Source organism: Prionailurus viverrinus, chromosome A2, assembly GCF_022837055.1.
Source record: "Prionailurus viverrinus isolate Anna chromosome A2, UM_Priviv_1.0, whole genome shotgun sequence".
NCBI lineage: Eukaryota > Metazoa > Chordata > Mammalia > Carnivora > Felidae > Prionailurus > Prionailurus viverrinus.
The window spans coordinates 89,337,160-89,625,517 of record NC_062562.1 but is presented as its reverse complement, the minus strand read 5'-3'; the positions used below and the strand labels follow the sequence as shown (position 1 = coordinate 89,625,517).

Genomic DNA, 288,358 nt, shown 5'->3' with positions numbered 1-288,358 from the left:
GTTCAGAGAATACAAAGGTCAGTTAACTGTGTTGGTGCCAGCAGTTGACCATGCCAAGAATGTTGTTAATCTGTCAGAAAATAGAGATAATGACGCTAATCCTATCTCAATAGTCTTGAACAAATGCAACAAGTGGTAAGGGTATATAATTTAGAATCCTGAGAGAAATTACAATAAAATAATAGCTAAAGCATGGAAGCAGGCTCTCTAAATTGACTGATCTTTGAGAAAAATACAATATTCATGGTTTTACACACGCATGAGTAAGTATAGCAATGGAAGAAAGACCTAAACCAATAGGTCAAGGATCCCCAATGATGGCCCAGTGAAAAGACTGGCAAATGCTTTCCTCTCTCCCCCAACGTCAACCATAAAACTGCACAAAAAATCAAACACTCATGCTCTGGATATCAAACAAAGGTCATCAACCATCAGAGAAGCATTTTTGCTTCAAAGACTGCTAAAATTCAAGTAAGAACAATAGGACTCCATGACTTTGTTTTGTTTTGTTTTTGTTTTTGCTCGGGACTGCGCCCATCACCATCCCCAGCCTAGCAAGCACCGAGGCTTTGGTACGATAAGGTAGGCCATGATGCCTGGCTGCTTTGCCTGTGTAGCCAAAGGGAACACACTCAAATTTCAACAGTAGACAATAACCATATTCAATATTATTGGTGGAAGTGATTATATCGTGCTTATGACTGAAGCAACCCTTCTTGCCTGAGTGTGCATACATGCGTACTTTGCATACATGCAAAGACCTACAAGGACTCAACTAGCCACACATTCTTAGTCAAAATTAAGACGGGCCACATATGTGGAGGAAACAGCCAAGAATCCAGGGGAGTAAAAGCCAGGGCGATCACAACCTGAATACACTCCCCTACTCACACAGACTATTTAGCAAGAAGGAAGACACACTGTCTCTGCGTGCATGAGCACCACCTCTTTTTAACATTGGCTTATGACTAAGTCATGTCGACACAGGGACAAATGCTAGAAGAGCAAATGCTAAAATTAAGTAAATAAAAATTAAATTAAATAAATGCATCAGTGGCCACACATCATAGGGTGACAGACTTTGCCACAACAAATTGCTAAATAAAGAAGTCAACCAACTAACAAATAACCTTGGATGGGGAGGGGGTGTGGATCTGAATCTAGAGTTGCTACAATATGCGGTTTTAAATAGTTTTTAACCCAAGACTGTGACATTTGTCAAGAAACAGCAATTTGCCACACATATTCTAGGGAAAAAGCCAAGTAAAGAAATGGTCTCGCAGTGTCCCCAGAAGTTGGATTTAAAAGACAAAAATTTCAAACAGCTATTGTCAAAGTTCCATGAAATGAAAGAAACCTTATGTGAAGAACTAAACAATAAATTGACCACATCAAATACATAGAAACAAAGTAGATTCATGGTTGCTTGCAGCTGGGTGTATGAGCACAGATCATCTACATCCAGTCACAATAGTCAACTTTTTGGGGGTGATGGAAAGATTCCAGAACTGGATCATTGTGATGCTAACACAACTCAATAAATTTACTAAAAATCATTGAGTTTTATGTTTTTAATAGGTGAATTTTATATTGTATGGATTATACCTCTGTAAAACTAGTGGGTATTTCTTGATTTCTTAATTTTCTTTCTGTAACTTTTTTCTGTGCCTTTTTAATTTTTTTAGATAATCTGTGTTTCACCCATTAAAATTGATTCTAAGTATTGAATCCAGCTTTTGATTAAGATTCCTGATTGAAATTCCTTTTCACAAGTTCTTTATCACTATTTTCATGTAGTCTCATTTCTTCAACAGTTTAACAAGGAAGAACTTTTTAAAATGTTCATCTTAATAGTAAACTAGCCAGAATGCTACGATTTTAATGCTCTTGATTTCTCATCTGGTATTTGGGAACCGGTCTATTCAAATAGGGAACTTGACTCATCCTTCTCAATTCCACTCATAGGCCAGAGTACTTCTTATGAACACAAAACCAGTTACATTACAAACATCATCACTGTTTGCTACTAATTCCCTACTGGCCAGTTCAAGTTTCTTCCCCTTCGCTATTTATACAGGTTCTTCTTCTGATTTCCTGGACCCTACTCTACCTGGTTTACTTTTTACTCACCTAAGACCATTTTTCAATCGCCTAAGAAATTTGCAACATCCTGTCAGATAAAGTCCTTCGTGTTCCTTCATTGTGTTGCCAATCAACAGTGAATGACTAAGTTATAAAACTTCACATTTACTGCAATTATTATTTGTACATGGTTTCCTAATCAAGAATGGGAATTCCTCAAAAGGAAGAATTCAGGCTTCCTTAGTGTGTAGCCATGTAATAGGCATTCTGAATCGCTTTTCAGTTAATCAATACATGAATTGATATACAGGGGAACTCAGAGGCTCTCTGTTCAAAACATTTTTTTCTGTTATCCATTTATGAAGAATTTTTTTTTCCCAGAGCAAAGAAGAATTTCATTGAGTTATAAGAAGAAGAAGAAGAAGAATGGCTCCCCAAAGATTATGTGTCTTAAATCTTGGAAGCTGTGAATATATTCTACTAAATGGCAATGTCTTCTAAATGCAGACAAGGATGACAGGAGAGGCAGAACCAGAGAAATGGCATTATGGGGAAAGATCTGCTAGACAGTGAGACCTTGAAGATAAAAGAAGGGGTCACAAGCTAAGGAAAGCAGCCTGCTGCAGATGCTGGAAAGGTCAAGGAAATACATTTTCTTCCACTGCCTCTATAAAAAGACACAGCCCTACTAACACTTATTTTTAGCCCAATGAGATTTATTTTAGACTTCGGACTTCCAGATTGTTTTAAGCTACTAAATTTGTGGTAATTGGTATAGCAGCAAAAGAAAACTAATTCATGAGTTTTCTGTTTCCTCTAACTAAAACAACTCTGTTATATATTAGTGTCCTCTACAAGAACATGTTGAAGTCCTACATCCCATTACCACCAGAATGGGAACCTACTTGAACATACTGTTGTTGAAATGTAATTAGTTAAGATCAAGTTACACTGGATGAGGGTGGGCCCTTACCTCAGTAAGACTACAGTCCTTTTTAGAAGAACAAAGATCAAACTGGAAGAAACGAAGAATCAAGAGTCAAAAACCAAAAAGACCACCCTTTAACAATAGAAGCAGAGATTGAAATGATCTATCTACAAGTCAAGACACTGTAAGAATTATTGGTCAACAACAGAAGCTGGAAGAGGAAAGGAAGAATTTTCTTGTACAGGCTCCAGAGGGAGCACAGTTCAGATGACATCTCAATTTCAGACATGTCGCCTCCAGAACTGGAAGACAATAAATTATTTTTTTACAAGCACCCAGTTTGTGGTTCCTTATACCAGCACAAAGGGGATCTAATACAAGCCCCCTCAGGCCTGATTCTAACTGCAAAGTATTCCTGCATATTAAAACTTCTCTTTGTAGGTCTCTCATCACTGGGGTGCCTGGTTGGCTCAGTCATGGAGTATGCAACTCTTGATCTCTGTGTTTTGAGTTCCAGCACCACACTGGGTGTAGAGATTACTTAGGGGGGAAAAAAAAATAAAGTCACATCTTCACTTTTGAAAAACTAATTTTATGTCTTCTTCAGGTTGTTGTCATTGTTTTATTTAGCACAGCACTGATTTGACTCCCCAAATGTTGAATTTGCAGCAAATCAGAGACTGAACAATTGGGCTCAAATAGCTGAGTCTACCCATGTGTTAGTGGGTTGTCTGTTTCAAGCCCCACCATGCAGCTAAGAGCCATTGATAGATTTCATTGAAGCCTGAACAACGTCTGACAGGTTAACCTCAAAATAACCTTCCTTTAAAAAGTTCTGAATTCCTCCAAACCAGTGTTGTAACTAGTTCTGAGTATTAATTTGTTTAAATTGATTAACAGTATCAGTAACAAGATGGTCTCTCTAAACCACTGGGGATTTGCTTAGTAAAAAAATCATTAACTGCTTTCTTAATTCTCCTATATCAAATTTTTATTTTTATTTTCATTTTATTTTTTTCATATTGTAAAAATCCACATTTCTGTGTAAGAAGAATATGAAAGCAGAAGGGATTCCTCCAATCTTGGTTAATCCTAAATTACCTACTCAGTGCACATACACAGGTAGTCCTAAACCAATAATAGCACTTCTGTATGAAGTCCTTCACTTTTCACGGGGGCATCAATTTTGAAAATAAGTTCTAAAAAAATACATCTACAGTAAAACCTTGGTTTGAGAGGGTAATTCGTTCCAAAAACATGATTATAAACCTAAGCACTTGTATCAAAGCAAATTTCCCCATATGAAAGGAAACTCAGATGACTCCTTCTACAACCCAAAAATATTCTTATAAAAATCATTACAATACTGTGATATAATACAAAATAGTAGGATACAAATATAAAGGAAACTAAATTAACCTGCACTTACCTTTGAAAACCTTCGTGGCTGGTGTGAAGAAAACAAGAGAAAGGAGGGTTATTGTGTAGGACGACTTTCACTATCCCTAACGGATGTCGACTACAGTACAGTATTAATCAACTCTTTTCATGTACTGTATTTAATGTAACTGGCAATAAGGCAGCAGAGGAAAGGGTCTATAACTGCAGGGAGTCAAACCTAGAATAAGACAAAGCATTCCTAAGCTTACTCCTGTATAGAAAAGCAAAGAACCAACCATAGATGAAGTGACAAAACAAAACACTAGTGCCCGTTTTGGGCACCTTGCAATGTTCTGAAAAACTACTGATTTCTGCCAAATACTGTGGCCTAAGACTGAGCATCGGAGATGATCATCCACAGTGTCGCAGAGGGAAAGAGACATTGGCTCAGTTGTGATCATGGGACCTTCAGCATCAGGTACGACTCTTATTCCAGGACATCACTTGTTTATCAAGATTTATTAGAAATGTTTGCTCATCTTGCCCAACACTCGCAGAACAAGTTACTCACATTCCAAGCTTTTACTGTATTTGTAAAATGCTAGAAACAAATCCCTATCTGTTCTACCTTAGTATGTAAAAATCAAAATTAGAGAAAAAAATCACGTATCATATACACACAAAAACATCAAAATTAGAGAAGCAATTTTGCTTTTTTTTAGTTTTTTTAAGTAGTACAAACTCTTGTTGGAAATAAGCCTTTTAAGTAACTTCTGCCAAAAATTTTTCATAAAAATTTGAATATCTATAGTTAATAGTAAGATGGATCTTATTAGGTAAAAGCCCTTGCCAATCGAATGAAATAGTACTCAGTGCCTTGGTAAACCAGGCTTAAATACATGGATTAATCAAGCTCTGTTTCTTTTATTGACCTACTTTTTTTTTTTGAAACATTATACATGTTTAATGTACATTTGCCAAGATCTATACTCCGTTAACATTAACTGGAGGAAGTGGCACTTGAAAATAAGGTGATCAACCTCTCTTTCAAACATACCCATACCCTGCAACTCCACAAACCAATTCAATGAAAACCTTCAGCGAATTTTTCCATTAATTATCTAATTTAAATTCACCTGCATAGGATTTTTTCTGTCCGTAAAAACTTGGTTATTTCCTAACTACAGTAGTCTGCTAGGGACATCCTAACTAAATACCATAGACTGGGTGGATTCAACATGGGGATTTGTTTTCTCACAGTCGTGGAGACTGGAAATCTGAGATCAGAATGTCAGTAAGTCCATTTCTTCTCAGGGCCTTAAGGGAAGGCCTGTCTGCTTGGTTATATATTAGCCATCTTCCCCCCCCTGTCTTCACACCATCTTCCCAAAGTATACATCTGTGCCAAATTTCTTATAAGAATAGCAGTGAAATTGGATTAGGGCCCAACCTAATGACCTCATTTTAACTTAGTCACCTCTGCAAAAACCTACCTCCAAATATGGTTACATTCTGAGGTACCCAGAGTTAGGACTTCAATATAACTTGGGGGGCGGGGGGCATAATCCAACCCGTAACACATACATCATTCACGATGCAGTATTTACAAGACCTCAAGTAGCAATAAATCCTTTGATCTTCAAAAAAGCAATCATCTCTTTATGCTTGATATATAGTGGCAGGTTTATGAATTTTGAACATAGGATATTTTTTTCCACTCAAACTAAGCTCCTTGTTATATAATAATCCAAACTACATACTCTGTTTTTAAAATCTTATGTATTTTAGGAAAATAGTTATATTCATGAAATTACACAAGCCTTTTCTATAAAGTGTTCAATTTTTCATAGTAATGGCAGTTGAGGTTTATCAACCTTTGAGAGGAGCAAATGAAATTCAAAGAGCCCTGAAGTTTCATCTGAAGAGCAAAAAATGAATTGCAGGGACACAGCCAACATTAGGAAAGTCAACTATAGATCCAAAACTTTAACTGTCAGTTTAGAGTTGATTTTGGAACATGACCAATCTCCACCTTCATTCCTTTACACTAAGCTGTCACTCATACCCAAGTGGAAGATGGCAGGACCTTGTGATTCAGGGCATGCTCCCTCCACTGTGCTCTCCTTTATAGGCACAGGGCCGTTCTTCATCTCTTAGAAGATACTTTAAAAAAAAAAAACATTCTTTTTAATGTTTTTGAGAGACAGAGCATGAACAGGGCAGGGGCAGACAGAGAGGAAGACACAGGCTGAAGGAGACTGTCTGAAGCAGATTCCAGACTCTGAGCTGTCAGCACAGTGCCTGACACAGGGCACAAACTCATGAGCCACAAGATCATGACCTGACCTGAAGTCAGATGCTTAACCGACTGAGCCACCCAGGTGCCTCAGAAGGAACTTTTAACCTTAGCTTTTTAACGCTTAGAATTCTATTACTAATTATACGTGATAACAAAATACAAATACATTTCTGCGAAATAGACAGTATTAATTTTTAAATTTTGCCTGAGAAGACTGGGTTTACAGTAGGTCTTTGCCTGATAGAAAATGTCAATTGCATGAGAATAAGGAACATGTACATTCTGATCATCTCTAAGAGACCAGGTACAAATAACACTGAGGGGGAAAGGCAAAAAAGGGGCTAAAATCAGAAAAAATACATATATACAAATCTTAAGGATATCTTTGTTTATTATTTCAAAATCTAGTACATCTATGAAATACCTATTTTAATGTGCACATTCTGTAGATTTATGCATTTTTAGTAATAAAAAGTGAGGCAAAGCAAAGTTAATTCACCTTAATCAGGTAACAAGGAATCATATGCCAAGGGTAAAAATCAGAGAAACTGTTGTTTTGTGTTATGCCCTGATTTCAGAGAACAGGGACATTAATGAGAGGAGGGAAAAAGTTTAGTTTCTTTTAATAGACAGTCCGTATTCAAACACTGAAATCCAATTTAGCCTCATTGAGCAATGTTTTGCATTTTAATTCCATCCATGTTCGTTACTGTCTGACTTCCCTCAAAGTGCTTTTAAACAAGATATCCTCAGCAGTTAACCCGATGCCTGTTTTTAGGTTTTGGTTAATTTTATCAAAGACAACATCCAGCAGAGCACATCTCTATTACTCAAAATCCTTACACTCAAGCAATACCAAGTTCATTTAATATCCTTGTGCTTTTATTTGCAAGTTCCACAGAGAAAGGGAGATGGGAAGACAGACAGCTGAGGAAGAGTAAATGTAAAGGAACAGCAAGCTAAAAGCAATAACCCTAATCTTGAACACAAATGTACACAGCTGTGTGGTCCTCCGACACCAGAGAAGCCGTCTATGTGTAATGCAATCTTAAGGGAAAACATCCTTGTTCTCTGGAACAAACTTCTCCATTTCTTTTGTTGCTTTCTTATTTAAAAATGTTAAATCACAAGACATGGCATGCATTCAGAAGCACTTCTTTCTTTCAATGATCTGTCTTCAAAACCCAGGTGAAAAAAGGAAAAATAATAGCATTTCCATTCCTCACTCTGACTGTTATGCTTAGTTATTTCTGGGTCATACAATAAGGAAAGATACTAATTGGACAATGAGAGTATTGATGAGCTTCTAGGAACTTCAAACAACTTCTGGGATACCTCTATTAGCTGCATATCTGTTCAGAAATAACCTAAGAAGGTCTATCATCACTTCTCATTGGACGATGCTTCCCATGTAATTAAAATACCAAATAAACTGAAGTAGTTGAACATCTTTTATCAGGTGAGACACAAATGGTTTGAAATTTTCCGCCAACAGTCTAGGAAATCTCACTTACCTTGAGATCAGAAAGACTCCATCTAGAACTGGACTTGGGGAAGTCACCCCAACATCAAAAGGTTTGAAGGTTTGACTCAATAGTATCACGGATCATTATGAGATAGTACTTAACCAAAGTGACAACAGAAGATTTTCAAGGCAAATACGTAAGGTTATATGGATGTGAATATAAGGTAGCTCTTTTAATACTGAGAAGATTGGATTTTCTTAACTAATCAAAGACCTGATAAACACGACATGAAGCACAGTCAACTAATTGTTAAGGTAAAATCTTTGCAGATTCCTTAAAAGATACAGAAAAATCTTTGTTCGCCATTTATTAAGAGCAGACCAATAATCGAAGAAAATGTTGTTTCTTAGGAAACCAAACTCTAAATTTGTACCAGTGTGCTTGTGATATTACAACTTTTTTTTTTTTTTTTTTTTTAATTTAAATCTATTCCAATCTTAGCCTGCTTGACCACACATAAAATTCCTTTCAGGATTCCTTTTTTATAAACATTCTCCAGCTTTTTTTTTTTTTTATCCCTCTTAAGTTTTGTCCTTTTTTTCCCCTCATTCTCATTCTGGAACAACCATTTAACTTTAGGAACTGCTGGATCCTCTGGTAGTTTTATTTTCAATTTTTTGAGAAACTTCCATACTATTTTCCATAGTGACTGTACCAATTTACATTCCCACCACTACCCAACCAGGGTTTCCTTTTCTCCACAGTCTCACCAACACTTATTATTTCTGTCTTTTTGATAATAGACACTTGAACAAATATGATTTCTCATTGTGATTTTGATTCCCTGATCATTAGTGATGTTGAGCACCTATTCATGTTCTTTTTGGCCAGCTGTGGGTCATCTAAGGGATTTTAATAGTCTGATTTGTGCCTACTTAGATTTTTATGTGCCAGGGATCAAAACAGTCTGAATTTCCTGACTTAATTTATTTTCACAAGTCTGCCAGTGGTTTATGGTGTGGACTGATTATCTTGAGGTTTTTGTGACTCCCTTAATGACGGCCATCTTACTTTCAGATTGAAGGATATCTATTGTTTTCCCTTATTGAAATAATCCTAATTCAACCTGATTCACTGCTTCTGGCAGCCTCCACACAGTACCCGAAACCCATCAGGACCTCCCAAAGGCACCCTTTTAAGTGAGGTTGGCCACAAATCTAAATGTTGTGGCCCACTAAGTCTCGCTGTGAAAATGTGTGGTCTCTCACGCCCCAATTTTCCACCCAGAAGGATTAGGACAAACTCAAAGAACCCAGAACACAAAATCAGCTGAGCTCAACCCGAGAGAGGCTTACCGGAGATCCTGGAAAGCAGCCGAAGAGACAACAAACAAAACAGGCTCTGTGGTATCTTCACCTGGGTCTACGAGCAGTCCCCAAGATTTCAACAGTTACTTTTGGGCCCCACCTTGTTGCCAAAACTCTCAGATAACCAAAAGAAAAAAATAATAATAATGGGTTCGATATCCTCGATTGAAGAAGGAACAATCGTTGCAGCAGGAGAACACAAGACCTCAGGACCAGTGAAAAGCTCTTCACAGGGGATGGTGGGTAACAGAGACTTTTATAGTTAGAAGAGGCACCATGGAAACAGGGCATGATTGTGTACAAGGTCAGGATTTCCTAATAAAGCTAACAAATCCTATTGTCTAGAGAAAGGTAAATTAGTTAAAGCTGTTGCCTGACAGGTGTTTCCCATGAGCTCAGGTTAACAGTTGTGACATGAGCCGGCCTTCATTTTGTACATCCCTATGTAGAATTCACTTTATCAGAAGCTTTGATGTGAAAAAATTAGGAAAGTCTGGAGGATGGATAGTGAGGCCAGGACAGACTCAGGGCTGAAGGAAGTTACACTCGCTTCTGGTACAACAGCATGCACCTGAGGGTGCCATTTTCCTACTTTCCCCACAACTTTGCCTACAAGATTCCTCCTCCACTAAGCTTGGAACAAACTAATAAATAGAGAAGTAGGTCCCATGGCAGTGATATTAGAGGGGCTATGGGTTAAAAGAACTGAGAAGCAAAGAACAATAATAAAAAAAAAAAATGTCTGTCAGTCTCTCCTTAGCCTTTTCAAGTGCTAATTTACCTGCATACGTTTTAGATCAACTAGATTGTTGCTACATTTATCGCAGCATGACAGTTCAAACAGGAATCCTTCTTCATGGATCTCACTATGTCACTGTTTTTTTCTGCGGTGGTTGTTAGTGCACGGATAGTGTGTAGATTATTAAAGAAAGATTCTATATTTAAAATGGTCCCCTAAATTCACAAGCAAATACGCTAAAATTAGTGAGTTAAATTATTAATCCTGTTAACAGAGTACTGATCTCGAAACTGAGGTAAATAAGAATAAAGTGACTTTTTTCAAGGAGAGATGAGATGAGGATCCTTAATGCCTGCGCCTTCAAAATTCTACCCTCTTTATTTCTAAGCTGAAAATAGACTATGGAATCACCAAAACCATGCTCAAATATAGTGATGATAGAATAATTTAATGATATTTCCTCAAATATAGCCAATTATTCAGAAATTCTTATAAACTATATTGTTTTGTTTCCACTAGTATTAAATAAGTTTTAAATACGTTTACAAAGTCATATGTACTTCACTGGAAAATATGGCAGTTTGTCTTTATGATGAATTATTTTACCCCAAACAGCTAATTTTTTTAATAATAAATGGCTTTACATGACGTTTAAATTAAAAACAAAGAACAAAAAACAGAGACAATTACAGAAATCATCCAGAACCGAACTACAATGACCTAAACTATTTAAGCTAACTCATTATCCTGATAATGGACTTACATACTGCAATTTGGTACTGAGGGCTAGGCTGTCAGTTTTGTTTACAAAGAAATGTACATGAATGAAAATATCCACACGGTGGCATTTGCCATTAGGCATTACAAAATATAATTTACAAAACCATATGTTCTGCAATTAATTTATTTCACAAAAGGCTGGAATTTTTAATGTGTTCTACCGTCCTATTGACTTCAAATTTTCTGCTAATCTTGGGAGATCCTCTTTAAAAGACTAGGAAAGATCAGGAGGTGCTTCTTTGGTTGTATTTAAAGGGAAATTAATTCCCTGGAATCTGCATTTGTCTTTTTAAATGACAACAGACTTGCCTCAAGTGTGAAATCATAAATTTAAAGTTAAAAGGCCCCTGGGGTGGGAGGCTAGCAGTTGTCTCTGGATGAGGAGACCATTGACAATGGCAGCAGATGACAACCCTCAATACAAACACTGTTGAGCGTGTCCACATGAAATTTATGGAGAGGTATTTTAATTCTCTTCTTCTATGCTTGGTGTGGTTTGTCTTCTAGAACAGAAGCAATTGTTATCAGTATGTAACTCAAGCCCCTAGGATGTGATTACATACTCAAGGCATGAAGAATTAGCAATGCTTTCAACAGTCCCCATGGACTAGCTTCAGCCTTTGTGATTGATCAACAAGAGTAACTGTCTTGGTTATAATCCCCACATTACATTCCAGAGGAAAATCATCACTGCGCCCTTTGTTTTGTAAATTGTATTATTTGTGTCAACAGGGAGGATTTCTACAAATAATAACTGGACAACTGGATACAGATGTATCCTCTAAAACGGTTAACCCAAGGGGTAAAAATATGTCTTGGTCTTACTATTCATCTGGCAACAGCTGACAATTTGGCAACAATCTATGTTATGCTAAGATTTCCTAATATCCCTCCTTGTATTGTTTCATAGATAGCTGCCTGAGGAATCATAGGAGATGAAAAAGCATGCTATGCAGAATAAGTTATTAAAACAATCATAGGGTAAATGTCTATCATTAAAAAGAATCTTTATGCTGTTATTTCTGTGTATATATAAGAGGGATAAGAAGCGGGGGAGAGGTCAATGCCTGGGTGAACTTTCATACATAACTTGAAAGCTTTGTTTCCATATATTTGAGATACATGTTTTTTCTCATAGTGGAAGGGTATCACAGGTTACCTTTGCACATTTCAAACAAGTGACATTGTTTTTTGGAGATGTCACTTACAGCTTCTCCTAACAAGGAAAGAAAACTCTGGAGAAAGAGTCTAAGGAAGCAAAGAGAATTATATACCTGAATGTCATATGCAGGAATTTGCAGTCTGTCTTTGCATTGTTTCACTCTTCTCTGTTTACTGGGTCTGCCTGTGGAAATACCTGTGAATCTGATCATCAGCATGAGGTGTTTGTTCTGAGTCACTGCTTGCTGTGTGCCCCTGAGAGCATTTTGTTGCTGTGTTTTTCTGCTAATCACGTCAGTGTTTCAATGTTTCATTGCTTCCAAGCACTGCTTTCTTCATCCTGGGGGTATAAAATCTGCCTACTGTTGATACAATTGTCCTTTTTTCAATACACCAAAACATCACATTAGAATATGTTAAGAACTCAATTCATTTCTCAGGAATATTAACTAGTCTGAGAAAAAGGAATATGGCACTGATAATCGTCAATAAGTTTTATCTCAAGCCTCACATACTGGTCCCCCACGCTTGCTCATTTGGGCTCTTTTTGACTACCAATAGCATGAGCTTACTGTTCTGTCTAGGTCATGAGCTTACATCATTATCATAGCTGAGTTCCATCTTAATCAGCTCCTTGACAAAGTTGTTACTGTATCATTACTATTAGAACCAGAGTATGCAAAGCAGCTAGAAACTCCCCAAATATTAAAGAGACACAACAATATGCAGATATCCTAAGGCAAGTAAGAACTTCATATTAACCATATTGAATTAATTCAGATCCCCTCATTGCTCTACTCACATGGTGTGCTATGTGATCGAGCGAAAGGAAGAAGAGGAAGGAAGGGTGGAAGGAAGGGTGGAAGGAAGGGTGGAAGGAAGGAAGGAAGGGAGGAAGGAAGGAAGGAAGGAAGGAAAGGAGGGAAGGAGGAAGGGAGGAAGGGAGGAAGGAAGGAAAGGAGGGAGGGAGGAAGGGAGGAAGGAAGGAAAGGAGGGAAGGAGGAAGGGAGGAAGGAAGGAAGGGAGGAAGGAAAGGAGGGAAGGAGGAAGGGAGGGAGGAAGGGAGGAAGGAAGGGAGGAAGGAAGGGAGGAAGGGAGGGAGGGAGGAAAGGAGGAAGGGAGGGAGGGAGGAAGGGAGGAAGGTGGGAGGCGGGAAGAGAAAGGAAAAAGGAAGGACTTCCCAAAAGCTAAAGAAGAAAATGGCTAACATTTATGTAGTGCTTAATATACGCCAGAAATATTCTAAATGCTTTATGAGAACTGAGGCATTTAATTCTCGCAACCGCCCAAGAAGTAGGTTGTAATGATTTCCCTCATTTTACTAATGAAGAAATCAAGACCTAACAGTTAACTCATGATGATAAAACTAATGGGTAGAAGAGGTGGGTTTTGAACCCAGGCAGTCTGATTCCAACAGCTGAAGTTTGGACCACTCAGTTATGTTTCCTCTCCAACATGACCTGAAAATATAGTAATAGATATCACACTCACATAGTTACAGGTTTACATGTTTTTAACTGAGGATTTTGGAAACGTTCTAAATTGGAAGAGTCTCCTTTTCATCCTTAGGATATTTTACGTTGTCATTTTGCGTTTATCAGGTACTTGGCCTTGTATTTCATTTTCTTCCACAATTCTCTGCTTCTTTGATATATTTTTTTTCTAGATTTTTCCTTTTACAGTTTAATCACATTGGTTTGATAAATTAGAAAGCATATCCAAAGTTACATGTAATTGCCAATATAAAGTCATGGATAAAAGACAGAATTCTGAATTTCAAAATACCAGTTTCAAATCTCTAGTCCAACTCTCAGTGCTGGTTTAACCTCAGGCAACGATGCTACTGTTTCTTATTATCCAATCCTTACTTTTTCACCTGCCAAACAGGGAGGGATAGCATATTGCTGTTGTTCATGTGTGTATATTTACTTCATGATGTTGTAAGATTTAAATGAGATAATGCATATAAAACATTTAGCACAGTACCTGTATATAAAAAGTAAATGGTAATTATTTCCATTTAAAAAAAAGTTTTTAATGTTTATTTATTTTTGAGAGAGAGAGAAAGAGCACAAGCAGGGAAGAGCAGAGAGAGAGGGAGACACAGAATCCAAAGCAGGCTCCAGGCTCTGAGCTGTCAGCACTGAGCTCGATGAAGGGCATGAGCCCACAAACTGTGAGCCGAAGTCGGTTGCCTAATCGACTGAGCCACCCAGGCACCCCGCTATTTCCATTTTTGAAGCAGTGATGGATCTAAAGTTTGGTGTTTAAGGCAACCTTTGTTTGCCTTTGTTTTTTGTTGTGAGCATACAGTTCTACCAAGCAAGTAACCGTGAATGTGAAGGCCGTCAACTATTCTCAGTGCAGTGTTAAAAAATAACTCCAATAACAAAATATATGCTTATAATAAGAATTACAAAGATCTAAAGGAGAAGAATATCATGGATTTTAAAGTTAGTAGTAGAGCTGGGAAAAAAAAAATCCAGTCACTTTATTTTAACTACATTTTTATTTAGGAAAGGTATCCATGCCAGATTATTGTAAAAAGGTGGTAGGATACAGGTTAAGGAGCTTCTGTGTTTGGGAATTTTAGATACAAAAGGCTGCAAAAAGCTATGAGAATAATTAAAGAAACTGTTCAATGAACCATGTCATGAGAAAAGAAAAACAGATTTTCCTTTGTCATAACTCGTATATGACTTTTTGCTCCCTTTCTTAGGCATAGATACTACCGTCCTATCACTTCCCTTGCTCTAACATAGTTAGGGAAAGTAATAGATCCCCAGCAAACATTGGAGATACACTTAATAAACACTGCTTACTTAAACTACCGTTTCTTTGTTTTTTTGTTTTTTTTAATTTCTCCTGTCCCTGATGTCTTAGTGTTCCTGGTGATTTACTTCCCAAGATGTCCACTTCATATTGTGTTTGCTGGATGATTGGAATAGAGAGCCCTTTCACCGCTGTTTGCTTCACTTGAGTTGAGGTGGAATGGTTCCAGTTGTGTAAACAGCTCTCGGGGATCTTCCAGCCTTCCTTCCAGTGCCCCATGGAGATGCAGTTGACCAAGCAGGGCACCGCGTGGGCAGGTGCTACGCACATTCCCTCCAGCTCTACCGTCCCCCCGTGGGCCCGAAGCCTGATTCTAGCCCTTGCTCTTTTCATGGGTTCGGACAACTAATCATAATTTACTCTGAGGTGATTTGGGTCATGGACAAAATTCCATTAGAATTAACTTAATGGAGTCCTTTTATTGTGTGTGTTGCCAAGGCAAGTTCTCCTGAGAGGAAAGACTAATGGCCTAGTCACCTCTTGCTTTCTGTGCTGAGACGGAGAGACCTGAAGACAAGAGCATTAAAGAAACTAACAGAATCCAATTAATACAGAGGTTCAGGCTCTCCTTCCGCCTGACATTTACCCACTGCCACGGTTTTCACAACTGACAGAATTTGTGTGTGTTTGTTTGTTTTATGGAACGACCCTGGAGATGGGCAGGAAAAGGATTTCCATGACAAAAGACGTATTTCCCTTATCACTTACACATTAAGATTTTCGTCCCGGAATAACTACTTACCACATCTTCTAAAGATATTTTCACACATACTTTTAACAGGATATTTTTAGAAAGAATTTTTTCAGATTTGTGACCTATATTTAATAGACTATTTTGATGTCATTAATTCTTTATCTTTTTTAAATCTGTCCACATATTGGAGGGAAAAAATGTTGATATGCATGTTATGAATAGTTTCGTGAACATGATTGTAACAACAAAAGAGCAGTCAAAATTATTTGGGGCACTTTTATATTTACTAAATAATTTAACATAGTCCTTGCTTTGGCAGCACAAATACTAAAATTGGAACTATAAGAGATTTAACATATTAAGTATATAGACAAACTTATTTTTAATCGCTGTATTTCTAACTTTCATCCCATTTCTTTTCTTTGCTAGGACTTTTGTATTTTCCTAGTTTCTTTTGTTTACTTTCCTGCCATACTCTAGTTATATATATATTTTTGGAAATTATAAGATAGGGAAAAATGAATATTATGCAAGTAGCTGTTTAATTAAGTATATATAGTCTAGGAGATATTTTAGTGCACTCATGTTAAAAGTCGATTTCTAACACCTGCTAGAATAGTGACTTGTAATCCCTTGTTACACTTTAAGTCATTTGTAGGGGTGACCAAACTCCTTCTTCAGATCATTTAGAGAGAGTAAAGAATGAGTCTCAAGTAACAGTATTTTTTAAAAGCTCCTCTTTTCATTCTAATGTGCAGCCAGATTTGACCTGTGATACTCTTAACAGGGGCTAAAAAGAATACTGTTAAATAATTTTTTTAAAGGGAGACATGGTCAATTTCCCTAGGATGTTTTCTTAGAAAATCAGACTTAGAATTTCGGTCCTATATAAATATCCTATACTTAAACTCCAGCTCCAGCCTTTCACCAGAATTTTCCACATGAAACGTGTTGCAAGTCTCTTTTATGAAGTTCTTCTAACAGAAACCTTTTGAAATTTGTAAGACAAAAGTAAGACCTTGCGGTGGTGTCTGGGAGAGGTGGAACGGTAGATTTTGCCAGGGGTCATTTCCCATCACTTGTATTAGATAATGTATTTTGGGGGGGGGGGTCAAATCAGCCTCTAATCCTAAATAAATCAGCACAGCACAATGACAGATAGAAATAAGGCACTAGAATTTAAAAAACTGGCTCTATCGTAAGTTCCTCTGGAGTTCATATCTATCATTTAGGCTAAAGAAGTGTATTGCCGTTAATTACTTCATTTTCGACAATCAGAAATGGTGACAAACGAATGAATTGTGCGAACAAAACCAAGGTTTTCTTTTGGATGCACTTTCTCTTCATTATTTATGTTTTGTCTCAGCAATAGCAACAGCAATGAGCTTGTAGATAGGAACTTTGATTTCAGTGGATTTGACTACCAAAATAAAGTATCAAGGGCATCTTTCTGGTAATCCAGTAAAACACTCCAATAATCACTTTTTCATTCCTCTACTCTAAAAATATCTGACTCTCAATGAATACTTTTTACACTCATTATAGACCAAATTTCTATTTTCAAAAAGCTTTCAGTGCTTTACCAGTGAGTTCTTTAGAGTTGTGAAGTGACAGGAGATGGGGTGGAGAATTGACCTTTGAAAGGGATCAGTTTTCTTTATAACTACACAGGAATCTTCAACATTTAAAAAAAAAAAACACAAAACCAAAAACCATGTTATTCAGTGTGTTTCATGACCTGGCACGTGCTTGAATGACCCTTGACCATAACAAAGCATTAGAATTGACAGAACAAGGAAAAAATATTTTTGAAAAGAAGTTGTTATCAATCAACAAAGAATTTTGATTCAAAGAAAATATACTGAGTAGTAAGAGTTTCAGTAAAACACACCATAGATCTGTCTTCCTGCAAGAAAGGCTTTGACTTACTGTTTTGTTTGGTTCAGACTTCTGTTTTGTTTATTTTTTTAATTTTTTAGATGAATTTGACTTTTATTTTAAATTTTCTTTTTTGTTGTTGTTATTTTTTTTCAATATATGAAATTTATTGTCAAATTGGTTTCCATACGACACCCAGTGCTCATCCCAAAAGATGCCCTCTTCAATACCCATCACCCACCCTCCTTTCCCTCCCACCCCCCATCAACCCTCAGTTTGTTCTCAGTTGTTAAGAGTCTCTTAGGCTTTGGCTTTCTCCCACTCTAACCTCTTTTTTTTTTTTCCTTCCCCTCCTTCATGGGTTTATCACACAAAGGGCTAGTACCCAAATCTATAAAAAGTTCTGTTTTGTTTATACATCCATAGAAATCTAGACAGAAGTACATCAGACAGGATTATGTCAATAAACCATCAGTTTGCAGTCTTTATGTGGAAAAGAAATCATAGTGTAATTTTTTTCAGCATTTTGAAAATAGAATCAATATGAATTTCAGGAACTGAACATATATATGTATGTGCAATGATTATACATACAATAGATTTATAATTAATTTGGAACCAAGGACAGTAAAACCTTGGTTTGCGAGCATAATTCGTTCCGGAGACATGCTTGTAATCCAAAACACTTGTATATCAAAGCAAATTCTCCCAAAAGAAATAATGGAAACTCAGATGATTCATTCCACAAACCAAAGATATTCATATAAAAATTATTAAATATGTTAATATAACACAAAATAATAAGGAAAATACAAAATATAAAGACAAATAAATTAACCCACACTTACCTTTGAAAACCTTCATGGTTGATGTGAGGAAGACAAGAGAGTGGAAGCTTATCGTGTAGAATGGCTTTCACTATCATTAACAGATGTTGACTAAGGTACAGTATTAATAAGCTCTTGTCATACACTGTATTTGATGTAACTGGCAATAAGGAAGCAGAGGAAAGGGTCTATATTTGCAGGCAGCCTTGCCTAGAATAAGGCAAAGCATTCTTAAACTTATTCTTGTATGGAGAAGCAAAGGACTGTCCATAGGTGCTTTGAAATGACAAAAAATACACTAGTGTCAGTTGTGGGCACCTTCCAACGTTCTGAAAAATCACTGATTTCTGCCAAACACCATGGTCTGAGATGGAGCATCTGAGCATGGGAGATGATCACCCACAATCCCGCAGAGAGAAAGATGGGTTGGGAGGCGTGGTGGTGGGGAGAGAGAGAGAGGAACCACTGGCTGGTTGTGATCACGTGACCTTCGGTGTCACATACCATTCATGTTTCAAGACATCCCTCATTTATCAAGTTAAAATTGATTAGAAATGTTTGCTCATCTTGAGGAATGCTCACAGAACACATTGCAATCTAAGATTTTACTGTGTTTCATTCTTGTGGTAGAGCAGAAATGAGTTTCCTCATACTGTACTGTTTTCTTCCCCTGGCTACCATTTTTCTTTCTCCTCATTCTGATTTTCATTTCAGAAACAGAAATGTAAATTAAGGCTGACAGTGGTCATACCTTGCTGGGACTGACAGTCTAGTGTCTTGCCTGGAGCATTCATTTACCCAGAGCCTTATCTATACTACTTTCCAAGTTGCTGTAAGACTGGAACTTGAAATTGGGGAATGTCTGTGCTCACAGATAGGTATGAGGGACCATTCAGGACTGTTATTATTTGGGGAAGATGATTTGTTTCTTTACAGGATAGGCTGTTGTCTTCTAACTGTGTTCCACTTTATGATTAGTGTCTTTATGTCAGACCAGTCCTACTCATACAGAAAGATTGAGATCTTCTTACAAAGGCCAGTGTTTTTTTGAAAGAACCGGTTATCATCATAAATCATAAATTCCAAAAGGACAAACAGAGGACATTCTCTCTTGTTCATCATCAGTGCCATTGGGAGTCATTGTAAATTAATCAGGTGGTCATACTGCTACTTTTAAGTTCTTGCTCTACAATTTGAACAATTTCCCCTGTACAATTTCACCATAGCTATGTGGATGCTATTCTAGCATTAATTTACTCTCAAAAAATTAAACCATAACTTGAACTGTAACTGCCATATAACTGAATTCCATCTTACAAAATAGTTCCACGATGGTAAAAAGTTTACAACATTAGTTAATATATGTTATTTTTATTCGGGTGATGCACTAAAGAAACTTTCTGTAGTAAGCCTAAATACAATCTCTATAATTCACTTGATAAAGTTTTCTCCCAAAGTAACCTATCTTGCAATGTCTAAATTGTAATGCATCATCTAAGAAATATTTTATTGTAGTTTGATTCCTATGTTTGAATACACTGCTGGGTACCTTTTCGATAAGGCTTGTGACTAGAGAGAAAAAGACCTGACTATATAACCAGTCCCATTGGACCTTAATTTCCAAATTAACCTTCTGGAACTTTAACTTCTTCTTAGAGATTTTAAGATCTTCCTGTGGTAATTTGGGCTGACATTCTATATGAGTTCTACAAAAGAAATGCATGGCTCCAAAACCCTTCTTTGGAGACCGCTGAGCTAAAGTTTGCTTATAACTTAGTCCCAATAGAAGTAAATAACTCTGTGTTAAGATTTGTACTTTCTTTTGGATCTCACAGATCGCATGCATTTCTGGTTTATGTAACCACCCGTGTCATTAGAAATAGAGAAATACAAGGTTAAAATACCCAGAAGTAATGAGAATTATAGTCATAATAGAATCATGATATTTTAGGAACATGTCAAAATTCAAATGGCAAATGCAGAACTTTTATAAGGTAAACCTCACTGAGTGGTATCATGACTATCACAGCAAATCAGACTCTTGAAAATGTTTACATTAACTTTTCATTGCTATCAAATTTTGCATTGCTCTCTAAAATTCTGCATTAAACTTGGAAATGTATTCTGTTCTACATTTCACAATTTATGTAGATTTGTCTACATAAATGGAAACACTAGGTGGATAGAGTGAGCAGTGAATTCATTCTTTGATACAGTAGTCCTGCCTTATCCACGGGGGATACATTCCAAGACCCCAGTGGAAGCTTGAAATCACAGATAGTACCAAACCCAATATATACTACATTTTTTTGTATAGATACATACCTATGATAAAGTTGAATTTAGAAATGAGGCACATTAAGAGATTAGTAAAAAAGAACAATTATAACAATATGCTTTAATAAAGGCTATGTGAGTATTATCTCTCTCCCTCTCTCAAAATCTCTTATTGTACTGTATTCACCCTTTCTCTCCTTGTGATGCTATGAGATGATAAAATGCCTATCTGATGAGAAGAAGTCAGTTAAATGATGTAGGCGTTGTGACATAGCATTAGGCTAGTTCTGACCTTCTGACCATACATGAGAAGGGGGTCTCCTGCTTCCATACCACATTGACCACAGGAACTGAAACCAAGGAAAACGAAACTGTGGATGGGGGTGGGGAACTACTATACTTTTCTTTTTTATGCCTGTGCTTTAGTTTAGGGAGAAATCTATCAAATATTACACATACAATTAGGTCTGACAAACATCTGTCCTTTTTCTTTTTCTCTACTGGAAGACTATTTCTGTCTTTGCTAATGTGTCATTTTCATCATCACCAGGACAAGAGAACTTCAAATAATTTCCTTGATTTTTGTCTGTGGTTTCAGTGCTATTAGTAAAGATCCTTATCTGTGAAATGTTTAGGAAGAACTACTGGAATTGTTTTGTTTTGTTTTGTTTTTCCTTCAAGTTGATATTTCAGAAAAGATTTCCATTTCATAACTGTAAAACTGATTAGTTTCATTTTTTCCTACTTTATATTCTTTAAGAATTTGCAACTTGAACAGGTAACCAAAATCCATCTCAGATCTTACATATGGATAAAAGTCAACTATCTAACGTAATCTTTAAAAAAAATCTTTAAGGGGTGCCTGGGTGGCTTAGTCAGTGGATTTTGGCTCACGTCATGATCTTGTGGGTTCGTGAGTTTGAGCCTTTCCTCAAGCTCTGAGCTGGTAGCACGGAACCTGCTTGGGATTCTCTCTCTCTCTCTCTCTCTCTCTCACTTTCTCTCTACCTCTCCCCTGCTCTCTCTCTCTCTCTCTCTCAAAATAAATAAATAAACTTAAAAAAAATCTTTGGTTCTTTGAATAGGAAGTGATATGAGATTCTTTAATACAAACCTCTAAATTCTCAAGTGAAGAAACTCATTCTTGGAAAGGTGAGATGGATTTAAGTGGTCTGCCCAAGGTGACATAGTGAGGTATGGCAGAAAGAAATCTAGAATCCATGTCTCAGGACTCCACGGCAATGTTCCACTTCACCATGTTACTTTGCATTACGTTCTAACTATAGGTACTGCTTGACAGATTGCAAAGAATAAAAGGATATTCAGTGAATCCTTTCCTCTTTCAATTCCATTGTACAATTCAAGATGTAAAGTGTGAGAATAGAGACATAAGTCCCCTGAATGAGGCTTGATACTATCTTAGCCCTGACTTTGTACCATTTCATTGTGTAGAGTCCTGGAGTTAAAGAACATCATTCTCTCTCATCCTGGGAGTGATAGCACCTCACGTGATTATCCCATAGCTTTCTTTTGATAGAAATTATTAATCAGACGTCTCTATGACTTGGGATGTGAAAGATGTAAGGTAGAATTCTCTCTCTTGCTTTTTAGATACAGGTGGCTATTTTGACAAGCTTGTAATTGCCCCGTTGTTATAAATGCACCTCCATTTCCACTATGCCTCACCTGTTTTAAGCAACTCCCGAAGTAAATACCTACTTAGAGTATGGAAGATCCAGCAGATAAAGTTTTTACCAAGGATCCCAGAAACATTTTTTAAAGCTACTTATCTAAGATCTCTGCATGCATCTCATGGCAAATTGCTATTTTCCAGCAAAGGTTAATGGGTACCTGTTTGGACAGGAGCAGAGCATAATTATTTTTTCCCCCTGAGGATAAATGTAAAAGGAGCCTGAAGAGTCCTATGAAAGCTGTCTCGAGACCTTGTGCAACACATTTGATTAATGGGAGGTAAGGTTACTGGCCTTTGGGAGAACAATGAGAAAACAAAGGAATGTACATTGAGCCTCAGTTGATGTTACCAACAGGGATTCTTATTTTAATCTCACCCCTGTATCTCCAGTACAATGGTACTGACATTCTCTCCTACCCTATCCTTTTCACAGCTACAACTTTCAGATCTTTATGACTAACTCTACCCAACAAAGAACTCAAGCAGACACAGAATTCTTTCTGTTACACAAAATCTGAAGGGGAAAATGGTGTTTAAATGGAAAATAACCAGGAAATGAATTTGACATTTATATAATTAAAGGATAGTTTTTAATCCAGAGTATTCTTATATTTCTAGATGGAATTATAGTTGGCACAGAACTAGAAAAAAAATAGAGCCGCTTTTTGGGTTTTCCATTTTCACTGATTTAGACTTTTGATACATGCTCACTGAAAATTAGGAGACAGACAGGAGCAAGTCATATAAACTTAACCCTTTGTGTTTAATGGTAAACAACATATATCATATTTCATACCCTTAGGGTTTATGGGAGGAGAAATTGTTCTCACCTTGAAGAAGTTGCCTACTTACTTTGATTTATTCTTTGTCCACTCGTTCAAATAGCTTTTATACACGACTCACAAAAGCCAGGCACTGGGTCAAAAAAAAAAAAAAAAAATTCTATATTCTAGTGTTGATTTTTGTCCTGAGCTCCAATTCAAAATTGTCAAGACATTCCTTTTTAATACCCAATTATCCTCCTTTTTAGTTCCTGATTTTTGTAATAATACCCTTACCTTCCTTCTAGACACCCAGACTTAAGTCTTCTGTAATTTCTGGCTCCATTCTTCCCCCATAGTAGTAGAAAAGTGCTGTATCACTTTCTCCCCTCAAAATGGCTCTGTTCTGGGATGCCTGGGTGGCTCAGTCGGTTAGGTGTCCGACTTCAGCTCAGGTCATGATCTCATGGTTTGTGAGTTCAAACCCCACTTTTGGCTCTGTGCTGCCAGCTTGGAGCCTGGAGCCTGCTTCAGATTCTGTGACTCCCTGTCCCTCCCCCACTCACACTGTCTCCTTCTGTCTCTCAAAAAATAAGCATTAATTTTTTTTTAATGGCCCTGTTCCCATTACTATGACCATCTTTCAGATTTCATTCCCAGACTTCTTCACTGACCTCTTCCTCTTATACCCTAGAACCAAGCAAGTCTTCCTCAAGCACTCTTGAAACGTTCCTTACGCAGGCAATAATAGATCCAATAATTTCATAATACCTGCAATTTTTCTGTACTAAACAACCAACTTCAGAGCTTCACGTTAACTCCTGAGTACAATTTTTAGAGTAATATCCCACGCCCTCCTAACTTTGGCTCCAATCCTATCTCACCAAGCATAACTTAGGTTCCTCCCCTAAACAAATCTTTACTTCCAACTTTATCATCAGGCTCCTGAACTCTAATCTTGCCAGCCACATTCCTGAGTTTGGTCTAGTGATGTACTCTCCCTTTGTTTTGGAAAATTTTCAACACCGTTTCTTCTACTTCAATTTGACTTATGTTGTAATGTGCATTTCAAGGCCTATAAGAATTAGACAGCGATCCACAGGGTAATTTCTGAATTCCGACTGTTTGGGTACAAATCCATACCCGTCGGGAGAGTCTAAGTTAAGCCAAAGTGACAGACAATTCACAAATCTAGTGGTTTTAAAGGTTCATTCTCTCTCTTACTATGTCTGTACCAGATTGCCTAGGGGTTCAAATCTGTTTCTTTTGTTGTCAAAGACAGATTGATGGACTCTTTATCCTTTGCAGTGTGGTGGTGGGAAGAATATATAAATAAAAGAAACCGGCTTTTAAAGTCTTCCTTCCTTCCTTCATATAACCACGCCCAGCTTCAGAAGGTATAGGGAAATAAATCCTACCAAGAACGTAGAACTGGGAAAAATGGACATTTCGGAAACAGCACCAGGGACTACAATCCTCCCTAAACTGTAGTGCCCCATCTTTAACATGGGAATGATTATAACTGTTTGGAATTTTAAATGTGCTTGATGTGTTGAATACTGTATTGAAAGTGAAAAACAGGGACGTGCCTGGTTGGTTCAGTCATTAAGCGTCCAACTTTGGCTCAGGTCATGATCTCATGTTTGGTGGGTTTGAGCCCCCCATCAGGCTCTGGGCTGACAGCTAGAAGCCTGGAGCCTGCTTCGGATTCTATGTCTCCCTCTCTCTCTGTCCCTCCCCATTTCACGCTCTATCTCTCTCTCTCTGTCTCTCAAAAAGGAATAAAAATTTAAAAAAAAAAATTTTTTTAAATAAAAAAAGGTGGAAAACAGAATGGTTGTATGATTATAAATGTATCAATTGTTTACCGTTGTGATCACGGGCCGACTGGGAGCTGCTCAGCATCAGAAGAGAATATCCTACAGGGTCCCGCAAGTCTGGGGAAAGAGCAACATTCAAAATTCGATGTCGTTTCTAGTGAATGCATATTGCTTTTGCAACATCGTAAAGTTTAAATATTGTACATCGTGGAGGATGTGATATGCAGACTACAAAGTGCTTGGGAAGAGTCTGGCACCATGTACGTGCTAAATAAAACTTAGCTGTGTTCAGTGTGGAGCGTCCGGGTTGGGCGGGGGACCGCGGCCCGGGGGGGTGAGAACATTCACCCAGGGTGGAAGGAAAGAGACCAGTTTAATGAATACACCGCAGGGGAGCAGCGCGCAGGATCGCAGGATCGCAGAGGAAAGACTGTCTGCCGCCAGGAGGCAGTGGTGAGGCTCTAGAGGATAGGGCAGAGTGAGGGAGTAGGGGGATGTACGGAATTTTCCCTTTCTTGGTGATCTTAGAAACTGTGCCTGGTCGTACGTAGACCGTTGGTCAGTTAGGGTCTCTGGCTTAATGAGCCCGTTGTGTCCTCAGCTCGGGAGTCGCTGGGGGCCCTTTGCCCTGCTCAAGCTTCCGTTGCTGAAGCCGGGTGCCGGCAAGAGGCCTCTGCGTTTGGTTTCTGTGAATCCTTGTAGAATTTAGCACAGCGGCCGTCTTGGCTTGAGTTTCCTCCGGCCAACACAAGTCGAAACAAGGGCTTTTGTACAGGCAGTTATTTTAGGAAGTGTCCCAGGAACAGGAGCCGGGGTAGTGGGAAAATCGAAACTGGAGAGGAGGAGAAAGCCAGTTAAATCAAAGGTGTGTTAACAAGCTTGTTATTCGGTTGGCAACTGAGGCTGAGTCCTAAGGAATCCTGAGAATTCAGGGACAGAAGAGGGGAATATTTAGCCACAGACTTTTCTGCTCCATTGACCAAGGATTGCCCCATGCACTGTCCTTCACACTTTGTAATACTGATTTATAAGCAAGAGATATTTGGTTGTTCTGATGGCCAAAATTTATCTTATATATATTTGGTCTTCACCTAGGGTTTCTGGCTCACACCTACTAAAACCCTTGGAATTTCTTGTGGTGAGGACAATAAAAATGTCTTTTGTTATGTTTATGAATGACTTATAAAAAGCCCTTAGGTAACCTAAGGGTGAGGGCTGGTTGCTGGGAGAGCCCACTGAACCAGTAGAGGGTTGGAACCTTCAGCACCCCTCACTCCCCCAGCTCCAGGGAGGGGAAAGGGGTTAGAGGCGGAGTCTGGCTGTCAATAGGCCATGATTTAATTTTTGTTGTTAATGTTTATTTATTTTTTAGAGAGACAGAGACAGAGCATGAGCGGGGAAGGGGCAGGGAGAGAGGGAGACACAGAATCTGAAGCAGGCTCCAGGCTCCAAGCTGTCAGCACAGAGCCTGATGCGGGGCTCGAACTCACAAACCATGAGATCATGACCCAAGCCTGACCCGAAGCCGGACACCTAACTGACTGAGCCATCCAGGCGCCCCAACAGTCTGTGATTTAATCACTTATGCCTCAAGGCAGTAAAGTCTCCATTTAAAACAAAGAGGACTGGGTTATGTGTTCTATGAGGGCCCGGATGCTCTGTGTCCTTCCCACACACCTTGCCCTATGCATATCTTCCATCTGGCTGCTCCTGAATTATATCTTTATAATAAGCGGTAATAGATCTGTAATTATATCTTTATAATTAGCTATAATAATTTATCTAGTAAGTAAAATGTTTTTCTGAATTCTGTGAGTTGCTCTAGCAAATTAATTGAATCTCAGGGGTGAGTCCTGGGAATATCTGATTCACATCAGTCTGTCAGGAGGAGTACAGGTAACCACCTGGACTTGTCTTCTGAAGTGGAGGATGGTCTTAGGGGAGTGGGCCCTTTGCCTGTGGAATGTGATTCTATCTCTGCATAGACAGTGTCAGAACTGGGTTGAATTGAGACACTGAGACACCCTGCAGTGCCAAAGAATTGCTGCTTGTTGTGTGTGTAAGCCTGTACCCATAAACTGGAATAGGGTTCAAGAACCTTCACCTTCCAGGTTCTTTACATGAAGTGAATAGTGGGAACCCACTGAGACCTTATCTCAGAGAAGCAAGGCATACAGAATTCATTGAGGGAACAGTGATTCAAGGCGGAGGTGGGAGGGTTGGAGGGCTGAGAAAATGGAGTACAAAGGGTGTTCAGTACTCTACCCAACTTGTATTGGTGGTATCCTAAAATGTATTTTCATTTTTCAGATATAACCATGTTAATCAAGCTCATAGATGATGAAGTTTTGGGATGATGGTGGGTGGTCCAGAGCTGGTGACCACAAAAGAATTCTTGAAGATGTCTTTGGTGCAAAAGGTGATTTTATTAAAAGCAAGGGGACAGGACCCATAGGCGAGAAGAGCTGTGCTGGGGACATGATGGGTAACTCATTATATACCCTCAGGTTAGGAGGGGGTCAGGGATAGACCTAGTCTGTAAGGAATTTTGAAAGCAAGGTTTCCAGGACCTTGAGGGGCTAGCTGTTGCTAGGGAAACACCATTTATCACAGTTTAATGAAACCTCAGTCAGGAGACACTTCAGATGCATATGGGAGGCAATGTGCATAAGCTTAGAGTATGATTGCCAGCATATATCCTGGGGCAGTGAGATAAAGGAAGTAGACTTACAGGATCTTCAGGGTTGGGACAACATTAAACCGAGGTTCTCCTTCTCGTTTGCCCCTAGCAAAGTATCATCCTCAGGGCGGCTGAGCTCCTGGAGGGAGGTCACTCTGCCGGTTTCAAGGACTTGTCAATGGGCAGCAAGGGAATTTAAATTTTTCATTCGCCATAGTTTCCCACATTACCATGGGAGGTACTTAAACCCTTTCCTTTGTTCTTGGGCAGCCAGGAGTGTCCAAGGAATACCACACAGATCCCACCCAGGGTGGAGGGAGGGTGGGTGCTGGCTTGTACCTTGCCCTCAGCCTGCCTCATGCTCCCTCATCAATAGAGACTGCTATTTTAATGAGAATATTGATTTTTCATCATAATTAAAAGTTAAATTGTCATGCAGTAGAGGACATTTGTTGCCTTTGCCTACACTCTGTCACTTTCACCCTGGTTTTGGTAAAAATGAAAGAGGACTACAGCTAACTCTATTTTGACTTCAGACTTTCTAGTTGGGTTCTTCTTTCTAGCGAAACTCTAGACTCAGGCAAAACATCCCATGATGGGAACCAAAACTACCCCCCTCAAGTAAAAAGACTGCCCTAAGCCAGCAAAAGCCAGCACATGATTGACTTCAAGACAATGATGGGGGCACCTGGGTAGCTCAGTTGGTTAAGCGTCCAACTTTGACTCAGGTCATGATCTTGCGGTTCGTGAGTTCAAGCCCCGCATTGGGCTTTGTGCTGACAGCTCAGAGCCTGGAGTCTGCTTCACGTTCTGTGTCTCCCTCTCTCTCTGCCCCTCCCCTGCTCACACTCTGTGTGTGTCTCTCTCTCAAAAATAAATAAATGTCTAAAAAAAATTAAAAAATAAAGATAATGATGGATTTGACCTTCACTGCCTACCTGCACATACCCGCACTCCTTTGCCCCAAATTTTCGTTATATAAAGCTGAAAGTATTTTCAGCACTTTGGAGACAGCCTTTGAGATACTAGTCTGATGTTTTCCTGGTGTTGGCCTCACTGAAATAAATTCCTTTCTTGTTTGACCACCACTCTATTCTCTGCCTTTGGATTTTGTCAGTGGCACGTGGCTGAACATGATCTGTTTGGGACCCCGGGAGCCAGGTGCTCCTGCACCCCTGTGGGCTGGCTGCAAAAACAATGCAATTTTCCTTTGGAGAATTCAGCCTCCTAAAAACTCCTTTGAATGAGGTGAAGCCAAAGCCAAAGCCTTGCTCTGTAATTGGACACATGACCCAAGACAGACAAAGGTGTCATCAACCCTGGGACTTTCCAAAACCATCAGGAAACAGATGCTAACTGGTGGGATATAAAGTACATCTACCAGAGAATGTTTTTGCCACCACAGGAAGAAAGCTGCCTGAGAGAGGCCAGTACAGATCAAAGCAGATCCCGGAGGCAGAGAGATCAGGTCCTAATGACTTCTTATGAGTGATTCCATTCACTCGGATTTATAGCTACTCTACCTGCCTAGAACTTTTTGGTTCCATGAATCCATGAATCTCTTTTTCTCTAAGCCAATTTCAATTCTATTTCCGTCATTTGTAGCAGGAGTTCTGGCTAATAATCGAGAATGCTTACCTCATCTGAATATTCTGGTTTTTTGTCCTGGTACATGCAAAGTCAAATTAAAATAAAAAGTATCTTGATGAGCCTGGAATCAGAATAATTGGAATCTGTTTTGTGATTCATATGTTTAATGGCACCAGATTTGAACAACTTAACACATCCTTCCCCATAGGTTGTATATTTGACTTGGACACACTATAATACTCTGGGCATTGTTTCTTTGGACATTACTGAGTAGTCCCCTCAGGATTTCTTTTTATTATTCATAGCTAACTACCTCTTTTTCTTTCCCATAGTGTCTCTTTCAAAACAAGAATGCTTAAGATTAACTAAATATATTCATGCAAATCTTGACTCCTCGATGATCTTAATCAGAGTTTTCAGAGATTAGTTTATTATTTCAAATGTCTAATCACATAAATGTTTTGTGGTTCTTTTCTAAATTTAACAATTTTGGGGCTCTTGGGGTGGCTCTGTCAGTTAAGTGCCCGACCCTTGGTTTGGACTCAGGTCATGATCTCACAGTTCGTGAGTTTAAGCCCGCATTGGGCTCTGCGCTGACAACATGGAACCTGCTTGGGATTTCTCTCTCCCTCTCTCTGCCCTTCCCCAGCTTGCTCTCTCTCTCTCTCTCAAGATAAATTTATAAAACATAATAAAAATAAATAAATAAATTTAACAATCTGAAGATCGTTCTACTTCCCTTATCTCCAGTTTATCTCTTCTGACTATAGACAAAGCCCATGGACTTTGTAGTTGGGTAGATGTACGTTAAAACTGGAATCACCACTGATCTCTAGAAGGGTCCTTAAACTTTAGTGTCCCCATCCACAATATAGGAATAATGAGGATACCTTAGAATACCTCCTTTTGAGGGCACTAAGACAAAAACATATATATGTGTGAAAAAATACATTTTTTTGAAAGAATGTCTTTGAAAGAGCCTGAAGTAAACAATAAGAAAAAGCTCTTTTTATAATTATTGTTATTGTTAGTAAGTCCCTTATTGTGGGGATGCCTGGTGGCTCAGTCGGTTAAACGTTGGACTCTTGATCTTGGCTCAGGTCATGAGCTCACAGTTAATGAGTTCGAGCCCTGCGTCAAGTTCTGCACTGACAGTGCAGAGCCTGCTTGAGATTCTGTCTCTCTCTCTCTCTTTGCCCCTCTCTTGGCCTTGTGTATTCAATCTCTCTCTCTCTAAAAGTAAATAAATAAACAAAAAACAAAAATAGCGCCATAGGAGAGCAAAATGATAACATTTTACCAAGATAATTACAAAACAGTTCCTTTGTGAAAAGTGGTTTCAAACAATTCATAAACCATTCACCCAACAAAGGGTCCCTGTTTTTTCCAACAGGAGAATATCCACAGCTAAGACCTAAGACGTCAGGAAGAAGATGGTGGCAAACAAGGGGCAACAGAGTCAGTGAACAAAATCTGTATACCTCTTCAGTCACCAAGTATAAGGTGAAGGACCTTAGGAAACGGGGGACTGGGGGAGTCTGTGGAACTTCAGTTATCACACATCACCTAATGCTGTTTTAGTCCATAGGGGCTGCTATCACAAAATATGCACCGAGTTGCCTATAAACAATAAACATTTATTTCTAATTGTTCTGGAGGCTGGGAAGTCCAAGATCAAGGCATCAGCAGATACGATATCTAGTGAGGGCCTAGTTCATAATGACTGCCATCTTTTAGCTGTGTCCTCACATGACAGAAGGGGTGAGGGGCTTTCTGACATCTCTTTTCATAGAGGGACAAATATTCATGGGGGCTCTGCTCTCATGACCTAATCACCTCCAAATACCATTACTTTGGGAGTTAGGGATGAATTTGGTGGGGCGTTGGTGGGCATAAACATTCAGTCTATAGTCCTTACTTTATGGTTGCTATCTATTTTCTCTTATTTATACTTCTATTCGATTATCTCAGGTAAGGGCAAGAGAGTTTTGCCAGCCATACCTGTCCCATATTTCAAAGAGACCTGAGAAGCGTGAATGAAAATGAATTATAAAGAATTTCTTGGTTGCAAGTAACAGAGATTAACTCCAGCTAACTTAAGTAACACAAGAATTTGCTGGACGGTAAACGGCCTAAACAACCGGCTTCTAAAACATCGAAACCAAGAAAGCTCTTGTGATTTAAAAGGCAGTGTCATCAGAATATCATCACCCTCTGAATAAATCTTCTGCAAGTGTTTTCTTTCCTTGAGACACTGCTCAAGAATCAAATTCTAATGTGAATCTAATTGACTTAGCTTTAGATATAGGACAAACCCTTTGCCAGGACAAGAAAGGTGTTTTGGTTTATTGTCCCAAGACTAAATCTAACCAGGGTGCAAAAGTTTGGGCCTGGATAATAAATTAATAAAAAGAAAACTAAAGAAAGCTGACTACAGTGATAGATACATTAAGCCATTTGCCTGGAAAACTCAGAAAATATGATCCTAGGGCTAGATTTTTAACTTTCAGGTGAACTAGTTATGCCTCAATCCAATTTTACTGTTTCCTTAGATACACATATATATTTAGAAAAACAGTATTCAAAGAACAATGTTGATGCATTCATTTGTTTTTGTTTTAAGTAAACTCTACGTGGGAAGTGGGGCTCGAACTCACAACCTTGAGATCAAGAACACCGTGCTCTACCATCTGAGCCAGCCAGGTGCCGCTTGATGCATTCATTTATAAGATGAAAACATTGCTTGTTTTTAAATAACAATTCATAGCTTTTAATAATAATAATAATAATAATAATAATAATAAACAACCAACAAGCTTCACTCCCTCTGAGTTTTAATTTCCTTGTTTATGAAATGAGAGATTGGGAATAGATCATCTCCAACTCCTACAATCTTTAAGTCCCTGAAGATGATGGCCCACTGCAAGCTAGCTTCAAATTTAAAAATATTTTGCAGAAATGTTTAGAAACTAATATTCACCCTTTCATATTTTGGCTTTGATCCCAAGTGGCTGGGCTTAAGGAAATAAGTCCCAGTATGAAATGCGCTCCTTGAAATTATGTCTAAATCCCAGATTTCTATCTCAGGTTTGTATTAATTTAGTAGCCTGCCACAGTTCATAAGAGCAAAATTGTGAACTTTCTGGAGTTAAGTACAGTTATATGCTTTGAAATTAGCGAATATAAACACAACTGAAATTATCTGATTTTAGCTGCTGTTTTTGTTTCCTTTTGCTAGAGATTGCCACTCCTTACTTTAGACTATGAATGAAAGATATCAGTCTGATATCCACAAAATTAAAATATGGACATTAGCAAGAGACAGTCCCTTATATTCCAGCAGATAAAAAACAAGCATTTTTTGATGGGAAGACTTCCTCATGAACGTTTTGCATGATGTCAGATCCTGTCAGTGAAAATATAATAGAGAGTTTAATCCATAATAAGTATGGTGTAGAAAACATGTTTTAGTAGAGGATATCTTTGACGTTTACTAATCCAATCCTTGTAAAGAAGCCAAATTTCCAGCTAAACCGAAAGACAAAGAAACTGACTTTAAAAAAAACAATAGAAGTATAATTTTTAATAAACTTTTAAATAATATTTTATTGTCAATATTAGTGGCATTCTTCCTAGAAGTCTAATACCAGTTTCTCTGGCCTGTGTGGTTGCACATTTACAGAATTTTAACAGGATAGTAAGGACTGTAGAGAAGAAAAGAGTGAAGGAGGAAAAGGAGAACAGTGGCAGTTTGAGATGAATGAGGAAGAAATAAAAATATCACCTACAAGTCAACTGACTGGGCACCTGGCTGGCGGCTCAATGGGAAGAGCAACTCTTCATCTCTGGGTCATGAGTTTGAACCCCACGTTGGGTGTAGAGATTACTTTAATAAAATAAATAAGTAAATAAGATTAAAATAAAGTAAAATAAAATTCACTAAGTTTACTGGGCTCCAGTCTCTCCAAATCTCTCAATCCAAAAGCCAAGGAATGTGTTTTTAAATAAGCTATTTACAGTATTTGATGAAAGAATGTAAAATTGTGGTTAAACCAAATAACTGATGATTAAATCCTTTCAAATCAGCATGGAAACACTGTCATCGTTATGCCTTTATTATTGTGAAAGTTCAGTTTACCACTGTGTTAGTGCTGCATTAGTCAATTCTTTCTTACATTTGGAGTCTACTTACTATCTATTTTCTTCTATTTTAAATTATTTTTTATTATTATAAGATTACCATAACCACCTACTCTTAACTTTAAGAAAATAGAATGGAAAATTAATTGAAATCCATCATTATACTATCCTTTAATAGTATATTAGTTCACTTCCCTCTGGCTTGTACTCAGCATGTATTACGTAGCTTATAATTTAACAGGCAAACTTTCAGGAACACTACTCTATCGATGAAAACTACCAATAAGTATTTTCATGTCATGAGAATAGAAATAATGCCCATAATATTTAGTGGTAAGGTAATATTCTGACCTTAATCAGATCTCCCCAAATTTATTTAGCCACCACCAATCTTGGACTTTAAAACCAATTTCCATTTCTTTGAATAAGAATTAATATTGTAAGGAAAATTACATTAGGATATTTTTTCCACATTTTCCTAGGATACATATGACATCTTTGGATTCATTTGGTAAAGAACATGAATATATCTCTGGTTATACATTAGCAAGTTGACTTCAGAAAAGGCTATCTAATTATACCCTCACCAACAATATGAAACTTCATTTTCCTTTGACAAGCTAGTTAATGAAAATGTTGATACTTCATGTTTGCTTTAATCAACATTGTTTTGGATATTTCTGAGAAATCTTTTGCTTCCCATTTTTTCACTATTTGTCACTCATTGCTGTCTCTATATCTTGTGAATTACTGCTTTATTACCTCTCCTTGTTTGTATAAGGAATCTTTTTGATAATTTGGGGGCAGTTAAAAATCTATGAGGCAAAAAAGCAATGATCTCCAATCATTATTTGGCTATCTCAATGACATTATCAGTCTCCCTAAAAATGTGTATAGATGTATCTTGTCCTAAATATGCTGAGTGGGATGTGAATGATAATTCTCTTTCAATTTTAATCACTGGAAATTAGTGATTATATACACAAATATGAACCACACTTGTAAGTATAGTTCTTTGCATTTGGTCTCACATTTTTTTTAATTTTTTTTTAATGTTTATTTATTTTTGAGACAGAGAGACACAGAGCATGAATGGGGGAGGATCAGAGAGAGAGGGAGACACAGAATCTGAAACAGGCTCTGAGCTCTGAGCTGTCAGCACAGAGCCCGACGCAGAGCTTGAACTCACGAACCGTGAGATCGTGACCTGAGCCGAAGTCGGACGCTTAACCGACTGAGCCACCCAGGTGACCCTGGTCTCATATTTTAATTTGTTTCAAACAAAGCAAGCTTTGCACCATAGGATCATGAGAGGCAGAAAAGTACATTTTTTTAAATCTTGTTTTATGTAACGTGGAAGGGGACGGGTTTGTAAGAAGAAAGGCTGGTCTGTCCGTGGTAAAGGATCTTCGACAGGAAATCACCTGTTGATTTTCTGACAAGGAGGACGAGGGGCTGCCCTTCCCGGTAAGAGATACCTAAGTGCTGTTATAACTATGGGGTGCTGGTTGCATTCTGGCAGACTTCAGAAAAGGGTGTGTTGGGTGGCAAGATATTTGAAAGAAAAATGAAGGATTGAGTCATCACTCACTCTAAGTTGTTATTTTATCAGCAGAACGTGCAACGGCTTGTTTTACTAATACGTTTTTAATGGTGTCATGCGGGTTCTGCTGGTGTACTCACAAGGTACAGAAGGATTTTATATTCTAAGGGCGATGCATGAATAAAGATTTAGTTGTAAAATAATTTCTGGTATGCAGGGTGTGGCCCTGAGCTGATCCCATACCCTGAAAGTCTGTGTTCATCCTTCTCCATTAAGCATATGGGAGAAACCTGTTTATGTACTTTACTTGTGGATTGTCTTGCTTCATTTAATATAATGACTTAAAATTTTCCCTCTGCTCAGGAATTGCACTAGCTACTTTATCCATTCAGAGATCTAGATACAAATATTCTCAATAAAATTTCCTGGCAGAGTTACTAAAGTTCCGTGTTTTTTCATGTTTTTTTTTTTCCACCTGTTTTTTCATGCTTAATGTTCTTCCCTTCTGGTATTATAAAGCTACGTGATTTAAAAAGTCTAAACAAATTCTTACCTAATGTTGAACTTAATGAAAAAACACATCTGGAAACATTCCTAACGAGGCTTTCTGAAGTCTAATCAGATAATGTCTTATACACAAGTTTCCACTGAGATTGAATTAGCCTACACAAATTCATGCCTACTGTTGTAATTAATAATTGCAAAATGTTTCCATGTTTATAGGAAGAAGGTTTAAGTAGTTTTATTCAGTTCGTGGAAAATATAAATCATTTTTAAAGCATGAGAATTATACCTTTTCCTATTTTACCTTCTTAATCCTCTTTTTTCTCCCTATTTTATTTTATGATTCAATGTTTTGACCTGGTTTTTATTCTCTGCTTTTTAAAAACCAAGCAGATTTTAAAAATGGGCTAATTATCCATTATAAACGACTAGCCTTTTATTTAAAGTATTAAAAGGATAGAAAAGTAAATCATCTAAGTGATTTGACTTGAAGAGCCTTACAAATTCCCTGGCAACTAGCATCATTCTTTGAAAGTAAAACTTCCCCTATTTATTGAAATAATTTCAGAGTCAAAAGCCTATTTTTTTTTTATTTTAAACGTTTATTCATTTTTGAGAGACAGAGCGCAAGTGAGGGAGGAGCAGAGAGAAAGGGGACACAGAATTCCAAGCAGGCTCCAGGCTCTGAGCTGTCAGCCCCAACCCCAAGAGGGGCTCAAACCATGAGATCATGACCTAAGAGCCAAAGTGGAGTGCTTAACTGACTGAGGAACCCAGCTGCCCCAAAAGCCCACTTTTAAAGTGCGTATACCCTTAAACTGAATGAAGTTTCAAGGCATTAAGATAATTGTTTATCGGGGCACCTGGGTGGCTCAGTAGGTTAAGCGTCCGACTTCAGCTCAGGTCACGATCTTGCTGTCCGTGAGTTCGAGCCCCGCATCGGGCTCTGGGCTGATGGCTCAGAGCCTGGAGTGTGCTTCCAATTCTGTGTCTCCCTCTCTCTCTGCCCCTCCTCCATTCATGCTCTGTCTCTCTCTGTCTCAAAAATAAATAAAACGTTAAAAAAAATTTAAGAAAAAAGATAATTGTTTATCAAAGACTAACTCTGAGGAAGACATTTTTATGTCAATTTATTGAATATTTTATAGCAAGTAAACATCTTAATCAATATTAAAGTCATCAAAATTTTCCTAGAAGAAAGTTTCTGGTTACCAGATCTCTTCCTCTTCTTCTCATTGATGACTTTTTATGTTATTTCGTTACAATTGGGGAAATATTTAAACACCTATTTGGTATAAATAAATAATGAATAGACTTTGTGCATGCTTTACAGAGTTTATCTAAAATGAAATAATTTCAGTTACATTTTAGTAAGTAGTGAGATGCATAGAATACTATGGAAGCACATAGAAGCCATTCAGGAATACAAGATTCTTAATGAAGAGTAAGGCGGGCCAAGAATAGGAATGATGAGAAAGCTAGTTGCAAACAGTAAGTAGTTTCAGTTCGAGATAGAACAAAAGCTATAATCACATGGACCTGATGCACAATTAGAGGCAATTCAGTAATGCTGAAATGTAAAAATTGGACAGGGATACTTACAGTGTATGAAGTTGAATTCAAGGGCTAAATCACAGAGGGTCTTATATATCATCATGTCAACATGGCAAGTATTAGCAATAGTTACGAAGCAAAGGAACAACGTGGTCTTATTTACATTTAAGATGACTCTCTGGGATAGTGTGAGAAATTAATTTGGGGAGGTGTTTGGAGGGCAAAGAACAGAGACTGAAAAACTAGAAATGTGAAATGACCCACAGGAAAAAGATTAGGTGCCTGAATTAAACAAATGGTGTCAGCGAAAGATAGTAAAGGGACATATTTATGAAATATATGTAAAGTATAAATCATAGAACTCAGTAACCAATTGAGTGGTTACAGATGAGACAGGTGGAAGAATCCAGGGTGACTGCCAAGTTCTTATTTTTACAGACAATTGGACGATGAATACACCGTCCAGAACAGGGCATGCTGAACTAGGGGTGACCTGTGGCGTGGGAGGTGTCACGGGAACTCCAGACACATATAACATTAGGCATCGGGTTTTGTGAATTGGAATCCCAGGGTTCCTCAGTATTAGTATGTGTTTCTTTCTTCTGTTGTGTAGAATTAGAAGTTTTTTTTCTGGGCCAGTTCGTGTTACCATTTTCTTGGCTGCCCTTCTGGTGGTTTTGCAGTTGCCCTATAAAATCTGTGCGGATACAAACAGTGTCTTATTCATGTTTCTTAAAACAATTAGCACAATTTTGTGTTCTTCTGGCACTCCGCAAAAGATTCAATTACTCCTTTCATTTGCTAGCCATTGAGGTTACAAAGATGGAAAGCAGGCACAGTCCCTGCCCTCAACTGGCACACAGCATCACTGTACAAACAAGTAAAAAGATAATTAGTACCCTTGATACCTGTAATATTGGAGGGGCTACGAAAGCAAAGAAGAAGGAGGCATTGAATTGATTTTGCAGAGCATAGGGGTAGGTGAGAACTGTTGAGCTGAGTTTACTATGCAAGGCCCTATAGGGGCCTTACCTCATGTTGCCATTTTCACTGCAAAATATGAAGCCTGAATTAATAAGCTACCTCATTCCTTCACACCACATTATAGCTCAAAGGAGACAGGATTGGTGACCATTTGACATGGAAGGGGTGAGAGCAGAAGAACAAAGATGAATACCAGGTGTCTGATACCGGTGACTGGTAATGTCACTAACGGAAGTAGGGAATACAATAGGAGTAGATTTCATAGCAAAGTTATCAGAGTTAACACAATCTGATTTATTTGATTATCTAGGCCAAGTAAACAAAAATGAAATGTGAACTGATCTTTCTTCAAGCTTCACATTACTATGCTCTGACGCTTGTTTTGTGAGCTGTGTTTAAATTAGGAAGAAAGGATTGCTGTGCAGCTTCTATGACAAAGTGGAGACAGTCTTGGGTAAAAGTTGTAAAACGCCTTCCTTTATCTTGCTTCTCTCACATTACCTTTTTTTTTTTCTCAAAATCTTTTAAAAATTAATCCTTCCAAGCCTTGACAAGACACGGAGGGACCTTAAACGCATGTAAGTAAGTGAACGAAGCCAATCTAAAAAGGTTTATGATTCCCACTTTCTGGAAAAAGCAAAGCTATGGAGACAGTAAAAAGTTGTCAAGTAGTTGCCAAGAATTAGGGAGAAGAGAACAATGAGGAGGCAGAGCATGGAGGATTTTTAGGGAAGTTGACCTATTCTGTATGATAGATACTACAACGGTGGATACATACCATTATGTTATCGGTCAATCCCAAAGAATGGACAACACCAGGAGTGAATCCTAGCATAACCTTTGGGTTTGGGTTGATAATGATGCATCAGTGTAGATTCATCAGCTGTAACGAACATACCATTTTGATGTGAGATTTTGATAGCGATAAAGTTTGCGTGTATTGGGGGGACTAAAGATATATAGGAACTCTGTACTGTCTGTTCAATTTTGCTATGAACATGAAACTTCTCTGAAAAAATAAATATCTTTTTAAAAAATGTTTATTTATTTATTTTATGAGAGGGGGAGAAAGCATGGGGAAGGGGCAGAGAGAGAGAGAGAGAGAGAGAGAATCCCAAACAGGCTTTGTGCTGTCAGCGCCCGAACCATGAGATTATGACCTGAGCCACAACCAAAAGTCAGACATGTAACTGACTGAGCCACCAGGAGTCCAATATATTTCTTAAGTAAAAACCTTCATATTAAGGCCTACTCAAGCTTCATTTGAATTATGTATTCCTTAGAAGTTGTTGATACTCTATTGAAAAGTGAAGGGGTTGGTGAGATACTCAGCAATATACGGAACCTGATTTCCCTAGCTACCTCTTTGGTTTTTCCATCTTCTGTAAAGATGTAACCACAAAGGAGGTGATTTTGAGTCCCATTTCCAGTGTGAAACATCTATAACCTCAGCCACAACCTGCTTGCTCTCTCTCAAAAATAAATACACATTTAAAAAAAGTTATAACTCTGAGAGTTAACCAAGTTAACTAAGTTAACTTTGTTGGCTCTCAAACCAACAGAATTAACCTATTATTTCTTATATAACCCACTGGAGAATTCAATTTCTACTTAACTTACTAAAGCCAGGATTTCTTCTGAGTGTTATTTGAGAGAATAACTTTTCTGGGAAGGAGAAATGAGTCTTGAATCTTAAGAACCCAACAGAGAAAATTATATTTTTGACTTTGGTGTTTTTAAGTCATGAAGCTATTTCTGGGTTCTCCCTAAAACCATGTACTGACACATGTTGGTTCATATGAGTACACAGAATCATTTTATTTTTTTAATTTTTATTCTTTTTAAAGGTTTATTTATTTTTGAGAGCGATAACACAAGTGGGGGAGGGGCAGCAAGAGAAGGGGACAAAGGGTCTGGAGTGGGCTCCGCCATGCTGCCGTCAGCAGCGAGCCCGATGGGGGCCTCACACTCATAAACCTTGAGATCATGATCCGAGCCAAAGTCAGTGCTCAACCAACTGAGCCACAGGTGCCCTCAGAATCATTTTAAATAGAAAATGGGTAATCTGCAATTACTTTTCAAAATCAGCAGTTAAAGAAAGTGATGTTTTCACTTTCAAGGGACAGGGTTGAGAGTGGTTGCAGGAGGGATTTAGAAGATGCCTATCATTAACATCTTACATTAGTACAGCTCGTTTAATGAGCCCATATTGACACATTATTATTAATTTAAGGCTGTTCGGATTTCCATAGTTTTTACACTAAGGTTCTTCTCTATTCCAGGATCTCCCATCCAGAATGCCACCTACATTTACATTTAGTAGTCACATCTTCTTAGATTCCTCTTGACTGAGGCTGTTTCTCAGATTTTCCTTTTTTTTTTTTTAATGACCTTGACAATTGTGAAAATTATTAATCAGATCTTTGTAGGATGTTTGCCTGATGATACTTCTCTGATGTTTCCTCATTATTAGGCTGGTTTGGGAAGGAAGATCACAGAGGTGAAACACCATTCTCACTGCATCATTATAACATACAGAGGCGGCGCTGAATTTTGCATATTACTATGGGAACAAATAATGAAGAGATTTATTAACATCTCCAATTTTGCTGGTTTTTACCCATATGTTCTACATCACAGGTATTTATGTTATGCATATTACATTAATTTATTTTTTAATTTTCAGCAGATATACTGGTTTATCTTTTATTCTTCCAATCTCACCTAGTTGTTTCAAAATATGACATAGCTAAAGGCAAGGCAACAAGTCTAGACAACATATGCATGTTTTGTTAATCTGTGAGAAGTACTTGAATTATACTTTAAGTAAAAAATCTTTTTAAGAGAATATATAATGAGAAACAATCTATAGCTTTTAAAGTAGTATTTATTTTTACCTATTTCTCTCTTGTAAAGCAAAAACGTGCTCTGCAAAAGAAGATAATTGCTGACATATTTAATCAGTCCACCTCTTTTAGTTCTAGTTCATTCAAAGCTTAACTGTGTCCTAGGTAAGACAAATGTTTAAATCTCATGTGTGTACAGAAGATGGAAACCAAAGGTTACAGCAATTTCAATTTGATTTACTGTGAAGTAAACACAAAAAATGAAGGTATTCAACTAGTATGGAGACAACATTTGTTTTGAGAAAGTCAAACATTATAGCTGATTAAATCTGTTAGGATTTTTTCTTTCTTGGTGTTGTATCATAAAACGAGGCATACGGACACCTGAACTGACTACATAATGCCTTTCATGGAAACCTATATTCAAATTTCTACCAGTACTTTTTCAAGCACTATTCTGTAAGGGACTTTTATTTTGTATCTCACAACGTAGGCACTGAACCTCTACCCTCAGCCTCAGAGGATCTGGTCGTTCTATAGTCCTTCCGGTTCTATGTTGCCCTTTGACCCTCTTGTTAACTCCATACCATTCTATATTCTAACTCTGTGGTGTTGAATCACAACGCTTTTGTATCAGGGTTTTCTCTTTCTCCAAAGTTTGAACATTAGGCTTAGTGTCTCCATCTGTCATATATACATTTTCAACAGACTGTGTAAACTGTAAATTGCTGCAACATTCCTTAAAAAGGAAGGTTTGTTTTTCATGCTTCACTTCAATAATGTAATAGATTGTGTATATCGCTCAGGATTTCTCCTGGAAAATTATAAGCGTAGGTTTGAATGTTCTCTGAAGTGTACCACTCCACCCCCATGGTTATTTGTTACTTCCTACCCCAGACAGCCAGATATCTCCCTGGACCGTACCAAAGTAGTTTCACAATTTACTTTATACTCATTGACATGTGACTTGCACCAAAGTAAAGAATGTTTTATAACCATAAAAATATAAACACAAAGTTATTACAAAGAATGGAGAAAGTGTACCCTAAAAGTTCATTAGGTAATTAAGTAAGTTATATTCTAAGCTTATAATGTTGCTGACTTTTCCAATAGGAGATTTTTCCTATCTTGATTGACTTTTCCAATCTTCCCAATAGGAGATTGCTCGGATGTGATTTACAAAATAAGAAATTCTGAAATTGTGGTGCCTGGGTGGCTCAGTCAGTTAAGCGTCCAACTCTTGAGTTCAGCTCAGGTCATGATCTCACGGTTTGTGAGATGGAGCCCCACGTCGGGCTCTGTACTGACAATGAGGCGACTGCTTGGGATTTTCTTTCTCCCTCTCTCTCTGCCCCTCTGCCACTCTCATTCTCTCTCTCTCTTTCTCTCTCTCTCTCAAAATAAATAAACATAAAAAAAAATTCTGAAATGTCAGTCTTCAATAAGGGATGTTAGAATAAATCAAAGATAAAGCAATATTATACCTTTTTGTACACAATGCATTCCTGAAAAGAAATACAAGTCAAATATTTAAAACTTTCCATAGACTTATATATTCCATTGGAAGGATCCCATTTTTATTCAGTTAAAAAAAAAATTACAAAATCCAGTAACTGTGAGTGCATGTAAAACTGGTGAAATCTAAATAATGCCAATGAACTGTGCCAATGTCCATTTCCTGGTTTAATTCTGTAGTAGAATGTGGCAATATTTAGCACTGTGGAAAACTGAGTGAAGAATGCACTGTTTCTCTATTTCTTGCAACTGCATATGAATATAAAATTATCTCAAAATACAAACCCATTAACTCAGCCTCCTTCTTTAGACAATTTCTAATTACATACCTTCAGTATTTTGTGCCTTTTCTTTCTCTTGAGTACCTTACTCAAAGCTGATAAGTTGACTGGCTTCAGTCAAATTGTAATGCAATTGTTGGTCAAAGGTTTGCTCTTTGCAAAACACCTCATTATTTCCACTTTATCTCCTTACATTCATTTAATGAGTCACTGTGTTTAATACTAGAGTTATCACTTTTATTTACCTATATTCCATTCATTTCATAAACCTCAAAGCACTGAAAAATTCAAATATTTAAATCTTTACAAACGAATGAAAAGTGCTCTGATAGAGATGATGACACTGTAAAAAGCTCTTGCTTTGCAGAATATCAGGAAAGTAGCTTGAAATGTTATGAATTTGCTCATAGGAGTTTGAATTTGGTATACGAAAGCCAGTTTGAGGTGCCAATGTGCAACTGCGGACAAGTGAGGTGTCCTATATGAACCCAGGGTAAATATTGCAGAATGACGCGAAACGTACAAAATCTTAGTTGTACAAAAGAAACTCCTAAACCAAGAGTTTTTAGTAAGGACAAATCATTCTAACGTTTAGAGCTTTAAGGAATTACAACATCCCTATAACATCCCGTTCCCCTTATTTATCGCTGTCCTCATGCTGGCGTCCCCATCTACGGCAACACTCCTCGCTACTCTGTCAGAAAACACGTGTCTCCCATAGAACTGTGCCTACAGTCACCGTTATCATCTTTTGGCACACAATTAAAACTATCTTGCTCTATTCCAGCCTGATTCCTTCACTTCAGCTTCAAGATCATGAACTCCATTTCTTTTGAAAAACTTTCTGTCAATCTGAATTATTTTCTCTTTCGTTCATATCACACATCTAACCCACTCTCCTGCCTCCTTATCCTGAGCTGATGGCTGCTCAGGTCTCATCCATTAAAAATTAAAAAAAAAAAAAAAAAAAGCAAAGAAACATCCTTCCCTTGAACATATATCCTCTTCTAAGCATTGCCTTCCTTTGCTTTCTGAAAAATCGCCATAATATTGAAATGCTTTGGGTACAAGGTAAAATTAGCAGATTTATTTGTTTATAATGTTTATTCAGTTATTTAGATTTGTTTTCAGAAAAAAAATAAAATTTTACATGATGATTGGGACACTCTTTGGTTTAGAAATATCCTATTCTAACACATTTAGAACACTCAAATTCTGCTAGAAAAGAATAATTTTCATATACCCAAAAGAACTCATAACAGTAAGTAAATTTGGAAGACATATATATTGAATATGTTTTATTTTCTTTATTAACTATATGTATATGTTTATTCCTATATTATCTCCATATTAAATATGTGTATGTGTGTATACCTATGTATGTGTGTATACATATATGCATGTGTGTGTGTATACATATATGCATATGTGTGTGTGTATATGTGTGTGTATATATATATATATATATATGTATAAATTGTGATGATCTCAGACAGAAAATTTTTCTACAGAAGAAAAATAACACCTCCATCACCACTGTTATTTCCCTCTTCCTTAATATGCCCAGAGGTGCTATTGAGCAGCCCTTGGGCAGTTATGGCCTAAACTGTCTAAAGAACTTGCCCAGGTCAATGACATGCACACCTGTGTCAGCTCCTATCAAGCTCTGCTCACTCCCCAAACAGCTGAGAAATTTCTTAGTAATCAGTGTTTATCTGAGCCCCTGAAGGCTGCTAACCAGGGCTGGGCGAGGGGGGCTCTGCCCAGACAGATCTATGGCAGAGAACCGGACAGTGATGTTAAGGGACCCTCCCCTCTTCCCCTGATTTTTCAAACTTTGTTTTACCAATCTATAAATTCTAAAAATCAAAGTGATTCGTACTATTGATGCCTTTTTTTCCCCCTGAGAGCTGCCAAAATCATTTTAGGTTTTTTTTTTTTTATTGAACAACGATCTTCCCTTTCTACATGATTTCTGTGTAAATACATTTTATGTTCAATATCTGGTTTTGTCTATACATGATTAAGAGGGAAAGGCATTAACTTGTAAGCCTTTCAAGAGTTTTTCTGAGCCTTTCATAAGCTCTTTCAAGGCTTAAGCTACATAGGTGCAGCCCTCCAGCAATTGTCTTTGGAGATGGCTGAAGTGTTTGCCAGTGAGTGATTCCAATGACGTGGTCACCAGCGACAGGACTGCTCATTTCAGCATAATCTCTCCTTTATCTTCCAATGGTTTCTGTTTCACAGTGGCCTCTTTTTGGGCCCAGAAGCCCTGAAGGAAAATATTCTGTTGGACCACATGATATGAATCTACTCTGGTTCATCTCACAGAAGGTTTGGGCTTAAATCTCTTTGCCCTTCTCCAACACTTCACGAAGGCTTTCAGTTTTCTCTTCTTTATCATAATCTGCAGGGCATGCCCAGGGCCATTACAAAGATAACAGATAAGAGTTAGATACCAAGTCCTTCATCTTCCCAGGTGGTGGCCCTCCAGGGGTCTCTCAGCAAACCACCCTCACTCTGCTTCCGCAAGTTTGAAAAGCTTCCAAGGAAGCGTTTATGTTTTTTCTGAAACGCTTAAAAGAAAAGTTGTAGATGGCATTCTGCTTTACCTCTAAAAATTTCAGTTTGCAACATCTAAGAACAACATTTTCTTACGTTTGTCAAGGTAAAATGATCAAATTAAGGAACTTGACATTGATGAAATTACTATCTAATATACTTTCTTCATTCAGTTTTTTGACAGATGCTCCGTGGTTTCATGTATGATCTTTTTCCTGATCTGGATCCACTCCAGGCCTTTGCATTGCCTTTGGTTGCCATGCTATTTTAGTCTCCTTTGATGTAGGAGAGTTCTGCAACCTGTCTTTGTCTTTCATAACCATGGTATTTTTCTTTTCTTTTTTCTTTTTCTTTCTTTCTTTCTTTCTTTCTTTCTTTTTTTTTTTTTTTTTTTGAGTGGCGGAAGCTGAGGTGTTTTTTTTTTACAGTTTAATATTTTTTTTAATTTTATTTTTTTAAATTTACATCCAAATTAGTTAGCAGATAAGGCAACAATGGTTTCAGGAGTAGATTCCTTAATGCCCCTTACCCATTTAGCCCATCCCCCCTCCCACACCCCCTCTGTTTGTTCTCCATATTTATGAGGCTCTTATGCTTTGTACCCCTCCCTGTGTTTATATTATTTTTGTTCCCCTTCCCTTATGTTCATCTGTTTTGTCTCTTAATGTCCTCATATGAGTGAAGTTATATGATTTTTGTCTTTCTCTGACTAATTTCACGTTGCATAATACCCTCAAGTCCTATCCACATAGTTGCAAATGGCAAGATTTCATTCTTTTTGATTGCCGAGTAACACTCCATTGTATATATATATATATATATATATATATATATATATATACCACATCTTCTTTATCCGTTCATCCATCAATGGACATTGGGGCTCTTTCCATACTTTGGCTATTGTTGATAGTGCTGCTATAAACATGGGGGGTGCATGTGTCCCTTCGAAACAGCACACCTCTATCCCTTGGATAAATACCTAATAGTGCAACTGCTGGGTCGTAGGGTAGTTCTATTTTTAGTTTTTTGAGGAACCTCCACACTTTTCCAGAGTGGCTGCACCTGCTTGCATTCCCAAAACAACCATGGTATTTTTCAGGACCAAGCCTACTGCTTTGTAGGAGTAGAAGCTTCTATTATTGTTTTCTTTATTCTTATTGTTGTTATTGATATCTCTTCCTCTTTGGCAGCCATCAGCTCTGGTAGAACCAGTTCCCCACTCCCACGCTGGTGCCTCTGCATGATGATGGCACATATCTTTCCCTTCTTCCCTTTCCACATTAAAATCAATAACTGAACAAGATTAGTAAGAGTGAAGGTTGCAGAGGGAGATGCTCTGTCTAGGTAAACATAATGTGGAGCCCAGATTTAACCTTGCAGAGTATTTATCTAATATTTCTCTGGACTGTGCACTCTCATCAGATTATCCAACCACATTGTATATGTATGCACTTTCTCTTTGCCTGCCAGTAAAAGTTTATGCGTGAGGCAACTTCAGTGGCACAAGGTTCAGGAGTTAAGTTAATTCAGGGGTCTGTATCAAGGGTCATATATAAGAGGATAGTGTCTATACTCAAGCATAGACACCAAGCTTTTCCTTGCCACACTGCCATCACCCCTCTGGGGGTAAAGCGCATTCACCTGTGTTTGGAGGTTGGTACAAATGTCCTGAGTCATTAGAAAAATAGGAAAAGTCAGATGAGGGTTAGCCAAGTGTTTGGGGATGGGTGGTTGGTTGCTCTGCTGGATGGTGTAATGGTGATCCCAAGTCATGAGCTCATACTCCACAACAACTAGTCTTGCAGAGGTTATAAGCAATGACATATGGTCAGCAGATACTGGCCTAGTTACCACATGAGTTGCCAGTACTGACAGCAGGAGGGGCAGTATGTGATGCTACTCTGCTTCTCTTCCCAATGCCCACTGCTCCCTTTTCTTGTCTCTGGCACTCCTTCCTGTAGGCCACTTTCCCATTCCTATTTTCCTTCCCTGATCCAGCCCACATAGTCCTCCTATCATCTCCTAGTCTGGCAAGTGGAGTGGATGAGTCTTCTTCATTTTCTTTCCAACTCGACTGTTTTCTAACCTATTTCCTGCTTTTTTCAACCCTTCTTTTTGATACACAGAGGCTTCATTTTTTTTTTAAAGAAAAAGTGGAAGTATTTTTCCCTCTTTTTGCTCTGCCTATGACAGTGCCACTTTTCCCTCTGCCAACATGAAGCCTCTGAATCAGTTGAAGAAGGGTGTATGTAATAGAATAAGGGAGGGGAAAAGTATAAAAAATAAAATGTCAACATATCATCTCGTTACATAGGAAACTCAGTGAAGATGATACAAGGGGACTTTACTGCTAGTTTTGATATGGGGGTTGAAAGAAGTCAATGACCTGGAGATTACAAGTCTTAGATATTTAGGAAACTTAGAGTATTCTTTAAAAAAAAAAAAGGGGGGGGGGCGCCTGGGTGGCGCAGTCGGTTAAGCGTCCAACTTCAGCCAGGTCACGATCTTGCGGTCCGTGAGTTCGAGCCCCGCGTCGGGCTCTGGGCTGATGGCTCAGAGCCTGGAGCCTGTTTCCGATTCTGTGTCTCCCTCTCTCTCTGCCCCTCCCCCGTTCATGCTCTGTCTCTCTCTGTCCCAAAAATAAATAAACGTAAAAAAAAAAAAAAAATTTAAAAAAAAATGGAGTGTCTGCTTCAGGGAAATTAATTATTAGCTTGGAATGACAGAGTTTGAGTTCTCAGGGCCGACATCACACCAAGATTGATAATTCTAGCAGCCATGTGGAAAAATGTTTCTGGAGTTTAGGACAGAAGTCGGCCTGGAAACATATTTGGAATAAGTCTACACAGAAGTGATGGATATGGACAATGCAGTAAATATTATAACATAGTAAAGGGGTTGGAGAGAAAAGGAGAAAAAGTCATGGATAGAATCCTGGGAATGTGTACATTTAGGGCAGAGAAAGGAAAGAAACCTACGAAGGCACGAATAAAAAAAAAAAAAAGCATAGGGAGCAAATTAGAAAAGATTTATAAGAGAAACAACCAATGTATCAATGAAAGAACACTCCTTAGTGAGGGGAAGGTGTAAAATATCACGGGAACTGAACTCAAAGTGCTCAAAGGCTGCGACCAAACCACACTATTAGGGGGAAGCTAGTATACTTATTGGGATTGTCCAAATAGGCAACAGGAGATGAAAGGAAAGCTGAGTGGGGATGGGAAAATTCAAGAGGCAAGTAAAGATCACTCCTTTGTGCCCTTTGACATTGAGAGGAAGGAGAGGTTTAATGACTACATGAGAAAGTAGAAGGTTTGAAGGAAGGCATTTTGATGGAGGGGTGAATTAATTAAGCATGCATGAAAAATAGCAAGCAAACAGCCAAGAAAGTGAGAATACCTGAATACCATGGAAGAAGTGTGATCATTAATGAATTAAATTCAAATTAAATGAGCAAAGGGGAGCTTGGACATTAACTGGGCCTTTAATCTTTTTTTTTTTTTTTTTTAATTTACATCCAAGTTAGTTAGCATATAATGCAACAATCTTAATAAGAAAAACTAGAAAATAGACATTGAGGAGGAGAATTTCAAAACATCTCACATTGGATTACCTTAATTTCTATGCTATACGAAAGGAGATATGTTGACTGCTTTAGCAAAGGTAGGGCCCAGTTACAGAATATAAAAATGATCTGAAACACTGTTGGTAGGTAATTTGGTAGATCTTCAACATCGAGGATCTTTGTAGGATTAATTCCATGCATGTTTGGTGACCCAAAGAGCAACCCCAAACTAACAACACAGAAAATATAGTATAGCGATACCTAAGGTTTTGATTTGGGTAAAGCAAGTGAAGGAAATAAGAGATTTTTAGAGTTTGCGCAATATCATTGTTGAAATGGCTGATCGAAGTTTTCTGAATGAGACAAAGAGCCTCATAGTGGCAAAAATAGGTTTAAGAGAATGAAGACAGTAAGCAATGTGGAAAGAAGGACACTGACTAAGATGTACAGACACAGATGGACAATCAAAGCTGTTTGGTTGTGCAATGATTTGGAAGTGGTAGGAGGAAGAGGAAAAATATACTGATTAAATGTCAATAAATGAACTACAGAAACCGACAATGTCGGAGTTTTGCATTTCAAGGTAACGAGGCTTCATTTAAAGCAGTTAAAAGGTTCATTTTCTGTTGTTTTGTTTTGTTTTTTGAAAAGGAAATGCACATTTTAAACCAGGCTTACATTTTAAACCAGGATCCAAACGATGAGGTTGAAAACAAGTAGTAGGCTGGCAAAGCAGGTAGCTGGGAAAGAATAATCAAAAGGAATAAGGGACTAAAAGATTTAGAAGTAGGCTTGATGAGACATGTCATAGGGGAAATCCCAAATATGTTAAATACGTAAAATTCTGTTATTGGAAGAGTTTTTATATTAATCATTTCCAGTGTCCCATTTGAAATGTTAGCAGGAGAAAATAGGACTATAAAATTTTACTCATTTATTTTGATTTTTCATCAAAGACACTTAAAGATATACTCATATTAAAGTTAGACATGTTACCAAACAAGTGTATACAGTATTCATGCCACAAATATTTGGAACTCAGCAATAATGCTTTTTATTAAAAACAATGACAATTTTTGTGGACAAGATCCAATGGAGTAAATCCCATTTCCATCAAATGTTCTTGTTGAATATGGGAAATATTTTTACATGATTTTATTGAACCAAAATGTTGTTATTAGAGGACGTTTTTATTTTTATTTATTTATATTTTTAATGTTCATTTGTTTTTGAGAGAGAGAGAAAGAGACAGAGACATAGCAGGAATGGGGGAGGGGCGGAGAGAGAGGGAGACGTAGAATTCAAAGCAGGTTCCAGACTCTGAGCTGTTGGCCCAGAGCCCCATATGGGACTCAAACCCCTGATTCACAAGATCATGACCTGAGGTGAAGTCGGACACTTAACCCATTGAGCCACCCAGGTGCCCGTAGGAGACATTTTTAAAATTAGCAAAGAATCAAGACACTTATTGAATAATGCAGCATTTCAAGCAGATTTTGAAAAGTATTTTGCATACTTTGAGAGTGAAATCTCTAAGACTAAAGGAGTATCTAATAAACTAATGTGTGCTTTTTTTTCCCTTACCTTCTGAAGATATTTACCTTCTGAAGGCTTAAGGTTGTATGTGATTCCAGGATTTCTAAATAAGATGACACATATTTTCTTTCTATCCAACATGGAAAGGCTCTATTTTATAACTGAACATTTCCTCTTTTTTATAGTGAATAATGCTTGGATAAAAAAAGCAATAAATACAATGCAGATAAGAAATGCAGTTTTCAAAGAGAAGCTGAAAATTTGAGGCTTCATTTTATTTAGGAAGTAAACCAATTAAAAAGAAAAAAAAACATTGAAACAAGACCAGGTACTCCTTTTTTTTTTTTTTTTTTTTTTTTACTTCATGGATGTCTTACAGCGTATATCATGGCACTATGCTGTGCTAGACAAGGCTTTGTATAAACTGGACAACTCAGGTGTCCTCAAGGATTACCAACGTTGTAAATAGGTGACAAGACATTGACACTGTTTAGATTGTTGTTTTTGCGTCTTAGCTTGGAACAATGGGTTGCAAAACAGCCATCTGCCTTCCTCTTTCTTCGCCCATCTCTTCATTGTCCCATATTTCATAGAAAATGGAATCACAAAAATGGAATCACAGAAATGGCAGTTTTTAAGATGGCAAAACAATAAAAAAAAAAAGAGGAGGTAAAATGAAAGATAAGAAAATAAAGGTCACTATGTCCTTTTGAAAAATAACTTTCTGAAACACACAGGTGGTCAAAGAAAGAACAGAATCTAGAAATTGTGTGAAGAAAAAACAAAATTTCAACTTTGCAGCCTGAAGGGAATTAACACAGGTTATCTGAGGAGGTTTTCAAATCTTACACTGGAAGTGAATATTAGATCATTGTGTATCCATAGATTTTTGTCAAAATAAGTAGATAGATGATAGAAGGAAGGAAGGAAAAGAAACAAAGAAAGAAAGAAAGAGAAAGAAAGGAAAGGATAGGATAGAATGGAGATATCTCTGGTTTGTTTCATTTCGGAATAAACATATTGGTTAGTAGATGACAAGCACCTGATCAAAAATTGAAAATAAAAATCACCATTCAGGAAATTGATATACAGTGTAGAAAAATATCTAGATGATTATTTTTTTCTCTCTTATTGTCTGGGCATATTGAAATTACTTAGTCACAAATTTACAGTGTGCAGGATACATACTGACATTTCATGGGGCAACATTTGACAAGAAAAACACAAATAGAACCCCCCAGCATACCTATCAGCATGACAAACATCAAAAGCTCAAAGGTACATAGGAAAGTAGTCACAGTTTGAAATGAAAATATATGTTGCTGACCTGTGTAAAACATATAAAAGTACAGCACAGTATCATGGCTACTAAAATTTAATACAATCAATAAAATTTTAGAAACTAATGTTTTCCTATGTCTGTGAGCCAAGTTGATTAGTAGGAATATTAACAAGCAAGACAGAACAATTTCTTAATTTATAAATTATTTGATTCACGTATTTATTGCCAATATTAATCATAGTTTTTAATGGGATTTGCCTTGGAAAAACACATAATTTATCATAAGCAAATAGAAAACTACTGTATTATTGTACAAAGAATCTGAAGGAGATTTTACCTATATGTAACGGTGACTTACTTTAAAATTGCTTCACGACAAAATTATACACAGAACTCTAATTCATGAAATCATCATATATTTGCTTTCTGCTAAAAGAATACAAAGTTTTTATGGGTAGATTTGCATTACATATACTCATACATATATTACATATGTTTCAAATTAAATGTCATATAAATTGACAATACTTCAAAGATAGTGATGTGGATATTTTTATTGTGTTCAAACATTTTCAGTCCTAATCCTTATACTTTATACACAGAACATTTACGATTTTAAAGAAATATTTTCCAGCAGGATACATACTTGTCAGTAAAAGACAAATACAAAGGATAAAGAGTCAATTAACTCAATATCATTTTTCAAAAAAAATTGACTGTAGGAAAGCATCTCAATTATTCTTTTTATGATTCTATTTTATTTTTATTTGACAGAGCACAGAGGTCATTGTGCTTAATGCACATGCCTTATAAGGAACCATACGTTTTTTTCGTTTGCTATTGGTTACACACTGATGTCTAGATACATCTTTACAGTATCATAAATTTCTACAATATAAACTCAATAAAAGGCTACATGGCATGCACTTTGAAAACATCTGCACTTGCCATCTACAATATTTCTATACCAAAAAAGAGGTTGCGTTCAACCTTCTCTTTAAACAATAACTAATTTGATGCAAATCTTTGGCTTATGGCACAAAGATCTCTCTTGGATAGGAAGAGGAAAAAAAAAATCAGTGTCTAGGCCTCCAATGTTGAAACTGGAAAACTGCCTTTCCCGTCGTGTAACCATTTCATCAAAGCAAACTGTGAGTTCAAAATCATTCTTCATACCGACACTATCCCGCAAAACCTGCAAATATGCAAACTGGTGTCCTTCCACAACCACAGAAATTGAAGGAATATTTGCCATCATTTATAGTTTAATTCTATATTTAAGTAATGAAAGAGAGGTCACCGAGTATACAAGTGTGCCATTTAATAAGAATGTGAACTAGTTCCCTAAAAATAAGGGTACTGAATAGCCAGTGGATTGGAGGTGAAAAAATTCCCAGTGCTTAAAATTTTTACCGGCAGCATGAAGTTGCTATTTTAATTTGTGAAGTCTAAAAAAAAAAAAAAAAAAAAAAGAAGAAGAATGGAATGTGTATGTCTTAGGTTTTCTTGAAACTGAACTCTTGATCTCACTTTGAAAAAAAAAAAAGAAAAAGCTTTATATTTAATAGACTGTCATGTAAATTCAAATTCAAGCTGATAAAGAATATTTACACAAGAGAGTGAATAAAACATATGAAAACCATGGAATTTTAAACAGAGTTAATACTGTAGGGAAATGTATTAATAATACATTTATAGAAAAATATGGGGATTTGATGGGAAGGGGCTAAACAAGGATTTTGACAATTTAATGATGAACTGGTAAAAGAGAAATGTAATTTAGGAAAAACTTCTGCTTTTAAGTCAAAATTAGTGCAATGTGGATGTTTTACAAATCTATTTTTATAGTTTTGTATATATATTGCATTTGTATAAATGCTTACTTACTAGGAAGTAAAAATTTTAAGGCAATATAGGTACTATCTTTCTTAAGCAATTATGTTTGCAACATGAAATCATAAATCTATTTTTGCTTGTTAAAGACACATGCTAACATCAAAGGCTTAAAATATGCTAATGCAACATACGTCAATAAAACATACATCATGTATCTAGTGCAACATACAGCTATTGCAACATACTTCAATTCAGTCTATACAGAGAAATAAACTTCGATGTAGCATAAATGCATAGATGGCTGATGTTTCTCTGTGCTTTTAACAGTATTCTTGTTTTTTACAGTTTTTTTTTTTTATTTTGCCAATCTTATAACTTCAGTTACATCTTCTAGACAAAATAAAGTTTTAAAAGTTTTTTTTAATGTTTTATTTATTGTTGAGAGAGAGAGAAAGAGAGAGAGAGAGAGAGAGAAGACAGAGCATGAGCGTGGAAGGGGTAGAGAGAGAGGGAGACACAGAATCTAAAGCAGGCTTCAGGTTCTGAGCTGTCAGCCAGAGCCTGATGCAAGGCTGGAACTCATGAGCCTTGAGATCATGACCTGAGCCAAAGTCAGATGCTTAACTGAGCCACCCAGGTGCCCCAAAGCAAAGTTTTAAAGAAGTAGCTATTAAATATATGTTTAATAATAGATCTGTGTGTAAGACCTAAATAAGCCACTGAATAGAGTAGGTTTTATAGAACGGGCTTCATGGATCCTACTCCCTACTACTTATTCTAGACATTTAGAGAAAATCTTTTAAAAAATTATTTGAAAGATAATGTATACTTATGGTAAACATAATTTTAAAATTACAGAAAAGTATAACCTAAAAAGCAAAATATCTCTCACTTAACTCCTTCTTTCCAGGGTCTCCTTCTAAGATATATATTTACATACATTTTCTTCCTAATATTTAGTATTGTCAATGTATATACACAAATCATTTGTTTTAAACAAATAATTCTCTTCAACTATGTTGTTTTCCAGTAAAAATATAAATTAACCATATTTCCATATCAATATTATTCCACCATATTGATATATTAAAATTTACATAATCATTTAGTTAGAAATAAACCTTTAAATTGCTTCCAGTTTTTCTTATCATTTTGATGCTGAAATGAAAATCCTTGAGCATAAGTGTCATTGTAACTTGTTAGAATATATTAGATAAATTTCTAGAAATAAAATCATTGACAACTATTGCTTGTAAAAATAAATTTGACTAAAGATGTCCACGTATCAGTGACATATAAGATTTATTCAATCTATCACCTGCAAATTTATGCAGTTGGTAGATTTTGTTTTTAATAAGCACGGCTAAAGAGTCAATCAGACGAGATTGGGCACATTCAGGGTGGTATGGCCATAGACTAAAGAGTCAGTCAGAGAAAGACATCATATGTTTTTACTCAAATGTGGAACTTGAGAAACTTAACACAAGACCATGGAGGAAGGGAAGGGGAAACAACAGTTTCAAACAGAGAGGCAGGCAAACCATAAGAGACTCTTAAAACACAGAGAACAAACTGAGGATTGATGAGGTGGGAGGGGGAGAGGGGAAAACGGGTGATGGGCATTGAGGAGGGCACTTTTTGGGATGAACGTGGGGTGTTGTATGTAAGCAATGAATCACAGGAATCTACCCCCAAAACCCAAAGCACACTATATACACTGTATGTTAGCCAACTTGACAATAAATCATATTTTAAAAATAATTAATTAATTAATAAAAAAACGTACGAACAGCTAAAGAAGAAATTAACACCTATTAATACTGATGTTATGGATTGAACGTGTCCCCTCCCTCCAAAATTCACATGCTGAAGACCTAAACACTAAGCTAGCTTTATTTGGAGATGGAGCCTCTGAAGAAGTAACTGGGGTTAGAAGAGGTCATAGTGGTGGGGCTCTGTTCCAAGAGGATTAGTGTCTTACAAGAAGAGACACTAGAGCATTTGTTTGCTTTCTCTCCTCCCACACAACACCCTGAGGAAAGGCCATAAATGGACAGAGTGAGAAGTTGGCCATCTACAAGCAAGGACGAGTGGCTGCATCAGAAACCAACTTTGCTGACACCTTGACCTCAGAATTCTTCAGCCTCTAGCATTGTGAGAAAATAACTTTCTGTTGTTTAAGTGACTCAGTCTTTGGTATTTTGTTATGATAGCCCAAGCGGACTAAAACAACTGATGTTGTTATCGCAATTTTCAGTTAATTAGAGGGAATAATTATCTCAACCAAAATTGCTGATTGTTATCCAGAAAAACTTTTACACTTTCCATTGGCTAAATATGACTTGTTGATAGCCAATTCAATGAATTTTCAAGTAGAAGGTACATATGTATACATAAAGATGACATAGAGGGTGAAAAACGGATCCATGTTTCAGGAAATGTAATTCACAGTACATTTCATTCTCTTTCTTATAAAATATTTATCCTTTTAGATAAATGCTCATACTCCAAAGAGTATTTATAAAACTAAATGGAGAGAATTCTCAAAATACGAGAAGAGTAAATGAAAACAAAGCTACAGCATAAAGAATTATTGAACGTGTATGTGTCTATAGTCAATCAACCACCATTTCACTGAATGTCTAGTCATAAGCAAGTTATTATTTCATGTATGGAATAGAAACCATTACTTACATAACAATTAACCTTTGGGAGTAAATTTCATGTATCTATTCATTATATATTTCCTCCTCTACATTCCCCAAAATAAAAATCACACACTGTAAAATAAGACAAGTATTATTGAAACTTTGCAGATGAAGAAACTCGGGCTCAGAGAAATTAGGAAATGCATCCAAGGTTTTAAAACCAGTGAATTACAGCATAAAAATATCAGCCTAGATTTCAGGAGTATCAAAGCTTGTGCTCTTTCACCTGCAATGTGTTTTTTCTCTCATGCACCTTCAAATTTGTGCTGAACAAACTCCGATGAGTGTCCATTCTACGTTAGCACTGTGTGAGAAAGTAAACAAGGGAGGAACATAGTGGTGTGGGATCAGAGAAGTAAATGGACAGAGTAAGCAGAGTAATAAATGGTCTGATAGAAGCAGGCTCAGGGAGCGTGGAAATGGACAACTGACAGTCTGGAGAATATCAAAGAAGGCTCCCAGGGAGGGTGAAGCTTGCGATGGTTTTAAAGGACCCTTGAGAATTATTCAGATCAACAAGGGAATGAGAAGCCTAAAACATTTGCTGTCAGACTTCAAAATCTCATAATATGGGAGATGGAAGTTAGCTTACTGCTCCAAAGCCTTGTTCACGAGAATATATAGTGTGTATATAAATAAATACTATATATGTATTTTAACTACATTGATATTTACATACTTATAGTCATTCCTATAACTATAATTACATTTATATGTATATATATCATATATATTATATATTTAATTTAAATTTATTTCTTTTTTTTACATCTATTTCTTTTCAGAGAGAAGGTGCACAGGGGAGGGACAGAGAGATATCTAGAGAGAATTCCAAGTAGGCTCCGTGCTGTCAGCACAGAGCCCCATGTAGGGCTCCATCTCACGAACCGTGAGATCATGACCTGAGCCAAAATCAAGAGTCAGACGTTTAAGTCACTGAGTCACCCAGGTGCCCCAATTTAAATTTATTTCTGTATCTGCAGTTACTGGAATCCATGAGTTCACAGCCCACTTCCAATCACATCTCAGGGTTCCTTCTAGTTTCTTCCCTTTCTGTATTTGTAACTGCCTCTCTCACAGTGAGAAACCAAGTCCCATTATTCTTAACTTATTAATATGTCTCATTCACCCTCTACACTGACGGATCTCTCATTACCACAACCGCCCATCCCCTGTGTGGACAACTTGTTCAGCAACTCTTGTACCAGGATACCCATCTTCACTTCATTCAGGGTTGGATATCTTACATTCATCCCTCCCACATAGAGACAACCTCCCACCCTACTTAGCCACTGAAACCCCACAACAGATCCCTCCCCTGGGATGTCCCACACTAGGCTTCCCCACCCCCTCTGTAAGGATGACTTCCTCATTCTGCTTTGATTCTTCACATTGTTCACCAGGCCCCCACCCTCAGGTGAGCTCATACCTGCCGTGCTTAACCATGCTCTGCCCCACCTAAAGGCTACAGGGCTGAATTCCTCAGGAAGACAAGAAGAAAGGGGAAAGGGAAAGGGAAAGGGAAAGGGAAAGGGAAAGGGGAAAAGGGAAGAGCAAGAGTCACATATCACAAGAACACAGCTTGCTCTTTTTCCACTGCAAAATCAAGAGCGGTGATTCTCAAAAAGGAAACGCCACAGATTCTGTGGTTTGAAAACCATAGCCAATATATAATTCTGTATTTGGAGTAGGAAACAAATATATTGTTTTCAAGATACAAACTAGTCATAATGAAGCCAGACAATTTTTTCTTGGATAAGGATAGAATCTTGTGCTGAGGAGGAAAGAAGTGAGAATTTTGTATTTATCCAAATGAAGCATGGATCTTCAAAAATTGCCATAGAGGACACACATCTCAGTTTATAAGGAATACCTGTCTGCTGGCTTTATTCCACTCAATATTTATTAGCATTGTAGGGTGAAAGATAGTTATATGATCCTTAAATAATTCACTACCAGGAAATCCTCAATTCCCTTAAATTTTAACTCTCCCTTTTAATCTCTCTCTCTCTCTATATATATATATACACATTTAACATCACTGTACATAATGTTTAATATCATTATATATGTATGTGTATATGTATAATGTTTAATATCATAAAGCTTCTTTTATAATGAAGGTATCTGGGTACCTTTAGAAAGTAATTTTCTTGTTTTTGTTTTCTTATTTTTTTTGAATGTATGTATCTAAAATATTGAACAAATCAGAAATGAACAGAATGGAAAGCTACAATGCCTCCATTATTAAAGTAGATTATTATTAATAGAGTAACTTGGGAGTTGGGGGGTTTCTTCACACATTAGTTAGGAACCTTGCTCCTGCATTTGGTTGTGGCAATTTCCACATATAAAAACTCCAACAAAAGGCTACATCATAATGCTCTGCTTCAGCTAGGAAATAATTGAGGGGCAGCTGGCTGACTCAGTTGGTAGAATATCACCTCTTGATCTCGGGGTTTTGAGTTTGAGTGCCACTGGACATTACTTTAAAAAAATGAAAAAAGGGGTGCCTGGGTGGCTCAGTTGGTTAGGCGTCCGGCTTCTGCTCAGGTCATGATCTCACCGTCCGTGAGTTTGAGCCCTGCGTCGGGCTCTGCGCTGACAGCTCAGAGCCTGGAGCCTGCTTTGGATTCTGTGGCTCCCACTCTCTTTGCCCCTCCCCTGCTTGTACTCTGTCTCTGTCTCTGTCTCTGTCTCTGTCTCTGTCTCTCTCTCTCAAAAATAAATAAATAAACATTAAAAAAATGAAAAAAAAGCCTTTAAGAGCTACAATATGTCTTCTGAGTCATCAATTTCAAGAATTTATTTTAAATTTCCTAAGAAAATTGGAACATATGCAAGTTTTTAGTTATGGTAAAAAAGATAATTGGGCCGTATAAAATTTAAAAAATGGAAACACCTGATGTCCAACAATACAAGATTGATGAATAATTGTTTCATAGCCACAAAATGGAATATCATATGATATTAAAAACAATTTCAGATTGGGGCGCCTGGGTGGCGCAGTCGGTTAAGTGTCCGACTTCAGCCAGGTCATGATCTCGCGCTCTGTGAGTTCGAGCCCTGCGTCAGGCTCTGGGCTGATGGCTCAGAGCCTGGAGCCTGTTTCCGATTCTGTGTCTCCCTCTCTCTCTGCCCCTCCCCCGTTCATGCTCTGTCTCTCTCTATCCCAAAAATAAATAAACGTTGAAAAAAAAAATTTAGGGGCGCCTGGGTGGCGCGGTCGGTTAGGCGTCCGACTTCAGCCAGGTCACGATCTCGCGGTCCGTGAGTTCGAGCCCTGCGTCGGGCTCTGGGCTGATGCTGGCTCAGAGCCTGGAGCCTGTTTCCGATTCTGTGTCTCCCTCTCTCTCTGCCCCTCCCCCGTTCATGCTCTGTCTCTCTCTGTCCCAAAAATAAATAAACATTGAAAAAAAAAAAAAAAGAAAAAAAAAATTTAAAAAAAAGAAAAAAACAAAACAAAACAAAACAAAACAATTTCAGATATTGATTAGGAAATAACCGGTTTTTATCATTTTGAGTAAAAACCTAGTATATACAAGTAAGCATTGCATTAATATTTCAAATTAATCTACTTGATCATGTAAAAAATTTACAATATACTGTGTTTCAAATTGGTCTGGCGAGGCAGAGTAACATTTTTCCAGTGATGACAATTTTTTATGCTAGAAATCAGGATCTAGCTAAAGAGAGATGTTGATTTGCTAAATGATACACAATGTATCTACAGTTCAAGCTAATACGTGCCACCATTTCTTGGACCGAGAATTGTATATATGCTCAGAGATAAAAGTGCTCCCTCTCTGTTGCCTAGATTTTCTTATTTTTAAAGGTAAAATTCAAAAGACTCCCTCAGTGTTTCATGTATTTTTAATGTTTTTCAAGTCTTAAATCACTCAGCATATAAACTGAGGTGTTGTAGGATGTTTTCTCAGATGCCTTTTTGGACAAACAAGAAAACATGGCATTAATGTACTCAGCTAGAAAGAATATTGAGGTATCGATATGCTACCTTTATTTAAAGAAAAGAAATAAAATTTTCTCTTTCAACCTGGAATAAGATAGAGTTAATAAATATTTGTTGAGGAAATGGAGAAAAAAATGAGCAAAAGTTAATCTGGGGGAAAACGACAAAAAATAAAAATAAAACCAATTCTAACCCCAGAACATGAAGACATTTTCATCTATACCCAGTCAGACCTTTTGCTATCTATGTGTGCACAAATATATACAGACATTCATTTGTTTTTAAATACAGAATCATGTTCATGTATACTGGTATACACTAGCTTTTATTTTAATATTTCTTGTGAGCACAGTTTCAAAATCAATAGCTATATTCCGTTCCATTTAATTTCTGTAAGTTGGTTTAGGTGTTTATGTTATAAACAACAACACATTATCAAGGGGAGTTAAGAATGCTGTTCTAACTTACAGACGAAGGGGTATGACTTAATGAAAAATAGCCACGCCCTCTGTATGTTAGATCCAGAATACTAAGGTGCCTAAACAGCCCCAAACAATATTAGTATTATTTACCTTCTTGTTTTGCTCTAAATTTGGAATACAGTCAGTAAACACGAGGTGAGATTTAAATGATTATTTTCTCTAACATTCATTATATTTCCTCGAACTGTTACTAAAATAAACAGTCTCTTGAATTACTACTTCTAATTATGAGAAGATAATTTTGTACACTTCTATTATGAGCTATAACCATGAAATTTTGTAGTAGGAGGCTGTAAATCTCTCAGACAAAACCCTGAGGTCTCTTTGCGAGGCTTTGTCCTCAACCCAACAGAAATGAATGTTAGAGTGAGATTGTTCTAATATCTGTTTTACTAGGCTTTGACCGCTGCCCCTCCCATCTGCAGAGAATCCAAAAGCCTTTTCCAACTTCTCTTCTCTATTACCTATGGCAGTTTGACTTATTCAGGTTCACATACAAATGTAGGTGCTGCTGCTGCTGCTAATACTACTACTTTCTGTACTAAGGCACAGAAATTTGGAGTTTATTTAAGAAATTATCATTACTTTAGCGATACAGCTCTCTACACTACTCAAATCATGATTTTGAGCAAGGGGGAAAATAGAGCACAGGAAGAGAAGAGGAAAAGGAATGAGTGTAGATGTGACTGGGGTTTTGCTAATGTGTGAACAAAGTGCTACACTAAGCCATGATAGAATCAGACTGGAATAGTAGCAAAAATATGCATATTCTGGTTTCGCATCTATCACTCTTGCTCAAGGCAAACTTACTTGCAAAATAAGAAATTTCACCAGATGAACACTGACAGCTATAAAATTCCCATTCCGTATTTCCACTAACACATGAAGTGATGCATTTTAGGTTACAAGGTGCACTAATTCATCTAAGATGAGTGCATTTGAGTAAAGAATTAGGCACTGAGAGTTCCCCACCAGAGTTCCAGGGTTTGCCCTGACTCTAGATGGTGGAAGGTATTCAGAAAAGTTATTTAAATTCTCTGAATCTCAGCTGCCTCACATTTAAGGTAAAAACAAAGGCAAAATTATCTCTAGATTTCCTTTAAGCCCTAATATTCAGCAATTCTATAAACAGTCCAGCTTGTGTACATTTTATAGACACGAAAAGCGATCATCACCAGTCTTTCAGTCTAAGTAAAGTGCATAGACAATCTCTCTCTATAAAACTTCGTTTATAAAGTGTTATCAAGAAGTTAGGTACAAACCTGTTGACTCATAAATAATTTTTAAGAGACCATGACATTTTCCCCATCCCTTTCCTCACTTATCATTGTAGTATAAGGAACCTCTCTGTGAACAGCATAGCAGGGGCAGCAAAAGTGCAAATTTAAAGTTAGCTCCTAGCCCCAAGGCCAGAGTCACATTCCTCATTGATGATGTACTCTCAGGCAGAAGCTCCAAGAGACACTGAAATGTAGGGCAATGCCTTTCCTTCTGAGAGACGGAAAAAAGGACTGCTAATGCCATGACTAGTCAAGGGCAGGAGGACGAAAATTTCCTCAAATTAGGCTTTGAACGCATCATTTAACTCTGTCTATATCTTTAAAACAGCTCAGATCCTCCATATACAGAACAGTAAATCACTTGAATTCATGTTAAAAAAAAAAAAGGAACTTAACTCTTAGCCATTAGTAGATACACACACACACACACACACACACACACAACCACGTGTCTGTGTATTTGTGTGTGTGTGTGGAGAGAGAGAGAGAGAGAGAGAGAGAGAGAGAAAGAGAGACAGGGAGTCTTTTTAAAAACTAATATGTGCATTACATTGGAATGGTTAGTTTCTACCTATCTCTGAACACCTACCTTAGGTAATTTTTTCCATTAACGTAATTTGACATTTAAATACAAAATTCCCATTTTATCTCTCGCTACTTAGAAATGGGCTATGTTTAAATAAAATGTCAACTCACTGTCAAAAGTATAAACACAAGGAAATGTTTAGCTTCTCAAGGGGTGAAAGTGGTAGCAAAATAAATTTGAGAGATAAAGACTTTCAGATGTTTTTTTTTTTTTCTCCTAGTTTCAAGGGTGTGTATTCTATAAATGAGGATACACATTAGGATAATTGGACTGGTAATGTACACATCTTGAGAACAGATAGTTAAATTTGACTGGGGATTTCTAAACCTCACTGCAACCTTTGGCAGTCTTATTATCTGCAATGATTATTATGTTTGCCTCTGTTCTTGCCTTCAGGAAAGACTTGTTTGATGGCTATTAACCTAGATGTGATGAAACTGAGTGGCATAAAATAATCCAGGTTGAAATTCTATAAATATAGAATGTAGCTTTTATGAAAGGAGAATTTGACATCTAAGTCAATACCTTAATAATAATATCATAAGTCAATTCCTTCGCTTTTTTGGTCCTATTTATAACATTGATTGCAAAGTTTATTTTAATATAAATTTTCCCTCCTGCTTTCTCCTAAGGATACCCATAACCTTGTTTGACATGTTCCATGAAACATCTTATTTGTCTGTATATGTTTGTGTATATGTTTTATGTGAGTGACGACAACACGAGAAATCGAGCTATTGCATACATAGCGATCTGTTTTATATTTACTTATATTTTGAGAGCACTAAATGTAATAAACTATCATTGGTGACCAAATGATACCAAATCAGAACATTTTCATAATCATCTTGGAGAGTATGATGTAGGGGTTCAAGAACACGGGGTTTGACACCAGACAAAACTATATCCAAATCCTGGTCTGTGTGAGCTTTGCCATATGCTCTATCCTCTTAAACCCTGGTTTTCTCAGCTGCATAGTAAGGGTGTGTTGGAGTCTTAGTCTTTAAAACAGTTTCCACTTCAAAGAATAGAGTGTTACCTGAATTTCTCTTTTACCTCTCTGGCATTTTAGCTTGCATTTTAATCATTTCTTTTCTTTTTTTTTTTTTTTTTAAGCTGCTTTTCACTCCGGTTTTCCTCTCTCCCCAACATGGGCATCTGCTGTCCAAAATGACATTGTCTAGTTGAACAATGGACTCATCATGGCTTCTCTAATGTTTCAACGGGATCCATGCTAATTTTGCCTGTTTCTCTGCTAGGGTCACAACGTAGGAGCACAGGTCTGCTTGAAAAGATCTTAAGCTAAGGCCCTCTGGACTTCCCCATCCCTTTTCTACCTGACCTTGATCCTCATATATATTTTTAAAAGGGGCATTTACGGCTTCAACTTCTTTACTGCTCTGATGCAGTTTTCTGTTGAATTCTTGAATTCTTTGTCCTACAGTTTTTGCAACATGATTCTCTATAATCAGGTCCTGGCCCCTCTGACATGAACCAACTGATTGTATCATGGGTTTAAATGATCACTATATTTGGGTCAAAGAAGCAGAGAGTTCCTTTCATTCTCTGTCAACTCAATAGTTGCTTTTCAAACAGCATTGTCTCTTTATTAGGCAAAAATGAAACACTAGTTTTAAGACTGTAGTCATCTTTAGGTGTCACAAAGTCCGTATATATCTATTGTCTTTCTAACTGTTTCTACCAATAAGATAATGAAGATAAGGTGGGTGTTACTGTCACTCTAATTTTATACCCAAGAAAACTAAAACCCAGAGAGGTTAAATGAGTTGCCCAAAGTTGCACAGTAGGCAAGTTGACGAACTGAGATATAATCTCAGGGTTTTTGATTCAGAAAACATTAATTGTTTTTCTCCCAATAATCATATGGCTCAATCTGTACAAATCAATGACTTGAGCCATTTATAAAATGTGAATGAAAATGAGGGAAGACAGAGAAACAATAAACAGTTTTTTGTTTCTCCTTAGGGGTAGAAGTATGGCCAGAAATAGCATAATGATAAATTGAGCATAAATTTACGAATGAAATTTTGCCTGGACGGCAAAAAAAATGGATCCCAAAACTCTGCCACCCATATTTGTTTTTTATCAAAATGTCTCTAGGCTACTTAATTGATATAGTCCAAGAAACCAAAAGGCCCCTAGAAAAGTAAATTGTTCAGGTACATAGTCACAGCACATGGTGCCCAGATCTGACTCAGAACATCTAGGATATATTGCCAGTCGTTGATATAAAGAACATAATACCTGAAAAAATAAGATGACATAAACTAAATTAAAAAAATAATAAAAGTACTGATTTCTTAATATTAAAGTCAGAAACAAACAAATATATTGTTAGAGGGAGTTTAATGATAATTTGCTAATGGCATATTAGATAACATAGTTAGGCCTTGTTGATCTGAAACTTCCTATTGAAAAAATTGGAATGATGCTGATGAAAAAAATTATGAACCAATTAAGACAGATGTTAAGTCTGTTATCCATTTCTGTATAAATCTGTGCTCATTCAACAATTTTTATGTCTGACAGTAATATTTTTATTTATTTACAGTAATTTCTGTTTATGTCTTTGAGATTGTGAAACCATATTTCTAGGAATAATATGGTGATACTTGCATGTATAATTATAGAATTATGCAAATAGTCTCCCAGGATTACTATCTCTCCAATAATTAGTATATATTTTGATTATAGTCACATCATTGAAAGACTTCTACTTTCTGGAATAGTTTTCCCACCAGTGCATGCTGCATGTGGGTGCAAGAATTATGACTCTGTATACTTCTATTAAGAATCTTTTTTAAAAATAAATATTGAAATGTAATTATCTACCTGTTTTTTCTAGATATGTTGCATCTATGAGATAAATTGAACTCACATATCATTACTATATGGTAGAGAATAACTATAGAATTACTAATGTATTGCTGAGCAAACCAAAGTGTTCTCCATCTTACATTACTATTAACAGGTACCATGTATAAATAAAGTACTTGGAGTAAAAACATGAATAAAATGTGATCAGTGCACACTCTGAGCTCTAATATTTTGAGGACATGTCAGAGAAGCCAACATAACCACTTCTGCCATTCATTAGTGAGAATCTCTTCACACCCCAAAGGGCTCCTCGATTTTCTGCCTTTCCTTTTCTTTCTGGGCTCTAGAGAACAATCTACATTATTTTTCTCTGACGGCTGCCACTACAAACTCCTTCCCCTAGGGTTATTCACCACATAAACCTGGGCTTCTAGAGGCTGTACACTACTTACTACCACTGAGAAGATAAACGTGGGCCATGTTCTACTTACCAGCTCTACAAGAACTATGATTAAGAAAGAGGGAGATTTTTTAAGTGCATAGAAAATTCTAGAATCTATATTTTCTACTTCTCAATTTCGAGGGTGTTTTAATCACTTGGGGAGTACTTTATAATTGAGTTAAATCTATGGAACCAAATCTATGGTAATTGGGACTAGGCAATTCCCGTGTTTAAAGAAGCCTCCTAAATGATAAAAACTATGTTAAAATATAATCATATAGTTCCAAATTACATCTGGTAAATAGAATTCTAGGACACTGATCTCCAAAGTAGGTTAACGATCCTGGCTTGGTCATGACAGAAACATAGTATTTCAACATTTATGAATATTAATCTTAATCTAAATTAAATGGACTATTGAATTATCTCATGTTAAGGCTCTGACTGAAGATTATACTACAAATACAAACACAAATGAAATGCAAAAGAAATAGAGGCAGAGCTGGCTTGTCCTCCCCAAGTATAAACTCTTTGAAGTATGCATCATGAGTTAAAAATCAATGATGACGTCATCAGATAGGCCACGATATCATATAAAAATATCAAAAATTTTAAGACTGTTTGAAATATGGAGTCACATCAAAGAGAGTTAATGGCACACTTTTAATGAAAAAGTGAAATTACATGGAAATATTATTTATTAATATGTATTTTATTCCTAAGTCTTATTTCATGAATGTTTTATAATGTGCATAATGTCTTAGTAAATAGTAAATGTACATCATTTATAAACAATATGCATTCATAAATATAAATATAAATAAACATACATTGCATTCGGATAGTTTTTACTCAAAGATGTGTACAATCAGAAAAGAGTAGAGGCCTCTTCTTTTATCCAATTAAAGTATATCGTCCTTCAAAAAGTCTCCATTTGTTTTTTATGTAGGAAGCTCATTCAAAGAAAAATAATTGATTATCCTTTTACCTCAAATGAACAATTTTTGATTCTTTGGGACTCCTACCCACGTGGCACTATTCAGGCACTTACTAGTCATGCCCAGAAATGACTTCCTCTTTTGTGGACAAATCCGTAAATGGCAAAATAATTAGCTAACTAATGATTATTATTAAAGCATTATGGCTCAGCTACAATTACATCATGAAAATGGTGAGAACACAGAGTAGTAGTAGTAACTGATCCCAATAATAATTTAATGACAGCTTTATGGCAAGTGTGCTAAAAGTTCATCAAAGGCAATTATCTCCATATAGAAATGAGAAAACAGCTACATCAAGGGAACTAATTGCTTGGCAGGGTCATAAAAAGGCTTCATAAGAGAGAACATATTTACTGGCCCTTGGCAGGTGTTGGCTTTGGCACCTTCGGGAAAGGACATTCCTGGGCAAATAAACACCACAACAAAAAGGGCCCTCACATATTGATTCCTGGGAGTTAGAACACGCTACTTCATCCATCCTCTGTTTTATTCCCTAAGTCTTGCACTTCTTTGTGATATTGATGTTTTCCACTTATCAGCCTTCCTTGTCTATTGAATTAAGTGCCCCAGAACACATTTCTTCGTTGCTCATTTGTCTGTAATCTCTCATCATTATTTTCACTAGATTAAAAGATGTGTGAGAGCAAGGGCCCTATCTCTCTCACTCATCTTTATCTTTCCAGAGTCTAGGAGTATGTAAACATTTAGTAGATACCAAATAAATATTTGATGAATAAATGACTGAACATATTAGCTTGGCATGATAACAGGCATATGCCACTATCACTTAGTGATATCTGGTCAGAGCAAAAATAAATACTAGTTTAGTCTAAGTTTGGAAGACCTTTAAATAAATAGAAATCACAGCACTAGAGCCAAAGAAATGTAGGTAACTGGAGGAAAATCAAAAGGTAGGTATCCGATTAAACAAATTGGCACTGAATCCAAGACGCTCCAGATTACTTGACCTGTGATACTAGCAGGCAATCTTTTGATGTGTCTAAGCCTTGGCATCCTTATTTCTGGCATGCAAGGAACAATAACCCTATTTCATAGGTCTTCAGAGAGGTAGATGTAACATGAAACTAATAAAGTTTATGCTGAAAGCCCTGTGGTTTGCACAGGCACCTTTCAAGGCCCTAGTTAATGAGTGCAGGGCAATGGAGAGCAGTGACTTCTTCACTGTTAAGAAAAATCTGAAATGTCCTGAAACCTTGTAGTTTTTATATGAAAAACAAAACAAAACTTATCGGAGACTATCCTCCAATTTGATAACAATCCTAAATGTTTATTATGACCTTAGCTATAACAGGTTATGAGACTGAAGGGACCTTTCCTAAAGTATCAATGATGAAATACAAATTGAAAATATCCGTGAGAGAGAAAAACTGATTTTTCCTTATTCTTTCTGTAGAAAAAATAATACAAATTTGTATCATAGGAACAGGCCAAAAAGGCAATCATAGAAAGTATGTATATGTGCACAGTCTGACCAGTCCTTAGAATGCTTGACTTGGGGGTTATACGTAGAAATAACCATTTAAACTGTCATTATAAAAAACAGATGTTAAATGAAAAGAATTTAATAGAGCAACAAACATCTCATTCTCACCAGACCAAAATTAAATAACATCTTTCTCTGTATCTATCACTGTTTCTTCCCTTCCCTAACAAATGATGTTAGAGTTGTCACCCTCGGAACAATTAATAAAACAATGCAAACCTTTTATTATACCATGTATACATCTAAAGCATATTTTCTAATGATGACAAATGTTGGAACGTGGGAAAGGTCCTGTGGCTACCGATCCACAACACTGAATTAGTGATTTTACTCTCAAGGGTGGGTCAAATTCATTAGCGTAAGAAAGTGCCAACTAACCCAAACAATATGTGTATTCTATGACTCTTCCCATTTGATGTTTGACCAAATAAAATGGTACCTACCCAAACCACAATATCAGGTTATGAATCCAACTGGATTTTGTTTATTTGAATCAATATACAGGATTGTGCACGTTTATGGGTTTGTATTACCACAGCCACAGATGGAGCCACTGAATGTATGACATTTTTACATAGATGCACATGTTTTCAATGATGCTAAACTTAATAATTTATGTATTTTTTTATATAGCCCATGAGACTGAAAGGCAGCCAAAGAGAGCCACATCTAGAAATGTTGCTGATGTAAACTAAATGAAGTTGAGCATAATGTTGTGCAAACAAAATAAAAATGGAAAAGAAAACACATGTATCAAATGCAGTTTTATGACTAATCAAATACTAAAGGTCACCAAGGTTAAAAATGTCATCACTTACATTAAGTGATTAAAAGGAGAGTAGCTTTTGTCCAGTGACCCAGAATGCTGTCCTCTCTAATATTCTTAAAGGATTACATGGCACTAAAGAGAAGAATATCATTTATCCATCTGTGAAGAAATGTAGATTGTGGTGGGTACAGGGAACTATAGATACATTAATTAGTGAATAGTTTCCAGAATTTAAAGGGTGACTTTTTAAAAGACAAACACATGTTCTAGAATTACAATAATAACAAAACCTTTACCTGAAACTTACTGGAAGGCAGTCCCCCACCCCTTGCAATTATATGTAAGTCACCTGACAACATACAAATGAAGTGAAAAGTGTCATATTGGAATTTCGGAGACTATACTTTCAAAGAAATTCCAGCTGTTAAACCTTAGTATCTTCTTGGGTGCTTTTGACATTTGTCGAAATTATGCAAAAGTCTGGTAAAGTCTTTTCACATATTACTATTGCAAATAGTTTTTAATTCTTTATATGTGTGTTTATAAACTAAGCACACTATATTTAACAAATTTCTTACTGATAAAATAGGTATAAGGAAAGCAATGACTGTATCTGGTGTGTCCAACATATGACAACTGTAATTAAAAAAAAATAGTACTAGACATTGCTTAATATCTTAGAAAAACTGATCTTGGAATAATATTAGTATTAAAACCCTTAAATGCATTATGATATGTTTTATTGTACATTGATAACTTCTAGAATAAATCTGCAAGAATACAAAATAGTTGTTCTAATATTTGACAAAATAAGCTTTCTTATGGGCAAAATTTTAGCAATTCTATGATTCTGCACTCTACAAAGCATTACTGCATGAGTTTTTATTTAACAGATAGGTTGCCTAAAATGTAATCACGTGGTGAAAAGTTGCTATAAATAGAATGAAAAGGAAAAATATCTAAAAATAAATAATAAATAGTGCATATTTTGAAAATAATTATATAAATATAGATTTTGGAAGAAAACCTTGTTACCAAAGCTGAAGTTTCAACATCAAAAAAGTTATCTTTGGTAATTCATTGAACAATGATTAATATATTCCAACTGTTTAAAATTTCTTTATTACAAGGGGAAATTTTTTCAAACGTGTATTTACATAAACACAACCACGCATACATGCACGCACACCCAATTTGCAGGCAGACAAATTTTATTTTATTTTATTTTATTTTATTTTATTTTATTTTATTTTATTTTTTTAATGTTCATTTATTTTTAACAGAGAGAGAGAGAGAAAGAGAGACAGAGCATGAGCAGGGGAGGGGCAGAGAGAGAGGGAGACCCAGAATCTGAAGCAGGCTCCAGACTCTGAGCGGTCAGCACAGAGCCCGACGCGGGGCTTGAACTCACAGACTGCCAGATCATGACCTGAGCCGGTCGACGCTCAACCAGATGCCACCACCCAGGTGCCCCAATTTTATTTTTTTTAGCCTAAGCCCATATCAAAGTTGAAAATTGGGAGAGACCACACAGGTGCCATATTTCCCAGACTCGAGGACCGCTTAGCCCTATAGTCTGCTTCAGAAATACTAGTTTAACGGGCATGCACTGCTGTTCGGAGGCTGGGGGTTTTCCAGCAAACACAATTCTTGCTCTGTTGAAGTGCTTTGATGTTAAGAATCCAAGTATCATACAAAAGAAAATGCTCAGGCTATCTTTACCTAAGGGTGTGGGCTGCACGAATCCTTTCTAAAATATATCGACAGAGGGAAATGGTGAATTCAACCAGGAAAAGGCCTTCAGCAGAGATTAGCGATCAGTAGAGGAGAATCAGAGAAGAGAAAGAGAGTTGACACATATCGAGAATTGGTCCTACTTGTCTATTTTCACCCACTTTAGGAACTCAGTGGCTTAAATTTTCAGAAACTCCTTAAACTCGCCTGTAAGCCTCTTCATCCTCTGTGGGTGGGCAGTACTGGAGGCTGCCGTGCGGGAGACACAGGGTTAGAATGGTAGAGAACCAGGGAATTCCCTACTTAATCTCCCAAAGCACCAGGCACCTTGTTTCCCAACACAGTTCCAATACGCACTCGTTTGGGAGTTAATTTGATAGTATCTGTCTTTCAGCGAAACCTCTGTTGAGAGACTGTTTTTGTTCACCACTTATCTATAGCATCTGCAGCACCATCTGACTCATAGTAAGCACTGATTGTAATATTACATTTGTGACTAAATAGATAAATGCCAAAGTGACTGTGATAAAATCCAGTCGGATGATATTCCTCCTGAAGACCATAGTGAACAATAAGTCTAATAGCCTTCAAGATCCTGTATCGACTCATTTTATAGTATTTGCAGATCAAATAGATTAGGTGGAGTAATGTTTGACCTAAGTTAGCATAGCAGCTTTTGAGTTTTTGCCTTCTGTTGTTCTAGAACAGATCAAAATAGTTTCCATCTCTAAATATGTTCTCTTTCAACATAATCTTTACTCCTATTGAATATTTTTTATATTTATTGTGAATATGCTCAATAACTCTTTGAAACAGTTACTAATGTAAAAGGAAGTATAGTCCATGATATAATTTTATTCATTTCAGACCTCTGCAATGTATCTAGTCCTGCAGAATCTTTCATTGTACCTTTCCTATGTGATCTGTGAATGATTCTAAATGTTTGTGCACATATGGATGATTTCCAGTTAACTTTAGAGTGTCAAATGATTATAATTTGAGGAATTCACTGAAAACATAAATTAAATGAAAAGGAGTAAGCCCATCTTATACACTTAAAGTAGTTTAAAATAACTTCATTTTAAAAATCATTTGTGTTATGACTACATAAAGATTAATCGATGCTTTGATAAGAGAAAGAATAGCAAGAGTAATCAACAGATTATCTTTCCAGGTGTAGAAATGTATGTTTTGTTATCAAAAGGAAGGTTTACAATATTACTTAATTAGCATCTGCTAAGAGAGGCTGTGTGTATAATAGGATCCTAGTTCACGATCTCCCAATTAGCTAATGGTGTGACCTTGGGCAAATCATTCTGACTCTCATTTTATTCATCTGCAAGTGAGGAGTTTGGATCAATAAATTCCAAACCTAAAGTTTCACAGTTTTCTGTGGCAGTCCCAGGATTATTCCAGTTCTGATATTCCTATCGATTTTTTAATGGAGAATCTGAATACACTAAATAGATGGTCAGGTTTAATAATAACCAAGACAAAGATTGAGAATTGCAGCAAAGAGTAGTTTGGGCTTTGTTTTAAAGAAAACATATTTTGGGGCGCCTGGGTGGCGCAGTTGGTTAAGCATCCGACTTCAGCCAGGTCACGATCTCGCGGTCCGTGAGTTCCAGCCCCGAGTCAGGCTCTGGGCTGATGGCTCAGAGCCTGGAGCCTGTTTCCGATTCTGTGTCTCCCTCTCTCTCTGCCCCTCCCCCGTTCATGCTCTGTCTCTCTCTGTCCCAAAAATAAATAAACATTGAAAAAAAAATAAAAAAAAATATATATAAAGAAAACATATTTTAATTGACCTTGAGAATTAAATATGTAGACACTAACTATAAAATATTTAGAGCCTAAGAGCTCAAAAACTAGTTGATCACTTATTATTGGAGAATCTTAATATATTGAATTGAACTACTTTGAGTTTTAGAGTCTGTACTAGTTGATAGTTTGATATAAAAATTTATTTGGGGTGGGGTGCCTGGAGGGCTCAGTTGGTTAAGCGTCCAACTTCTGCTCAGGTCACGATCTCACAATTTACAAGTTCGAACCCCACTTTGAGCTCTGTGCTGACAGCTCAGAGCCTGGATCCTGCCTCAGATTCTGTGTCTCCCTCTCTTTCTCTCTGCCCCTCCCCCCCATACTCTCTCTCTATCTCTCTCTCTCTCTCTCTCAAAGAATAAAATAAAAAATATTAAGATTGTTTTTATTTATTTAGGGAAAAAAAGAAATGAATCATTAGAAAACATCAAACAAAAAAAGATGGAGAGTAAGGGGATAAGAGGGAGAAAAAGGAGATGAACAATAAAGAATAATAATTCCTTTTGCTCTTAAAAGCTTTTAGATAATTGGTTGGAGAGACGCAGAGCATCCATTCAGCACTGATGCGCTGTGATGTGCTGTATCTCTCCACTCCTTGTCCCTTTCTCTTTCTTTTCAGGCCTCTTCCTGATTCACAAATGTCTGATGAGTAATTACCCAGGGGACCAGATGGTGTATGTATACTGTGGATGACTAACTTTGCACAAAGCTTTAATACTATTGTAGCAGCTGTACTGCTCTGTGTGTGTGTGTGTGTGTGTGTGCGTATTATATCTAAAACCTACACTTTTATACACTATAACAAATAAGTGGTCCTCTCACAGATTGTTTTCTATCAAGCATATCAGCAGATACACTTAGAGTGTGTTCTGTTAAAGAAATTTTATGCTCAGACTGCTCTACACACTAATTTTGATTACTGTATTTTTGTTGTTACCTATTAAATTGAAAAGTTGACCATAGACTGTGTGAATCTGGACTCACATAGGGCAAGTGTGGTGTACGTGAGCCAACGGTTCTTGTCTATATTTGGTTGGGATGTTCCCATACCTCATACAAGTCCTTCCTCACAGGTCCTGAGCTTATTCTTCTGCTGAACATTCCCAGATGATTGGTAATGACACGTAGGTTTTCTTTGCCGTTTAAAGCTATGTAGAAATGTGTGCCAGGGACGGATACAGCTTATGGGTGCCTTGGTTTACTTACTTTCTTTGTCCTCCTCTCTTCTCACATGTCCCGGGGGTTGGGAGGTATGGGGCAAGACCTAATGGAGCAGGTGAGATGTGAGGGAAAGCCTATCACCTTCTCAGTCACCACTGTTGCTTCTCCAGGCTCAGGTTGCCAATGTGTTGATTCTGTGATAAGGATATGCCGAATTATGTTGGGCAATGCTAAATCAGTAAGAGGCAAAATCAAAATTTTAAGGGTTATTTTTTTAAGTTTGGCATTATATTAAACAGTCTTGTAAGTTATTTATTTACCTTTGAGAGAAAGAAAGAGTGAGCAGAAGAGGGACAGAAAGAGAAGGAGAGAGAATCCCGAACAGGCTCCACACTTGTCAGCACAGAGCCCAACGTGGGCGCGAACTCACCACCGTAAGATCATGACCTAAGCCAAAATCAAGAGTCAGATGCGTAACTGACCGAGCCATCGAGGAACCCCTAAAGTTTGGTATTATAATGTGCTAATTTATTAGCACTGTCCTGTTTCTTTGTGCAGTCACCCTATTATAAATTTGCAGTGTCATATGGACGCTCAAATAGGATACTCATTGGTTGCTTTGATGATCATGATACAATGATTAAGTAAGGCAAGGAGTGTCTCAACTTGTTTCGACACATCTGCATGTTAAATTTTTAAAATTAAGCAAGGTTTTACCATTGATGTAATTACTTGATAAATGTATCTATGTAAATCAAATGCTTAAGATACTTTGTAATTAATAGTCCCTGAAGTTTCTTTTAAACACTAGTGTGTGCAAGTTTGAAAACTGAGTAAATTAGGATACACTGAGAATATTCTTTAAATAAACGAAATTGAAATTTTGGGAGATAGATGTTCACTTCATTCTGAGGCCAGTAAAAAAGAAAAACAGGGTATTGTCATCCAGCTCTGTCAGTAGGCAGAGGTAGTGCTGTGACTAATTTAGTAAATTATTTTTCTTGCCCATAGACCAAGATAAAGACCTATCTCCCCGTTAGCTCCAGAATCTGAAGTCTGGTAATAAAGATATTTCATTGAGACGATCCACAGAGTAAATCATTTTTAATGATGAAAAAATAGTTACTGAATATTTTTACAAATATGATTGCCCCAACTTGTATTTTTATCCATATTTTGTGTACCTGCTGCTTCACAAAATCACTTGAAAAAAAATCCTTAATCCTTGGATCTAGATCTGGCAACACATCAACGCAATTGGCATGCAAGATAAAAACAAGTAACATTTCTTACCTTCCACCTGCACCTCCACTTTCACTGAATGTACATTCTAGTCACCATTTTTGTGGAGTAGAATGATTGGGAGGTATTGTCAGAACCCTTTGCGCTCTGAAACAATATCATTTTGATTTCAGCAGACTACTTTCGCTGCAAGCACCCATGGGATGCTCTTTAGTGTATGTTATCTGCAAGTACTGTATTAAAACATTTGTTGAGCATTCTTGTCTGCGTGAGAGTTGCTATTCTACCTTGTTGGAACAGCTTGCACAAATAAATGCCTAGGTAGTTATAAAACCTCTCCTCTTGGGGCGCCTGGGAGGCTCAGTCAGTGAAGCAACCGACTCCGGCTCAGGTCATGATCTCACTGCTCATGAGTTCGAGCCCTGTGTCAGGCTCTGTGCTGACAGCTCAGAGCCCGGAGCCTGTTTCGGATTGTGTGTCTCCCTCTCTCTCTGCCCCTCCCCTGCTCATGCTCTGTCTACTTCTCTCTCTCAAAAATAAATAAACATTAAAACAAAACAACAACAACAGCAACAAAACCCTCTCCTCTTTTATGGAGTTTGGCTGAAGGAAAATGATGAAAACACCCCAATTGCTTTCTGCTTATGACCAGTACTTCTGTCACATGTCACTTTAACCACTTTATAAACACATAACTAAAGAATGTGAAAAAAAATTAAGGTAGTGATTTCTCAGTTAATGGCAACTTTCACTGTATTAGTTGTATTATCTATGACAATTGTACAACAATTACCAAATTTCCACACTATAAATACTGTTACTTTTGTGAGATCAAAAAATCTGTTGGTAAGAAGGTGAAGCAGGAACACAATTTATTTGATATGGTGACAATCTATTAATCATAGAATCATGGCTCATGTAAAAATTCAGATACACAAAAATCATATGGAAGTAGGTATTTAGAAAAACAGCATGTTTGAGTCAAACGCTGAGTCTAAAGCTAAATTTTAATGACCACATATTGTACATAGTTTTCCCTCTCCCACTCCAGGCCAGTGTCAGGGCTTGCCCACATTCTGTTGAGGAAATGCCATTTAGATGATCTTCTGTCTTTCTGCTCTCAAACTGGTGATATTATTTTAAGCATTTGAGGGTCTGACTTGAATCTTTATTTATTTATTTTTTAACATTTATTCATCTTCGAGAGACAGAGAAAGACAGAGTGTGAGCGGGGGTGGGGCAGAGAGAGAGGGAGACACAGAATCTGAAGCAGGCTCCAGGCTCTGAGCTGTCAGCGACACCGGGAGCGAACCCATGAACCGTGAGATCGTGACCTAAGCTGAAGTCGACGCTCAACCATCTGAGCCACCCGGGCGCCTCTGACTTTAATCTTTAACCCCTAAAGATACCTCATTAGCTTTTAGGTATATGTAACAAAAGTAACATTTTCTGAGCCCTTCATGTTTCCTGTTAGGTCTCTGAGCCCTTGGCCTTCTCCTGGTTTGCCCACAGTGTCTGTTTCCTGGAGCCTTATAATTTGTTTCAGAAATCATGCATAGAAAAGAACAACATTCTGCATATGATGTTAAATGATAAGATTTTGCAATGAGCAGTAGTTTTGTGATGCTGGATTTTCCTGAAATAGAGTGGTCTATTTTTTTCTCTCACCTTTTAACATTTCTAGAACTAAGCTTGGCTTGCTGAACCAAGGAGTTTTACATAAAATAAGTTATATATATTTGGAGATAAGGAGAAGAAAGAAAACACTGGTGATTTCCAGGCAATGGGAATTAGAAAGGAGAAGAGAGGACTCCCTGGGTGGTTCAATTGGTTAAGCGCCTGACTTCAGCTCAGGTCATGATCTCACAGCTCGTGAGTTCCAGCCCGGCATCAGGCTTCCTGCTGTCAGCGCAGAGCCTGATTTGGATCCTCTGTCCCATTCTCTCTCTGCCCCTCCCCTGCTGGCTCATGTTCTCTCTCTCTCTCAAAAACAAATAAACATTTAAAAGAAGAAAGGAGAAGAGAAAATGAAAGCAGAGGCTTGAGGCACTCAGGTATATCCCAACGTAGGCCTGGAGAGGGGAAAGTTTATTAGGTAAGTCAGTGTAGAGGGAGGCTATGCCTCCAATCATGTACCAACCTGGGCACATTCACATCAGCCTGGTGGTCTGTCTGAGGGAGGCCCTCAGATGTCATTTTCCCCAGAATCTGTACTCCTCATGGTAACCAGGTAGAAACATAGGCAAGAGCCTGGACAGACTGCCAGGAGAGTCAAGACTTCCTAGAGAGAAACTCCCCACTGACTGCTGCAGAGGAGACTGCCCAAGCTGTGGCCACGGGGCAGAGGAGGCTGACCTCAGAGTGTGCTGCAAAAGCAGAGAGAGTAGAGGAAAGCATGAGACCGTCAGGAGATGCTACTGGGCCTGATGAAATCAAAAGATTTCATCATGTTCTAATCATAGACTTGAACAAAGAAGCCAAGAGGGCGAGCCTCACTCACAATGGTAAGCGATATGCTCTGCAGGACAGAAAATGCCAGAGATGCTGAGCCCCAGGGCTTTGGCACTTCCCTGATGCCTTGAGGCTACCCAAGCGCCAGGCCGTGATTTTAGGGGGAAAAAAGGAAAGGAGGGCCAAATTGTCCCAGAGTTTGATTGCTGTTTTATGGAGAGTCTGAACACAACGTGAAAGGGAAGTTTAAATTATTGGTTTAGCTAAGATACATGAAGACAGAGGAGGGGAAAGAAAGGTGAAAGAGATAGGGAAAGTGAAAAGGTAACTGGAAGGGGCACATGGGTGGCTCAGTCCCTTAAGCCTCAGACTCTTGGTGGTTTGTGAGATCGAGACCTGGGTGGAGCCCCTTCTCAGGCTCTGTGCTGATAGTAACAGCTCCAAGCCTGTTTGGGATTCTCTGTCTCCCTCTCTCTCTCAACCCCTCCCGCACTCGCACATGCATTCTCTCTCTCTCTCTCTCTCTCAAAATAATAAATAAATAAGATGACAGGAACATTTTTTTGGTTTGTTTTAACTTCCCTCTGATTACTGCTGTTAAAATTCATTAGAAAATTTCAAAATACCTTGTTTATTTCAGGGTCAGAGGTTAGAGTCAAAAGATACCAAGTGAGACTGGGAACCCAAGTCTGCTTCCAAGGATCTCCTAACTTCTAAAAGCCAGCCCTAAGGATACCCAGCCTCCTCCACTGGGCAAGAAGCCCCTTCTCCCTGGTGGTTCGTGTCAATAGTCTACTCTGTGGAGGGAGCAAGTACCCATGCCCTTCCGCTGCTGGGAGTCCCCTCATGATCCCACACTGACAGAACTAAATATGCCTTCTCCAGACAAACGTTAGCTATGACTTAGCACGTTTACTAGGTCTGGGGCTGCTTCTAGGAAAAATTCATTTCCAAGCCTAACCAAATCAATCCATGACTTGGGGAGGCTATTTTTAAGTGGCTGACAGTCTGTTTTTACCATATTAGATCAATTGTTGCCATTTCAAAGGTCTATTCATTCAAGTGCTTTGGAGTAAGGCTCAGTCAATTTCAAATGCCTTTAGCAAATTGGAAAACTCGCTGCCCTCAGATGACTAAAGCGGAAAAGGTCAATTAAGTAATAGTCTATTCTAGTCTACCAAGCCTCTTCCCTGACAATGCCGAAGCATGGATTTATCTTTTAAGAGCTCAAAGATGGCAAAAAGTTTTCTTTATTATGAATTATTTATACAGAAAGGAGTATTTATATCTTCTTTCTCTAGATTACATAAGACAGATAATTTTCAACCATTTCTCAAACTTGAACTCTCCCCTGATTCTGTGGTCATTCCTTGAGTTCAGATCCTTACTACCTGACAATATTGTAATAATCTCTTAGGAGGACTTCTTGCTCCGAATTTCTCCCACTTCTGACACATGCTATGGGTAGGCACTTCTTAAAGTGAGCAGCATTGACATCACTACTGTGTTCAACGTTTGTTTTTTTGCTTCGTTTTGGTTTGTTTTCTCAATCGCTCTCTCCTGTTCAATTTGTATAGTTTTCATGTTCTCAGTCAGGCATCCCAAATCTGCTATATATCTTGCACATCTACTTTTTCAGTCTTATTTTCTACTCTACACTTTTATAGATCCTCATACCAAGAACACCAGGCATTTTCATTTTCCACTTAACACACTGTCCACATTCCCATATCAGGACTTTGTTCACATAGTTTTTCTCGTGAAGGAGCCTTACCTTGCAAACTCTCCCACATACACCCCTACACTTCCCAGGTGCTTATATTCGGCTCATCCTGCAGGACCTTACTCAAAAGTCATCTTAATACAGACTACCCACGCGCTTAACTTTATAATCTCTTCTGCGCAACCTTAGGTAAGGTCTTTTTTTTCTCTGAACTCCAATAGAGCTTTTTGTTCAGTCCTTTTTTGAAATATCCCTTTCTATCTTCACAAAGTTAGGCAAAACTACAGTTCTGGTTAAATCTAACACTTCACTTAATCATCTCGTGAAAACATATGCTATGTGAATGTATTCGTATTTCCAAAATTAATTAGCATAAAAACATACAACTATGCTGAATTTCTTTCCAGCACACCCACAGTCTTCTGGATCTCTACCGCATACTTCCATCCTCTCCCTATTACACCCACTCCAATCTTCACTTCAGCTGCTGGTCTTAAGCTTACATTACTAAGAAAAGACCGGCGATAACCAGAGAACTTTGACAAGCTCACGCTAGTATCCTACCCATGGGCCAGCTTCTCGGTGCTCATAACTCTGCCCTCCTTCATTTTACCACAAATCCTCCTCGTTCTTATTAACAGTAACTTTTTTACTTGGATGCTAGACCTTATTCTCTCTTGTCGATGCAAGGATTTCATTCCAGACGTTCTCTTCTTATTCCACAGAATCATATATCTTTCTATCTCTACTCTATAATTTCCATCAGTATAAAACCATAATGTAATTGTTTTCCTATGGTAAAAAGGAAAATCCTCTGAGTTTCTGTAGAATAGTGGCAACCACCTACATTGGAATTGCTCTCCACAGTCTCTAAAAACCCAAATAGAGCAAGAAGGAACGTATGTGAAACCACCCTTAACTCATTCCTAGATCTTAACTAGGACACAGAAAATACCACAATCTTTAATTTAGATATAAGTAAGAAAATGAGTAAGGCTTTATCTGGAGCCCACATTGGAGCTACTAACAGTGAGGAGCAGACTGAACAAAAACAAGGAGAGGGTGGTGGGGCCAGCAATGGCAGAAAACATGAATGGCCCATGAGAGAAAGAGTCCAACGCTTGGACATCAAGAACAGGTCACAGCATGGATGGCTGGGGAATTAGGGAAGGGATTTAAAAGCTCGGGATCAAAACTAGCAGTTTTGGAAAGGCACAGTTTCTGGGAGAGAGGTTGAAGGGTTGGTGCTGGGGGGACACAAGGGAATGAAGGCTGTGACTTCAGCATCTCATGGAAGCAGAGAATTACAAAATCAGAAGACTTACCGATTCTCTCCAGCCTTGACATAAAATAAGCTATCTGTGAATAAAACTGTCTTTGACTGAACCAAAGAAGAATATATTTTAGAGCTAAAAAACTTCAGAATAACCACACCTAAACTCCTCATAGAGAATTACTTGTTTTGCTGGTTTAGGAAAATTTGTTCTTTCAAAAGGATGAGTAAGTTACCAAATATGTATGTATGTACATATATACATGTATATACACATATATATACACATGTATATATACGTGTGTGTGTATATATATATGTATATGTATATATATGTATATGTATATATATGTATATGTATATATATGTATATATATAACATTATATATATATATACACACACACGTATATATACATGTGTATATATATATACACACATACATATTTGGTAACTTTACTCTTTTATATATATATATATATATATATAAAAAACAGTATATGTACTGTTATATATATATATACTATATACACACACATATTTTTTCACTAAGATATGTATATGTATATATATATTTCACTAAGATATATATATTATGAAAAGAAAGCAGAAAATGAAAATCAAAATATTTCAGCTGATGAAGATCACTCCCACTCAAAATAAACAATATTACAAAAAGGAAAGGCAAAACAAAAGGAAATCAGACAACATAAAGAAAAAATATACCATTATATATACAGTACATAGAGTACACAATAATATGATTAATTTTTGTCAAAATAAATTAGTCACATTGAATAAATGGGCTTAACTGACTGATGAAAAGATAAACATTTTCAAATTGGCTCATAAAGTAAAAGTCAATTATATGCTGTTTCATGAAACAAACCTAAAAGGATGTTATTCAGAAAGCTAAAAATAAAAGAATGGGCAAAAATGTATTAGGAAATGTAAACAATAAGGAAGCAACTGGTTGTGATCCTGATAACAAATAAGGTAGAATAGGTGAAAAACTTTCAACGAGGCAGTTTATAATACCAAAGGCCACAATACACAATGGAGATTTGGGGTTTTCTATGGCCCAAATATCAGAACAACTGACTTTATATAGTAGGACCTATAGATGGTGCAAAAGAAATAGGGAACCATTAAAGTAGGAAACTACTACTCAGTGCAATGGAAATCAGGGGATAAAAAAAAGGTTAAAGAATTAAGCAACACAGTCTCAAGGATAGACCTTAAGGAAATACACAGAATAATAGGAAGAGTACCTTCAACTGAAATGTATAAAAAATAGGCATTAAAATGGACCATATACTTCATCCCTGAAATGTCCCATACTTCTTTTTTAAAATTTATTTTAAATGTTTCTATTTATTTATTTTTGATAGAGAGAGAGTGAATGTGTATGTGTAGGGGAGGGGCCAAGAGAGAGAGAGAGAGAGAGAGAGAGAATCACAAGGAGGCTCCCTGCTATCAGCCCAGAGCCCGTGGAGGAGCCAGATTCCATGAACTGTGAGATCATCACCTGAGCCTATATCAAGAGTTGGGCGCTTAACCACTGAGCCACCCAGGAGCTCCTCCCATATTTCTGTTAAGTATAAAGATTACAAACCATATTCTCTTACAAGGGTACAATGGATTTGGAAAATAACACAATTTAACATTAAACAGTAACAATAACAAGATTTCTTTCTCCTGGGATTAAAAAGAACAGATTCTTTCATCTTAACCAGAGAAAGATGAAATAAAAAATAAATATACGGAATTTCTGAAAAATAGGAATTCAACCCTACATATCAGATAGTATTGGCCCTAATTAAAATGATAGTCAAAAGAAAATGTATAGCTTTACATGAGTGTGAGCTCCATTTTGTGTGTGTGTGTGTGTGTGTGTGTGTGTGCTATTTTTTGTACTTGAAATGCTCTATAACAAAAGTAATTTTTAAAAAGGAAGGCATTTATTGTCCACTCAAGTGTGGAAAACAAAATTCCCATCACACATGTGAATTATAATATATACCTAAATCTGTTCTCTAGGCCTCTAATTGTTTTGCTTCATTATCTATTCACTAGCCAATACCTGTTTGGTTTTTTTTTTTTTTTAATATTTATTTGTTTTTGTGTGTGAGAGAGAGAGACAGAGACAGAGCATGAGCTGGAGGGGCAGAGAGAGGGAGACACAGAACCTGAAGCAGGCTCCAGGCTCTGAGCTGTCCGCACAGAGCCTGACACGGGGCTCGAACTCACAAACCGTGAGGTCATGAGCTGAGCAGGAATTGGACACTTAACCAACTGAGCCACCCAGGTACTCCATACCTCAGTGTTTTAATACCATAAATTTATGTTTTATTTTATTTTTTTAATATTATGTTTTAACAGTTAATATTGGTAGATCATCATTTTTAATACTGGGCATGCTATCAATAATACACTTATAACTTTATTATGGACAGCTTGTCTTTTATTCTAATTAGTGAAGTGTTAATTTCTTAATACTTTTAAAATGGTCATGTTTTTGTCTTCTAAAATTGGCTCTAAGAGCACCTGGGTGGCTCAGTAGGCCAAGTGTGGACTGACTCTTGGTTTCAGCTCAGGTCATGATCTCACAGTTCGTGCATTCAAGCCCTGCATCGAGCTCCGTGCTGACAGTGCTATAGGGTCCTGCTTGGAATTCTCTCTCCTTCTCTCTCGGCACGCCCTGCTCTCTTTCTGTTTCAAAATAATGAAATTAAAAAATAAATAAATAAAAATGTCTCTTTTCTTAGTAGTTTTAAACATAATAAAAGTAGAGATAATTTTTTAAATATGTGTATAATCATAGACTTTTAATGTGGACATTATCAGCAGACACATGAGTAAAATTTGGGAAGTAAAACTTTGTTTACATAGGAAAGATAATTTTACTGAGGTGGTAAGAATGCAAATTTTTAGTAGTAGTATAGTATAGTGGTTTATTTTTCTTTACTAAGTTAAAAGTAAATAAAATTTAAAACCTTGAACTGTTTTATGATTGTTTTTTCAAATGATAATTCAAGTGAAAGTATATCTGTGCTTTAAGGGTCAGAATGATTATAAACTTAGAAGAACAGGATTCCATTTTAGATTGTAACTGAGAAAAATAATAGTTCCATGTGTTAAACTGGGCAGTTTGGAAAATGGCATTTTTCATTCTGATAAGTAAGATTCGATTTGGTTTATTTCTGCAGCATGGGACTAAGGATGCAGATTAGGAAATGACCCAGTGGCCCCCTTAGTACACAAGCAGATCCAGGCAAATGAAAAATGTGTGACTTAAGTCACTTAACATTAAGTTTCCTTGCATGTAAAATGATAATAATGTTGTTCTCATAATTATTATTATCACAATTGAGTTAGACTAAGAATTTAACAATCTGGCCTGTTTTAAACCTTTGAGATTTACTTTGTTACTAAATCATTTAAATCACAGTTATGTGAAAGTCTTTCTCTTGATCAACAAAGGTCACTGTCCACTATACCCATCTCCACTTTGCTGTGGGCAAACATGGTGGGCATTTTTTTGTCATAACGTGAAATTAATTGTATCCGCAAACCACTGGACGTAACACATTCGTTATATCTTCATTTCTGAGTAAAGCAAGGGGAAAGAAGAGAAAAAAATATTCAAAGAATGAAAATCGCATTCTCTTAACTGCTTCATATTTTACTTTTTTTTCCAATGGAAAAATAGGCAGCATCCTACAGTTAAAGAAATATTAGAGGCACAAATACAGTAGGGCAGGAAATTATGAATTTTCTCCTATTTGTGGAAACTGATAGCTTAAGTCTGTCCAAAACAAACCTCAGTGTTTAGGAAAGAAATTCTATCGATGCATTTATTTGAAAGGTATTTTTATAAGATCTGTAAGACTCTGTGGGTTATTTTGGAAAACGTTCCCCCATTTTTAGGGATACTGATTTCATTGTGGCTAAGTAGCTATATATGACCTTGAACAAAGCAGAAGCTTGGAATGCCTTCGTGTTGTCTACATGGGCCTGTTCTGTCCAGTTACCGCACAAAGGAATAGTTTAATTCCACTTGGAATACAGGTATGTTTGAGTTTCAGGAAATAATAGAGTACTGTTGATTTGTTGTGAACTAGAACAAATAAGCCACAAGAGGGCATATTTTTCTTGGTTTCATCACCCTTATACAAATAAGGCTTGCCTGGATTGGTTTCATGGGAATCCCTCCCCTCCCCCATTTTCTTAGAAGAATACACGATTTCTGAAGTATGCTCTGAGAGAGGGGTGGTGGTGGCAGCATGAGGTATTCAGAAAAGCAAACTCAAAGGTGATTTTTTTTTCTTATATGATATGTAAGAAAGGTGTTTATTTTTCCTTAAAATCCTTCCTGGGGGATTGTTTGTTGATGTAAGAATACTGTTAAAAAAAGAAAAAAGAAACAACAACAGAGAGTCATTTATTTGACTATCAACTCCTCCATCCTACAGCTATGCGGACTCCTATATCAGGCATAGAAAGCCTTCCCAACCTCTAGTGAATGTTCATAGTCAAGGAGGTTTTCTTTTCTGAGGTCTCAGGACTTGGGCCAAAGGGGTTGGGTTGTGTTTTTATTTTTATTTTGAAGTGCATTCCTGCTGAATTTAATTATTCACCACACCCCAAACCAGCTAAGTAAATATAACCTTAAGATTCTGGCTTGGAAAGGTTTTGAAAAATAGCTGATTTTTTTTTTCCTTCTTCTTCAAGTAAAGTCTCTATAGCAGGGTGCTGTATTATAGAGGGCAGAGAGCAAGAGTTAGAAAGTCCTGGGTGATTACTCCATCTTCTTGGCTTTGGTTCCCTCATCTATCCCATGAGGGCCAAAAGGTCTCTGAGGCCTCTCCCAACTCTGAATGTTTATGATTATTTACGATGTTAAAAGAGTTTAAAACTCAGAGACATTAAGCAAAGTTCTGACAGTTTTACATTCTGATTAACCAACCATAAACTCTCTTCTGTCTTTACTTAATGATGAGAAGCAGAGATACACTTACTTCTGAGAGTTCTGTGTATGTGTAATGAATGCTGAAGTAAAGATGAAAGGTGTGTTCTTTTCCATCACTAAGCATGATCTAATGATCTTAATATGTAACTAGCTAACGATCCTGTGATGAGTGGATTGCCGTGATCAGATGAAACAAATGGGGGGAAAAACATATCTGAAATTTATATGGGGAAAACACCTGATAGAAGAGGAGTAAGTGGGTGAGGTGCTTCAACTCATGCCATCACTTGATCCAATTACACATAAACTAATATAGACTCCACTTTTCTCAATTGAGTATAACAATATTTATCTGTCAGTACAGATACGTTAGTATGTACGTGGGAAAACATTCATAAAGCAGTATTTATTATAAGGCAGAGAGGTTTTATATCTGACCAAGGTATGGCTAGTTTTATTCATATAAATACTAATTGGTTTGAGTTTTATCTTCATTTTCCTTGTCTCTGTACATAGAATGTTGCAGTTTATTTTATCAGTCTTTTTTTTCTTTCAAACTCACCAAATTTTCTTTCTTTCCTTTTCTTTTTATGAATAGAAGAAAGTATAGAGAGAACTAGGATTATAGATTTTTTGTTGGGAAAGAACAACAAGCTACTACCTTCTGCTGAAAGTGCAGCCAAATTCTCTGAGATCCTGCTACATTTAAATTCTGGACCCAGTAATTATCTTTCTTCTGTCTTCTTGGCAGAGTTAGCTATATGTGGACTTGGAGAAGCCCGGAATATACCTATTCCACTCTTACCCATCCTTGCTGCCTTTTCTAGTGGTTCCCAACATAGATTGACAATTCTTGAAGTTGTACAGCTAGAACTTTATTCTTTGGCTTCATTAAGTATTAAAATGTAATCCTTTGAGAAATAGTGTACTTTACATAATCTAACATGTATCTTCTACTACATTATGTATTAAAATGTAGGGTTTTTTTGAAAAATAGTGTATTTCATACAATCTAACACATATATACTACCATACAGTAAAAATGACTTACTTAAATTCTGAGTGTTAATGGAAAAGGGTAAGGGGCGGTATGTCACAGAGGAGCAGCCTGGGCCCTCTAGACAAGTTTACTTACTCAAAATTTTTTCCAGGCACCTAGAAAGTACTTTGTTCTTTTCTTCCTTTCCTTTCTGTTTTTTTTTTTTTTTTTTCCTTTTTTTCTCCCAGGATGAAACAGGGATACAGCAGCAATTAGGTAGTTCTAACTGATGATACACACATCTCTTTCAGTGTAATTAAGGATCACTTGTTGAATCACAGATAGTCACCCTTGGAGATACACTAAACTCTATAATACACCTTACATTTTAACAAAACTTAATGTAAAAAAGATTTTTCCCCCCAGGTGTTATTGCAAGGATTTAGATAGGGTATTAGCCCTTCAGGACAGATTACCAAACTGCTTTTGAGGGCAATGGATCTCAAACTCCTGGAAAGGACTGTAAAACCATGCTGAGGAGATCTTGTAGGGTTAGGAGAAGTTCAGAAATAAATGCAGTGGCTGATTATCATCATTATAGACACTGTTTTCAGTAACTAATTTAACCCCCAGATATTTGTTATACACCTACCATATGCAAGACACTCAGAGAAGTGCCCTGGGGACTACAAAGCCATGGACACAGCTGAGGCCATTTATCACAACTTTGGGCAGCGCGGTTGATTTCGCCTGCTGCGTGCTCAGAGCAATTAAAAGAAGGAAAGCACAGAACCCAATTTCCAGATGTTGTCTTCCCATGGTATGTTCAGGATGCCCTGGTAAATGCAGCCTGAATTTCAAGTCAGTGGAATCTGAACTAAACCAGTTTGATACACATTCATAGGCATTGTTTCAGCGGCTGGAGCAACAAAGCTAAAAAACAGCCGACACTCGTGTATGAGCCACATGCATAACTAATTACGACATAACATGAAACGGGCTTATAAGAGTATTGAAATCAAAGTGCTTTGGGGAAATGGGAGGGGATGATTAATTTTTTAGGAGTTTTGTGGAAAAGGTTGAAATAGTAGCAAAGGGAGATGCTGTCTGGCTTGGGTCTACTAAGATTGGATTTTTGACAGGAGGGAAAAAGGGGAAATCCAGTTAGCTGCAATTCTAGTTAAACAGAATAGTCTGGCCAATAAACCCACAAAATTATTAGACAATAAGTAGAGAGATTTTAAAAGTCAAAAACTACTTATCATGGACCCACTATGTGCAAAACCCTAAGCTATGCTGTGGGAGATAAAAGAGGTGTTCTGTCCCTACAATGAGCTAGCAATTTGGATGGAAGGGCATTGGCATAAACAAATAAAATAAAATGCATAGAAAATGCGATAAGCACACCGAGGGTATGGTTAATTACAAAAACAAGTGCTATAACATCAAATACAAAGCATTCCAAAAAAAAAGTTGCTACAGGTCGGAACAGTCAGTAGGGACTTAAATTTTCCTGTATCTAAAGAGGAAAATTATGGGGTTGGTTGGTTCAAAGTCAAAACCAAGGTTACAGAAATGGGGCAGCATGAGACACAGGAAAGAACGTTGGTCAGAGTTAGGAAACTTGAGTCCCTCCTGAGCCCGCTCTGCCACTAACCATCTGCAACTTCAAATGACTCATTTAGCTTCTGTGGCCCTCAGCTCTCCGCTGTTGAAGGGAAGCTGAATGAAGAGTCCCCTCCCACCTTCCAGTTCTTCCATTGTTGCTATTGATTGCTCAATACCCTCAAACCAAAACACCCCTTGTCACTTGCCAAAGGGGCTCTGGGATCCTACAAGCTGTGCTCTTAAATCAAGCTGACAAATGCAGAATCCTGGGCCTGCTTTTTTTCTATGGCTCTACCCAAGTCAGCTTTATGATTGGGACTAAATAAGTGCAAGGTGTGTGATTCCAGACCTACAGTTACCGTCACAGAAGGACTGACCATGCAGCTAACGAGGCCCAAGCTGCAGGACTCATCACTTGCCCTTTCCGTGACCCTGAGGGCAACCTGACAATAAATTCACATAGTCGTTTTTGGAAAATCTGTACAAATTAAACTATTTCCGCATTGTTTGTCTTAAAGAGGATCCCACCTCCAAATTGTATACGTTCCAGGCTCCACAAATGTGGATCCACCCCTGGTCTCCCCACATACTTCAGTTTCCTATTGCGCGACCAAGGTGTGTGCAAATCTACGAAAAAAACCTCCTGAGACATAAATAGGTTACATATTCCTACATACATATTTCCTATTTTCCATAAATAGGTTACATATTCCAAAAAGGAATGAGGTAAAGAGGAAAGAAGACTTACATCTTGGGGGTTTTGCCCTTTTCCCCTCCTCCCCCGTCTGCCTCCCTTTCTTGGGTGTCAGTCCCTTAATGGAAGATTGATCTCCATCGCTCATCTCAATGCCTGCGGTTTCAAGGCTAGTGGTCCCGAGGTTTTACATACCAGACAGAACCAGCCACTCTTTATGAGGTTTACAATTGTTTGGACATTATTTGTCCTGTTTCTTCCGCCGGAGGTCCCTAGAGACTTTACGGTATAGCGTACATAGGTCCCAAAGTCAGCCAGCCGGACGTGGGCTCAAACGTCAGAGGCTGCTGCACAGACAGTGCACAGGGTGGCCAGTCCGGAAAAAACATGCCTGAGCGTGGCCGGAGCTACATTTAATCCACGCTGCTGACAGCCTGCGCGCCGGCAGGGATGGACTTCGGCACGCTGGGGAGGACTGGCGTGCGCAGAGGAAAGGGGGGCCGAGGGCTAGGGGAGGAGATCGGAAGGGGAGAGGTAATCCCCGGCGTTTTGAGCATCCCCTTTTTAGAAAGACTGAGTCTCTCCCAGGACAGCTGCTGCGGTCACACCACAAACTTAAAAGCCGCCCTCCCGCTCGGAGCGTGCCTTTCCTCGCCACACTCGCCTCCCCAAAGCTCCAGCTGGTGCCTGGCTCCCCGCCTGTCCCGTCTCCGCGCTCGGGGCCAGCAGCGCCCCCTGCCTCCCGGCCGGGCCTCTGCGGCCGCAGCCTCCGCGCTCCGCCAGGGCCGCCGGCGGCTCCGCGGCTCAGCCAGGGCTGCCTCTCAGAGGAGCTTGCGCCGGTGCCCCGGGTCGCCGCCGCGCACTCCCACAGCCTGCACCCCCGTCTTCGGTTCCTGAAAGGACGTCTGGCCCAGAGAGAGGGAGAGAAGAGTTCGCAGCAGGTAAGGCTGGCTTCTGGTCACCTGCTACCCCAGTGGGAGGGCGCGGCGGGGACCGCAGAGTGAAGCCGGGGTGACTGGGTTTGGGGGGTGGCCGTGGGTCCGAAGTGGGATGCGCAACTCCAGGAGCTAAGGAACCGTCGTGGGACCGAGAAGGCGCTCCGGAGCGGACCAGGTGGGCGCGCGGGGGACCAGACAGGGAATCAGTGCGCTTAGGTGCGGACGGCCTGTGCGCGCCGCGCCGGGGACAGCGTGGCGGCGGGGGCGCGTTCCCACCTCCCAGCTGCCGCCGCCAGAGCCTCCTCGGCCAGAGCCTCCCGCCGCCAACACCGCGCAAAGTTTTCCGCCGGAGACGCTCCCGGGAACTTCACTCTGTCCCTCGCTCCCTCCGCGGCCAAGGCGGCAGAGAGCGCGTCGGAACGTGACCTGCGGTTTCCGCCGGCTGCAGGTTCATTGGGAGACGCGATGGTGAGGACCGCCCGGGGAGGATTTGACCAAGGGCTTCCACACTCTCGCTCCCCCCTCCTCCCCGCTTTTCCCCTTGGGCTGGGAGGGGGAGGGGACGGGGAGACCTTGGCGTTTGTTTGTTTTGTGGCTTCGGGAGAGGGATGGGCGATGCCTTTTGCCTTGCGAAGGAATCGTGACGCTCCGTCTGAGGGAAGCGCGCATCCTTCTTACCCTGAGGGTAAAGTTGGGGTCAGACACCAGCCACGAAGCTGGCTGTCTGGGAAATGCTGGTTATTGCAAAACGCACTCAGGCTGGAGCGGGGCATCCCTTGGTAGCCTCGGCTTGGCTCGGAGTTGACTCCTGCTGGGAATTTAACGCAGTGACTCTACCCCTTCCCCGACCCCGGGTGTCCCCTCCTGGCCCCCGGCCGGCCCGCCCCGAGTCGACGCGTTAATGGGCTGCCCTGGCAGAGCCAGGGCTGTTTTCGGCACTGGCAGATTCTCCTTCCCTGGCGGCTTGTGTTCAGCCTCGTGGGCTGAGTCGTGCTTCCGTCCCAGCGCGGAGGGGACTTGACAGGAGGAGGAAACGGTGCGCTCTCGCCGGCGAGCTGGAATCCGAGGGACTGGACGCGCGTCGCGCGCCCTGCAGCTGGGGCCACTGAGGTCCCAAATTCCTTGTTACGGAGATCGAAGTTCAAAAGGCGAACTTTTCGCCGCGTAGCCCGGAGTGAAACGAGGACTTCACCAAAGCCCCTCCCACCCTTCCTTAGCTTGTCAGTGCCGTTTGCGCTAGCGAAAAAAAAGGGGGGGGGACTTGAAGTCTCAAGTTTAGCGGCGAAGGCTTCTCTTCCTGACTGTGTTTGTGGGGGAGGCCCTAACGGGGAGGAAAGGGTCGAGGGGGGAGTGGAGAAGGGATGAGACCCCCTCCTGCGTCTGGTGCTGCTGTTGCGTAACCATGGCAACCGCCTTGGTGCGAGCGGTCAGAGCTTTATGGGTTCCGCACGTGGAAGGAAAAATGTGGAGGGTGGGGAAGGGAGAGAGCCGCATGTCATCACTCCAGTGTTGCCTTCGCTTCTCCTGCTGTACCGAGGCCAGATATCGAGGAGATGAGCAGGAATGGTTGGGGTTGGAAGTGCGCAGCCCCAGCGGGGAGTTGCTTTAATTCTGTCCAGCCTTGAAGTCGTTGAGGCTCCTCCCAGCAGCTAAAGCTGGCCAGAGGAGTCACCGCTGACAAGCTCCAGAGTGACAGTCCAGGTCAGGGAGATGGGAAAAGACCATGGCCCTTGGAAGAGAAAGGCCAGGAAATACAGGAAGGTGATGTGGGAAGAGATAAGAATAGGGTCAAGAGGTAGCTGAGAGACAATAAAGCGGTACTGATTTGGATTGCCAACATTTCAAATGGAATTTGCCCATTTATGAAATGGAAAATTGGTGGAGATGGGAAGGGACATTTATCAAACACTTGTTGCACTGTAGGTGCTTAATACATTATCACGATTAATATTCCCAACAATACCACTCAGTGTCATTCTTCTTTGTTTTTAGTTGACAAGAAAGCAAAGACACGGGATTAGAAATGGGTGGTGTCCCATTTTGGTTTTCGCAATTCTAACAAAGAATCCTCATCCTTAAATACTTAAAAATGGAATCGATGTTTAGGGGAGTAGACAAAGCAGTTATTTTCATCTCAAAAATGAGAATAAGGAGATCTAGAAGTGTTAATTGGTATGTCCAAATATAAACCAGTAAGGGGCAGGCCTGAATCTGGACCTGTTTTCCCGTCATGTGGCTCACCTTTCAGGGACTTCAGGAAGCTTTCAGTCATCACTTAGGTCATCACTTAGAGGCCCTTTCTAAGATCACTTTGATACTGCATCTGTATATGATCATTTACTAGGGAAGAACACCTAAGAATTTAAGTGGAATCCATTATTGAGGATTGCTGTGGACCACATCAAATGTGTAGGCTGAGAATCGTATGCATGTGATATTAATAATCTATATTTACACAGGTCTTATTGTACCTTTTAGGAATTATTGAGTGGCTTTAGTAGTAATTGGAAAGAAAAGATGAAAACAAAGAAACATATTTTGTCAAATAGTAACCCCATGGCTGTATTGAGAAAATTTCCTGAGATTAATGGAGATTTCCTTAGTCTATTTATTGCTTTCATGACCTGAATACCTAAAAACTTACTTCATATTTTGGCACCACTGTTTCACCTTTGTAAAAATCTGCTGTCTGTCCGTTTAGGAGAAGTAATGATGTGACTCCTGTTACCTTCCTGTCTCTCTGAGAGGGGGAGGTCAGTGAAAAGCATCTGACAGTGCAAAATGTTTTGGAATTATCAGGAAACCATAATCAATACCAGCAGAAACTAAGGGTACAAGGTAGAGAAAAAATTATGTGGCTTTTATTTTACCTTCTTGCAGAATTGCCTTTATAGGTGAATCTTAGTTAATAAATTTGCTTTATATTTTTACATGGGAAAATGCACAAAGATAAATTGAATTTTTCATTTCTGCGTGAGTGTGTAGGGCTGGTAAGGGTAGGAGTAGGAATTATTTTCGGTAGCAGGGAAGGTCAGGAATATAAACAATTACAAAGACAGAGGAAGCACATGTACTGTTTCCAATGACAGGCTAACAGATCGACTGTAGGTCTGAACTTGAGTCATGGAGCTGAATTGCTCTCACATTATTTCTTTTCCAAAAGTAGGAAATACATTGTTTGGGGTTGGGGTTAAAGTAAGTCAGGAAGTTTCAGAGTACCTCATTTTTATTCTTCATACTGTGATCTCATTCCATTACATGAGCATGTGTTAACCATAAAAAGCCTTATCACAGACCTGAAGAAGTTTCCGAAGATGTCTTCTGGAATTGGTAGGTATCTCTGTGGACCAGTATTTGTATACTGCTTGTACAGAGCCACTGGATTAAGTCATCACCATTTTTATTAAGTATTTGCAATATCAACTTTTCAGTCTCAAAGAAAGAAATATTCCAATTGGTGTTGGCTTCATAAACACTAGTATGTCTTCAGATTGTTTTTTTATGGCTTCATTATTTTGAGAAAAACAAATGTGACTCTGAACTTTATTGTTCCGTCTGGGAAATCTAGTGGTGTGCTGACATATGTTCTTTGGGAAGCATTCTTGTCAATTAATACATGATTTATTTCAAAATAAATAACCAAAATATTTCAAAATAAATAACCATAGCTCCATTTTGAAAAATTATTATTCTTTCCATAAATACCTGGAGCTAAACAAATTACTTCAATAAAACAGCATTTCAGCACTCAATAACAAATTCCTTGAAAGAAAAAAAAGAAATGTCCATATTTGTAAAATAAATAGGAATAATAGTAATAATGATTGACCATAGACAAAATTGTTAATCAGTTTCTTCCTACCTCAAAATTTGGTTAAAAAATACTCCACTAATAGAGGAAACCTTGGCCCAAATCCTTTTTTATTTGTATATCTTCATACTTTTAAAGCTAATATTCTGAGTTTTTAGTAATGTGTTTACCTCTTTACTTTTGTTGTTTATGATTGTTGACTAGATCGTAAGAACTTTGGAGGAAGGAGGTGACTAACTTTTTATACCTTCAGGTTAGTACAATGCTAAACGTATTCAGATGCTTAGCACATACTGAAGTCTGATTCTGTATCTAAACAGTCAATGCAGTGATTTTGAATCGCTTTACTGCCTACAAAAGACCAGATTAAAGGTCTTTGCTATTATACTTTACTTTTTCTGAGATTTTTAGGAAGGAGACTTTCATCTTACAGCTGAGTTTTACCCTGTCACTGAAAAAGGTGGTGAGATGCTGTGTGTTATCCTAGTACATAATGTACAGAAGTGATGTAATGATTGTGTGAAACAGGTATATGAGAATACTTAATAAACTGTTGCACACTATGAAAAGTTATTATTTCATTTTAAATTTTTTGTGTGTTTTTTAGAAGGACCCAGTTAACACATGAGAATCTACATCATCTGTGTCCATATCAGTTCACCTTAACTTTGTACCTAAATAATAATTAAAACGAAGGACGTAGCTAAGGCAAAATTCACTATGAATAGGAAATACACTGATAAGCAACTATAACAGTTTTGAAAAGATTTTGAAATTTAATAATAATGAGATATACTCAAATAATTACACAATTATAGGGGCGCCTGGGCGGCTCAGTCAGTTGGGCGTGTTACGCTTGATTTCAGCTCAGGTCATGATCCCGGGGTCATGGATGGAGTCCTGCATTGGGCTCCGTGCTAAGCATGGAGCCTGCTTAAGATTCTCTCTCTCTTTCCCTCTGTCCTTCTCCCTCTGCTCATGCTCTCTATCTCTAAAATAAAATTAAAATAATTAGACAATTACAAACATAAATTATTAAAAACAGGGGCACCTGGGTGGCTCCATCGGTTAAGTGTCCCACCTCGGCTCAGGTCGTGATCTCATGGTTTGTGAGTTCAAGCCCCATATCAGGCTCTGTGCTGACAGCTCAGAGCCTGGATCCTGCTTCAGATTCTGTGTCTCCTTCTCTCTCTGACCCTCCCCACTTACACTCTGTCTCTGTCTTTCAAAAATAAATAAACATTGAAAAAAATGTAAAATTATTAAAAACAGATAGTTAAGTGCTTCAAGAAGCTCGAATATACAATGAAACATACTGTTCATACTTAGATTTTACTGTCTTCTTTAATATTTGATCATTCATATCCATGTTAATAATATTTAATAATTTCTAATGTCATGAGTTGCGAGCCAGGCTATCTTTAACAATGAGTTTGCTCATTGTTTTACAAAGCTCAACAAGCTACAGGTGTTACCCTCCCATAGAAATGTATAAAATAAACCAAGAATTAGGTGACTAGAAGAGTCTGCACTTATCTGAATCTATCTTCTTTTTAAAGATGCAATGTCTTCTTCAGAAATTAGGAATAACATGTCCCTTGTTTCTTCTATAGGTAATTTAACATGATAACTTAAACATTTTATATCTACAAAGCAGAGAGTCAAGTAATTGTTAAATATTTGTAAATCTGATGTAACAAAAATAAGACACCAGTATTTTTATTTTTTTTAATGTGTATTTATTTTTGAGAGAGAGAGAGAGAGAGAGAGAGAGACAGGGTATGAGTGGGGGAGGGGCAGACAGAGGCGGAGACACAGAATCCAAAGCAGGCTCCGAGCTGTCAGCACAGAACCTGATGCGAGCCTCAAACCCATGAACCCTGAGATCATGACCTGAGCTGAAGTAGGACACCTAAGTGACTGAGCCACCCAGGTGCCCTGACACCAGTATTTTTAAAACTGGTGGTTAATAGTGTTTTCTATTAGTGAGTTTTACTAGCATACCATAGGAAAAATGGAAACATTTGCTATGTTTTCCTAATTAAATAGAATTAAACATCATTAAATGGTTTTATTACTACTAAGAACAAAGTCAATAAAATAATCAAAAATGTCCAAATTACTGATCATCTTAAAAAGAAATATAATACTCTTGCTTTCATGACAAAGAAATAAAAGGGTGTAGGTATATGAAGGTGTCATTATTAACCTACCATCAGATAAATGTCCAATTTTATTTTTTTACTAATTGTGCATTTTACTAGGTCTCCTCTTTAATTAATATTTTGCATATCTTAAATAGCTTTTAAGGATGTTGGTGTCATATTTGGCCCAAACATGAGCCTACATAACTGATACCTAATTAATGAGTTAAACATCAGTAATTTCAAACATACTACATTAGCAGAAATTAGACTAATAGGATTGCTCAGTAGATATTGTCTGGAGTTGCCTTAGTGAAGAGGCAGAGAAGTAGTGTAATCCATACATTTATTATCAGCTTGTATGAGTCGCTTAAAAGTGTCCAAAGTACCATCTTAAGTTGCTTAAGTAGTTCCATAGAAGCCTTTTTTTACACATTATGTTGACAGCTGAACTCATGCCTGAAGATGCCATAATCTCAGATTACATTTAAGTAGTCTGGTTTTCATGATAGAATGTATAAGATCAGTGAGACTTTTACTCCCACTCTTTGTTTTTTACTTGGGTTTTGGTGTTTGTTACTGCTGTTGCTTTTGGATAAATGTTTCCTCTTCATATCTGAATTGATTGTTCTATGAAAGAAAGAAGTGAATACTATTCTTATTTAGAGACATGCTTTCAATTTTGAAATATAACTTCATTTCAAAGATATTTAGAACTCGGAATTCTCAGTTTACTTTGAATGCTACATACTGGGTCAATAGAAATTGATACTAATTGGAGTTTGTTTTTTTTTTTCATGTTTGTTTGTTTACTTATTTATTTAGGGAGAAAGAGAGCATACACAGGGTAGGGACAGAGAGAGAGGGAGAGGGAGAATCCTAAGCAGGCTCCACACTGTCAGAGCAGAGCCGGACGTGGGGTTCTATCTCACAGACTGTGAGATCATGACCTGAGCTGAAACCAGATGTTGGACACTTAACCAACTGAGCCACCCAGGTGCCCCACTAATTTGAGTTTTCTTGTTGAAAGGGGGTGCATGTTTTTTTGTAGATCTTTTATATTTATAATAATGATTTTCGGGGTGCCTGGGTGGCTCAGTCGGTTGAGCATCTGACTTCGGCTCAGGTCATGATCTCGCGGTCTGTGAGTTCGAGCCCCGCGTCGGGCTCTGTGCTGACAGCTCAGAGCCTGGAGCCTACTTCGGATTCTGTGTCTCCCTCTCTCTCTGTGCCTCCCCCGCTCATGCTCTGTCTCTCTCTCTGTCAAAAATAAATACACATTACAAAAAAATTACAATAATGATTTTCATCACAGATACAGTTCCTGATCATTACTGAAAAACTAGAAAATATAGTATGCATAGAGATGTGTTAGTAAAAATGTATTCATAAACCTACAAACATATATGTGAATTCTTAGCTTAAACATGAAATTTATTTAAAAAATAAATTTTATATGTGACAGTGCCTAGATCTTGTTTTCTAATACCATCCTCCAATAAAAGGAACCAGGGATCCTTGGAGAAATGGCTGATTCAAAGGCTGGGGCAGGAAACCTATACCACGAACCTGGAGCTTCTTGTAGTACCAAAAAATAAAGAAGTGCTCAACATACACCCCACTGCCACTGCCATCACCACATACACACAATGATTGGATATGTCAGAAAGACACAGAAGCCAATTGAAGGAGCTTGCAGTGGCCAAAGCTGGAATAATTTGAGCAAAAAAATAAAGTTGTACTGAGTATAACCCCAAATGTAAAATAACTATGCATGATAGCGTGCTAATATAAATGATTGAATACATTAACAAATGGAGAAGAGACAAAGCTCCCGTGCAGAATTTCAAATAATGTATGTAGATACTCTGTTCTCAAGGAGGGGAGCCTAGCTCCCTACTTCCGAGGTGTAAGCTGAGAATGGTCTTTTCCTCCAAACAGTACAGTATGGAAAGGGGGAAAATGGTATTATACAGAGGTTCAGCAAGCTTGACAAACAGTATCTTGGCCAGATGATCAAGGTCAACATCAGTCATGAAGCCAGTTGTTAGTACATGCTCTTGATATGATGGGATGAAAAGGACACTTTACCTCTTCAATCTCTCTCCCCAAAACCCTAACCCCAGTAGAACCATGAAAAAAACATCAGACAAATTCCAGTAGAGGGACAGTCTACAATACACTTGGCTGATACTCCTCAAACTGTCAAGATCATCAAAACCAGAGAAAATCTGAGAATCTGTCACAGGCAGGAGGAAGGAAGCCAAAGAGATAGGGATTTGATGTAATGTGATATCCTGGATGGGATCCGTGGAAAAGAAAAAGAAGATTAGGCAAACATGAAGGAAATTAGAATAAACTATGGGCTTTAGTTAATATATTAGTATTGGTTCATTAACTGTAACGAATGTCCATACTAATGTAAGATGTAAATTAAAAAAAAATAGGGGAACCTATTATAGGGTGTGTGTTTAGGGGACCTCAGTACTATCTTCTCAATGTTTTTGTAAATCTAAAACTATTCTAAAACTGAAGTCTATTTTTAAAAATTATATTTGAAAGCATATAGGTTAATCATGGTGAGAAACTCTGTAGGAGGTGAATTGTTCTCTCGTCAGCAAGGTTAATGTCATTCAGTTAAATGGTTACTTTATTCCCCTAGTTCAAGGTACCACTATTCTGCCTTTTGAGGGGGAAGAGTGGTAAATATTATAGATATTATTATACTAAACACATATTTTGAGTTAGCTCTTCTCATAATCACTTTTTTGAAAGAAAATGTGGTATCTGGATTACTAAAAAATGTCCCCATTGCTATTATTATAGGTTCTCATGAAAACAAAGCTGTGTATTATCATGTCCTGTAAATCAATCTTAAATATTAAAAGAGAAGACAAACTTTTTTTCTACTGTCCTTGCTACTTTTATGGATATTGACAAGGTCCATCTCCTGTGCCAGTTCTAGATGATGATTATGCTTCCAGAATTCTTGCCAAAATGGCTCAATGATTATTTATTCTTTTTACCCCTCTTTGAATATCAGGGACACCTACTGCATTAAGTATGTTAAATATTATTCCCTACCAAATATTATATTTAATACACATATCATTCCTATTTTGAAAATTGTAAATATACCTAGGAGGCCATTATGTCCTTTAAAAAACCCCCTAGAAGCTGAGACTTAACGCGTGTTCCAACTAATGTAGAGTGGGGAGGAGATACAGGCTGCCATTTCCCTTTACGTGTGTGTGTCTGCGTGTGTGTCTGTATTTTCACTGTGTGTCTTCTCATTTTTTATAGATGCTTTTTCCCTCTCTCTATAAATCACACATTATTCCTTCTCTTCCTTGTGTGGCAAATTGTTTCACATTTTTAAAAAATCTAAGTTGTACTCTCTTGGACTAGTCTCTTTTACAGTTGGACTAAAGTCCTTGTGTTTTACTTATCTAAGCTTTCATACTGGTGTCTTATTTTTTATTGTTACCTCATATTTACAATTATTTAACAGTTATCTGACTCTGTGCTTTATAGTTAACTATAGTTTCTGCTGAATTTGTGTTCTAGTGTGGCAATTGTTGAAAAGTTTAGCTTTGCTTTTTTTTTCTTTCTGTTTTTAGTTGGTATGAGTCATAGCATAAAAAACACATTTGAAGAACTTGTTCAGGATAAGTCATGGAAACCAATTCCAGAATATGTGACTAAAGGGCCTCTTTTTTGGTATGACCCCACTGAATTTCCTGAAATAATGAAAGCGTCTGAAAAAGACCCAGATCAATATGACTAATATGCTCTGGGTTCTCACTGGAGTCTTAGATTCAGGGTTTTCATTTTTGTTACACAAAATAATTGAATACATTTCTAAAAAAAGAGAGATCCTGCCTATGGTAATTTAACCCAAACAAGAGGAATGAAGAAATCTAATAGTCTGACCAAAACCTTTTAAAATGCATACCAGAGACTGTCATGTTGTCTCCTTTTTCATTTCCTATCAGTGTACTTTCAAGTGCTTATTGACTTGTGAATACATAATTATAACTAGAGTACACTTTTTTTAAAAAAAGATCTTTGTAAATAAAAGTAATCATCTCAAGTTTTCTCAACTTCGAGATTTGACCCTGTATTAGATGACAACATCTTTAGATAGTGCGAATGTACACTTAGTAATTTTATCGTTGACATGTATTCTGATTCAAAGTTCACCCTGTTGGCCACACTAGGGTCTGTCTTATAGCTTCATGTATTTCCTTATCATAATTGAATTAGTGTGTTATAAGTTGCTCTCCAAGCCGGATGGTAGAAGGTTAAAGAAGCCACACCATTCTGTCTGCAGAAGTATTTGCATGATGAAATAGCGTAAGATGTTATTTATGACATTCAAATGGGAAGTTAATACCAGTCAACTTTTGAAGTTAAGACTTTTATCACCTGTAAAGAAGCTGTTCAAAAGCATTTATGCTGGCTATACAGATGAGAGCCCAACATTTCCCTTTCTTTGGCTTGATTCACATTTCACAGAGCCGTGGGGATTGTTGTCTTAGACTGCACTGTGATGAGGTTTGGCAGAGAGTATTCATTGTTCAGGTTTTAAAAAGGGCAAGTTTTTGGCAGGAATAACTTGCACAGAAAAGAAATGCTATGCTTACACATGTGCACTCAATAAACCCTTCAGAGAGCTTGGGCTGAGAAATTGTGGATTCCTCACTCCACCCTACACCCCTATCTCTGTATGTTGACTGTTTAGAACGCTTTTGTTGTGTCACTATCATAGACCTTTTCATTTCACAAGAAATGGTACTTTTGACTCCTATTTCAAAAGTTATTAGAGTACCGTGAGTGGTTATTTCATATCCTGTGCACTTTCACTTGAGATTTATTAAAAATAACAATTGCATTGAGATCTGCTTTTCCCTCATATTTATCAGTCGTCACACAACCATCATCTCCATGATAGCCAATCATCCTTTCTATGTGTTCGTGACCCTTGGTTATTTCTGATAATCCGAAATGAAGATGTAGTTTCCCCTTTTTCTTTTACTTTATTGCATCCAAGCCGTGTTGAAAGTGTCTGTGCTATAAGTAGTTAACGTATTAGGACAAGCAAAACCGAAAAGTCTTGTAAATACCCCAACTCAATAAGCAGGGCAAACCAGCGTCAACCTCATGGGCCTACATTCTCCATACTCTTTCCTTTGTGGGTCTTTGACTGCTCTGATTTCTCCTTTCCCTTGGAATAATTATGCCTTTTACTGCCGCCACCTCTCCTGGCCTCTAGCTGATGCCCATTCTCCTTGCCACCTTTACGTATGTCCTCTAAGTCTTGCCTGAAAAAGTGCTTTTCACTCAAATGCTACCCACCGGTCCTTAAGATCTTTTCCAGTCCCCAGTAACTATTAACTATTACCCTCTCTCTAACTTCTAGGATCACAAGACTAAGTTTCTCAAAGATGAAGCTTAAATGGTTGTTACCTTGGCATCTTTCATGCTCCCATCGCATATCATCGAGTCTTGTATACAATAAGTACACCATCCAATACTTGAAGGGAAATTAATCCATTCAGAATCCATTGCCTCTGTTTCTTCCTCGTGCAACTACCTTAGATATATAATTCATCATAAAGTTCATTTCATGTCTATATTCCTTCATCACAAAGCTTACTTCACATGTATTCATATTATTTTTGAGCCTTCCCACCTCTAATTCCCTTGTCATCTTTTATTTGAGAAGTATTTATTGGGTGCCTTCACTGGGCACTATGGGGGTCTCTGATGAAATACACATGAAGAAACATGACTACCCTGCAGTGGACAATTATAAAAGAATTCATGATCATTATGGGTCAAATCACATCCCTTTGGGATCTTAAATACAATAAACAAAAGGTCCTATTCATACTGCTGGTCTTTTTTCTCTAGGGCCTTTTAAAAAATTATGTCATCTTCTTCCTTAACTTCTGCTTTTATCTATGTGTAGCTTATGCCTCATGTGTCCTCTCCAACCCTGACTTCTCTCTTGGATCTCATCTATTGCTACATACTACTTCGACGCTTGTGGGTTGGTCTTCATTGCTCAATACTCCACTTATAAAGAGGTTTCACTGGTAACTGAAAATTTCAGAGTCTTTGATTAGTGTAACTTGAGACTGGGGCTTTGAAGTGTGGGAGGGGATGTGGTGCAACAGTTGAGATGATGCCCTGTGAAAGCAGACAGCCTGGGTTCAGATCTTAGTTCTGTCCCATCTTAGCTATGTGATTCAGACAAGTTGCTTGACCTTTCTGTACCTCTTTCCTGTCTTTCACCTAGGGGTTTGTGAAGGTGCTGACCTCGTAGGGGCATTGTGAGGATTAAATGGGTTAATACAGGAGAATCAGATGCTGTGTGGCACATTACAATATCTGTGGGTATTATCTTTTCTTTGTCCTTATTCGGATCAAGCGTATGGCATTTAAGGTCAGATTCTCACACCATCTACACACTGTTCCTAGTGACTTCTTGTCCTTTATCTGCTGAATTCCCTTCCTTTCATTTGAAGAACAGCCCTTTGGTGACCTCCCTGTTGTGTTCCTGGCTAAGAGAATGACGTTTTAGGATTGACGATTACCACCTCCTTATTTTTCACAGACGTGTGTTTAATTTTTTTTTTCAACGTTTATTTATTTTTGGGACAGAGAGAGACAGAGCATGAACGGGGGAGGGGCAGAGAGAGAGAGGGAGACACAGAATCGGAAACAGGCTCCAGGCTCTGAGCCATCAGCCCAGAGCCCGACGCGGGGCTTGAACTCACGGACCGCGAGATCGTGACCTGGCTGAAGTCGGACGCTTAACCGACTGCGCCACCCAGGCGCCCCACAGACGTGTGTTTAAAGAGCCATACAGTTGACCCTTGAACAACACGGGTTTGGACTGCACAGGTCTACTTATATGCGCTTGTTTTTTTTCAAAAAATATATCAGAAAACTTTTTGAAGATTGTGACAACTTGAAAAAAACTCATATAGCATAGAATAAGTGACAAACTAATTCAGGTCATGAATGCATAAAGTATATGTATATACTACTTTATTTAGTCATTTACCACCATAAAATATATATAAATCTTTTATAAAAAGTTAAAATTTATCAATTTATCATGGCGCCATTCACACGAGAGAAATGTAAACCAACGTAAAAATGCAGTATTAAATTATAGCTGCATAAAATTAACTGTCGTATATACCGTACTACGGAAACAATTTTGCAGTCACACCCTGTTGCTGTTGCGGTGAGCTCAAGTGTTGTGAGAGGACCCACTAAAAACACGGTGTGACACTAATCATCTCCATGTGAACAGTTCGTCTCTCCCTAGTAAATGTCAAATCATAGTAAAAAGTGATCTTCTGTGGTTCTCGCGTATTTTTCACTGTGTTCAGTGCAATACCATAAACCTTAAATAAAACCATGGGAACCCCACGAAGATTAGTGATGCTGGAAGTGCCCCCAGGAAGCAGAGACAAGTTATGACATTAATAGAAAAAGTTGAAACGCTTGATATGGACCATAGATTGAGGTCTGCAGCTGCGATGCCTGCCATATCAAGATAAATGAATCCGGTGTAAGGACGATTGTAGATAAAAGAAGTAAATGAAGCCGTCATTGAAGCTATATCAGCAAGCACAAAAACCTTCTACTTTTTGCAGAATATCTTCTTTATCTCTTATGTAAAATATAGCAAAAAAAATGTAGCTTTTATGTGGGTACAGAATTGCTAGAAGAAAAGCATACCTATAGACTCTAATATGATTTAAGAAAAAACGAAGTCATTATATGACAACTTAAGGCAAAGAGAAAGCGAAGGATCTAAAGCTGGGGAATGTAATGTCAACAGAGGAGGATTTCACAACTTTAGAAAGAGGTTTGGCTTAAAAATGTCAAGATAAGAGGAGAAGCAGTTTATGCCAACCAAGAGGCAGCAGATGAGTTCCCAGATGCCGTTACAAAAATTGAGGAGAAAGGATATCTGCTTGAACAGGTTTTTAAATGCAGATGAAAGTGCCTTATTCTGGGAAAAAGTGCCACAAAGGATATTTGTTAGGAAGAGAAGTGAGCACCAGGATTTAAAGCCGGAAGGGATAAACTAACTGTACTGTTTTGTGCAAATGCAGTTGGGAGTATGATCAGGACTGCCCTTATCTATAAAGCTGCTAACCCCTGGGGCACCTGGGTGGCTCATTCGGTTAAGTGTCCGACTTTGGCTCAGCTCATGATCTCACAGGTCGTGGTTCGAGGCCCAAGTTAGGCTCTGTGCTGACAGCTCAGAGCCTGGAGCCTGCTTCGGATTCTGTGTCTCCCTCTCTCTCTGCCCCTCCCCTGCTCTCGCTCTGTCACTCTTTCAAATAAATAAATAAATAAACACTAAAAAAGTTAAAAAAAGAAAAAAAAGAAAAAAAAAGCTGCTAACACCCTGAGCCTTCAAAGGGAAAAGATAAACATCAACTGCCAGTCTTTTAATTGTATAACAGCACGGCCTGGACAATGAGAACCCTGTCCCTGACTGGTTCTATACATGCTTTGTACCTTAAGTCAGGAAGTACCTTGTTAGAAAGAGACTGCCTTTTAATGTTCTTTTGGTATTGGACAATGCCCCGAGCCACCCAGAACCCCATGAGCTCAACACCGAAGGCATCAGGATGACCTACTTATCCCTAAACATAATGTCTCTAATTTAGCCTCTAGATCAGGGGGTTCTTAAGGACCTTTAGGTTCATTACACACGGTAGGATTGTCAACGTTATGAAAGAGAACCCTGATAGAGAGCACCATGAAAGTCTGGAAGGATTACATCATTGAAGATGTCATCCTTATAGAAAAAACTATGAAAGCCATCAAGCCTGAAACAAGAAATCTGTGCTGGAGAAAACTGTGTCCAGATGTTGTGCATGACTTCACAGGATCTATGACAGAGCCAATCAAGAAATCATCAGAGAGATTGTGGAGGTGGAAAAAACATTGAAAAGGAGGGGGTGAAGGGTTTCAAGTTATGTATGGCTCTTGGAGAAATTGAAAAGCTAATAGACACCGCACTAGAAGAATTAACAGGAGAAAACTTGATGAAGACAGGTACTTTGTACCAATGCCTGATGATGAGGAAAAAGACATCTTAGGAAGATGCAGTGCATCTTAGAAGAAGCAGTGCAGAAAATAATCTGGCCGAAGAGGTCCAATTACTCAAGGCTGCTTTTGACTTTTTTTTTTTTATAGCATGGAGTCTTCTATTGATAGGGACACTGAAACTAAAGCAAACAGTGGAAGAAGGATTGATACTCTTTAGACACACTTTTATAGAAATGAAAAAGAAAAAAAAATCGGACAGAAATGATGATGTATTTCCATAGTTTCATCAAGTCTGCCTGTCTTTCTTGCCTCCCCTACCTCTTCCACCCCTGCCTTCCCTCTGTTGCATATGTGTGTCTTTGCTGAAAATCTAATCACTGTACAGCAAGAACTGTATAAGACATTTCTGTGTCATCGTCATTGTCTACGTATTAATCCTGTAGAACACCGTGTGCGTGAGGTGAGTGGCGTTTAACGTAAAATTAATGTGCTAGTTTTCTTACTGTTTTATATCTTTGCTGTTCAAAGAATTATATTACCATATAATACGCCTCTCTCTCTCATAGTTGGAGAAACTGTGTATTCACCAGCCATCGCAGGTAACGGTGTTTCTAATACTGTACTATGAATGACTGTAATACTATATGCCATAAAAACTTTATAACAATTCATTCATGAGTGGGTAGGCTAGGCTGCCATAAAGTGATTCTATTGATGACACTAGGCTATCATAAGCAGTCGTATAGCTGCTTCATTATCAGTGCCTAAAAGGAACCCGTCACTACGAGTTTTGTCACAGAAGAAACAGCTAGTTATAGAGGCTGAAACGTGAGGAATAAAATCCTTAGGCACCCCATCTAAATTTCTAGACTTATTTTTGAAGGTCTCACCATTGTCATTTAGCTATCTCCTGTTGGATCTGTAGCATGTCATATTTCCTTGCTAATGTGCTCCATTCCCAAAATAAGCCGGAAATATTTGCTCAACAGCTTTCCTTCCCCTTTCTCCTTTCTTTTAGCCAGTGCATAGATGATTCTTTAGCGCTTCAATATGGGCCTGTTGCCAATTTGATCCCCTCGCTCAGCAGCTTACTGCCATGACCTTATCCCTCTCTCTCTCCTCGTGAGGCATTGCTCTTAGAACTTTCCGTCTAATGTGCTCACTATTCTGCAGCTTCAGAGTATTCTAGTTTAGTCTCCTTTGCAAAGAGTGAAGGAAGACGAAGTGATCTAATTCACTGTCCTCCACTAGAAGAGCTGGAAATTGGCCCAGCAACATTTTCTTGTATTTCAGCCTCATGTCCAGAGACTAGACCTTTTCCAGACCACATACCAGTGGTGAACTTGGTCTATTTGAGCTATTTAACTACTAAGAGAGCCCTGGATCCCTATTCCCTAAATGTTGCACTTCAGGGGACCTTGCAGAAACCTGTAATACAGCACTTAAGGATGAAGTTCACTAAGGGGAGCTAAGCCCTATCTCTCAAAGAGGAAGTTTAGGAAGAGCCCAGCGATAAAGGAGTGATGCCTGCATCTCAATGCAAGCAATCTAACATGCGGAGAGCGTCTCAGTCTCATGTTGCCTCATCCACTTGGCTGTTCTCTGGAATAATCTAATAGAAACAGCAAGTATGTTAATCAATGATAGTTTCCAGAAATTGAACTTAAAGGTCACTTCAGCTTCTGCGCAAGTGGAAGTGAAACTGAATAATGTTTTACGGGAAAATACTTTTCTGATGCCTTTGTTGATATTGTTTCAGATTAGTCTATTCCTTTAGTTGTCACTTCTGTATATGAATCTTCATCGATAGGCTTATATTCATAATAATTTATAAATTATTTATATTTCTTATATTAATTCCGCATCTTACATTAATAATAATTTATAAAACCATATTCTATTTCACAGGAAATAAAATGTCTTGGAGATAGGATAAATAGGATTTATTTGAAATAATTTCTAAATATTTTCTAAACAATCATAAAGCTGATCTCTCTCTATATATCATTCTTTCTATATACACCTTTAGAATGTGGCATTTTCTTTTTTTAATTTTTTTAAAGTTTTTATTTATTTTTGAGAGACAGAGAGAGACAGAGCACAAGCGGGGGAGGGGTAGAGAGAGAGGGAGACACACAATCTGAAGCAGGCTCCAGGCTCTGAGCTGACAGCCCAGAGTCTGACGCAGGGCTTGAACCCATGAACTGTGAGATCATGACCTGAGCTGAAGTCAGACGCTTAACTGACTGAGCCACCCAGGCGCCCCTAGAATGTGGCATTTTCTATTCTATGACTTCTTAAGGATAATTTTGTTAGAGGAAATCAAGAGAAGGAATAATTTTAAAGAATAAAGAGTCAATTTAGCTTGTGTTATTTTTAAAAATTTCTCTTATTCTTGTTGCTTTTTTTTTAATGTTTATTTTGGGGGGGGGGAGAGAGGGCTAGAGGGAGGGAGGGAGGGGGAGAGAGAGAGAGAGAGAGAGAGAGAGAGAAAGAGAGAGAGAGAGAGAAAGAGAGAAAGAGACTCCCGAGCAGGCTCCACGCTATCAGTGCAGAGTCTGATGTGGGACTCCATCTCACAAACCTCAAGATCATGACCTGAGCCAAAATTAAGAGTCAGGTGCTTAACCGACTAAGCCACCCCGGCACCCCCTTATTGTTTTTTAATTACTTTCATGAATAAATGCTTATGAATCTGCTGGTTTATCTGTTGATGGAATTTCAAGTGAAGGCGATAATTTATAAATATTTTGCTAGGGCAAGGGGGGTTTCTTTTCAGATGATTACTTTTAGATGTCATTCATAGGGACCAGCCAGGCTAATAGTGGGCTTTCCAGTTAGTTCCAGGGTCACTAGAAAAGCAGTGATCTGGGACAAGGCGATGATTCTTTTTCCAGGTCTGTAGCTCCGGTTTGAAGACAGGTAGGGAAGGTGAGAAAACCTTTGGGCTGCTATGCAGGTTGTTATTTGGGGGCCTCTATAATTCCTTGATTGTATCTGACTGCTCCTTCTTTACCCCCTTCATGGTTCCCCTTTCTCTTCCTCCCACTAACTGAATTTGCCTCTTTGCTTACAGCTGCCTTTTCTTGCTACAGGCTCTTCTCACGGATCCATTCACTGTACTCATTCCAGTTATTATGTAGATGGGGAAGACACATAAATTATTAACCCTGACCCCTCCCCTGGTTTTGGTCACTTAGCCAGTGCTTTTTCCAGTAGACGCTAGTCTAAGGCTGTCAATCATCCACTTAGTAAGGAGTTTAGATTCTTAGAATGATCTCACCATATGTTTTCTCCCATTGTGGGTGTGATTTTGTACACATCAGTGTTTACACTATATTGTGGAAAAGGAGTACACTCTGAAGTCACAATTTATTATTTGGGAAAACTTGGGAAGTTTTTTAACCTGATCAACTTTGGTATACTTGTATTTGAAGTGGAGTAAATGACAGCCTTACATCCAAAACACATGTGAGTATTGGATGAGAAAATGTAGATAAAGAACCTCGCCCAGTTCCTGACACCATTGTTATCTAAACAAACCAACACTAAGAGTTTGATTTTTTCTCAAATGTATACAGTGTACAATATATACAGTAAGCTGTTCTATTAGTTGCAAAAGCCTTGAGGTGCCAAGGTGCAGAGTTTGGATCTTACTCTGTAGGCAATTGGGAGCCACTAAACATGTTTGAACCATGAAATAACCCAAGTCTTAGTGTTTTAGGAAGATAGACCTAGGAATAGTTTTCAAGGAGACCAGTTAAGAGACTTTTCATGGATGTAATAAGGGCTGAATTCACACAATGGTGATGAGAATAGAAAATAAGGGTACCAGGGGAACACCAGACTATTATATCAGACTTTTTGTAATTTGTGTACTTTGTTCATTACTTGTGCATTTCATGGTTTTGCCCTATTATATACTCGAAGCATTTTATTATAATGAGAACTTTCACTCATCCTGACTTGGAACTGTTTTATATTCCTCTCAGGACCTAGATTTGTTAACCTTCAAACTTTCCCATTGATGTTACACTTTTTGAAATGAATGTATATTGTTCCCGGAATTCACAAAAAAACAAGTAGTATCTTCCCACATAGAAGGTCTGAGGTCAGACTTAATTCCTGCAGGATATAGAATACCTAATGAATTTTTTCCTGCTAAAGGAAGTTGAATTTTTTAGGTTACTGAAATAATCTTTAGATAGAGAGGATGGAGACCTTGTATAGATAGAAACTTTAAGGGAGATATCACAGAATGGGAAATAGAAGCCTATGACAAAATTAACTAAATAGTTGGTGAAATAAAATAGTAAATCCTTAGTTTGTTGTTATATATGTTTAAAATTTCACGTCCAGTGTTGCTCATGCTGTTCATCCTGAGTGAAGTTCCTTCCTTTTGTCTTTTTTTTTAATCTCTTAGTAACCTGTCCATTTTCTTTCTTTTTTTTACTTTTTATTTTTATTTATTTTTATTTTTGAAACAGAGAGAGACAGAGCATGAGCAGGGGAGGGGCAGAGAGAGAGGGAGACACAGAATCCAAAGCAGGCTCCAGGCTCTCGACACGGGCCTCGAACTCACAAACCAAGAGATCATGACCTGAGCCGAAGTCGGACGCTTAACTGACTGAGCTACCCAGATGCCCCATCCTGTCCATTTTCAAAAACTAATTCAGATCTCAGTTTCTTCATCAATGTAACAATTCACAAAACATAAATAAGTTCAGTAACTTATTTTCTCTGTCACATAGATTCACATTTTATAACAAATTACTTAAATTTAAAATTAATTTATCTGGATACATTAAAAAATTTTTTTAACGTTTATTCATTTTTGAGGGACAGAGAGTGAGCGGAAGTGGGGATGGGACAGAGAGAGAGGGAGACACAGAATCTGAAGCAGGCTCCAGGCTCTGAGCTGTCAGCACAGAGTCCTACGTGGGGCTTGAACTCAGGAACCGTGAGATGATGACCTGAGCTGAAGTTGGACCCCCAACCAACTGAGCCACCCAGGTACCCCTGGATACATTTTATATACCTTACAAACTAGCAGCTCCTTAGGGTAGAGACTTTGTTCATATCTTATATTCGTTCTCCTTGACATCTAGCTTAGAAATCAATCTTTGTTGATTTGTAATTGCAATTGAAAACAAAAATCAAAGTTGAATCGTAAGAGCCAAAAATAAGATCCCAAGTCACATGTAGCATCAGCAAAATAGTATTTTGTTTAAATAATGGAATTCTATACGTCAGCTGTTCTTTCTCTGTTTTAGTGGGAAAGTATCAAGGAGTCTTAGATTGATTCTCTCTCTTTCAATCAAGGAATCTAAAATAATTCTCACCAGATAGCAGCAGTTATTTATTTAAAAAATGTTAGGTACTAGGATGAGGTTTTTATAGCTTTATGTACCATTAAGTTAATAAGCTAGGAAAATGTGCCAAGCATACTATCCTGAATATCAGTTTATTTTGACTTTAGATTACCTACATTCAGAATAATGTTAACAACAGAAAATGCTTTGTGAGAGTAACAGACAACCTGTTAGTGTTCAGAGAATAGCGTTCCTAAAGTTCTGTATTACAGTCCAAATATATTGTATTTGTGCATATCCGGTTTTTCAACATGTGTATTTTGTTAAAACTTATTTAACAGGACTAGTACCTGAGGGATTTTGTTTGTATTTTGTTTTTTGTGCGATTTAGTTTGTTTTAATTCCAGCCTTGGAAATAATCAGAGCATAAGCCTGATAAACTGGTAGTCTCAGAATGTTTAATTGGAAATCTCTCTATTTAAAAAAAAATAATAATCACAATAATAAAATAGTAAAATAATTTTTGTCTCATTTGTCTCATACACTCATGATATTTCAGGAAAAAAAAAAAAACCTGAGAGAATGCCTAGTCCAATTTCTTCATTTTATAGAGAAGATTGAGGATGAAGAAATGCGAATTCTCCCCTTCCTCTTTACTTTCTGTTCTTCCTTCCTTAAACATGAAAGAACAACTTCTGTATTCTAAGATCAGTGTTGAATGTTTGCAGAGGAATAGCCCCGCCCACGTGTGCAAGAAAAATTGTAGCGTGTTCGGAAACGTACAACTGAGTAGCTACCAAGCTGAGAGTGTAACTGAAGTCTCTTTACTCCTAGCAGGGAAAGCATCCTCCTTCTTACAGATAGTGACAAATAATTTAAAGTTTTATTTATTTATTTTGAGAGAGATCATGTGAGCAGGAGAGGGGCAGAGAGACAGAAAGAGAGAGAATCCCAAGCAGGCTCTGCTCCATCAGCTCAGAGCCCGATTCGGAGCTCAAACTCAGGAAGAACCTTGAGGATCATGACCTGAGCCAAGTCAAGAGCTGGGCGCTTAACTGACTGAGCCACCCACGTGCCCCAGATGTCAACAAATAATTTAGAAAAGAAATGTAGTGTGTTCTACCAGAATTGTTGACATTTAGACCTAAGCAAGGTGATGATGAGTAGTCCATAAAGGTGACTGTTTCCAAAAGAACAAAATATTTTCTTGTCCGATAACCAAAGACTCTTATCCTGCTTATGACCTCCAAAGGTTTAGAGCTGCCCTTGATCTGGTCTCTCCCTAGCTACTTTTCATTATTTAAAAAGAAAAAAAAGGGGTGGGGGGAGTATACTTATAAATGTGTACCTGTTATTAACATTATAGAATTTTCTATCTATATGTTTGTGTATACACACTCTTGGATATACATATGTATGCATATATTTGAAGGGAAGCAAAATATTTCACCCCAAAATATGCCTCTTTGGTGTAAGGATTATCTTGACCTGGTTATTTTTAAGAGATGGCAGATTCAGGAGAAACTCTGAAAACCTAGAGGTTATCCTTTTGTAAGAGAAATTTATTTTTATTAGGGACATCTCCATTTGTACAGGTGCCTCCCTGTCTCCTCTTGAAGAGGCGGATGACTAAATCTCTTGGAAGCTCTTATCAGTGGAGAAGGCTTGCACTTAAAGCTGCATAACAACCATACCCTTGTTTCCTGTGCTTTTCCTGGTAACCTCCCTTAGCTGCCCCCTGCAGCAGTTTCTTTTACCTTTACATGGAGATAGTTTTTAAGGTGGTGGCTTGGGCCATTTAGGGAGTTACACAGTTTTCCTGGCTATATCCCATGTATACAGGAGGTATACAAGTTATTAAATTTATGTTGGTTTTTCTGTTAATCTGTCTTTTTATTATTTTATTTACAGGGTAATCTTAGCCAAGAACCAAGAAGGACAGAGGGAAAATTATTTTTCCTCCCCTAAAATCTCTATAAATGTGCATATATATATATATATATATATATATATATATATATTACAACATGTTAATCCTTTAGCATATAAGAGATTACTTATGTATTACCTATACTCTGTGTGATTACATATACTTTATATTATGCATACAATGCCTTTTATATATGTTTGTGTATATATAAGACTAACATGGTAGATGATAGGCACAAAGTGTTAATAAAGTTTTGGGAACTTATTAAATAAATTTTCAAAATATTACAAAAGAATCAGGGCACTGGGGCAAGCAAGGGCAATCTTAGTGTTTCATATCATCTTTACGACAAGACTAAATAACATGAAGGCACGTGTAGAATCAAACTCTCTTCTCCCATTTAAAACATCCTGTGGAATTGCCTGTTTTCTAGTCTGTGTCCTCTATTATAATGTAAGCTTGATGAGGGCTGGAATAGGCCTGAATCACCATGTTATCACTACGGCTAATCAATATATAGCAGATGTTCAGTAAGTATTAAGTGAATGAATGATTCTTCTACAGGATGAATGTCTGAAGTGTCCCTTGCAATGCCCTTATTGGTTTAGGACATTCAGGAGGATTCTCCCAGACAACCCAAAAAAGTACAAAGTTTTTGATTTGCTTTCTTTTTCTTTCTGAGCTTACCCTCGACTTAAGTTGTTGTTACCTATCAGTTTTAGGGTAACTTCATCATTCAAGAAACCTAAATGAGAGTTAGATTTAATTTGAAGGCATTTCACACCATGCACATTCTATAAATCATGTGAGAGGCTTTTAGTAGTTGCTCCGCTATTTTAAAATAATAAAAAAAAAAGATCATACTTAAACATTGTTAGAAGTTGTATAATATTTGCTGTTGGTCATTTCCTGTACAATTCGTTCTGAGTAGCTTGTAGAAAGGATGAAGCTCCCTCTGGGTCTGGTGTAGGTCTGATGTCTAACTGTACTCATCCCCCACCCCAAAATGCTAATGGATAGATTAGTAATGGGTAGATTATGTGGGCAGACATGCATCCCTTTCCACATTTTTTTAAAATAAGAAGCTCTGGTACAAAATGGTATTAAACTGTTCAACTGTAGTATAGACTTTAATCCAAAATAAATGTCCTCATCCGATATACTCATGTTAACATGACGCAGTGCGGCTATTGGTTTGTTGTTTATAGCTCTTTGTAGGAAGTGTAGACTTACCTAAAGTGTTGCTACTTGCCATTTATCATCAGGGTGTGAACAAAGAAAGATAACGTTTTTACATAATCTCATGCTTTCTTGATGTGGTCACCTTTAATAATAGAAACCAAAAGCAACATTTCCCAATGTATTCATCATAATTCTACCAGGAAGCAGATGTGCAGTCTTATTTTTCTCTTAATCATGTATTTATTTATTGCATTTCATCTTTCAGTTGTGGATATTTTCCTGTAGAGGGAAATTCCAACCTTCCTGGAATGATAATTCCCGGTTTTATATGTTTGGGTTTTTTTGTTTTGTTTTGCTTTGCTTTGTTTTTTTTAACTGGTGAATAGATGTGAAAATACATTCTTCCTTCTTATATGTATTGGTCTTTTGATTGTATCTCTATACAGGTAGAGCTCAAATACTAGTAACTCTTCCTGAGGATATTTCTATGGTAGCATAAAAACAAATCTAGGGAATTTTAGGCGGAAATAATCATATTCTCACTAATATATAAACAAATGGATCTCCAACAATAGTATCACCTTCATGGAAAAGTTTGCTATCTTCTAAAGGTGAAAACTTTTAATTATTGAAACTCCTATTCTAGCTCTTTTATTTCTTTTCTTCACCCGGACTGAAATTATTTGTGTCTCCTTTAGAATATCTCCACCCTTGACTGCCCTCCATATTTCCAGGCATTCTTGGTCTCACCTGTCCATGTATCCAGTCTAGGTCTCTAGATCAGGCATTTTAAGCTACCAAAAAAAAAAAAAAAAAGCCTGTTGTAACATCTCGTGCCTTGATGTGGTTGATGTCGTTTCCTACGTAATGATGCATAATCTTGTTTGTGCTCTACCTTCTCCATGGTGGTTTCTATTTACCTGTATCTAATGAAATACTTCTGCTTCACCAGCCACGGTTGGTAGATATTTCCCTAGAGCCAATTCATTTGTGTTGATTTCAGGACATTTTTCATCCAACTTTGGAAAATTTGATAATTTATCCTCAAGTTCACAGCACCTGTACACCATTCATCAGACAGTGGTACGATCAGTTGCTTTGGTCATAATCTGTTATATCCTCTTGTACAAAACCTCCTTGTCTTTTTTTTTCTAATCTACATATCTTTCTGGCCTTCAAACACAAATGTGTAAAATAAAACACGAATTTTTAATATTTTGTTTTCTTTACCAAACTTCTTAACCTCTTTTCTTTGTTTCTGTACCACAAATAAATAAATCCCATTTATTTACCACAATAAATAATCTGAATTTCATACAATAGGCATCTCTGAGGTAATGTAGAACATGTGTTTTGGGTTTAGTCAGCCTGTGTTCTCATCCTGACTGTCATTTATTGGCTTATAGCTTAGGACACCTTATTTTAGCCCTCTTAATTTCCACATCTATAAAACAGGGTAATGAGAGTATTTAATAGGTTTACTGTGGGGATTAAATAAATCAGTGGATTCACAGTTTAGGATAATGTCTGTTCTGTAGTTATCCCTGCATAAGTGCTAGCTGCTATTATGATCACTTTCCCCTGCTCTCTATTTCCACTTAGTTCATCAAGATTTTTTTAAAATTTCCCTCCTTTCCATTCTCACTGCCAACATCATGATTCAAACCTTCATGATCTTTTGCCTGAATTATTTTAATAGTCTCCTAACTCATATTTCTGTTCTCATTTAATCCTAAACCCTAACAAATTTAGGATGTTGCATTCTAAAACCTCTATCTTGGGTAAGAACACTGTATTTTGCAAGATCAAGGTCTTTCAGAAAAATATATAATTTAAGCAAAGCTAAAACATTAAGCATTAGGTGTGCACATATAGGTGTGTATGTGTATAACTATGTATATGAAATCTTGCATTGGATAAAAGTGAAAGCAAACCCATTTGAACCAAATTAGATATTCATAGTTATTAAATTCGCTTATGTTGTTAATCATTTTCTTGGCACCTTTTTCTGTTGATTAAAAACAACCGAAGTGGGGGAACCAGGATGGCTTAGTTGGTTAGGTGTCTGGCTTCAGCTCAGGTCTTGATCTTATGGTTCGTGAGTTTGAGCTCCACATTGGGCTCTGTGCTGACAGCTCAGAACCTGGAGCCTGCTTTGGATTCTGTGCCTCTCTGTCTCTCTGCCCCTCCCCTGTTAACGCTCTTTGTCTCTCAAAAATAAATAAACATTAAATTTAAAAAAAAAACAAACTACTGAAGCATGTAATATGTAATTTTATGTTATGGAGATAATACATTTTTTTTTAATTGTGAACCAGTTAGGATTTTCCTTTGACATATATCCATATATCTCTATGTATCTCTACATATTTCTTTTCAAGCACGTATTCTCTTCATAATTTGCAATTCCTACATCACACATTTGTTCCTATTTTATATGAGAGGGATCAGGAATGGTCGAGGCTCTTGTTTTGTTTAAAGAGAGTGACCTGAAGTGGACTTAATAAGTGAATTTTTAGGTATTGATGTATATATGTATCAAGTTACTGAAAAACCACAAGAAATGAAACCATTCTGGGCAAGGCGTGGTTTTCTCCTGATAATGTGATCCCCTCATTATCAACCATTCTCAGATGCCACTGTTGTCATTTAATCCATGCCCTAAGTGATAACAGAATCCAGTCTAAATGCCTTTGGCTGTAATCTGACTTTGCAGCTTAGATCATGCGATTTTAGCCACATAAAACTATGACATCACTTCTCTTCTTTTGTCATATCTTAAGTGTCTCTTGAAATTTTACTTTCAAATTCCAGCTTAAATGACATCCCTACTATGAATTGTCATTGATTCCACTCCATTCCCTTCCCATCTCAATCAAGACAAGGTTTTGTAACGATTTCATTTATATTTATATCTTTTATAGCATTTACATTCTGCTCAAAATACAGCTGTTTGTGTACATTTTTAAAAATTACATTGTTATCTCCCTGAGCAAAGGACCACATTTTATTGGCCAGATGTAAACAAAATACAGTAGAGTTGAATCTTACATAGGTTCTGCATTCTAAAATCAGCATTTAAAGTTAAAATTTTATACTATCAAATATTATCCTGAAAATTTCCGAAAGTAATATGTTATATGCACTCTACAGAGTTTATATGCCACATTGATTGAGGGCTGACATTTAGTCTCTCAACATGTAACACTGAAATTTCCTTCTACTTTGGATCAAGTCATTGTTTCTTCACTTCAGAACAGATGAAGTAATTGGCTTATATTTAGAAGCTGTGTTGTATGAAAAAAGTCCAGGCATCTTTAAACATGAAAATCAAATACAGCTTGGTGACATGCTCAGACTATGAGAACTAAAAATTATTAAGGGCATTTTTTTCCCCTTGCAATTACTTTTTAAAATCTAAGTGGTTCAAAAATTCTGTCTATCTTCTTGGTTTTCATGAAATTTGGTTGCCCATATTCACAAGAGTTAGATAGATAGACACAGGTTGGGGTAAAAATTTACTGGTTTTGTTTATATCAAACGTAAACACTTCTGTCCATCAAAGGAGACAACAGATGAAAAAGCTGCCTGTGAAATGGGAGAGACTAATTACAAATCATATATCTGAAAAAGGGTTAACATTCAGAATACATAAAGGACTGCTATAACTCAGTAACAACAGTAGAAGTCATAAATTGATTGAAAAAAATGAGCAAAAGACTGGAATAGACATTTCTCCAAAGAAGATAGAAAAATGGTTAACAAGCATATGAGAAGATGCTCAACATCACTGATCAATCGAGAAATTCAAATCAAAACCATAATGAGCTATCCCTTCACACCCATTAAGAGGGCTGCAATCCAAACAACAAAAAATAACAAGTGTTGGTGCGGGTATGGAGAAATTGGAACCTGTGCACTGTTGATGGAAATGTAAAATGGTCAGCAGCTTAAGATAATAGTATGGAGTTTCCATAAAAAAATGGAAAATATAATTACAACATGATGCTGCAATTCCACTTCTAGATATGTGTCCAAAAGACTTGAAAACAAGATCTCAAAGAGATATTTTCATATCCATGTTCACTGCAGCATTGTTCATAATAAATGGCCAAAGAAAATGTGGTATGTATATGCAGTGAAAAACTCTTCAGCCTTAAAAAAAAAAAAAAAAAAAAAGGAAATCCTGTTACATGCTACAACATGGATAAACCCTGAAGGCATTATGCTAAGTGAAATAATCTAGTCGCAAAAAGAGAAATTCTATATGATTCCTTTTATATGAGGTATCTAAGGTAGTCAGACTCATAGAAATACAAAGTAGAAAAATAGTGGTTTCAAGGATTAGGGGCAGGGAGAAATGGGGACTTGTTCAATCAGTAAAGAGTTTCAGTTTTATAGGATGAAAAGGTTCTGGAGATTTCTTGCGCAACAAGGTGGATATGCATAGTGCTACTGAATTATACGCTTAAAAATGGCTATGATGGTAAATTTCATGTTTTTTTTTTTGGCCAAAATTAAAAATCATTTAAAAAATACTGGTTTAAATAACTACTTTAAATCTGGGATGATTGGCATCATGTGGTGTGTTGGCTCAGTTCAAGTTATTTATTCAAGAATGATTTTCATATAGAAACATTGTAAAAAGAGCAGTATTTTACTTTAGATAGACCTTAACTGAAATCCACTCTACTACTGATGGACTATATTACCTGGAATGCTAGTTTAGCTGCTCTGAATATCAACTTTTTCTCACGCTAATTTGGGTTAAAAATAGTATCTACCTATAGGAGCTTGAAATGAAATATGTTGGCTTTAACACACAGTGGGCAGTCAAAAATTTTGGTCATTGTTTCTATTGATTGTTCCATTTAAAAAGTAAATATAGTGAAAGCTTAAGACTTCTTTGTTAGAACAAGCATCTGTGACTTAATTCAATTTATATTTGGAAGATAGGCACAATTACTTTTCTTTAGTATTTTTGAAAGGGCGTTCCAACATGAAATGCTTGATTATTTACTTGAATCAGGATTGAAACACTTGGCTAGTTGAAGGCAATTCTGGGAATGAGAAGAAGGGTGCCTCTGGATGATTGAAGCTGGATTTCTGAATTGGTTCTTTCAGAAATAAGGGGCTGCATTGCCCATTTTCCATGAATTTACATTTTTCATAATAAATTGCCTTGGATTAGATAAATTTTAAGTAACATCTCTCATTTTTTCATTACATTCAAAAAGAGTAGCCTTAATCTTCATCTTTCTCGTTCTCTTTATATTTCCTTTCTGTTGGACACTTGATTCTTTCTTATTTATTTTCCAGTGAGGCTTACCATTTTTATAGATAGCCTTTGTTTTTTTTCTGTTTTTTTTTTTAATTTTCAGATTTCATTTCTTATTTTCAACTATTCTAAATACTTATGATTTTTGAAGTTTAGCTTTATTTTACTGTTTACTCTCATAAGCACTGTGTTCTTTGCAAGAATTTTCTAACTGAGTTATTACTCTACTGTGTAGTGACTGATACTATTTTCTGCTTTTCGCAGGTGAGTCATGTGAGGCACAAAGAGATTAAATAACTCGCCCAAGTTCCCTCCTAAGAGGTAAAGATGGGATGTAGACCCAGGCGGTTTGATTCCAGAGCTCAGGCTCTCAAATGCACAAATATTAACTTACTTTCTTAGGCACTTTCAAAGGCTGTCTTTTAATTTTGTCTTTGTTCTTTCTCTATTTTAATTTCTGCATGTTTCTTTTAGAAATTTTCCCCTTCCCTTCAAAATGTAAATTACCATTTGAGAATATACTGCTTTTCCCTCTCCTGTCCCTGGCCTCTCAGACCTTTCCAGGTCATTAGCTCACTGCTTGGGATATCCTCAGCCTCTAAACCTCTGTCCTGTGACATTCCATAGTTGACCCAGTTCCTTTACTTCTGTCTTCCAAGGAATCTGAGCTTTTTGAATGTTATTTTCCTTTCAGCCGGTTCCAAGATGATGTTTGCCTCTGCTAAGTGTATTTCCTCTCGGCTACTGGAACCTTCTGTTCTGCAGATTGCTCCTTGGTGCATTTGGGAAGAAGTTGCCAAGTCTCTTTTTGTGCATGTGCTTGTTTTTCAGTTCCTGGAAACTTGACAGAGCTTCCACTATTTTTCCACATTCTTCTTCCTCAAGTTGCGCCTCACCCTCCTCGTATACCTCTGCCACGTTGTTTTCTCTCCACCCAACTTCACATCAGAATGTCCTCTTGTTCCAAATGCTGAAATATACCTGAGCCTTCCACCATCTTGTTCCACTGTGGCAAGAGCTGTATTTTAATCAACTATGATATGCCCTTCTGGAAACTTAAGCAACTAAGTTTTGTTTTATTTATTTATTTATTTATTTATTTATTTATTTATTTTAAAAAAATTTTTTTAAGTTTATTTATTTTGAGAGAGACAGAGACAACACAAGTGGGGAGGGGCAGAGAAAGAGAGGGAGACCGAAAATCCCAACCAGGTTCCAAATGGTCCACACAGAGCCCGACATGGTCTGTGATTGAGGATAGGAATCATATAAGAAATACAGTGTGGTGGATAGATCACAGGCCATGCAGTCAGAAGATGCCGGTCTTTGCTACTGGTGGTTCTTGTCAGCCTGACTTTGGCTTCTGAGTAACTTCTCTTCTCAGCTTTGTTATTTATAAAGTGGGGAATTAATAATACCTAACTTCAGGGGTGAGGTTCAAGTGGGCTAAGAAGCATACATGTGTTTTACAAATTGGAAATTGCCATCCAACAGGTACAGATGATTCTTAAAGCGCAGAGATTCAAGTTGTCAAGCACGTAAAAAATTTTGATGAAAACATGGGAAATATGACTCCCGTCAGTATCAGAATTTTATTTGATTCCGTTTTCTTTTGAGCATCAGGAGTTTTCCTCAAATATTGAAATCTGTGCCATGGGTTTTATTTAATTTTTTTTTAATGCTTATTTCTTTTGAGACAGAGAGACAGAGAGCGAGCAGGGGAGGGGCAGAGAGAGAGAGGGAGACACAGAATCCGAAGCAGGCTCAAGGCTTTCAGCTGTCACCACGAGCCCGACGCGGGGCTCAAACTCATGGACCATGAGATCATGACCTAAGGTGAAGTCGGATGCTTAACCGACTGAGCCACCCAGGTGCCCACCACTGATTTTATTTAATAAAAGAAACTTGTGATAGGATGGGTATCCCGGTGTGATTCATAGGGAAGACACAGATGGTCTCCACGGGCATGCAGCAGTGTGTGGTATTATGGATGAAGTTCCACCTGGGAATCCTCTGTTTCCTTCTGTGAGGAGCTGTCTCACTCCCACAGGGATGATGATTTCAAGGTTTTATATCTGCCCACGTGTCTAATTATATAAGTGATTCATTTATGTTTTAATCTTTAAAAAGACCATATTGCAAACCAACACATAGACTAACTGGAAGCAGCAGTAAAGGACTTACCCCATTTTATTCCTTTCTAGAAGCTGCTCAATTACTTTACATTTCAAGTCATTAATTAATAAGGCCATCGTAGGAACAAATTATAGAGGTTGAAGCTAAATTTTTGAGTCTTTTGAGAACCGAGCTCAAATTGTTAGTATGGTTCTGATATTTCTTTATTCTGTTGATTGTGTCTTCTAGAATCGTGGTAACATCTGTGTGGTCCAGTTGGTTGTATCTTGTACATACAGACCGATATCAGCTATTTCCCAGGATAGTGCCCTGTTCCATTATCAGGCAAGCAGATTTATCTCTTGTATGTTTATGCTTCCCTTCGTAACTTAGGGTTGTCTTCTTTTCTGCCTTATTACAATTGTTCTCCATAAACCGCTCCTCCTGGTACCAGGTTCCGTAATAATGTTTTTCCTCTAGGTTATTTATGTCTTTTGTCTGTTTATAGATAGCTCCTTTGCCCATCAACTTGTGGCTCAGCCAAACTTACTGCTTGTTTAGTGCTTTAATCTTGCATCGTAAATCATTTTTCTCCGCATCTTAATCATTCTTCCATCATGTCTCTGAACTCCTTCCAGCTTCTCTTCACCTTTTGGATAATGAGGTCCCTGAGTCTGAACACCAGGTGCAATCCCACCAGTCCTGTCTAAGAGGGTGCTGTGGCCTCCAGCGCTGCTATGATGCCTTTTTATTCCCTGAGGTACTCATTACAGAGACCATGCCTGTCTCTACAGGCAAAGTCAGCAAGCTGCATCTCCCCTCTTGTCCTGTAACTCCCTCCTCGCTAAGCCCTTTTCCAGAGTGAAATCTCAATCTCTCTCACGCATTTTCTTGCTCTGGAGCTCTCACTATAACTCTGTCTCTGTTGGTTCTTATAGTTTTTATTGTACTCCTCCCGCCTGACTTATGATCTAATTCATCTGTTTATTTCCCTCTTTCTCTCTTTTTCTTGATTCTAACCCAGCATCCGGTCCCACGATTTCATGCTCATGCTTAATAGCCACCTCTGCCACTCTGACCGCATATGCATCCATCTCTTAAATACATCAACTTCTTGGGGCGCCTGGGTGGTTCAGTCGGTTAAGCGTCCGACCTCGGCTCAGGTCATGATCTCATGGCTCGTGAGTTTGAGCCCGGCATCAGTCCCTGTGCTGACAGCTCAGAGCCTAGAGCCTGGTTCAGATTGTGTGTCTCCCTCTCTCCTTGTCCCTCTGCTGCTCTGCTCTCTCTCTCTGTCTCAAAATAGATAAACATTAAATTAAAAAAAAATTAAAAAAACACATCAGCTTCTTTCACACATCCTTGAGAAAGGATACACTTATTCCCTTCTGTTTATCTAATGTCTTACTTTTTTTGTTTTTTTTGAAAGCAAATTGATAAGTGGTTTGGCATTAATCTGTTAGTCTTGAAAATTTAATTTTATCACAGTTGATCAGAGAATAGAGCTATGAGTTATTTTTTAACACTAGTCTTTGCAACTTAATAAAATAGCATTCAGTTCAGTTTTTTTATCCATAAATTATATATTTTGGGGAAATACTTGATAGGTATGGTATCTCTGGAACAGTTATAATGTAAATGATGGCTTGTGTTTTTAAAATTAGAATTTTCTTTCTTTCTTTCTTTCTTTCTTTCTTTCTTTCTTTCTTTCTTTCTTTCTTTTTTTCCTTCCTTCCTTCCTTCCTTCCTTCCTTCTTTCCTCCCTTCACTTCATTCTTTCCTGCCTTTTCCCCTTCTTTCCTCCAGTCATGTGATGGTTACTGAAGTCCTATCATCTGCAGATTAGTGTGAGGGAGAGAATGCAGCACCTGTATTCTTGACCTGCTCTCACAGAGATTACTGTGCAGCTACATCCAATCACATACATTCTGTCACTTGTGTCTTCATACATAGCAAGACCATGGTTCAAAAATATGATTAAGTGAGACCAAGATAGCATTTTACTCACAGCCTATAGGAATAGTGAGAGATAAATCCCAAATCAAGTTTTGGATCATTGTGGAAGGACACTGAACACTTGAAAAGTTAGTAGTTAAACAGTGAAAGTCTTCTCATTGCCCACCCAATGAATTTTATCAAAACACCTTCAGAGCATGAATATGGTTTGTATACAAATGGAGAAATGAAGTGAGGGAGGCTGGAGAATGAGCTTGGGAAATGTTGTGATAGTCCAGGAATTAGATAGATAATAAGGACAATAAGGATTAAAGTATGGAGAAAATTTGAGTGTGGTACTGTGACTTTGGGAGCTAGCTTTAAAATCAGTGGCTGGTTGAAATTGGTTGTATTGAGTTTTACCACTTGGAATGTTTTCATGGTTAATCTAGACTCCTGAAAACCCTTCTGTGGCCTGTTGGAATGGAAAGAATATTTGGAGATGGCGGTATGGAAAACTAATGGTTACAATCCCTTCAGTTGATTCATAGTCTTATAACTGGTTACAAAATTTTGAGTTGAAAGAGCAGTTGTTGTCAAATTAAGTTAACTTTAGGGTCTAGTGTGAGTAGGAAAAAAAGGGTAGCCAAAAAGTGTGGCCAAAGGGGATTAATGGAGGCTAAGGTCAACCAGGGAAAATCCAATGGCTGCAGTGAAGGAGTGCTGTAATTAACAAAGCAGGTGGACAAAATGGGCACAGTTGATGGGAATGGGTGAAAGAAGTAAGTGAAAGTAATCTGTGAGAGACTGAGGAAGTCTGAGCTTTTGCTTTTAAGAGAAAAGAAAAACTTCTGAGGCGATGTGGCAAACCTGTGTGTTTTGCAACTGAAGTGAAAAGTTGAGGGCAGCATATTGCTGGGGAAGGAACGACTCCCCTGGCCAGGAGAGATATTGTTGTTTGTTGGTTTGGTTTGATTTCCCAAGTCATGGTGATCCACATAGAGCTGTAAATTGATGCTTTTCATTGACTTATAAGACTCGCGAAAGAAAAATTAAAAAAAAAAAATAAATGGCAGATCATCTTGAATCACAGTGCAAAAGACCCAGATATCAGAATATCAGAGTGAGCACTTTAGATAATATATGTAAGGTTTGGGGCAAGGGTCAAATGGTGGTGGAAAGATCCATGAACTATATAGTGGAGATCTGTTTAGGGATACAAATTGTTAACTTATTTATATATTTGTATAACCTATTTTTAGGAACTTCGTCTCACTTGGGGAAATAAACTAAAAATCTTTCTGTTAATACTCTGAAGGTATTAATCTTCCATTCAAGTTATTTTCATTTAACCTGCATCAGTATATTAACATTAACATCAAAATTGTTACCTTGTTTGATATTATTATTTATTTACGGTCATATGTTTAGTATTGACTTTCTCTATACCTCCAGGCCTCTAAGAAACAATCTTTAGAGGCATCTGGGTGGCTAAGTCCGTTGAGGGTCCAATTCTTGATTTCGGCTCAGGTCATGATCTCATGGTTCGTGGGTTTGAGCCCTGCGTCAGGGCTCTCTCTCCCTCTCTCTCTCTGCCCCTCCCCTGCTTGCTCGCTCGCTTGCTCTCCCTCAAAATAAATAAATAAACATTTTTTTAAATGAATAATCTTTATTTTTATAAAATGAAAAAACAGAATTAAAACTCAGATTTTTTTTTTAACTGACTAAAACAGTAGGTTTGTGTCAGGGATTGTGAGATTTTGTGTATGTTTAAAGTGGTGTTTATTCCTGAAGCATGTCAACCTCTGCACAGTGACTTACTGTGTTTATCTTTATAAAGAGTAAACCATTACACAAACTGACTTCCATTTGGGAACTGTAGTGCTAAGTGTTAATGGCATCATTATGCCAAACAAAATGTGTTAGAACCATTGCTTTATGTGGTAGGTTTCCTGTGGGAATTTCCATGAAAGTTTTGTAGTCTGTGAGACATTCACATGGCACAACTATTTTCTTTTTACAATGTCTTATGCTAATGATTTTTCTTGGTAGACGGGTTGGTCCTTTTCATAAAGAAATGTCAATTTCTTAACCTTTGCTTGCTATCTTTTTATATGTATTCTTTATACTGAATGAATATGGATGACAGGTAGGCAGTAACTTTGGAGGGACATGTAAATGACACATCAGGGGATGGAGTTTGCTCCTAAATGGGTAAGCATCTGAAAATTTTTCCACATCGAATTAGAATTCATCAAGATCCTAAGTTTTGAAGAGGGACTTGTTTTTCTCCAGAGACCATTATGAAATGTACTCTTGAAAATTCATTTATTTGTTGAACCAGCCCCAGCATTCCATGAAATACATAGAAGTTGAAGGCTGCTTATTATCTTAAGAATTACTTATCTTATGGCATAATATGAAATGTAAATATCTTAATGCCTTATTCTGTACACATGTAGCATTTCTAAGCATATATATATATGTATATATATATATACACACACACACACACATATACGTATACATACATACATATATACATACATATATATAAATACATATATATGTATGTATATATATATAAATCTAGATAAATTGTACATATGTACAATTATATGTACGTACATATAAATACATATATATGTATGTGTATATATATATATATATAAATCTAGATAAATTTGGATTTAAAGGCACATCAGGTAAAATAAAGGGAATTGTATACGTGTGATGAGTTACACTGCTCATTCATATATTCAAAAGCTCAGCATCAAATTGTTGATTTGGGTGCCTCTGTTTTTTAATGATAAATCAAGGACTGTTTACTCGTTGTTCTATGATAGATGCAAAAATCACTATGGGAATATTAGACTCCAATAATTTGCATTCTTTTGAAGAGCTAGCCTGCATTAGAAATAAATATCTAAAATAAAGCATTCATATCTGTAACTATGATGTACCTTGAAGGTAAATAAGCCATAATTATTTTATTATACTTTTTCAAATAATAAATGTTTCACAGTCACTGAATATACAAATGAATCATTCGCAAAATATGTTAATTAACATCATCACTAGGGGCTGCTCACAGATTTGCCTGTAACTAAAGATCTGTGTACTCTTTCATGTTACTTCCTTGTTGAAAATACATTAAATTTCACTTTGACTAAGTGTGATTAGAGATTTAATATGTACCCATGGAAAATAACTAATTGACCCATTAGGGAGATTAAAACTAAGACCATAGCCTCATAAGCACTAAGCTCTAATGGACAAGTTAACTAGCCTCCTAGTGATACGGCACACAGCAAGGCATCATTATCATTATCTCTTAGCAACATATTTTTAAATTACAAGGGAAAATAAAAGTATGTCATGCTAAAGTGTTTATGGGTGAAATGTACTGTTATCTTCACCTCACTTTGAAAAACATTAAAAAAACCAGATGGCTTGGCAGGATGGATAGATATGCATTAAGGTGAATATAGAAAACTTTATGGAATCGAGGTATCAGGATATGGATGTTTGTTGTATACTTTTCTGTTATGTATATTTGACAGTTTTTATTATAAAATTTTGGAAAAACACTTGCAAAATAAGAAAGACTATTACATCATTTTAAAGAAATCAGCGTGATAAAACGTAAAGGGAAATGCCAATAATAACATGACATAATTCCTTATAAGTAGAAAGACAAGCTATGCCATATTTTAAAATGAGAAGTATATTTTTTAAGCAAATCTAAACCTTAGCCAAATTCCCTTTAGATTAATGCTTTTTTTTTCCAGAAAAAGATTTTTAGTCTTTTCTCTAGATTATGTGTTTAAACCTAATTATTTTTTATGGTTGTCTATTATTTAGGGCTAACCTAAAGTTATCACCTTGTATTGTATTCTCGTCAATGGGCTTATTCAGTTTTATGGTTCTCTCTGGTACATTTACAAAGTACACTTTATACTGCCTTTCTAGTTCCCTATTAACAAGGAAACAGTCGGTCCTACTGTATTTCAAATCATTGTCACATTGACCATTACTTCATTTGCAATAAAAAACACGGATAAACTAGGCAAGTGCATTTCATACAAGCTCATTTCTGAAGTGTTAATAAGTAAAAGTCTGGTCAGCCTTGGCACAGAGCAAGTGGCAGACCCCCCGCATGGTGCTATTTGTGTGAGGTTTGATGGGATACCAAGGGTGTAGCTCCCTACCTATTCCCCTCTCTTCTTTCAGGTTTTGTTCCACCTTTACAAAATAAATAAAGTGTCTGGTTAAAAGGTAAGTATTATCAACCCCTACGAGTTATTACTATCTGAGCTTTAATGTATATCCTAGACAGTCTTAAGGAAATGGGGCATGAAGAGAGTTTGGAATTTAGAAATTCTCTCATGTCGATAACGTCCGAGAATATCTCAGTTCACCTGGCGCAGGGGAGATCCCAGCCTGGGGGCCAGGCAGTCAGAAGCAAGCAGGAGGCACTGTGTGCTAACAGGAGCCAGGCAGCCATCTCTTTGGACTGAGGTGACGGAAGGAGGGCAGTCTTACATGATAGTTTATCAAGGCCAGCAGTCTTTGGATAATCCGTGTCCATACCTCTTGCAATATTTTTTATAGACATGATCAGTTCAAAACCATATTGGATTACAAATGATGTTTGGGTCTCTGCTATATAACTTTACTGTTGTGTTTCACTGAAACATATACAGTGTGAGCTTGTCATGATGCCTAATGTTGTCACTAGGTTAGAAATGACCTGTAAATAGTTACTTAGCTCCCTCAGAATTAGCAGCCATGGCTTTCTGACATTTGCTCAATATGAACAATTGCAAGTTGTCCCGATTTCTGAGACTGCTTGACTTTGATTTTCGTAGGAAGGAGAGCAAAAGACTGACAACCCTTCCAAGCGCTTTCTACTATCTCATGAGTTTCACAGAATAAAATTTGCCATATCAACTACAAGCCATCGATCATTTTCTCATGTGGATCCATATTTGTGTTTGTTTTCTAAACCATACTTTTTTATAGAAATTATTTTGATAATGAGATTATCAATACATTGTTACACTGCTTACATCATAGAAACAATACTCCTCTGTTATTAAATTATTACTAGCCATCATACACTGTTAATATTCTGTTGTTTCACTGTTTTCCAAGCATCATCAATAGCTCTTAGTTTTCTTTTACTGTAAGATATAATTAACCTTTTACACTCAGTCTGCCTGAGATCATTTTCATCTTTGCCAACTTGTCTGCTCCACAACCCCGACATAGGTTTATGTTGTCCTCATGCTATAAACTAATTCCTTTTGGGGCAAGAGCAGGATGTCTTTCACCTGCCAAATTCTTTATTTTATTTTTTTTTAACCCGAGATCAGATTTAGTTGCATATATTGAAATCTCTTTGACTTGCATATGGTTAACAATGATCCTTTCATATACCACTTTGGCTTAACCAAATAATGAGTAGGAGGTCAATTCAGTCATTACTTATATGCACATTTCAATAAAAATTGTCCAACAGGTAGTTGAAATAATCAAAACCTAAGATCAAAAAGCACTTTCTTTGGATAAACAAATGCTTTCCTACAACTAGGTATAGGTGTAAAACAAAACATGAAAACAAAACAAAGAGATCACAATGATGATAAATGGTTAATAAATCAGAGGGAAGCAAAAAAATTGTACAATGATGACATTTTCCTATATTTTATTATCAGGCCACAGTATACATATGATAATGAACATTTGATATAATTAGAAGTAAAGAAAAGCACTCAAGGCATATACCATATTTGTAAGAGTTTGTTTTGTTTTTTTTTCAAATTAGTTTTGTGAGCTTTTTCATTATTTTTATTGAAGTAAGTTCAGAAAACTTTTCATTCTTTTTAGAGAGGGTCTAAGATTTATGACTTTATAATATGAATTAAAAATTATTTAATATCTTTTAGGAAAAGTCTAGTATAAAAGCTTAACATGTCCTAGAACCTTGAATTCAATATAATAAACTGAATATAGATTATTAATGCAAAAAGCATTGTGTGAGATGCTTTGAGGATGTAGAAGAATCGTATTCAGACAAACTATAATAATTAAATTAAAAACTGCATACCTGTGTGGTCATCACATGTACACACAAATCCATTGTGAAGTTCAATTTTAACTAGTATTGAAATATATTCTTGTCTAATTATTAAGCCTTCTGATGAGGAAATATATAGTTTTTGGAACTGATTTTGAACATAATCTATTTTTGGTAAGAATGTCACACTGTTGTTATTTACCTGTGTTTTTGCTTTGTTTTGTTTTAACTTGGAATTAGAAAGGACTTATAGGAATTTTTTATATATGCAAAAATGTGGGGAAGTTTACCTGTTTTTTTTATAACTTTATTTTGTATTTTTTTTAAATTTACATCCAAATTAGTTAGCATATAGTGAAGCAATGATTTCAGGAGTAGATTCCTTAATGCCCCTTACCAATTTAGCCTATGCCGCCTCCCACAACCCCTCCAGCAACCCTCAGTTTGTTCTCCATATTTATGAGTCTCTTCTGTTTTGTCCCCCTCCCTGTTTTTATATTATTTTTGTTTCCTTTCCCTTATGTTCATCTGTTTTGTCTCTTAAAGTCCTCATAGGAGTGAAGTCATATGATTTTTGTCTTTTTCTGACTGACTCATTTCACTTAGCATAATACCCTCCAGTTCCATCCACGTAGTTGCAAATGGCAAGATTTCATTATTTTTTATTGCTGAGTAATACTCCATTGTGTATACATACCACATTTTCTTTATCCATTCATCCATCAATGGACATTTGGGCTCTTTCCATACTTCGGCTATTGTTGATAGTGCTGCTATAAATATTGGGGTGCATGTGTCCCTTCAAAACAGCACACCTGTATCCCTTGGATAAATGCCTAGTAGTGCAATATGCATAAATGTGGGGAAGTTTACCTGGTTTTATTGAAGATTTCCAAAGTAAGGAAAGAAGACAGACTATGCAGGACGAAAAGAAGGAATGAGAAAACCAACAAACTTCACAGATAATTTATTTCCTCTATTCAATGTTTATACAGGATTTCTGTGGCAATTTCCTTTTTTATGTAGCTTACTTGTTTTTTATTCTCAGTAATATCAGATCATCTCTCTAATTCCATGGGTGTGTGTGTGTGTGTGTGTATGTGTGTGTGTGTGTGTGTGTATGTGTGTGTGTGTGTGTGTGTGTGTGTGTGTATCTCTTTGTTGCAGGTAACATTGCTATTTCATTTATATTGTTTGTCATTTGAAGAAAGTTCAAGGTGATATTTAACTTTTTTTTATTATAACTGGGCTAAATTGTTTTTAAAACTTTAGGAACCAATACATTCCTAAACATATTTTGAAATGTTGCTTTGTTTATCCCACCTTTACAATGAAAGGAATTCTCAGGAAACACAAAATAACACGATTACCACTGAGGAAAGTCGGTGTGAAGAAAGTCAGCTTTGGACTCTTTCCAGCAGGGCTTAATTGTGGTGCTACAATGAGGGCATTGTTAGACCAGGCTTCTACCTACTAGTGAACTCAGACATAAACTCAGAAAACAGCAATATAGAAAAGCTTCAATGACCATAATCTTTTGGCTGTAAGTCTAACAAAAGCTGGAAAATGTGGACGAGTAAAGGAGGTATCAGAATGAAGCTTCAAGATTCAAGTGGTAAATTGATTAGTATATGGCATACCCAAATTTTTCTTCAGGAATGATTTGGTGGGTGATCTTACTTGAAGCACTGCATCTTCTTAATTTTCTAGAAAAGCATTTAGAAGTTTCCAGAATTTTTCAGTTTGTGGTATCTTTAGCAGCTCAGTAATATTTTTAAGGCACCACTAGGCCAACACACAAAAACCAAGAATTCTGTTTAGTAAATAGTTGCAGCCAAATAACATATTAGTTATGGCCAAACAACTTAGGAAGTTATTTATGTCCTGATAACCTAAATTGAAACAAAAATTAAAATTAATATTTTTATTTCATTCATAAATAACTGTTAGTGTGTGTGTGTGTGCATATTGGGTGCGTATGTACACAACTTCTTAAACCTTGGAAACAATGCTGCCAACTTCATTCCCTGTTCCACATGGATTTTGAGGAGGCACTTGCTTTTTGATCACATGACCTTCTGGAAACCCAGCTTCACCCAGCTATGACATCCTTGAAAGGAATGTTGCACTCTCTAATGTCAAAACAGCAAAATACCTCATGCAGTAGTTTGCGTAGTGTCTGACAGATGTCAGATGTTGTGTTTACCTTGAAATTCCAAATACCCGACGGCACCCGGGGGAGTTCACTGTAGTGCTCCGGGGTGCCTTGGCACATAGTTTTGGAATCATAAATTTAAACCAGTTGATGCTAATATGAATCATAGCCCCTGAATCTTAAAATCGAAAAGTCAAACAGCCTCTGCCACAGTGAAAACCAATGGAAAGCCCTGGGAAGCAACTATAAACTCCCACATCTTATTCTTTCATCTCGGTGTTTTCCCGTTCTCTCAGCCTAGTTATTGTGAATATTGCTTAGCATTCACAGTATAATTGTCTGTGGCTTTGGAAATTTGAAGTTAGAATACACAGTGGTTATGCATGGTACCGTCATCGTGGCTCAAGGCGAGAGTTACTTGCATATTTGTAGAAAATAATATCACCAGTGTCTGTTAGTACATTTAACATTTTGATGTGGCATTTTAAGAGTTGGACTAAAAGTTTTTCAAAGCTTCCAATTACATTTTTCACTCAGAGGCACTACTTTTTTTTTCTTTTTTTTAACAATGCATGTGAGATGTATTTTACTGAGAGGAGTGTTTCTGTGTTCTCATGTGTATATCTTAACTGCACATAAACCCTAGTGTGCTCTGAGTCAGAGGATTTGAACTAATTTTCCACTTTATCTCATTTTTTTATTTGAGTAACACAGTTAACTATATAAACATTGTTTCCTTTTAAAAACAAACATCTTATAGAATTGTGTATTTACCCTCAGCTAAGGAACTCAGTGGATCTTATCTGGATTATTAGAAGAAATCACATATGAGAATTTTTGAACTACATCCTTGTTCCTTTCTCAGTCAACCATGAAAGCTATCAGTGTCCCCAAATGAAGGCTCAGAACAGAAAACTACAGCAAGGTATAATAAAGTGAATCATGAAGACTGTAAATCAATTTTTTAAGTGAAAAGAAAAACAGGAAATGTTATAGCATAGAGCTCTTATCTCAGACAGGGCTGAGGCTCATGGATACTAGTTCCTGTCACTGAAGTTCTTATGATTTTGAAATCAAAGTTTGAGTTAATTTTTTCCCCACCTTTGCATTTTCAACCTAATTTCCTACCAGATACTCTGTCGATAAAGTTTCCGTAACTTGAAAGAATAAATCATCACAATCTTTTGCTTTGGTAACAAATCAGGAACGGGCTTTAGTAGCAGGGATAATTTGTTTAATTTGTATTCACTGGTTGAAATCGTTTACCATCTACTAGATAATAGGTGTTTGAGGAAATGAAAGCCACAACTAGTCCCCAGCAGGCTGGTTTGTCTGGGACCTTGTGAATTCTCTCAGCTGAAACAGTCCTAAAATCTAGAGGGAGACATAGCAGGGAGTTGGTCATATGGAGGAAAACTTTTTGAAGGTAATGGGAGGGACACTTCACCTATGTTATATGTCCAGGACTGCTTCTTATTATTTCAAAAGAATTTTTAAATGTTTTTATTTACTTTTGAGAGAGAGAGAGAGAGAGAGAGAGAGAGAGAGAGAGAAAACCAGGGGAGGGGCAGAAAGAGAAAGAGACACAGAAACCAAAGCAGCCTCCACGCTTTGAGCTGTCAGTGGGGCTCAAACTTACAGATGGTGGGATCATCACCTGAGCTGAAGTTGATCGCCCAACGGACTGAGCCACAGGCGCCCCTGACTCTGATTATTTCAGATCCAAGTACATGAGCAGAAAGTAGCAAATTAGCTGATACGGTCATGTGCAATATCTAGATAAGTAAAACATTAGGAGAAAGAAATAATATGTAAAAATAAGGTACAAGAAGAAAAAAATAATTTGATTTTTCTATTTCACGAGATCCTGTCACCTCAATGTCAGAAATATAAATGCATGTTTCTCTGTGTATACGTATGTGTTTCTATATGTGAGTGTTTTCCTTTTTTTTTCTTTAAACTCTGTTATTGATTATGGCGTTACATACATATATATTTTTTTGTGATTGGTATTGAATTGCTTTTTAGCTGGGTAACTAGTAGTAGATCTATAGTTAGAAACATGTTTACAGAGAGTTAGAAACAAGGATGATTAAAAAGACGGGCAGAACCCTATGCCTGTGAGCAAGTCCTCTTAACATTGACAATGAGCCCTTCCCCGGAGGACTGAATATTTTCCTGGCTCACTGACTTCGTCTTAATTGCTGTATCGAAAAGTCTTCTTTTGGCCTTTCTATTCCTCAGGCCCTTCCCTTGAATTGTCCGTGTTAAATTTGCTACTCCTCTGAGCACCCACACAGATTCACCACATCTTTTGGTAGCCTGCTTTAAAAGTGTGCCACTGTGTTACGAAAAGCATCTGGAGATTTTGCTGTATATTTCTCCACGTATATAAATTTGTCAATATATGAGAAGACTGGTTCTTGCAGCCCACTGCTCCTCTATTTCTTTTATCTATAGTATCTGCAACTATGCTGGGCTTTTATTTTGAAAATATAACTACTTTTTTTGTGTGTGTTAGTATCATGACATACTATCTTAAATGCAGAATTAAGTAAAGGATTTAAAAATAGTATGACATGTGAAATATGATGTTGTATGTGTATATAACAAAACTATAAAATACTATATAAAAATAGGTAGATTAAATTATCCTTTTTTTTAAGTTTATTTATTTACTGAGAGAGAGAGAGAGAGAGAGAGAGAGAGAGAAGTGGGGGAGGGGCAGAGAGCTAGGGGGAGAGAAAATCCCAAGCAGGCTATATACCAGCAGTGCAGAGCCCGACACGGGACTCGATCTCATGCACCATGAGATCATGACCTGAGCCAAAATCGAGAGTTAGAGGCTTAACCAACAGAGCCACTCAGGTGCACCATTCTTTTTTTATTGTTGTTTTGTTTTGAGGGGGGGGGCATGAAAGTGAGCAGGGGATGGGAAGAGGGAAAGGGAGAGAGAGAATCTCAAGCAGGCTCCACTCTCAGCATGGAGCCTGGCACAGGGCTCAATCTCATGACCCTGAGATCATGATCTGAGCCAAAATTAAGTCAGATACTTAACCGACTAAGCCACCCAGGCACCCCTAAGTTTACCAAGTGCTGCTTCTTGATGTGTTTTCAGTCTCTCAAAGTTTTATATTCTAGTCATTAAAAGTAACTTCTTGGGGCACCTGGATGGCTCAGTTGGTTAAGGATGACTCTTGATTTTGGCTCAGGTCATGATCTCACCTTCATGAATTCAAGCCCCCCATCAGGCTCCATGCTGACAGCTCAGAGTCTGCTTGGGATTCCCTCTCTCTCTCTCCTTTCTGCTCATACAAGCTCTCTCTGTCTCTTTCAAAAATAAATAAACATTAAAAAAATAATGTAGGGGCGCCTGGGTGGCTCAGTCGGCTAAGCGGCCGACTTCGGCTCAGGTCATGATCTCACGGTCCGTGAGTTCGAGCCCCGCGTCGGGCTCTGTGCTGACAGCTCAGAGCCTGGAGCCTGTTTCAGATTCTGTGTCTCCCTCTCTCTGACCCTCCCCCGTTCATGCTTTGTCTCTCTCTGTCTCAAAAAATAAATAAACGTTAAAAAAAATTAAAAAAAAAATAATAATGTATATTTGCAAATATATTACAATCCCCCCCCCCCAATTTAGGGCCTTCTCCCTAACAGATTTTTTGTGGTGATAGTTATTAAACACACTCTATTATCTTGTTCAGTGAGAAGATTGACTCCTGGTAATTTCCTGTCCCTTTTACGGAAGTTTTTTTCCATGAATTGTATTTTCAGTACTCCACGTTGCCAGCAAGGTGTCTTTTTGAAAAATTTAGCAAATTGTCTTGAAGTAGACTTGCTCTTGACTTTACTTTTCCGAATTAAGTGGGTGATGTCTTGGCATTTGGCATTTGGCATTTCATAGGGAAAGTCCTTTCAATTCCTGGGTATGGTTCAAGAGAGAAATATTCAGGAAAAAAAATATGTATAAGATGGGTTATATTTATTTTGAGAAGCCATCACTCAGCCAAAAAAGAGAAAAGGTTATTACATTCACATCATATTGCTTGTCTGGGAATCTTTCTAGTGAGAACAAAAGGAGCCATAAAATTAAAGAAAACATTGACAGGATTTTCAGACACTAAGAATGCCATCCCTCTTTCCTTTCTTATGAAGAACTTCTTCCTGGGATCTCTGAAACCAAACAAATACCAAAAGCCTTTATTCTTCTTTCTAAACCTTGTCTACATCCTGCTCTCTGACATCCATGATGAATGCAAACTGAGGAAAATGCTGTATTACCATGGAGAACTATTACAAAAAAATAGGACCACCATGAGATAGTTAGATTCCTTATTTCCCTGATGTGGTCTATGTCTTTTATAGATAAATTATAACATCTTCAGAAAGTTTTTATTACGGAGTTTTAAATAAGGTTGTCATTTCGTGCCTAGAGAAATAAATTGGGACATTTAAGGCAATAAAATTCATATGGAATTAACTGTAGCTGATACTGAAATTGTAGATACAACTAAGCACTTTCTCAACATTTCACTAGGCATTTAAAATTTTTTCTTAATGTTTATATTATTTATTTTGAGATACAGCAAGCATGAGTGAACACGAGCAATGGGGGAGGGGCAGAGAGAAGGGGAGAGAGAGAATGCACTGTCAGCACAGAGCCCAGCCCAGAGCTGGATGTGGGGCTCAGTCTCAGGAACCCTGAGAATATGACCTGAGCTGCTATCAAGAGTCAGACTCTTAACCGACTGAGCCACCAGGCGCCCCTCACTAGGCATTTTTGGTTCAAAAATCTATATTGGTAAAGAAATGACATCTCAAATTTTAAGTATGCAATTGAATTATTTAAAACTTGGGGGAGGGGCGCCTGGGTGGCTCAGTCTGTTAAGCGCCCTACTTTGGCTCAGGTCATGATCTCACAGTTGGTGAGTTAGAGCCCTGCATTAGGCTCTGTGCTGACAGCGCAGAGCCTTCATGAAGCCTGCTTCGGATTCTGCATCTCTCTCTCTCTCTCTCTCTTTGCCCCTCCCCCGCTCACACTCTGTCTTTCTCAAAAATGAATAAATGTTAAAAAAAATTTAAAAAAAAACTTGGGGGAGAAATACTTAGCAAATTGTCTTTTTAAACTGATGTTGTATATCAAGTTCAGAAATTCTTACACAATCAGATCAACTCAGATGCATGGCCAACCTCCTGTAATTGACAGAAACACATTCTTTCTCTTTTCTTTTTTTGGAGGGTAGGGTGGTTGTTAAATTTAAATAGTGCATTAATGTATTAAAGCTCCGTTTAAATGCCTTTTTTAAACTCTTTTCCTATTCTCTCTTTTTTTTTTTGAGTGCAAAGTGCATTGCACACATCATAAATTAATACTGAGAAATCCAAATTTACTCCAATAGGGTCTCTCAGTGACGACTTTATAAACTAGGCCCTTGTTTATTCTGTGTGTGGCCACTTTGGTTATTAGGAGAGGTTACACTGACTGCTTTTTCCCAGATTTATGAGACTTGGCAAAAACCTTGAGAAAACAGAGCCCAGCTTCTCTCTATAGAAAACATTATTAATACTAAATAAACATTAATTTAGGTAAACTGGTACTACTCAGCCCAACAGGAATACGCTCTTATTTAGATTTCCCTCCGATGGGTGAAAGAGTACATGGGGGAAATGGCTTTGTACAGACCACAAGGAAGGTGCATTTAAGTAACAGTTAAGACTCTGTCCTCAGAAACTTTCATACTCATTCATTAAGAGCGGTACAGCTCTGTCAGGGAGGCATGCGCCAGGTCCTTCTCCCGGTGGAGAAAGATCAAGAGGACATTCAATCTTTTAAAAATTAGCACAGTATCCCTGATAGCACGGTGATTAATTTTCTCGGGATTCCATCAAAAGCTTTGATAAATAGGCATCCTGTGCCGTTGGTTCACACATGGCTTTCAAATAACTTACTGACTCTCGATAACATGAAAATTCATGAACAGGTTAAAGCATTTTTCGAAAGATAACTTGAACCTAACTCTCATCAATAAGTTAATAGCATGAAAAGAGAAAAGGGAGGTGACTTCTGTGCTAGACTGAAAAATGACACACATACAACGACTAGTTACAGTGTCCCACTGAATTGGATCTTAAGTTGGACAAACTGGATCTAAAGAATAGTTCGAAGACAATCCTGAACATTTTAATATGGAGTGGGTAGAATAAAAAGTTACTGGCAGACAAAATGAAGATAATTCACATGTAAGTAAGTTATAAAATAAAACATTTGATGCAATCTCATTGTGATAAAGTATAGTTAAGTATATGAACAGAAAAAAATATGGGAAGATAAGCAAGATTTTAATGGTGACATTCGCTAAGTGGAGTGTGACTAAGGGTATGATGTTTTTATTTTCTTCTTTTTGCTTATCTGTGGTTTCATGGTGTAGAAAGCAAAAACACTACTTTTGTAATCACCACAACCTATTATTAATAAAATGAGCAGCAGTAAAATTGACCTTGAATTTTACACTAAGATATTGTACATTGTGAGAGAATGTATAAAGAACCCTACAACTTTAATCGGTGCTGGGGGTTATGTCTTTGTTTTGTGGTGTAGAATCCCCTAGGTTGTTTTAATGATATAAAGTTGGTTTTTCTTGGCAGCAAAGCTAGTTGGTGCAAGAACAGCGCTCAGACTTTGTGAAGAAATATCGAGTTTCTTTCTGTACAACAAGAAATAGATTAAAGCAGATTGCTTTCTTCTTTTGAGAATTCTAAATGTATTTTGAATTTTGCTATTTTTATGTAACAAAACCAAAACATGGCTCTAAATGAGAGTGTTTTTCAAACTCGCCTCCGTCCCATCCCTGCTCATATTTTGCGCTCATTCATTCGGCACCAGGCTATTAATCCAGGAAAACTTCTTGAAACTTGGATTCTGTAGATCTGGCTGCTAATAAGGACTCTGTGGTAATCAGAAACTGTTAGTAATATGTTCGTGTCTTGTAAGTTTTAGACCGTTGGTTCTACAAAAATAAGTGATATATGACAGAGTGAGGAAATAAAGTGACAACTTAGTTGTAATAGGAGAGTTGAACCAAACTCTGTGCTGATAATTGAAAGTGATGTCGTGATGAAGAATGTCTCAAGTTCTTTTTCTCACCATAAGTGATCTCGCACACATTGGAACAGTAAGACACATCCCTTCATTTCCATTGATGCTATGAGTTTACTTTAGCCCTTTGTATGTTATATGGCATCCTGTAATGCAACTTACCTTAATTAGTTCTCACGTTCAGACAACATGTAACTCTTGAAGAATGACAAGTAGTGGTCACTCATCTCCAGACTGATTGAATATGAGTACACTGATTATATTTTCACTCTAATTTGGATTTCAAAAGGAAACACAGCTCTTTGTTGTGTTCTGTAAAAACTTGTTTTGGGGCACCTGTGTGGCTCAGTCAGTTAAGCGTCCGACTTCAGATCAGGTCACAATCCCACAGTCGTGAGATTAAACTCTGCCCTGGGCTGTGCACGGAGCGTCTATCCCTGACTGCTACCCTTACCCTGTGGATTTGAATTCAGCTGCCTTCTAGGGGTTGCCACGTGCATGTCCAGTACTCAAATTTAATATCTCCAACACCCCAATTGTGATCTTCCTGCAAACCTCCCCTTGAGCATTTCTCTCCCACATCCCACAGCTAGTCTCTTGATGAATGACTTGATGATGGTATTGACTCCATCTTCACAACACGTGCAGCGTCTGACCATCGCTTTTTACCACCTCCACAGCTAAAACTCTGGATGTTTCATTCACTGAACTTTGACCTTCCCCAGATCTTTGCTCCAATTTAATTTTTCACTGAGACCTTTCTTTATAATTGCAAACCCCAGCCCCAGTGGCATTCCCTATGCTTTTCTTTTTCACAATTCTTTTGTCTATAGCACTTGTCATGATCTCTGCGATATGTCTTTTGACTACTATGTGCCTCCCTGTACCCCTGCTTAATACAGAGTAAGCTCCACTGGGAGTGGGAACTTACCTGTTTGTTTCTGTGTTTTATCCCCAACACCTAGAAGAATCTCTATCACATTGTAAATGCTTTATAAATCATAATTGAGTGAATTTAAAACTATCATCATTACCATCATCAAAAACATTCCTTAATTCTCCTTTTTCCTTCTTTCCAATAAAACATATTACTTAACCTACGTTTCAAACTTATGGACCATAGAACACATACCTTAGTTAGCTGTGCATACAAAGCTTATGACAGCTCTTCATTAAATGCAGGTTTTCGATTAGCTTTACTCATATTATTGTTCAATAGGTTTTCCCCAAGGATGAATTATAATATAGCAAACTATTGTATGTTCTGTTGAATACTTTATTAAAGAATGTAATATATTATTTCTGAAAGTCAGTTAAATAATAATGGCTACAAAGTAAGTTCTTTATTAATATGAAATCCCAAAGAATCATTTATCTGAACGTAAATTAATGTCGAAATTCTTAGATGTATTTTGCATTGTCTAAGCCCTTCTTGATTTCTCTTTCCTTACGTGTAGCCAAATAAGTTATCATGAAGGCATTAATGTGTTCAGTGTGATAATGTTACAACTCCATTGCTATTTATGATAATATGAGAATAAGGTACTTATCCCAATAATATAAGTGATAAATACAATCCATTTTATTTTTATTTATTTATTTTTTCAACTTTTTTTAAATGTTTATTAATTTTTTTTGAGAGAGACAGAGTGCAAGCGGGGGAGAGGCAGAGAGAGAGGGAGACACAGAATCTGAAGCAGGCTCCAGGCTCTGAGCTGTCAGCACAGAGTCCAACAGGGGGCTCAAACTCACAAACTGCAAGATCATGACCTGAGCAGAAGTCGGACAGCTAACCAACTAAGCTACCCAGGTGTCCCTATTTTTATTTTTTAAAGTTTACTTGCTTATTTTGAGGGGGGGGGGACAGTGAGGGAGGAGGAGAGAAAGAGACAGAGAGAGACAGAGGGAGAGAGGGAATCCAAGCAGGCCCCATGCTGACAGAGCTGAGCCCCATGCAGATCTCAGTCCCGCAAACCATGAGGTCATGACCTGAGCCAAAATCAAGAGTCAGATGCTTAACTGACTGAGCCACCCAGGCGCCCCAAATAAAATCCCTTTTAAAATCTAGTTCCGATCACTAATAGTTTCTCAGATTGACAAAAATGATAAATCTGATGTTAAATATCATGGCTAACTATTTAAAGAATAAAACTTTAATTACTTAGGTTAATCATTTTATTTATGCTTCTCTTTCTAGAATTCCTTCATATCTTCTAATAGAGATACACCATATTTAAGCATATGATTTTCCAGTGTTTCTAATAATTGACCAGGGTATATTACTAAGTTCTGTTGTACGTTTCACTTACAAATTTGGGTTAAAACATGTAGGTGTATTGTCATTGCCACAAATACATTTATTACAGTATTTTTAACACTTTTTTATAATAATATGTTCCTTTCAACCAAAGCCTATCTCGCTATTTAGAGATGTCCCTTCATTTTCTTCGCTACAAATGTCAAACCATTTCAAATATAATTAGAGATTATTCTGACAATAATAATTTTAAAAATTGGGGCACCTGGATGGCTCATTTGGTTAAGTGTCCGACTTCGGCTCAGATCATGATCCTGCAGTTCGTGGGTTCAAGTCCCATGTTGGGCTCTGTGCTGACAGCTCAGAGCCTAGAGCCTGCTTCAGATTCTGTGTCTTCCTCTCTCTCTGCCCCTCCCCTTCTCACACTCTGTGTCTCTCTCAAAAAAAATAATGATTATTATAAAAATGTATTACTGTATTTTAACTCTTCATCCTGTAGGCTTTTTTTGCAAGAAAAACAAAAATAATGTCAAAACACAAACAGGATAGGTATTTTGTTACTTCAATATCATATTGTTGTAGCTCTAAGTTTAAAACATTGGCAATGTAAAATGTTTCCATTTTTTAAAGCTTAACGAAATTTGGTTTATTTGAAAAGCAGTTTTTTTATTTTATGCATGCTTATTGAAACTTATCCCTGGCTTTTGTTCCTACCTGTTTTGGAGGTCTTCATTTGCTGTGTCTGCGATATACTTTGTTTTTCTTGAGTAAACCTGGAATTTTTAAATCACTCAGACATTTTGACAAAATGATACTCAACACAACACTTGGTAAGTGTCATGATATGGGGCAGAATCTATATGTAAAGGTTAGCACTCTTGTTACCAGTAAACTTTTCTTTCAGGCAGTCTGTACAGCTTTTTAATTTGGGGAAATGGGAGACCCTGCAACAGGACAAGATCTGCCACACTAGGATTTTAGACTTAGAAGAGACCCTAGTGTTCCTATGGTTCTAGCTTCCTTAGTTTAAAGAAAAGGACAGTAAAACCTAGAGAGGTCAGTCTTTGTTTAGACTGCTGTAACAAAATACCACTAACTGGGTCATTTATAAAGAAAAACTAATTGCTCACAATTCTGGAGGCTAGAAGTCCAATAGCAAGGCTCCAGCATGGTCACCTGTTAGTGATGGCTGTTTTTCTGATTTATAGTTGGCACCTTCTCTTTGTGTCCTCATGTGATGGAAGGGGCTTGGGATCTCTCCGGAGCCCCTTTTTTAAAGACACTCATTCTATTTATGAGGGTTGCATCCTTATGACTTAAGTACCTTCCCAAACCCCACCCACTGATCCCATCCATGGCCTTTGGGGATTTCAGATTTCAACATATGAATTTTGAGAGGGGGGGACAAATATTCAGACCATAGCAAGATCACATTAATTATCTAAGGAGAAAAAGCTTGCTGGTGGCAGCATCTGGCCTCGAATTAATGTCAGGAGTCCATGATGATACTGCTTTCTTCAGATTGGTAGTCAAATGTTTGTTGATAATATGATGTTTTCAATTAAAGACCATTCTATTGTTACAAAAAGATGTTTTTCAGTTATAGTTGATATTGAAAAGAATGAAAAATTCTAAGAGGCTGAAAATGAAATTTCTTAGGTTTTCCCTTTGTGTGAGGACTATGCTGGTTACACTAAATATGTTTTGAAGTAATGGGATATTCAAAGAGTGAGTGTTGGGGCATCTGGGTGGCTCAGTCGGGTAAGCGTGTGACTCTTGATTTTGGCTCAGGTCATGATCTCACACTTCACGGGATCGAGCTGCACATTGGGCTCTGCATCAACAGTGTGGAACCTGCTTGGGATTCTCTTTCTCCCTCTCTCTACCTGTCTTCTGCTCATTCTCTCTCTCTCTCTCTCTCTCTCTAAGTAAATAAATAAACATTTTAAAAACCAAACAAGCCAAGAAAACAGAGTGTTAGTGTTATTATCTGGTCTGATATTAGTTTCCCATATAATTCAGTGTTAAATGCTTATGAATCTATATATTCATTATATATTATATAGGAATTCTAACATAATTTTATGTGTTTAAATAAATGAAAGGTATTATAGCTATTGTGATATTTAGGTACAGGACTTGCTTAGTTATTGTGCCTCCTATATTTTTATGAACATGAGTAGTGTTTTCCAAGGCTAGCTTATAAAATATTTCCACAATGTTCTTTTTACTGAGTAGGGTTAGGTTGCACTTATCATGCTTACAGTGACACATACACTGTCTGTCAGCCATAAAATGAGGTCATGTTTTATATTTTCCCTTTCTTTCTTTCTTAACTTGTAATCAATTCCAAGTTGATTATCATTTCAGACTTTTGATCCACATTTATTAACTAGTATTTCAGCAGTAGTGTTCTTTTTGTAGTTGCTGTTAGAGAACATACCTGTGACATTCCATAGCAAAAACGAATAAAGTAGCAATTGCATTTCCATGCTGAAAGAAAGACACAAACATAGAAGACTATGGAATAAGTACTGATGAACTGTTTGTCTGAGAGAGATGATATTTTACAAAGATGGAAGAGAATCTAATTGGCTAATTCTTACTTTCTGATCACATGACAGAAATATTAAAGCGTTAATTTGCTGATCATTTTAGGGCAGGTGTCATTGTACATTTATGTTGTTTTAAAATAATTTTATTATGAAATGTATTTTAAGTAATGGAGGGTACAAAACCCAGCAAAGATTTTGTATCTATGGGTTTTAAAACTATCCTTAAAACTGGCTTTTAAAAACTATTAATAAAATGAACACGCATTGTTTTCCTGCTACAGAAAACAAAAACGAAAACAAAACCCAATACAGTGTTCAAACGAGATGGTAGTGTGTTTCTCTGTTGTGCAGAAGGACAGATGTAGGGTAAGTGGCTCTGTTCTGCTCTCAGATTCTGTCTTCTTGCCCTGAGTTCCTCAGAGTGTTGCCCTCAGCTGCAGTGTGACCACAGTTGGCTTACAAGCACCTTGTCCACATTCTCGCCTGTTACAATAGAGCATGAAAGGGAATGGAAGCAAGCAATTTATTTAAAAGCAATGTCAAGGGCATTATATACATCACTTTGAATTAGTGAAAGTTTATTGACCGTCTCTCACCAGCTGTGAGAAAGGATGTGAAATGCAACTTCTACCATGTGCCCTGCTCAAATTCAGGGCTGGTACATTTGCATTCCTAATTTGAAATAGGGGTGTGTATACTGAGAACAGTTAGTAGTTCCTGCCATACCCATATGCCCATTCCTGTCATAAGAGAGAGATTGTGTTTAAAAAAAAAAAAAAGCAAACAGATACTGTTTGTCCAGGAAAACACCATTTGCAAATTGACAAGCTAATTTGCATCTTTTGGTATGATTTCATTATAGATTTTCAATCGAACCACACCTTACTAAACATCACAGAAGTTATGTGGATATACTTGTACGTCATTACCATGACTTTGGATATATTACCTAAAATGTGATTATTTTAGCCTGAATTATAAACCCATTGGAAGATTTTTGGATAAACCACTTTACATGAGAATTTGTTTTAAAATAAAATCATCCAGTGGGTGGGTAAACAGCTCAAAAAAAAATGGATACTGTCACACCTAGAGTGAATAATGGTGTAACCATACCCAGACACCTGAGAAACAGTGTGGTGTTTCTTCACTCACACCTCAGTGTTTTATTTTCTTAATATAACATAGCCTTGGGGTGCCTGGGTGGCTCAGTTGGTTAAGCTTCCAACCTCAGCTCACAGTTCGTTGAGTTCGAGTTCCGCATCGGGCTCTGTGCTGACAGCTCAGAGCCTGGAGCCTGCTTTGGATTCTGTGTTCTCCTCTTTCTCTGCCCCTCCCCCATTCGTGCTCTCTCCGTGTGTGTGTGTGTGTGTGTGTGTGTGTGTGTGTGTGTATGTGTGTGTGTGTGTGTGTTTGTGTTTGTGTGTGTGTGTGTGTGTCTCAAAAATAATAAACATTAAAAAAAATAATAAAGCGTTACCTATCTCTCCCATTCCTGATAGTAATTCCTCTATTTTGTCCCAGTCACAAGTTTCCATGTGACTTCAGGTTCTTAAAGGATATCTTTTCTGTTAGAAAATTTACAGAGGCTTCTATCCCCAAAATTCATTTAGTGTTTAATAGGCCAGAAGAGAAGATATTTTTATTATGTTTTCCCTTTATAATTGATTGATGTCTTATCTCTCTAATAACATTTATGGGGCTTCTACTTTGAGCCTCATCAGGTCCTAGGAGCTGTTTGAGGTAGATTAAAAAATACACACATTTTCTATGTTGAAGCATCTTTCAGCATTTTTGGAGAGATAAGAGGTGTGCACAATTCAAACCATATACAAGATAACTTGCCTGTAAATTAATGTGGTAGAGAAAACTATACCGTAGTGATCCTGATAGGGAGTGAATGTTTTGACCTGGAATTTATCCAGAAATGCTTTTTGGATGAGATTGGATTTGGGAGGGCAGGACATCATGCACAGGAGAAGGAAATGAACATGACTTGGATGGCATGTGTTCGTGGACCATCTTGCCCGGAACAGGGAGTGCACATTGAGGAACAGAGATTTATGTAAAGAAGAAACTGGCATGCCAAACTATGGAGTTTATATTTTAAATTGGAAATGGCATTTTGAAAGCAAACACTTGAAGAAAACAAATCTGGAAACATCAGGCACTGCCTGGGTTGAAGTCTACAGTCAGAGTCCAGAATACCAATTGTAGTAACTCAGGAATACAGTCGTAGCAACTCAGGCTCCATTAGTGGCCTTAAAAATGGAGTGGAAAAATTAATCCTAGAGATAAGATAACATGTATATGATTAAATGGCATCACTGATGCAGATGACAACCTTGTTTGGTAATTAAAGGACAGATAGATATTTCCTCACCTTTCCCTCTGGGATGTGTGTGTGTGTGTGTGTGTGTGTGTGTGTGTGTGTGTTGTCTATTTGGTAAAGAAAAAAGTTAGAATAGATCTTAAGCAGGCTTTCTGAAATTAAGTTGAAAAATTTAATCCCTTTAAAGAAATGGTTAGGTCTATGTATGTGGTCTGCTAACTACTTTCCAAATATTTATACGCACTTTATAAGAACTACATGATATCCATGTTAGGTCAGTGACATGTCAACATAGTAACTTTACATAAGAGAATTCTTGAGTGATTAATTAAATTCCTAAAGACAAGATGTCCCGAATGAGATAAAGCCAGGACTTTTGTCAAGTCTTTCGGCCCTTAACTCAGTGCTCTTTCTGCTGTAACATGATTCATCCTTGTTCGTGTTCTCTGTATCCTTTATAAAATAATAACCAGAGAAGCTGACATATATTTTAAGAGTCAAATTTTAGTAGTTGAAGTTATGTGACAGAAATCTGTAAATAGCAAAATACTGAAAATGTCTTCTCCTCGTTGATTTAAATTTATTTTTAGCAGCATTAAGGCATAATTTACCTTCTGATGGTAATGACTTTACCCTTAAAATAGTATTTGAAGTAAAAGGATATTATAGACAAATTCAAAATGTAATTTCTATAGACTTAGTCTTGAAATACCATTTATAGATGGTAATAATATTTCCTGAAGTATATGAATTTACAAATTTGCATTACGTAGGGTAGGTGATATATATGCTTATTTTAAATGAATCAAATATAATATTTGAAAAATCAAACTTGTATGACTACTTAATACTGATGTTTAATAGTCCCTGTCAGCCAACCCTTTCTGAGTGAATAAGTAAAATAGTACACAAGGTAACTTAGAAAAAGAATTCTTAATTTTATTGATGTAATATAATAGTTTTATTGAAGAGATGTCTTGAAAAATTGATTTTTTGAAATGCCAAGTATACGAAGGTATCTTTTCTCTTTGTTTTAGAATCAAGAATTCTTTGCTATTCTTTGACATTCCAAAAGATACATGCATGTGATATTGTAATTGAACTTCACATTCTTTCTTGCCTAAGACAGCAATAATCTTTACCTCTCTCCTTTTTTTTCTAAGTGGCTTGCATATTTTACCACTTACACACTTCTCTCCCATCTTCTTTTAATCTGGATGTACATTTAGTTGGAAAAGGTTATGCTGTGAATGTTCTAGGAATGCGGAAATTGTCAAGACAGGATGAATGCTTAATAGATCATTCTTAATATGTGCTTAATTACTACCTATGTTCAATTTTATGATTTGTCTTCTGGATAAAGCTCAATAATGGACAGAAAGATAGACATAAGAAGTATAAAGGTGATAGTAAAGAAAGAATCACATTAAAATATCATTTTCTTGGGGCACCTGGGTGGCTCAGTTTGTTGTGTCCATTTCTCGATTTTGGCTTAGGTTGTGATCTCACGGTTTGTGAGCTCAAGATCTGCATTGGACTCCACACTCACAGTGCGGAATCTACTTGGGATTCTCTCTTTGCCCCTACCTTGCTTATGCACTTGCTCACTCTCTCAAAATAAATAAACTTAAAAAAATTTTAAAAGATAAAATATTATTTTCTTATTATAAAAGTTTCTCCACTGAGACCATGGATGGGGGAGGGAGATGAAAGTTAGAATTTTCCAAATGGTTAACAAGCATTTGCTTACTTCCAATTCTTAGGTACCAACAGGGTTCATTGACAGACCAGACTCAAGTGAGGGACTGGGACTATCTTAATCTGTTATAAAGAATAATTCTCATGGTTGATATTTACACATAGTGTGTGGATAGAGATTTTAATATATATTATTTCAAATTGAATAACATAACAAGGTGACATCATTTCCTACATTTCAAAGAAAATCTTGACCAGAAAGTGGTAAAACTGGAATTCATACCTAAGTTTACCTGACTCAAAACTTCAAACTCTTCACATTCCATGGCCTTTCTCAGCATAAAAGGGTTTTCTGTAACATTTTCAGGGAAGGTTAGAGAAAAAATGTGATTCTGAAAACTCTCAAAAAAAACATATCCAGAAACCAAGAATCCAATAATGTTTCTGACTCACTCAGTCATTCCTCCCTTTTTTTTTTTTTTTGGATATGAATCTCTGTAGCAGCCATGGGTCATTCTAGTTTAGTCCAAAAGTTCCCATATGATTCTGGGATTCCTGACACTACCCAAGTTCTTTGAGTTTTCATGATATCACACACAGGGATGATATATAGAGATTTTAGCTGCTTATCACCATATGTCTTAGAAGTGGATTGATAAAGGAAAGAGGAGATTGACTGCTTCTTTCAATTGTTTAACAAATACGTACGTATCTCCTACTCTCTGTGAGGCACTGTGCTAGGCTTTGGGGATACAGGGGTGAATGTGATTGATGTCTTTGCCTTCATGTGACTTAGAAAAGTACAAGTGTCCATAGATGGAAATTACACTTGCTCTGGAAGGTACAAATACAAATCTTGTGAGAGATGTAGAGAATGACCTAAATATTGTTTGAAAAGGTTTTTAAACTGTGATTTTACTGTACTATAACATTTCAGTGTTTTGAATACTCTGAAAAAGTGCAGCAGTTATAATTAAGGCTATGTTCTTTCTGTATATAAACTCTTTTGGCTCTTACAATATCCAAATAAGCTTTTAGAGATAACTTTAGATTGGCTTACTGTCAAAACTGTTTGTAAATATTAATCTCACTTCTAAGACTTCCTCTATAGACTTTTTCTGCAAACATATTTGGTAACTCCAACTTGAATGTTCTCAAATAAAAATATTTCTTTTTTACTTTGCTTTATTTTTATTTTCTAACAATTTCCATATCCAATAAAGCAAGTAAGTGTGTTCTTTCAGATAGGATTTTGTTTTGGCAGTGCATATGACCCTACAAATTGGAAGCTTGGGGATCCTGGATGGCCAGGTTGGTTGAGCGTCCGATTTCGGCTCAGGTCATGATCTCGCGGTTTGTGAGTTCCAGCCCCATGTCAAGCTCTGTGCTAACAGCTCGGAGCCTGGAGCTTGCTTCGGATTCTGTGTCTCCCTCTCTCTCTGACCCTCCCTGTTCACTCTATGTCTCTCTCGCAAAATAAATAAACATTAAATTTTTTTTTTAATTTAAAAAAAACAAATGGAAGAGCTTTATGCTAACATTTTTTTGAGAGCTAGCTATATGCCTGACAAGGTACTAGTGCTTTTCTTACATTATCTCATTTTATTTTTGCAACAGTCATATTTGACAGGTACTGATAATCCAGTTATATAGATGAGGAAACTGGATTTAGAGAAATTGAGTGAATTCTCTTCGGGCATAAAGATGATAAATAGCAAAGCAGGGATTACAACCTAAACCATTGCACACCAACACCTGATTTCTTTCTCTGTGTCACCTCTGGTATACTCAAGAATTTCCTCTCATTTGCTGTAACACATGATAAAAATAAATGAGTTTAATTATTAAGCATTTTGAGAGATTACCTAAAGTGAATTGTGCATTTAAATATCCACATTACAGTGCTAGTGTCATTTTTTAGTGAAACTTCAGTGGTCATGTAGGTATGACGTTCTCTCTAGGAGAGAAATATGTAAAAAATGAAAGTGGAGAAATGTCCATCTACAGCTGTAGGCTTAAACTGAGGAATTTCTTGCTTACCCTAAATGAGGCAGAAAGGTTTGGGATGGCCATTTAAATCAGTTCTTCAGATACAGCTGAGGGTGTAAAGTTGAAATTAAACACGGCTCAGAAACTGGTTTTAAGTTTCTACAATGTTACATGTAAATTTAAAAAAAAAGGACAGAAAAGAGACAGTGGTATTAGTAAATAGGAAACTAGATGGGATGATGCTGAGGTTGGAAGGGAAAACTGGAGAGCCAAATATATAGAACAGCCTTCAAAAATGTAATTAGGCAAAAAAAAAAAAACCCACAAAATATGTTTACACAAGAAAGACCAGAGGGTGTTTAGAAATTTGGGGCCGCCTGATAAAGAGGTTGAAATTTATCAGTCTCAATATGGCAGCTCTCTGTTCATTCTTTTCTCAGACCTACTGCTCATGTACCGGATAATTGTATGTTACTTTTTAAATACAAATGTGTGTGAGTCCAGGAACTACTGTCTTCTATGTATTAAGAGAATACAGGTAACAAGAGATTAATTTAGCTTTACCCAGGGCTCTTTAACAAAGTTCACACTGTGTTTCTATACTGCATATCTAGTATATCTAACATTGTTTCTGAAGAAATTACAGAGTCATAACTTAAAAATATAATATCTTTGGGACACCTGGGTGATTTAGTCAGTTAAGCATCCCACTCTTGGTTTCGGCTCATATTATGATCTCACAGTTTTGTGAGTTGCAGACCCACATCGGGCTCCATGCTGATAGTACGGAGACTGCTTGGGATTCTCTGTTGCCCTCTCTGCCCCTTCTGAATTTGCACTGTCTCTGTGTCTAAATAAACAAATAAGAAGTAATAAAAAAAAAAAGAAAAAAGGGGTAATATCTTCATATGAAGATATAAAGAAAGTTAAAATTTGTATTAATTATAAAACAATATTAATCATTTTGCAGTAATGGTATTTGGTATTATATAATACATCATCATTTCTCTTTAGCTTTATTAGTTTCTAATTAACATGAGTAGATATATGCATTTTGAGGACAGTAAAGCTCATGGTATAGAAATATTGAATACTTATACAAATATATATGGGGACAATTATTGAATATGGAAGACTTTTTAATATGTGCTTTTTTTCATGTTTATTTTTAAGAGAGAGGGAGAGAGACAGAGACAGAGAGAGACAGAGCACGAGTGAGGTGGGGGTGCTGAGGGAGAGGGAGACACAGAATCCGAAAGCAGGGTCCGGGTTCTGAGGTGTCAGCCCAGAACCTGACGTGGGGCTCAAACTCAGTCCGACGCTTAACCAGCTGAGCCACCCAGGTGCCCCAATATGTGCTTTTAATATTCCATCTTAGAGTTAGCAGATATATTAAAATGTTCTAAGAGGTTCAGTAACTCTGAATCTATGGGAGAAACAGCTTCAAATCTTTGGTATGCTATAAATACAGCAATTTTGAAAAGTGTTATAAATAATGCTTGGCATGATTACAGATCTGGAATGATTTAAAATGTAACTCAAAGTTTTGTCTTTTTAATTTACCTAGACCTAATTGAATATTAACATAATAACTAATTTTGTTGTGCTTTCAGTTAGGAGATATTGCTTTCCTGTTTTCTGGATTATTGTAAACCAAAAATTATTTTTGAACTCCTGTTACATATCAGACAAAATTTTGCTATGTTATTGTATATAATCATAGAGTGTTAATAATGAAGTTGGATTCAGCATGTTTTATAAGCTGGTATGAATTTCAAAATTCACTTTCTAATAAAGTAACAATTTTAATGTAAGAAAAAATACTTGTAAAAATATTTGGATAAAATACAGCTGCGTTTAATTGTGGGGTTTTTTTGATGCAGAAAATAATTTAAATTAACTACTTAAAATAATTCTATATGTCAAAGAATGTCATAACTTACCAAGTATAAAGGATCTAAACTTCTTAAGTGGCATCATAGTTAGGCAGAATAAATTGCTTAAAGAATATGAAAAACAATTAAGTTCATGAAAGGTCTTTATAGCCATTTTATTTATTTATTATTATTTATTTTTAATGTTTTATTTATTTTTGAGAGAGAGAGACAGAGACAGAGCACCATAATGGACAACAAGATACAGAGCGTTGCCTTCATCAGAAATATTCTATTAGATATTGCCAAACAGAGCCTGGGGTACATGCCAACAAGAATGGCCACTAGGTTAAGGGCACTTCTCCATCTCCAGATACGTATTGCCTAGACAATGTGGACCCCAGGGCAGGCTCTCCTTCCCACGCCCCACCCACCTTGCTGGCATTGTTGAAGGAGCTCTATGTGTATAGTAACTTGACCCTGCATCTGATTTTTGCTGAAGGGCCTTGGCCAGTGATGTACTGTCTTTTTGCCTCAGTTTCCTCATCTGCCAAGAGTGAAACTGTTGAGCGAAAATATCTATATCATCTATATCTATATCTATATCTATATCTATATATTTATATGGATCAGAAAAATCGCATATGAAGCATTTTAAAGCAAGATGAAATCCATGAACATATCATCATTAAACAATATAAACAATAATCATTAAAGAACTATTACCAAAAGTGCTTGACAGTTTTTTTTTATTTGTTTTTTATTTTTTTTTGTTTTTTTTTGTTTTTGTTTTGTTTTGTTTTGTTTGTTTTGTTTTGTTTTTTTGTTTTTTTTGTTTTTGTTTGTTTTTTTATTTTTATTTTTTTATTTATTTTTTATTTGTTGAAAAGACTGCCTCATAGTTTGCATAGTCATCAGTGGTGGTGAATTCAATATGCAAAAAATAAGTAAAATAACATTAATTATATTAAAATTGTAATTTATTTTTTGTTTCAAGTTTTTATTTAAATTCTAATTGGTTAATATATAATATAATATTGGTTTCAAGAATAGAATTCAGTGATTCCTTACTTGTAACACCAAGTGCTCATCACAAGTGCCCTCCTTAGTTCCCATCACCCACTTAGCCCAGTTGCCTCATGAAATTTCAAATATGATGAAATGTAAATCTAATATGAAGCTGGGTTACTAAATTCTGCATATGACACCAAGTTTCCTTTCACACACTGCCTATTTTTATTCTTAGGTAGTGCTGTTTATGAAGTGAATTATTTAAACTCTCCTCCTTATGCAGATGGAATGAATGCCTCATGGTGCTAGAAATGTTTATTTCCCTAAGGTGTTTCATTAAATAGTGATGAAACAAATAGTGTTAATGTGTTTAGTACATCTTTTTCCTTAAAAAAAGGCTATAAAGGAGTCATTTAACTTATTTTACATGTCTTGATCTTAAAAGTACATGCATTCCTGGAGAATTAATGTGAATATGAAGTTCAAGGTCACATTTTTCCTGGTATATGCTTTTTTTTTCCTACTTAAAAAGTTTGCTGTTAAATATTGGAATTAATGGTAGATTTGATTGGATTTCTTGGTCTGTTTATTTACGTGTTAGGAGTTTTACAGAGAATCCTTATATTTATTCAATATTATATGTCTTTAAACATTATTTAATTCATTTGGAAATATTTACTAGTTTCCAGTAGTTACATCCTTGAGATTCTAATTAACTGTTGTGTGAATCCATGTTTTAACTTAAACTTACTGCAGGAAATCACTTAAATACTATTTGTTGTACATAAATGGTTTTGTATAAGGTTGATACAAATTTTATCAGTCGGCAACTAATAACCTCTATGTATTGTTTTTAGGGATATGGTGAATTTCCTGTTTCATAGTCTTGGAAAGTATTCATTGAATAATAAAAAAATCTCTTTACATTTTCTTCCTTTAACATAAGTAATTATTTCAATAAATATTTTTTATCAGAACTTATGCATACGGAAATTGTAAAGAACAGGAGCACCGTACAGGTCAGGAAATAAAAAATTCTTAACTGCGCATTTGTCCATCATTCTTATGCTGGTACCACGCTCTTCTCTTTATTCCTCTTTACAGTGCTTCAGCCTTAGTATAAGTGCTTGCTGCTGAAGCAAGCACCGTAATAGTTTTTAATACAATAAAATACATACGTTGCTTTGAAAAACAAGTTTCTTAGTGCACGGTTATTTAGAGAGATCGGGACACTAAATTAGTTTGTATACAGAATGTTTTGTACATTTTATCATTAAAGAGTCAGTTTAAGACCCCAATCCATTTGCTGCCCACATTAGCATAAATATTAGGTAAACATTATACAGTTTGGGAAAAATCTTTATTGGGTGTATAGCTCAATGTCCACATTAATACCTAGATGTATATTTCAAGAAAGGAAGTTAAAATTTTTAGATGTTTACCAAAGTAGCACTCAGTTTTGATAATAATGACATTCCTTAAAGGTAAAAGCAATAAAAGAAATTAGAATAACCTCTCAATAATAAACACATGGCTAATTCTTATTTTATTCTTTCAAGAGAATAAAATTGTTTTGCCATCTCAATTTCAGTAATTCCTACTCTTCTTTATTTAACAGTCTATTTATAAAAAAAAACAACTTTTTTTTAAAACATGGAAGGCACATATCAGAATATTTGAGGTGGGGGTTGTTAAAAAACAATCAGCTTAATTATACATTTTTATTTTGAGTACAAATGACAGACATTGAAATTTGCCAAGTAATCTGTAATTTCTATAAATATTTCTGTAGAATATATATAAATATTTTATAATCCTCAAAATGCATATCAGAATTCAAAAAGGTGAGAAATAAGATGATCTTGGTCACGAGAAGGTGCATCGATTAAAATACTCTCCAGATTGTAAGAGTTGGAAAGTGAAAATCGTAAGTCTTTGAATTGCGGGTTAATCAAATTTAAGATTATGCTGCTGGTGCTTTCTCTGACCCTGTGAAATGATAACTAACAGGGTGCTGCTTTGAGTAGCAAAATGGTGTAAGATTTAGGATAATGAAAATGATTAGCATAAAGTCATGTAGAGTAGTGTTTCATTATTATGAATTTTTTTTGCAAATGTGTTAATTATTTGAGCAGTTTGTACCTTGGGAACACTTGATTTCTTTAGGACCTCTTAAGAGCATTGTTTTGTTGTTTCTGTTGTGTTCAGGAAAAAGTGCAACCCACTATATTCTAACAGGTTACATGTGTGCCTTCTGAAGTCTTACTATTATTTTCTATTGAACTGCATTCATTAGGGGTGATATCCTGAATAATTTGACCTGGCCATACATACAAGGCTATAAGGCATGGAAACCCAAGTAACATTTAACAATGGTGCTTTGTTGAGCAGGTTTTTATACAGTATATTTTCAGCGTATTTTAGCAATGTAAACATTGTGGTTAGACCAATGCAAAATAAAAGTCACTGATGTAATGTATCTTTACTGGCAAAGAATTCAGCTGAACTTCATGGCTGATTACTGATGATATTCATACTTAGGCATATAGTGAAATATCACTGGCTATTATCATAAGGATGTTAGGAAGTAAATTAACACTTAACTAAATGTTCAATCTGCTCTTCATGATCTCTGAAAAATCAAATGGTCTTTCAGACTCCATGGGATTATATTAATTGTTGAGGAATTCATGACATCTTAAAACAATGAAGTCCATTAATGGAGAGTTAAAATTTTTCAACCAAAAATTGTTGCCCTATAAATTCTCCTCACTGGAGATAGTTCTGTACACTTGAGAAGTGACTGCATACCCCTGCCTGCGCTGAGCAGCAGGATATTAGATATATTAGAAAATACAAAGAAAAATGTAGAAAGGATGACATAAAATACATGTACATGAACGCATTCCAAGCTCCATTCTGGTGGATCTTCCTACATCCTGTTGCATTCTGCCTTGTTATCACCATCTGCTTTGTTCCACTTGATCCACGGAACGTAAGATAGCCCTCTGCAAACAGAATTCTTCTCTTTGCTTGCCTGTGTTGTTTCTTTGATTCTCAAGTTTCTTCTGTAACTTCCGTTTGGTTTCTTGTCCATATATGTATCATGAAGTTATGTTACTAATAATTTATCAGTTTTGTGCACCCTACAGAAAATCCATCTAAACAGACAATAAGTCAAAAATATGAACTAAAACTAAGCCAGAGTGAGTTTATACAGATAATACTATTAATTTGGGTATAGTCATAATTCCTAGTGTCTCCTGAATGAGTAAAAATATTCCCAAGCGACCTTACGTGTACCACAAAGGTATGAGCAACAAACAGCTCTTTATAAATTCAGCATCAAAGATTCTTTTCCTCCTTTCCCCAATGTGTGCGCGTGAGCACGTGCGCGTGCACACACACACACACACACACACACCCCTGAGGAAAAAATCCTAAATGTAAGTGTTCAAGGTTTTTATGTGTTAAGACTTGTGTATTTTAATTCTTGTCCTGTGCATAGGATATATTTTTTCACCATAATTACATTATCTTAATGATATTTGGAACAAATAAGTATAGATAAATAAGTCAAATCAATGAAGTTCACATATAAAATTGCATATCCTTTGCTTCTCAAATAATATTTTGATGAGTTACTACCCATCCAGTAAGTCCTGGACTCTGTATTCCTTTGGGAAATGGCACAAGGCCTTCCTGACTGTTAGATTATGCATTTGGATCTCTGATTTAGCGGAACAGTGTGTAAAACTCTTTCATAATCAGAACACTCTCTATTGGCTCCACATCTAAAGATCCCCAAGAGTGCTGTTTGTTCCAGGGAACATCTGGAATAGATTACATGCAGTTAATTGGCTCCAGGTCGAGCTTGTTACAGACAGTAGCATGCAGTATAACCTATGCAATTCACTAAATCCACCCACTTTAGGTTAAATCACACCTACTTCTCTCTATAATTCCTCCCAGATGCAGGACACACACACGTGTCGTACATAACACACACACACACACACACACACACATCCACATCCATTGGAAGGAAGATGGCAAAATATCATATTAGTGGAGAGGTTTTGGCTATATATTTAACCCATAAATTACCTCAATTAAAAGATTAACTATTGAATTCAGAGGATTGTTGGGAAGGAAAACAGTGAATCAGGAACAGCAGATTATAGAGAGTGACTGTTTTATACTAGGAAAATATTTAAAGTCAAGAAGTTCCAGCAGTTTCAGGATTTTTGTTTTATTTTGTCCCTCACCCTTAGCATATGTTTCAGCACGTGTGTGCACTTATCAGACTGTCATAGTAGCAAGGAAAACAGAACTTTGATTTTTAACTTATTTAACAGTATTAATGAGTTGGGTTACAAGGAACAGTATGACTACTGTTCATTGAAAGCCAAAACATCAATCTTCTTAACTTATAGTGGTAGAGGCACAGGGCATGTCTTAGCGATTAATGATCAGTTGGAGGAGGAGATATCTCAATACATACCCAAGGGCCATTAACCCCAACTGGTCGTTAATTCCCAAGAAAGGTCCTGTACTGAGGTCATTATTGCTAATAAAATGCACACATGGAAAGTTCCCTCTCTTTTGCCTGTGTACATAAACATACGTTCACATTACATGCATTGTTGCATGTCGTGAAAAAAAAAAGTAGTATTTTACATGTCCAGAAGTTCAGAAAAACTAAGCCTAATGAAAAATTTAATGTACTTAAACTCTGCATTCAATTTGCCTTTCATTTTGGTGAGGGGCAAGGGTAGGTGGAATAATACGTGTTTGTAGATCAAGGCTGTGGATCTTCTTCGATCAGAGACCCATATTTTGCTGACATGTAGATCTAGGGAAAAATGAAAGCAACAGGTAAATGGGATTAGAGTTGCTGATGAGTATGGATGGAATCAGCACATAAAATCTAACCTCAAAAGCAGTGTGGAGTAATGGCACTGTTTGAGTCATAATATATTAGGTACCAGAACAGGCATGAGGCACATTTCGCAGTTAGGTCAAGTTCGTATTTGGTGTCCTTTGTCTTCCACCTCTCCGGATTATGCTACTCTGTCCCTCCTTTCTCCTCATAGCAATCTAATCAAGACTACAATGCTTCGGGTTTTTCAAGAGCCCTGAAGGAAATATCACTGTCTTCTGAAACTAGCTCTTTTTGCTTTCCATTCTCCTTTCACTGTCTGCCATGAAACTATCCTTGTCTTGTTTAAATCTGTATGATACACCTTTGAGCTGTCTTCCATAGCATCCCATAACTATCTTAATTTTAGAAATTATTTCATGGTGCTTTAATTATTTGTATATAATCAATCACTCCTTTCAGAAAATAATCTTATTTTTTTCCTCATCTATAAATGGTTAACAAATGGTTGGGGACCAGCTATGATGTTAATGACTGTTATGTGTATATTCTTGTACATATGTTCTTATTTGCAAAAACGTAGTAAGTTTTTAAGGAGATCCTGTAAGTCAGTGGGTGTATCTGTTTTTTACTGGGATAAGTGACAACTTGAAAGGTTGCAAGATTCATTTCTTAAGAGACTGAGTAACTTAAAACTCACATGATTTAAAACTAATTGTGATAAACTTTTCTGTAGACCAGCTAAAGTGACTGTTTTGTGGCCGTAATTTATTTATTTTTGAAGAATTTACTTTAAATAATAATACAGTTCTTTATTTTTGAAGAATTTATTTTAAATACATTATTTTGGGGCACCTGGGTAGCTCAGTCGGTTGGGTGTCCAACTTCGGCTCAGGTCATGATCTCATGGTTTGTGGGTTCGAGCCCCGCGTCAGGCTTTGTGCAGACAGCTCAGAGCCTGGAGCCTGCCTCAGATTCTGTGTCTCCCTCTCTCTCTCTACCCTACTCAACTCACACTCTGTCTCTCTCTCTCTCTCTCTCTCTCTCTCTCTCTCTCAAAAATAAATAAACATTAAAAAAATTTAAATACATTATTTAAAGAAGGACTTTACTGGTGTTTAAAATACGCATTAATAAAGTTTTAAAAACTAAAATTTTCATAAAGGGCTACTGTTGGCATAGATCTTTTTGGTCAGAAGGACATTCCTGTTTTCTCTCAAATTAAGTGAAACCATCAAGAAATGCCAAGTAACTGTGAATAAATATGTAATATGTAGCATATTTAGTACAATATTCTTTTTCTTTAATTTTTTAATATTTATTTTTGAGAGAGAGAGGGAGACAGAGTGTGAGCAGGGGAGATGCAGAGAGGGGGAGACACAGAATCTAAAGCAGGCTCTAGGCACCGGGCTGTCACAGAGAGCTTGACGTGGGGCTTGAACTCAACAGGCAGTGAGATCATGACCTGATCTGAAGTCAGACGCTCAACGACTGAGCCACCCAGGAGCCCCTTAGTACAATATTCTTAAATGAGTATCTCAATTACCTTGGTTATTCACATATGTGGTAATCTTCTAAATAAAAGAATTAAATATGTGCAGATTACACATAAGACAAAACAGTTAGGTATTTCTTACAGATATCTTTGAAAGTAATTAAAATAATTTAAAAAGTATAATTTATTAAGCATTTATGTTCAACATTTCATGAAGAAACAACATAAAACTTGTAGTCTATTTCCTTAAAATATTTGTCATGTATAACAATGAATCAATACATCCCTAAATTTTATTTTACTTCACTTTCCCAGATTGATCTTAACTTGTGAGATTCAAGGTAACTAGATCCTTGATATTCAGAGGCATTTACTTAAGAGTTGTTCTCTCATAAGAAAGTTCACTCATATTAGACCTTGTCTTAAAACTAAAGCATATACATAGAACATTTTGATATTCAATAATTATAAAACTACTTAAAGTATACTTTTTTTTATAAAGGATACTTTATACTACAGCAATTACTAATGAAGTATAGAAATTTTTTGGACAAAAGGTAAAGCAGGTACCACATCTGGAATCTTCCCTGGAAGTAGGCATAGCGAGATTCTCTCTGTGGGCTCTTTCTCAGAAAGACAGCAGTAACTTTGTGGAGAAAGAAGAGAGGTTGAAGACTGCAAGAGTTGATCCCTTGATTCCACCACTTTGCAAAACACCCAAAGACTTAGGGGTTAAGAGTCCAACTCTAGCCAAGGTCCTGGCCAAATATTTTAATTCACTTCTTATGTGACCATGTGATCTTGGGAGACCCATTTAACTGTATACCTCAGTTTCCTCATCTGTGAAATGAGGTAAATAATTATGTATCCTTTAAGGCTGTCAGTGGCATTAGTAAAAGGTAGACTGAGACATACTAAAATTTTAAGTTCATTGAGCAAAAATTGATTCCAGCCCTGTAGTGCCCAACCGGAAGAGGTTAGGAGCGCTTTGCCTCTGGCAGCCAGAGTAAAGACTTGGGCAGAGAAAGTGCCAAAGCAGAGAAAAAATTGGCTACAGCCTGCGGCCTAGTTGGTTCTTTGTGATTGGTTGTCTCTCGTGTTTTGATTTTGTAACTTTGATTTTGTAACTTTCGATTTTGTAACTTTGATTTTGTAGACTCACATCTCAGCTTGCTTAGGAGGCCGCCACTGCATTAGAGTCACCCCAGTCTCATGGCCTCCTTGTTTAGTTCATTTAACAGGATTAAGTTATTTCAGTTATGGAAAGCACTTTAAAGGAAGTATCTGGTACCTATAAATATTCAATCAATATTACTTGTCATTATTATTATCAGGCTTAGTTTGAAATGTGTGTTTTAATTTATTTCAGGTCTTAAGAAAGACAAGCAAGGCAGCTTATTTATGGCAAACTAGTTGATCACAACTTCCTCTCTTTTATAAAGCCTTTTATATTACAGTTTGTTTTTCTTTTCATTACTGCCATGTGTGGAATAGTATATAGAGTGCAGGTTAAATCGCATTATCCCAGGCCTAAAATTAGTGGCGGTGGCTCTGACCTAATCATTGCCAATTTTTCCAATTTTAGGCAGATTTTTAAACTATCTTTATGTCACAGGGCACCTAATTGACTCAGTCAGTTAAACCTCCAACTCTTGATTTTGGCCCAGGTCACGATATGATGGTTCCCGAGATGGAGCCCCAGGTCTGCACTGTTAGCACAGGGCCTGCTTGAGATTCTCTTTCTCTCTCTCCGTCTTCCCTTCTATCCCTCCTCATGGTCTCTCTCTTTCAAAATAAATAAATAAACTTAAAAAAACTCTTTATGTCAGAAACAAGAGAAGAACTCCCTAAACATGACAGCTTTTATTTGTTTTTGCTTGGGGATCTTTCTCCTTGGGGATGATATAGGGAAAGAATAGGCTTCTACCAGTATTCTTATTTGAGTAAAGAACTCATGAAGTTAGAAAGAGTTGGTTCCTCCTGCATTTGTGTTAAAAACAAAACAAAGCTTTGTTACAGAAGGGAGGCTAATTATCACAAATAGTTGAAATTTTAGTATGCATTCTCCTCTGCATCTGAGTAAAGGCAGACCTGAATTTTATCAATCAGTTCTGATTCATTTCCCTTGTAACAATTTGCAAAATCAAAACAGGGGAGAAGGTGCCATTATTATTTTAAAATCTATACACATTCAGAAAATCATAATTTAGTAAGTCTAGGAAAATCAGCAAACTGCTCTATTAATGATTATTTTCTTATTTTTTAGATTGAATTTTCACTGTTTGAAAGAGGACATTGTTTTCATCATGAATGCTACTAAAAATGAGAGACCAAAGTCCAGAAGCCACAATTTTCACCTTTTTCATGCCTTGATGATGCTAAGCATGACCATGCTGTTTCTTCCTGTCATTGGAACTGCTAAGCAAAATATTCCACGACTCAAGCTGACTTACAAAGGTAAGTCTGTAAATGTTTTTCAGATTGTCTTTTTGATGACTGTATTTCTTTTCTTTAGAAATGCGTACTGACTTCAGTGAAATGTTTATAGTATTGGCATCAGTTAATAAAAATATTATAGAATACAATGCCCGATTATCATTTTTGTGAGGGAAATGGTGCCTGGGTTATTCGTGTACCCTTTTCAGCTCATTATTTACAATGATCAGCTACTGATTAACATGATTTGGTGATTTGGTTTGTAGGTTATAATCAGATTTGTATTAAAACAAATCAGTCCCTAAAAATAGAAAAACATAATTTCATATAGCTCATATGGATTAGTTCGTCCCTAGTTAGAGGGGATTTATTTTTAAACACAGTAAGATATCTTCAAAAAATTAATACACTAACCTACCTTTAAGATCTCAAACATATACATGTTTATTCTTTTAAAAAGACCACGTGGAAGGCTTAAAATACAGAAATGAAAATCTCTTTAAGAAATGAAATCTGCTAATTGTTTTTAAATGTTTAAATTAACATAAAAGCAAAGTTTATATGAGTTATATTTAGTCATCTTACATGTGTGTATGTTTATGTGTATAGATAGATAGACAGGGACTATGCCAAGTTTTATTCTTAAAAATGTATTTCTTTTGTTTTCTTTTCTTGCTTCTTTAATACTTTAAGTAATGAGAAGGATGTAGGGACTTATACTCCTTTATACCAAACTTGGTAGGTAAAACTTATGCCTGAAGTTTTAATAGCTGTTTAAAACAACTTACTGAGTTCAAATTAAATATCAATAATAAAACCTAACTTCATGTCAAATATAAGTGGAAGTGGAATTGGCATTATACCCATTACACATTTCATATGTGGGTATCTGTCTGGAATTTATATCTCCTGAGTTAAAGAATTAGGGCAACATATTATTTTTGAGTTCTAATATTTTTCTAGAATTTTTTAAGCAGTTTAAAAAAACACACAAGAAAACAAAAAACAAACCCAGAAAATTGCCTCTGTGTGGTTGAGGGGAGGATTAACTGGGAAGAGATATGGAAAGAAACGTTTTGGAATTATGGAAGAGTTCTCTATCCTGATAAGGGATGTGATTCCCCGAGTATATGGATTTTCCACAACCCATCGTATGCACAAGTCAGAGTCGTTCATTTGCCTGTATTCAGAATTAATCTTAAGAAAAGAACAGAAAACAAATATGAAACTCCAAACAATTAAAAGAAAAGATAGAGAAAGTTTGAAAATAAAGAGGTTGAAGGGGAAAAAGGAAAAGGAAACTCTATCTGGTTCCTATGATACAGTAACCACTGAACAGGTAACACTAGAAGATTGCATTGATATGTGTGAACAACACAAAATAAATCAGACTTGCAAAGAAACAGAGAGCAAAGCATTGATATAAACGCGGTGTGTTGTCATTTCATCCTTAACACTGGCTGTTATGGTGAGGATCGTTATCATCCCCTTCTTACATATATGGGTATGCTGAGGTACCGAGAAACTGAGAAACTTGCCAAGGTTTCAGATTGGGTCGTGGCTCAGCTCCTGAGTCAGCCTCATGCTGCATAGACACTAACTGCCTGATCCTATTTCTTAGTTCCTGGTCATTAGTGGTTCTTCCCTGAGGCACTCACCCATCAGAGTGAGCTTTAACATTTACAGAAGCACCATGCTGATGTTTGACTGGCTATATGATTTTCAGTTGTCAAAATTAAACAGAGTTGAAGAAGGCCACATGCTCTATTTAAGATGACAGCGTGGCCCAAAGAGACCTACACACTTGTGAGATGTTATGCCTTTTGATAAATATACGGAAAAAAGTATATATCGTCATCGTGATCATTTGGGTTCATAATCATAGTTCCATACAAATGGTTATAAAATATGAACTCAAATGTGATAAGCTGATTATTTGAAACTAGCAAATTAGCGCCTAAAAGTAGAAAAATATTATTAATTAATTCCATATAGCTGCTACTAATTAGTTTATCCCTAGTTTGAGGGTTTTGTTTTGTTTTGTTTGTTTTTGTATGCACATGTTTTTGGACTTGGAATCAATCCTGTGAGTTCAAAGTCTTGTTTACTTATCTCTGTATAGACTGTCACTCCTCTCAGTGCCTAGTGCTTATTTATATAAAAGCAGAACTGGTGTAAGTGTTGGATTAAATGCAGTAAGAATTACTCTTTTGATGGTTCTTCTATTAAGTATACTTTCCAAGTGTTATGTTTTTTAGATTTTTGTTTACATTTGGATAATTGACATGTCGCAGCCCGGTAAGCAGCAACAAAGATTGAATGCAGGGTGAGAATTATGGAAACCTCCTCCCAACCCACCCTCCAAAGATACACACACACACACACACACACACACACACACCTCTGCTAGCTCCCCATAGCTACTATTAGCCTTTTGTTTCCAGATTGTATGCTAATAATTGAGTGGTCATCTTTACTAGGAGAATTATTCACAACCCTAACAGAGCACTCCTCTTCACACTTTAAAGAATAGGTTGGGGCGCCTGGGTGGCTCAGGCGGTTAAGCATCCGATTTTGACTCAGGTCATGATCTCACGGTCCATGAGCTTGAGCCCCGCGTCAGGGTCTGTGCTGACAGCTCAGAGCCTGAGGCCTGCTTTGGATTCTGTGTCTCCCTCTCCTTGCATCTCCTCTGCTCACACTCTGTTTCTCCCCCTGCCCTCAAAAATAAACACTAAAAAATAAAAAAAATAAAAGAATATCTCATCTCTTTGGAAATCATCTATTCAGCACTATGAATGTGCACATCCACTTCCAAGAATGTGAACCACTTCCGTGTCCACCTTTTCTCCACCATATCTGAGAGTTGAGAAGGAAAATAGTTCAAATCCTGATATTTTTAAGTGAGCTGTTCCGGAATAAACAGCTATGATGTAAAAATTCCTGCTAATTTGGGGTTATGGTGAGGCAGATTGCCTGTACACAACATTCCTACTTCTGAGATAACGATCATAGCTCTCTCTTGGCATTTTCCTTCTCTCTTGATTCTAACTAATTGAGATCAGCTAATACCACCCACTGCTTAGATAGTTTGGGGAGCGTCTAAAAGTTTGTGCTTTGGGCATTAAAACACAGCCAGAATGTGAGGTTGGAAACATCAGCTGAAGTGAAAAAATAATTTTGTTTTCAAAAATATTTAATTTTTCTGGTCACAAACTCCACTTTGTTTTCTTTGCTTTCCGTAGTTCATGCTTCCTTAGATCCTGACCAGGGATGCAGACAGTATCAGCAGCATTAGCTACTTTGAGCAGCTGCAAGGTTATTTTGAGGGATTTCTTAAAGGCCAACAGAAAATATAATAACCATTTTATCCGAAGAATGCTCTTTGATAAAGACTTAACTTTGAACTTCTGAATCCACAGGAGCTTGTTTGGTTCTATTGTTTTGTAAAGAGATTTCCCTTCAGTTGCATATTTTGAATTCTTGCACATGTATGCCTCCTAAATCTGTTTCTTGAGTAGCAGGTAAGGAACCTTGGAGATCAGGATGCTGTATGTATCTGGAATTCATGTTATAAGGTTATGATATACATTTTGCCCTATAGGTTGGACTTCTCTCAGTGGCATGTACAGTTTATACTGCAGATGTAGTAAAAAATAACTTGTGAGAGATGACCGATTTCAATCCTGTAATAAATAGTATAAGCATTCCATATTTCACAATCGTTGTGAAGGAACTCATGGGTTCAGGATTTTTTTGCCTAGGAATCATTACCATCTGCAATATTATTTGTTTGGAGAACCAGAAAATGAGGTAGGTAAAATAAAGAAGAACTGGACAAAAGCTTTGGAATAGGAAGAGAAAAATGAAAGTTAATTGAATATACAAAGACTCATTTCTTATTATGAATTGTAGTGTTTTTTCATCTTTTTTTTTCTTTTTTGTATAGTCTCTCTAGCTTTTCTTTTCCTTTCCTAATTTTAGATTTTAGTACTAACTTATATGTGAATGGCTTATATCTATTACATATACGTGTATGCACGATATGCATATGTTTCACATGTATCATCTTTTTTCTTACTACATCCTTTGAACCTGGCATAAGGGGAATTCAGCTATCAGTTCCATTTGAATACCCCCCTAAGTCAGTGTGTCGCATAGTAAGCATAATACCGCCAATTATGCTTTTTGTGAAACATTATTATCTTGCTAAATGTGAATGATTGTCTACAGACCAAAGGTTTCCCTATGGGAACAACTGTGAAAAATATTATGTAGCTCCCTCTTGTTTACAACACATATTAAGATTACTTCCACTTACTCCCAAAGCATTTTCTACTGGAGTTAGTTTCCTTCAGTTAAGTACCACCCAGAGATTGTGAATTTATTAAAGGTGCTTTCCAGTATTTTTACTGTTGTGGTCTTCTAGTAGTTAATAAGCCCTTCCAGTTAAAAAGATCATTGTTGACCTTGATAAAAGTGGTGTCTTTGATGGTTGGTAACTTTCAGAATGGGTTAAAGTGAATCATTAAAATCACTAAGGAGTTCCAACCACAAAATGCAATCTAGAGTGGACATTTTTGTTGTCAAATTAATGGGAAAAGAAGCCGGCTTGCTCTGAATACCTCCCCTTAAGTACTTAGTGAAGAAGCCTTATCAATCTTATAATAAGAATTTACATGTAATATATGTTTTTTGTATGAAGCAAGTCACTGATGGTTTAATTTTGGTAGATGTGTCATGTTTGAATGAACGCACTTGTTTTCCCAAATGTATTTTCTCTAAACAGAGGCTGTTCATCTGGGCTTCTGTAGTTTCAAGAATTTAGGGATAATCTTACTGTGTGTGTGTGATGTTTAACTGTTCAACAGTTAATAACAATAGTTTCTGAATGCCCATTATGTTTCTGGCCTTGTTCTGGCAACAAGGGGATATGTCAGCAAATGGAAGAGGCCAAAATCCTTGTCATCATGTGGTTTATATTCTGATAGGAAAGGCAGGCCATATATAAGTACATTGCCTAGCAAAATAGAAGATGATAAGTGCTATGGGGAGAAATGAATCAGGAAAGATAGCTAGAGAATGGTGGGAGTGTAGTAGTCAAGTATGTGGTAAGGGAAGAGCTCACTGAGAAAGTGATGTTTTTCACAAATACTTAAAGAAATTACTGTCGCAAATCATGCAGATACTTGGGAAAGAAATATCTTTTGGCAAAAGAAACAGCCAGTGCAAATGTCATGAGGCAAAAATGTGTCTGCCATGTTTAAGAATCCTAAGGAAGACAACATGGCTGAAAAACACTGAGATAGAGGAAAGAAGATTAATTTAATCAGAGAGTTGGTAGAAGGAAAAAGATTAGATTCTTCCACTGTTGTCATTGTCAAAACATTGGCTTTTAGTCTGTGTGTTGGGAATTCACTGGAGAATTTTGGCACAGAGGTGACATAATCTGACTCTTACTATTATAGGATCATTGTGGTTTCTGTATTGTAAATACACTGAAAGGGGGAGGTCAGGGAAGTAGACATATTGTAATAATGCTGGTAAGAAATGATGGTCTGTGGGCCAGACTGGTTGCAGTGAGGTAGGAGAAGAGGATGATATGTAGGTAGAGTCAACGGGATTTTTTGATGGATCAGACATGAAGATAGAGGAGTCAAATCTGACTCCATCTTTTTTTTTTTTTTTTTTTTTTTATTTAAGGATGGAGATACCATTAGTTGAGATGGTGAAGATTGTGAAAGAAGTAGGTTTTGGGGGGAAATCGAGTGGACATATTTGTTGGAGAAGACAAGACTATTATGATGTCTAAATGAGATGCCAGGAAGGCATTTGAGTACATAATTTCTGGAGTTTATGGGAGATATCATTGGAGATATGAATTTGGCAGTTAGCATATAGAAATTTTTAAATCCGTGAAACTCTATGAGATAACAAAGGGATGTAGAAGAATTTGGAGGATTGAGTTCTGGGATTCTCTTCAGTCAAGAAAGTAAAGAAAGGGGAAATGAGCTTCAAAGTGAACTGAAAAGAAGTGCCCAGAGAAACCATGTAGGAGAAAAATCAGTAGTTTGTAGTATACAGGAAGTCAATGAAGAAAGTAAAGGAAGACGTGTTATCAGCAATATCATGTTCAGCTAATGTTTCTTCAAAGATGACAAGCAAAAGTTCACATTAAATTCAACAACAGAAGTTCATTGTTGACCTTGATAAAAGTAGTGTCTTTGAGTGTGGGAGCCATGGCACAATTAGGATGGATTCCTGAGAACATGGGCTCAGGGACTAGAGAGAATTATAGATAATTCTTCCAAGGATTTTTTCTATAATGGAGACATGGACAGTAGTAGCTGGAAAGAAAATAAAATCAAGAGTTTTTTTTTTTTCACGAACTAAATAACACCGTATTTATATGCCAATTGTGAAATAATCTAGTAGAGAAATAAGTGATGATTCAGGAGAGATGCGAGACAAGGCATACCTTATTGAAGAAAATATTGATGAAATTCCATTCTATTCTCTAAAATAGGCTACATTTAAAACATATGTTAATGATGGAACTGGAGGATATTATGCTAAGTGAAATTAGTCAGAGAGAGACAAATATCCTATGACTTCACCATATGAGGACTTTAAGAGACAGAACAGATGAACATAAGGGAAGGGAAGCAAAAATAATATAAAAACAGGAAGGGGGACAAAACATATGAGACTCTTAAATATGGAGAACATACAGAGGGTTACTGGAGGGGTTGTGGGAGGGGGGATGGGCTAAATGGGTAAGGGGCATTAAGGAATCTACTCCTGAAATCGTTGCGCTATAGACTAATTTGGATATAAATTAAAAAAATAAAAAAACAAATTAAAAAAATACCTTAAAAACATGTTAATGAAAGTGGCCCATTTTGCATAATAAACTATTATCTGCATAATTGTCAGTGTCAGCTATTGTCTAGATGGAAAGATAGGTCAAGCAGTTCTAAAACTATGTTCAAGGAGGAATGTGTTTACTGTTTGATATAGTGATACAGGTTGTAAGTACTATCAACGTTTAGAAAATTGAGGCATAAACATTTGGAAAGAAAACTCAGAAAGAAGAGATAACCTCAGAATCACGTAAGAGATAATTAAAACAACAGCAACAACAATAACAACAACAACAACAAACATCCAAGTCTCCTGCTTTTCAATTCAATAGTATTTATACTACAACTTGCCTGCATCCAAGCCTATTAATTAATAATAATTAAAATCTATTTAACACTGTATTTGAGCACTGTTCTAAATATTATTGATCTGTGGAGGTTCACAAAGTGATAGAAGTTACACAGTAATGTAAAATAATACATATTTTAATGTTACCACAGAAGTATCATGCAAAAAGTGTTCTTGGAATTAAGAAGGGATATAAAACTCTCTGAGATCTACAAAGGTCAGCAATGTCCTCCTGGCAGGGTAAAAGAGGGCTAGATCAAGGGATACTTTGGTTGTGTCTTTGGTTATGCATATAAACATGGAAGGAAGTTTAAGAGTATCATTACTTAAGTAAAGGCAATTTTTTTTCTGGGATTAAACCCTGTAAAGTCTTTTTTAGTTAAAAAAGTTCTTTGTTTTTAAATTTTTTTTAAGTTTATTCATTTTTGAGAGATAGAGACAGAGCATGACAAGGGGAGGGGCAGAGAGAGAGGGAGACACAAAATCCGAAGCACGCTCCAGGCTCTATGCTGCCAGCACAGAGCCCAACACAGGGCTCGAACTCACTAACTATAAGATCATGACCCGAGCCGAAGTCGGAGGCTTAACCTAACTGAGCCACCCAGGCACCCCATTAAAAAAGTTCTTTTTGGACAGATCTTGTATGTAGTGGGATTACTATTGTATAAATTATTGAGATAAAATTTTGTATATACAACTGCTTGTTTTAGGACTTTACTTACCTACAATGTGGCTCAACTTCCTTAGGTCTTATTAAGGGAATTTTTACAATGAGATTCTTTCAATACATGTGTAAAAATATAAATTTAAAAACATTTTATTTATTTTTTTAAAAACTTTTGTTTATTTATTTATTTATTTGAGAGAGAGAGAGCAAGAGAGAGAGAGAGAGAGAGAGCGAGCAGGGAGAGGGCAGAGAGAGAGAATCCCAAGCAGGCTGCGTGTCAGCACAGAGCCTGACGCGGGGCTCAAACTCACAAGCCATGAGATCATGACCTGAGCCAAAATTAAGAGTCAGCCTCTTCACTCACTGAGCTACCCGGGCACCCAATTTAAGGACATTTTAAAACTGAATGCCATTGGGTCTTTTTTCCACAGAAAAATTGACAAATGCCTCTGTGCTTCTTAAAACTAGTAATATATATTTTGCATTTTTGTAAAAGTCCTTTAAATTGGCTGATTTAATCCTATTAATTCAAAAGAGGTGTGTATCAGAACTAAGTACTTTTTACTTGTAAAGAATGACACTCATAAAGAAGTTTATTTGACTAAAGCCACAGTGAGCCAGGCACAGTCTGGAAAATAAGGTAAATATTTCAGCAATAGGTATATTGTGTAAAAATGTAACTAAAATTGTTTTGTAAAAGAATCTTGTTTTTCTAAATAGTGCTAACTCTTCAAATATAAAATATAGCTGTAATATACAACAGGGCTTCAGGTCAGAAGACCTCGATTTTAGCTCTTTCTATGGCATGTACAGTTCAGCCACCATTAGGATGAGGATTTGCTCTTTCTGAGTCTAGGTTTTCTCATCTAGAAATTAGTGATAATCCTTTAGTTCTCCTCAAAGATCAAATTGGATAAAATAGGGAAAGTTCCTTGAATGTCACAAAGCACAAATTGAATATCATGACAGGCTTCAAAGGGAGTCCAAACAGTACGTAATTGAATTAATTGAAGTAAAAATTGAAAGTCTTTACAAATACAGTTATATTTAGGCATTTCTGGTAGAATTTCTGCTGCTGCAGGTAACAGGACATTTACCTAAAAGTCAATAATAAATTATAATTTGTCATCTTCGCATCTCCTTCCAGGTTAATGCATGTTAAATGAACGCACTTCCCTTCCTTGTATGAGAGAACTGAGGGGGGAAAGTTCACATATCATTGGTTTAAATTAAGCAGGTCATTTATCACTTATAGCAACTAAGTTATTTATAATTTAAGTTAATTAGATTGTTAGAATGAGTAAGGGATATGCACATTTGACCAATGTGCAATTGTAATGGAAAAAAAATAATCTGGCCATCTTGCATAAATTAGCATGCGCCATGTTTTAAATGTTTGAGGGAAACTCTAGTGTGGAGAAGAAGGAAGAGTTCAGCTCTTCTCTTCAGTGCAGTGGGGCCATGTTGTACTTTAGCCTTTCTTACTGCAACTTTGGTTCAATGATCTGTAGCACCAGAATAATCTGGGAGTTTGTTAGAAATGTACAATCTCATTTCCTTGACCCCTTTCTAAATGAGAAACAAGAATCCCAGCTGATTTGAAAGCTTGTTAAATCCTGAGAAGTGCTGTTCTAGAGTGTTCTTATTCAGACCTCTTCCTCTTTTCCCCATCTGCTCTTCCAAGCATTTGGAGATAACAACCAGAACCTTTAATGACTGCAAACCATTAGAGCCACAGTTGGGTCTCTTAATGGCACATTAACCTCTCTAAATTATTCATATGGTTCTAATAAATTCTGATTTAGATGGGAGGCAGGTAAACCAACATACATAAGAATCACTAGTTTGAAAACCATTAGTTAAGTATTTGTTAGACTTCTTATGTGCAAGAAATAGTGATGGATTACAGCATTGATTTAGACATTATTCTTATCTGCAAGAGCTTCTAGTTTTTTTAAGGGACAAAATAATTGCAAAAATATTAATTCAATAGGATTAGGATTTTTTTTAATGAATGCCATTCAAGAATGTTGAAGAAGGTTGGGTATGAAATGGAACTTTGAACAATGGAAAACATTTATACTTTATTGAATGAAGTGTATGTTGGCATTGGAAGATTTTGATCATGAAATTGACCTAACTTAATTGTGATTTACGGGAAAAAAAAAGAATAGATAGCATCATGTGGAAGACATAGGTGAAGGAGAAGGGAATAGAACAAAGTTATTTATGAATCAGGTATAGTAATTTAGAGAAGGAATAATATGCATCTTGGCCTGGGTTACAATAGGAGTAAATATTTGATGGGGAAGAATAGAAAATTTATATGATCAAATTTATAAGACTTAAATTTATCTTGATGTTGGTGTGAGGAAGTGAAATAGACTTAGAGGTACCAATTATTTAAATACAGGAAAAAAGAGTAAGGGACCAAGGAAGGTAAACTAAAAACAATTCTGATTTTTTGAGCCTGGGAACTAGGTCATGTCATTAAGTCATTGAAGTCAGTAAGATCGGTTGATTGGGGGAAAATGACAGTAGCAAGCAGGCTACTGAAAATTATGAACTGTGATTTAAGAGAGGCAGTGCGGGGTGCCTGTGTGGTTCAGTCGGTTAAGTGTCCAACTTGGGCTCAGGTCATGATCTTGCAGTTCGTGGGTTCGAGCCCCACATCGGGCTTTGTGCTTACAGCTTAGAGCCTGGAGCCTGCTTCGGATTCTGTCTCCCTCTCTATCCACCCCTCCCTCACTCGCACTGTCTCTCTCTCAAAAATAAATATTAAAAAAAAATACAAGAAAATAAGAGAAGAGTGTGGTTTTAGGTGTCTATCTCAAAGTCATGAGCAGAGATCTAATAATTTGTGAGACAAAAACATTTATAGGAAACTATAAATGGAAAACATTATTTCATTGCCTATGCTCTATAAACACTGCCTGAAATTCAGGAGAACATTATTCCATGACTGTATTTTTAATCTCCCTTTTGGAAGTCTGTGTGCATACTCTGACACGGATTCTCTGCACACCTCTACCTGGATTACCTACCTTGGGCATGTGGGGAGAGGACCCTTTCTGGAGAAAACCTCGAGAAAAGTTCTACAGATAATAGTCATCTGTTTGTTTGGAATGAAAGCCAACTCAAAGTTTCTTGAGCCAATAGAAATTAAAATTTAGATCAATATCACACTGAGTGCCCGGCATGATAAGTGAAAAACATCAAAATCAAACCAGCAAAAACAAAGTTCAAGACATGTTCAGTCCAATTATTTTAAACTTCATAATAGTAACAGTGAAGAAGTGATTCATATAACTTCCAGAAACAATAAAAGACACGTTCCAAGGCTGGGGATATGATAACATGAGACTTCTCAATCATGACTTTGAAAACTGGAAGATAGTGTTCACATGCCTCAGATCACTAAGGGTGAATGCTGGTCAACCCAGAATTCTATAGTTAGCCCACCTATTAATAAAAACAAATTAGAGGCCTTTTTACACATGTAAAATTTCAAAAATTTAAGTCTCAGTCACCATTTCTTAAGAAGTTTCTGGAGATGTACTCATCAGAATAAGAAAATAAGTCAAGGAAGAAGACACGGGATCTAGGAAAGTTGGGATTCGTAGTAGGAGAGAGGTGGAAGGAAGTTTGAGAAAGCTGTCCCTCTGGTGAGAGAACAGCCAGTCTAGTTTGTAGGGAGAAGAAGGGCCCAGGAGACATCTCCAGGAGATAAAAAACAATCCGACAGAATTTCATATGAAAATTTTATGCAGGCCCTTTTCAGGAATTGTGGAAAGGTTTGATCATGATTTAATTTTTTTTTAATATTTATTTACTTATTGAGAGGGAGAGAGACAGAGTGTGAGTAGAGGAGGGACAGAGAGAGAGGGAGACACAGAATCCAAAACAGGCTCCAGGATCCAAGCTGTCAGCACAGAGCCCGACCCGGGGCTCGAACTCACAAACCACTGGATCATGACCTGAGCCGAAGTGGGATGCTTAACCGACTGAACCACCTAGGTGCCCCAGATTTAATCATGATCTTAAACAAAACTAAGTAAATGTCACAACTTGGAAATTATTAATTAAAGCAACAGATTTTTTTTTCCAAGAAAGAAAGTATGATCAGAGAACTAGTTTTCTAAGTAGGGAAGAGTATTTACGTTGTTTAATAATGAAACCATTGAATACAGCTTTTCATAAAAATGGACATATAATCATGTCAGGACTTTGGTTAAAGGGAAAGAGTTGGCATCAGAAAGCTAAAATTCTCAATTTCTGTCAATGGGAATTCAGTAGAAATGTCTGAAAATAATGTTCTAAAAGATAGTAGTGTATACATATTATTTAGAATAATAAATGAATAATAAATGAAAAATGAATAGAAAATAAACTACTAAACTGGTTTGGAGGTAGACAGACGATGGGAGAGGAGACAGATGCTAACATATGCCTTTTAACTTTACTTTTTGGTGTGCATATACTTAATTTTGGTGGATGCAATTAATTTTTTAAAATATCGTTATAAAATGTTGTTCTTTTCCAAAAATGTTATTACTCTTTGTTCTGTATATTCATCATGATCTTAACTTGAAGAATTATTTGTTCCTATCCTATTTGTCTTGCTGTTTAGAATCTATAGCTGACGGTATACTACGGTATGGCTTTCTGAGTTTTGTAAAAATTAAATTTATATACTTGATTGAAAATAGATCCGTATTAATTTGTGACATGGTGTCTTGATTTTAAACATTCCTTGAAATTTGGAAGGGGAGATACTCTCAAGACCTTGAAGGCCATTAAGAAAATAATTGTCAAATCAGAATCCTTCCTTCTGAGGAAGTTTATTCTATTATGACACTGGTTTTCTGGAAATGTACTAGGTACTTATAACGTTAGGCTTTTTTTATAGGTCAGTGGGAAAAATCATCGTAGCAAAGCTTTCGAGCATTTAAAAGGACTCCTTCAAAGTAAGAGTTTAAAAGGATTCATAATCATAAATTATGAATCTCACATGTGATGGATTATATAAAGCATCTGCTATTGAAAGCTAGCCAAATAAAAATAAACCTGTAATTTAAAAGCATGGATGTAGATGGAAATGTGACAGTGTAAAATTGCCACACTCCTCTCCACATCCTGTCCTGGCAAGAACAAAGCTCTGATGATATAGTAGGCTTTATTTGTTTCTAATTTATGTTTCCCTACATGGTATCATCTGATTTATTACTGACATAGGCAATGTTCTAAGACCTAATGAGCAGAATGATCTTCAACATTCCATTGCAGAAGAGCAAATGAAAATTTGATTTTTTTTTTCCTGACTTGGACTTGAATTTGTGGGAAGAGAACAGGGTTGGACTTCTCACCTAGGAACGTATAAAGATAATATAATACACACCTATAGTTTTGAAGTAGTCTTTTGTAAGGATTTTAGGTTTGAATATTATTCTTTATATACTGGATATTGTTTCAGCAGTTAGTTATGGAGACTGAGTGTACATAAATAGAGACTAATTTGTATTTTTGATAGGTGGAAGTCAGCTATCTTGGTAACCAAAATTTTTTCATATGATCTCAAGCTTCAGAAAACCAATTGAAAGTCAGGTGGGGCCAGTTTAAGATGAGTTAAATTTCCAAAGCTTGATTCCAAAACAGAATCCATGCCTTTCCTTGGACCAGAACCTAGAGAAGCAAATACAAGTTCACAGAGAGCCCAAGGAACTCAGTGAGCCACGGTATTAGGGACTAGTTTTCTTTTTGGACTGAATAACTTGTTGCCTTTACTCAATTCCTGACCCAAACTGAGAACAGGCTTTTTTTTGGGGGGGGTGGGGGGTGAGGTAATGGTTTGGTAGCCAAAACATTTCTGGAAACTATGGGAAGAAGGAATTCCATAGAAGAAGTCTTTAGATACTAACAGCATGAAAGCCCTGGGGTTCAGAGATCAAGGGAGGAAAGCTGAATTTATGGGGAAGACAGGAATAAAAACTCCTTTACTTCCTTACTTGCAACAGCTTTGCAAAGAACACACTGGAGATGCAACCATATTTCAAGAAGCCTCAGAACAGCCTTACTGATATAATGGTTATTTCCTTTGAGGAAAAATAGGAGTGGTTGCAGTAAGCATTTGTGCTGAATATCTTGAGACCATAGGGAAAGCCAATTCGGTTTTGAACGGGGGCCATTTTTGGTTGTAAACTTTCTCTGTTGAGGCATTCTACTCCTGTGACTGGAGTAGATTGGGAAGTAACTTTCCTCAAAGGTGATTTTCTTTTTACCTCATGAATTCTAGCTTTAATAACTTGGATTATCTTCTCAAAAAATCTTTCTGTTAAGTGTTCTTTAAAGGATGTGGGAAGCCATTTTTTTAGCTATGTAGTCTTCTTGTGAGAAAAATGGTCAACTCCACCCAGTTCAAGATTTCTGGCAATAAATGCTATTTCAGGGATATGGGATCTTGTTCATTTCACAGTCAAACATTGAGGAAGTCTGTGTTGCTTAAACCTAAATTTATTAGATTCAATGTGACTAACCACTCCCTTCCTTTCTGAGGTGAAGAGGAAGAATGTAGACCGTCAGGTCAAATGTTTCTTCAGGCTGAATGAACAATTGTATTAAGTGACACTAAACGGGAGATACAAAGAATTCTTTTAAGAACAAATGTTTATTTCAAATCAGAACAGGGATTATGGAATCTTTAGCCTTCCCCTCACATGGAAGGGCATCTGGTTGTGAGTGAGGAGTTTCATTGTTGCTGAACAAACAGCACCATTAAGAGCAAATTGGTTTTGTGAAACCTCCTTAACCATTCTGGACCTCACTGAATTGGCACATGTGAGTCCAACAAAGGTTATTGATAGAATTTCCCTTTAGTTGGAATTGCTTTACGCTATATTCCTGCTCTTCCCAAAGGTTAGAGGCGATCTGTTCCAAGGAACAGAGTGATGCCCAGGAATAGAGAGGGGAATCCTAGTTTACCTGACAGCTCTTTAATTTTAACAAAGTTAGGCATAAGGTTCTAATCCTGTAGAACTCGAAGGCATTTTAGAAGGAGCATAGAGACTATGCAGTATCTCTACCCAACATAATGGTGAGAGAATTGAAGTGGCATTATTTGGCTTGGTAAAAGAAATGCAGATGGGATTTCTTCCCATTTTAACATTAAAGGTATTTGACAGTCTGTGACTTTCGCTCCTGCTGTCTTTTGTCACAAGCGTGTTTTCCTTTTTGATGTGGATTAGCATTTCCTCTGCACTAGGCTGTAAGATCCTGAGAGTGGAACTTGTTATCAGAGTCTTTGTATCATGTGCAGAGCCCCTGGTGGTCTTAGGTGAGTCCATTGTTTGCCTTCATCATCAGATTTTATAAAGGTAGTGACTTGCTTCCTTGTGCCGAGCAGTTATTCTAAATAGTGAAGAAATGGGAAGTTATTCTAAATGGTTATTAACTACATGTTGGAAATATACATTTTCTCTGTGGCTTTTGGAGAGATACCAGGAGATGCTGATGAAGATTCTGGACATACCCTTCAGAAAAAGGCACATGTACATACAAACATGAAAAATCATGTTACTTATAGGGTTTTTGATACTCAGAACCGTGCTGTTGCTCTGCAGCATTTTATTGATCATGGATCATGAACATCTTGTCTGTGTCATCATTCAAATAAAAATCTATCACAGGAATGATTTCCATATTCAAACTAGTGGAATAAATTAATAATCTTATCTTCATTTCATTTCAGAAACAATCATCCTGTAACTTTTCTTTTTTTTTTATATGAAATTTATTGACAAATTGGTTTCCATACAACACCCAGTGCTCATCTCAAAAGGTGCCCTCCTCAATACCCATCACCCACCCTCTCCTCCCTCCCACCCCCCATCAACCCCCAGTTTGTTCTCAGTTTCCAACAGTCTCTTATGCTTTGGCTCTCTCGCACTCTAACCTCTTTTTTTTTTCCTTCCCCTCCCCCATGGGTTCCTGTTTAAGTTTCTGTAACTTTTCCAAAAGTGTATTGCTAGAATAGGAGTGGGAAATTGAGGGCGTGGGACATTGAATGACACTACAAACTGAGAAGAAGGTGATAGACCAACAAGTTGTTAAAAGAACAGTTCGAATGAGTGATTATAGAGAATTCCATAAGTTTAGGTAGAAAGAACAAAGAATGCATTGAGGACCTAGAGGTAAACGCTACTGTCATCTGAGGAGAGGCGAGGCTGGCTAAGTACGTATTGGGCAGGCCTCCTCTGAATGGCTGTGTGGCGCAACATGCTCACCCCCCTCCCCAGTGGGGACAGAACAGAGTTTCTGTTCCAAAGGATTGTAACTGTGGACAGTCTTAAAAATCACATGGCTTGGGGCGCCTGGGTGGCTTGGTCGGTTAAGCGTCCAACTTCGGCTCAGGTCATGATCTCATGGGCCGTGAGTTCGAGCCCCGCGTCGGGCTCTGTGCTGACAGCTCAGAGCCTGGAGCCTGTTTCAGATTCTGTGTCTCCCTCTCTCTCTGACCCTCCCCTATTCATGCTCTGTCTTTCTCTGTCTCAAAAATAAATAGACGTTTAAAAAAATTTTTTTAAAAATCACATGGCTGAAAATTGTCAGTTCAGGAGAAGAAAAAAAATAAAGCTCGGAAATCTATTGCCAAATTATTGGTCTTTAACTTTCATGAGTTTCCAGCCTGCAGAGCCGGCATCCACCTCTGATTCCTCTAAAATTCTCCCGGGAGTATATCGGTTTTAGGTGTGAAGACGCAGGCTTTGGAATTAACCACCTCCAACCCCTGTCCCCCTGCCCCCTCCCGTCCCCCCAGGCTTTACTTGATGATCCTGTGGAAACAAAAATGACTTTGCTTGGTTTGGCAGAAATGCAGGAAAGATAAGCTGTTTGGGGAAGAGGGAACCTGTTCCAATCCCTGTCCCAAGGTCTGTTCAAAATGTATGCGTCAGCCTGAGAAATTTTCATATGTAATGCCTAAGTCTAATTATTTTGTTTGGCTACAAAGGATTGGTGGGGCATGCTTTAATCATTTTGATGCTAACATTGTCACAAGGCAACATGAAATCATTTTGAAATGATAATACTTTACATTAGTCACTATTTTTGCAGCTGTTTTTCCTTGTCAAATTTGAAACTAAATCCAATAGAATTGGTTGTGGTTAAAGAAAATAAATGACTACCTCAACTTTGTTTTCCTTGCTGTACCAGGAGAAACAACAAATGAGATGCAAGATTCTTAAACATCTTGCTCCTCTCAGTGGCACTGCCATAATTCAGGGACTTGCCATCTTTCAGGAACTTCTGGGTAGTCTCCCTTCTCCTACATTTCCAATTCTCATCCATCCTGAACACTGCAGCCAGACTTATTTTTCAACACTCAGTTAAAGTCTTTGTCACTTTTCTGCATAACGTATTTTAGTGGCTTCCAGTTACCTCCATGATAATCAAACTTCCCAGCCTGCCATTTGAGGCTCTGGTTATCTCAAGGCTGCCTTTACGTCCAGCCTCATATATTCTGTATGTTCTAGCCTACCGAACTACTTCAATTCCACAAATATTTAATAAGTACTTAATTTGTCTCAGACACTGAGCTAGTGCTGGGGATTCAAAGATAAGTTAGACATAGTCTTTGTGCTGAAGGAGTTCACACTGCAGAGTAGGAGGCATATTAAAAATGTATTGGGTGAGTGTGACGTATGATGATATATGCACTTGTACATTCTCGTGTTCTTCTGCCTCAAAAAAAACTTTTCTTTATATCTTTCCTGAAAAGATTCCATTCGTCCCTCAACACTGTTGTCAATTGTTATCTTCTTTTGTAAAGTGACACACAATTAATTATTTGAAAGATTTCCTTTGTGTATACTTGTATTAGAATGTACTTTGCCTATACTGTATTCTGTATACCTTTCTACTTATATATTCATCTGTGAGCCCCTTGAATGCAGGGCTTAGCATGACCACACCCTTAACTACATGCTCAATACCTAATATAATAGATTCTTATAAGTTTTTTGGACTGAATAGCTTTTTAATGTTAGTCCAATACTGTAAAAAGAATACAGAGAATTTCTCATCTTTACAAGTCAGGTTTAAGGGAAGATGAGATACTATTCTTTATTAGAAGTTATTTGGCTCAAACTGGAATTTAATAATCATATTCAAAGTAAGTTAATATTTACTGAACTTTTCCTATCTTCAAGGTACTCTTTTAAGAACCTTAAAGAAGTTATCTCCTTTGCTCATCCTAAGAATTATATGAGTTGGGAAATATTATGTCTTCCTTTTTGTACATTTTGTATAGAGTTTAAAAAATACATCGTCATCATTGTAATAACTGATAGTACATAGCACTTACTATGTGACAGGCACCATTCTAATGCTCATCATTAAGTCCTTGAGTCCTCACACCTACATGATTTATTAATCGTTTATATTATTATCTCCATTTTATAGAGGAGGAAACTGAGGCACGGGGAACTTAAGTTTTGTTTTTTTTTCCTAGATCACAGCTAGATTTGTGAGGCTGGGATATGTCCCAAGTGGTCTAGACACAAATCTCACGCTCATTAGGCTAACCCATGTTTCTTTTTGTTAATGAACGTTGCAAACGCATGGTTCAAAATAGTTGATTATTATCCATGGGCACTTGAAATAATAAGATGTATATCATATAACCTACTTTTCTCTATTAATTGGGTCAAGATATGCTCTTGGAGACCCTTGCATACTTTTTCCATTTTGCCCGTTTTATTCTTTGTTAAACAAGTGGGAATGTCATGGAACATACCAAATCACCTCAGTGAATAAGGGTTTGTGTGAAATGTTTTCTTTTGTTAAGGCTTTAGATCATATCTGTCTTATCTATCCACTCGGTTCCATTATTCTTTCCTCAGTTCTACTTTATAGTTAGTATGGAACGTTTATCAGATATTAGCCTACAAAAATAGGGTTACTGTATTTGGAGATGCTAAAAAATATTATTCTATGGGTCTCTGGTCTGAAAAACTACTCAAGTCATATTTAGCTTGAGAGGAAATAATTAGTATTGGATTGCTATATCCAGACTTCTATCCAGTATACATAAAGCAAGATTGATAAGCATTAGTAAAACCACACTCACTTGAGAATTCAGATAATTTCATATCTTCTTCTTCGGCATACAGCCTTTGGGTTTGTCAAAACTAAGACCAAAATCTATCGTGATGAATAAGGGAAGTAACATGTAACCATTGTAAGTTAGAGAAAAGAGTGAAGGGAATACTCAAAAATATGGAGTAACAATAGAGCCCACAGTTGATGTGTGGAATATATAGGCTTTAAATTTAAAAGACTCATATATCCATTTACAGAGGTTGAACATTGCCATGATACATTTTGGAAGTATCCTGTTACCTGTTTCTGAGACATTGCCTCTTTGTATTTTTCTCATCAATTAATAATGACTTACTTGAAAATAATGATTTAGTTTCAAAGTCCATCAACATATAATGGACTTTAATGAGTGGTGAGTGGTATTATTATTATATTGGTATTTAATATTATAAGGCTATAGAAAATGAGAGGGTATGATAAGTATTTGAGGCAAAATCTGTTGAAACATTTGTATTTCTGTAAACCCAGACCTAAATTTAATAGGTCTATCCATATCACAGTTGTAAGTGGAAAAAAAAAAAAAGAATTAGGACATGTGTCAAATTAGACAAGTGTCAAAGAGAATGGAGACTGGGACTGAGGCTGTATTATCAACCTTACCATCACCTGATTTTGAGACTTGAGGCATGTGGCTTCACCTTGCTGGAGTTAAATACCTTCATTTATAAAATCACAAATTCGTATTAATTGATTTTCAAGGTCCCTTCCTGCTTTACTATTTTGATCTCTTTACTGGTTCAGGATCATATATCTCTCAGAATCCATTTTCTTGGATTTGGCTTCTTTGTTTACTCCCTGAATGCATGAAATAGGAACCGTATAATCCTCCAAACATAGTGATGTGTTTATCAAAAGTAGGGGGCGAAGAAATGCTGTAAGTTTTATCATACACTTAGTTTCATGCTTACTTTGCATATATTGATTTATTTAATCAGTTTGCAAACTGATGCTTTCATTTGTAACTTAAGAAGGTGGACAGAGTAGTGAATTATTTTGCATTCAGTTGCTTTGAAAATACTCATTTTAATATCTTGCATTTTTCATATGTAAGATTAATGTTGTATCAGTAAAATGAAATGTAATAAATCACAGTGATTTCTAAATGATTATGTGCTAAAAAACCGTATCTTGTTTGCTTCTATCTAAATTTGAGCATGCATGCTGTATGTATGCATTTACAAAGTGCAGAAATGTATGTATTGAGGCAAGTAAATATTTTACTAATTAATGTTTTCTTTCTTTCAATTCCTCTTTTACTTTCCCATAGACTTGCTGCTTTCAAATAGCTGCATTCCGTTTTTGGGTTCATCAGAAGGACTAGATTTCCAAACCATTCTGTTGGATGAGGAGAGGGGCAGGCTGCTTGTAGGAGCGAAGGACCACATCTTCCTGCTCAGTCTGGTTGACTTAAACAAAAACTTTAAGAAGGTCAGTTTATTTATATATAAAGGTATATATAAATATTTACATATGTGTGTGTGTATGTGTGTGTGTATATATATATTGGCTGAATGCATTTATTTCCATCTATGCCATTCTCCTCTTTTATTTTAAGTGACTCAGTTTCAAATGCACTAGGTCATTTACATATCCAAAAAGAACATGTTAGAAGAACACCTGGCTTTTGATGTACGTTTTGGAGTTTTGTGGATTTAAGTACATAGGCATGTTCTCTGTTAACAGTGAATAAGTGTAATAATAGAACGTTTGAAAATATAAATGAAAGGGATTATGCAAGAGAAATGTAATGTTTTAGACTGAAAAGCTGCCAAATGAGTTATTCATCAAGGGTTAACATTTATATTCATAGTAATTGTAAAATTAAGTTTTTGTTAACTTTCAATTAGCAAATAACCATATTTCAAATTGACAGTGTGACTAAGGTGACATTTTAACACCACACTGTTTTTTTTTTTTTTTTCACATTCTTATTTCTTAACTGAATAGGTTTCTCCTATGGCCCGAGCACCCTCAGAGGGTGAGGATTATTAATACCTCAACTATGGCCTCATTAAGAATAATCTACCACTGAAAGAAAATATATGCTAGTTATTCAAAAAAAAAAGGCAGCTGCTGCTGTGCTTTATCTTTTCAGTTAGCAACACAATGCTCAAAGGAAAGAGTGCCATCCTTTAGGCCTTATAAATTATGATCAGCAAGTACGTTAGCAAATATCAATATCTATGCAAGCCCAGATGGATGCCAAGACTGGAAGGATTGAATGACTGATGAGAAGACATAATATATAATTCATTCTACATCTATGAGACATGTTAGATTGGTTTTTCTTTTTCTTCTTTTTCAGAAGCATTGAAAAACAAAATACTAGGAGCCATTACAAGATTTCAGGTCAATAGTCCCCAGTACTGAATTAATAGAGAATTCTTTCCATTCTAAAAGAGTCGTTCACAAGTCACTGTAGGACTTTGAAGCTTCAAACAGTTGTCACCTACAATGACCACTTGAACTTAAACCTCTGATTTTTAAATGCTTTAAAAACTAAATATTAGTTGCTCAGTTATTTGAATATTATCAACACTAAGGGCTTAGTCTACATAGGTGAAATAGTTGTCTCCATATGTGTTAATATTGCTTAATTAATGCCTGCATCAGAAACAGTGTTTTTTGCCTTTTAATAATTTAATTTTTAAGTAGCTCTTCTGTATATTTTTGAGGTCCACCAAAAGGAGATCTTTTTAAAAATGTATTTATTTATTTTGAGAGAGAGAGCATGCAAGCATGAGCTGGGGAGGGACAGAGACAGACAGAGAGAGAAGAGGGACAGAGGGAGAGAGAGAGAATCCCAAGCAGGCTCCCTGCTGTCAGCACAGGGCCTGACATGAGGCTCCATTTCATAAACCATGAGATCATGACCTGAGCCAAAATCAAGAGTTGGGCGTTTAATTGTCTGAGCCACCCCCAAACCCTGAAAGGAGATGTTTCTTATGAATGCTCAGACTTGATAAAGAAGTAGTGTTTGAATGCAAATGTATATGCATGTGTTGGATGTTTCTAGAAGAAACAATGAGGGTAAAATATTAGCAGTGGGTGATGTGATAATCGACATACTCATAATATAAACTCATAAGATTATCTTATTTAAAAAATATAATTATTCCTTAGTTTGAATATTGTTTACAGTAAGGTAAAATAAGCAGTGAATATGGGCTAGAATTTGAAAAGCTTACCTTCATTCTGCCATTGTCGTCCTGTTCCGTTTATGCTTAAGGATATATATTTTCTTTAGGGTTTAAAAAATATATATTTGTATAGGAGAGCCTATTGGTGGTATCAACTAATATCTCAATAATCAGTAAATATCTTAGCAGAAGATGACTCCTTTTAAGGAAAGCCACCAAGGAAAATCTTAGTCAGTTTCACAGTTTTGCTTGAAGAGCTGCTATATAGCTAACAAAGCATTTTTCCAAATATGTCCCAGCTTTAGTGTAATAGCAAAAGGCAATTCATAGTTTCAAGGGAATTTGTTCTTGTGCTATTCTCTGCCTTCAGGGATTAGAAGAAAAAGTTCATTTATCTGAAATGAGTGCATTACATCATCGCTTAAAATAAATTCTGATAACATAACTTCCTTCTGTGACTATTTTAAGCAGATCTCTCTTTGGCTGCATTCCATCCATGAAATGTGCTAATATTTAATAAAATAAATATTTATGAAACTTTGATTTCCCTCATGCTATTATTGAAATAAATGGTTATTTGAACACATTGTAAAATTAGGGTCTGTACTGGAGATTTTCTGCCTGATATTCCTTTATCATATCAAATGTGTAATTCATAAAGAGGTTATGCATACAAAGGAAAAGGACAGAATTTATGTTTTTGTAGGTATCTACATTTAAAACTTATATAAATCACTCCAGTGCTAAAAGGTACTCTACAGTAGCAACTTAAAGTGTCAAGATGTAGTACTTTAGCAGTGTTTAGACCTACGTGGTTTGCGTTGGCTCCATGCCCTTCGACAAAAATCCAAACTTCTCTGCGGAAGAAACCACACATGTTGGGACTCCATGGGGCTGAAGGATGTCCTTTGTACTCTCAAGACCTAAAGCAATCTACAACACGTAATTGAGTTAGGAATGACTGGTTAGGGATATTTTCCTCTGGCAAATTAAAAAAAAAATCTGTAGAAAGTATTCCATTGAAGTGTCAAAATTTAGGATATATGTTTACTTAAAAGTTCTTGTACAAACAGGGACATGTCTATTGAAAAATCGCCTTCATTTCGTATATGCCCCTGGCCTGTGGTAACATCCTTTACAAAAAAAATTCAGTAATAAATATTTTAAAATATCCTTTGTATTATGTTTACTCTATTCCAACTAGATTTTGAGTCTTCTACAATGAATGATACAGGTATATGTTCAATAGGATTTGATGGGTACGACTGTAGAGGAAGAAAGGAAAAATTAAATATTTCAGAGTATTTCTACTCCTCTGGAAAGTAAAAATTAAGTACGCCAAGGTTTTTTGTTTGTTTGTCTTATTGTTTGTTTTTTGTTTTTGTTTTTAAACGATGTGACATTTAGGTGAAAGGGATAAGATTCTGATCTTTTCTTGAGGGAAAGGACTATTTCTATAGGGATTTAATAGACTTAATGACAAGTGTCAGCACACGTGGGGACGTGAAGTCTCTCGCTTCAAGTAGGCTTTTCCTCAGTTGGTCCCTAAGGCCTCTCTTCAGCTAGGGAAAAGTCTGTGGATCTCTGTGGGACAGGTTCAGGATAGATATGCGCATTGGTTCAACGTTTCCTTTTCCCAACACTAGACCAAAATAGAAAAATCAGAACCAGCCTAACAAGATCCCATTCCAAGAGAAGAATGTGGATCTGGAACCATTTTTACTGTTGGGCTGTAGGTTGAATTCCACCAGAAGCCAACTGGGAGAGCGAAATTATTTTATAGGATATTTGTAAGGGAGTGTTCTGGGGATCAACACATGTGAGAGGGGCCGTGGGGAAGTACTATTAGATAAAGAAAGAACTGTGCTGTGATGCAGACCCAGCAAAAAGCCTCAACTGACAAGCCAAACTGATAAGGTGGCGACCATTTCAATATCGTCCTCTAGTGTAAGTGATAATACCATTATTCAAGTGAGTTTATCTTATAAAAGGGATTCTCCATTTTCTCCCTATCTAATCCATTCACCATGACCGTCAGTATTATCTCTTAAAAAAATAAAAATCCGACCATATTTCTTCTCTGCTTACATACTCTGGAGTTCTTGATTTTCAGGGAACTTGAATGAACTCCAGATTTCTGTTGATTTCTAAGGCTCACCTGATTTCCGGTCTTATTTTTATCCACTGTTCATTATTCCCTCACTTGCATTTTATTTTCTGCTTCCCTGCCTTCCTCTCTCTCATTCATTTACTCAACCTGCGCTGTTAGTTCTTTTCAAAATAAATTACTTTCCAGTTTTGTGCCTTTGCTAAAGCTTCCTGAAATTGCCATTCACTTTCTTGTTCACCTCACTCCTCTGAATTTTGAAGGCACTTATCTAATTTTACCCTTTTGTTGCCTTTTACTCCCCACGGCTTCCTCACCCTTAGAGGACATAACAATTCTTTGTGTTTAGTAGAACAATTATATATATTAATATCAATGTCAGTTGTCCTCTTTTATAGAATTATCATTATGCATTGGCATAAGTAAATATATCCCCCATCCAAATCATACCCTCTTTGAATGGGGACTGGGCTATTTACCATGCACTTCTCATTCTCCTTTGACTCATTGTATAAAAGTTCTCTGTGACTCTCTACTTAATGTAGGCTTTATGAATTCTGCTGCAGATCTCTTCAAAGTTCCTGATACTCCGTAAGTTTTCTCCCTTCAATATTGTAAACATTATTGGGGTGACGTTGTCAGGAGAGACTATATTACAATTGAACTCAAAGAATTGAAGACTACATAATTACTCTGTTGTAGTATTTAGCATTATCCACTAAATATTTTTTAAATAAGTTTACTTATTTATTTTGAGAGAGAGAGAGCACAAGCTGAGGAGAGGCAGAGGGGGAGAGAGAATCCCCAGCAGGCCCAGCGTTATCAGCTTGGAGCCCAATGTGGGACTCGATCTCATGAATCATGAGATCGTGACCTGAGCTGAACCTAAGAGTTGGATGGCCTAACTGACTGAGCCACCCAGGCACCCCTCCACTAAATATTTAATGTACAGATAACATATATATTTTTAAATCAAATAACTAAATATCACTTAAGTATCACTGAATATATATCCTAGCAGAATTATACCTCAAATAATGCTCCTGTGTTTTGGTTTTGTCAGTCTCTGAGGTTGAAACCAATTATATGGATTTACAGAAGTATAACTTGGGATACTTTTTAGTGACTGACTTTTGATTATTTTTTTTTCTTTTGTTCTACTTCAGTATGTGTTTATTTTTCATGTTTTCATTAAAAAATCAGTTGAGTGTCTACTGTTGTCATATGTGCATGGTATCTGAACTAGTTCAAGATGGATGGGCAAAATCTGGGGGGTTGTTAAATGGCTAATTAAAAATAATTTACATTTGTATTTGGAACTTGCAGTTTATTGTATCCTGGCTCAGTTAGGATGGAGGAAAAACATGTTGGAGAATTTGAGTGGTCAGAGTTGTTCTCTTGTCTGTCTGTATATTTCTTAAAGTTCGAGTTAGAGAGACTAGATTTCCCTGGCCTAGCCCTTAACATCCTACTCCATCTCTAGAGTCAGAGGAAGTATATGAAAAACGTAATTTTAATAGTCCTTGAGAAAGGTGGTCAGCTGTGGACATTTACATCTGTTTATCATTAAGTTTTAAGTTAAGCATTAGAAACCTGTTCATGATGTTCATCATCAGCATCAGCATCATAATAATGCATTTTGACATCTGTGCCTTATGGTTTAAGGACCTGTGGTTTCTAAACAAATAATTTTAAACTCTGTGGCATCTGTTACTTTGACTACAAATGAACATTCTCCACTTCAGCCAGACTTAAGTAGTCCTAGCAGTAATTCATATAAAATCCAGAGCCCTCTCTATATAAACTCCAGGAGTTATATATACAAGCTGAAAGTCTCTCTTGCTCTCTTTTTTTCTCTCTCTCTCTTAATTTAAAAAAATTTTTTTAACTGTATTCGTTTTTGAGAGACAGAGAGAGACAGAGCATGAATGGGGAAGGGGCAGAGAGAGAGGGAGACACAGAATCGGAAGCAGGCTCCAGGCTCTGAGCTATCAGCACAGAGCCTGATGCAGGGGTTGAACTCATGAACTGCAAGATCATGACCTGAGCCGAAGTCGGACGCTCAACCGACTGAGCCACCCAGGCACCCCTCATTTTTTTTTAAGTGGAGTCATAGTTAACAGAAAAAAAAATCCAGTACTCCATTTGGTTATGTTCGTTAGTTGGACTTCTGAGTTAATGAATTGTTGGGATCCTTCCATCTGAAAATGTTACTCACTTTGGAAGCAGTTCAGACCATGCATGGGTGGAGTGAGTGTCCAGACCAGGATGTAAGCAAACAGATCACAAAAGTGATGATTTATTAAACTAAGTACTGCTTTTGTATTCATATTATTCAAGGATTTCTCTCTTGGTTTCCCTTTTTTTTTTTCCTCTCTCTTTTTTTTTTCTTTTCAAGTGGGCTATAGAGGCAGACAAGTAGACCAATGAGAAATAAACTTATTCTGAGACTACAGTTGCTATTTATTTTACCTACTAATCTAACAGCAACTGGTATGTCAACTTGCAGAGTGTAATAATAAACAACTTTACGTTACCTCCCACGGTTCCTTTCAATCTGCTCTGTGGAACCCCTTCTTTTTCTGGACCTGTTGGGTAACTCTAGCAGGCAGCAATGGTTTTCGAGGTCACTCTTTGGTAGTAACACAGTTGTTATCCAGCAACTCAAATGTCCCGTCTAATGTAATAAAACTTTCAACCTCATGTAAAATTGAGCCTCTGTTCCATCTACCTGTCCCCGTTTGCACATGCCATGTGAGTGAAGGCTCCCAGACAGGGAGATGTTCAGAGGCTTCTTTGTGTCTCTTCCTAGCAGTCCTCCTCTCCCTTAAGCTTGTTGAACACAGTGTGTGACCCCTTCAGTCAAATCAGGAGAAGAGGGGAGGAGAGGGCTTCAGAGAAATGTCTGCTCTACTGTCCTTGTCAGAGGGATCTCACTTCTCGACTTTCTGTCCTTGTCAGATGTTCAAAGATGATTTCTCTTTCCAAAGTGACTTAGTGAGTTCTGGGGGATTCCCTCTTTTTGGAGATCTTTCCCTTGCATTTCTCTGGCATGAGCTTGATGACATTTCTTCTCTGACTGGTATGTTCTCGTGTTTTATCCTGAGACAGATTGCACTTTCACCGGTGTTAACTTCTGAAGCCTTTTCACTCAACACTCTTGAACAGGACATAAGGTGACCTCATGCCATCCCATTTTTGAGCAAGTATGGCTCCCATCTTTTCTATGGAAAGCCATCATGTGTCCGTTCCTGGACGCACTCTGGAAGTTCAGGCTGATGCCAAAATAGCCGCTGAATCTGGCCTGTGTTTCCACTGGAGCTTGTCGTTCTCTCGCTCACCTTTAGACATTAATCTAGAATGTTCCACCAATGGCATTTCAACAGCAAGTGCTTCTTGAGGTTCCAGGAAAGCTCCTTTCCTGGCACCTACCCCTCACCTTGGGGTTTGTAGGACACGTGATAGGATTGTCTCACACGAAATATACTTTTCTACAGAAAGGAAGAAAAAAACTTTTAATATCTAGTTTCCAAGTATTTATAACTGCACATGGGTGAAATTATCTGTAGGATTCTTGGCCACCTACTTTGAAACTTTTTGCTTCTTGACCTAGCGTCTCATTTTTGAATTTTTATGCAGCTAAAACTTCTCTTTTAACATCTTGCCTTACTACCAAAGCCATAAAATGAGCCCCGAGAAGGATGTTGTTTTACCTACAACCTCATCATATATCCTCATTCTACTTAATTCCTGAAGTATACAAACTAGAACCATAGAGACAACCAAATGGAGAATGTTAATGTTCCTATTAATATTGTTTACCTTTTGACTGTTGATAGCCTCATACAAAACATTTGCTGTTTGACATCTTGTTTGCCATAGATTTCTGTTGGAATCTGATTCCAACAAAGCTAAGCTATACCTGACAACCTAGATAAAAGAGAACGTAGGAGGGGCCCCTGGATGGCTCAGTCAGTTGAGTGCCCAACCTCGGCTTAGGTCATCGTTTCACGGCTGGAGAGTTTGAGCCCCACGTCAGGCTCTGTGCTGACAGCTGGGAGCCTGGAGCCTGCTTCAGATTTTGTGTCTCCCTCTATCTCTGCCCTTCCCCTGCTCGTTCTCTCCCTCTCTCTCTCTCTCTCTTTTTTTGTCTCTCTCTCAAAAATAAATAAGCATTACAAAAAAATTTTAAAGAGAGTATAGGATATGAATGGATTCATTTTTCAATGATCTTTGAAAGTAATCTTCAAAAAGTTTACTTTCATTTTGAGATAATAACCATCTTTTTCCTTTTTAGTTAATTAAAAAAATCATTCCTCTTGAAACTCATATGTGTCAAAATTAAATATTGTATATAAAATGTTCAAAGAATTGCTATGTTAGCTAAGATCTTTTAATGAGCCCAACAAAAATCTATTAGCTAACCTTACAGTTTTCAAGGAAAAAGCAGTATAATACTTAAAATTTTTCTGTTTAAAGTAATTTATGTTTGTTTTTAATGCAAAAAAAAATACTAACTATGTTTCTGGGGAAAAAAAGAGAGTTTTCCTATGGATTTAAAATTTTTTTTTCAACGTTTTTTTTTTTTTTTATTTATTTTTGGGACAGAGAGAGACAGAGCATGAACAGGGGAGGGGCAGAGAGAGAGGGAGACACAGAATCGGAAACAGCCTCCAGGCTCCGAGCCATCAGCCCAGAGCCTGACGCAGGGCTCGAACTCACGGACCGCGAGATCGTGACCTGGCTGATGTCGGACGCTTAACCGACTGCGCCACCCAGGCGCCCCAGGATTTTAAAGTGAAGGGGAGCACCTGAGTGGCTAAGTTGGTTAAGCATCCGACTCTTGATTTCGGCTCAGGTAATTATCTCACCATTCATGAGTTCAAGCCCCACATTGGGCTCTGTGTTGACAACATGGAGCCTGCCTGGGATTCTGTCTCTGTCTCTCTCTGCCCGCCCCCTCCCCTTGCTCTCTATCTCTCTCAAAAAAGTAAATAAATAAATTAAAAAAAAAAAACTGAAAAAGCAATGTGCAAAAGCAATATATACATTATATAACCTACATAAGGTAGCTCCATATTTTTGCGGAATAACTTAACAACTTAATCTTGCCTTGCTAAATTTTAGGTCCCCACATTTGCTTCGGAACTCTACTCTGTTGGTTACTTAACCACAAAATAATCAGAATTATTTTAAAGGAAACACTGGATAAACATAAACACTTAAGCTAGAAGCTGGACACTTTAGGAGGATCATTTTTTTTTTTCTTTTTAGCAGACTCTTAATAAAGTAATTCCATGTTCATAAATGTGACCGTTATTTCTTTCCACCTAACAGGCATAATGCAGTTTTTTTATATTATTTTTCTCCTTATTTAGAATGAAAACTCAGTATGTGATTATGAATATTAGGTTACTTGAAATTGGTCAAACTGTGCCTCTATTTTTAAGCACTTATATTAGGAAAATAACCAAGCTAAGTGAGTTTGTAATTTTAAATATAATAAGTTTTAGTGGATCATTTAAACACCCTTCTCTGCATAGCATGAAAAGCACTTTGTTATTTCCCTTTCCTCAAGGAAGTCTAAAACAAGAGGGTTTTCATACATGAAGATCCTGTACTTGCTTGCTTTACGTTGAGTATAAGCAGAAATGCTTTTATAAGTCACCATGACCTTCTGACTCCAATTCTATTAACTCACATCATGGCTGAATAAGACATTCCCATTGAATGCTTTACCTTGTATATCGATTCTTTGTGGAGAAAATCTCAGAATAAATAACTTCTCATTTAAAAACAAGTTATTGATAAAAGGAAATTGTCACCTTTTTTATTCCTAGTTAATGCTTGAAATTAAGAAATTATAAACACTTGAAAACCATGTGGACATCCCAATAAATTAACTTTTGGTAGACAGCCCCCTGCTTAGTTTCATGGTGATTAATCTGTTCCTAGTGCCTGTGGAGCACATGCTGTGTAGTAACCACAGAAGTAAAACAATCACCCCGTTCATGGATGTGCTGGCTCCCCAGCCTGGGTGCTGATGGGCAGGTCCCATCTGGTCACTGTAATGGACTGTCAGGATGTTGTCAGACTGCTCAGACTCCTGCCAGAACTCCGACAGGAACTCTTTCTCTGTCTGTAATTTTAAGGCAAACTCTGCAGATCACTTTTCAATAAGTATCGAGTTTACTACGTATGTGATATGGTGCCAGGGACTAAAAAGGGTACAAAGTAGAAGAGTGTTTCTTGTCACTCAAGATCAGTAGTCCCTAAACTTCATTGAGTCATATATTACTTAAGAAGATAATGAAGGCTGCGATCTGTTTTCCTCACAGAATTATAAAATCTATCCACAAGCATAACTGCGCTCGAATTCACATGTAGCTGCACCACAAATTCAAAATTACCAATCCATTTGTGGGTTTCTTAAAATTTCTTTTAGGTAGTATGATACGATAGCACCCCTCTCTCTTTCATAATGCATGATTATTGAGCTCCTACTATGTTGCTAGCACTGTTCTAGACGTTGGGAATCTAGTAGAGAATACAACTGGTGAGGTCTCTGTTCTCATGGTGCCTCTGGTTTCTAAAGGGAGGGTTTGATGGAGAAGAAAAAAAAGAAAGCAAATAAGAAAATTAGTATTAAGTGTTGTTTAAATACTGTGGTGAGAATCCTGGGGAAAAAAAACCTGATGAACTTTCTTTCTCCCTCCCTCCCTCCCTCCCTCCCTCCCTCCCTCCCTCCCTCCCTTTCTCCCTTGCTTCCTTCCTTCCTCCCTTCCTCTCTTTCTCTCTTTCAAGATTTTGTTTAAATTCCAGTTACTTAACACACAGTGTAATATTAGTTTCAGGTGAACAATATGCCGATTCCACAATTCCATACATCTCCCGGTGCTCATCATGACAAATGCACTCCTTAATCCCCATCACCTATGATGTAAATCAACCCCCATCCACCTCCCCCTCTGGTAACCATGAATTTGTTCTCTATAGTTAAGAGTCTATTTCTTGGTTTGCTTCTCTGTCTCTGTCTCTCTGTCTCTCTCTCTCTCCTTTTCCCTATGCTTGTTTGTATTGTTTCGTAAATTCCACATATGAGTGAATCATATGTTATTCGTCTTTCTCTGACTGACTTAATGTGCTTGGCTTAATGCTCTCTAGCTCCATCCATGTTGCTGCAAATGGCAAGATGGAGAAAACTACTTTAGTTGGTCTTCAGAGAAGGTGAAATGGGGAGGTGATAGTAAAGCTGACATTATAAGAAAGAACCATCCACAGGAGGTCAGATGTATTCCAAGTACAGCAAATTCATTCTGCGGTTAGTATTGAGATAATATTTGAAAGCACAACATTAGCTGCTCATGGGCATGAAGTGGGGACTCAAATTTACATTTTCAATTCCATTGCATTTCATCAATCTTTATGCCCAGGAAAGGGTCCCAAACTAAATTTACTTGTGAAAAGAAAGTGGCAGATGGATATGATAAACACAAGTGTATTAAAATTCAGAGACGTCGGGTGGAAGAAGGCTAAATGTGAAAGAGGCTTTACGCTGAGTCCTGAAAATGCAGAGAGGCAAGTCTTGCCCAACTCTTCATGGAGGAAGCTCCATGGGCAGATCGTGCCCAAACTTGAGAGTTAAAACTCCCCATCCATAACAGTTTCTACCCCAGTCAGTTTCAATAATGGAAGCTCTACTTTTGGTGCTGTTGTCCTTGTTTTTCAGTACTTCACTCTATGAGCCAGATCTCTTACCTCTTTCTGTTCCTGGAACCCAGAGCTGTCTTTGCTCCCTTGGTTGATCAAATCCTTTACCAGACGGCATTTAGAGCAACATATTTCCAACTTTTTTACAACCATTCAAAAACTTGAATCCTGTTCTTTGATAGAGATGCCTGTCTGCATTTTTACGGCTCTGAATTTTTGTCCTTAATTAGGTTTTTTGAACAAGTTGTAACTTCCCCTTCTGTGTATTCCTTTCAGTTTGGGCATCTCTGAATTAGGCCAACGGCCACTTGACTGACCTTGCACTTGCTAACTTAAGTCAATTAAATTGCTTCTCCAAAGATGTAACAAAGAGCAGATATAATTAGAATTTCCTTAGGATGTTCTAGGCCTTATCATTATTTGAATGTTTTTGTAACTTGCCTAAGATTAAATAATTAAAAATAAATTGCCTGACATCTTCACCTTACTAAGTGATAACTATTAATGAATGATATGAATTATGAATGAAACCATTATGGTTAGAGACATTGCAGTATTTACATGTGAGTTTCTCCAACCTGTTTGTATCCAAAGTGAAGTAAAACTCCTTCAAAAAATGAACAAACAAAAAACATTTTGGATTTTGGATAGAGATAAGCAAATAAAATCAATATAGGATAATTAGATCATAGGTGTATTTTTAAATGCATGCAGCTCCCATTATATTTTCATAAGAAAATTAATATTGAATCTCTTTTAAAAATGTGTTTAAAATGTAACTTTGTAGCAGATGAGCATATGCAAAGTGACACTGAGGAGAATTTTTATTTCATTAGAATGGTCCCTTAGTATACTGGTAATCTACATTCTCTATACTCTCTATACTCTCTATACTCTCTATACTCTCAAAGAAAAAAAATATATATATACATGTATATATTCTTACTCTTACTCTTTTTTTAAAAAACAACATGGAATACTGCATGAATTTGTGTGTCCTCTTTGCAAAGGTACCATGCTAATCTTCTCTGTATCATTCTATTTATTTTTTTACATTATTTTAATGTTTATTTTTGAGATAGAGACAGACAGAGCATGAGTGGGGGAGGGGCAAAGAGAGAGAGACACACACACACAGAATCCGAAGCAGGCTCCAGACAGCTGTGCTGACAGCTCAGAGCCCAATGCGGGGCTCAAACTCACAAGCCGCAAGATCCTGACCTGAGCCGAAGTCGAACACTTAACCAACTAAACCACCCAGGCGCCCCATCTGTATCATTCAATTTAGTAAGTGTGTTGCCAAAGTGAGTCCTATATATATATTAATATATATACTAATATATATTAAACACTAATATATAATTAGACATTAATATTTGATCTTTCCAAGTGTAACCTACAAAAGTGAATCCTTCGGAAATGGTTGATTTCAATTGTGAAATGTTATGAAAACAACGTACATATACTAGCATGGTTAAATCAGTAGATTATAGAACATGGAGATTGACTTACCAGACATACTTGTTTTGAAACGTTAACCAAGAAATTGTGGAGAGATTTTATAAATTTTATAAATTTATTTACTTTCGTATCCTAGGAGTGGTTTTCTGTTAGTAAGTTGATCTATAAGATTAGCACTCAAAATAAAATTAATTTGCAACCCTCAATTATTTAGTAGTTCAGTTAGTAGTTATACCCTCAATAATTATGTTGAGAGAAATTCTTGGGCTTATCCAGATCCGCAGAAAAGATGTTTGCTTTCTGATGTCTGTCCTCCATGTGGGTAGAGAGACCAGTAGTAAGCTTTCTACATATTTGAAATCCTTGACATTTAAGCACCAAGCTTCTGAAGACTACTCGCACCAATGTGATACAACCTGACTGTGGTACATCATACCCCATTAGTTGTGAACACGTGCTCTGTGGGAATATTTCAGAACAATTAATATGGCAGTTAACGCAAGTATCATCTCTGCTTTGGTACATCTCTGTCTGATAAATGAAAGAAAAATATCCTTGGGTAACTTTCTGAGGGAGTAGTACAGTTGCATCAGCTTTAAGGGATAGGGGTACGTGTTTTGTTTGTCCTGCTTGTGCCGCTTTTAGTATGGCATGACACCGCATGGATCATGTTCTCAAGTTCAAGGAGATGTATGTGTCATTTTATTGCTGATAAATTCAGAAGTCATGAAATTGTTAATAACCACTGCTTCAAAGCTGTTCACATTACCTACTTAATGATCAAGAGGGCTTTTATAGATTTTGTGGACATTGTATTTTAAGGGTACTGACTGGGCTGCTGAAATAATTTCAGGATCTCAGGTATTTCTTGGGCTTTTGTGTAAACCGTGCTTAAACTTAGGGGCATCTGGGGGGCTCAGTTGGTTAAGTTTCTGACTTCAGCTCAGGTCATGATCTCGCGGTCCATGAGTTTGAGCCCTGTGTTGGGCTCTGTGCTGACAGCTTGGATTCTGTGTCTCCCTCTCTCTCTGCCCACCTCCACTCATGCTCTTTCTCTTTCCGTGTCTCTCTCTCTCTCTCTCTCTCTCTCTCTCTCTCTCTCTCTCTGTCTCAAAAATGAATAAATGTTAATTTTTTTGAAAACCATGCTGAAACTTGGAAATATTTATGAAATATGTTGTTCTATAGTCAGAGTTAATATCTCTCGCTAGATGTATCTGTGTGAATCTCTCTCTTCTCTCTATTACCCCTCTCTGTCCACCTACAAACACATGCACAATATACCATATGCACATGTATACACATAGACATGCACACCACACACACGCCCAGATATGCACATGCGCATACACAGTTTGTCCCTAAAAATACAGAATTGGCGGAAGGTTTTTCTATAAATAGACACAGATAGAGATGGATATGTCACAGTATTATGCCACTTCAAAAGATTTTGAGAAACAAAAATGTTACTTGAACATATTTCTGCCAACCCCATGTAACTATGTGGCTTGTTGGTAGTTTTTATTTTTTGTTTTGCTTTATTATATTTTTAGATTGCATTAAGTGAAATTTTGCTGTTTTAAATTCTTTACAAACAAGGAATTAAAAGGAATTTTAAAAAATGCTTTATTCTAATGACTAGGTGGCAAGTAAAAGAAAATCCCACCATAAATCATAATTAAAATGATAGCTTTTAAATATTGGCACGACTACAATGATTCTTTTTCCCCCCCTTTTAAGTAAATGTTTCCAGTCTGGAAGACAATCAGATATCTCCTAGGTTGTTGATATTAAGATAACTCTTTTTGTGATTTATGAATTCTTGAGAGCATTGTATCAAAATAAGGCAGTATATAATCTTAATGAATCTTTATTTTAAAGGCTTATGTTATCTTAAAAAGTAAAATTATCTTTGTGATACTATCTTAGAATTACTCTTCAATAACAATGATTAAAGGATAATTTCTATTTTTAACAGGGTCTAGACTTTATGGGATTGAAGGCGAATGATGAAAAGTGAGATAACATTTGGGGAAAAATATCCTCTATAAACAAAGATTAAAAGATTTATTAAAATTGGTTTCTGGAGCCCAAAGAATTCTCAGCGCTTGAGTAACTTTGTGTAACATTTACCCACTAATCAAACACTTGATTCTCTGCTGCTTGAAATTTCAGTTTTATTGCTTCATTAGCTAGGATGACACATTTCAATTTACAATTACATGACTTACAATCAATTCAGTTTACAATTATATGACTTACAGTTAATAACTGAAAATGTACAAAAACCATGAAAACATCTTTTAGAGATTTGTATTCCTTTGCAAAGAGGGAAAAGAAATCTGCAGTTACTAGTGTCAAATCCTTAAGAAAAAAATCAGAGTCAAAACTGTTAAACCACACTAAGCTATTAAGCGCAAGTAATTGAAAACAGTGGTTCAAAAATAGAGACCTGTATCTTGGTCTCTATCTTGGGGCCCCTTGGATGCTCCCTGAGCACAGTTTCCATCTTCCGAGCTCTCTGCTCACTTTGTATCTCCCAAGAAAATGCAGTTACCTTATCTGTTTACAGAACTATCTTCCTGACTCAATGCCACACCTTGCCCAGCATACAGAGGGCCTTTGTAATTATATGTGTAATGAAGAAATAATTTATGAATAGTACTTACTCTGTGCTGACTTTGGAGCTTTCATGTAGATTGCAAAGAAGTTATAAAGATTGTTTCCACATTTTGTCACTCTTTAAATAACTCACTTTTGAAGCCCCTACAAATATATGCAAAATCAATTTTAGAAACATTTATGTCATGACCTACTTTTTAACTCAGTCACTCACTCTACTGGTTCAAGGTAAAAAACAAAACAAACCAAAACAAACAAACAAACAAACAAACAAACACCCTGTGATAATCTTTTTCTTCTTTACATCTTATTTACTTAATATAGAAGAATTTTATATTTTCCCTTTTTTAATAGACTTTATAACAATAAGATATTTAAAGTTTATTTGTTTGTTTTGAGAGAGAGGGAGAGAGTGTCCCAAGTAGGCTCTACAACTGTCAGCGCAGAGCCCAATGCAGGGGTCGATCTCACAAACATCCATGAAAGAAATCATGACCTGAGCTGAAATCAAGAATCAGACGCTTAACCGACTGAGCCACCCAGGTGCCCCCTCAATAAGATATTTAGATTAGAACAAATATCCATAACTCTCTGTTCTAAGTTTATTTCTGAAATGTGAGTGAATTTTACCATCATAAAAAAAAACAGAAAAGAATAGGATTTGACATATTGAAAGGACTCAAAGAAATATTCATCTAGACTAGAGAACAAATAAAATGAGCTAAAGATTAAACCAATTGGCAGATGGTGGATATGCATTCTGTGTACCTTCTATGTTCAGTCCAATGATACAAAGTGATACTCTGTAAAATCACTATAATATTCTAGATCAGCATGTTTAGAGTTGCAGTTTTGCGAGAGATTGCACAAAGTGAATATACCTGACAATACTGAATGAACTGTAAAAATAGCTCTGATGGTAAATTTTTTAAAAATGTTTATTTATTTATTTTGAGAGAAGGATAGAGAGCAAGGGAGAGGCAGAGAGAGAGGGAGATAGAATCCCAAGCAGGCTCCACACTGTCAGCACAGAACCTGACATGGGGCTCAAACCCACGAACCATGAGATCATGACCTGAGCTGACATCAAGAGTCAGATGCTCAACTGATTGAGCCACCCAGATACCTCTAAGATGGTAAATTTTATGTTATGGATATTTTATCACAAAGATAATAATAAAAATGAATCATCGAAGAAAAAAATACCTTGAGAGAGGATACATTGAGCTCATAGGTCCAAATACAAAGCAAAGTTACTATAAATTCAAGATGACACCTTTACAGGAGAGGAGAAGAACAGTGGCTTCAGTGTTTCTGCTACTAATGATTACAAATAAACAAACAATTAAAAAACAACTGGAAGAAGGGAGACTGGGTGGCTCAGTCGGCTGAGTTTTCGGCTCAGGTCATAATCTCATTGTTCCTGGGTTCAAGCCCAGCGTGGAGACCCACAGAGGGCTCGTAGGGTCTCCATGCTGACAGTGTGGAGCCTGCTTGGGATTCTCTCTCTCCCTCTCACAGCCCCTCCCCCATTCTCTCTCCCTCTCTGTCACTCTCTCTTTCTCCCTCTCTCTCTCTACCTCCCTCCCTCTCAACATAAATAAATAAACTTAAAACACACAAGCAAACAAAACTGGAAGAAACTTTCAACTTTTCCTGCCAGCTGTGGTGTTCTACTTTTACTCCTCTTTCATTTATTTTTTTAAGACCTCATGATTCAGGGTTGATGATTGACTGTTGTCTTTTGGCCTATGCATGGCCCGTTTTGATTCATTTATTTACTAGCTTGAATTGCTTAGTTATTTTAAACTATGCATTAAATACCCGAAAAGGCACCATCCAGAACAAAAGCTAAGATCTCATAAATAATCTGTTTCTTACCACCAATTTGTCTTTTTCCTTCCAGTCTGGGACAACCATTTTTTTCTGAATCCTGTATTCATCACCCCCTAGTTTTCATTTTTACATATTTATTGCATCTACATATACGATAAAAGTGTCTATTTTCTTTTAGTTGTTTTTGACATTATTCTAAGTGGATCATTCTGTTTGTAATTTGGGGGACTGCACTTTTTTTTACCTAATAGCAACTTGCTAAGATCTGTCCATATTATTTTTTATTACTGTAGTCTATTTATATTTTATGGATGGCTACTCTTCAGAATTGTGTGAAAGTATAATTGCCGAGAATTAAACCAGTTTGCAATAAATAGCATCTTTAGGTCCTTATTGTGAACCACATCGAGTTTAACTCATCATTTGATCCTACTCCTGGTCAGCCACCCTGTCTAGGTACACCTTAGGCTTGCAATTTGCAGCATGTAATTTGCAGCATTTACTTCATTTAAAAATCTTAGTTATTTTATTGAATTTGTCTAGTATGAGTTTGAGTGGTATTCTCTGTTCTTCTTTACTCGGAGACATAAAACCCTGAAATCTCACTATGAAGATAATACCATATAAACATTTGTGACTCCTGAGTCATTTGTGAGTTCCAGGCTTAACAAGGCTTTTTCAGTGCATTCCCTCAGGATATTTTCTTTTTTTCCTTACCTATTAAAACATTTTCGGCTAACATTGGTGAGAAACATAATAAAAGTTTATCAGAGCTCTTGGAATATATATATATATATATATATATATATATATATATATATATATATAGTAAGTAACTCAGAATTTGCTTTTCTTGTTTCTTCTTGCCTGTAGCTTAACAGGGAGCATTTCTTTCTTTAAGCTAATGGAGTAAAATAACTGTTTGAAACTTCATTTGCAAAACCTTCTTGACAGAATTCCTAAACTTTGTTAAAAACGAAACAAAACCTTTGTAATAAATTCAAGACAGTTAAAGCATGATTAAGAGCTACCAACCAAGGGATTTGCTGCCCTTGTCCTTAATCATTTGCCCAGATAATAATTATTATATAGTGGTGGAGACCCCTCTACTTCAGGAGACGGACTTTGGGTCATATTTTGGCTTTGCTGGTGACTATGTTCATAGCCCGTGACATGTTATTTAGTGGCTGTGTGAATAAGTTTTCTGATGTGAAAATGAGGAGAGTAAGTCCAGCCATCTCATTGGGTCATTGTGAGATTTCAGTAAGATGAAGCATGTATAATATTTAACTAAGTGAAAGATGCGTATGAGCTCCGCACGCGTTAAATATTGCCAGGAAATCCACACTGGTCTTTGACTTGGAGTCATAACTTTTGCTTGTAACCAAGTGCCGTTTCCAACATTCGCTGCACATGTTTATAATGCACCACCACTCTGAGTGAGCACAGAAAAACAGCATAAATAAAATCTCTTACTTAAACAGATGCGAACCTGAACTGCTGACACCACAATAAGATTTTATGGCCTTCTCAACATAACTTATCTATTATTAAATACACTTGAAAAGAAATTAGAAGATTATAATATGCAAATAGATAGTTCTGTAGTTCATTTTATTTTTTTATGGTGGCTTTGGAAAATATTTAAATCTCAAAATTCTTACATCATATCTAATAACATGCCCATAGTTTGACATCCACTCTTCAGCTTCACACACTCATTTTCCTAATTAGAATTGTAAGGTGTTTTAGATGTTCAGATTCTGACACACTTTGAAATGTCTTACAGATTTATTGGCCCGCCGCGAAGGAACGAGTGGAATTATGTAAATTAGCCGGGAAAGATGCCAATGTAAGTACAAGACTTTAAAACTATCTTTGTTGAACTGGTACTGATATGATAGTAAAATTTTTATTGGATTTTATTGAATTATTGGCATCAGTGTATTATTTTTAATACTGCATTAATATTCTCTATAAAGATTAAGAAGACATAAAATATTTCTACCTTGCCAAAAGGAATAATACTATTCTCAGCAATTTAGAAATACAGGACTTTCTAAAGTGTTAATTGTAAATATTATTATTTTCTTCACATGAATCTCAGAAATGCACCTAAAACATTAAAAATAGATCGTCAGAAAATATTATATTTCTAGGATTTTACATTTGTTATTTGCGTGGATTTTGGAAATGCACACAAAATCATGAGGTTCTGCAGCACCACAAACACACAATTGATACTTAATTTAATTTGGGTTAATTAAACTTATGGCCTCTAGAAGAAGAATTGCAAAAGTTGGCATATTAAGAAAGATTGGGTGAAATGAATGGCATAAATTCTGGGATAAGAACCAGAAGTAATGTACTCTAAAATTTACTTAAGCATAATCATATGACGTAACCTATAAAGGATAAATAATGGAGTTCTGATACAAACTTCTGGTGTAAGCTGACTTATGGACCAGAGAAAACCCTTAGATACATGTGACTAACCTAGTTGCTTTGTGTGTGTGGCCAGGAGGTCCTGTCCGAATTGCTTTTGCACTGTCCACAGTGTTCTGCGTTCTCCTCCGCATTGCATTGCCTGTTCTATCTCCACAGTAACAGAAGAGGGCTGGGGCTCTTTCTGCCTCTTCTCAGCAAAGGGTTCTGATTCAGGACAGATGCTCTGTGTTCTGCCCTGACTTCTTGTACTGTGGTGACAGGGAGAATTGCTCACTTGCTTGCTTGCTTGCTTGCTTTCTCTTTCTTTCTCTTCCTCTTTCTTTTTCGTTCTTTCTTTCTTTCTTTCTTTCTCTCTTTCTCTCTTTCTTTCTTTCTTTCTTTTCTTTTCTTTTTTGATTTTTTGTTTTTGACAAAATAAATCGCTTCCTGAATGTAACTCAAGGTGAAAAGAGGTTCTAATTTTTTTTTTCAACGTTTATTTATTTTTGGGACAGAGAGAGACAGAGCATGAATGGGGGAGGGGCAGAGAGAGAGGGAGACACAGAATCGGAAACAGGCTCCAGGCTCTGAGCCATCAGCCCAGAGCCCGACGCGGGGCTCGAACTCACGGACCGCAAGATCGTGACCTGGCTGAAGTCGGACGCTTAACCGACTGCGCCACCCAGGCGCCCCAGGAGGTTCTAAACCTTGAGCAGAAACATGGATATCCTGAGGCTTCCTTTACAGTATTCTCTAATGTTGCTGTAAACACAGTAATGCAGGGGTGTTTTGCGGAGCAATGCTTTATATTTAATTACAATTAATAGTGTGCGTTATATATAGGAAAGCATAATAAGATATAAAAATTCTCACTTGATCAATGTGATAAAACAACATGACATATGATGCCTAATATAATTACGAGAAAGCTTAGAAGACTAAGAATTTGAGACAACTGGTTTGTTCACCCATTTTGTTTATTCAGCAAATACTTATTAGAGTGTAAATATGTCCATAACTATATATATGAAAGGATACAGTATCTGCTATCATGGAGTTTTTAATACTCAGTAACAACACTGCAAAACAAAATAATCAAAACAACAGGAAGGAAAACTTTCAATTATGCCTGACTTTGTATTCCTTTAATGTTAAATGTGGTCTTTGCAGGCACATTTATGTTAATAGAAATATATCAGGGGGTGTCAGCAGCAAATGCAACAGGAAACAGCTGTCACATTTATTTTACTTGAAATGAAAAAGATCAAACTATTTCAAAATATATTCTTCCTCCCATGTCTCTAATCTCTTCACCCTGTTCACTACCCTACTGAGCGGGTGCTCAGCTCTGCAAATCCTCAATACTTTTTTTGTATTTGTGGGGAAAAAAAAGATGCAGTATTTATGAGAGGCTTCAAAATTAATTTAATAACAATAAGAGCATGCCATACACAGTATGAACACTAGAATATTTTGTATTTTCCCAGTATTGACTGCGTGAAAAGGGGACAATAGGAAAAGGGTGGTTTAAATTTCCTCCAATAAACTAATGTCAATATTCCCATGGAGCAGATGAGGGGTAAATACTCAAGGTCAAACAATCAGTGAAGGTTTCAGTTGTGACAGTGTTCTTATTTCAGTATGTTCACTACTCCCAGTTATATAGTAACTCAGTTGCCCTTATTATTAAGTTAAAGCAAAGGGTGATAAACTTTTCAGGAGGTGGGGTCCTAGAGCATAGATGACCCAATATATGGAACCTATACTTGCAAGTTGAGTTGTATTTGGGAGCTAGTAATCACCTCTAACCTTGAAGCACACCTACTGCTACCCCAAGATTAGAGATATGGGAAGCTTTTCCCTCTGTACTGAAATCTGTAAAGTTTGATGTTGAATCATGTGGGGATAATACAACTCTTCACCTCCTTCTTTTTAATCTGTCACTGTAAAATAATATATTTTAGAATTACTAAGAATAGCTAACACTTTTATAGCACTTACCATGCTCTGGGAACTGCTTTCAATGCTTTATAAGCCCCCTTCATCCTTTTAATCATACTAAATGCAAGGTTTTAATGTTTTCTAGATGAAAAGACTGAACCCAGAAAAATTAAATGGGTTGCCCAATATCACATCTAATAAATAGTGAAACCGTGAATTGAATCTATAGGTCTTGCCCCATAGTCCGTGTTCTCACTTATACAACACTGTGATCTACACGTCTGAATTCTACATATAAGGTCTGAAAACCTTACCCCTCAAACTGTACCCCTCAAATCACTTCCCCTTCAATATCCCGTAATAGAGCCTCGATTTACAGCATTGCATAGATTTCAGCCAACAGAAAACTGAGGCAAGTGTGTGGTTTTATTGACCTCTTTTACTGCCTTTGGCATTACCCTCTCTCCTCCCTTCTCTCTAGTAATTTTTACCTACTTCCCAAGAGTGCTTTTAGGATTAACAAGCGTTTGGAAAGACTGTCCCTTTACACAAAGGTACTATATAACTGAAAAATAGTGAATTATTTACCATAATGAAAGTTAGCTAATTGGGGTGGGGATGGAATAGAAGATGTGGATACAAAAGAGAACTATTCCCCTTTCTTGACCAGTCTCCAGTTTAGCCCAAAGAAAGGAAATAGTGGCAGGAAGCTATTTGATAGCATTTTGTTTCTGCTTAGAATATTTTTCAAAAGAAAGTCACTAAAAAAAGTGTCTTTGGTCCTGACTATAAAGAGTGGAGTAAACAGCTCAGTCCAGGCAAAAGAACACACAGGATGTGGGCAGCCTGGGTTCTGTTTGTCATCTTAACCCTAGAGGCACACAACCTCGTCAACAGAGGCACACAACCTCGTCAACAGAGACATTACGTAGAATTCAAGGATCTTCCATGGGTAACGTCCTATGATTACATTCTTTCTTCTTTTTGTGAAAGAACATCTAAAAGTGAAACAAAGTGCTCATTGTAGAAAGTTTGCAAATTACTTGGACGTCATCTGTAAATATCTCCTCCCCCATGAACATTACCCAGAGATAGCTGGTGACGTTTTGATGTTTATTCTTCTATCTTATCTATTTACTATTTTTCAGAATGAAATCATTGTATACATAGTCCCTTACAACATTTTTTTTTTTTGCTTTGCAAACTGCCATGAGCATTTTCCCATGTCATTAAATTCCTTTTTATAACACTACTTTTAATAGCTACACTGCATTCCTTTATATATTATTTCATCAATCCTCTATTGTTAGAAGTTTGGTATATATCCAGTTTTTAACTCTTGTAAGTGATGCTTCACGTGAAAAATCTTATACATAAATATTGTGAACATCTTTGATTACTGAGTAGAATTACTGGTCAGAGGATATAATTTTGTTTTAGGATATAAAAGTTTTTATGCCCATCACAAAATTACCCTCCAGAAAGTTGATGCCTTTGTGCCTTAACCAGCAATGTGTGCTGGTGAGAGGATATTATTTTACCCTACTCTTGCTAATAGTGGGGACAACGTGTGGTTAATATTTAATGCTAATACGTAAATGAATAAAATAAATGTATTTCATCTTGGCCAACAAAAAGAGAGTTATTTTTGTTATTTTTGCCTGAAATTCTTCCATTACTAGAAGTACTAAATATTTTATATTTTGTAGGATATCATACCCCTATAATTTGTTCATTTTTAAGTTTTAGTGTTTGCCTTTTCCTTACTGGTTATTTACAGATTTTTAAGATATATATATATATATATTGTTGTATCATATTATTATACATATTTTCCAGGAAAAATATAGAGAGAGTTTATTATTACTTTGTGATCCCCTTATATAGAAAATATTCTTTTCCAGTTATCCTATTTGGTCTGTGGACTTTTGAATTTTAAATATTTACCATTGAGCTATAGCTACTAAATTTTAAATGTTTAAATAGGCATCTCTCTCTCTCTCTCTCTCTCTCTCTCTCTCTCTCTTTAAAGTATTTTATTTTGTCCTGGCACTACAGCTAGTTTTTGCTCTGTAGAAATTTCTACTTTGGATCTTCCATTTTTAAGATAGAAATGTGATATTTGTATTTTCATGTATTTATTTTGAGGTGTCAACAACTAATGAAAATATTTTCAGCCCTGTAACACCTAAACAGTTCCCTGTGTAGCCTGGATTCTATTCTGAGGTCTTTTAGACAAACCTGACCTGTAGCATGTGAAAAGACTATACTGATGACCAAAATATTTGATGGTCACTATTATTCTGCAAAATATACTAAAAGTAAAAACAAACCAGATCCCTAAGTCACGAGTGTCTTTCCATATATAACCTAAATAAGTTAAAATTGGCAATTATAAGTTAGTTATCAGAAACATATATAAAGCTATATTAGATTTAATTGGACTATATATAAGTCTAGAGAATTATAGTTACTGGATTTCTGTTTTCTTTTTCTTTTTCTTTTTTTTTCAGGTGTCTAGGGAGAAACTCAAATTCCAAGTGCTGACACGTAATACAAATAGATATTAGCTTTTTCTTCTGAGTATTAACTCAGTATTATATTTGTCTTACTTATTTAATTACATATATATGAATGAATGTATATGTGAGGTAAAATATTGAAATGTTATTTGAGAGAATTAGAAAGTTGATACTAGTTTTAAATTTTCTGTTTCTCTTTTTCTTCCAATGGGAGTGTTGGTTGGAGGGAAGGAGAGTAGGTGGGAAGAATAAGGAAGGAAGGAGAAATTCAATATTTTTCCAAAGTTGAGTATATTACTCACTTAATTGAATTGTTTGTTCCCATGTGACCACCCTTGCAGTTGTGGGGAATAGCTGACAAATTAGCCAGATTTCAGGGGAAGTTAAAAAGCTGCTTCTCAAAGTTATCTTTCTTCATGCCTCACAGAATGACGCTACCGTTAATAGCTGTGCAGGTTGCTAAGTGAATTAAATCAAGTTAATCATTGCTCCTCCTATTGAAGCAAAACTTGATCTTGTAGGATCTTTGTTCCCAGGTTTCTTTTCCCTCAAGCAACCCAACCCTTTTCATTGCCTTCAGGAACTACCTTCCATCAACTTCACTACTGAACACTTTGAGCAGAACTGACTTTGTCATAAAGTGTCAGACCATTCAGGACTCACCCGTAAATTGTTCTATTCTATGTCAGCCCAATCTGGGATGCGGGAGGGATTGCATAAGTAAATCACTGCTAATATCTCACCAGGTCAGATACTAACATAATAAGTTACTTTCTAGGACTGGCTGCATTTTAATAAAGTACTCCTACACAAGTTCAAGGATGTGAAATATTTCAAGTGTGATTCTGTCTCCTCTGTATTAAACTTCACCCTGGCTTATTACCCTTTTTGAAACAATTGCTATGTCTCTCATAGTCCCCAATCTTTCTGACTCTATAATTTATAATCTGGAAAGGGAGTTGTTTTATTTTTTTATACAAATATGTGTGTCAGAATCTTGTAAAATTACTGTCTTGGTCAGCGTGGGCTACTGTAACAAAATATCGTAAACTAGGTGGTTTAAACAATAGACATTTATTTCTCACAGTTCTGGACGCTGTGAAGTTCAAGATCAAAGTGCAGACAGACTTGGTCCCTGATGAAAATTCTCTTCCTGGCTTAACAGATGGCCATGATCCTGTCATATCTTCACATGGCAAAGAGAGAGAGGGGAGGGGGGAGAGGGAGAGAGAGAGAAGAGAGTTCTTCCTGTTCCTTCCCATAAGGGCACTCACTAATCCCACCATGATGATCCTACTCTCCAAAAGCTAATTACCTCCAAAGACCCCACCTCCTATTACCATCTCATTGAGGGGCTTAGGGTTTCAACCAATGAGTTTTGGAGGACACAAATACTCAGTTCACAACAATTACCCTCTGAATTCTATGACTGTTTGTAAAACTGAGCTTTTTAAAAAATGATGAAATAATGGGCAGTGAATCCATTTCTCCTCACTCCAGCAGTGTAATTCTGCTCTTCCCTTTCCTGTGGACTGTTCTTTGTATAGATCTTACCTTGCATAAATCTCTTTGTGGGGGAAAGATCAAGAAATAAAAGTCCCTTCGGTGAGCATGAGTGAGCCAAATAAAGGCCGGAGAATACTAAAACCTGTCATCCTAGTGAGGAAGCCATCGTTACACCTTATCTGGTGATCACAGACATTTTTTCCACTTTTTGTCTTGGCTGTTCTCATCTCTGTTATTTGTTCAAAATCATTAGTGTGGCATATGTACTGTCGGAATTAGATTTGCATTTGAGATTGCCTAACATGATATTAAAGAACATGAGGCAAGTCCCCTATGGTACCTTTGTGCACATAGAAAATAAGTTCTCTCCATCAGACACATTGATAGAAAGGTGGAAAACTGACACAATAGGATTTTGTTAAGCAAGCCTATTTGCTAGAAAACTGTCTTAGTGAATTTAAATTTTTCCTTTCTTAGGGGTGCCTGGGTGGCTCCATGGGTTGAGCATTACCCTCTTGATTTCAGCTCAGGTCGTGATCCCAGAGTCGTGGGCCCGAGCCCCACATCAGGCTCTGCACTGAGATGGAGCCTGCTTAAGATTCTTTCTCCCTCTGTCCCTCTTCGCACTCACACACTCTCTCTCTCTAAAATAAATAATAGAGGGGCGCCTGGGTGGCTCAGTCGGCTAAGCGTCCGACTTCGGCTCAGGTCACGATCTCACGGTTCGTGGGTTTGAGCCCCGCATCAGGCTCTGTGCTGACAGCTTGGAGCCTGGACCCTGCTTCTGATTCCATCTCTCCCTCTCTCTCTGCCCCTCCCCTGCTCATGCTGTCTCTCTCTGTCTCTCAAAAATAAATAAATGTAAAAAAAAATTTTTTTAATAAAATAAAATAAATTAAATGATAGATAGATAAGTAAATAATTTCCTTTCTTAAGAGTTTGCATATAGTAAGTATATGAGAACATATACAAAACATACGAAAATATTCAAAATGATAAAGATGTCGATAGTGTGATTTGCACATTTAGATGTGCCTTTTTGTTTGTTTTTGTTTTTCAGCATACAACCTAAGTAACCATATGCAGTGGCCCCATTAGAGAGTGCGAAGTCTGCCCGCTTGATAAAAAAACATCCTTTTCTTGTGTAGGTGCCCAAGGGACTGATAGTGATACTGTCTTTTCATATAGTCTTAAGCAACTGCTTTGGTTATAGCGAAGCAGAGAACAGAAGGCCCCATGAGTTCATTGTGACATTCTTCTAGGCTAGAATGTACATCTTTTATTAACTGGCATCTATGAAATCTCAAGACATCAAACTGCAAGGCGAGGGCCGAAGGAAGTACTAAGGACGAGGAACTCTGTACCACAGAGATGCAGACGTAGCTTTTCGCTCTCAAATCTGGGTAGCCACTGGGATAGTGATATTTTATTTAGATCAAAATCAGGGTTGGGTGCCTGGGTGGCTGAGTCGGTTAAGCGTCCGACTTCAGCCCAGGTCATGATCTCACGGCTCATGAGTTGGAGCCCCGCGTCAGGCTCTGTGCTGACAGCTTGGAGGCTGGAGCCTGCTTCGGATACTGTGTCTCCCTCTCTCTCTGCCCCTCTCCCACTCATGCTCTGTCTCTCTCAAAAATAAAATAAAAACATAATTTAAAAATATCAGGGTAAATAATAATTATTAATGTTACATCATTTAACTTAATTCACATAAGAATCCTGTCAGTTAAGTTGTTGTCTGCTTTTGAAAATTTTATGTAATTTTAAAAGCCACCCTGCCATGCCAGTTAGGTCACTGTTTTTTGGTGTTGGGGTTTTTGGTAATACATTCCTTCTTAACAACCCAATAAGAGTGACCACTAGGTCAAGGTCTGACTGGTGAGGAAATCGTGGACATTCAGGTAGGAAAGAACTTGACTTTTCCTGTGAATCCCAGTGGCTTCATTAGGCTTCTTCCTTCCTTAGTGAACACTCACTCATCTCCTAGATAGAATCAATCTAGAATAAAAGTGTACTCCAGCCCATGTTTTCTCAGGGGTTTTGGGGTCTGGGAACCATGAAGCCATGGTTAAGATCATTCCCAATAATTATGTAAAGATAAGGAATTATTTATCGGAGGTAAATAGAAAAGTAATGTATGATAACAGAAATGACTACTCTGAAAAATTGAGTCACTATTTGTAAGTAACTAAGATAATAATTAAGTTATAACAATAATAATGCAAAGAAATATTTCTAGGACTAAGCATATGCAAAACAAGCAGGAATCTATAAATCTCTTCAAAACTTTGAGCCCGTGTAAAAATACGTATGGGAAAAACAAAAGATTCTTAGAACAAGCAGGAGTTAATTTGAGTCTTAAAGGCTCTGTAACATTGAAAATAAGTGGAAATAAAGTAATAGGGCATTCCACCCAATAAGAATGGAATACATATATGGGAATACACGTCTGTGTTCAGTGTTTTGCTCAGTGGAGCTGAGACAGTTGATGTTGTAAGCAGTAGACAATGTGGGAACATCAGAATGTGACAGGTTTTGTTCTCTAGGTGATTCATGAAGCAACGTATGGATATCTCATTCTGTTTATATACATTCTCTGGACCCCTTGAATACCTATAGAGATGTATATTCTAAGACCCTGATTAGTTCAAAACCTGTAAAACTTCAGACAGCTTCAGTCGCTCGTTTAAGGCAGTTTCTAATATGTTTTGCCTCCTTTGCTAAATCAGATGTTTAAAGACTTCTCATAAATCTTTTTTTTTTCATTTTTGCTGCTATTCTTGATAATTTATCTACTTGGAAAGCAGGTGGTATGAATCAATCTTTGTGTGCTAATGCTTTTATTTTTTTGTGTGTCCAATAGACAGAATGTGCAAATTTCATCCGTGTACTTCAGCCCTACAACAAAACTCACATTTATGTGTGTGGAACTGGAGCATTTCATCCAATATGTGGTTATATTGATCTTGGAGTCTACAAGGAGGTAATATAATGAAATAGAATGAAAACAGTTAGTTGTCATAATGTTACTTAATGTCTTTGACATGAAGCAGTCAGATTTGAATATAAAATTTGAATCATACAGTTTATAAGAACTCACATTCCCAACCATCTGATGGATTGCCATTTTGATTATACACTTTATCTACCTAATAAAATTTTTATTAGAAGTTTTTTTAGAGAAGATTAAAATTAAAAGGACATAATGTTGAAAGTGCTCGTTTTCTGTGGGCTCTATGTATGTCGTTATTTTCTCTTGAGTTTCCATTATAATTAGATCTATATAGTATGTTGCTGTTAGTAAAAATCCACGTCCCATAAGGCCTTGCAGTGGAATTGTATCTTATAAATAATTTCATTTTCCCCATTTGGCAAATTTGGACCTGTTACGTATGGTTACAATGGTGCACACTAAGCACAGAGGATTTTAATTATTGTCTTAAAATTGTATAGGTAGTCATTAGCACGCTGAACTCATGATTTCTGCCAGATCAAATTGACATAGTAGAAATAAAGGTTGTACTAAATTAGGAATAATATATTCCAGCTATCAGTGAGCATTTTAATAAATGAGAAGCATGCAGATTTCAGTAACTTAATTAATAACTAATACATTAAAGCTCCTTCTTTGGGTCATGGACTGTGCCAGGCACTGTACATGGATGGTTTCTTTGAAATTTCACGACACTCTTAATTGAAGTTAATACCTTTGTAACTCCCAACTTACAAGTTAGTAAAAATGGAGTCTCAGTGGAATTAAATAACACGCCTGAAATCTCCCAGCTAATAAGTGGTCTGGCAAGGAATTGGACCAAAGCAGTCTGTCTCCAGAGCAAGCATGCCCACCTGAGATTCAGAATACATACTCTAAATTGCTTCTTTGTATGGGTTTGATGGGTTGTACTGTCATCCTTATGTTTATGTATATACTACTTGTGAATAACCACACATATTTGCAGGATAATTGGCTGTGTGTTTGAAAGCAAAGTCTAGGCGTATGGAACAAGTTTCTTTACATTGATTTAACTGATTCATGCAGAGATCAAACCCACAGCTGTGGCTGGATTAATTTTCCTCTCTAACCAACTTGTCTAACCAGCCCATTCTCAACCGTTTGAAAATAAAGCAACTTTCATAGTTAAATCTCTGAACCACTAGGAGACTTGGCAACTTGAATCCATCATTCTTTGTTGCTGGTGTAATGTTCTCTTGCCTAGCTTTGATGAAGGGTAATATATAACAGTAGCTCATAGCATAGGGTGTAATTATATGAGATAGCCCCACAGCTTGGATGTGCTTTGAGGCTTGAGGCTAAAGGCCAAACTCACAACTTGCTGAGGGGTGCAAATAGTGTTCTTTAACTCCTAAAAGTCACAAGTGCTGAAAGGGAATTTAGATGGAGCTAATTACTTAGCTTGGGACTGTCAAGCAGCCCCGGGGCAGTCAGATTTATAAATTCTGTGAACACGAGAATTATGAGTGAGCAGGGATATGGAATCTTGTGTGTTTTCCATTGGTCAGGAGTACAGGTAATTGCACGGCGATGCTGCTTGAAGATGGTTAACTTTTTAAATGAATTGTGAGTCCCAGGAATTCCTTGTCCTTCCAGAACGAATTTAGAAGGCTCTTAGATTATTAGATAAAGTTGCTCCTAAAGTGGCTGGAAAGAGGAACCAGCAATGAGAAGAAAGAGGGAAAAAAAAAAACACCTCAAATGAATGCCAGATTTCTGTCTTTGGCAGTGAATCGGAGAGTGGTATTACTTATTGAGGTGAGAATAGTAATAAGTTTGGGAGGGAAATGGTAAGTTGGTTTTGTACATTCTGCATCTGACAAATGCAGGTCATACCAACTGGGCATTTGGATCCGGATTTCAGGACAGAAGTCAGGGCAGTTGTTAACAGCTAATAGTTAGCGCATGGGGAGCCAGGGTTTGAATTATGGCTTCAGCCATTTACCAGCTCCATAGTCTTATCCACCCTGCATAAAATTTCCAAGCTTCTGTTTATTTAGGTAAAAGATAATGATAATAATAGAAACTATCTCACAGAGTTATTTTGAGGAGAAAATGAGAAAATGCTTTTGGCCAAGTACTTGCTTCCTTCCAGTAACTTAGTACTCAGTCATATTAGGCAGTAGGAACACAGAAAGGCAAAAAGGCAAGGATTTTAAAAGTATATGTTTAAACTTCATGTGAAAATAATGTCTGCAATATATTTATGCATGTATGTGTATGTATAGTGTGTGTATACACACACATTCAATATATATATTATTCTGTGTGTGTATGTGTGTGTATATGTGTGTGTATATATATATATATATATATATATATATATATATATATTCCATGACACTGAGAATACCTGATAGTTGTTGAGTAATTACATTGTAAGTGTGTTCTTTGCTCTGGGATCTCCCCTATGCTGCTGCTTATCTCTTGAATTGCGGGTGGTATTAATAATAACTTTGCCTCGTTGCTATGTTGATTAAATGTGTCCTATCATGCTTATCTCTCTACTTCAACAACATATGTCTGTGCACAGCTTAGATAGGTACATTTTGCTTAATTAATTAGGCTTAGGGAATTTAATAGGACAAGTCTTATAAAACTGAAGCTGTCTCAAAAGTTAGCGTCATGTAATTTAGTCCATTTATCTTGGAAAGGCCGTTTAGTCAACCATTATTTTTTTACATGATATTCTTATTGGTGTCCTTGACTCTGGCTTAAGGAAACTTGCTTTCCTGATATTTTCTTTCCTCGGGCGATTATAAGAGAGACCTTGAACTAAGCCTTCACGGATACCAATTTTATGGACTTATCTTGAGAATTTAATAAAGTGAAACATCTTAAAAACAGAAGTCTGTACAATTATGAGCGTTTATCCAGTACTTTTGATTAACTGTGCCCCTCTCTGGTTTTCTTGGTTTTTCTTTCTTACCTTTTTACTATAATCTTCTGGCACACCAGGATTCAGTTTACTTCCTGTCCCATTACAATATCCCATTATAGGCTTTAGGGTCTACAGTTCTGTTTGACCTATGGAAAATAATGTGCTCTTAATGATATTTAAACATACATAAGAGCCACTATCTGCAGGTGTTTTTTTTTTGTTTTGTTTTTGTTTTTGTTTTTGTTTCTGTTTTTGTTTTTTTTTCCCCCCTGACGTACTGACGTATCTCTAGCCCCATTCCCAGTTGGGAAGCATGCCCTAAATGTGTTCTCACTGGACTTTTTTCGTGCTTAGGCTACACTATCACAGGTTGTCATTAGCTGGCCTGTTCTAACCAAACATACTTGGATTTGATCATATTACATGGTCACGGTGCGTCTACAAGTTGATTTCAACACGTTTTTAAATCCATGGGTTTGAAATTCTTAGATGAAATTAGTTAACAGCATGAATTTTGGGGACAACCTTGAGAGTTCTTTGCCTCTTACTAGCTATATGATACAGAACAAGATACTTAACCCCTTCTAGCCTCAGTATTCCACTGGTAAAGCTGGAACTCTTAAAGTAGCTATGTCCTTCGGCTTATGGTGAGGATTCAGTGAGATAATGTACATAAATTTCCTGGCCCATGGTTAATACCTATTAACAGCAGGGACTTTTCCTGTTCGCATTAAAGTGCATTTACTTAAAACGATGAAATAGCATTTGACAATCATGCTATTTAAATTGCTACCACTATTTTTTAATTAGGTGGTAATTACTATGGGTTCCGTTCAGAAGAAATACACAAATCTGAAATGATGACATCACACAACAAATAATCCAATTTCCTCCCTCCTTTTTGCTTCCTTGCTTACTTTCTAGATAAGTAGTTTTAAATATTCCTTTCTTATTACATGTGTGTTCTGATATAACGTGGTAGATACACCCTCTAGAGAAAATGTCTGAAATGCTGAGATTCTCTAACTAGTGCATATGTGGGGTGAGTCAGCCTTTCTGCTGGATGGTAGTGTTGTCATTGTTATGAAACACTCAAACTCATGGGGCCATATTCATTATACATTCATATTTTTCTTGGAAAGTTCAACTTAAGATGTTGTTTTTTCCTGAATATTAAAAGTCTGCCAATGTCATTCTGTCTGTGGCCACTATTATAAAAATAGATATTTCAGCCAAAATAACTATGTGGTTTTAATGTGTACAGTGTTTTCATAATAGTGAAAATACTACAACAGGGTTTTTTTGGGGTTTTTTTTTTTTGTTTTTTTTTTTGGCCCACATGTATCAACAGCTCTGTAAATGTACTCCCTGTCTTAGAATGCTTTTATGTCTCTAAAATCACAAAATGTCACAAGCTTATTTTGGTATAGTTGCAGATGCTTGAGTAAACAAACCGCAATAGTAATGAAAGTATAATTATTATAGTAAATTAATTTCTTCCTTTTTTTTTTCTTTTTTAAAGTAATTTCTATACACCCAACGTGGGGCTTGAACTCATGATCCTGAGATCAAGAGTTGCATGCTTCACTGACTGAGCCAGGCGGGCTCCCCATAAATTCATTTCTTAAATGAGGAAATTAGCTTATTAGCCTCAGTGAATTTGTTTTGAGGCTTAAGAAATATGTATGCTTGATGGTGATTTTGATAATGAGAGTGGTCCAGACTTAGTGAATTGATTACATTACCACTTCCGATTGAAAAATTAATTCAGTATTATCATTACTACTTTGGGCAAACACAGACCAAGCCATGGGAATTGAGCCATGCCAGAAATAATATTTGCTAAAGAGTTAAGGAGCACAGCCTGATGCACATGCTATATTCAATCAGTTTTTGTTGAATTAATGAGTTAGAGTTTAGTTCTTATCTCCTATCTTCTTGCTGATTCTGCTGTTTTAAAAAATCTCACTTGTGTTAATATTTCTCATAACAGGAAGTTATATTCAAACTAGACACACATAATTTGGAGTCTGGCAGACTGAAATGTCCTTTTGATCCTCAGCAGCCTTTTGCTTCGGTAATGACAGGTAAGAGCAACGGCAGGCTGTTCTTGCTTTTAGGTGATTTTCTGAAAAGGTATGTGTAGATTAAACCACAGTTTCTTGCTGCGTTAAAGATTATTTTGGATTACTCTTTCACTGGCTATTTGGTTACAGTATTTTAGTGCCAAGTCTCTATATTTAGCATCCTTATCCTAGGTGAGGCCCCAGCAATCTTTCATTTCTACACAGTTTTTATTTACTTTTATTATTTTTTTAAATGTGTATTTATTTATTTTGAGAGAGAGAGAAAGAGAGCATGTGAGAGAATCCCATGTAGGTCTGTGCTTGGGAACCCACAAACCATGAGATGAACCGTGAGATCATGACCTGAGCCAAAGTCAAGAGTTAGACGCTTAACCAGTTGAGCCTCCCAGACACCCCTCTGCACAGTTTTTAAATGAACTTCTGGTTGAATTCTTTTTAATACAAATGACATGTACTTACTTGTTCTATAATTCTGTATTTAGATGGCAGATTTTCTTATACTACACTATGTCCTGTTTGGGTTACTTTGGAAGTTAAATTTAGCAATTCTTTAAAGATGATAAAATACAAAATATGTTGAAGAATTGAGTGGAAGAATTAATAATAAGATATAGTGGATAAATTAATAAAACAAACGGTAGAATACAGATAATATAGAATACAGATGATAGAATGTTGTAAGACTTTTTCTTCCAATTTCACCCTAACTTGATTGTATTCATGGAAATGCAAAATGTTTGTGAACATATTCAATCTTCTCTTGCTTTGTCTACATCATAAATTCAACTTGAGAGGTGACTATCCTGTTTAAAGAAGGCAGTACCGTGTGGTCTGAAGTCTGTTCAGAGGAATGTCGGCACGACCTCTGAATTTTAACCATTATAAGGACTCCTTTTGTCTCGGTTTCGTTCATGACTTTGCTCTCTTTTTATTTAACTTGTCTATCAAATGTTTGAATAGACGATAAGAGTGAAGCACCATGGCATTTTAATTTTCACCTAGTGAGAACTAGTGATCTTCCTTTGAAGTGAAAGTGTGTGTGTTTTTGTGTGTTTTGAAAATTGTATGACTAATGTTCAGTCATTATCCTCAGAAAGTGAGATAGATGATTTGGGATTCCGATCTGTCAAGTGGGGCTGACAGATCCTTAATAAAAACAATGGATTGTAGGCATTGGTGACCCCCCCCCCCCTTACAAATCCCTAAGTGATTTAAATACAAAGAAGACAGTTTTAAAGCCTGGATAGACAGATAAAATTTTTAGGTTGAAACATACCATTTTTTTTCCTGACAAAATGTTCAGATATCCACAGTGTTATATGTTTGAAATGAATGGTTTGTTTCCTTTACTCTTACCAGGTAATGTCTTTGTTGATGTTGGTATTTCTGCTCTTCCATTTTTAAAAACGTGTCCCACAATGAAATATTGTTATTTACCGTGTATTTTAGGGGAATGCTTTAAGAGATGAAAGTAGTATCGTATCTACATTTACTTTACCTAACTGGATTTCTCTCTTTTGTGTTTTGTTTTGTTTTACATTTTTCCCTTTCAAAATTGACGCTTGTCATTATTAGATTGGTTGACTCAAATAGCTCATTAGAAGATAATTTAGATGGATATAATCAGAGGATTTAGGAACTCTGTCAACCACTTATAGGAAGCCAGAATTTTAAAGATAATGTTTCTGTGGAAAATTGGATTTTAGTGATAAAACGTCTTGAGTTCTTCTTATATTTAATCGCTTAAAAATCTAAATCCTCTGTAGAGATTAGCTTTTTTTTTTTTTTTAATTTTGGTCTGTTAGGTGTACTGAACATTGTTGACTACAAAGGTTTCTCGAATAGAGGCTTAGCTGTCAAAGGGGCAGGATTTTGTGCTGTAGGGACAGCATTCTTCTGTCTCCCCCTCCAAATGCTGACTGGCATTAAGGAACACTAACCCCTACCCCCTCCGCTTCTCTGCCCCAATCCTTGCTGTTCCCCCTTTTCCCCCATCTCTGCTTTCTGTTCTTTCTCCCTCCCCTCCTTCCCATCTTTGTCCTTCCCTTCTTCCTCCCCAGACCTCTTTCTTCTCTCCTCTCCTTTCTCCTCTGCCTCCCCACCCCCCACTTCTCAGTCTCAGGTAAAACATGGATATGCATTTTACATAAATAACAGGACAAAGAAGTTTGGTATGCCGTAATAGCCACATCTTTGCCTTTTCAGGGATTCCTGTTTATCAGAGCCATTAGAGATGTGATTAGCTCCAAGGAATGCAACATGTTATAATTACAAAGAATGACTTCAGTGCTGAAAGCTCCCTTTCAGCAGAGGTTAGGCACAGAAAAGTTGTGGTCATTGGGGTTGTGCCGGTTAAGTAAATACTAATTACACAATCCATTCCTCATTATGGCATTTGCTTTTTAATATTTTTTTTGCATGTGTTGCTACAAAGACAAACTCCTAATTATGACGTATCCTTGAACTATTTGGGGGGAGAGGGAAAAGAAGGAAGAGCTTATTCATAAGTGAAGCTCATGCACTTGCAATGATTAATTCGGAAGTCTTTGGCCATTTTTATATTCAGGAGTCTAGCGTCAGCTTGCAAAGTTCATGGAGTTATATTTTCTATGACCATGCAAATTTTTCAGAATTTGAACATGATACTTATGACACAGTGTATCTTCTCCTGTTAAGCAGTAAATGTCTCCTGTTCATGCACTGAATGTAGTATATTGCAAACAGTATCTGCTGCTGTACGCTTAATAGTCCTATGTATTCTCTTCTCCCTCTCAGATGAATACCTCTACTCTGGAACAGCTTCTGATTTCCTTGGCAAAGATACCGCATTCACGCGGTCCCTTGGGCCTACTCACGACCACCATTACATCAGAACTGACATTTCAGAGCACTACTGGCTCAATGGTTAGTGATTTTCTGACTTTTCATTTTTTTTTTTTTTTGCCTTTGCTTTTGGGTAGATAAGAAGCTCATTATTATTCACTCAAATGTGTTTTGGGATAAGTGGTTTAGCTTAACACAATAAAATGCATTTGATATAATTCCCCACTAAGTTAGACAGCTCTCCAGACCCTGTTGTGTATATAATAATAATAGCTGACATGTACTGACAGTGTGCTGTTGTCCTTGACGCTGATCCATGCTCTAATTGATTTTTTAAATGTCCACAATGACATATGAGGTATACATTATTATTATGTGCTTTTTAAAGATGAACAAGCTGAGGTAGAGTGATTTGGTCAAGTTCTTATAACTTGTCAGTTATAGAGCCCGGGTTGGAGTTGGCAGTCTTTCCCCTGCAGCCTGTTTTTTTTTTGTTGTTGTTTTGTTTTGTTTTTGTTTTTTAAATTTTTTTAAATGTTTCTTTCTTTTTTTGAGAGACAGAGACAGAGTGTGAGCGGGGGAGGGGCAGAGAGAGAGGGAGAGACAGAATTGAAGTAGGCTCCAGGCTCTGAGCTGTTAGTACAGAGCCCGATGTGGGGCTTGAACTCACAAACTGTGAGAACCTGATCTGAGCCAAAGTGGGAGACTTAACCAACAGAGCCACCCAGATGCCCCTCCTGCAGCCTGGTTTTTAATGACTAAGCCAAATACTGTCTATGAGCCTAATGAAAACAGGTTAGGTTATAATGTTGACTTTTTTTGTTTAAAGATAATTTATTTGGGTTGACATGTCCCTCCAGAATTTAAAGCATATTAATATTGACATTGGTTTTTCTGATTACTTTTTTGTTTATAGGTCACACAGAACTCTGAGATAAAAAAAATCCACTAATGAATTAATTGATTAATTAATTAATTTATGTTTGTTACTTCTTTGTTTATTCTCTCCTGCTGTACAGGAGGTCAATTTTTGGCATGATAGCCCAATGTTTTCTAATTATCATAGAACTTTCTTGCACAGTGGGGCAGAATAACATAACATTACTGTCTAAGCAGGCAGATAGCATTTCTCATTCCCACCATAAATATTGGGTTTTAGTGGGGGAGGCCTGGGTAGACATTTCCTAGGGGCTATCTCTCTATCTCTCAGTATCATTTGAGCAGTGACAACATAAACAAAAGGGAAAACACTTTAAAACATTTCTTTAGTCAAAACCTCCTGAACCATTTGTTTACCCAACAATAGGATCTCCCTTGGCCAAAAGAGAACCCTATTAGTGGGGAAAACAAATATAGAATATCTCCAGCTATGCGATTACTCATTAATTTCTTTACACTTGTACAAGGCAAGACTATCTTCTTGAGCTTTGTGAGGTTTTTGTGAAAATAGTTGGTTTGAGACGGATTTCGTAGATTTTACCCAATAGAAAAACGTATCTATCTGTTTAGGTAACAAGATTTACTTACGGCCTAAAATGAAGTATACATTTTCTTTCTCAGTCTCAGGATGGCAAAAACCATATTGCCACTCTTTTCAGAGATTATTGTATGTATTCCTTAACAATGGCATGTCCATAAAGAGGTCTGCAGTACTGCTGAATTAATAAATGTAGAGAATCTCTATTCAACTCTTATTTGACTAGCATGCTGTGCTGAGTGCTGTGTGAAGACTATTACAAATTAGGAAGCCTTGAGTTGGTTTAGCATTTAATAAACAACATTTGAGGACCCTTGGCATACTGAATGCTGTTCTGCTCCTGGGCATGCAAAGATTACATGGGAGGGTTACTGACCTCATTGATGATGACTGCCTGAAGCATCAGAAGAGAATGGGAGATGGGGCTAGAAAACTGTAAATATCCCGAAGTCATGGGGAAGTTAGCTGTGGTTAAGCTCTTTTTCTTTCTTTTCTTTTCTTGTCTTGTCTTTTCTTTTCTTGTCTTTTCTTTTCTTGTCTTTTCTTTTCTCTTCTTTTCCTTTCTTTTTCTTTCTTTCTTTCTTTCTTTCTTTCTTTCTTTCTCTTTAGATATAATTGATATATAACACTATATTAGTTTCAAGTGTACAACATAACGATTTGATATTTGTATATATTGCAAAATGATCACCACAGTAAGTCTAGTTAACATCCATCACCATACAGAGTTGAAAATATTTTTTTTTGTGTGAGAGAACTTCTAAGATCTACTCTCTTAGCAACTTTCAAATATGCAGTATGTGTATTAACTATAATCACCATGCTGTACATTACATCCCCATGACTTACTTATTTTCTAACTGGAAGTTTATGCCTTTTGACCCCCTTCACCCATACCCTGAACTTAATCAGGGAAATGGATCTTTGTTTTTGTTTGTTTGTTTGTTTGTTTTTTATAAAGGTGACTGACAGTAGCATGAAGGGAAAATTAAAGGAGAATGGGGGTAGAGAAAGAAACCATTGTAAGGAAACAGGAAAAAGGTGGGACAGGAACATAAGTATTGACTGTGGACACGGATGTGAGAATATACAGCAACAAATATTTGAAACAGAAGATGTTTGTTTGGGAATATAAGAAGCCAAGAATATGAGGTCGAATTCAAGAGATTTTGGATACTGAGAAAACTTTGCAGTGAGAGAAGTCAGCAGAAAGGAAGAAAGGAGAAAGGATACACAGTAGAGAATTCTCAATGGATTGAATGCAGAAAAATGACTAAGAGTTAGGAGAACTAACATTTATGGTTCTAGGACATTCAAGGCAGATCACTTAGTGGTTAATGGCCCAGGGGACCATATAACCTGGTTTGCCCTGGACATTTCCAGTCTGCCTCTAATGTTCTGTAACTCTCAAAAGTGTCCTACTCTAGATGAGAATCACAGCTGTGTTTCTGTAGAATATACTTACCTCGGCTTAAAGCCTAAATATCACTTTGTGACCTTGGTCAAACCTTTCTGTGCATCTAAATTCTTAGTCAAAAATTTGGCATAATAATAGTTATTCACAGTGTGTTCTAAGGATTAAATTAGATCATAAAGGGAAGATCATATTTGGGAAATCTGATGGAAGACAATTTTAAGAGCAGTTCAGTGTCAATATTGTCATCACCATCATTATTATTGTTCTTGAAGGTGAGAAAGGCAGGAGGTTGGACTAAAACGCTGAATCCTCTGTGATTCACTGACATCTATTTAGCATTTCTATTGACCACCTTTCTTTCTCTCTGTCTACATGGTAATTCTGTGAGCTCATCCATTCTCAGAACTTCAACTGCTTCCTGTGTTCCATTTCTTCCTAAAACTGTATTTCCAAACCTTTTTCTGCAACTCAGAGCCCTTAAGAACTTTTTGGGGGGGTACCTTACATCTTCATCCCAGTTTAAAAGAAAGAAACTGATTGTTTTATATGGGAATAAAGATATTTAAACCTAATAAAGTATATTAGTGCCACTAATGTACTTTGATTTTTTTTATTTTATTAAAAAAAAATTTTTTTTTTCAACTCCTATTTATTTTTGGGACAGAGAGAGACAGAGCATGAGCAGGGGAGGGGCAGAGAGAGAGGGAGACACAGAATCGGAAACAGGCTCCAGGCTCTGAGCCATCAGCCCAGAGCCTGATGCGGGGCTCGAACTCACAGACCATGAGATCGTGACCTGGCTGAAGTCGGACGCTTAACCGACTGCGCCACCCAGGCGCCCCTACTTTGATTTTTTTTAACAAGTTGTTACAAGTTGTGATCCTTTGCTTGACTTTCTTTAAAAATATGTAGATACAGATACAGATATATAAAAGACTAATTGGATCTAAAAACCAAAATCCTGTGAATCTAATTTAAAATTATCTTGTTTTCCCTTTCTAATCTGCCCTTCAATACCAGTTTCCTGATTTCTGTCTTAACTTTCTAAACATTGTCTACCCTATTACCTTGAAGTTATCTTTGATTTCTTCCTCTTCCTGGTTCCCTTTATCTTATCTATCACTAGAGGCCTTTACTTCCTTTAAAATATCTATCGACCTTGTTCTTTTCATGACCACCATCTTTCTATAGGTCTTTATCACCTTATCCCTGGGTTCTTGACACTATTTTATTGTTTGTTAATTCATTTCCTTCTCTTCTGTTTCAAATTTATTTTATATAGTATCCATGCTGGTCACTATTTTAGGCACTTTTGAAGTATTATTTTATCTAGTGGTATAATCTTGAGAGAATTACTATTCCCATTTTATATTTGAGGATAGATTAGAAGTCAGATATATTGTTCATAGATACCTAGTAGATATGAGATTAAAACTCAGGGATGTCTCTCTTGCTCTAGACACATTTTTTAAAATATATATTTTATAATGCATTATGTGATCCAACCAAATTCTGCTCTTTTGACTGCACGTCCTGTGCTCTTGGAGCCTCATTTCCAGACAGGGTTCATGTTTGCATGTCATGTTATGCAATAGCAAACTGAGAATGTGGGTTTGGTTGTAGGCACTAGAGAAGATAGAGAAAATGTGGTCAGGTAAGTGATGTGGAAGACCTCAGCAGAATCTGTGAAGTCAGGGTGAGTGCAAGCATCAGATCAGATGTCAGGTCACAATTAGAAGAGCACGACGCTTCAGGAGACCCCTTCAGCCAAGGAGCGTCTCAGTCCATGGAAACTAGGATGCAGTAGGGGAGAAATTACAGAAACTATGTGAGATTCTTGTAATGGGGAAGTACTTTACATACTAAGGCAAAAGATTGGGTTGTGTAAGGAGCATTTCTCCCTTCTGAGAAGCATACATTTTCTGGGTTGTTGTCAACATGGGGTCCAAAGACAGAGGTCAGTGAATCATCCGTTGTGTGGGGAACAAAAAACAGTGATAGAGGAATTCTGAAGATTATTAGGAATAATGTTGTCATTGACATGATCTTATTCAACCTCATATTCCATAAGTTAAGACAGCTTGAAGAATGTGAATCCAGGTCTCTTAGTCCCCCAGACCATCCTTCCATCCCAATACCAAACTTCTGAAAGGAATAGTGTATCATATCTCCTGAACCGCAAGTCTGCCATTTTGGTGGCAGTTATGGGAATAAAGGTTGTTTTTGCCTTAACACTGGATCTGACCTATCAGTTACTGATATAGACTCCTTGACATAAAGCTACACTATCTAATATAGTAGACACTAGCCACATGTAAACTTAAATTAATTAAACACATTGAAAATTTGGTTCCTTAGTCATACCAGGCACATTTCACATGCTTACTAGCCACATGGGCTAGGGGCTATCATTTTGAACAGCACAGATTTAAAACATTTCCATCATCACAGAATTTTCTATTAGACAGTGCTGGTCTAAATTATACTTATTTATTACGTGCACTAGCCCACAATCAAATAATGCAACACCAGTGTAAATTTTCTCTACTATTCACATAGCATGTAGATGTGGAACTCACTGCTTGGTTTCATAAATTTGTTGCCAGGTTGAAAGAACTGACAGATATTTGATATTTCAAATGATGGAGTCAGTGTCAATGCCCAATCAGTTTCTTCTATGGATTATTACATCACTGTGTTATTTATTTCTGGTTAGACGGTTTGAGAGTTTTTTCCCATTCAATTTTGCTCTCTATAGTTTCACTTTTAGTTTAAAATCCTACTCTTTACATGTTTGTGATTACGCTCTTGTAAGTGTACGTTGATATTACATTTGGATTAGGGGAAATACGAAGGTTAAATGAAATTTGCAGTTGAGTGTCTGTTTAGATAATTAACCATTTAAAAATATGAATCTTTTATTTTATTTTATTATTTTTTTTAAATTTTTTTTTCAACGTTTATTTATTTTTGGGACAGAGAGAGACAGAGCATGAACGGGGGAGGGGCAGAAAGAGAGGGAGACACAGAATCGGAAACAGGCTCCAGGCTCTGAGCCATCAGCCCAGAGCCTGACGCGGGGCTCAAACTCACGGACGGCGAGATCGTGACCTGGCTGAAGTCGGACGCTTAACCGACTGCGCCACCCAGGCGCCCAATATGAATCTTTTAGATGTGAATCTTTTAGCAGTCCATAAAATCCTTGATGCTTGTGTGTATGCCATATTTTGTTCTTTGTCCTGCGTGGGATTAACCAGAGCAAGATCAGCTAACCTCTTCACTTACCAGTCCCAGGATCCTTGTCAGAATTTCTCTAAGACTTTGCCTAATCCAGTTTCAATAGCTTTAAGAAGTATGTATCCTGATTGCTTCTTTGAGAGACTAATCCATCCATTGAATAAATACCTCTCCAGGAGGAGGAAAAATTACAAAGGTGAAATATTACGGGCAATTCTAGATGACGTCTTAGATGGTTTCACACTTCTTTTTTTCACTTTTCTTTATCAGCTTATTCTTAGAACCTATCAGGAAATAGGAATATAGATACAAGCCAGAGTGGTTCCTCAAACACAGTTGAGTTTTTGTGAGAATCTTAGGATAAAGCTTAGAAGTATGACCATTGGGAAAATGAAAACAAACAATGATGCCTCAGATACATATGTTTTTGTTTTCTTTCCTGGAGTAGAGGAGAACTTTTGTTTTATTTTTTTATTTTTAACATGTGGAGGCAGTTTTCATTTGAAGTTTCTCTTGGAGAGTTCTGTTGTCTACAAATTCTCTTTCCACTGAAAAGGATAACATTTTTAAAAAGTGGTAGGAAGAAGATATTACAAAAAGAAGGAAAGGAAAATAAGGAACTCACTACTTGTTAAATCATGGTGTGTGCTCATCTGTGTGCAAAGAGCTTCCTAGGGAGAAATGAAAGAGATGTGTATTGCAAGCTGGGTTGATGCCATTTTCATTTGGCAGTGTCTCTCAGTGTCATGCTAATAGTCCATTTGTGAAAATGCATGATTTCAAACTCTATCCCTATTAGAGCATGTCTTTTAAATGCCAGAGGGGGAAAATGTGCTATTATAATAAAGCCCAGGTGTCTGTTGGTATGATTTTAAATTATTTCATTCAACAACTGTGCATGTCACACACTGATTAAATGATAGCTATTTTTACTCAAACTTGGCCTCAACTCAGGAAGGAGTTTCTTCCTCAAAGTACTAGCATCTGAGTTCTAAGACAGGACCTCAACTGAATCTGCAAGAAAGAAATTCTGTACTCTTGAAACATATACATATAGGGGCGCCTGGGTGGCGCAGTCGGTTAAGCGTCCGACTTCAGCCAGGTCACGATCTCACGGTCTGTGAGTTCGAGCCCCGCGTCGGGCTCTGGGCTGATGGCTCAGAGCCTGGAGCCTGTTTCCGATTCTGTGTCTCCCTCTCTCTCTGCCCCTCCCCCGTTCATGCTCCGTCTCTCTCTGTCCCAAAAATAAAATAAAAAACGTTGAAAAAAAAAATTTAAAAAGAAACATATACATATATATTTAACAATTTTTTTTACCATTTATTCATTTTTGAGAGACAGAGCAGAGGAGGGTCAGTGAAAGGGCGACACAGAATCTGAAGCAGGCTCCAGGCTCCATGCTGTCAGCACAGAGCCCAATGCAGGGCTCGAGCCCGTGAACTGTAAGATCATGACCTTAGCTGAAGTCAGATGCTCAACTGAGTGCGCCCCCCAGGCACCCCTTGAAATGTATATTTTTAACTCATGAGTATGCTTATTATTTATATCACACAATAGAATCCTATTTTATACAAACTCTTCTTTCATAATTAGATTTCTTCATGTAATAAAAACCTCCATCATTCAATTTTCTTACAGTACTCTAAATGATAGTCTTAGAGTACTTAGAGTCTGCATTTAAAAGAGAATCCAATAAAATCAGCTGTCACTGAATAAAGTAACTGTTCACCTATGACCACCTAGGATCTACTGATCATTTATGTTCTATATTAGTTGAAAGATGAAAGTAACATAAACTGGAAAAATAGCTACTCTGCTTGCCCGCACTGATGTCATAAATAAAATTCCTGGAATGTAGACTAATGTCACATTGTGCCTTTGACCATTTCAAACGCTACCACGTGGCTAATAAGCTTGAATAAGCTTGAATAAGCTTTTCAGTGTCTAAAGTAGGCTTTTCTGTGTATTTCTGCAGTAGGAGAATATGAATTGCCTGCCATGTTTGTGCTCCTTTTAGATGCGCTACATTATGCTTTGTTGTAGGATTGATTTTTTTTTTTTTTTTTTTTGCTGAACTCCATAAACAAGTGAAGAGCTGACAGTTTGCTCCTGTAACTTCTTGTCCCTTCTGAGTATCTCAGCAGCTCTCTCTCTCACACTGGAATTCCTTTTACCTGAAATGATTTTCTGTTTCACGTCACTGAATTCTCATTTCCTCTCTAGAGAGAGAAGATTATGTAAATTTTGTACTACCATGGTATTTTTTAAATTATAAGTTCAACTCAATCATGAAATAGGGAGAGGATATTAATTAATGTTACAAGGGTGACATACTTCATGTAGAACTTTTACTTAGATTATACTTAAGGGCGATGATAAATTCTGCTTTATCCCCATTTTGAAGTTCATTCAACTATTTCAAGATAAAACAAGCTAATCATATTCCTAGAAATTGTTATAGGACTATGAATCCCCATTCATAGTGTGAATTCCCATTTTAAGTTCAAATATTTGTTATGATAATACAAGCTAATCATATTCCTATAATTTATGTATATTTTCAGTTTTATCCCCTTTGTGCCCTAATCACTAAAGAATTTGTATTTATCACTGGTCTTCTCTACCCTTGTCCATCCATGTGTCTGCATTATTGACCTTTGGTTAATGAGTGCTATCTATATCCTTTTTCCCACATGCAAAATAGTAGTCTAGGTTCAGTGACTCTTAAATTTAGATGCTTATAAGAATCACCTATTATGTTTTATTTATTTTTGTATTTCTTTTTTTATTTAATGTTTATTTATTTTTGAAAGGGACAGAGAGCTAGGGAGGGACAGAGATATATATATATAGAGAGAGAGAGAGAGAATCCCAAGCAGGCTCCACACTGGGAGCGAAAGAGCCTGCATGTGGGGCTTGATCTCATGGCCCACGAGAGCAGGACCTGAGCTGATATCATGAGCAGGATGCTTAACCGACTGAGCCACCCAGGTACCCCAATGTATTTCTTTTTTTTTTTAAGTTTATTTATTCATTTTGAGAGAGAGAGAGCAAGCACAAGTGGGGGAGATGCAGAGAGAGATGGAGAGAGAGAATTCCAAGCAGGCTCCATGCTGACAGCACAGAGCCCTACATGGAGCTTGAGCTCACAAACCATGAGGTCATGACCTGAGCCGAAGTCCAGTCAGACTCTTAACCCACTGAGCCACCCAAGTGCTCCTATTTTTATAGTTCTTTGTTTTTAAAATACACATGGCAGGACACTTGGAGATTTTCCATCCAGGCAGGTAACATTTAGGCATCTGTAAATCCAACAGATTTCCATAGATTATTATTAATGCCTTTGTCTATGTCTGTGGGAGCCCATAGTTCTATGCTCATTGTCACATTCTCCTTGGAAATCATTGAAAACATCAATACTTGGGCCTTCTCCTTGGTCATATCTTAGCCATATGTTAATACTTCCCTAATCTGATTTGTAATTGGTTTGAAGAGTCGGTTTTTATTAATTTTTTATTCTGTGATTGTAGTGGTTTTTCTTGTTCTAAATACCTTGAATATTGTATAGTAGTAATTAAGTATGTTCCTCATTTTCACCAATGTGCTGAACTCCTAATACTGCATTGGTAAGAAAATCTGTGTCCACATTTTTTTTTTTTTTAGGAAACATAATATATTTAAATAAAAATTAGACTTTTTTTTTTGAGAGAGAGAGAGAGCAGGATGAGGGAGGAAAGAGAAGAAGAAGAAAAAGAAGAAGAAGAAAAAGAAGAAGAAGGAGAAGAAGAAGAAGAAGAAGAAGAAGAAGAAGAAGAAGAAGAAGGAGGAGGAGGAAGAGAAGAAGAAAGAGAGAGAGAGAGAGAGAGACAGAGAGAGAGACAGAGAGAGAGAGAATCTTAAGCAGGCTCCAGGCTTAGCATGGAGCCCAAAGCAGGGCTTGATCCCAGAAACCTCGGATCATGACCTGAGCCGAAATCAAGAGTCAGGTGCTGAGCCATCCACACTGAGCCATCACACTCGCCTAGGAATGTTAATTTGTGACTACAAAAGAATTTTTACTTTGCTTAGGGGTTCAAAACCAAATGTTTGTAATTTATCAACAATTTAAAAGAGAGGCTGGAGAGAGAAAAATTAAAACATCGTGAGTGAGATTGTTAATGAAACTTGCTATTTTAAGGTTAATTAGAAAACTAAAAATTTAAAACCCTACATGGTTTTCTAAAATTTATTTTTTTACTTAACCTAGGGCTGTATCCAGATGAGATTATCAAGAGCATAAGAAACCACTGAGGTTCTAAACTTCAGGGAAAGAACAGGGAAATAATAAAGAACAAAGGGGAGAAAGTTAATACACAAAATTCCCTCTCACTTTTCCTCTTAAGGTTTCCCATTTAAGCAGAGAAGACACTGGATAGGAGACCCCAGTTGACCCAGCTGGACTGGGACAATAAAGACTGAACTACCCATTGTTTGGAATCAAACATTAACTTTTGTTTATTGAAGAAGGCTATTATGAAGTCTTGTTTGTGGGGCTGTTGACCTATTGCTCTACATTAGCAGGGGGATGATTCTCAGTACTCCTGGGGTACTTGACAATACAGCAGTGATCTTTTTTACCTACCACGTATTCTTTGTTTTGTTTTTGTGGTGGTGTGGTGGTTGTGGTTGGAAACGATTTGTCGTGTCTTGTTTCCTGCTTCTCCTCCCTAACGAGTGCTCTTTGCTTCCTTTCAGCCATCTCATGTTTTCTACTTAATTGAAGTCCTTCCTTCCTTACTCAATAAGTATTCTCTTTCTCTACTTTGCCTTCATCAAAAGAACCATTTCTGAATTAGTATCACCTCATTACAGATCTGTTATCTGGTTAATTCACAGTTCTACAAAACCAAGACTTAAAAATGCCCAACACTTTGTAATAAAGGAGTTAGTAACCCCAATTGACTTATCACTGGTGCAGCACAGAAATGGTTGAGTTGCTATTATGTTTTTTCACTCGACTTGTTTTATGGACATATTTCCATGCTGGTGCATTTAGAACTGTGTACTTTGTTTTTATCAGCTAGATATTACTGTAACAAATATTGGGATGTGCTACATTTTCTATCATTCTCTTCTTTGTGGTCATAATAACGATTATTATCCTGAACATCATCTTAATAAATAACATTTATTGAACCCTTATTGTCAGGCATGACCAGATAGCAAGTATTTTACCTATATATTAATTCACTTGGTTATCATAGCGGTTATCCTACTACGTAGATGATTGGTAGCCTCATATTAGGCATGAGAAAACTGACACATAGAGAAGACAAAAATTTGCTTAAGGTCACCCTTCCAGTAAGTGGGAGAAACAGAATATAAACCTGGAAAGACTGTCTCCAGAGCCTACACTGGAGTTAACACAAGCACTATTAATTAGTTGTTTTAATTTCTTTTTTCCCTTTAGCAATTACACAAAATGCAGCAAATAACATCATAATTTAGCAAATTTGGGGTGTGTTTATAGTTTTCCCTGAGCTCTTCATTATGTACATTGTGATTAAAAAAAATTTTTTTTAACATTTATTTATTGTTGAAAGACAGAGTGTGACCAGGGGAGGGACAGAGAGAGAGAGGGAGACACAGAATCTGAAGCAGGCTCCAGACTCTGAGCTGTCAACACAGAGCCCAATGTGGGGCTCGAACCCACAAACTGTGACATCATGACATGAGCCAAAGTTGGATGATCAACTGACCAAACCACCCAGGCTCCCCATGTACATTGTGATTTTAAAAGCAGTGACTTCATCAAATAAAAGGAAAATGTAAAGTTTGAAAGGACTTTCTAAGTAATTTAGTTGAGTTGCAACGATGGTGAATATCAGCCAGTCGTGTTCTCACCAGGTCTCTGGAGTTCCTAGAGAACTTGCTCGAGACCTCTGCATGCTAATACATGTTTCTATATTGTGTCATGTTTATTTGTGTGGATGTCTTCTTTCCCACATGCCAGTCACGGTTCATTTTTTTTTTTTTTATTCTGCTAATTGTTTCACATTCAAAGACACCAATATTATCTTGGCTGAATTATCTCAGTATTTTAATTTGTAGCTTCTTTTCTTTCAAACAGGAGCAAAATTTATTGGAACTTTCCCTATCCCAGACACCTATAATCCAGATGATGATAAAATATATTTCTTCTTTCGTGAATCATCGCAAGAAGGCACTACTTCTGATAGAACCATCCTTTCTCGAGTTGGAAGAGTTTGTAAGGCAAGATATATTTATCTTACTTAAGGCATGTATGTATATGTATGAACAATTAATCATGTAATGTTGAAGTAAGAGTATTTTAATGTCCATCATTCGTAAGTAGTAGGATAAATTCAGACTATCACACTGGTATAATATTTTTTTTTGAGAGAGAGACAGAAAGAGAGAGTGAGTGAGAGCGAGAGAGAGAGAACACGAGCACGGTAGGGGCAGAGAGAGAGAGAGAGAGAGAGAGAGAGAGAGAGAGAGAGAATCTTAAGCAGGTACCACGCCCAGGGGAAGCCCGACACAGGGCTTCAACCCACGACCGACCGTGATCATTACCTGAGCTGAAATCACGAGTCAGACACTTAACTGTCTGAGTCACCCAGGCTCCCCTTACATATATAATTTTTAACATCCAAAACGAAAAAGGAAAAAAAAAGAGATTAAATTTTTTCCAATATTAGAGTTCTGTTTCATTGTTGGTTTTGTTTTCGTCCAGTGTGAACTGTTATCCAGGTTTGAGTTAGATACTTGGCAGTTTGCTCCTTATATTGACAGGTTATCCCCTCACCAGTTTTCACTGTTCCCAGCAAGATCATGCATTGTCCTGACCCAGGGAAATTAAGATGCTTTTATACATTAAGTTTGATTTTGAAATTGAAAGTAACATAATCACTGGAGTAACTGGAACACTAACAGAATCAGATCTGGTATTTTTTATGAAAACACATCACACATGTAAAATTATGCATCTTTCTAAGGATCAAATAAGTTGAAACTATGGTTAGTAATATATAGTAAGTATTTTCTGGAGCATTCATCTAGATTAGGTTTTGAGAATACATGGGATAAGGGGGGTGGGGCGACGGGGACAAATAAACCGAAATGCAAAACATTTGTTTTGAAGAATACCGCGGTTAGTTTTTAAGATTGCCATTTTATGTAATTTATAGGAAGACAGAATTCTATGACACGCTTCCATTTTGTTCCTTTAAGGTTCTCTTTTGAGTGAATACAATCTTTATAGAATAATAATGCTACTGGAATCATACTTTTGACTTCAATATATTATTTTGTTGTTGGATTTGTCTTCACTGAAATAACTTTTCTTTCATAGCCAGACACCTTCAGTGTAAACTCCGTTATTAAGAAGAAGAGCTGTTAAGTTGATAAATACTCTCAGTAGGAAGCTTTTTTTGGTCTTGTCCAAACTTTTCATTTTCTTCCACGTGAGCCTATCCCTTTTTTGTCCCAATCTGTACCCTCGGGCTTTTGAGCACGTCCAGGGACAGAAATACAAACCATCACTGCACTTAAAGTGCTAATGAAAACATGGCTTTTGAATGAGGCCAGCTCATGAGCACACATCATTCTTTACCTAGTGTCCTGGCCAGGGATGCTGTCTCCCACTGATCCCTTCACCCCCAGGGGACAGAGTTCTCTAAAAAGCATCCTCATTCTTTCCGAGTCCAAGAATTCACAGTAATTTCTCTTGAAGCCTCTTGCCTAGAGATGAATAGCCAGTGCTTGGAGTAGTCGTAGTGTGTTAATGTACTGAAGCATGCTTTAAAACAACAGTCTCCCAACTCTGAAAAGCTGTACTGTGGATTGACATCATTTATATAAATGGCTACATTAAATATGTCATAAAAGATTTACAAGTTAGTTTCTGATGAATGCATATAACAAGTGAATGTTTTGTGGGCGAGTTCAATACTTATTTCTTAATAGGTCTAATCCATTCGATAGCAATTAATTCTTTACAAACTACTCTTTCCACCCTAGTATTGTTGAAAGTTACATTAGAGGGGGAAAAATTTAGTTGCCCCACTTATAAATTTTTATATTAAAAATGTGATGTAAACATGAAGTATTGGCCCAGGGATATTTAGTGTTAATTACGAACAAACTCCTAAAGAAGTGAAAAGGCAGAGAGAATTGTAGCTTAGGAATCTTCCCACCAGAAAAAACTCTAAGGCCACACAGCAAGATTTTGTCATGCCATTGTGTTTGGATAAAAAGCTAACAAATTGTGAGATCAAATAAGGACATGTGATGGATGAATTTACTTTAAAGGAAAAAAAAGATGTAATGAAAGTCCTTCTTACATTAGTCTATCTGTTTACTCAATCATTATTTCTGGTTAGTTTCATCTTCAGAATTTCCCACTACACGTATGATCTATTAGTCAAATGTTCACAATATTTGGTTCTACATGCACCTTTAAAAAATCTAAGTTCAGCATGCCCTGCTATGTTTTTAACTTTACTTAATAATTTAGGATTAACGTGTATCAAACAGTGAGCACTTCTAAGTGGAGATTTCACTGACAAGATTAAAAATGACCTGAAATCTTTTTTTAAAAATGTGTTATGTCAAAACAGTAGCAAAAACTATGATAAGTTTAATTTAAAAAACTGTTCAGCATCATCACTGTTGCTGTTACGTATAATTTTCACATAAAAATGTTCCTCTGACATTTTTCAGAACATATTATTCCTCTCTGTTAGTTCATTTTTTTTTTTACCCCCATGGGGTTATTGTGATATTGTCATTCAATTTTCAAGAAATGGTCACAAATGTATGTCTATGCTGCGGAACAAAATTGACTTCAATAGATATAAGCAAAGATCCAAGAAGGCAGAGATCATGTTAGATAGAATTAAGAGTGAACTGTGTACACTTTACTGAGTTTATAAAACTTTTTAGTGATGTGGGACCATCAAAGTATTCATTTACTTAACACGTTTTACACAACATTGTGCTAAATAAACAGTAGTTTTATAGAGAATAAAAAGAAAAGAGATTGGTATTTGTATTTGCTGAGCTTGCAACCGGGTAATGGTAATAGTAATGATATATGCATTAAATAAGAAAACACACAGATTAATATATAGAATTGGCAAATGTGGTAGCTGCAAAACTGGGGGAAAAAAATCACAGGGTGTGGTTAGGAAACAAGGGTGGGTTTTCCATTGGCTATGGAAGGTTCCTCTGAGAAAGTAACTTTTGATCCAGGGTATTGAAAATGATGAGGACGCTCCAAGGCAGAGATGACAGGGCTAGGGAAGAATGCGCCAGGCAGAAGGAAAACACTTGTGAAATCTCAGAGGTGGGAAAATAGCATTTAAGCAATTGAGAGAGCTCTGCTGTGACGGGAACATAACCAATAAATGGCAAATTAACAGACTAGTGATTCTTTTTCCTTTAGAACATACTTGAAATTTGCATCGTCTGGAGAAGTCTTATCTTCCCTGTTTGTGGTTAGGACTGACTGAGACTACAAATACTGACCCCATGATGTACATGAAAGGTCGCGACAAGCTCCCATCCTACTGGATCCTCGATGCCTTTGTTTTTTTGTTTTTGTTTTTGTTTTTTAAGTCAATTTATTTATTTTGAGTGAGAGACACAGAGAGAGAGAGGGAGAGAGAGACAATCCCAAGCAGGCTCTGCACTGTTAATGCAGAGCCGATATGGGGCTCAAAGAACTCACAAACTGCGAGGTTTTGACCTGAGGGAAAATCAAGAGTCCATCACTGGATACACTTTAATTCTTCCTTACTCCTGTCCCAGAGACTTTGATACTTGCCCATAGACAGGGACTCCTATATTCTTAGTAATCGTGATTTCCAGAAGGTAAGGCAGAGATTAGGAAAATTCATAAAGAGTGTCTTCTGATTTTTGATACAAAAAAAAAAAAAAAACCACCAAAAATGGTGTTAAGGGCATAGATTTTACAGTTGGACATGTTGAACTTGACCTGGCTCTGGGATATGCTGCCAGAGCAGCCAGTTGAAAACATGAACCTGAGGCTCAGTAGTGTCTGGAATCATGAATTTGGAAATCACCAATGAATTGGTGGTTCTTGAAGTCATGGAAGTATGTAAAATTGCCCAAGAAAATATGTAGTAAAAGATCAAAGAGCAAGGATAGAATCCCAAGCAACAATGATATTTAAGAAAAAACAGAGGAAAATGACCACAAAGACAATTGAGAAGAAATAGCTTGATAGTTGGGGGGAGAACTGGATGGTAGTGGTGTCACAAATCAGACACGAAAGCTGTCTTGAGAAGAAAGCAGTTGTCAGTGATGTCACACACCAAAAGGAGGTCGGGTAACGTTGCAATTGAAAATCAGGTATTACGTTTGGCATCAGGATATCATCAATAACTTTTGCTCGAATGATACGGATATTCGCTACGAAAGCAGATCTAGGCTTCCATTTCCGCTCTACTTCTTCCGAGCTCAGCTTCTTAACGGAGAAAATCAGGGCCCCCATCTCTTCCGTGACTATGTTACCAAGCAAATGAAAGACTTAGATGAAATCATATGAATTTGGATGAGGCAGATACTGAGGAAGGAACTGGAAAACAAGAGGGACTTGGATACATCTCTATTTTCGAGCTGTCAACAACATAAAAGATTGACATATGAATAAAGTAAGTTCCTTGTCATACTACAGCGGGTTAAGTGTCAAAAATCACATATACACACATGCACACATCATGCATACACAGTCTCACGTTTGGAGCCAGATCAACTAACTGTCATTGGGAGTGGAAGAGTGGTAGTGGCAGTGTGTGTGTAGTAGGGCCAGGTGGTGGTTAGAGGCAGGTTACTGAAGATTAATGGGAAGAGATGATATTTTATTAGTTTTGATGTTTGAAATCCCCGTAATTATTTTGCCTTCTTTTTTAGCAATATTTGTACTTGGAAGGTGGATCTTATTCCCGGATATAGTCAAAAGAATTTGGAGACATGCCTGGTGATAATTTTGTGAACAGTTTTTTTGTGTGTGAGCAGTATGACCAATGCAAATTTTAGACAAGAGGTGTGAAAAGGGAGAGACACTAAATAGTGAAGAAGCTGAATTAAAGTATCATTTCGTAGGACAGTGTGGATCAATGAGAGCCTCAGGAGAATAAGTACCTTCCTCTAAAGAATATCTTTCCAACTCAGTCTGTTGTGTATGTTATCAGTGTACATGGCAGAACACATTTAGTAATGAATTATTTTTCAGTGGGATATCCCTACCTACTGCACTTTCTCGTATTTAAAATACACTGCTTAGCCTAGATGATTTCTAAAGCCTCGCCAGACTCTATAGTTCTTTGATTTTGTTGTACAGTCAATATGTTCAAGCACCAAATGGTGCACCTTACACCCCAGGCTGCTCTCATAAATGGTAAATTGCACAGATCTTCGTGGGGAGGTTATAAACGCTGACCGAAAGAACAGGTGAAACATCATGCAATAAACCCTCTGAATAGTCCTTTCAGAAACTATTATTTATGTCTTTATGTTTATTACCACGCACATGTGTGTGTGTGTCCCTTCAAGACCCACCCTATAAGCTACAGTGTGGAAATACCCGTCACTTCAGTGAGTCTGGCTTGCAGCTTTTCGCCTCAAGCCTGTTTCACATTATTTTTGAATTCTGTTCATTTTTTGGAAGCATTGTCCATTAGCTAGCCCACTCTGGATTCCAGCTCTAGGTTAGGCCCGTTCTCATTTTTTGTTCTGCAGTATTTCCTTTTGTCCTTGCCAGGAATTCAGTTTGGATGGTCCTTTCACATAACTTGCCTGGGGGTCTAATTAATAGCCCTTTGCTTCGATTCCACTTGCATTGTCTACCTTGATATATGGTCCTATTTGGACAATTACTGCCTTTGAAGATTTGTGTTTTGAGGCCGATGACACTTTCTGTATTTATTGATCTCCACCGAGTTGTGGGTTTTTTTGCTTACTTTCAACATGTCACTTACAACCTGAATGAGAGATTTAGAGCCACGAGTTACAGATGTGCTTTTGCTTCACTTCCATCTGTTTTCCTGTCAGGAATTCCTAGGCAAGGATTTATACTGTTGCCTTGTAGCTTTTTTTTTTTTTTAATTTAATGAGCTCTGATTTTACCTGGGGGGAGGGAGGGAACTGCTTACCATGCGTTGATTTACCTGATTTTAACCTGTTAAATCTTAGAAACTGAATTTTTTAGCATAGTGTCTTACCCAAGTCTTGCATTTCTAATAATGTTTACAAATTTTTGAAGTAGTTAGAAAAACATGTTCTCCATTTTGATTCTCCAATGGCAAATCAAAAACAGTCATCTTTAAACACTAGAATCCTTTTTAGAAAAAAAGAATGTATTGGTGCCTTGAAAGCCTCTTCAGAATGGATCTCTTAAAAATCACTGTGCTTAATACCTGCCATACAAGTTTTTTTGTTTCTTTTTTCTTCTCCTCTCCCCTTTGTCTGAGATGTTTGAGTTTCTACAGCTTTGTTTCTTTTACTACTAAGGGATTTCAAGATTATTTGTAGATGAACTAAAATATTCCTTCTTTTTTTTTATGTCTATTTATTTTTGAGAGAGAGCAGGGGAGGGGCAGAGAGTGGAGGAAGACAGGATCTGAAGCAGGCTCAGTGCTGACAGCAGAGAGCCCGACACAGGGCTCGAACTCATGAACCGTGAGATCATGCCCTGAGCCAAAGTCAGATGTTCAACTGGCTGAGCCACCCAGGTGCCCCAAAGTTTCCTTATTTTCTTATTTTGCCTTTTTTTCTTCGTGGTCATAAATGTATTACTATTATTTTTTTGCATCTCAACAAAACAGTTACATGAAACGTAGTTATAAGACGTTGCAAAAGAAGATGAGGGCTGAAAAGGAAAGCAAAACAGCACAGTTCTCTCATTTGATTTGGGCTGCATAACTTCACCATCTTCCGTTAGTTTACTTATTGTATAATGTCCTCATTTAAACTCTTGCTCTCAGCATAATATTGTATTTTAGTATATATGACATGCTTTCCTTGAGAGGCTCCTGGGCTCTTATTCCAGGTTTCACGTTTTGTTTCTATCACATCACGATCATAGTTTCCAGCTTCTAACTGGGCCATTCTGTGTTTGGAATATCCTTATCATTATTATTTACTTACACAGCCCCATACAGACCATCTGTATTAAGTTTACAAATAAAACTCGTCCCTAGAAATAACTGTGTGAAGACTGAGGCAGCACAGGGCAAAGTACATTGGACAATTGCTCTGCAATGTCAGTTGCTGTGGTCCTATCTCCAGGACTTCCGGGGGTGATGGGTCTTCAGGCGACTCGGAGGCATATCTCAACACAAGGCTGTTTGAGACCTGCAAGGGACAGCTGTTATCATAAATGACGTATCAGATGAAGAATATGAATGATGTATTGAAATACAACAGGCATTACACTGAAAACATGAAAGTATTAACTTGCCCTTATCTTCTTGAATGTGTAAAAAGGGTCAATTGCAAGCCTGTGTGTTGACCTCAGTGTGGCAGTTTCAGTTATGGAAAAACATGTTTATGGATTCACAATATTGTGGTATTTAGATTACACTTCAAAAGAAAGGAGGTAGTATTAACTGAAGCTTAAATCTCTGAGATTAAATGTCATTAATGGCTAGAACTGGGGAGAAGTGTGCACAAAAGATGCATGGATGATAGCTTTGCAAGTGTTTCAGGAATTCCCATCCTCCTGCTGGCACAAAGGTGCAGAAGAGCATTAAGCAAAAGAACTAATTTTAAGCAAAGAAGAATTTATGAACTCCAACTCCAGCATCAAACCCTGATTTTTTCTTTTTCTTCTTTAAGTGATTAAGAGTTGTTATTCTTCAGTGTTTGTTGATTTGAAAAGGCTAGTGACTTTCAACTTGAATTCATTAACATGGTTACAAATTTCTGAATGCTAATCCATATTTTAATAGAATACAACATGTTCCCAAATATCTTGGAGATTTCATTGATTACTAAAATCTTTAGGATTCAAGAGCATAGGAGCCGAAAACCGATTCTTACTTGGTCCAAGAGCTTCTGTTTCCCAAGATATAGGTGGGAATGACCATATTTATAAAGTGTGAAGAGATCCTCAAAGAGGATGATGTATACAGATAAAATTGTGTTTAGCAGATGAAGCCAGCATAGTGACCCAAAGGTCAAAAGACACACTCAATAAAAGTTCATGTGTGACAGTTTGTAGCTACTCCACATGTCTATGCAAGATTTATAAGGACTGGAGTCTGCTGGGACAGTAGAAGCAGAATGGAGTCACCATTAACCTGCCTTCTGACTGATCTACCCATTAGCAGCCTATGATTAGAAGATCATAGTATTTCATAATATGCAGCCATCACCTGACTCAGAGATAGTTTATTTTATAGCCGCTGAAAGATTGTAAATTGTGTTTTGTTTCATCTTCTGTCTTTTCTGTTTTCATTAATCCCTTTACACTTAAGAAATATCGCAAACATATAAGAAGCCACAGAGAATAAGAAAATAGGCACCCTCTGCATTCACCACCATGTGGTCTGGCTTGTTTACATTTAATTTCTTTGTTACTTTCATCTGCATCTTTGTGTAGAGAATGTCAAGGCTTTTGGCAATCTGACTACAAAGAAGCTGTGATAGAGTGGAGACACAGAAGTGACTGGTGACTAAAAGCTGCTGATTCTGACATCTCAATAATAAATCTATTGTGTTAGTGAGATGGCTGCGTTCTTTAGAGCTTCACAGAAATAAGCAAGGAGGTGACAATTTAGTACAAAAGTGGTTACCTCCCTTTGAGCCCTCTTCTGTGCTTAAGGTTCTCAGGGGGGGATTTGGTGGATTTGCAAACAAATCCAGGCACTGAGAGCTGGTCAACAGTCAGTCAATTGACACTTCCCTACAGGAGAAATACAACCCCTCGTGAATTGAACTTTGCCATCCCAGGTCATGCTTCTGGATGTCTGTAAGAGTTACTATTCAGTCATTAAATGCTTATGATCCATTCCTGAGAACTATTATCCCAGAAATTATACTTGTTTCCCTGCTGACAGCAGGTGGCTTTCATCTTTGACCTGGATTTTTTTTGTTTGTTTGTTTTTTATCTTTTTATTCCTTGAGGGACCATGGAAAGGCTGCTAGACGGATAGGCAAGCACATTTAAAGATTCTTTTGTTCAAAGGATTGCAATTTCCATTTGTCAGGTTAAAAAAATATATATGCAGGCCACAGTGTAAGTTCCTTTCCTGTCCAACAAATTTGAGCCTAGTAGAATAATTAGAATTTTTTCATGGTTTGTCTTAAACATGGGTGATAATTGCAAGGAGAGAGAGGGGGACACTTTGCAAATAGACATTTATTGTTATTTTTATCTAATAAAATGCTTAAAAGGGAATGTGATTGCTGATTTTTATGATAAAGTAGTGATGTATACACCTGTTAAAGGAATGTTGTAGAGCAAATATTTGATATGTCTGTTTATTCCTTTAACAAAATAATTTGAGCAACTATGCTATGCCAGGGGAAAGCAGTAAACCAGAGTCCTTAGCATTAAATTCATGATAGCTAATATTTTGAATCAGCACTGTTTTTAGTATTTATAGCTGACTCAAAATTGCAAATATAGGCAATGAAAAATTTTACAAATTATAAATATGTAAAAAGAATACATTAAAATGGAAAGATTTTCACTTAGAGCTTAGTACAAGGAGGAGTCTGCTACAATAAGACTATATGAAGACAGAACATATGTGAATGTAAAAATATATAAATCAAGGTTGATGAGAAAGATGAGATATCTTACTTTTTATTTTTAATTTTTAAAAATGTATTCTAATATTTATTTTTGAGAGAGAGAGTGTGTGTGTTTGTACTGATAGGGGAGGGGCACAGAGAGAGGAAGATAGGGAGTCGGAAGCAGGCTCCGCGCTGTGGGTGCAAAGCCTATTGTGAGATCTGGGGCCGGAACTCAGAAACCGTGAGATCATGACCTGAGCCAAAGTCGGACGCTCGCCGAACTGAGCCACCCAGGCACCCCTATTTTTAAATTTTTTATAAAATCTCTTTCTTCCCAAATAATTCCAGGTAGCATTTCTTGCTGAGATCCTATGAAACATTAACACAAAATTCATCCTTACTAAAAGGAAGCACCAGGGGTTTTTCCTATTCATATTAACATCTGGATTTATATTTATGAAATGATCTGAGGATGTTAGCGGTAAAAATAAAGGCCATGTCTAGATAAATCTGCCTTCACATGTGTAGCCATCATTAATCATCCAATAGCCAGCTGAAATATTGGTTATGTTTGTTCTTGCACAATGATACTTCAACAATAGAAGCACCATATACAAAACATAAATTCAAAAGCAATTATAGACATGTTTGTATCTAGATGGTTATTATATAAAATGTATTAGGTATTCATTTTCTTTCACTTCCTTGTAGTAACTCTCGATACTAAATAACATATTACTAAATGACATAAATACTTTGGCCTGGTATTAAAGCTTTCCTTGAATGTACTCCAATATCCTTTTATAACATTCTCTTCCACTATTTGAATTTATCCCAGTATTTGCCTAAGTCAAATTTGTCCTGGTTCTCCCTATGTGTGCTTTTTTTTTTTAATGTTTACTTATTCTTGAGAGACAGAGAGAGAAAGAGACAGAGCGTGAGCGGGGGGGGGGGGGGGGGGGGGAGGGGGGGAGGGTCAGAGAGAGAGAGGGAGACACAGAATCCGAAGCAGGTGCCAGGCTCTGAGCTGTCAGCACAGAGCCCGACGCGGGGCTTGAACTCAGGAGCCATGAATTCATGACCTGAGCCAAAGTTGGACGCTCAACTGACTGAGCCACCCAGTCGCTCTGATCCATGCATGTTCTGAAGTGTCCCACCTGTTGTCCTTTCCCCCTCTTTTCTAGCACCAAGAATATTTCCTGAACCAATCTCTGATCCCACTTATCGTTTTAAGAACAATATTGAATCTAACTCTTCAGTGAGGCCTGTACTATTTTTTTTTTTTTTTTTTTTTTTTTTTTTTTTTTTTTTTTTACTACAGAGACCTTTCAGAGGAGACTTAAATTCTATGGCATTTATCTATACTTTCTAAGGGCACTTATCAATTTTATCTAGTATTTTTTGTTTCTCACTAATAATTGAACATGCTCTTATTAAACACCTGATAAGCAGGATATTAGTGACATATGTGCAGTGATGTAGGATGAAAGCAATAGGGAGTGCGTTTTCTGGAAAGAATGAAAAATTATGAGAAAATCAACTTAATGTTCTTTTGCTTTGTATTATCACCATGTGTCAGCAATTCTAAACAGTATCAGTGTCAAAATACAACTGCCAGGAAGGTCTTTTGTTGGTCCAGTTTCCAAACAATCACCGTAGTTATCACTGAGTTTATATAATGTATCTGTCAGCACACACGTGAACTCAGTTACACATGCGTTCCAAGACTAAGTGCACATTGATTTGGATCATTTAAAATTTAAAACAGCGAGACATAGTGCAGACTGCGAGGTGCAATTTTTGTTCAAGTGCAAATTTTAGTTCGTATATGAAATATTTTCTTGACTTTCAGTGTCTTTAAATTTCAATTTTTTTTACATTGTTGTAAGCCTAAAGACAAATCAAGGAAGTAAAAATTATTACTCATTTATACAGAGCTGTTTCTGAAAAGTATTCAGTTGTGTAGCAGAGAAGGTTATAAAGTGGGATTCATTCACTCTGGGTGTCCTGGTGTGCCTCTGGTGTTAGGTGCTGAGGCTATAAGGATAGTGACGGTCTGTGGTCTCAGGGACCTCATTGCCTTCTCAGCTCTCCCACAGTTCTGTAGACGTCTGAGATTTGCTCTGTTCCTAAGATTATATCACATGGAATTTGGATTTCCCCCTCACCCAAGTTAGCACTCAAAGGGATCTCTGTCTTCCTTCCCCTTTCCTTTCTTCTTCCCCCTTTCTTCAAGAATAGCAACTATTTCTGTGACTTTGAATTCTCCTGTTTGGAGTAGCCATTAAGATACTTTTTTTTTATAAATTGCATTTAATTTTCAGAGATAATGAAGCAGAGGGAATACCGTTCCTAAATATTCAGAGTTAGTATTTGACAGTGAACTTTGTATTAAATTTGTAAGACATAGATTGCATGTAGGATAAGAATGTTTATATGATTTACATTTAAATGTAAGTGCATTAATGGAAATCATGGCTGTGAAAGTAATTTTTGAAAGTTGAGTTTAAGTACTTAATATATTTATTTCATGAAACACTCTCATCTTACTTATTGTAAACTTAGCAGATCTAGTCAAATAACAATTGTATTAATTTTGTATGCATATTTAGGGACATTTTAAATTAAAAATAAGAAATGGATGTTTTAATGGTGAATTATTGAATTGCATTGCCCTATTTATTTTATTGAATTGATTTAAATGCTTATGTTTAGTAAGTGTCTAAAGAACATTTTTAATGAAATACTTCAGAGTAAAAAAAAGTATGGAAATACATCAGTTAGCATTTAAAACAAGATTGGTTTTATATGTATGTTTGTGTTGCCTTATTGTTTAATTAGTAGGGCACCAAAAGACTTTTGAAAGTCTACACCAAGGCATATTTCTAAAGATCATAATGATCTTACTCATATGTGTAATATACAAGTCAGTTCTAGTATTTATTGAACACAAGTTGTCTGGCCCTTTACTAAGCATTGTACACAAATTTTTCCATTTAATCATCAGAATAACCAATTTCAAGGCATTAATTGTATTTGTTCAGTGGAGACTTGGAGAATTACATAGCCTTTTGTAGGCCATGGGGCAACCGTTGACAGAGGTGAGATTTGATTCCAGGTCTGACTAGATTGCCTTGCCAGCCTCTACCCATCCAGGAGAGATTTTATTATATTATATTCATTTAACCATGAGAAGAACATGTAATACTAAGAGACAAAACTGCCTTTTCCCTTGTTTCAAAGTTCAAGGCCCTAAATATGTAGGCTCCTTGTCTTTGTGAACAAAGACATTAACTAAATCTGTATCTCTATTATTTTCCTTTTCTTTTTTTTCCAGAATGATGTTGGCGGACAGCGCAGCCTGATAAACAAATGGACAACTTTTCTTAAAGCCAGATTGATTTGCTCAATTCCTGGAAATGATGGGGCCGATACTCATTTTGATGAGCTACGTAAGTCACATCCTCCTTTTTTTCTTGAAAATGTCTTACTGCCTAATAAATTCAGCATTTATTTTACTTCAGCCCAGGACAGCTGGCAGGAGTGTTATTACTAAATTCATACACACAAAGAACATGGAGGTGTTCTAGGTCTCAGAGCATATTGTAATGAAGCGATTCCTCTTTTCGTAAGCGTTCTCAAAGTTATGAAGAAAACAAAGCCGCAGCAAGAGACACAAAGCTACTAGCAATGGTCCTATAGGATCCATCCATTCTCCATATGGCGTTTTACTTTGGAAGGAGCAGCAGTCTATAGGTAGCAAGAACTTCGGTTCTTTATTCTGCGGGTGCCCTCTGCTGGAGAGCACAGGAGATGGGGAGAACTCGCTCCCTCTCACTTGTTAAGAAAAAGAATACTGAGAAAAGTGTTAGACGGATTATTCTTTTTCATTTCCCTTCTTTAGTCGCCTCAAAGCTAATTCTAGAAGGGATGTTTTCAGTTATATATAAAGTTAGCATCATCAAATCTTATCTTTTAAACTTGTTTTTGCCATGCAGTGTAAAAATGATTTTATCATTGAATGATTTTATCATACAACATATAAAGCATATATATATATATATATATATATATATATATATATATTGTTGGTGGTCTTTGAATATTCATGGCTGATCTTTCATGGTGTATATAAGTATGCTCACATCCTAAAAAATCTTGTGAAGGATATTATTTACACATATTTTGGTATCAATACTGTGCAAGTGATTAGAAAATGCTGAGCAAGTTGTTACATAAGTAATGTTGCACAAGTAATTAACTTGTGTAGCCATTTTTATATTATTAGCAAATAGATAATTAAATTACTAGTAAGCTGACACGGTTACAGGACAAGATTTTTTTTTACATTGGAGGGTAAAAATAACCTAGGTTTTTAATTTTTATTCTGTATGAAATCACATACTTCTGATTGGAAATAGTCATGGAGATTATCAAGCAAATCATCCCATCTATGGGTGATTGAAGTAAACATCTAAGAGGTTAGATATCCAGTTCAGTGTCACATAGCTAGTGAGAAAACCAGTCTTTAACCTTTAATTTCTTGTCATAATGTAATGACTTTCACTGTTATTTTACAGTATTTTATATACTGCAGAGTCTCAGGAATACTGTATGCTGAAAGAAAAAGCAAACGTGTAATACTGAAATATAAAAATATAATGAATCATTGTTTCTTCCCATTAATAGAGGATATTTACTTACTCCCCACAAGAGATGAAAGAAATCCTGTAGTATATGGAGTCTTCACCACAACCAGGTAAGTTCAAAAAATGCTTGTAATTCTATAGAATTGTTATGTATATGTAAGAAAACACAGTTGTATGGTTTTTTGTCCCTTTTGTGTGAGAAAAAATACCCCATTTTTCATTTTATTTTTTCACTTAGTGTTTCTTAGAAATCTCTTAATATCAATACATAAAATGTCTCTTGGTTCTTTTTCTTCCAGCAGAGTATTCCTATATCAACCACCACAATTTATTTAGCCTGTTTCCTATACATAGACATTTCCATTATTTCTAGTGCTTTGGTGGTACGCATAATGCTTCACTGACTAAGCTTGTATACATGTTGTTCTCTGTATGAGCAAGTATATCTGTGAGCTAAATTCCCAGACGGAAGTTACTGGGTACAAAGGAGTGTGCGTATACTAACCATAGCAAACAGGTCAAGCTGCATGACGTAGAAGTAGTATTAAAGAAATACATGTCGTAGTCATTGGTTTGGCTGAAATCACGAGACGGGACTTCTGAAATGTCCTCCCATACTATCTTACGTGCGCTTCCCAATCACCCTACAAAGCTGGGAGTTTGGCTGTTATCACCATATCATTATTGCTCTACTAGCTTAAACAAAGGAAGTTCGTATGACTTGCCCAAAGAAGACGAGCCAGTTAGTAGTAAAGATGGCACTAGAACTGAAGGTGTTTTCTTAATTTCCACCCCTGTGTTTTTGTCTTTGTTCTGTATAATACTATCCTGCACCTGTCTCTGAGACTCTGTGACTTCCTTCCTTAAAAGTTGCCCTAACACCTATGAATCTTTCTCAAAAAAATATAGGGACCTTACATAATTTCATTTGAATTTAATTTTGTTTAATTCAGTAACTTACCTTTGACCCTGGTACGCCTTTTACAATATTCCTGTTACATACTGCTGACTGCAGTACCTTCTTTGAACTACTTTTTTACTTTTTCCACAGCTCTGCTATGAATACTTACATAGATATTAGTATTGGAAGTATTGGTGGTGTTGGTAATAGAGAAATGGGCCTACTGCCTCCTTTTGAAAAAATTATTAAAATAGTTTGTCGGCACATTATATTTCTTTTCTGTGAAAATTGCCTTCACTTAGTTTGCCTTATACCAATAGTGTTCATCATATGTCAGAACACAAAATGCTCTTTGGCTAATTATACGATATAGAATGTGAATATTTCAAATGAAAATAAAGAAGATACCCTAACCAGCTGCCATTCGGACTCCCATTTTTCTGCTCATTTATATCTGAACTAAAAAGATGCAGGAGGAGCAAGTAAGTGTCTGGAGTCACTCAAGTTAAGTATCTCAGCCCTGGTTCTCTTGGCATCTTTCCATTCACAGAACTGTCTTTGAAGTCACTGTGTTTTCCACACACAAGGCATCGATATGTGCCAGGGAAATACAGCTCCGAGATAGTTATCTTTTTTCTCCTACCAAGTTTCTGCCCACCCAGAGTGCGAAGTTACAAGTCCACTCTTTGTTCTTGGTATACTTTATTATTCTATTTTGAATGGCGCCCTGAGGACTGAGGTAATGTTGGGATGCATGGCACATCTTTTATCCAATCAGAAGATGTAGTGAATCTGCAACAATAGCAATACCACAAAGCATGATGCACCATCATTCCTTTAGGATATCCTAGGCGGATGATGTGATTTTATGGGGGCGTCACCTTCTTTCTTAGCAGCTAGTTTTCTTCCAGCTGCCTGTTTGCCATCAGCTCCGGATGTTTCCCATTAATGTCATTCCAAGAATATTAATGGTCAAGCTAGAGAATCTTTGGCTCATTTGTATAGTGCTGAGATGATATGTCTCTTAGCTCCTAAAGGGTGATCTCGTTTTTATGAATAGGAATCACCAAAAGTTTTAGATGCAGAGAAAATGTCTTTTATTTTCCAGAAATAAAACAAAAATGAAACATCTGATGACAGTGTTAACAATTTTCACCATTAATTTGCAAAAAAATTGTGGAATCCTCATGGAGCTTTTCTGCTTCTTAATTATGTGTGCTCCAGTCCCGTGTAATTAAGATAAATTTTAAGGGTCAGATAAGGTACATACATAAATTCAAGAAAAAATACAGAGATTAGGGAAGAAGCAAAAGAGAATTTCAACATTTTTTAAATTAATAAAAATTGTATGAGGAAATTCTTAATAGTCAATATTTATGGCCATTTGCTCACTGTAAGAACACTTAAATAGAAGGGCATATGGGTGACTCAGTTGGTTGGGCGTATCACTTTGTCATGATCTCAGATGTTCATGGGTTCAAGAGCTGTGTTGGGGTTCGGATTCTGTGTCTCCCTCTCTCTCTGCCCCTCCCTGCTCACGCTCTGTCTCTCTCTCAAAATAAAATAAGCATTGAAAAAAAAAAGAAAACACAAATGAGATATTTATTATTTATGTATCTAAAATGCTCCTCTTTAAAAAAGTAAGTGATGTAACTTTTTATTTTGGAAGTTCTTTGGGAGGCATTAGGCCGTAAAAACTTCAAATGAAATTCAAAAGCATGTCTATAAATATGATACTCTTTTCTGCATATTTCCTTCTATCCTCCAGTTTTCCTAGGGAACTCCTCTGTATCTGTCAAGTGTCAGTGTAGGCGCCATCTACTCTGAAAACTCACCAGACAGCCTTGTGTTGGAGTTCCATTGCATGCTTGCTTAGCTTACTACAATCATCTGTAAGGTAACTGCAGTCACACTTCTTTCAGGCTTGCTTGCTTATAAGCTCCTTAAGGGCATATACACACATTTTGTCTGCAGCACCTATCAAATGGAATGTGCCGCATTACTTTGTCCACACACCTGGTTATAATATGTGCTCAATAAATGTGCATTGAGTGATGTACAATGAATGATTGGACCATTCTGCTTTTTTTCAGCTCCATCTTCAAAGGCTCCGCTGTTTGTGTGTACAGCATGGCTGACATCAGAGCAGTTTTTAATGGTCCATATGCTCATAAGGAAAGCGCAGACCATCGTTGGGTGCAGTACGATGGAAGAATTCCTTATCCCCGACCTGGCACTGTATGTATCCAACTTAAAAATCAAATTATTTTTATAAGCCCATATCCTCTTTCCAATTCTATTATAATAAACTATGCTCATTCACCACAGCAACATGTGCTGTGCTTTTGAAAATACCTATTATTTATTTACAGTCATACATTAGCATTTCCATCCTTCATTGGAACTTAACTTTTTTTTTCCCCTTTTGAGTAAGAGCTTTAGATACTACAGGAAACAATGATTATATCATAAGGATCAGGCTATGCTGAAAATATAGTGCCTATCCTCAATAAGTCTACAGAATCATCAAAATGATTCAATATGTAGAATGACAAATATTCCAAGTTAAATGAAAATGCCAAATAAATATTTATTTCCCACTTACAGCTCTGTATATAGGTAGAGTCCTTGGGTCCTTGTTTCTACTTTAAAAGACGACATCAATTCCAATAGTTCATGTATTTCTTTATTATGTTGCATCTGTTAAAAAAAAAAAAAGACTTTGCAGTGTGAAATCTGTATTTGCATTATAAATGGCAGGTTTTTGTTTTGTTTTGTTTTGTTTTGTTTTGTTGATGTGATTAAAACAGTTTAAGTTATTTAAATATTTTAAGGTTGGTTAATTGATAAAATATAAAGAAATACATGCTCTTTTTTCCACTTAAGATTCAATATGAATATTTCTACCAGGAGCTCTAAAGTATTCCTCAAAATCTCTGAGAAAAAGTATTGACTTAATCCAACCAATTCTACTGAATTTTGTCTTTTCATATGTTTGTCCTTAAACAGGAAACAGTTGGTAACCAGGCTTTTTCAGGCTTTCTCTTTTCATCTTCCTGTTACATAACCTAATTAAATTTAGGAAACACACTTTAGAACTGTGACTATTTTCCCTTTCGTAATTCCTCAATAGAAATATGTTTCAAATATGTTTTCTGGACTGATTATAAGGTTATCACACTTCGATGGAAAAATTATTTTGCAAATAATGTGATTTCCAGGATTCAGATTTTTAATTGTCTTTGAACATCAAAATTATACTTGTGTTATTAATTTCACAGTAACGTAAGGTGTAAGTTACAGTGTGTGGATACTATTCTGAAGGTTTTACAAATCTTAATTTCATAAGGATTCTAAGAAGCAAGTGCTGTTGTTATTAATGCCATTTTACAGCCACTCATTTTATGCTACTCAGCATCCGGCACGGAGAGGTGCAGTAACTTGCCCAAGGTCACAAAAGCGACTGAGTAGTGCAGCTGAGTTTTAAATTCAGACACTCTGGCAGCAGAGTCCAGGCTCTTAGAATTTGTACTATGATACTATATTAAAAAATTTTTTTGTCTCAAATTATATTTATTTTCTTCTTCTGTAGAATATCTTTTACTGCATATATATAGTATATATGTATATACTGAACATATAATAATATGTTTATGATAGACTACATTTATTAAGTATATATGTAGTGGATATATATGTAATGAATCTATGTAGAATTTCAACTGCTGTTATATATATTTGGGGCCTTTTGTGAGGAGGACAGTTAAAATTCAGAGGGGATTTCTAGCTGGGGAAATTCCACCATCCTAGGATGATGGGGTTAAGTACCATGGACTATCACATTCTCAGCCGTTTCTACATGAGTTTGTTTGTTTGTTTATTGAGAGAGAGAGAGAGAGAACAGACATGCACTCGAGGGAGGGGCAGAGGGAGAAGGAGAGAGAGAATCTTAAGCAGGTTCCATGGCCAACTCAGAGCCTGATGTGGAGCTCAATCTCACAAAACGTGAGGTCATTACCTGAACTGAAATCAAGAGTTGGACTCTTAACCAGCTGAGCCACGCAGGTGTCCCTCTTTTTAACAATAGAAAAGGAAAAATAGTAGCAGGCATAAGAAAGCGCCATTTAACTGAGTTATTCCTTTATGCTTACTCAACATCAGTGTTCCTCAGGAAATTCCTATGCTTTTTAAAATATGTGAACATATTCACATCTGTAGCAAAGCTTTGAGAATTACATCTTATAACTACAGACAGTCCCCAACTTAAATAGTTTTGACTTCTGATTTTTTTGACGTTATGATGGTGAGAAAAGGATCCACATTCAGTAGAAACTATACTTAGAATTTTGAATTTTGATCTTTTCCTGGGCTTGCCAGATGCAGTACGAGGGGCTCGTGAAGCTGAGCCTGGCAAAAAGTCGCAGCTTCTGGTAGGCCACATCATCGCAGGGGTAGACAAAAATACACTTGAAGTCATTCTGTTTTTCACTTTAGTACAGTTTTGAATAAAGTACATGAGATACTCAATGCTTCTTTATAAAATAGGCTTTGTGTTATGTTAGAGGAGTTTGCCCAACCGTAGACTAATTCAAGTGTTCTTAGCACATTGAAGTTCAGCTAGGCTAAGCTATGATGTTGAGTAGGTTAGGTATAATAAATGCACTTTTGCCTTATGATATTTTCAACTTGCAATGGGTTTATGGGGGCATAATCCCATTGTAAGTCAAGGAAGATCTATAAACTCACTCACGGCCCGAAATGGGGCCAGTGTTGGTAAAGGAGATGGAAAGAGGCTCCAGAAAGACTCCAGCATTCTCATTGATCAGGAAGTTTATCTCCTTGTTATAGAATTTAGAGATGCAAAAACGACTATCGTTGGGGTGCCTGGGTGGCTTAGTTGGTTAAGCTTCCAACTTCAGTTCAGGTCATGATCTCACAGGCAGTGAGTTCGAGCCCACATGGGGCTCTGTGCTGACAGCTCAGAGCCTGGAGCCTGCTGCAGATTCTGTGTCTCCCTCTCTCTCTCCCCTTCCCCCACTTGTGCTCTGTCTCTCTCTCAAAAATAAATCAACATTAAACAAAAAAAGCGACTCTCATAATTATTGGGAGAAGCTGTTTATTTTGCATTACACTTTTGGTTACAAGTGGGTTTCTTTCTCCTTGGTCTGAAGTAGGTAAGACTGGGATCAAGCTTAGCTCTACTTGACTCCAAATCAAATGCCGTTAACCTCCACAGCACTCTACCTTCAATGAGATCAAAGCGAATAACCAAACTGAACCCCACACTGTTTCCCCCGGGACTGATCTGCTCCCTGCACAAATAATAATGCCGTTTTGCAACCTTACTGCGCTTGTCATTTCTTTTCTTGTAATTCTGGGGACACATCTTTGACTTTAATAAAAGCACTGCTGAATAATTTGCTGGCTACGAAACGTCAGAATCTTTCCTAAAAGCCACTTTATGCTTAAACCTTTTATTTTTTATTTTTTTATTTTAAAAAAAATTTTTTTTTCAACGTTTATTTATTTTTGGGACAGAGAGAGACAGAGCATGAATGGGGGAGGGGCAGAGAGAGAGGGAGACACAGAACCGGAAACAGGCTCCAGGCTCTGAGCCATCAGCCCAGAGCCTGACGCGGGGCTCAAACTCACAGACCGCGAGATCATGACCTGGCTGAAGTAGGACGCTTAACCGACTGCGCCACCCAGGCGCCCCACGCTTAAACCTTTTAAAATAGATTATTTGAAAAACCTCCTTTGCGTTTACGTTTCCTCATGTTGTTAACCAGATTGCTTCTAAAGTTGTGCTCCCAGCAGGGCCTTCTGCTGACATTATCACTGAGAGAAATAAACACGAAGACTCTCAGGGTGCCACAGTGACTTTAATTTTCTAGTTTTTGACAGAATCCTGTGCTTCCTGTGACAAAAAGTCAAACCTAAACTCCTGGCCTTACTACGATATCATTACTCTCTACAATGTCAATAAGCTTGGAAACTCGTGAATGACAAGGACACAGTCACAGAATCCCTTCACTTCAAGGGATTCTCCTGCCCTCTGGTGTCCAAACTGAATCTCTGAACAAACTGTATTTTGTTCAGGTGGACTTTTTCAACTGTTATTGCACTTTAGGCCTTGAGAATAAGAAGTTGCAAATGAAATAAAATATGGCAGAATCCACAATATAGCAGGTAGTAGGGGTCAAAAATGGAAACCAAACTGAGGTCAGGCCAACGGTAGCAGGCTGCTTGAAACCTCAGAATCGGAGGATTTAAAGGCAGATTTCATTTTTGATACTTGACTTATTATTAAAAGATTTACTTGGTAGTTTTATTCGGTGTTGATAAGGAACTTTATAATGTATGCCTAAGTGTCAAATGTTGATAAATGTTTACTTGAAAGGGAGTTTCAGTTTTTAAACCATTCTCTTATCAAAAAGGTGAGAAGGTGCTTTAAAAACTGCTTCTTGTGGTAAGAACACTTAAGGTGAGATCTATGCTTTTAACATATTTCTAAGTTTATGAATACAGTAGTGTCTGTAGATAATGTTGTGCAAAAGATCTCTAGAACTTCTTCATGTTGAATAACTGAAATTGTATACCATTAATTAGTGACTTCTTACATTCCACTCCCCTTAGCCCCTGGTAACCACAGTTTTATCTTTGGCTTTCATGAGTTTGAATATGTATATAAATGGAAGTATGTAGTTATTTTAAACATTTTTTCAAAGTTTATTCATTTTTGAGAGACAGAGACAGAGCACAAGTGGGGCAGGGACAGAGAGAGAGGGAGACACAGAATCTGAAGAGGCTCCAGGCTCTGAGCTGTCAGCACAGAGCCCAGTGTGGGGCTCAAACTCACGGACCCAGAGATCATGATCTGAGCTGAAGATGGATGCCTAACCGACTGAACCACTCAGGGTCCCCATGTAGTTTTGACCTTCTGTGACTAACTTACTTCACTTAGCATAATGTCTTCTTTGTTCATCTACGTGGGCACCTGTTGAAGGATTTCCTTTTTTTTTTTTTTTAAGACTGAATAGTATTCCATTGTGTGTATATATCACTTTTTTCTTTTTTTTTCTTTTTTTTTTTTTTTACCCATTCATCAGGTGATGGACATCTAGACTGTTTCCACCTACAATATAAATAATAGAACTAGCATATGATCCAACAATCTCACTTCTGGGTATTTATCCAAAAGAATTGCAATCAGGATCTTGAAAAGAGATTAGCACTCCCATGTTCATTGCAGCCCTATCACCATAGCCAAAATGTGGAAAGGACTTGTTTTTGAAGTTCAAACATTTAAGAAATGTCTGTTTCACTATTCTCAAATCATTTTGGTGCAGTTTTTGACTATTTCTAAACCTCTAATGATGAAAAAAATTCATTTTTAGATTCCATTTTCCCCGAAACACTGCTTTTGCTGTTAAATGTTTTAGCTTTACTTTCAAAGGTTGAAACCTACACATGAATTTCCCAACTAAGTTTCCATTTTATGGTGAGGAGCAAAACAAAGTAGTTATAGGCCCTCTTCTAATTCCATTACTACAGGTGCACTGAAGTCACATGCAATATCACATCTACTAAACTAACCTCCTTGTACCCATTTATTGCCCCTCATATCCTGTAAAAACTTGACTAAAATTCTTAAATCTCAAAGAATCCCTGAATAAACATCTCTCCTTACCAATTCTATTTTCGGAATTTAGATCTTCAGAAAAATTTAAAATATCTTTTTCTTTTTATCCATATATCAATCAGCCATTTAATTTAACGGACCTGCTACAAAACATTAACATTGTTTTAATGTTAAGTGATTTTTCAGCTACCACCACCAAATGTAAAATAATTAAATCTCTCTTTCTATAACATTTCAAATCTTTGCCTAACAAGAAGCCCCACCGTGTACAATTCATACAGCTTTTTCTCTAGAGTAAATCAAAGGTAAGGGCTTTCTTTTCCATGGGGCCAATATTCTCTTTATGCCAAGCTACTTATTATGTTCAATGAGCTTTTCCTTTTTCTCATATAGAATTCCTCTAAAGGAAAGGAAACCTTGGGGCGCCTGGGTGGCTCAGTTGGTTGAGCATCTGACTTCTGCTCAGGTCACGATCTAGTGGTTCATGGGTTTGAGCCCTGCATCGGGCTCTGTGCTGACATCTCAGAGCCTGGAGCCTGCTTCAAATTCTGTGTCCCTCCCTCCCCGCCATCTGCCTGTCCCCCGCTCATGCTCTGTCTCTCTGTCTCTCAAAAATAAACAAACATTAGGGGCGCCTGGGTGGCTCAGTCTGTTGAGCGTCCGACTTCAGCTCAGGTCACAATCTCGCGGTCCGTGAGTTCGAGCCCCGCATCGAGCTCTGGGCTGATGGCTCAGAGCCTGGAGCCTGCTTCCAATTCTGTGTCTCCCTCTCTCTCTGCCCCTCCCCCATTCATGATCTGTCTCTCTCTGTCTCAAAAATAAACATTAAAAAAAATTTTTTTCAAATAATAAACATTTTAAAAAAAGGAAACCTTAAAAAAGACAGAGCTACAGCTATATGTTTTGTTAAATGTCCAGCACAATTAAGTTTAACTTAAACTATCTAATTTTGAAAGTAAATGATCAAAAATTGTTGGTTTAATTGTTGTCTTTAAAGTACTACCCAGTTATAGTAGACAGAATCCAACCTTTGTACAAGCAGGGGAGCATACTACGACATTTTTTAAGTTCAGAGGTTAAAGTTCATTTGCCAATTGTAAATAAAATTTTGAATGGATATTTGCAACAGGTACATGCATTTCTTCAAATGCTAGAAGACATATCGCTGTATTAGACACTGAACAATAAAGAGGAAACTTGAGTTGTTGCTTTACCTTTTAAGCATAGCAGAATATTCAAGATTCAAATATAACAACAATAAAGCTGGGTTTTAGTTGCAAAAAAAGAAAAAGAAGAAAGAGACAAATGTACCCCCATATTTGTACCCCTGGCCTTTCTAGTTCTGATACTGAAGACAGAGTCTTTCCTCATCCACATTTAGAAACTGACTCACAGCTGAATAGGCAGGGGGATAGAATGGCACTTGTGAAATTACAATTATTTTTCGGGGCCCCTGGGTGGCTCAGTCAGTTAAGCCTCCTACTCTTCGTTTTGGCTCAGGTTATGATCTCACTGATCATGAGTTCGAGCCCTGCATCAGGCTCTGCTCAGATGGTGCAGAGCCTACTTGGGATTCTCTTTCCCTCTCTGTCTGTCCCTCCCCTGCCCACTCCCGCTCTCAAAATAAACAAATAAATTAAAAACGAATAGTTACTGAAAGAAATGGCATGTATTTTTTTTTTTACTTTATAAATAAAAAAAAACTTCCTTTTTGTATTTAGGTTATTTTTCCCAGTTTGCTAAAAATGGAAGCCTGGTTCAGTCTTTCCTTGTGCCCTGTCTTCCCTCACATTAGTCAGTCCTATGATTTGTTTAAAAGGAAAGTGCAACCTGTAGAAAACAGCCTGAAGCAGCAGGAGGAGAAAACTTTGAACAGCTGTCTGGTGCCTTGCCAAGGGGCAAAGCTCTCGCGTTGGATAAAAACCATTTTTCTCCTCTCGTCTGTCGCTTCCCACTACACTACCAAAGGCCCTATACAAACACATAGATGTGCCAAGCACAACACGGTCACACCTAGCCAGCTGTGCAGCCGGCCCTGAGATTGCCGCTGTTGGGTCACCCTTTCCTTTCACGGCACGCCTGGGCAGGTCTCTTCTGAAATACCCTTGTGCTGGTATTGTTTCCAGCAAGATACTCACATTTTAAAATTTTGGTAACAGCTCTCTCTCTCTCTTTTTTTTCTTTCCAAAATTTTAAACTATCTTAAGACTTTTTCAACATGACAGGTAGAGAAACAGATAAGTTCCCTAACTTATTTCCTATAGGCCCTGGGGTAGTGGAAATCAGGGAAATGTTAGAAAGCTAGAGGCAGAAATAAATGGTCCTCTACCGTATAGTCAGAGGGGCTGTGTTAATATGTAGAAATTAAAAGGACATACATACGGAGAAAAATTCGCTAGACTTTTAATACCTGAGATGTAGCTAGATACCTAGCTTCAAGAGGAACATTCTCTAGGGTTTGGGGAGGAAACGGCTTGATATGATCATTTACTTCAGATGCACCATTTCCCCACACTTTCTCTTTTTCCTTTATAGGATTTTTCGTTCCTACTTTACTCTCCTACCTGCTCCGGTCGCTTGGCACCTCTAGTTGTTTTTAGATCTGTGTGCCTCACAGCTATATGATATCAAAGGGGAAATCTCACTGTTTTTAATGTGCTAAAATAACAATATTTGGTTCAAATGGTACTCTCTTCAACCTCAGGGAGTAACTCTACCAAATCACTTTCATTTGTGAAAGCAATGTGGAGACGCAGACCTCGGAGATCACACACAGCAACGTAATGGATAAAGATCTTATCCAAACACTGGCAGCATGCCAGAAGGAAAAGCTGCCATAGGGGGGAAAAATACATTTCCAAAGGTAATTTTATAATAGTCAACAGAAAGCAGGTTTTCCTTCTCATCTTTTTTCTTTGATTTTATTACACTTAAACCTTTCCGTCAGAGGTGAGCAAAGAGGAAAAGCCTCACGTTTGCTTCTTGGCTAAATTGTTCCCATTTCATTCATCCATACTTTTCTCATATTAAAATTTCTAATTATTTGAAAATTTGATATCAGAAACTGGCTTGAATGTCATGATATTTCTTTTGAAAATTTGGCTACTTGCATAACTATAGTTGCAAAGGCAAAGGAAAAGGAGATCTTAAGCGGGAGGGCTGTTTCAAAAATGTGATGCAAGCAAAATCATGCTTTTGCTCTGATTTTAATGATAGGCCAACCAGATTTTACCGCAGGCAGTATAAGCTATAAGCCCATTATAGTCTCCTTTGGCGGGGCCTCCAACATGCAGCCTGTAATTGGGCAAGAGCTTTGTATCGTTTGAGCTCCACATCCATTTTGACTTGCAGCTTAATCTATTTAATATAGGGTTCCTTCCATTATCGACTTGAGAGATTCCACTTGTCTGAAGGCTAAGTGCTAGAAACAATGACTGAAGACATTCAGCTCTTTAGACCAACATCCAGTTAACAATAAGCTAAGTAATTGCCAAATAGCTAATATTCTGCACCTCTTTGGTGCAGACCTGGGAAAAATAAAGAGATTTAAGGGAAAGATTAAATTTTTTTTTTTTTTTAATTTTTTTTAAGATCAGACATGCAAGGGGCGCCTGGGTGGCTCAGTCGGTTAAGTGACCGACTTCGGCTCAGGTCATGATCTCTCAGTCCAGGAGTTCGAGCCCCGCATCGGGCTCTGTGCTGACTGCTCAGAGCCTGGAGCCTGTTTCAGATTCTGTGTCTCCCTCTCTCTGACCCTCCCCTGTTCATGCTCTGTCTCTCCCTGTCTCAAAAATAAATAAGACATTAAAGATCAGACATGCAAGAACTCTGTAAAAGATAGAAATATTCTTACATTACTAATGGAAAATCATTAACAAAATATTTTAGTACAACTTCTTTGATATTTCTTCCAATTTAATGACCCATTATGATTTTATTCCTATAAAATTGGAGGTAAGGGTCATATGTTGTGGCTAACTTCGGTATCTTTAATTCACTGAGAATGATCCTATGGAGGTTCAGGATTTGAGAAGCACAGTTTGAAGCCTTGACAAGATTCTAATTAGCGCCTGGTGTAAATGGCTCAGTTTTGTAGAGATTGTGTTTCCACCTTGTGTAAAAATTAAAACAGGGAAAAGTAGCACTTTCTTTAAGACTTTCTTCTGTATGTCTGCAACATAGAGCCGAAGTTTGCCATTCCAAAGGAATGTTAGTCCATGAAGAATTCAAATGTAATAGCAGCATTGTTCTGAGTTAGCTTTTTGAATTACAGTATACAGAAATCATAAAATAAATTTGATATGTGGAAAGTTAAATATTTGCCTGAAAAAAATCTAATTATAAAGCAATTCTTTATATTCTTTGGATAAAGGCACATCACGTTCATTCAATTTGTACTAGTGTGAACATTTGTGTCTTACCACCAGGGGGCAGGGTATGCTAACTATTGAATTAGTGAACACTAAAAGGCAAAGGAGAGACAATTTTAGACAGAAGTGAAAAATTCCCTGAATGGTTTCTTCACAGATCCTTTAGGGAAAGAGCTGTTGAATTGTTCACAGTGTAATTTTCACACCAGTTATATATAAAAAAAAACTAATTATGATGTAAAACTATTAAAGCTCTTTTACAAGTAATTTTTATGACGTGGTGATTTGTTCCATTTAATTTTTAATAATCATGGGTTTAATTTAAAACTGCAATCTTAAATGAATTAAAAGAAATTGAAAATAATGGTTTCTCATATATTCCCATGTTTATAAATCGCTTTCTTCATAATTATTTCAACTCAAATTTCATGTAGCTTCATAGGAAACAAATTCACTGTGGAAGCTTTTGAAAACACAGAAAATTAGATATAATTTACATTTTTTTTTTTGAGAAACTTTGAGAAGGTTGAATAGGCAAGCATAATCTGTTTCGCTAGGTTCCCTTTGGTGACCATTAGCCATTTCTCCTGCCAACAAGTAAAGACAGTTGCTTTTTGAGATCTGAAGTTAATTCAGGAGGATAACAGTTCAAAAGGCAACAGAAATATCTAGCATAGGGGTTTTATATTCAGCTTTCTGAGGCCAGAATTTTTGGAAGAAAGGACAATTGTCTTGGGATTGAAATTACAAATTTTCACTTGTGCCAGTGCAGCTGAAAAGAGTATTTCAAAAGCAGAAGCCCAACTGGGCAGAGATAAAGGACTTAAAATGTAGACACATTTTTGAGGTATAGTTGACATATTAGTTTCAGGTATGCAAAGTGATGATTTGATGTTTGAATATCTTGAAAAATATACAATAAGTCTAGTCACCATACATAGTTACAAAATCATTTTCCTTGTAATGAGAACTTTAAAGATGTATTCTCTTAGCAACTTTCAAATACACAGTACAGTGTTATTAACAATACTCATCATGCTACCCACTATGTCCCATGACTTAATTTTTTTTATAACTGGAAATCTGTACCCTTTGACCCCCTTCACCCATTGTGACAACCCTCCCACTCCTTGTCTCTGGCAACCAACCACTGATCCGTTCTTTGTATCTGTGAGTTTGGTGTTTTTGTTTTTAAGATTCCACATAGAAGTGAGGTCATACGGTATTTGCCTTTCTCTGTCTGACTTATTTTAGCATAATGTGCTCATGGTGCATCCCTGTTGTCTCAAATGACAAAATTCCATTCTTTTTTTTTTTGGATGAATAATATTCCCCTGTAATCATTAAAATAACTTTGAGAGAGAAAACTGGATTTAAATATATTCCAGGTAAACTATGTTTATTGACAAGCATATGTGATTCCATATTGATCCTGTTCACCATTCCTTTCATATTGTCAGTAATAAGCCTTAAAAACTTTATTGTAAGTAAATATAAGTTCCTCAGCTGTATGAACAATGTCTTTACTTCTCTTCTCATTTCTTTTCAGTGTCCAAGCAAAACCTACGATCCACTGATTAAATCCACCCGAGATTTTCCGGATGATGTCATCAGTTTCATAAAGCGGCACCCTGTGATGTTTAAATCGGTGTACCCAGTTGCGGGAGGACCAACATTCAAGCGAATCAATGTGGATTACAGATTGACCCAGATCGTGGTGGATCACGTTGTTGCAGAAGATGGACAATACGATGTAATGTTCCTTGGAACAGGTATGCTAGACCCAGATGATGCTTTCTTTCAAAGGAATTTTTCACTATTAGACAAAGGAAGCAAAGGCTTCAAAAAGATTATTGGTTGAAATCAAAATGAGTAATTATTAGCTGATATCTAGTCACTATTTCTTAACGTTGCATAACACATGCTTTTAATTGACAGTTATAAATATCTCCCAGCCTCCTTTAGTGGTATTTGAGATTTCAAAATATATTTGTATGTTATGACTATAAAATGCCTGCTTAGATTAGGTGCTCAATACATATTTGTTGAATGACTATGGACTAAAATTAAACAAGTACAGCTAAGCAATGTTTATTTTCAGACTTCACATTTTTTTCTCTCTAGGGAGATATTTGATTCCCTGCCCCCCACCCCAGCCCCGCAAAAGATCCCTTCACTCAATTTTGAGAATCATTGACTGAGTTGACTTAAAATGGCTTTTCAAAAAATTAAGCAATACTTTGTAAAGATCTTTAAGTAGAAACTTCCTGGAGATTATTTTTCCTATCCTTGAATTTTGTGGATTAAGTATCACTTTCATTATTAGAGACTATTTTATTTATTTTTTTGTCAACTCAGTCATTATAAAATGATTAAAAAATATTTTCCAGCAAAAGAAATATTGCTTATTTAGTATGCCTCAAAAAAAGAAAGAAAAAGGAAATAGAAAATATCATCTAATGATACATGCATTCTAATGACAGTAAAGGTAACATGCATCATTGAGATAAAAGCACTTCATCCTGGATAATGTTATGTGATTTAATGAATCAGGCATTGAGTAAAGAAATCAAAATTAATGTGTTTTCAAGAAATGGGCATTTTTTTATTGAAATAGGTTTTCAGAACTACAGAACAGTTTTATTTTTAAAAAACATACTGTTTTTGCAAAAAAAAAAAAAAAAAAAAGAAGAAGGCTAAGAGCCTGGAGACTTCTGTTCACGTTCTGTCTCTGTCTCTCAAAAACAAATAAGCATTAAAAAAAATTTTTTAATAAATACATTGAAAAAAAGTAGAGTTTGTTAGGGAACGTGCATGTGACAGACTTAGAGGGTTTTCAGAATACCTGTTGTCAAGTCTGATTATGCTGCAGATGGCAATAACAAGACATAGGAAAGTAAGTGATGTTCTCAAGACTATAGAGATTACTAGGGAAGCTGACCGAGTAAGTACAGTAAAACCTTGGATTGAGAGTAACTTGTTCTGCGAGTGTTCTGCAAGACGAGCAAACATTTCTAATAAACTTTAACTGGATAAACCACTGATTTCTCGCAATACGAGTTAGTACCTGATACCAAATGCCGCGTGATCACAACTGAGCCAATGGTTCTTAAAATTTGCTTAGATATATGAGTGCTTTGGATTACAAGCCTGTTTCTGGAATGACTTATGCTCACAAACCAAGGTTTTACTTTAATTAGTCTGTCACTAATTCTAAGGAGTTTGCTACTGAATTTGCGCTGTCCGCCCAAAGCGTTCCTAGGTCAACACTTTGCTGTCATAAATGCCATTCGGCCACTAGGTGGTACTACCTAACTTTGACTGAGAAAATTATAAGGTAACTAAGATAGATGGATCGATTTTCAATTATGACCTTTGGAAAATGTATATTTTATATTTTTTCAAAGATCCTAGAGTCCTTTAAAAACCGAATTAAATATTTCAGACTATTTTGGGCAAATAGGATCATTACTATCCATATTAAAATTCTTCAACCACAGTGCCAGAAGCTTAAAAGCATCTATATTGTATAAATTAATTTCCAAATGAGATTTTTTTCTCCTTCTAAAATGTCCTTTTGATTGTCTTTCTGTAATAAATAGCTTGTCACCTTGTAAACTGCAATAGAAGATCCTGTATTTAAGGCATCTTTACTAAATGTCAATTTTTGGTTTATAGTCTTTTAAATTTTGGTTACTCTTAAATGAAACCAAAATAATTTTAAACAGAACTTCAGTTTCCAGCCTATTAGTAAAGTTTCTGTAAATAAAATATGTTGGTGAGTGAGTTAAAATTCCCCCCATGTAGATGGCTTCAGTGGTTTCTCTTCCCTTTGTTAACATTATTTAACAATGTATATATCTTACCTTTCAGCTTAACTTAGATGTGATAAGCACTGAATAAATATCTCTTACATTGAGAGAGAGAGAAAAAAAATATTTTAATATATCTTAACCTTTTAAATTCAGTTACAAAAATATCATTCCACTTTGGTTATAATTTCAGCCATTATTTGAATGAGACATACATACTCCTTTTGCTCGAAAGATCTTTGAGTGCATGTCTTTTAATGTCTTCCTTATAAATATGTGTTTTATGAGTTAAAAACTATCATGTTTCGGAAGGAGGGAATCATATCCATTAAGCTTCACTTCTTGTGTGCCTTGTTTAATCTGACTTTTCCAAAGACTTTGAAAGAAAAAGGAGGGAACAGTTGTGAAGGTTGCTAGGCATATACTTAAAGGAGAAACAGCAGGATTATAGGTCATGTATTTTTTCAGACATTGGAACAGTCCTAAAAGTTGTCAGCATTTCAAAGGAGAAGTGGAATATGGAAGAAGTAGTGCTGGAAGAGTTGCAGATATTCAAGGTAAGACAGTCCAGAGTTCCAGAAGAGATGGGGACACTTAGTAGTCCTTGATACAGGACAGTGTGTTTTAATACATCGTCACTTTTCCTAGAGAAGTCTGTGCAATTAGCTCCTTTATTTTCCTTTTCCTTAAGCAATGGAAAAAAGTTTTTCAAGCAACTGAGAACAGGACTCCTCTCTCCCCGTAGAATACCACTAAAATCAGGGCTCCTGGGATGGCCGCTCATTACTTTATTCTCTAAGCATATGGTCAGACAAATCGCCACAGTGGATGAAAGCCTGGGGTCTGGGGTCTCTGACTACCCAGATGCTTTTCTACTTTAAACGGTTGACTTTTCAATTTTTCCTCCATTGAATTTGAGAAAACTGGAAGAGTGTGTAAATCACATGTCCCTGCTTTTCCATAAGGAATCTTTTTTAAACAAGGTTGCATGATAGTAAAGCCTTGATGTATGCTACGTCCCCCTAGAGAGCTAGATCTAAAATAATAATTTTCTAGATTTGGGGAATGTCTTTGACTTTTAACAATACATTTGAGCTGTGGTATTCTCTGTAGATGCTCAGTGACATTTAGTTCAAAATTATTTTCTGAAAGTAACATTAGAAATAAAAGTGTATTTCTGACAGGAGCCTTGAAAAATATGTTGTGTCTTTTATAACATTTTTGTTGAGATAGTTCATTAAAATGGGCTGTTTCCCTGTGAACATCTATTGCCTTAAAAAAAAAATCAAGTAGAGAACCCCACTGTTAGGAACTCAAGGTAATTAACATGCTGAGTTCCACAGGATCCTGTTTACATTGTGATGATAATAGTGGTCAAGGAGTTAACAAGAACAAGATCTGCTATCTGGCATCTACCAAAAACAAAGTCTTGGGTGGTTCCTGAGGGAAAAACTGATGTCAAATCTAAGTGTGAACCCAGAAGCCAAATATGAAGCTCCCACAATACATAAGGTGCATTAAAATAAGTTTTACTTAATGGTGGTTAGTGGTCAAGAGGAATTATTTGGATTCCATTGTGAGGATTAAATAATGAACCTGTGTCCTTCATTTAAAAAAAAAAAAGTTTTGGGATAGCACGTTCTCATTTTACCATTTTTCTTTCATTTTTTTTCATGTATTTTCTTAAATTTTTGGTATCTGCTACTGTTTATCAGTTTGTAAGTACTGGCTGGTGAGAAACGAATGGACAGTAAATAGATGATAAGTAGATGAAAAATTCTTAAAGATTCCATCCTTTTTAGTTTGGTAGCTTCTGTGTTCATGTTTCTAATTTTATATTGCATGCATAAAGCCATAGTTTCAACAAGTAAAGCAAGTCCTAGTTCATATCACGGAATCTTGTGCATCAGTAGCTTGCCACGTTCCATAAAGAATATGCTCATCCACAAAGAACACTATAGCTTTTCAGAACTCTGCTACTTGAACAAGTTTTTCAACTACCGATCTAAGTAAGAGCAGAACTAGGTAATAAATTATTATGGAGATGTTCTTGTCAACACTAGTTTGAATTATATGGAAGCAGTTAAGATAAGCAGATTTAGAAGGAGAAACCTTGTGGGTAACTGGGAAAGATTTCCAATGCACAGTGTTTCCTCATACATTTAGATAGTTTTTCTGTAATAAGATACTTTAAAGGAACTATTTTGATCCTTTCTATTAAGGTAGAATTAGAAGGAAAGAACAAACGTTAAGATCCTTTCCCCCTCTATATAACAGACCCTTGAAGTTTTCTTCAGTGATCTTTGGTACATGACAAGAGAACATATTGGCTGCTACAAAAGACTCTTAATGATTATCTTTATTAACATTTGATTTTTATTTTCAGCACTCATCAATCATCTTGAACATGGAGTTGTCTCTGAAGCAGGTACTTTCTAATTTTTTCTGTAAAAATTAGCCACAAAAGCAACAGGCTGCTTGAATTCATTTTAGGGAAACTCTATTGATATTGGAAGTTAAATTATAAATAATGTAAAAAGCTTTAAATTATGTGTTTCTTTTATAACCAATTAGAGGCCAGTGTTGTAGGCTTGCCTTAGGAGAAGTAGAGCCAAATATCATTACTTGAATGATAGATATTCCCCTTCCCTTGGCTCTTGAAAACTGAGCTCACTTTCTTTGTTTCATGAGGATGTGTCTCTGTCAAGGCCATAAGAAGTTCATGTAGAATACTAACCATAATCACGAAAAATGGTTTTTAATCAGGGAGTCTAGAAATTATACTATGGACGATGGTGGCAAAGAGCCCAAGAGTCAACTGCCGGCCTTCCACTTAGTATCTGACTCTGGGAATCAATTTCCTTAACAGAGAAATTAGGGAAATAAAATCCACCACCTAATAAATAGGATGCTGCACGCAAAATTTGAGACAGATTTGGCACATCGTAAGTGTGAAGTAAATGGTATCTGATGACAATGACAATAATGATATTTAATAGATCGTAAGTTCTCAGTATGATACTCCAAATCCCAATTAATTCAAGAGGTTCAGGCTTGTATTAGCATTTGTATATGTACCCCCAGGATAAAAAAAAATTATGGGATAATATGCTTAATTTTTTTAATATAATTTATTGTCAAGTTGGCTAACATAAAGTGTATACAGTGTGCTCTTGGTTTTGGGGGTAGATTCCCGTGATTCACAGCTTACATACAACACCCACTGTTCATCCCAACAAGTGTCCTCCTCAATGCCCATCACCCATTTTCCCCTTTCCCCCCTAACATTGTCTTCATCTATGTGGCTAGTAATGACACAGAAACTATTAGGGAAAAGATCTAAATAGATTTCTCATTTGATCTTTTCCATTAATTTTTTTCACTGAATGTTTAGTTCTTAAAGGCTTACTACTACCCTTGGAGGGTATAGAAATGAATGAATGGCATAGTCCTTCACTTAGAAGCTCACAGTGGAGCTGGGAGACATAGAAAGAACACGCTACCAATGCAAAACAATAATGGAAGCCTGTACAGGGAAAACACAGGGGAGGAACTGGTCTAAGAGGAAGCCAGGTAGAGCAGAGGAAGGAAGTGAAAAGAACAGACATGTGGGGCGTGGGTGGCTCAGTCGATTAAGCATCTGACTCTTGGTTTTGGCTCAGGTCATGCTCTCACAGGTTCATGAGATCAAGCCCTGCATCAGGCTCTGCACTCATAGGGTGGAGCCTGCTTGGAATTCTCTCTCTCTCCTTTTCTCTTTGCCCCTCCCCCCCTCAAAATAAGTAAATATACATTAACAAAAAAGAAGAGACATGTAACCTGAACTATGAAGGATGTTGCAGTTAACCGGTTAAATTAAAAAGGGGGTGGGAAGAGGAAGCCTATGCCAAGGAAAAAAGGAGAACATTTGGAAAGGTGTGAGCCGTGAGAAATCATAGCTTATTCTAATAAGTTTGTGAACAATTAGAGCAAAGGGCATATGTGTGTGCAAGGGGCAAGGAGGCTAGAAATGATTCTGGGACATAAAACAGAGCAAGATTAGGTACATCCTTATATGTCTTCCTAAGAAGTTTAACAGTTTTATCTGAGGACAACGAAAACCTTTAAAGATCTTCAGCAGGAATGTGTTGTGATAAGCTTTTCCTTTTAGGAAGGTCAGTCTGGTGTGGCAGAGCGGAAGATGGATCGAGTCCTGGGGTAGAGGTGGGGGTTGTCAGAACACGAGGCTGAAGCCAGTGGAAATATTAGAACACTTATAAGTAATCCAGGGAAGAAACAATAAAGACAGACAAAAGTGTTGGCAGTGGAGAGGGAGAAGAGGAGATAGATAGAGAGTTCTGTGTAAGAGAATGGAAAAGATACGGTGGCTGACTAAGAGATAAAGGGGATTCAGAGACAACTCCCAGCTTTGTGTCCTGGGTGACAAAGCTAGGGTAGCAGGGCTAGATTTAGGGCAATCCAGTATGTCAACCTTGACGTTGTTTTCGAGATGCCCCTGACGCTTTATACAATAAGACAGGCAAAGAAATGAGGATAGAAAAGAGGGCACCTCACATTTAATGCAAAGAAAGGAATCCTCAAAGGAGACAGAAATGTTAGGCAGAAATAAAGACAGAGAACAAGAAAAAGTTGAAGGTCAAAGGAGGCATGATTCTTGGTGTTAAACACTTTGGAGAAGTGAAGTAAAGCAAATACTGAACTGGGTGCATTGCATTTAGCAGCTAGGAGGTCTTAACTGACATTTTAATAGGCAGGGCAGGTAGAAGATAGATGTCTGTAGATTGAGTACGTGTATTTATTTATGTCAACATTTACTTCTCAGGTTTTTCCCCTTTGTGTAAAGTCTGATATGGCCCACTGACGTTGACCATGAGTTCACTGAAGGCACAGACTCTGGCTTAGTTATTCGTATCATCCCTCTCCCTACGTCTTCCACCACGTACGCTCAGCGAATGCTCATAAAGAGCAGTGCATTGTTTTCAGAACATATTTCCAAAATGCACCTTTATATGCTGAGTTGTTTAGTATCCTGCAGCCTTTCATTGGTGATATGGCATCTTTCGAGCCTCCTTAATACTTTCTTCACAGTGATACCAAGCATTTTCTCTCCAGCTTATAACCCATTTTCCTTCAGGGATCAAGAGGTATTTCATTAGCAAATGAAATGGTTCAAACCACAAGAAAATTTCATAAATCTCTTTTCAGCCGTCTCTCACGCAAGAAGCCACAGCAGCGGAAGACCATCAGTGTTGCCCATCACATCTGTGCTTGATATAATCTACCAAAGCGCATTTTCAACCATTGAGAAAGAATTTGACGTCTTAATTCCTCAGTCTAGCAGCTGGGTTTTGACCTTCTTAAATTACTGCCAAGGTTATCCTAGCTCTCTAGAATGCTGTCCATTTCGGTATCAACATCTTCAAACCGCCATGCTGCCAGGAGTAGAAGTGATCGACTCATCTTACTCTTTGTTATGTTTCTGTACAACTGCTTATTTTCTGTACAAGGGCACCCGAGGAGACAGATTTAGATCTGTGATGTGGTATTCAGGAAAGGGAAGTTCTTAAGACTGGTCTGAAAGATGCTTCTAATTCATTTGTTTTGCCTGATTTGTAGCAACAATTGTACGTCGGTTCCCGGGATGGATTGGTTCAGCTCTCCTTGAACAGATGCGACACTTATGGGAAAGCTTGTGCAGACTGTTGCCTGGCCAGAGACCCCTACTGTGCCTGGGATGGAAATGCATGCTCTCGATATGCGCCCACTTCAAAACGGTAAGAGGCACATGGAGTGAAGGTGAAGCCTTCTTTTCTACCCAGCGACTATCTCACCGGAATACCTTGTCTTCTAGTTTAAATTAAAGACGATTTAATTGTAGAAAACATGGTCTCTGGTAAGAATATTAAAATTAAATTTTGCATAAAACTAAATGTTGAAGGAGCATGAAAGAAAGAGAGTGTTCTGAAGTGCCGAAATGTGGAACTTGAAAAAATTCTGAAAAATTGTTTACATGCTTTTCCTTCATCTCTGTTAAATACCATTAAAAGTTGGTTTTTCTCGACTACTTTGCCCTTCCTCCATTCCTCCCTTCTTCCCTTATTTTTACATGGTCTATGTTTACCCTTACTGTTTTGCAAATAATGTATACATATATGTGTTCGTAAAAGCGTAGGTTATAAACAACCCACAGCACGTCTCAGTGACTTGGTACAATTTTGTTTTTACTGTAATAAGTCTAACTTGGTCAACTTCTGTCACTCAGATGTACATAAACATCAAAATGCTGTCCTGCTGTTTACTGTTCGTTGCTTTATGCGCTCTTAAAAATGAAGCTAGTCTGAGCCAATAAAACCCAGTTAGAAATGTATCCGCTATACACACGGGCAAAAGCACCACAAAATCATCCAAGGATGTCCATTTCAGCACTGTTTTCAGTAGTAAAATTATTGGAAACAACCTGAATTGTCATCAGGATGACTGATGCTAGCTAAATATGTTATGATCATAAATTGTTAAATGTGCATTATGGTAACACCCTTTTTCTGCAGTATTGTTCAAGGTATATTTTTCCTCTAGGTAAAATGTCAGCAATTTGTATATGGTATTTTTTTTTAATCTTTAGGTCTGTATTAACTATGATGACAAGTGAGTGTATGTTAGTCCCACTAGTACGTACACACTTGTTTCTTCTTGAAATTTGACTCACGTGTCAAATTTCAAATTCGAGGATTCACAGACTGAATGCATAGTACAACAGCAGATACGGCTTATAATTAGGAGACTGTTTAGATTCCCTGAAATTTCTGGATTCGCTGTGGGTGGGGAGATACCGCTATTACCAGTTCAAAGTAAAAAACGCCAATATTCTGTTATAGTTTTTGGCTAAGAATATACTTCTCATAGTGAGCCCTTGGGGAATATTTTTCTTTTCTAGAAACTAAAAATCAAAGAGTGCTCATTAGCTCGTAATGGACCTTCAGTTTGATGAATTGACCCTGTTTCTTAAGAAGCCACGATTTAAAAACATTCTTGACCTTATGTACCTTAGGCAATCATAATTTTTCTTCTTATATTTCCCAAGACTCTATCTCTGATCTTGCACACATGCCCCTGCGATAGTTTCCCTTACCTTAACATAAATGTCCACGGGAGCCAAAAAAATGTACGTGCTAGATGAATCTCATACAGGCTCGTCACCTGGTCAGTACTGCCCTTAAGCAACACCCTAGATATTGCAGATTTTACTGTGACTTTTACGATTGCTGAAGTGGCAACATAAAATAGCCAACGCAAATGAAAATAGACTGTAAGAGTTTAAGACTTCTTTAATTCAGGGTAGCAGCTTTCTCTTTTCTTATGCAATAGCTACTGTCTTCTCTTAAGGAAAATATGTGACAATAATGCACAACACCATTATTTATTATTATCCTTGTCTCTACTACCAGAAAAACAATGTGAACAGCATATCAACAGATAGGATTAGCCACTCATGCTCTACCAAACTGGTACTTCTATTTGAGAGGACAGTGTTTAACTTGTTGCTTAATCAAATCTATGGAATAGCGAATCTCCATGGGGTAACAAGTTCTAGATTTGTGGTTACTTTCCTACCCACGAAATAAAGCTCTTGTACATCTTGTTACTTTCCCATGGACTGATTGAAAAAAGAGGGTAAGGATGGTTTGCCTCCCCCATTGGATGTATCTGAAACCTGGGCTATATTTATAGTCAACCTGTTCTTTTGAACAATTTGTCAAAAGTCAGAGGAGTTCAATAAAATTCATATCATCTTATTTCCAAAACAGGATGCATTCTGTTAGGACTCTGTTGCTAGTAGTATTCGGATTAACGTTAGATGGGAATAGTGCCCTGCGTTTGAGTTGAGCAGTAAGACAAGCATAGTTCTGCTCTTGCCACTGTTATTAGTGTTAAATGCCGACTTTATCTGTTCCAGATATCATGCTCAATGTTCTAAACAGTTTAATCCCTTTTCCATAGGCGAGCCAGACGCCAAGATGTAAAGTATGGAGACCCAATCACCCAGTGCTGGGACATAGAAGACAGTAAGTATAAGTTTAATATGCTTTTCTACCATTAAAATGTTAAGCCTAGTTTTTGTGTGTCTTTTTATTATATGACTTAAAATATCTATTATATGGGAAGCTCTCATTTTATATAATGCTTATGTTCTGGAAAAGCAACAGGAGATTTTATCAATCAACCCCCTGTCTACATGCCTAAGTGAATAATCCTTTATTATATCATTATTTGTATCATATGTCTTTTAAAATTCCTATCCCTTTTTTTTTGTATTTTTTACTGGCTTACCCATCCTCATAAAGTTTGAAAACTGCTAATAAAGATAAAAGAGGATATAGTCCAAAACATATGGACATTCAGAGTAAACTCAGAGACCCTTCCAGAAATGTCTGATGAGAGTGTAGCACTTGTTAGAAAATTTTAGGTAGAGTATGCATTATGTGAATTTGTGTATTAATTCATGTTTTCATTCAATCAGTAAATGTTTATTAAGTGACTTCCAGGTGCATATAATTGTCCTGGGTACATGTTGAGACAAAGAAACTCCTTCGAGGGCTTATAATTCTTTGGGGAGATGTCATAAGGCACAATTAGTGATATGGGAGTTTAGCAAAGAGAGACATCACCAGAAGCTGTCTTGTTCAGAGAAAATTTCATGGAAGATCTTGAGAGCCTGAGTATGACTGGGACAAAGTGGAGAATAAAAAGGAGTGAGTCTGATAACAGAGGGAAAAAAAAATCTATAAGATTATATTGCAAAATATCTATACGAAAAATTCCCCTCAAAATCCATGAGTATATTCCAAAAAAAATGTATAAGAATATATTCCATAGCTTTGGTTACTTTCCACTCTCAAGCTCTACCTTCAGAGGATATATGCTCACGCACACGCTCAGGCACACGCATACACGCACTCAACTGGAGAAAGGAAACTGCCTTCCCTTCATCACATTGTTAGTAACCACCCCCACGTTCCATAAACAACCCAGATTTCACAGTCTATAACCAGTGACCCAGCAGCTTTGTAATTTAAACACAAAACAATTATTTATAATTTATAATTTCATTCTTCTGAAAAATAAGCTCTGGTCCAGAAGAGTATGTTTGACCTTGTTCTACTGCATGGGTGACTGCCTGTCGTGTCCAGTGTTTTATTTAGCAGGCGTTACCATGTGCAACCTACATGGTGTTTTCTACGCACCCGCGAGATGTTTCCAGAACAGTTACAAGTATTGAGGATATACCCGTGAATGAAAAAGAAAACAGTCTGTGCATCCATGGAACTTCTGTTCAAGTTGTGTCAGGGGAGGGAACAGACGGTAAACTTAAAAAGAAGTAAAATAGATGTAATGTCAGATAGTGATAAGTGTTGTAAAGACAGTGATTCAAAACACAGTTCCTGCTGATGGGGGAGATAGTGACTCACCATATCCTGTTCCTGCTGTGACCAACCACACACAGTCTCTGCCAATCATCACCGTCACTGCCCCAATCCATTTTTTTTTGTCAAGGTCTCCAGCAGTTCCTTCCTTGCCAAATCCAATGGCCAATTTTCAGTTGTCATTTCTACTTAATGTCTAACTCCCTCCTCCTTGAAACACATTCTTCATTTGACTTCCGTGCAGTGATGTGCTAGGGCCAGTTCTTAATGGTCCCATGAGAGCTGATGGCTTATTATTTAGTAATTGCATAAGCTGGTTTTAAACCCTTAGTAGCTTGGTTCAGCCAGAGTGGGAGTTTTTACACAAAAAAGAACAAGCACTACAAATCAGGGTTTTTTGTTTTGTTTTGGTTTGGTTTGTTTTTTCCAAAGACATGGTGTCTCAGCATTCTTGGGCTTCATGCCCCCCCCCCCCCCCCCGCCACATCCTTATGATTTTCCTCTCACTTTACAGGCTGCTCCTTCTGAGTGTTCTTAACTCTCCTTTGCATCCCACCATCTAAACATAAAATCTTTGCCTGTTCACTGCCTAACACCATCAATTTCAATACTCTCAGAGGCAATTTGCTCCCAGATTCTTAGTCCGGTTCTAAACTCTGTCTTGTGTGCCAGACGACTTGTATGCCTACCCAAGAGCTCATCTTGGATGCCTAATAAGCGTCCCAAATGATCTATGAGAAAGAATTAGTGCTGTCTTTTCCTAAACTTCGTTGTTCTGCAGTGAAGACTTACCCATATTAATAAATAGCACCTCCATTCACCCAACTGCTAAGCAAAAACAAGAAGCTAGGCATCATCTTTTTCTTCTTCTCTTTCTTCCACAGCCTAGTACCAACCTCACAATAAGTTCTTTTGGCTCTGTGGCCACCACTGCTCCTACTCTTCATCACCTCCCGATGTGCCCGCTTACCCAAAGCCACCACACCTGTCCCGGAGCCGTTTATCTGGTCCTCCTGCTTCCGTTTTTTCCCCTGGTCAGTCTCCATCCCACTTAGTAGCCAGAGTAACCTTTCAGAAACTACAGTCAGATAACAGCATTCTCTTACTCAAAATCTTTCACTAGCTTCTTAGAACAATTAGTGAAAAACCCATAGCGTTTACCATGGCCTCTAGAGTCTGCTTGATCTAGTTCCTGATACTTGCTTGGACCCTCTCGTTTCACTGTTGCATGGCTCGCTCACTGGTTTCTCTTTTTCAAAAGCCCCAGTCTTGTTCCTGCCTCAGCTAGGTTTGTATTTATTTCCTCCGTACCTACCTAAAGAACTCATATTCAGGTGTCACACCATTTAATTTTTTTTAATTTTTTTAATGATTATTTATTTTTGAGAGAGAAATGGAGTGTGAGCAGAGGAGGGGCAGAGAGAGAGGGAGACACAGAATCTGAAGCAGGCTCCAGGCTCTGAACTGTCAGCACAGAGCTCAATGCGGGGCTCGAACCCACAAACCGTGAGATCATGACCTGAGCCGAAGTCAGACTTTTAACCGACTGAGCTACCCAGGTGCCCCCACACCATTTAATTTTATGCTTAAAATATTGTCTCAGGGGCACCTGGGTGGCTCAGTCGGTTAAGCGTCTGACTTCGGCTCAGGTCGTGATCTCGAGGTTTGTGGGTTCGAGCCCCACATCGGGCTCTGTGCTGACAGCTAGGAGTCTGGAGCCTGCTTCAGATTCTATGCCTCTCTCTGCCACTCTTGTGCTTGCCCTCTCTCTCTCTCTCTCTCTCTCTCTTAAAAATAAATAAGTGTAAAAAAATTAATTAAATGTTTTTGTCTCAGAGACACCTTTTCTGACCATCCTGAGATACTTTCTCCGTGTTCTACCTCTGATTCCTTGATCTGCTTTTTTATTTGTAGTGCATAACACTGCCAAATACTATGTTCTTTAATTTATTCACTTGATGACCTTGTCCCTGTCACTGGGATGTAAATTGTATCCTAGGCACAAAAGAATGTTTGCGTAATGCATGGGTAAAGGAGAGGATACTTAGCTGGATAGCATCTGAGCTTCGCTAAAAGAGCAAAGGCAAATTTTACCGTAGATGAAGGCACAATAATTACAATCAGAAAGACCTCACAGAGGTTGGGCTAGGTTTGTGACAGCTCCTATGGAATTCTATGGAGTTTATGTTTACCCTGTAGACTATAAGAAGTTATCTCATGTTTCCGGGAACAGTCATTTAAATATATATATATTTATATATATACTACTCATATATATATGTATATATATATACATATATATATGAGTAGTTGATACCTATTTGGAAAGCCAGAGACAGAAAATCAACTGTGGGCATTAAAGTAGAGATAATAAGGGTATTTAAAAACTAATGTATTTGCAATCTTAAGGAATTTATAAGGTTATAATGGACAGGTAGCATTTATACTAGTTTCAAGTACACAACAACAACGATTCAATACTTGCATACATTGTGAAACAATCACAATAGGTCTAAGTTAGCATCTGTCACCACAGTTACAAAATATGCTGCAGTAAATGTGGGCGGGGCAGGGGGGGTGGAATATATCTTTCCAAGTTAGGGTTTTGTTTTGTTTTGTTTTGTTTTGTTTTTCAGGTAGATACCCAGAAGTGGACTCTCTAGATCCTATATTAGTTACATTTATAATTATTTGAGGAACCTCTGTACTGTTTTCCCTGGCGCTAATTTACATTCCCATCAACAGTGCACAAGTGTTTCCCTTTCTCCACATCCTTGCCAACACTTGTTATTTCTTATCTTTCAGACCGTAGCCATTCTGACAGATATGAGACGATAGCTCATTGTGGTTTTGATTTGCATTTCCCTGATGATCAGTGATGCTGAGCATCTTTTCATGTACCTGCTGGCCATCTGTTATGTTCTCTTTGAAAAAAAAAATGTTCAGTTTCTCTGCTCATTTGCAATTGGATTATTTGGGGGCTTTTGCTATTGAGTTGTATGAGTTGTTTATACATTTTTGATATTAAGGCCTTATCACATATATTATTTGCAAACATTTTCTCCCATTTGGTAGGAAGACATTTCATTTTGTTGACGATGGTCTTTGCTGTGCAGAAGCTTTTAGTTTGGTGTCGTCCTTCTTATTTATTTTTGCTTGTGTTGTTTGTGTTCTGGCATTAAATTAAAAGAATCATCAATAAAATACATCAAGGAGCTTACTGCCTGAGTTTTCTTCTAGGGGTTTTATGGTTTCAAGTCTTACATTTAACACTTCCATCCATTCGGGGTTAATTTTTATGTATGGTTTATGTATGGTGTAAGGTAGTGGTCCTTTTTCTTTTTCCTTTTTCCTTTTTTTTTTTTTTTTTTGCATGTGACTGTCCAGTTTTCCTAACACCATTTGTTTAAAAGACTGTCCTTTTCCTGGTGTATATTCTGGGCTCTTTCATTGCAAAAATAATTGACTATCTATGTGTGGGCTTATTTCTGGGCTCTCTGTTCTGTTCCACTGATCTGTGTCTGTTTTTATGTCAGTACCATACTCTTTTAATTACTATAGTTTTGTTACTATGGTTTAAAACCAGGGAGCGTAAGGGATCCCATCAGAGCAGCACCCACAAAGCCTCCAGCTTTGTTCTTTTTTTCTTAAAGCTGGCTTTGGCTCTTAGGAGTCTTTTATGGTTCTGTGCAAATTTTTAGAATTATTTCTTTCTCCATGAAAAATGTGATTGGTATTTTAATAGGGATTGCACTGAATCCAAAAATTGCTTTTAGTAGTATGGACATTTTTGTCAATATTAATTCTTTTAATCCATGAGCATGAAGTATCTTTCCATTTACTTGTGCCTTATTCAATTTCTGTCATTAATGCCTTATAGTTTGCAATGTGTGGGTGTTTCATGTCCGTAGTTAAATTTATTCCTAGGTACTCATTCTTTTTGATGCAGTTGTAAATAAGATTGCTAAAAGTAGGAAATTTAAAACTCAAAAATGAAACAAAGATTATTGCTAACAGTAAATTCATTTCCTGTCAAACTGACATAGTGATGACTTCGTGTCAAAGAGTCACTGTTTTTCCTGACTTGAGAAAGCATTTCATACGATCAACTATTTCATTTTCACTAATGTATCTTTTACTAACTTGACCGATTCTTTGGCCGAATCAGTCTAATTGAGTTTCTCCCCCACTCTTGCCTCATCACCTAACAATCAGCCTGAAACCTCCCTGCTCTGTTCCTGAACTCCTTTTGCTCAGGAAAATGGCATCTGTTACTTTGAAATGATACATGCCTTTCTCTTCCATGATTGGCACTGGGGATCTTTCTGTGCATTAGGAATTTATTAACTGTGAAAATCACAGATATTATCTGTTGAATTGGCAGGGATGGTGGATATATTACAAGTTTCAAATGGAATCCACACATTTTGAAGGTTAGATGAGGTTAATTCATGATGGTGTCAGCACGCCTGACTTAATCATTGCTGGTAAAACACAAACAAGTTCAAAAGAAGTTTCTTCAAAGGCAAGCCCAACTATTGGATATATGTGCATTCATGCCATTTGCTGATAATTTTGTGTGCTTACATGTAGGATTCACAGAGGTCCCTTAAGCCTTACTCTTGGTTTATGCCTAAAATGCTAAGTAGGCCCATCTGCAGAATTGAGACATCTGAATATATGATGAAAAAGTGCATGTTTGGGCCAGGCTGAGCAGCTGTCATTTTTTATTTGATCAAATTTGAGCTACAGATCTTAGATCACACATGGGACACAGCCTTTGGCTACTCTGGATGGAATGTATTTCAGATGGTGCAGTTGATTTACGAGAATAGGGTGTCTGAGACAATGCTCCCTTAGCAGCCCATTAACTATCTTATAGCAAATGCATGTTGGGCTTAAGAATCCCTCTTTGAATAAAAGAGAACATTTTTTGGTAGATAATATGTATAAGTCCAGATTCTGAGTATTAGAGCATCTAGCTCAATATCATCAGTATAGAATTTTATCAAGTACAGACCACTGTACTTACTTTTTTGACATTAAAATTTCTTAATGTTATGTGGTCAGCTCTGTGGATCAAATCATGATAGAATTGCTCTGTAAAGATGAAGTAAATTGCTCCTCTGGAACTATCTACAAAATTGGTTATATTTTATACAAGTTAGAAGGGGTGAATCATTAAAAGACACTAAAGTTGTATTCAGTTCAGCTCAAATAAAAAGACTCAGTGGTTAGAGTTAGAGCTTATGAGTTCTTACTTTAAAAAATTGGTTGCAAATAGTTGATATATTGATGAAAGGATAAAAATTGTAATGCAAGGATAGAGTTTTAAAAATCAATCTATTAGATAATATTTGACTCTTCGGTAACAATATTATAACATGAATTTCCTCTCTCTTTAATAATGTGTATGAATCTTTTCCTCATAGCATCTGTTCTAAATCAGTCTATTTTCCCATTGCTTTTAAAATCAGGTCAAGGTTAATCTCCTATTCCATGTTTGCTTTCCAGGCATTAGTCATGAAACTGCTGATGAAAAGGTGATTTTTGGCATTGAATTTAATTCAACCTTTCTGGAATGTATACCTAAATCCCAACAAGCATCTATTAAGTGGTATATCCAGCGGTCAGGAGATGAGCATCGAGAGGAGGTAAGTTATACTCTTCAAAGAATGCTCATCTCGAGGGAAATAGTGTAAAAGTTAAATCAAGTTTTGGTGGTGAGAGATGTTCAATGTTTAGTGCCTTATGGCGCTCTCCTCACTATTTGGGGTAAAGAGGAAAATACTAATTTATACTCACTAACATGGAAGATAACAATGCTTTTGATATGAATAGGACAACTTAGGAGCGAGCACCTGGGTGACTCAGTTGGTTAAGCATCCAACTCTTGATTTCGGCTCAGGTCGTGATCTCATGGTTCATTAGTTCGAACCCCGTGTTGGGCTCTGGGCTGACAGTGCAGAGCCTGCTTGGGATTCTCTTTCAGCCCCTCCCCTGCTTGCATTAATAAACTTAAAAAAATAATAGGACAACTTAATACAGACACATTAATAAAATATATTTAAAATTAGATTGAATTTTTATAAGAAATTTACATATTTTTTTCCAAATTTTCATTCTCACAGATTGTCTGTATTTTAGGGCAATTCCCTGGTCAAAAGCAAGAACACATATTTTCCCCCTATGGTAGGATAAGGAGTAAATTTTGACTGTGTTTACACTTAGGTCATAATAGTGGTTTAACTATTGTGTTTAACTTAGATCACAAAGTGAAACAGGTTGAATATGGATACAGAAAGAAATACCTATCTTTGTCATATCAGGTGAACAAGTTGGATAACTATCTGGACATGTACCCCTTCACTCTGGATGTGTTAAAATTAAATTAGCAAAAGGAAAAGCAGTATGGGTGTTCTCTTTATCTTTTGACTTTTTCTGTTTGAGTCTAAGACATACATATGATTGAAACATATAACAGAAATTTTGTGAGGTAGATAAATTATATATGTTGCTGAACTTGAGATGACTTTGGGTAGTCTGAGAAATCCTGTATTATTATTTAGTGCCCTGAAACAAAGGGTAAATGGCAAAGTTTTTATTTTTCTCTTTCAGTGCCTAAGAGAAACCAGTGACACTCAGTATAGAGTTCTAATATTCCCAATAGTAAACCAAGGATATTGTAACGAGTAATGGAATGAACTCAGGATTCAGAATTCGATATTTGATTGAATCGCAGTCCTGTGTTTGGTAATATCATTGAGCCTGTATGTGCCAGGATTTTCTAAAGTGAACGAAATAAATTCAAAAGTTACTATGAAAGTAAAATGAGAAAACACAGATGAGAATGTGAATTTCAAAGCAGAGGATTACTCACAAGTGTAAAAATACACTTATAAAATTACAGATATGCGGGGCACCTGGGTGGCCCAGTCAGTTAAGTGTCAGACTCTTGGTTTAGGCTCAGATAATAATCTCACACTTTGTGAGTTCCAGCCCCACACTGGGCTCTGCACTCGTGGTGCAGAGCCTTCTGCTTATGATTCTTTCTCTCCCTCTCTCTCTGCCCTCCCCCCCCTTTCTCTCTCTCAAGTTTACATAACTTAAAAAAAATTGCAGATACTCTCTATCAGGAAGATGTGTGAAATAGGAAATAGCACTGGTCATGGCTTCAGCTTGACTGCTGAGGATTTATGAGCAGGTTGAGAAGTTTTCCCAACACTCAATTTCTCTGTCATATAAATAGGCAGAGCAAATGCTCTAAAATACCAGCCTCCTTGATAAGTCTATAAACATTTAAAATAATACATGTAATCGGTCAGACATTAGTAGAGAATAGTGGTTCTCAACTGCAGGTGAATTTGCTGCTAGTGTTCACATCTGGCGATATCCAGAGACGTTCTTAGTTGTCACAGCTGGATGGACGGTGGGTCGAGGGTACTATTGGTATCTCTTGTGGGTAGAGGTCCGGGATGATGTTCAACATTGTTCAGTTCAGAATCCCTCACAAGAATGAGTTTTCTGGCCCCAAATCTCAGTAGTGCTGAGGCTGAGAAGCCTTGCAGTAGAGGGACCAAGTTGATCATAAGAAATTGATGGAAAGATATGTTCTACCGTTACATTAAGGTGTTAATATCTTTCTCTTCATCTGAAATCTTCAAGAACAAATGTTTTTATTAAAATGTTGACTCTACATGCTTAATACCAAGGGAGTACTCCAGTGATTGTCATGTCTGATTTCTCCAATAAAACTTGGATTCTTCATCATTACTGACATACATATATTCTAAGATTACAGCATATCCATATTTATAATACATGTTTATTTTAAGGGCCCCATTTTTTCCAATATATATTAAAGTATTATCTGACATGGAAGTGATTATAAAACTTGGAAACATAAAGCATTAACTTTTTATCGAAGAAATATTGAATCTGAATTTTAACATGCACATTTTTAGTTACATTGTAATATTTTACTCTTAAATGTCCCAAACCAGCAGTTTTAATTTTATAGCTAATAAACTTTGATAATTTCTCACCAGTTAAAAGTAATTCTTTAAATATGATGCTTCTTCCATGGCAAATTTAATCTGACTTTTAAAAGACTATGGTACTCTGCTTGGGGGGAGGGCGGTATTCTCCTAGTTCTAGATATATACATTTGCCTATTCATGTTTCCATTCGCATCTTTCATATTCCTGAAGAGGCAACGCATTCCTTTAATGTACCTTTTAACAGTATATCATATGGTCATGGTGGTACCATGCTCCATGAATTTTAATGGGGCAGAAATAGTGTATTTTACTTAAAAGTATGCTAGCTGTAATATTTCAACTGCTATTTTCATCTACCTTTGTTAAGTAGGTAGTTACACATTGTCCAGGATATGCAGTCCTGCTTCCTGAGCTGAGGAAAGGGGCAAAATCCAGACTAGACTTGAAGCATTTTTCCCAGCAGGCTGTCTTCTGCTCCTTACCAAGAAGGTCACAGTTTGGAATCTTTCCCCACTGAAAAAAAGCCTGCGGGAGGGACTAGAATCTCCTGTGGCACAGAGCCTGTCACCAGCTTATTCTCTGCCAGGAGGAGAACATTTCCTTACTGAGCTGTTTCACAGTTGGGTGCTGTTGGGGAGGTCATGAGTCAGTTATCTGCTGACTTCCTTATAAAGCTGTTCTTGAAATTGATGATGTTTATGCTGTAAGTAGCAAGTTAATCGGCAGTCCCTGAGCTTCTGTTGAACTTTTGGGGTCTGAATGACTAGAAGAGGTAATACCTTATGCCATTTGTGGGAGTATTTTCTTGTGTGTGTGTGTGTGTGTGTGTGTGTGTGTGTGTGTGTGTGTTTAAAAAATATTTTAAAAACATCTTCAAGTATTTTTATTTTTCCCTGCGTAGGTCTTTGTTTTATTGTCGTTCTTTCTATTATAAAAGCAATATAAATGGTTTGGAAAATATAGTGACACATAGAGAATTATGAGGCCTCTAATGATGTCTATTCCAATTTTTTTTTCCACTAACCATTACACTTTGAGCAGCTTTCCTTATCATTCAATTTGAATACCATGTTTTTTTCCTAGCCCTACACCCGCCACCCTGACACCACAGTCTTCCATGATTATTCCAAGTTATTTAAATAGCACGTGTTTCCTCTTTGAAAAAAATAGTAGTCAACTTCCTGATATCTAAATCTTCCTCTGCTCTTCTGTTTTCTTAGGACATATCTTTTGAGGTAAAATAACTGAGTGAAAAGTTATCTTTATGGCTTTTGATGAGCAGCTGTATATTGCTAATTTCTTGTCAAAATCACCGTATATGAATTTGCCTTCTCATACTTCATAGTTGTCAGTTTCCATTGTATTTGAAGTGCTGTACCCATCATATGCTTAGTTTATTTATTTATTTTTATTTATTTCTAATGTTTTTATTTACTTTTGAGGGAGAGAGAGAGTGGGTGAGCATGAGTGGGGGGAGGGGCAGAGAAAGAGAGAGGGACAGAGGATTCAAGCCAACTCTGGCTGACATCAGAGAGCCCAACGTGGGGCTCGAACTCACAAACTGTGAGATCATCACCTGAGCCGAAGTCGGATGTTCAACGGACTGAGCCACCCAGGCTCCACCATTTGCTTAGTTTACATTGAAGTATTCATTAAAAATGATTTTCACAGGGGCACCTGGTTGGCTCAGTCGGTTAAGCATCCAACTTTGGCTCAGGTCATGATCTTTCGGTTCATGAGTGCGAGCCCTGCATCGGGCTCTGTGCTGACAGCTCGGGCCTGGAGCCTGCTTCACATTCTGTGTCTCCCTCTCTCTCTGCCCCTCCGCTGCTTGCATTATGTCTTTCTCTCTCTCTCAAAAATAAACATTAAAAATTTTTTAAATTATTTTCACCAACTCTTTTAAACTCTATTATTGATGTGAACATTTTAATGCTATGCATAAGTAACTTATTATGTTTTATGTCTCTAAAATGTGTGTTCCTTACATAAAAGAGTTTTATATTTTACATAGACAAATCTATAGATTTATATCTCGATGATGTCTCACTTATGATGCTTAGAAACTCCTTCCCTAACGAAACAGCAAATATATATTTTCCTAGTTATTACCATTTTATTCTTACCATTGCAGTTTGCATTTTATATTTACATTTACTCTAAGACACCAGATTAATCTAGGGGCTGGTGATGTATAAATTCCATTTTTTTTTCTTTTAAAGAACGAATCAATTGCCTCAGAACTATTTTTCAATAAGTCTTCCTTCTATGTTTGTTGCAGAAAAGAGATATTCTTGAAGGCCTAGTCACTTCGAAGACACATGCCATGCTTTAGCTATGAGAGATTTGACAGGCAAATTATCTGCAAGGGAATTACCATTAGGCCGCTATTATTGGAGAGCAGAGTCCCTGACCTTTACCTGCTGCTTCATACCTAAATGTCCTTTGTCCCTCTCCACGCTACTCTTCTCGTGTTAAATGAATTGCCCTTCACTGAAGATCTACATTTAATAATGCCAAATATATTATCCTTGTTCACATTAGGCAAATGGATAGTCGACCCCAGTTCGAGCGTGGTTTTGATTTAGCGGAGCAGTTTTTACTTATCACTCTTAGAGTGGAGAAAATTCCATGAGTTTAAATCAGAGGCCAGAGATTACATTATCTCTTTGTAAAGGAGCTGAATTTTCTAAATGGACTGTGCTGACATCTCACTGTGGAGATACAGCCTGCGTAATGCATCCTGTTCCAGGATGGAAGGCAAGCAGTACAGAGAAGGAGAACGTGAAGTAGACAAATGTGAATCAGCCGCTTAATTTCTGGGTCGCAGCTTCCTGTCTCTAGATAGCAAAAAAAACCCTATGAAAATATAGCAATTCCAACTGTATTTTATTAGAAATACTATTTCAATCAAGGCATGTTTTTGAAAATTGGCAAAGAAAATACACTTAAATGATCTAATAAACATTAAATAAATCCACAAAGAAATTTATTAAAGTGCATTTTATATCTATAGGTCAAAAAAGAAAAAAAAAGAAAAATTAAGCATTCCACGGAAGAAAGAAAAGGGAAGGATCACACTGGACTAAGGAAATGCCAGGTGTTTATGAAACTCTGAGTCCAGTAGGGACAGACATAGACGCAGAAGGAGGGAAGGGAGCTGGACTTCAGAGTTAAACAAATAAACAGGATACAAAAAGAGAACAGCAGAGATAATGAAGTGTTACATCATATGTGCGAAATCAAAGTCATAATTTCTTCCTGTCAGGAGATTAAAGAGAACAATAAAAAGTAGTGAGTCAGAGCTGTGACAGCTCTCTAAAAGCCACATTAAGCGCAGCTTAAACATCAGCAAGAGTTCCAGTTATGAAATCTAGAGATGAACTGAAACTGAAGTCACCCACCTTGACTGTCATGCTAATAACCACAGGCCATTTTCTATTAAGAGGAAATTACAAAAAATAAAAGCCTCAGAACATCACCTCTCCAGCTTTCCAGTGACAGTGCAGTAGTCTATAATGTTGCTAATAATACCTCACACTTTAACCTTCCAAGAGCTTTACTCTTAACCCCCCAAATACACCATATGCTCTGTCACCAACTTGATAAATGGAAGCCCCATCGGAGAAGATAAATGAGTAATCATAGGAAGCAGAGTCGGCAGATAAGTACCAGATCCTAGGCTTTGGAGTCAGAATTTTGTGATCTAAGATATACTTAAAATTTGAAGAATAATTCCTACAGGAAAATTATTTAAAGGAAAACGTGTACGTAACGTGTTAAATTTGAGATTCGTATTTCTGCTTAAGATGGACCCTTTCGAATCCTACCAATTCAAGTTCACATTTGTTATTTTAGGCATGAGACTCCCCCGTTTCTGTGAATGTAAGTGAATGACAACAGCGTTTTTAAGTGCCTGGGCCTTTAGAGTAAGTCTATTAAGAAAAAAAAAAAAAAATAGCACACACAAGAATCACCAAATGGGGAAAGTTAAGGGAAACAAACAAACAAAACCCTGACGGTGTGGATTCAGTGTAGAACGAAGGCAGCCTGGAGACCATTCAGCTTCATTAACCAGGGATCTGGGCTGTGACCTGCCTTTGGCCTCGCGTGGTACCCCACCAGCTGCACTTCTCTGGCACAGAGGGTGGTTGGCTATATACTTGTTAGTTAACCGGGCTGGTAGCCAGAGATGTTTCTTTTCCTTTGCTCATATTTCCACAATGGGAGGGACTTTTTCCTACATATTTTTCACATAAAGATGCAGTGTATAATCCACCCACTGTGAATAAATTTAATTTAGCCGTCTTTATGCCTCCTTGATTTCCATCCACTAAAAGTCTACAATTCAGGGACAGATGTGTAAACTGGGAAATCTTCCAGACTTCTTTGTTGTTGTTGTTATTCTACTTAGTGCCGAGCCACTCAACAATATTCCACATGAAACAGGGCTCTTGTGTCGGTAAACGTGCCTCCAGTTATATTGAAGGTAGATTTGCTATTCACACCAGGTTGGGGGCCAGGCAAGCCTAAATGCTTGAATTGTCTTCCAGTGCTGTTGCTTCAAAGGGTAAAGGGCATCATGTTTCAGGAGGGGTTCTTTTTTGTTCATTGAGTTTTCTCACACTTGAAATCACATTACTAGGTCATGGTATACCGAGGAATGGCAAATATTTCCACAAATGACATAATCTAAAGTATCACATATACACACAGTATCAAAATTCAATCCATAGTAAAAAGGGAAATTCAGCTTTAAATGTTGCTAACCTTCTGACGATGGTCCTACTCAGTTACAGCTCTGACATCCCAAAAGCTGTATCCATGCTTTTCCCCTAGACTTTTAACAAGTCGCCACTTACGGTCTCCATATGCTGCTCAGCTCACTTACTGGGTGATAGCCAGAAGACAGAGTGAATTCCTTTTGGAATCCTTGTTCTATTTCTACTTCACAGGTAGTAGCATGTGCTAAAATCCCTCTTTCTGCACGATGACTGTCAGTGTCCCGTTCTGGCTTGGAAATTCAGATACCAATTGGTGTTTTGTTTTTTTTTTTTTTTTTTTTAATTTTTTTTTCAACGTTTTTATTTTTATTTTTGGGACAGAGAGAGACAGCATGAACGGGGGAGGGGCAGAGAGAGAGGGAGACACAGAATCGGAAACAGGCTCCAGGCTCTGAGCCATCAGCCCAGAGCCTGACGCGGGGCTCGAACTCACGGACCGCAAGATCGTGACCTGGCTGAAGTCGGACGCTTAACCGACTGCGCCACCCAGGCGCCCCGAATTGGTGTTTTTAATATTCCACTTGGTACATGAAATTTCTGTAAAGATGGTCGGTTGAGAGTTTCCAGTTTTACTTCATTGTTTTTTATAGCTTTCATTCCTACCTGTAGACTGGGAGAAAAACGAACTATGTTCCAAAGGTTTAGTTAGATAAGAATGAGATGCAAACCTGCATCTTCGGGGGCTGTTACTTTTGTGGAATTTGTCACTGTCTTCCACTGTGGCTGGTAACATTATGCTTGATGACAGGGAGACGGGAATAGATCTCTTAGGTTCATCTGACTAAACCTAGGGAGCCTCTGTTCATTTGCTCATAGCCCTCTCTGCTTTTCATTTATTACCTCCATTTTTCCAATTCTGCAGTTGAAACCTGATGAAAGGATCATCAAAACAGAATACGGGCTACTGATTCGAAGTTTGCAGAAGAAGGACTCTGGGATGTATTACTGCAAAGCCCAGGAGCACACTTTTATCCACACCATAGTGAAGCTGACTTTGAATGTCATTGAGAGTGAACAGATGGAAAATACCCAGAGGGCAGAGCACGAGGAGGGGCAGGTCAAGGATCTGTTGGCCGAGTCACGGTTGAGATACAAAGACTACATCCAGATCCTTAGCAGCCCAAACTTCAGCCTCGACCAGTACTGCGAACAGATGTGGCACCGGGAGAAGCGGAGACAGCGAACCAAGGGCGGCCCCAAGTGGAAGCACATGCAGGAGATGAAGAAGAAACGAAATCGAAGGCATCACAGAGACCTGGATGAGCTTCCGAGAGCCATGGACACGTAGTTTTTTCTTTAATTTAAAGAAAAGAATGCTTTACCTGCAAAAATAGCATCTTCTGTTTTGTACACCCCATATACGAACTCATAAGAGCTTTCCACGGAGTTGTGCTAAGGCAAAGGACCCAAGAACGATAATCTGAGTAAGACTATATGTGGTGAATATGGCATAGCAAGGGCAAATAATTCATCTGAACCGGTTTTCCGAGAACTAAACATGTACCTGCAAAGTAGTAGAATTAGCCCCGAAATAGGGGCTTCCCATTTGTAAATGTTTTATGTCCTGAGTTTTTGAAATTTGTTATGTCATGTAAATACCTGAGGTCAGCAAGCATCAAATTTTATATTGTCATAAGGTGCTTTATTTCCCTTGCATGGACGTTAAGGATGGAGTTGACCATGCAGTTGTGCTATATATATGTTCTTACGAACAGATATATCAATTCTGCTCTAGAACTGGCTACCACACAGTAGGAATTGGAAGACACAAATGCACACAGCCCACACTATCAACAGGATCTTTCCCGGTTCACTCTTGGTTCATGGTTTAGGAGTTTGGAGAGGTGCATTATTTCAAACTACAGAGGTTACGTTCCTTGTACTGCAGTGTGATTTACTGAAGGTATAAATGCTCCTCCCAGCATTCCTTATGACTTGTCAGGAGAAACAGGTTCGTGGAGAGAAGTTAGTGCTCGGTTATGTGTTTTTAGAATATATGCCGAGCTTTACAGGGACGGAATGCTTCATAAATATTTTAATAAGACATGGGAAAACATTTTAATAAGGGAAACACCATGATGTATACTGCAAACTAATGGGAAGGCATACAGATGGGATTTGTTAAGAGACAGAAAGAAAGACAGCCATAAATTCTGGCTTTGGGGAAAACTCATATCCCCATAAAAAGGAAGAACAATCACAAATAAAGTGGGCGAAATGTAATGTAGCTTTGGTCACCAGAGTATAAGTAGCTGCCAATTTGTAATCCATCTGTTAAAAAAATTCTACATTATAACAAACTGCTAGCGAAAGTCTGAGGAAAAGTAAATTTTCTAAAAGATCATGGGAAGAATGAACACAGATTTATTTACAACCAATGGGATTTCAGTAGTACTTCCTCTCTTTTTTTCTAAAATTTCATTGTACTCTGTAAATTATTTCCATTTACTGCCTTTATTCTCTCCTGAATATTGGATTATTGGATTTTATTTGAGTGAATAGGAAAATAACAATATATGCATATAGAGATAGAATTAGGTAGACTAGAGTGGTGGGGAGTGGGGATATATATTTGTTGAATAACAGAACAAATGCAAAAATTTTGACAACGGAAAGGGTTAAATTAACTCTTTGACATCTTCACACAATCTTTTTGCATTTCTGAGATTATATGCTGTAATTCAAGTAACATTGCTTTCGTAATTTAATAATAAATAAGCCTAATGCATGTAAAGAAGCTGAACTCGCAGCATTAACCTAAACATTTTTCATATTTTGTTAGCACTTTCGAATGTTTCCAATTTGACTTTCCCTCTCTGCATACGTATGGTATGTTTCCTGCCTGTGGAAGCAGGACTCACCTTTCCTTCTTGGAACACAAAACCCTTAGCCTTCTTCTGTTTTGCCTCTTCACGCCCTTTTTAGTGTGAAATGAAAAATTAGTCACTTCCTCACATGGAAGGCAGCCTTTCAGAAAACTGAATAGCAGACATTGCTCGTTTATCATGCATGCTGCATATCTTGAAAGAAGAGCCTCTGAGAACCTGTGTGGTTAAAGGGCACCTTATTAGAGTTCAGTGTCATGTCTGTGACTGACTCGATGTTCAGAACATTCAATCTTACGTTCATTTTATTTGTCTTGCTTACCTATGTCAAAGTAGTCACACTGCTATGTGAGGTTAAGTACGTCTTTTGAAATGATACCGTAAATATTTGTAGGTGTTTCACTATACAGAAAGCTTAAATAAGTTTTTGTTTGCTTGTTTGTTTTTAAGGTGAACCAGACACAAACACTCTTTAAAAGTAATGCATAAGAAAGCTGTAGGGAGATCAGGCTAATTGAATAGCGTAATGAGAGTGTCTGTAACTTTGGATTCGCTGGGTCTAAATGTTCCAGGAACTCATAGCAAGCTCAAAGCAAATAAATGGGAGGCTGTTTTATTTTTAAGATTTCCTGTATATCAGACAGTCATGATCAAAGCAGAGATGGCTTTGGGAAAATTACATGAAGCTCAAATGTTAGGATTGACTTCTGTAATAAATTTGGTTTTCATCAAAATACGAATGTTCAGGCCATTTTTTAATTACTCCTTTTTAATCTTAATTATTTAGATAAAGTTTGGGCAACTTCTTTTACCCTACAGCTAATATTTGGGCTGCTTTAGATCTAAAACATTAACTTATGGTAATTGCTTAAAATATATTTGAAATATTGAGTAAATATTGAGTGAAACAAAAAGTCATAGAATAAAAAAATATGGACAAAGATGTATGTGTATTTGTAAAGATAGAGGACATCTAAGCTACATTGAATTTTTAACCTTTTAATTGCCTGGAACACTTAAGACAGTGTGAATGTATTAAGTCTAGGGCTGAGACACAATATATACTTCCTCACCACTGAAGGTTTTACCAAAATTTCCTTGAAATAATGAAAACTAAAATTATAATCATAGTTTCAAAAATGTTTGCTAAGAAATCAGCTATCTATGGAGAGGTCTTAAAATGTCTGCTTATTCTTGGTTTCATTTTTTTTTCCCCTGTTTTGAATACATATGTCTTTAACTTGCATATTCTTGCCTGCATTTCATTCCATCTATTTATGCTGCTAAATGGAATTCTGCCTTTCTGCATACATTTACATTCAATTCATTGGGAATTTTGAGAGTTTGCTTAGAAATGAATAGTAATTAATTTATGGAGAAGCTTTTTTTCCTCCAAAGAGCTCAAAACACTACATTCATATTACTGAATAAACATTTTGGAAAACCAACCAAATTACTTAAGAGATGGAAAAGTAGTCAGAGAAATTCAGAAATTTGCAAAAGCTACAACAGTAGAGGAATCATAATCTATACCAAATCTCACCAATGTTTGGCTAACTGATGCTCATTTTCAATATGCTACCTGCAAAATTGTCTTACTCTTGAATTCTGCCTTTGGTCAATATTTCAGTTCTTTTATGCTGTTAAGTTTTGTTCCTGCTGAATTGTATAGACTCAATTAAAAACTGAGTTTACAGTGGCCAGTGACTGTTTTTCAACATTATCAAAACTAAACTTTCAAAGTTTTATGTTAACCACATGTCCACAGAATATTAAGTTGAATAAGAACATTAATTAGACACTGGTATTTTAAACTTAAATATAAGCTATATTTCATATATATAATAAATACAAATGAAAATCAAAACTGAAATGGCTTCTCTTTAGAATGTTACATTTGTCTCAGACAACATGTTGGAAAAGTGATTAGCCTTACTGGGAATGGATAGTTTAGAAAAAAGTGATATTTGAAATGTTTTTATAGAAAGATGTATTTTTCTCAGTAAATGACCACAACATTTTAATAATTTAGCTTACAAGTGAGGTTAAAAAACAAGATTTAAAATTCCAATATTGACAGTGCAAAGATAGGAATATGCACATAAATTATACCTCTCATTTAAATATTTTGTAGTGTAAATTATTTATGGTAAGTTTGAGATAGAGGATTTTTTGGGAAAGGGCAAAAATCTATCAGCTAGTCATGTAATTTAATTCTGGTATTGTAAGTGGTTACCAATCAATTTTCAATTACAGTTTTGCTATTTTAAAAGAAATGTAGTCTTGTAATCTAAAATAATTGAAAATTGTCAAATGTATATTTTGGTTGTATTATATAATAAAACACAAGCATTAGTGTTCTATGGTTATAAACAGAATGTTGGTTTGTGTGCAAGTTTTGTTTTCAAACCCTAAACATGGTAACCGAAATTTATGCAGGGAATTGCATTAAGAATAAGTGTCTCTCCCCAATTAATACAATTATGTAGCTACCCTTTACTGTGATCTAAATTTAGACTTTGGCAGACTGACATAAACATTAGTACCCGAAGTAACTACTTTTAAGACTTCCAGTGATCACCTTATACATAAAATTTGAAAATACTCACCTATATGTTTAGCCCTATGACTATAATTTATTAAAGGAGTAAGCCGAGGTTTTTGGTTTTTGTCTTATAAAGAAACATCTTGAATTTCTTTTAGAGAATATTCTATT

General features: G+C 37.0%; 1 protein-coding gene and 1 non-coding gene across 4 annotated transcripts; one reads left to right on the top strand and one right to left on the bottom strand.

The window, feature by feature from the left end:
• The first annotated feature begins 89,076 nt into the window (after nucleotides 1-89,076).
• On the top strand, nucleotides 89,077-287,051 carry SEMA3D (semaphorin 3D). 3 transcript variants are annotated; one of them, XM_047850421.1, is made up of 19 exons: nucleotides 89,077-89,579; nucleotides 118,588-118,644; nucleotides 160,063-160,253; nucleotides 180,533-180,693; nucleotides 199,931-199,993; nucleotides 209,398-209,517; nucleotides 214,422-214,515; nucleotides 217,291-217,419; nucleotides 229,579-229,721; nucleotides 242,575-242,689; nucleotides 243,927-243,996; nucleotides 246,881-247,025; nucleotides 258,349-258,571; nucleotides 261,080-261,168; nucleotides 262,998-263,039; nucleotides 266,228-266,385; nucleotides 268,610-268,674; nucleotides 275,548-275,687; nucleotides 283,680-287,051. In XM_047850421.1, exons 3-19 carry the CDS (start codon nucleotides 160,103-160,105, stop codon nucleotides 284,103-284,105), a joined length of 2,334 nt encoding a protein of 777 aa, XP_047706377.1. In that variant the 5' UTR covers nucleotides 89,077-89,579; nucleotides 118,588-118,644; nucleotides 160,063-160,102; the 3' UTR covers nucleotides 284,106-287,051. The 3 variants fall into 3 exon arrangements, with proteins under 3 accessions (XP_047706377.1, XP_047706376.1, XP_047706378.1); XM_047850420.1 differs by lacking the exon at nucleotides 118,588-118,644; XM_047850422.1 differs by lacking the exons at nucleotides 89,077-89,579; nucleotides 118,588-118,644 and adding an exon at nucleotides 89,974-90,044.
• On the bottom strand, nucleotides 193,188-193,289 carry LOC125161365 (U6 spliceosomal RNA). Its single transcript, XR_007150578.1, has one exon. It is a non-coding gene; the product is annotated as a U6 spliceosomal RNA (small nuclear RNA).
• Nucleotides 287,052-288,358: the final 1,307 nt, after the last annotated feature.

Bases quoted from the DNA above. Each gene is read 5' to 3' on its own strand.
- SEMA3D (XM_047850420.1), top strand. From the start codon at position 160,103: ATGAATGCTACTAAAAATGAGAGACCAAAGTCCAGAAGCCACAATTTT. The intron at 242,690-243,926 runs GTAAGTCACATC...TCCCATTAATAG, and splicing joins TACTCATTTTGATGAGCTAC to AGGATATTTACTTACTCCCC. The intron at 258,572-261,079 runs GTATGCTAGACC...GTATTTTTTCAG, and splicing joins TGTAATGTTCCTTGGAACAG to ACATTGGAACAGTCCTAAAA.